The 268,289-nt window shown below is 48.2% G+C and overlaps 8 protein-coding genes and 2 long non-coding RNA genes across 25 annotated transcripts; 2 read left to right on the forward strand and 8 right to left on the reverse strand.

The window, feature by feature from the left end:
* Positions 1-44,935: 44,935 nt before the first annotated feature.
* On the reverse strand, positions 44,936-71,829 carry LOC130156397 (uncharacterized). 4 transcript variants are annotated; one of them, XR_008824412.1, is made up of 5 exons: positions 71,169-71,829; positions 70,562-71,071; positions 51,609-51,681; positions 51,051-51,186; positions 44,936-50,145 (listed from the first exon to the last, which is right to left on the reverse strand). It is a non-coding gene; the product is annotated as an uncharacterized LOC130156397 (long non-coding RNA). The 4 variants fall into 4 exon arrangements; XR_008824413.1 differs by having other exon boundaries at positions 70,562-71,088; XR_008824411.1 differs by having other exon boundaries at positions 70,562-70,666; positions 70,776-71,828.
* Positions 71,830-74,102: 2,273 nt separating this feature from the next.
* On the reverse strand, positions 74,103-83,904 carry LOC130156398 (uncharacterized). The gene is made up of 3 exons (XR_008824414.1): positions 83,527-83,904; positions 76,956-77,003; positions 74,103-74,216 (listed from the first exon to the last, which is right to left on the reverse strand). It is a non-coding gene; the product is annotated as an uncharacterized LOC130156398 (long non-coding RNA).
* A 12,170-nt stretch (positions 83,905-96,074) lies between these two features.
* Positions 96,075-116,376, reverse strand: MYBL2 (MYB proto-oncogene like 2). Of its 3 annotated transcripts, XM_056354052.1 has the most exons (15): positions 115,725-116,376; positions 115,082-115,160; positions 109,804-109,897; positions 108,567-108,638; positions 108,091-108,183; positions 106,149-106,369; positions 105,832-105,988; positions 104,788-105,054; positions 103,135-103,521; positions 101,371-101,510; positions 100,301-100,400; positions 99,563-99,676; positions 98,881-98,997; positions 98,510-98,656; positions 96,075-96,842 (listed from the first exon to the last, which is right to left on the reverse strand). In XM_056354052.1, the coding sequence occupies exons 4-15, from the start codon at positions 108,621-108,623 to the stop codon at positions 96,714-96,716; spliced, it is 1,929 nt and encodes a 642-aa protein (XP_056210027.1). In that variant the 5' UTR covers positions 108,624-108,638; positions 109,804-109,897; positions 115,082-115,160; positions 115,725-116,376; the 3' UTR covers positions 96,075-96,713. The 3 variants fall into 3 exon arrangements, with proteins under 3 accessions (XP_056210027.1, XP_056210025.1, XP_056210026.1); XM_056354050.1 differs by lacking the exons at positions 115,082-115,160; positions 115,725-116,376 and adding an exon at positions 114,047-114,639; XM_056354051.1 differs by lacking the exons at positions 115,082-115,160; positions 115,725-116,376 and adding an exon at positions 110,564-110,695.
* On the forward strand, positions 110,931-113,628 carry LOC130155998 (uncharacterized). The gene has a single exon (XM_056354057.1). The coding sequence runs from the start codon at positions 112,831-112,833 to the stop codon at positions 113,542-113,544; it is 714 nt and encodes a 237-aa protein (XP_056210032.1). The 5' UTR covers positions 110,931-112,830; the 3' UTR covers positions 113,545-113,628.
* Positions 116,377-116,514: 138 nt separating the features above from the next.
* On the reverse strand, positions 116,515-127,123 carry IFT52 (intraflagellar transport 52). Of its 3 annotated transcripts, XM_056354053.1 has the most exons (13): positions 126,870-127,123; positions 125,428-125,515; positions 125,036-125,165; positions 124,070-124,145; positions 123,910-123,981; positions 122,915-123,041; positions 121,893-121,979; positions 121,133-121,201; positions 120,242-120,396; positions 119,122-119,209; positions 117,862-117,970; positions 117,215-117,360; positions 116,515-116,626 (listed from the first exon to the last, which is right to left on the reverse strand). In XM_056354053.1, the coding sequence occupies exons 1-13, from the start codon at positions 126,986-126,988 to the stop codon at positions 116,579-116,581; spliced, it is 1,314 nt and encodes a 437-aa protein (XP_056210028.1). In that variant the 5' UTR covers positions 126,989-127,123; the 3' UTR covers positions 116,515-116,578. The 3 variants fall into 3 exon arrangements, with proteins under 3 accessions (XP_056210028.1, XP_056210029.1, XP_056210030.1); XM_056354054.1 differs by lacking the exon at positions 125,428-125,515 and having other exon boundaries at positions 126,870-127,112; XM_056354055.1 differs by lacking the exons at positions 122,915-123,041; positions 125,036-125,165; positions 125,428-125,515; positions 126,870-127,123 and having other exon boundaries at positions 124,070-124,136.
* Positions 127,124-127,490: 367 nt separating this feature from the next.
* Positions 127,491-146,979, reverse strand: SGK2 (serum/glucocorticoid regulated kinase 2). Of its 2 annotated transcripts, XM_056354693.1 has the most exons (15): positions 146,703-146,979; positions 142,869-143,022; positions 137,275-137,344; positions 135,941-135,998; positions 135,485-135,534; positions 134,828-134,885; positions 134,152-134,235; positions 133,702-133,833; positions 132,713-132,825; positions 132,142-132,178; positions 131,506-131,592; positions 130,036-130,131; positions 129,614-129,769; positions 129,126-129,215; positions 127,491-128,903 (listed from the first exon to the last, which is right to left on the reverse strand). In XM_056354693.1, the coding sequence occupies exons 2-15, from the start codon at positions 142,918-142,920 to the stop codon at positions 128,748-128,750; spliced, it is 1,239 nt and encodes a 412-aa protein (XP_056210668.1). In that variant the 5' UTR covers positions 142,921-143,022; positions 146,703-146,979; the 3' UTR covers positions 127,491-128,747. The 2 variants fall into 2 exon arrangements, with proteins under 2 accessions (XP_056210668.1, XP_056210669.1); XM_056354694.1 differs by lacking the exons at positions 137,275-137,344; positions 142,869-143,022; positions 146,703-146,979 and adding an exon at positions 137,042-137,244.
* A 4,327-nt stretch (positions 146,980-151,306) lies between these two features.
* Positions 151,307-158,067, reverse strand: SLC32A1 (solute carrier family 32 member 1). Its single transcript, XM_056355142.1, has 3 exons — positions 157,997-158,067; positions 154,291-155,075; positions 151,307-153,473 (listed from the first exon to the last, which is right to left on the reverse strand). The coding sequence occupies exons 2-3, from the start codon at positions 154,666-154,668 to the stop codon at positions 152,286-152,288; spliced, it is 1,566 nt and encodes a 521-aa protein (XP_056211117.1). The 5' UTR covers positions 154,669-155,075; positions 157,997-158,067; the 3' UTR covers positions 151,307-152,285.
* Positions 158,068-195,760: 37,693 nt separating this feature from the next.
* On the reverse strand, positions 195,761-238,271 carry ARHGAP40 (Rho GTPase activating protein 40). Of its 6 annotated transcripts, XM_056354657.1 has the most exons (16): positions 238,145-238,271; positions 237,376-237,487; positions 215,094-215,296; positions 210,456-210,676; positions 207,899-207,974; positions 207,149-207,300; positions 206,355-206,520; positions 205,881-205,972; positions 205,684-205,761; positions 205,218-205,377; positions 204,393-204,475; positions 203,027-203,233; positions 202,614-202,754; positions 200,779-200,939; positions 199,716-199,771; positions 195,761-198,435 (listed from the first exon to the last, which is right to left on the reverse strand). In XM_056354657.1, the coding sequence occupies exons 3-16, from the start codon at positions 215,272-215,274 to the stop codon at positions 198,329-198,331; spliced, it is 1,881 nt and encodes a 626-aa protein (XP_056210632.1). In that variant the 5' UTR covers positions 215,275-215,296; positions 237,376-237,487; positions 238,145-238,271; the 3' UTR covers positions 195,761-198,328. The 6 variants fall into 6 exon arrangements, with proteins under 6 accessions (XP_056210632.1, XP_056210631.1, XP_056210630.1 ...); XM_056354656.1 differs by lacking the exons at positions 237,376-237,487; positions 238,145-238,271 and adding an exon at positions 232,903-233,234; XM_056354655.1 differs by lacking the exons at positions 237,376-237,487; positions 238,145-238,271 and adding an exon at positions 232,839-233,234.
* Positions 238,272-239,053: 782 nt separating this feature from the next.
* Positions 239,054-245,253, reverse strand: ADIG (adipogenin). Of its 3 annotated transcripts, none has more exons than XM_056354591.1 (4): positions 244,673-245,253; positions 243,797-243,812; positions 241,708-242,004; positions 239,054-240,427 (listed from the first exon to the last, which is right to left on the reverse strand). In XM_056354591.1, the coding sequence occupies exons 2-4, from the start codon at positions 243,800-243,802 to the stop codon at positions 240,176-240,178; spliced, it is 555 nt and encodes a 184-aa protein (XP_056210566.1). In that variant the 5' UTR covers positions 243,803-243,812; positions 244,673-245,253; the 3' UTR covers positions 239,054-240,175. The 3 variants fall into 3 exon arrangements, with proteins under 3 accessions (XP_056210566.1, XP_056210565.1, XP_056210563.1); XM_056354590.1 differs by lacking the exon at positions 244,673-245,253 and adding an exon at positions 243,983-244,650; XM_056354588.1 differs by lacking the exon at positions 244,673-245,253 and having other exon boundaries at positions 239,055-240,427; positions 241,708-242,009; positions 243,797-244,646.
* Positions 245,254-245,419: 166 nt separating this feature from the next.
* Positions 245,420-256,633, forward strand: ACTR5 (actin related protein 5). The gene is made up of 9 exons (XM_056354587.1): positions 245,420-245,923; positions 246,739-246,968; positions 247,883-248,052; positions 248,896-249,113; positions 249,460-249,642; positions 252,126-252,248; positions 252,988-253,127; positions 254,012-254,144; positions 255,537-256,633. Exons 1-9 carry the CDS (start codon positions 245,540-245,542, stop codon positions 255,792-255,794), a joined length of 1,839 nt encoding a protein of 612 aa, XP_056210562.1. The 5' UTR covers positions 245,420-245,539; the 3' UTR covers positions 255,795-256,633.
* The last annotated feature ends 11,656 nt before the right edge of the window (positions 256,634-268,289 follow it).

Raw genomic sequence — 268,289 nt, forward strand, 5'->3', positions numbered from 1 at the left:
AGATAGCCTGTGTCCTGCTGCTCCCTGTTCTGGGGAAGGCCTCCAAGATTGAAAGGGCTTTGACAGCAATCCAGACACACCGGAGACCTGCAGCTTTGGTCTGTATATAGCAGAGGCCAGTGGACACTGAGCATCATACTGTTTTGGGGTAGTTACCCCCAAAGCAAAGCCAAACCCAGGGAAGGAACACATTTCTGAACATTAGGTAGCCATGGCTGGATACCTCCAACAAACATTTCACATTGCTTCCAGGTACCCAGAGGGGAAAAATGAACAAGAGAAATTAAGTGTGTTGGGAGAGAAAAGGCTTTCTCTTTGCATGAAGGAAGGTGACATTAAGGGCAATCAAATGTAGTTTGATCCTCTTGTAGATAGAGCCTCTCTCCTACAAATATCCCAACACAGATGCACAAAATTGCTGAGGCGTTGTTGATGAAACTTTGGTTTCTTTCCTCTGAAATACCCACCTGTGGTCAGGTGAAATTCCTACATAAATCCCACCTTGCAGTATTTAATTCAAGTTCTCCTGATGTAAGCCCTTTCTGAACAGGATCAGTACCCCTCCAGGCTGCCTGCACCCCTCTGTTTCACATCAGTGCCCCACTCCCTTTGCTTCTCTCCTCTAAAAAACTGTAATGGGTGTTCTCCCCCACTTGGTCGGGATCTATATCTCATCTTTCTCCAGGGGTTTTCAAATATTGGATAACACAAGACAAAACTCCTGTCTTCTTTTTTTTCTAGCTTGAAAGAAATAATTTCACCTGGATGGCTACAGTGAACATGTTGCAATAACAAAAAGTTTTTCTAGAAGGGTAAATTACTTAGTGGTGGTACCAACTGGGAATGATGCTGGTTTATAACATCAGATGTAATCTGTCAGCAACAGGGGGAAAAAATGCTTTCAGAAAAATGCTTTTTGTCATTGGCCACCATGGTGGTAGATCCAATTACACTGCTTTCATTTCAGATCCAGGGTACACAGGTCATAGGAGAAATCAACAGCCACAATAAACACGTGTGGCAGGGACCCAGCCAGCAGGAATTGGAAGTTGTGTGTGCCCTGCTCCATGACACAGGGCACAAAGTCTATCTTATTTCTCCTCAGCCCCTTTTGGGCTCCTTGGAGAAATCTTGAGGCTTTTAGTACCCAAGGAGATGCACACAAAGCAGACAAGTGAAAAGGAGAGAGCCACATCATGTCCTTTATTTGGCAAACTGAGTCAGCACATCAAATGCTGTCTGGAGCCAACAGAAATCTGACCTAAAGACTGTAAGTGTGTTCTGAATCCTGCTGGTCCACTGGCCTTAGAATTTTTTGTTGTTGTTGTTTTAATCTTAAACTCAATAGATGCTCTGCCTGGCAAGGAGCTGATGCAGCACACAGAGGCTGGGCATGCACCGGACGTCCTCATGAGACCCACCATCTCCATTATGAACTGCCTCATCGATTATTCCTCCTCTTCCCACTCCATTGCTCTCCCGTCTGCCAATATTATCTATTATCTTTTCTGTCGTTCTGAGTGATTTCCCCAGATTTCTTCCCCTGCTCCAGACTGGCTGTCAGCATGTAGGAATTGGGTTTGCCAGGTGCAAGTTTCCCTTATGTGGCCACGGAGCCACTGCTGTTGCTCACAGCGAGGTGGCCAGTGCTCATCTCTGGGGCACGTGACACACTGTGCACACAAGTGATATCAACCTGGTGATGTCATCTGCAGCCTTTTTACGTCAGTTGGCAAATGCAGGCTCTGATACCTGTGTTCACAGATATAACCCTCTCTTGGAAAGCAGCATCCTATCTGCTGCAGCAAGAGACCTTCCAGCTCACACCACATCCATGGGTCTCTGGCTTGGGCAAACCAGATGTGAAATGGTGCTGTGCAGCCCCGTAATCCAAAAAGAGGTGTGTGCCCTTGGGGACACACTCATGTGTAACTTATAAAGAGCAGAGGGAGCTATGGGGAGCCTCTTGCAGCCTGCCTGCCCCATCAGCACACCTCCCTGTCTTGCAGAGCGCCTGGGGAGCCGCAGATGGAGGTTTTGCTTTTGAATCCGCTCCAACTTTAGGAAGCATTTGCTTCTGTAGATACATAATGGAGCAATTTGTGGGGGAAACTGTTGCATAATGTTAATTTCTTTCTTTTCTGCCAATTACTATGATACATTTGCAAAAACATTTTTCCAGTGTTCAGCCAGCTTAACAGGTGACTGAATAATGTACACCAACTACATCATTTGTAATATTTTCCTGTCAGTCATCAACTAATGTATTCAGAAATGAATTCCCTTTCTCCTAGGCCGGCTTTAAGTCAAATTTAGCGACTGAAAACAACATTAGCCTTATTGACTCTTTTATCAGAATCCCACTTGGTGGGGAGAGACATCCCAGATTTTCATGACTAATAAGGCTGATCATACTTTAAAATCACAAGAATCAAGGGGATAGCAGAGCAGGGGCAGAGGCAGCAATTTCCATGGCCAGATTGGGCAGCAATAAGGTCCAAGCCCTTTTGCCCCACAGCTGAGTTTAGGTCTGGGTTTGAACTTTCCCCCTGATACACAGAAGCAAAGTTCTGATAACAACACTTGTTATGTCCCACCATGGCCTCCAACTACTCAGTTGTGCCTTCAGACCACAAAGCAAATCCCTGTTAAAATCCTTTCCTTAGCTGCTGCACAACAATTTCCCCATTCTGCATTTGCAGGACTTTCCCTGCATTTAAAATCATAATAATACCTGACTACCCCCAGACCCCCACCCCTTCCCTGGGGCTGCAGGTACTCAGCAAACACCTGGCAAGGGCAAGACAAGAGCTCAGGTCTCCTCATTCACAACTACCAGCCCTATCCACCAGCCCATGCACCACCCTATTTTTCTCCTTGATAAGCAAGACTATCAGGTTCTGCTCTCTGAAGAGTAATGCCTGCCTGCCCAGCAGTCAAAGCTGACGTTCTGCTCGATAAGTCATAGCCACAGCACATTTATCTGCCTTCAGCACGGGTAATCTTCTGTTTGCTGTGCACTGCACCCTTCCTTGGCAATGCAGATGCAAATCAACATACACACAGCTCTGAAGAACAGAAACAAATCATTTACATGTGGTTCCTAACCAGTAGCATTCTCATTTAATTTCCTAGCACCTTATTGTAATCACCCTCTGCACAATTTCAATCAAATCACATCCATCAATCTGCCCAGCCCAAAGCTTAACAAGGGTAACACTCTCCTGTGTGTTCCCAAACGTGGTATGTAATTGCACATTGCAGCAGGCATCAGTTACCTGACCCATGCTCGCTCTTCACTGATAACCTTCTGATCCAGAGATGACTTGCTGTATGAATTTATCTCTGGGAGAAGCTCTCTGCTGTAGGTAAAGCCATCACGTAAATTCTCATATGCACGTAAACTGCAAAAGGAGAGAATTCTCCCACTTTTGAATGTGGAGAGCTGGCAGGAGGAGAATTTGTATCTCCAATTGCACCTCTGCTTCCCCCTGTACACCTGGCTTGGCACTACCTCTTCACTCCAGAGCCACATTTTGCTAGGCAGCTTGCTAGACTTACATCCCTGTGAAGACCAAGGCAGGCCACTTCTACCCCAGACTTCTCCAGGCACCTCCAGGTGCCAGCCTAGGGGTCAGGACCACCTCTGCCTTGTCTCCTCCAGATCCTGCAGTGCCTCAGCTATGGCAGGTCTCCTGGTTTGACCCAAACACAAGCTTTATGCAGCAGACACAACCTGTGCTAGCAGGCCTATGAGATCTCCAAGGAGGTACTTTGTGCTGCATTCAAGACAGTGAAGACAAACTCTATCAGTATCATTCAGATGAGCCAAACCAGAAGCAGCCTCATCTGGGATGGTTTCCTGGGAGAAACAAGGGATCCTCAGGGTCTGATTCATACCTAAGCCTCAGCTAGCTGAGCAACTTCATGGAAACCACCTTCACCCAGCACGTGCCTGAGGATACATGTGCCCACCACAGCCAAGGATGGTTCTGCTCCCTAATAAGAATGGAGACTAAGCTGCACTTGGAACGGCTCTGATGTGTTATTCCGCCCTGGTTAGGAGTGCTGAGGAAAAGAACGGAACAAATTAAGAGCCACATACCAGACTTGCACATGTCCTTGCCCTCTGCGCCCAGACCACCATGTCCATGCCAAGTGGGCCACACCACCTGAATTATACTAACAGAGGTTCAAGCAGTGCCACCTTCCAGCACAGACATGACCCTGGGACACTAGGATCTAGCCCAGAGGATTGCTGCCATGGTTTGCCTTTCCTATGACCCTGCAGGCTTTGGCAAGCACTGTATGCAGAAGCGCAAATCACACAGTCTGATCTGTACATGGATGTATCCCTCTCCTGCCAAGACTGCAAATCACCCCCAAAACTGTCCTGTGAGGAGCAGCCACAAGAAGGAAGCATGTCTGGGCACACAATGTCCAGGCCCCACCATGTATGGACCCAAGAGTATCCTAAAGCAAGAGTAGGGGTGACCAACCCACATCCCCAGAGCTCTTCAAGGGTGGCTCGCTCTGGCATGGGGCTGAACCTCCTGCCATGGCTTTGAATCTCCTAGAAACACCTGCCACAGCTTCTCAGAGCAGAAAAAGCTGGCCATCGCTCTGCTGAAAACAGCACTTCTCAAAATCAGCCCAGCGTTAGGAGAGAAATCAACTCACTTTGCGATTTTGACAGCTTCAGGTCTTGGCTGCACCTGGACCCAGCACAGTCCCTCCTCCACCCACCACCAGCACGTTCAACACCAACAGGGAGCAGATCTGGCTCTGCAGTAGCACAGCAGCCTGCTGCTAACAACAGGGCATTATACTGCATACAAGTAATGAGAAAACTGGGAATAGTGTGGAAGATAAGAGATTATTAGATAATAAATTATCGATGCACCAAAAACTTCTCTGTACATATTTTTTCACCCTTACAGCTTCCCTAATGTCCTGGGAAAGTGACAATTACACAATTTAAGGAGGTTAAGTTTATTAAAATCCTTTTTTTATTACTTTTCTTTTAATATATGGTCGAGATAAAGCATCTGATTAGAGGAGGGTCACAAAATAAAATATTTAATACTCATGGAAAGAGCCATCCATCCTCCCCTCTGCACGCAGCAGAGGCAGGGTGTCCCGGGGACAACTCGCTGCAGAGGCTGCTCTGCAGAGACCACGAGCAAGCAAGGAAGCGCTGCCAGCAGCCCGGCCCGCTCGTCCACGTTGGCTTTGCCACATTCTGGCAGCCCTTTGAAATGGGAAAATGGGCCACATGCACAACAAAAGAGACAGGCATCTCTAAAGAGGGCTTACATGGGGCTCGCTAGCATCTCCCTGACCTCAATATCACTTACAAAGACATGAAAAATTACATTCAACAGGCTGGAGGCACGGTGTCCACTCCAGCTCCACACAGACACGGCACCCAGTATAAGAACAAGTGTTTAAAACTACTTCTGTGCCCCAGCCCAGCGTGTACTCACCCCCCAGTGAGACACCTCACTTCCCTGCACCGAAACTGCATATCACACATCCCTGAATCCTGTGCTTTCTCTGGCCACAAGATTACAGTCTATGTCAATGCCTTTGGGAACCATTTGCACAACAAACTTCATTTATTTTTCTCCCTTTCAAGCATTTAGGGCATTGAAGTTGCTACTCAACAGCATATAACCCTGTCTTAGGAGCTCCTGAGAGGCAGGGAGAAGTTTAGCTTCTAAATCCCCACAGGAGCAGGTCAGGTCACACCATGGGACGAGGGACCAGTCTCACTTTTCTTTTCCACCAGGAAACAGACAAAATCACTGTTCGTAGATGGTCCTGCTGTGCAGATCCCAGGGACGGACCTGATTTCCTACAGGAAAAAGTGCCTGTGAGCCCACCCAGCACCCTGCTACTCCTCCCCACCAGCGTCTGCCTGCTCCACCACCTGCTGCCCTCTGCCCTCTCTCCCCCAGCAGAAACCCTTACCCTAAATTAAATGCTTGTGACATGCAGCCTGACCAAATGGAGAAGGCAACTGCTGTTTATGTCATAGAGCCGTATGTATAGCATAAAGCAGCAGAAGACATTACCTCTGGTTTAGACAGGGCTCCAGTCAGTGAGCGCGATGTGACAGGAGAGAACAGCAGAGTTCTCATCAGGAGCAGCTGAGCCACTAATTAGTTTTCTGTAAAACGTCAATAAAATAATGACTACAGGGAGGCCAGGTAAAACACTTGGCCTTTTTAAAAACCTTTGTCAAAGTCTTCACAAGAAACTGTTAAGGGGAATAAGTGGACATGAGGTGAGAGGCACAGCCCTGCTGCCCTTTGGGAAGGGACAGAGTACCGCGTGTGGGTAGGACGGGCAGTGCTGAGGGTGGCATGGGAGTAACAGCACGCTGCTCCGCCACCACTGTGTCTCCCAGAGTGTAGCACCAGGGAGACCAAATTTGCAGGTGACACAGAAGGGCTGAGCAGTTGGAAAAGGCTAAAGAGTTAAGCTACGGTGGGCAAGTGGGGTGGTAAAACTCACTTTTACCAGTATGAAATAATGCATACAGAGAGGTACGTTTTCAATTGGTTACACTCACTCCTGGGCTCAGATTTAAATACTATAGATTGGAAGACATCCTCCTGTCCATAAGGAAAATCACATCTGCTTCCTCACCCTGTGCTGTGTGGGTGCTACCCAGCCTGAGTACAACTCCAGCCACAAGCACCAGCCAAATTCTGCAGGGAGCAAAACTGAGAATTCTGCATCATGGCAGCAAAACTGAAAAAGCCCCTTGGCCTTTGTAGCAATCCGCAACCCCTAAGTAGATACCTGCTGCATATTTAAAACCCCATCTAAAAGCTTCTTTGTCGAAAATCAGACATGCCAAGCTTTACTCATTGCTCACCTCTTAAGTAATGATGGCAAACGAGCAGCTGATGAGTTGTATTTAGCTGTCAGACACTGCACACAGCCAAATGTTCAGGACAGGACCCTGGAAATCACTGCCTTGCAGACACATCACCTTGAGCTTTGCTAAAAATTCCTGGGTGGAGCCAATTCTCCAGGGGTCTCCGTACATACATACTGGCTCCCTTGGCTCCTGCAAGCTGGGCTTTCCTTGGACAGTGCAAAACCCGAGAGCTTTGCAGGGAAGATGGATGGCGAGTAACGCGCGCTTTTATGAGACTGAATGTTCTTCCATGTCCAGAGGTAAGAGGTCAGTGACCTACACAATGGCATTGTCAAGCCATCCAGATTAATTTAACAATAATGGTCTCCAAATGCTCCTGTGTGGCAGATAGCGACTCCTTTCTATATACTACTTGCAGTGTGCTGTGAAGCAAAGGAAAAAACGTATATGCGTTGTTAACTATACTGCAGGTGAGAAATAACAGCCCCAGGCCCTCAGAGCTATGTACAAACATTGTCTAATCACTTCTTATTAACAGTCCTATGAGCCAAGTACATACTATTATTGCTCAAAGCCAAAAAATATAAAAAAATAAATCAGTATTCCAGGGGTCAGTAGAAATTAGGTCAAGACTCTTAGGCTAAAAGCCAGGCAGGCACTTACCTGCCTCACGTGCAGCACCCAGCCCCTCCAAGCACAGCCAGCATTCCCCAGCCGGGCAAGTGACACATGGAGAGATGAAGTGACTTTTTGGGTCTTGAACTCCCCCGTTTCCAATCCAGGAGCCCTTCCCTGGCACTGCTGGTTCCTGTGCCTGGGGAAAGGGCTGTGGCTGCCCCTGTGCTGCTGGCACTGCTGGGTGAGCAACCAGCTGGAGATGAAAGTACTGCTGGTAACACCCCAAATGGATGAGATGAAATAAAGTTTCATGGTTAGAGATGGACCGTGCATGGCTTAGCTTGATAAAATTAGCAGACTGGAGATGGATGATGCTGGGAATCACTTCTGAGTTACAGACGTAACACAACGACAGAAATTAATAGAGTCCTTGTACTTGAAACACTGGGGCATGCGTTTTAATTTAGAAGGGCTGAAAGTAGAAAATCATCCCACTGTCACATTTCCAGGTCAGCATTTGACTTACTAATTTCTGCTTTGGGCATAGGTAAGGAAATCCAGCCACGCTCCCTGCAGCTGCCAAAGTTACATAGGGTGTCATTTTTTTTTTTTACAGGGTCATTAAGAGTTGCTCGTGTCTGGAAAAGGCATCCAAAAAAAAAAGTATTTTCACTTAATAATCAGGCTTAATCTCTTTAAGTTTTGTTGAAGTCACTTTCCCAGGGCCTTCGGCAAAAATCAATCTTAAAAGCATTGAGGAGCTGTACCATGGTAGTTAGATAATTTATTATTCCATAACTGTGGGTCTTAATCTAATTAGAGATCGTATCTCAGATTTGCTTCAACATCTATTTATTTTTCTGTTTTTACTTGCAAACGTTCACAAAGAAATGACATTGTAAGTGGGGGAGATGGGACATATGCTGTGTTCTTCCTGCTGGGATCCCATATTTAGCTCTACATTTAATTACCAAACACAAAGAAACAATAGCAAACAAGACCCAGACTAAGAGTCACTTGCAGAAATTCAGAAGCTACAGCAAAAACTTGCCACATGCAACCTAGAGGGAAAAAACAGAGAAAATGTGTCCAAACACAAATTTGTCCTTCCCAGGTGACTCCACCATCCCAGCCTCCTCTTTGCGCATCTGTGCAGTTTGCATTACCGTCAGGTAAACACATCGAGTCTGACAGGCCATTTGCCCTGGCCTGCAGCGTGGGGATGGTGCTGCCCACCAGGCCTGCAGAAATCAATCACGGCTGCCACGCTCTGCCCAGGGACTTGCACCACTTGGTAATAGCGCCTCGCTTGCTCCACACCCTGGGGGCATCCTACAGACAAGACATGATTTATTTGTTTAAAATAACTAGTGGTACCTCTCAGAGCCTGTCAGGAACCCAAAATAAATACTTGAGATGCAATAAAGCACAAACGGAAAGGGGAAAAACAAAGCAATCTCATGGCATATATTAACATAAAATCATTGGGGCAGCACAGAAATAAACTAAGGCCCTTACTTCGCGCCATAGTGAGCCCACAAACATTTATTCTCTTCTGCAAGCAGAAATAATGGCTTGGTTTGGAAAGATTTTGCACAAATCTTTGGAACATCAGCTTTTTCTACGAAAACGTCTAAGAGATTGAGTTGACAGTTTTGAAAAATAATAATTCAAGTTTCTTCTGGCCTATGCTTTCCAACAGAAAAGTTCCTGTGTACTGCAAAAAATACCCAGCAGCTGCCCTTGCACGCACAAGCTGGGCTAACAAGTGAACAAAAACCAGTCACACGCATTCATCATCAGCACAAACTTCATCTACAGGAACACGAGACTCCTTCTGTGGGAATGGTCTTGAAAGCCTTTCTACTTACCATATCAACAGATTTAAAAAAAAAAAATGGAAAAAAATGGACACTTAGGAGTACAGCCTTCTTCACTGCCCACCAGAAGGTCACCCAGTATCTTCATGCATTGCTCTCCCCCTCTTGTAGAAGAATCGCTTGGCTAGCCAGACTCCACTACGTGTCTCCTGTAGCTCTTGGAAGGAGCTTTTAAAGCCCTTGGGGAAGGGAGACACTAAACCTTTGCCTTCACCCCGCTTTCCTCTACCTGCTGTCAGAAAGCCCAGTTGGGGCTCTGCAAACCTTCTGGCTTCAACAGCTTTTGCAGTTTTACCATAGGCGTGTGTTCATTCTGCAGCATGTTCCTCGTGGGCCCTTGGCAAGATGATGTACTTGGACCTACATCCCTGGGTTCCCTCACACACCACCACAAGCAAGGAGAAGAAATCAGGCTCAGGAAGGAGCTGGTGGTAGCACACTTAGCAGAAAGGGATGGCTAATTCACACCTCCTTGGATACTAATTGTAAATTCTCTCCTGCACCTTTGTTCGTAGGTCTGCTGCCTTCCTGGGCTGGCCGGTCTCCCCATCAGCTCATCTTTCCTCACTCCCTTACTCAGTCTCCGTGGAGGAGGATGCGTCCCATTTGCTATATTAACTGTCAGCGTGGTGCTGTCTACCTGAGTAATCATGAAAAATGAAGCAGTAACTCATCTGCTTGTGTGTAAAGGCCTTTGGCCTCCTGTGCTCTCATTGCTGAATTTAAATCTGCTGGGGACGTGGAGCCCAGGCGGCGCTGGGGACGGGGATGGCACTGCTGATGCTGTGCTCCCCTGCCCGGTGCTCCGGAGCCCAGGAGCTCTGGGTCACACTAGCCCGTGATCCTCCTGGCTTGCAAGAGCATAACAAAATCGTACCCAGGCTAACACTGTTTACAAACTGGCAAAAGTTTCAGTCAATTTAGAAACTGAAAGCAGAAATCTTTAAGAAAGGTTCCTGGGTCTGTTTTACAATCATCTTTGCCCACGTGCCCTATCAGTCACTACATGGGCACTGCTATAAAAGCACTTACAGCATCTTACACAATTTTTTTTTTTTAAAGGAATAGTTATATCTGCACTTTCACAGCCCAGAATTGTCCTTCTTCACAAATGCATATAAGCACCTATTTGTAACTATTGATATCCAACTGTGCACTTTAAATTAACCATACGCTTAACTACTTTTCCTAGTGGAGACCTTGGAGGACTATCAAATTAATAATGTTGAAACAAGTAAAGGAAGCTGATCCAAATCCCCTAGAAGTCAGGGAAGTTTTCTTTCCTTTAGGTGTGAAAAATGAAGCTATCTTCTGAATGTATGGGAAGGTAGGATATTTCTTAAGCTGTTCTCCAGTAAATCAAGAAATAAAAGCTTTAACTTTCATGCTGCAGTTACCATGCTGTCAGTCTAGCAGTTCACAGCTGCCAGGAAAGACCCACACCTCTGGTGCACCCCATCCTGCATCTTGGGATGCTCCTGGACCCCTCAACCCTCCACCAGCCAATTCAGCTCACCCTTCCTGCCAAAAACTAGTTTTTCCCTGCTACTTTAATGAGCTGAGCTGGCTCCTGGAGGGGTCCAAGGAGCCCTGGAGCTGGTGTAGGGTGAGCTATGGGAGGGGGTGGCAGGGAGCACGCGGTGTGCTCCTCTTTCATCAGCAACAAGGTTATCCCTGACCCGTCCCCAAGAAGCACCACCAGACAAAACTCCAGTCCTCTGGGATCCTGCTGCCCTGCTAGAAGCTAGCCCTCTCACAGCACACAGCAAAATGTGCTAGTGCCTCTACTTCTGCTCCCAGATCTGCCAGTCCTCGCCTGCTTCCAGGAAAAAAAAAATAATAAAAAAAAAATAAGTCACTCATTGCCCATAAACAGCTTGCAGATAGATTTCAGCAAAGATTGACCCTCTAGATAGGACAGGTCTGCGCAACAGTGACTTGGCTTAAGGGAAAAAATAAAAGATAAAAACCAGGTTGTGCAGGCTGAAACAATGAGAAGTTGTCCAAAAATTTGCTGTGAGAGTTCAGCTGATGTATGACTAATCACTGCATTTCACTCTGCCATGGGAGCTGCATTAATTATCACAAAATCAGAAAGGGCTTCATCCAGCTCTCCTCTGAGTCGCTAAGAAAAAAAAATTAAAACTTATTAACTTCTGTTTTCTTCACTGGCTCTCTTCAAAATCTCATAACAGCCAGAAATCCAGATCGAAAAATATGACACATTCCAATTTCCCTTGATTTAATTTCCTCAAGCTGACTAATTTAATTGCAGTCTTTGCCTGGTACCTTGAGTTCATCTTTCTTGCTTGCTTCCCATTGCTGAAACCTGCTCCCTAGTCCTGCTCCCTAAGCTTAAATCTGCACAGATGTTTCCAAATTTGTATTTGTTAGAGACTAATTACCCTCATTCCCCGATGGATCATTCCATAGGGATCAGATATTCCGTTTGCGATCACAGATGTAACACACACACATCATGTGGTTATCTAAAAGAAGCTGGGTAATTAGGTAACACAAAAAGAATAAAATGTTTAAAGTGAGACAGATTAAAAATGAAATCTGGATGATTTTTTTTTTTTTTTTTTTAGTCTTCCATGTGATACGAGTCGGAGAGGTATAGCTGGCTAGCAAAGCGACTGGAGCAAAATTAGAATTCAGCTTATCCACTGAGAACTCAAATAACATCAATGTGAGGTGATCTTTTGAAAGTCCACAGAATAAAAAGCTTTTAATGGATTTCAGACTTTATCTTTGCCCTTTGTTATACTTTTAGGTTCGAAAATAATAAAAAAAATAATAGTGGCAGCAGTGAAACTATAACTCAAAATGAGGTCAAAATAGGCAAGAAAGAAAGATGCTCTATTCTTGGTGGGTATCTACCCCCTCTCCACCACTGTACTTTGGCTGAGTTCCTTCCACCAAGCAAAGGCACCGTGGTGGGGACCTGCCCTGGGCAGCACGGCAGTACATCACCCTGCACCCTGCTGCAGCAGCCCCCTGCACCCCCCACCATACCTACACACCTGAGCAAAGCCTTCCCCTTCCCCGAGTTTTATGTCCCTGTGCAGCAAGTTTGTTGGGGACGAATGCTGCAAACATGAGTAATGCTCTTGAGCTGGAGGTGAGTCCTCCTGTGTGCCAAGCTTTTTACGTGTGTATATATTTCCTCGTTCAGGGCTTCAGCAGCAGACTTTCAAAGGTAGGAATTAGGCATCTTAAATAGCTTCAGAGATTTATAGCAAACAAAAGTCGTTAGAGACAGAATACTCTCCTGATGACTAGCCGTCATCAGAGATGCAGCAGAATTTGTCTCCAGACCAAAAGGACTTAGCTCATCATGCACTGGCATGGCAGTGGAGAGGGGTATAGAGCACAAATCTGCCTCCCAGCATTTCGGTATCCCCCAGTTCCACAGCAAACATGCCCAAGCGCTGTTTGTTCAGCAAACCGCTGTTCTGCCCCGCTGGCTCAGCTGTGGGCCCTGCCTTGATGCACCCTGACCCTGCAGCTGCTGCAGGTGCTCAGGGCTTCTCTTCCCCCAACCTTTTCCTTGCTGCCTAAGGGCACACAGCTGCAAACACTAACGGGTGCTGCCACATGGGACCCAGAGGAGCATCGATCCTCTCTGTTCCCAGGAACCATCCTGGATTTGTGCCTAGATGCAGGGCCATTGCCTCCCCTTTACACCTTCTCAAAGCAGCAGTGCACTTGGGGTTTTGCACTTTCTCACAGGCAAATTGCCCAGGTAGAACCTGGGCTGAAGGACCACATCATCACGAGACCCATCTCTTAATTGCAGGCAGCATCTCTGTTGCGTCCCGTTTGCTGAGGCGGGAGAGGTGCTGCCGTTTGCTCCTTTGTGCCCTGTTCAGCACGAAGCAGCCCTACTCAGAGGAAGCCTCATGGCTCCAAGAGCATCAGTATTAATAGGAGTGGTCTGTCCATCAAAGGTGAGAGCAGAGAGAAGGAGAGGAATTATTTCAAGATGCTGACAAGAATATGAATCAAAAACCCTGTGCTATTTGCCCAGTCCTGAACAGGACACGGTTGTACCAAGGAAATGAGGATTCTTTAGTTATTCAGACTGGCTTCTGACTATGAACAAGCTGGAAATTACTCATAATTATATTCATTATTATTTTGCTTACAGACCCAGCCAACCTGCAAGCTTAGACTGAGCCCTGCAGAGACCTACAGCAGTAGTGCTTAGACCCAAACCTTTCAAATCCTGCATAACTTATACACAGCACATATCTAGCAGCTTGATGCTGGCTTTAGCAGTTACTCATGAGACAAATGCTCATGCACACACTCATTACTATATCTCTATTCCCATGCAAACACCACAATACCTCACTACGTGCAGAGCCTTAAAAGCTGAAGACTTTTGCACTAGTTGTAATCCTATCAGCAGCACAACAGCAGGCTGTCAGACTTCAGACCGAAGGTGGCTGTTTGAGATCTCAGGAACAGCCACCAGGTCACCACAGCTCTGACTCTGTCTTGATGACTTTTCAAAATAAACATTCTCTGTGATTGGATTTGGGCTGGATGAAAAGGGAAGGGAAGGAAGGTTTTACACTGCAGAAATAAGCCTTTTTTTTTTTTTTTCATAGCTGCAGCTTTTGCTCTTGCTAGACACTTGCATAGGACTAGCCACAGAGAAACTCATGCTTTTCTTTTTTTTTTTTCCCCCCGAGTGGCAATGCAAAAATATTTTTTCCTTTGTTAAATTATGATATAGCTTTCCAAAAGGAAGAAAAAGAATATCATCAAATGATACATTTCTCTTCAGTTTTAGCTCTTGATTTCCCTTCCCTCTGCCTTTTCTGTATTTTGAATTAAAATGTTATTTCAAACTAAAAACATCAAATCTGTCATTTGATTCCAGTCAATTTCCAAAATACTGCCTTTTTTCCCTGCAAAGTTAAGCTGTCAAATCAATGCCATTTCTGTCTGCATGCTGCACATGCAGAAACATACAATTTCATCAAGCCATCTTTAAACATAAATCTTTTGCAAAGAAACATTCAAAGGAGGTTCAAATATGCTGTATGGCACAGGCAGCCAGGCTGGGGCAGAGGTGGTAGGGATCCAGTGGATTTCTGCAAAGCATTACCTCTGCTCTTTGAAGTTCTTCAGAACCAGTCTGTGGTACTCCTGTTTTAGTCAGTGTTGTAGGAATACGCTGGTACAGTGCCAATTAGTTACTGGATCATCATCCTTTATAGAACATCGAGGATTTTTTTAAATTATTTTTTTAATGGCATAAAACTAGAGCATGGTGCAATTTTCCTTTACTTTGGGGTGTTATGTTCACCCATTTTCCTTCCAGGTCTATCTCCATGGGCAAGGCAGACCATCACCAGCTGTGGTGGAGCCAGGAGGGACCCAAGGTGGGCAGCACAGCCCAGTCTGGCCACGGTTCTCTGCTGCTCTTTCCCATTCTCAGTGCCACCAAACCTCAGCCCAGCAGAGGGGCCAAGCCCTCAGCTTGCTCTTTTCTACCTCAGCTTCCCCCAAGAAAAGAAAACCATTGAGAGGTCCCAGGAGGCAACAACCAGCAGCATTTCAGAGGCTGGGGTTCCTCGCAGAGAGGAGGTCACCATCAATATTTATTACTTAGGCAAAAAAAAAAAAAAAAAAAAGAAAGGGCCTATCTTCCCAGCCATAGTGGTAGGGGTGACAGTGCTGTCACATGCTGGGCAGCAAGGTCAGAGCTCTGAGCTTTCTCTTGGTTTTGCCCCAAGGGGAAGTGCCTCTGCAGGTGAGGAGCCACCTGGCTCTGCCACAGCCTTGGGTTCACCAGCAAGGCTCCTACGGAGAGAAAAGGGCTCTTCCTGCAAGCACATAAAGCAGAAGACTGAATGAGTCACGGGAAGAGGCATTTCCCAACGCGATCTGACATTTAGCACCCGTGTAGCCTCTCAGGGGTCACACTTGTCCATGTCGCAGTGGGGGCAAGGACCTGTGGCTTGGTTGGTTTTGTTTCTCATCCAAATTGTCCTTCAGTAAAAACAATTCATAAAAAGGTTCCTTGCTGTCAATTGCCATTAAGGAATTATGATATGAAATGACATCATCTTGCCTCAGATTTTTCATTAAGAATATAATTCCAGAATTGTGAAATTTTAGTTTCAATTCTATTGTACAGCTTTGGTGGGGTATTTTTTCCATTTTATGACAAGTCCACTGTAACTTATAACACGTTACTATGAATGACAAGTTTTACCATGATGGAATGTATGAGTTGAAACACTCTTGACTTTATTTTAACAATATCAGGGACAACAGGTGCCAAATACTTCTTCTATAGAACAAAACATCTCCTGTTTGTTCCAAAGAAGCGAGCTGAAGCAAGTTGACACATAGATCAAAGTGTTGCCTGCTTGAAAACTGTCAAACCATTTCATTGCAAACTAGATGGGAAGTAGTTTGAAACACAGGAAAAAATCTGATGTTTCATTCAGCAAGCCAAATCCCAGCCATCCTTAATGCAAGTAAGAAAAACATCAGTGTGATTTGCTTAACAGGTTGTCATAGTATACAATTACCAGTGAAACCTGCTCTTCACTATTAACAGGGTGTCACAAAATGATGGCAAAACAAGACAAGGATAAAGGTAAATTTAAGTGTCAGACTTCCAAAGTAAAAATTCTTCTAGTCTATTTGAAAGACATATTTTCACCTGGAAAGTTAAGGTATTTGAGAATGACAGCACATTTGCTCCCCTGGCCCTACCCACCAGGGGCTGAGGCTGGTGGGATAACGCAGGGTGCCCACCCCAGCCATAGGCTGCCGGAGCCTGCCAGGACACAGCACAGATGTTGTGGCACATCAGGGAATTTCTACCTTCTCCAGCATAAAATCTTCTCACCTGACCTATCTGGCTTTGAATCTTAAAAAAACAATACACCGAATAAACTATGGAAAAGCATCTAGTGAGGGCCACATCCCGGACCAGAAACAGGAGAATATAGGTTATATAAACTGATTCAAATGGACCGTGTAAATGAGTAGGGCATGCATTTAGGAATTAAAATTAAAAAAATAGGTCAAGTTATATATTGTTGTAGAAGTTGCAAGTAACGTCAATATTAACCAAAAAAAATTAAGTCAAATTGGTAATAAATCAATGGCCAGGAGAAGAGTTCCTCCATTAGTCAGCAGAGCTGTTACCAGCTGCCGTTGCAGAGGGTAATGCTTCTCTACTAAAAATGATGGATTCATTTGTATAGATATTTCAATTGTTACTTGTGACAACAAGGAAAGAATTCAGACTACAAGGGGGAAGCAATAGTCCGGAAGATATTTATATAAATTACATGTTTTCAAATCAGCTGGGTCTGCTGAGATTCACTGCCAGGTACTTGGAAGCGGTGGAGGCAATCTGAGGGCTGTTAGGGCTTAGCTTGGAACACTCAGGGACCGTGGCGAGTCCCAGAAGAGCAGAGAACAGCAAGCATAGCAGGGAATTACGGGCCAGTCAGCTGAACTTCAATTCCCAGAAACAATATTGCAAAAAAACATCAAACAAACACTTTCTAAGCATCTAAAAAATAACAAGGCATTGAGAAACAGCCAACGCGGATTTGTCAAGAATAAATAGCAAGTCAATCTCATCTTTTTCTATGATGGGGAGCTGGACTGACAGAGAAGGAGAGGTGGTCACTGTTGTATATGGTGACCTGAGCAAGGCCTTTGGCATCGTTTTAAGTGACATTGGCTCAAGCAAGCCACAGAAGTGTGATTAGGTAAAATTAAGGTGATAACATGCAAGGTGGAAAACACACTCGGAAAGCAGCTTTCTGTGCCTTGTTGTCAAACTGGAGGAACATACCTGTATGCAGTCGGTGAGGATTTGCCCTGGGCCACTATGATCAGTAATAATAGTGAGCAAAACCAGTACGTTTGGAGACAACATCAGCTGGGACAATGGTGCAAGCAAATGGGAGACAACAGGCACTTGAACCAGTCTTGACAAATGAGGGAAATGCTCCGCAGACACAGCAGGCTGTGGTCAACGAGAACCTGCGCAGAGATTTACAGGTAAGAAAGACGCAGCATGTGGCCATTGGCCAAGGACCATCCCGAGCCAGCCTAGGACCAACAGCGAGGAAAGCAGGACAGGGTGAGCCGTGGGTCAGTGAGGAGGCTTTCAGGCACCTGCAGCCTGCCTGCTGGGGCACTGCCACCCAGGGAGGGAGCGGAGGGACTGGGAAACCAAGACGGGGCAACTGTGAGGGAAGATGAAGGAGCTGGGATTCAGTTTAAAGAAAAGAAGTTGTAGAGGGAAATTAGGATAAATCCTCGTGTTAGAGCACTGTAGCTTCTAAGAGGGAGATAGGCAGATCATCCTCCATATCTGCTATGGACAAAGTTTGAATGACCACGTTTGAATTGCAGCAATGCACATTTAGGGTCAGCATCAAAAGAAACTGTTGAATTTGAGGGGCAGTAAGGCACCAGAACTGACTGTCCAGAAAGCATAACAAACATCCATGGCTGCAGTTTTGAGGAAAGGTCAGGCAAACAGACACTGAGGATGAAATCAGCTAAAACGTCCCATTTGGAGGGGTGGGCGGGCAGGTGGAGCCATCCTGAACTCCCCTTCCCTGCACCCAGCTGCCTGTCTGGCTGCCCAGCAAGATGTGCACCATACACTGTATATCAGAAAGATGCTCTTTGTCTTATTTTTTTTTGTATTATACTTCATCAGTTTTTATTTTTCTTCAAGGAAAAAATAATCTTGTAAGAAAGCACCACACATCACTATTAGTGACTCATGAAAATACTACCTCTGTGAACAGGACGATTAATTCTCCACGATGTACTCTGCCATATAGAGAGATTCATTCTAGTGTCTAATGAAGATGGTACTAAACAGAAAATAAATAAAATACACTTCCATAACAGCCACAATAATCCAAGTTCATTTAAAAAGAAAAACAGAACGTTGACATTTCCCACCACCCTCAAAAAAAAAAAATATTTGGGCCAATAATGAGGCACTTGTCATTTTCATGCAGAGCCAAAGCTGCCAATTTTCTCTTCACATTGATTTCTCTAAAGTATCACCTACAGATTATGCCCTCAGAGGAATAAAAAGGATGTTGATACAACATCAGAGCCAGGAGCACTTACACAGCTGGGTTAGCCAAGGGGAGAGTGCATGAATCGCACCTTAGAGGAAAATCAAATGGAGCAGAAAGAAGAGTGGAAGAAACTGGGATCCTCCTGTTCCTCTGGACAACAGCAGGATCCAGCCAGCCCTGAACAAACACAGACACACCGTTTCCCTAATGGCACTGCAAATCCTCAGGATCAAAGGCATAAGCCAATCACCCACTTCTGTCAGGCCAAGAATTAATTCCCCCCATGAAAAATATCAATCAGCTGGCCAGGTGCACTAAGTGCTGCACTCAGACACCACCTCCAAAACCAGCACCACCAGAACAGCATGCAAAACTAAATTGAATTAATGCTCTTTTGGTTTTTTACCTCCTAGTCTGTAGGCTCTTACAAAGTGTAATTCCCAGGATGGAGCATTTTGCCTGTATTCTGGGACTTGATGCATCTCCTTCTCATCCCAGAGCCCACACCAACTCAGTTTCCTTAAAATAAGATATTCCTTAAGCCAGGACTTGCAGACAGATGCTGGTAAAGCAGAGTTGATGTCCTCCCGAGCCTGTATGCAATCCTTAAATAATAAAAAAAAAAAACCACAAACCCAAACACCAAGACATTTTAAGTACCTATTCATTTCACTTTTTTTGAACCAAAACAAAGACAGAGTCACAGCAGCAGGGCACAGCCTGCAGCAAACACAAAATACAGATCAGTTTATTTTGGCCCTGTGCATGAACGTGAAAAATATTGGGGCTTTATCAACTCTTTGCCTTCTGCTGATCCCTCCCAGGGACCTGCACTACCTGGAAAACGTGGGTCACGCCTTTACATTGCATTGCCTCAGGTCCCCAGATTTCTTACCTGCATCAGCAGAACCCTCTTCATTCCTGACCTTGGGACAAGTATTGCCCTGAAAACAAAATTTTAGCGGAGTAGCTGCTAATACAGAGCAAGTACTTGGCATTTCTCCAGCTTTCCATCATCTGTGTGACCCAAAGTCTGATAGCAAGTCTATGGGTTTAGCCCATATCTCTATGTTCTTCCATTTAATTTATACTTCTCTTCCCAACCTTTCCATCTCATCTGAGCTACTACCAGCTTTGCATTCAGCAAGTCATTAATTCCAGGCAGGTGCAGTTCATTTTCTCTTCCCATGCTAAAGAACACGGTGGTTCCTGCTCTCAGCCACCCTGCCACAAATCCCAAACCACTGCCCTGACTTCCCTGCTGTAATGCCCAGGCTACAGCACAGTGATAAGGCTGCAATCGGGCTCTGCAAACGCAAACCAGATGTAAAATGCAACCTCGAGGGCAAGGTAGTGAAAAATTCAGATCGGTAGCATTTTATCCCCACTTAGTGCAGGTGTAAATGGCTCCATATGGAGAGAGGCAGAGGAGACTTGAGTCCAGAGAAGGATTACTCAGCTGCTGAGGTTTATCTCCATCCCCCATAGCTTACCAAGCTCCTCTTACAGCGATTGCCTAGAGCTTGTGCTGGGTAGAATTTAGACTCCTGTTGGCTGCGTTACATATTAATAATTTAAATAGATGGGACAATATATCAGATACAGTTAAAATAGTACAATCTTGCCATACTTTTTATGGTATTTTAAAATTGATGGTCCTTGGTTTAAATACAAGAAAAATCTGAAATAAAGTTAACGCCTACCATACTTTGCTATTATATCCATTTTTAATTATCAAGAACAACAGCCCAAGCCTGCAATATTTTTAACAGAGTTTTGTGTTGTCACAAGTACCTAAATTATTGACGTGCAACACATTTTATTAAGCATAGCATTTCATGAGAACCATGTTTTTGGGATATGATTTTACTAGAGTTAAGCTGCTAAGGCAGAAGGAGGAGCCTCCAGAGCAATTCCTGAAAAGGGAGGGGAGGTGGGTGACAGCAAGATCAATTTTGCACTTCTTGGTGTTTTGGAGGACAAGGACCAAAGGACCCCAGCTCCTTTTCCATGGGAATGAGAGAAGATGGGAGGGCAGATATCAACCTGGTTCTTTCCCCTTGACACTGAAGAGAGGTCTCCAAAAGAGCTGCAGGTGCTTCCTCTAATTGAGGAAAGGACAGAGGAAGGAATTTTCCTCCTTTAAGAGCAACCATTCCCTATAGCTATACCTGGAGCAGGTAAAACTGGATGGAGCACTACAAAACCTAAGGCATCCCCTCTCACCCTAAGCACCTTTGGCCTCCCAGTCCTCCAGCAAGCCTGATCAGCGCCGTACCAGATTTAGACATGGGCAGCTGAGGCACACAGACACCAGCTGGGAAGCCTCAGCGATACGTGGAGCCAGAAGCAGAATCAGTGAGGGTGTCCCCAAACCACACTAAAGGCAAGAACCACAGAAAAAGTGCTAGACCAGCTCCTGGCTCCTTCCCTCCTTCCAGTCATGTACCTACATAGAAACTTCTGGTCAAACATAACCTGGAGATCACAACAGACAGAAGAATGACGTGATGAAGGAGCAAGGCTGAAGCCAGGTAGAGTGGCTGAGGCTTAAACCCAGCTGGACAGTCCTGTCCCAGTGACAGCACATCACTGACAAAAGCCACAAGAGGCACCAGTGCCACTCTTCCACGCTGGCTTTTCCCTGTGGTGGGTTGTTTTGTTTTTTGTATTACTGAATGGACTGGCTCTGCCGGGCACAGTTATTTTTCCTACGCAACTGAAGTTTGAACGAGCTGCCCTGGGGAGCAATTTTGGACACAGCTGCAATGTTTATTATCAGTACGGGCAGGCTTTTATTCCTTTAACAGCAATCTATCATGCCCCATTTGATTAGTTGCTATTTTTCACTGTTTGCCCACAGAAAGGCTAGAAACCTTTCTTTTTTGTCTTAGAACTGGAGAAAACATGGCCATTCCAGCTCTCGGCACCAGGGACCCCAGCAGCATCCCCGAGGTCCATCCCCTGCCAACCCACAGAGAGGCACCATGCAGAGCCCTTGGTTCGCACCGCTAACAGAGAGCTCTTTTGATTCCCTCCCTAGCAGGGATGGGTTGATTTACATAAAAGTGTTTTGATTCAGCAAGCATCCCTGGTCTCAATCCTATTTCTGTTTGTACTTTTGAGTCACTCTTGAGCAGAAAGGTTCATTCTCATTGGTGGGAAATCATTAAAACATGAGCTGCAATTAAATTTAGCCTTTCCATTCAATTCACTGCTTCATCTGTACACGCTTAAGCAAATACAGATACCTGCATCCATTCAGAGTCTGCATTTTTCCAATTTTTTAGCAGTATTAAATAATGCTGTAATACTTTTACTATTTACTAAATGATAGTTTATTTTTCACTTGTATCAAACCATATTTGAGCAACTAGAACTGAATGAAAATGTACAAATCAGCATTTCAAATAGCTTCCTACCAATTACAAGTTCTTCATGTGTGCTAGGTACTAAAAATATTTTTATTAAGACATGTTTTGCATTTAAATCTGATTTATTACACAGAAGTAGTATTATATGCGGTCAATAAAATTGAACTGATTGTTTCCAGTAACTGGGGCGAAAACCTTTGAGATGTTAGAGCTAATAGATGTCATCTTCTAGCACCTGATTTTTATTCTGAGGTTGCAGAAGGAAAACCACTTTCCTGGACTGGTTTTTTATTTTGTTTTTACCATATTTGAATGAATTTTTGAGCTTTATTATTGGATAAAACTGCTATAAAAAAAATAATTGTTCTTCCTCCAGCTCCTGAGAACACCTGCTTTTAAAGCCAAGGCAGCCCTCTAGCAAGGCTCACTGCAGGTGTTCAGCCAGGTTACATTGATCCTTTCAGCAGTTTGACACATCGGAAAACTTCAGCAGTAAACACATTGCTTCAGCATTTTAATTTAATAGAAGTTATTTAAACATATTAAATCAAGACCCCAATATAAATGGTTAGAATTTCACACTTAATTTTCTACTTTATAAAAAAATCTGATTAAAGTCATTTATTTTTATCTGCCACATCACCTATAAAGATTCTTTTGCAGGCAGAACGTAAATCAGGGTTTCCCAGGGAACAAAAATTAATGCCCACAGCTGGACACAGTGAATGTTCATCCACCACATCAGCTGGGGCCACACCTAGGCCTGGAGAGCTCACACGGGTGCAAAAGCTCCTGAAATTTTAACATACAAAATGTAAAGGTTTGGTCCCTCATCCTGCAGAGCGCAACGCTGCCTTGATCTCTGCACGCTTTGTTTCTCCTGCAGCCCACAGGGGTGCAAAGATGAGGAGGGGGTGGATGCTGAGGACCAGGTGTGCTTCAAAAGCTGAACAAAAGAAATCACAGCAGCTCCCAGGCACGGCAAGGAGCAAGAGCTTTGCTTTCCTCCAAAAAAACAACACTTGTTGGTACGTTATTGCAGCCTTTTCCGGAGTGGTGGAAATCAACAGACAGCCCGTTCAGACAGCAAGCCCTACTCTGCACACTGCTGCTGTTATTACACCAGCCTGTTGTGACCTTTAAGCAACAGTGTTAAATCCTGATTGCCTTTTTGCCAGATCATTGAGATCAATCAGAAAAATAATTTCCACTCACATCAAGATATTTCAACTAAATTTTCAACAAAAAAGCAGCCAACAAGTGTCACTGCAGGAAGATTCCTTCAGACCTTGTTCCAGAAGCCGTAGAAAGTGCCTGACTGCGCACAGTCCTGGCAATGTGACAGGTGACTGCAGGAATCAATGCTGATACTGTCTTTAAAGAGAAAATTAAGCAGACAGGACAGCAAATTGATTTGGACATAAGTAATTACTTATTAGTGTCCTTCTCTGTAGCACCACCTAAAGCAGAGGCGGCAGGGAGCTCAGGAAGAGCCTACAAGGCGAACAGCCACAGCGTGCCCACTCCAGGTCCAGAGCAGCCTGGGACCACTCGGACCCTCAAAGGGCCCTTATAACTTCAGTTTGCTGGTGATCCTGTCCGTGCACATCCTTCCTCACAAGTGCAATCTGGTACCTGAGATGTGGAGAGCAACAATTTCTTCTAAATGGGAAAACAGCTTATGTTGGAAAAAGCATGAAAAATATGAGATGCATAACGGAGGGGACAGCATTTGCGAGTCACAGTATGAGCAGGCAGAAGATGCCAAATACACAGACGTGGGGGAGAAGGCTTCTAGTCTGTGCTCTTTCCGGTTTTTGTGATTATATCTATAGAACACCCATGTACCCACACAGACAAAAACCACACCACACAGACAAAAACCACACCATTCTGCAGTTTTGGCAGCCCCCTGTGGTGATGCACCACTGTTAATGTCACCTAGCTTGGGGACCAATTTCGCCTAGAGAGAAAAATCAATTTGTGATGAGTTTAGTGTCCCCTCCCCTACAGCTTCTTTAGCACCTGTACCCACACCAGCAAGAGGAACCTTTTGGGCTTTGTGCTCAGATAAGGGAAAAGCTCCAGTACCACCGACACAGCTTGCATGATGCTCTCTTCTCACCAGAGCTCAGTAGTGCTGAACTCCCTTGTGAAAAGCATGTTCCGCTGAACATTAGGGGACACTGGGGCTCTGCATTCTGGTGGTCGTGCTTCAGACACATCACCTTATTGATGGTACAAAGACAATGCATCCATCCCCAGCACCACCTCGAAGGGATGCTACATGGTGCAGGGAGGATGAAGTCACCCAAATAGATTCACACAGGTAGGAAAGAAACAACTGAAAAACAACTCAAAACACAGGGCACATCTTCAAAGCATTGACCAGGAGGTATGGAGTCATTTGGTGGGCAGTGTAGGCCAGCCCCCACATGAGGGACATCAGTTTTTCATAACCTATTAGAATCATAGACTGGCGTGGGTTGGAAGGGACCTTAGAGATCACCTAGTTCCAACCCCCGCCGTGGGCAGGGACACCTGCCACCAGCCCAGGCTGCTCCAAGCCCCGTCCAGCCTGGCCTTGGGCACTGCCAGGGACGGGGCACCGCAGCTGCTCTGGGCAAACTGGTCCAGTGCCTCGCTACGCTCACAGTGAGGAATTTCTTCCGGACACGTAACCTAATCTCCCCTCTTTCAGCTTAAAGCCACCCCCTTGTCCTGGCACTACAGGCCCTTGTAAAAAGCCCCTCTCCAGCTTCCTTGCCAGGCCCGCTAGGCACTGGGAGCCGCTCTAAGGTCTCCCCAGAGCCTTCCCTTCTCCGGGCTGAGCCACCCCAACTCTCTCACCCTGTCTCCACAGCAGAGGTGCCCCAGCCCTCTGAGCATCTTCATGGCCTCCTCTGGACTCACTCCAACAGGTCCGTGTCCTTCTGGTGTTGGGGGCCTCAGATGACCTTCCCCACTCTTGATATTTCTAACCTTCAAACATATGTGAAGGATTTCCCCTCCTGTTCTCCCACCAGCTGCAGCTTGGCCCTGCTGGACACCGGAGCAACTCATGGTGGGTGGAGAAGTGTCCGTGGCTGTTGTAGAGGCCAAGCTTGACTATAGAAAAGAAGTAGGAGTCCTCCTTAGGATAGGAAAAACAGAAATAATACCCCCCATGAAGAAACAAAGTGCTGTTTGGAAGTGAAGAAGTGAGCAACAAGAGGAGGAATTTATCTTCAAAGATGCTGTCTTATTTTAATCCATCACACAGGGAACTCACCTCCTGCCCCCAGCCTCGGAGACCGCCTATCTTGGGCGGACAAGGCAGAAAGCATCAATAAGTGGGTGTTCCAAACTTGTTGTTTTCTCAGCTCAAGTATTTACCACTCCATTCTGTGCAGATGAGAGGCGAGATGTAAGAAGCCTCAGGATAAAGAAATGAAAACAAGGAAACCCCCAGTCCTGTTGGAAGAACAGCAGGGTTTTTTTGTTTTTGTTTTTTTATGAGGATTACACTAAAGGAAGCAGCAAACTAACAATGTTTATACCAGCCTGTTAGATAGAGCAAGAGTTTCACTTAATACACATTATAATCTCTGCTCAGTCTACATCTCACAGATGCCAACACCTCACGGGCTCTAGCCGTGCTGTTTAACACTCACATCACACGCGCAGTTTTAGAGAGCATCGGCTGGAAGTGCCACAGCCCCTTCAGGCAGCTGGGCAATGCTGGCTCCTGGCTCCCATCCCCACCACCAGCTGATGCCACTGACGCCTGTGGCAGCCCAGCCCAGAGCAGAGCTCCAGGTCTCCATCTGCCTCCCCAAAGGCTGAGGAGGGGGTACTCCCCGCTGGGTTTTCACAAGGGAGTTCACTCAGGTTCCCATCTCCAAAGCAAAATAGTAGCTGCCAGAGAAAAGCATGGGTTTTTTTCCTGCCTTTATGGGTTTTTCCCTCCCCTTCGAAGATTAAATCATGAATCGTGGAGCACCATCTTCTGAACATGCCCACATCCACTGCCTTTGGAGCAAGGACAGCATTCCCAACTATCCCACATCGGCAGCAAAGTCATCGATGAACAGGTTCTGACCCTTCAGCAAAGGATGAGCTGCACCTGAGGTCCCACCCTGCTCCATACCATAGGAACACCCAGCGAACTCACAGCACAAGCCCCATCTATTGCAAGTCTCACATAGATATCGAGACTGTTTTATACAAGTGTCACCAAATCACAATTTACAGGTTCCTCCACGTGGTGAAGGATTCATCCTGGGGACATATAGAGAAGAGTCCCCCTGCAACTGAGGCCAGTTTTTGAAGAAAACATTCATTACAAGAAGCACTAGCCTTTGGGAAGTTTGGAGGATCACTTCTCACTGTTTCTAGGCAAGACAGCAAGATCTCCCTTGCATCTGAGTGCCAAATACAGGCTTTGATTGCTGCTCCCTCAAAGGACACCTGCCATTAACCAACTGCGTATCTGAACCACTGCTACATTTTGGTAACACCAGTACAGCAGCCCCCATGCATCCAAGCACAAGGTTTCCACATGCAGAGTCATTTCAGCAATGCTCCCCGGGGCCACGGCTCCCAGACCTGTTTCCCCACTCCCTCACACATACATGATGTGCATCAGCAGCATTTAACCCCTTTGGCAGCAAGAGACAGGTATGTTTGCCTCCTCCATATGGCCCATGTGAAAATAACCTACACACTTGCCCAGGGCAGCTGCAGCAGCATTTTGGTCTCTGCTCCTGGCCCCGCTCACACAGTGATGGGAAGCACAGCGTAAGGCAGCTGTCCTGTAGCATGGGGTAAGGAACAGACCTGGAACCTCTGTAGCACACAAAGGAAGAATTTTCAGTCACTTCAGCTTGAGATCAAAAGCAAAAGGATAATATTTACATGCTAAGTTTGGGCTAAAGCCCAAACTTTGATGTTGAAGCTCCCTCTACATGAGAGTCCTGGGCTAAAACTGGCTTCCTAACACCCCACTGTTAGGGGCAAGCCTGACACACTTGTCCCCATCCCCTCCTGCTTCCCACACCAGCCACAGCTCACCCCTCCCTCGGGGCTGGACACCAGCAAAGGGTGTCAGTGAGCTGGCATTTTTGTTAGTTTTGTGGGCGTTTGCTTTTTTTAAACCACAAAAACAAAGTGAGTGGCAGGGAGTAGGTGATACAGAAAAGCTTAAATCAGTAACGCCAACAAATACTTCATATCAGCCAATATGCGGAGTGACAACAGCCCTTTCACAGATGCCGATGTCTTAATTGCCAGCTGCTCTGCACCAGCAGCATTCAGACTTCTCTCAGCATGCCCAGGAGCTGGTATTTAGGCACCGAAGGAAATTTGCTGCGAGAAATCTGCAAGAAACCCAGGACTTGAAACCTTGCCAGGGTCACGACAGACACAGAAATAGCATCCATGGAAGATACAGAGCCAAAATACCAAGTCCCTGAGCACCCCGCTCAATGAAGCTTTCACCAGGCTACAGGGCATTATACAAGAAAAATATTCCTCTTATTTGCTTTATAAACAGATTGCAGTTGCGTTCATTACACAGACTGGCATCTCTATTCAGCCACAGCACATTAAACGCAAATAAAAGGGGAATAAGTTAAGTTGCAGTTAGCTGCACGGCACATTGTAGGGGAGCTTACGCTGATTAGGGACTCGCAGAAGCATTTCCCAGGAAAGGAGCCAAAGCTCCCTAACAGCCCTCGGTGCAAATTTCTAACTGCTTCTGCAAAGCTCACAGGGCTTTTCCTTCTTTCCCTTTGTTTTTGGAGCTGTGAACATAAGTCATGTGAATAATTATTTCCCACATTAGCAAACAGCCACAGAGCTGGTGTTGTCCACTGTTAGTTTTTTTCTTATTCATGGCTAACAAATTAAACAAGGAACACAATATCAGCTATTAGACTAGACCTTTACAACATGCTGAACAAAGCTGTTCTGCAACGTTTCCAGCAGCAGAGAAACATGAGTTTCAGATACAGCATCCTGAGAAGCTAGCAGAGTAACGTCCAGAGGCGTGAAGGTCCGTGGTGCAGCAGACCTGAAGGAAGAGGGTACAGGATACCAATTACTCTCTGCTGCAATGGCACAAAAGTTTATAATCTGGTGATGGGGCATCCACAGCAAGTGACTGCAAACCCAGTGGTCCTCAGCTACTTTCAACAGCAAGGCAAAGAGCTGGGCAGCCTGAGGCGCTTTGCCCTTTGTAGCTGCCCATACCAGATCTCATGAAGGCTGGGAAATAATTTGGGCTGATCATGATGGAGGTAGGAGCTGGATGCCAAAGACGTTCTTAACATGACCGCTATGGAGACCCTCGCTATCTGTGCAGGAGGGCATCTTCCCCTCCACGAGGCCCACCGGGCAGTGCCAGCTCCCACCAGCCAACAGATAACGCCCTCAGCTGCCTGAACATTTCCAGTTCAGCACTATTTGAAAACAGAACAGAAAAAGAGACTTACACATGCATCTGCATCTTCCCTCTGTAGTCTGTGCTCACTCTGTCCTGCGGTTATTTTTAATTATAATTCACTCCAAAAATAATTTCCAAGACATTTATCTGCTGCTCACTGCCATGATTACCCAGCCTGTGCTTTGTTGTAGAGCAGCAGCAGCTGGCCCTGGAGCAGATCAGCACTGCTCTGCCCGGCTCAGTCTGTGGGGCCAGATAGCCACCACCCCCACACTGGTCAGAATCCTTCTAAATACAATTCTTCAAAGGAAATTTTGGCTTTGCAACAAATCTCACTGCGGCATAGAGGCAGTAAGAGGATCCAGCAACAGAGGCAAAGGGCGCACATTATTCCTTGTTATTTCATTTGTAGTTCAAGGATATGCATGTTTGTCAGAAGCCTTTCCCTCCTGCCCTCTCCTCCTTCCAGCTCTTATCACCAGCCTATAACTCCTCACCCTGATGCAAAGCTGATCTGTGCAGGGAAACCATCCAGCCTGGAGCATCTTTGGTTCACATCCGTGGTTCACAGCCGCATTGGCAGATGGTACCTCCCCACACACCAAGGAAGACCCCACACTTCACCACCACCCCTCTCCTCCACATCCCCAAACCTCCCATGGTTTACCAGCAGGGCAGCAGCCCAGGAAGGGCCCTGCTCAGCCGCTGCACAGGAGCGGGGTGGCTGGGAGCCCCCCTCACCTCCCACAGCAGATCAGCTCGCTCCAACAACGGAGAGAGAACACAGATAAAAATTTTAAAGTGTCAGGATTTTTAGATTCTGGAGCACGCTCCACTTTTTTACTTTAGCTTCCCAGCTCTAAGAGAATAAAAATACTACGGTGCTCGATAATTATTTTTTTATCTTAATTTTCCAGATTAATATAGAATCAGGGAGATTTGCTTTCAAATGCTAATTTTATTTTTTTTAGAAGCACGATCCTCTGAGCTGACTGTCTCTGACTCTTTGAAGGCTTTGTTTTAAAATTAAACTTCCCTTCATATAGATTTCAATAGCTACAATATTTCCATGGCTTAGGTGAGCCAACAGCAAAGATGACCCCAAAGATCAGAAGCAAACTGAGCTAGGCTTTGCTTTGTGCACCCAGAGGTAAGAAACAGCCTGGAACTAAGCTTGCGGAATGGAAGGCAGGACAGTGTCTGGCAGTGTTAGAAAATACAAATGCACCAGGGAGGGCATCTCCTGCATAACTCATCTGCCTTCCAGCATCAGCTCAGCAAGAACAACTGCACGTAGCTGGAGCCAGCAGTGAAGTCAGCACACCACAGCAGCCAAAAAAAAAAAAAAAAAAAAAAAAAAAGCAAGCTGGTGCAAAAAGAAAGGATTTGAGGAGTCTTGGGTATCCCAGATTATTTTTCTATTTTACCCACCTAGAAAGGAATAACTTGGAAGGGTGACCACGGTCCTCTCTACATGACAGCACCCAATTCACACATCCAACAACTTCTTTGGTTTAAACTTCCCCCCAGACTGCTTAAACCCTTGCAGAGGCACCTTTTGGTACCACGGCACCACCTGCTCTATCCAAAGAGAGAAGGTGGAAAACTGAAATTGCACAAACTGCTACAGACAGAGAGTGGCCCATGAATGGGAGCAGGGTCCTGGCTGCAGGAGCTGGTCTCAGCTGTTTGGATTACTGCAGATCATCTGTGCAACCTTCACCAAATCATTTAATTTTTCTTCACCCCCATACACTGTCTGTAAAGTGCATGTAATTACACTTTCCTACCTACTGTGGATTTTGTGAGCATGAAGACACAACCAGTGAGGAAATCACATATTCAAGCACTGAGAAATGATCTTAGAGCCACTCTGCTAAATAGCTTCCAAAGAGCCAAGCTGTGCTGAGACCTCTCACCAGCAAAAGAGTGGGTCCAGCAATGATCAACCCCAGCTCTCAGAAAGAGATGCTGTTCCCTGCAATTAAAAAAATACCGATAACAGTTTTCAGCGGGCTACCAAAAAAAGCTCCGGAGCATTTAGAGGAATTTTAATGTTGCTTATGCAAAGACACACAAATGGTTTAAAGAGCAAGCTCTATAAAGCCATCACACCAACACTTCTCTCCTTTTCTTGGCAAGTCATTGGAAAGGCTTGTCTCTTTGCTTGCCCTTTGCACATCCACTCCACAAACAGCCTACTGTATAGTAAAATGCAGGCAGTCTTTTTTTGATATGTTTGCAGCCAGTGGACAACCAGAAAAAACAAGAATCTGTTTTACCTATGCTTTTAATAATGCTCAGCAATTACAAGGACCTGGCCAGTAGTGCTGGGAAATCCCACATTACCTTTCTTTCACTCTAGGGATTGACGGCACGCAGAGCCTCTTCCTTGCAAGGCCTCTCTGCAGGTCTGACACCGAGCAGGCTGCAGCACGAGGCTGTCCCATCAGTAGGCTCAGGAAGCCGGTGGCCTCCATCTCCATTTGCAGTGGGAAAAGCACCAGAGAGGTGTTTCAGGGCTAGCACACCATTGCACACCCCCTCCTGCTGCCAGGCAGAGGAAGGGGAAGGCATTTGCTGCCCGTGCATGTCCCACAGGTAAAGGCAAGTGTGGATCCCAGCGCTGCATACACCAGCACCACATTGCCTGGAATGAGAAAGAAGAAAGAATTTATATTTTAAAAGAAATAAGTTTGCTGCTGTTGGTTCTGTAGAAGTCCATTGTACAGAGCCCTTAATTACAAGTATGGGACCATCACAAGCCAATTTTTTTTTTTCCTGCCTCCCAGTGGAGCTTTACAGCGAAGGCACATTTCTGAACAGAATCCAGTGCATTTCAGTGACACTTGCCCCATTACATGAAACACCACACATACGTGCACACCCCCCCTCGCTTTATACAACCCTGCATAGAGCCCAAAGCCAGCACGACAGCCAACGCAGAGATCAAGGATCATTCCTAATGGAGACAGTGTAATAGAATTCATTTAATATTCTCCTTTGATTCAAAATAATAATATTGTCAACTAAACAAAAGTCAAGCATTCATTTGTATGTAAAACAGTTGGTTCTATCAGGCCTATTTCTGTCTGCTCTGCCTTCCAGCTACAAAGATTCATGACTGAACACCCAAGGGACCTTTATATATCTATCCAAATTCATGCATTTTTTTTCATTAACCTGTGTGCTGGCATCTTGTACAACATGGCATGAAACAATATAGATTTTTTTATATATATATTCAGGCAGAGGAACAAAAAGTTCCTGCCAATAACAGTAATAATGAACTCTGAGCTGGTCCATCATATATACAGATTTGTACTCGTATGTACACACATGTGTATACAAATGTATGCACACAGACACGTTATGGACACATCGATGTCTATACACCCACACAGAAGGGGCTTCTTGTGCTCCCTCTGCCTGTTCTTCTCCATCTCCCATTTCAATTCTTCCCAGCCTTCCCACCTTCTTGCAATGCCAGACTTGCGCTTCTTTCAGTATCTCCCTGGTAACAGGACAGAAACAGCTGCAATAAATTACTCAGTGTGCTTTTCCCATTAAATATACTTTTAAAAGTGAAAGTTTGAAAGACAGAAGTGTATTTGTATAGAGTAAGAACAGCCGCCTTTATAACCCCAGGAAAATTACTGCTGGATGAAAGAGGTGGAGATCTGGAGGGTATGGAACAAAGCCCAGCTGCTGCTAGGACTAACAATAACAAAAACTTTTTTAGCTTGGCCACTTGTTTGTTTTTTCTAAATCTCATCAATTAAGGCTGACCATACTACTTGCATTGTTTATGTTTCTAGCCTAGCACAGCTGTGCCACTAGAGACTTCACACCTGAAATCCTTGGCAATGAGCTGTGCCCTGAGGATGGGAACGGGTCCCAATCCCATATCATATTTGAGGATCCCAGGCACTGCTTGAGCGGAGCTTCACTAGTGCTTCTTGGAGAGGAGGAAGGGAAAGTAAGAAAAGAGTCATCCATCTCTGGGTGACAGGGGACAGCAGCAGGGCATGTTCTCAGGTCATATTGGGGAAAACCCCCAGGCTTCCTCCCCAGAACAAAGCACCCATCAGCAGCAAAAGTCCAGGATCCTCACTGTGCACCAGGGCTAACAGACCCATCAGGACACCCTCTACTCACTGCAATTCCATCTCTAGAAAATGCCACTTTTCTGGCAAAATGCTTATTTGAGGTGCCAGCAGAGCAGCCGGGATAATGGCAGCAGCACAAATGCCTCCCAAAGCCCCACAGCTTCCCTGCTTCCTCCCAAACCTGCCCATCACAAGCAGCCACTGCTCTCTATGCAACTCCTGGTTCCTGCTGGCGCCCCACACAGACACCCCTGAGACTGAGGTACCGTGTGTGGGATTATTTTGTGATGGAAAAAGAGCACTCTGCCTTTCCCTCCAGACTTCTGGGAGAACCCAGAACAATTTTAAGGCAGCAAGGAACATACTGAATCCAGAAGACATACATAACTCAGATCCTATTGCCTATTGAATTGCATTAAAGTTCAAATTTTCTACTTTTAATAAAAAAAAAAAAAAAATCACACAAAATCCCCAAGAGAGTCTTATTCTTCTTTCTTTTCCACTAAGAACTGCTAATGTTTGTTCTTTGAGGTTTGGTGGGGGGAGGCAGGCAGGCAGGAGGCTGAGGTCTTTTTGGAACAGCAGAACATCCAAGCAGCAAGAGCATTTGCATCCCACCCATCCTCAGACCTAGACTTTCACCTGCCACACACGCACTAAGAGTGCTATTGCTGAAATAGCACTGCCCAATTACTGTCATCCCAACCAGCCCCTCTTCCTTTCCACCAGCAGCCAGGAGGCATTACACCTCACCAAAGCACTGTGCCTTGTCATTTAGGTGACAGGTTTCTTTCCCACCCTCTGCCTCCCTCCTCCTCCAAGGCATAATTGAGCCCCTTAAGTAAGCAGTAAAACAAATACAGGAGCTGGGTGGAAAAGCTCAAGTATAAATCTTTGGGTTTTTATACCAGAGTTTATTCCCTTGCATCCTTGTATTTTTTATGTTTAATAACACATGCTGAGGCAGAGTAATCAATCTTAAGTGAAAAGACCAGCCTTTCCAGGAGTAGCTATGCCTGCATAGCACTTGCTTTCACGCCTGAAAATTTCAGAGTATCCTGATTTTTTTCCTAGAAGTGGCTCCTTGGTGCCCAATTTTTAGCTAGGCTTCATCCCACACTCCCGCTACATGGGTGCAAGCCAGCACTGTGGCATCTATTTGCCACCTGGTGCCTACAGGGAAATACAGATGAGAACCAGTGCCTGGATTTGAGAGTACAACAGAATCAGACCATTAGGATCGGCTACTCGGTTGTTCAGAAAAAGTGCTTCCCATCTCCACGGAGTCTCCTAGGAACCTGGCTCCCATACAGCAATCTGAATCAGGCCCTGACCCGTCATCTGTGGCTTTGAGAAGTCTTCCTAGCCTTCACAACTGCCACCAGTTGCTTACAAGTACTCGATATGCTGGATACTTTCACGGGTCTGAGCAGGGCTCTCAGAGCCAGTGGCGGGTTATACAACAGCATGGAGGAATCTCACCTTTACACTGCCACCAGCCAACTTCTCCTCCCATGGAGAAGGTTTTGGTCGAGAGCTCATCCCATAAGCCACCTCAGGAATGATCAGCAGCACTGCCTCTTGAGAGATGTTCATGTGTCAAGCTAATGAGACTATTGCCCAGAAGGACTGGTAACCCATTTGAGTAATGAAAATTAAGTACTACATCTTTCCTTGATAGACTTCCTTGCTCTGCAGGCTGTCATAACTATTCCCCACCCATCACAGAATATGATATTTTGTACACTAACTCTTGGAGATTAAATTGGGCCTCGAGGGGAAACTTCAGCCTCAAATTTAAATATTCATTACATAGCAAACCTGCACTATGCCTGTGCTTCCCTGGGCTAGGCTGGTGATGTGATTGACTCAAAGATTTCCTGCTCTGCAAAACACTACCTTGTCACTAGGACAGCTGTAAAAGAAAAGCCAAAGTTGAAGTCCCTCCAACAGCCACTTACCCCTGCAGGGTGTCAAAGCATGCAGCAGTTAAGGATGACAACATACCATCCCTGGAGGTAGCTTTGTTGTCCATCTCAGGATGGCTCCTGACTTGATGGATCCTTCTCGACCCAACCTCCCCCTCGAGAAGATAGGGCTGCAACTGGGGAGCCTTTGCTTTTGTCCCTGCCTCTCCAGTCCTGAGACCACAGGCAAAAACCACCACCCCACATCATCTCTACATCCTGCACTTCGTCCAATCACTTACTTAGACTACAAGCTAGGAAGATCAGAGATGCTCTGTCTCTCCATAGGCAGCCTGACACAAGGGACCATCTTGTTCGCCACCGCAGGGCAGGTTTTTGCTGAGCTTTGCTGTGACAGGCAGGCACTCCCTCGTAGGTTACATTTGACAAAGTACTAAGCATCGGGAGTGTTCACTCCCATGAGATTTAATGAGTTGGGAACACAGTCAGCAGCTAGCAAACCATTTCTCACCAGACATTCATCGCAAAAATGATGTCAAGGGTAGCACAATTCCTACTCATTAAGAGAAATCAAGTCCCATCGCCTAGAAGACACTTGCCGGTGGTGACGGGAAAGAGCCAGCATACAAAGCACATGAGAAAGTGTCCGCATCCAACAAAACACAAGGTTAGAATTTTACAAGTCACATTTGCAGCCTTCTCAGCTGCTCCTCATGTACAACATACCTGTGAGACTTGATAATAAATGTGCTTCACTGTTCTCTGGTGCAGCTTTCCAGGTGCATTGAAAACAGTGATTTTAATGACTAAATGGATGGAAGAGTTGCAGAACATGATGTCAGCTTGCTAAGTGCCTCATCTCAGAGTTACACACACAATTATTCTCTCTGCAAAAATCAAAGGCGATCCATCAATTACTGTCTTTTTACCCTACCTGCTTTTCTATTATTTTGTACTTTTAAAATATTGTGTATTAACTAAACAGAATTTACAGAACACACATTGATTTTCCATTAATCTTGCTTTAGCTGATTCTAAAAAAAGAAAAGTCAAGCCACTTTTTTCCATCACAACTCAAGCACGTGCAATCATTAACAGCAAAATTGAACTCTGTAGACCACTTGCCAGCCACCAATGGCTAACAAAAAACCTATAAGCAAATGAAACTTCTGATATTATGTGAGTGTATCTATAGAAAACACTGGAAAGATGCATTAGAGACCAAATTTTCAAATGCAGACACACAAGCACTGTCATGTGTATATGCCTTTCACCAGAAACAGTGCTTTGGGTAGGGAGCAGGAGTAAGTATTCAAAGCCAGGGATTAGCAAGGAAGGGCCTGGCTTCCCCTTGGGCTGTGCAGGCAGGTCTCTGTGCAAGCCAGAGCCAGGTTGTTGCACACACACAGAGGAAGGCAGGTTCACCCAGCCACGTGGGAACAGGCCACAGCCATCCCTGACAGCCCTCCACGTGGTGTGGGAACAGGCACCCGCACCCCCGCAGTGATGTTCCACACCTCCCACACCATCACGGCAATGCACCTCCTCCCCTCACCAATTGCTTTGAGGTTTCTAGATAAAAAGCTGTTAATGTAGGTTAATGCATAATTAAACACGTGATTTGCACACACAAGCAAGTTGGCATAACTCCCGCTAATCCATAAATATTTTTAAATGGCCAGGCACAAATAAGACAGAAGTAACACAAAAACCTGCTGCTTTTGAAGGTTCCCACCAAAGTTGATGGTGCTGCATTCCCAGAGCCACCCCGCACCTTGGGACACAACTGTGCCACAGCTCGGGGACACAATGCGGCAAGCAGGATGGAGCAGCGAGCAGAGCTCGGGCCAGGCTGGACATGGTCTCTGTGACCACCCAAGAGCTGTAGTGCCAGCAGGGACAGCGTGCTGGCTTTGGCTGGGACAGGGTGAATTGTCTTCCTAGTAGCCGGGATGGGCTGTGTTCTGGATTTGTGCTGAAACCCCCCTTGATGACCCAGGGGTGTTTCGCTACCACTCGGCAGCGCTCGCACAGGGCCAAGGGCTTTGCTGCTCCTCGCCCACCCCACAGCCAGCAGGCTGGGGGCACAAGGAGCTGGGAGGGGGCACGGCCGGGACAGCTGACCCCCACTGAGCCCAGGGACATCCCAGACCGTGTGGCATCACGCTCAGCACGTAGACTGGGGGAAGGCGGAGGAAGGGGGGGACGCTCGGAGTGATGCCGTCGGCCCCCCAGCCCCCGTTACGATGGAGCCCGGCTGTCCCGGGGGTGGCTGAGCCCCGGGCTGCGGTGGGAGCGGGGAATGAACGCCTTGCTGTGCCCCGCTTGCCTGTGCGGCTTTTGCTGCAGCTGTTAAACTGCCTTTAGCTCAGCCCGTCAGCTGTCTCACTTCCACCCTTCCCACCCTCTCCCCCATCCCACCAGGGAGGGTGAGCAGCCGTGCGGGGTTGGTTGCCAGCCTGTGTTAAACTACAACATATAGGCAGCAAGTCAGGCTGGAAAAGGATTGAATCGGCCCTCAAATACTTTTCCTTTTTTTTATTTTTAATTAGGATTATTCTGTCCTGTGGTTACCTGGTGTGCGATGCACTTCCCCAGCTGGAGCATGGCTAACCAGGGCACTGAGCTCTTTTGTAGTCCCTCAGCAAGTGCCACCTGAGGAAGCCCAGCAAGGAGAGGGCTGGGGGGCACCTGAGCTTCCTTGGTGATGCAGTAGGGACATTTGCTGAAGCCTGGGCAGAGCAGGGAGTCTTCCCCTGCTCACACTGGTGAGTCCAAGAGCAGCAGGTACCGTGACTAGCCTGCCGTGCTGAGAGCTGCAGCACACCTTCAGAATGGTGCAGGTGGATATTTAATGCTCTTTCTTGCAGTCATATTACTCCACACCATCATTAGGATGGATGGGGACTGGGAGAAAGTCAGAGAAGGTTGCATCTTTTTGCTCCCCTGTGTGCTGAAGATTAATTTAGAACATATTAATTACATTTGCATATGCCTGAAGGCTAGCAGAGGAGTGAGCAAGTGTCCTGAAGGTACTTGACAGCACTACAAGGAAGTTACTTCAGCAGATTTTTCTTTGCAGGGATTTGCATGGGGTTCAGGTGCTGCAGCAAAGGGACCCATCCAACCCAGCACAGCGATCTGCCTTCTGAAGGGCTGACACGGGAATGCCTGCGAGTGCACTAACAAGGACATCCATCCTCAGGCGTCCTCTATCAAAACATGCATGTCACTCATACAACTGCTCTCCTTATTGCATTACTACTGCTTCCCTTTCGCTTTCAAAGGATCCCGAGATCAAGAAAACCTGGTGAAAAACCTCGTCTAAACCCAGCTGAGGCTATTGCTGAGACTAGGTCAAGTCTACATCCCATTTCAAAGCAATTCACCTTCTCACCCACCTCTATGTATTTAATTCCCCCAACCCAGTCCTCAAACACTTCCCATGGAGCAGAAACATATGATAGAAGAATAAACTAGATTTTGTATCTGTATCCACCAGGTGATTTTTTTCTACATCATCAACCATCTCACAGGTTTGGTGCACCCTGAGGTGCTCTACAGAAGGGAAGACCGTACCAGCCTCTTAAGTCTTACAACGTTCAACCCTCCCAGCAGCCTTTCTGCTAAGCAGGGTCCGAGGTGAGACTTCAGTGCTTCTCTGCCCTGGGTATCCCTTGGCACATCTCTCGTTTAACTCTGCTGGGTGTTTCAAACACTGCAGCAAACAGCTGCCACATACTCCAAGTAATAATACGTTGAAAAAAAGATATCAAGTCTAGTTCCACTCTAGGGAGCTTTTTTTTTTCCTCTAAGTGCAGGTTAAATTATAACTTCTATAGCAGCTATAATAAGGAACATAACACTTCTGCGTACTGGGAAGGCTGCTCTTCTCCCTTAACCATTGAATAGCTGCTTGGATTGAGCAACCCTCCCAGCCCAACCGCTCAGGGGATCCATTTGTCCAGGAGCAATTTTAGCTCCTGACCTCTGCAGAAGAGCCAGAAACACACAAATCGGCATCTTCTCCTTAAAAAGATCTCTCTGTCACGATAGATACAGAACCCATAGTATCTCATCAGAGGCATCAAACAGTTGATTATAGTAAAAGTTTAGCAGAATTAAGCCAGGCTCGCTGAGATCCATCTAGCGGTCTCTCTCTCCCCTGTGTCAGAGGACTGTCCTGCCCAGTCTGTACACTCCTGCGGTGCTGAGCAAGCCCGAGATAATTTTTCAGGAGCAATCGGTGCCTTTGGTCAAACTACTTTACCGAACACTGTGTCCACAGGCTGAAGAGGAGGTCAACATTTCAGCTGCATTTTTTAACTCTGCAAATTAAGGTATTGCTGGTAGAAACTACTTCCTTGTCTGCCTGGAAGGAAAGGCTCGAGGAGGGATTTCCACAGCTCCCTGTGGCAGAGGGGTTCTTGCTCCTCAGACACTGTCAGCGCTTCCTTCTCCCAGCCCCAGCTCTGGAGCCCAGTCTCCTGGGACACCCAGCACTGATGCTCAGAGAGAGCTTCAGCGGAAGAAAACTGCAACTAGGGTGTGAAAACAGAGGGCAGCTCCCAGCTTTGGCAAGAGCAAACTGGTCCAGAAAAAAAAACTAATAATCATGGAGTAAATTGATGTCTCTGCTCTCACTTCCTCCAAAGAGTCAACAAACCCAGTGCTTCAGTCCTGCTAATTTTCAAAGAAATGCACCAAAAAACAAATTCCCCCATTAGGCAATGTAGTGAGGTGTCCGCAGCCCTTAAAGCCAACCCCCAGCGCCTCGTTATACTAAAATCTAAAATCATCTGGGTGCCCTTCTGGGGGGCCGAGGGTGACTGGGCAGGGCTGCTCACCCCAGCCCTCCGCCCGAGCAGGCACAGGAACCTGGGAACCTGCCCTTGCACCAGGGCACAGGCCTTCAGGTAACATTTAATTAATTGTTGCAACAAAGTAGCAACATTTACCAAAACAAAGTTAATTTCCCCAGTCCACCAAGCAAGGACCCTGCTCTTCAGGCAGAAACAAGCTTTGTGTTTGGCAGCTACTTAGTCCTTTCCTGAGCTGCTCCAGTTTTCCAAAATTTTCTTGAATTTTGTACAAAAGAAAAAGTTCAAACTCTCCCCCTCCCCCTCATTTTTTGACCTAAATTCATTTATCAAATTGTGACTAAAAATAGAGCAAACTATGCAGAAATGGCTTGAATCATTTTTGCACTTTTTCTCTTTTACCATCTATTTTAAGGCTGCTCTGGCGCTTTTCAAAGCTGTGGGTAAAACAGATGAGGGGGTTGTGGGGGATGGAAGACAGCATGGCCACCACACCGGTGAGGCCACTGGTGGCCCATACCACAGCCGCTCCCCCAGCAAGAATTGGACCAACACGACTCCTGCTCACATCCCAGAGACGTGCTGGAGGCCAGCAGCTGCAGTTTGGAAGTGCTCGTGTTTGGCTTAGGTGGTGGCTCTGCCTCTCCCCAGGTGCAGCTTGGGCAGAAGCAGCCCTCCACCCCTGCTGCACCAGGGGCAGTCTGTTGGCACCTCGGTGCTCACTTGTGGCAACCTCGAGCAAGCAACATTTCTCTGTTGCCGCCTCTTTCAGTGTCACGGGGCTTCCACAGCCACCAACAAGCAATGGGGAGCAGGAATCTCCCTGGCAAAGCAGTGCTCAGCCCCAACAACTTCTTAACATCACGGCCCACACCCTGGACATCTCCTCATAGAAGTCCTTTTCCAGTGCAGAAATGAGTGTAACACAAGCTTTCATCCACACTTAGTGAAATTATGGGTGAAGCCATAAGCATTTATCTGGATTTTAGATGAAGGAGGAACAGTTTATGGTGCCTGCCCAGGTCTCAGAGGCCAATCCACAGCGCATTTGCAACCTGTGAATGAGTCAGCTTGCCAACCATTCTCTGACAGCAGAAACCTGTATTATTTTCCTGGAGTGCTAATTTTTTGTGTGGAAAGCAGAAACAGGAGGATTGCCACTGACCTTGCTCAGGGAAGCAAAACCAGTGAGCATCTGACCACAAAGGCTAGAGGGAAACTACTGGAAAAACACGTTAAAAACAAGCACGTTGCATGGAAAGAATTGCAGACAGTAAAGCTGAGCTGCTTCACAGTAAAGCAGCTGCTGACCTGAAGCAGAGGAGCTCCAACTAGCCCATTACTGGTCTCCCAGCTCTTCTCACCCCTTTTGCAGTTGGTTTTTCAGCTGGTGAGAGAGCACAGCAGGAGGATATCAGCTGCAACAAGGCCTGGAGGAGCAATAAAGTCTGGAATGATCTTACACTTACACTGCAGCAAAGTGCTCAGTGCTCCTGTTATCAAAGCTGTGCAGCTGGGACTTTTAACCTTTTCCTTTGGTTTCAATCACCTGGCCACTGTTCCCAATTCTTCACATTCCTTGAGAGCTCTGGGCTGTTCCAGAGATGCAGAGGGAATCTGCCAATCTGCTGCGTCTTGCAGGACGGAATTTGCCCTGCCACTAAGCACAGCTGCTTTAGCCAGTCTCAAGGATGGTTGCAAGAACTAGTCAGCACCTTGGTACAGCCATAAAAACACAGCAGATTTCACCAAAAAGCACCTCAGCTAAAGGTTGAAACATGCGTTAGAGCAGTATTAGCCTTGTTGCACACTCAGCCCCACTGGGTTTGATTGCAAACACCCACAGCCCTGCCCACCAAACCTTCATTTCACCCTGTCCAAGCCCAGACCCTCTCCAGGCTGGCAAGAGCAGCCTCCCAGGTGCTCAGCCAGCAAAGAAAGCAGCCAGAGCAGCAGCCAGATTTGGTAACCGATTACCAGGCCAGCACGGGAGAGAGGGAATTAAAGTCAATTTCAGAGTCAGCTTGAAGCTGATACAAGCAGCTGTGGGTATTGTTCAAGGCTATGTGCACCTGAGACCAGCCAGTGGAGGGACACCCATGGCTCTAGCCAGGAGAGAGGGGCTCACAGAGGTGCAGCAGCCCAAATGTCTGCGCAGGGTCCCTGCCCAGCATACCTAACCTGGCTGAGATGTGTCCAAGCAGCCTGCCCAAACCTCCCCGCTTTAGGCCATAGGGCATCTCCACCAGAGCAGGCAGGACCAGTGCTCCCAGCATCACTGGGGAAGCAGACACCACCATGCAGCCTGAGCCTCCCACGCTCGCCTTGGAGTGCAGCTGCTCACAGAAGTGTCCGCAGCACGTAAAAAAAGGGCAAGTTCAATAAAGCACTGTCAGACAAAAAAGGAAAGCTGGGGGGACCGAGCACCCTGTCAGAGCAGTCTCCCACATATTATTATAATATTTATTTAAAGAAACCAACCCATTCAGTTAGCAGCAGGCAGCGTCTCATTAAATGTGTTGGGTTACCCAGTGCACCAAGCAGCTGCTGAAGTGTTAGCTTCTTGTCACTTTATTACAGCCCTCTGCCAGCTGCTTCCAGTTCTCCTTCCCTCCCCTCAGTTCATCTTTATTTTCTCACTCCGTGCTCAGCTCTTTTCCCTAGTTGTACCCATCCCTCAGTGCCCCCCATCAGTAGCTGTGCTGCAGAATGTATCACAGGCAGCCTCTGGTGCTTTAAAACTCTGCCAGCTGCTGGGAACAGAGGGGGATCTTGCTCTGAGCCCTTAAAATCAGCTCCTAAATCCTGCAGCAGCCTGGCACAGCCAGCCCCTCTGCCTTCAGAGGTTGCGAACAGCCAGAAGAAAATATGGGGGAAAAGCTGAGCAAAAAACTTTCTTTACTCTGGGCAACTTCTGCCTCCCACACAGCAGGATCTGCACAGCATCAGCAAGCATTGCTCACCTGGAAATGGCCCTAAGGGCACAGGCAGCTGCCAGTGTTGTGGCAGTAACACACGGACATTGCAACAAACCCCCCTGCGCAAACCCCCACACCTGCCCCCTCCCCAAGATCTGCATGGACATTTTTACTGCTGGGGGTGGTTGCTCATCTGTCCCAGCAGTAGATGACACAATTTCAGAGAAAAACTGCACTGCATCTTCATATCTGCTCTTCCATTAATAAAAAAGGTTACACAAAAATAAAATAGAACAAAAGCTGACTTACCTGGGAATAAAGTGCTATGAAGCGGTAAGAGGGGGCTGCTCTGCAGAGGAAGATGAGCCAAGGAGCCCAGGGGGACAGCAACCTCACCAAAAGGGGCTCAGTATCAGGGCAAGGAGAGCCAGTTTTGGGGCAGCGATTGTCATCATGCAGATCTGCGGCAATGAAGAAGGTCCAAGGGCAGCCCTGAAGCCAGGGCCCAGGAGCAAGGCAGGGTACAGCACCCACACGGCCCACCCAAAGGAAGGGAACAGGCTAAGAGCCTGAGCTTAAACACAGCCCCGGGCTAAGGGCTGGAGGTGGGTATGTGGGTGGGATCAGGTCCCAGGTGAGGCTGGTCAGGGTGATTGGGTCCTGGAGAGGCATGCAGACCTCCAGGAGAGCTTTTCTTCTTGGTGCTAGGGGCCTGACCCTACCCCAGTAACACTGATGCTGGGACTTTACAGACCAGCACAGGGCACCCACCATGTAGTGCATAACCTCACCTGTCCCGTCTTTGACCCTCTCTGTAAAAAGCATTTAAAGGTGATTTTACAGAGATCCCCCACAGCTACATAGACAAGATGCAGTTTTACACCCATGCCCTCTCCCAGGAGCCAAGGTACCACAGCCACCACTGTGGAAGGCTCCGGGAGACCATTAAGCTCTTCTTATACTTTGAGAGTTGGTGTGCTCAACCCCTGTGGTTAATTACAGCCTACTTGCCCTAATTACACACCCAAATTCCAGGGTTAGGAGTTGAGAAATTATCAGTGTAATCTTTGCAAGGCTGTCCACAGAGTCCCGCATGGACAGGAGCACACTGCTCCCCAGCCAGTGCTGTCAACCCGCAGCCACCAGCTTTTCCCAGCCAGGAGCCATGGGCCAGGGCTGCTTTTAAATGCAACACGCCACAAGCGGAGGGGATGGTCCCTGGGCACATTTTTAGTCCCTCTGCTGCCCGTGCATTGTTGGAGCAATTGCTCTCCATGCCCATGCATGGGCAGATGCAAAGCCCCGCTTCTCCCAAACCCAAATGTTCTCTCCCAACCCAGTCAGGAGAGAGCACAGACCCATGGGTGGTGTGAGGGGGGCGAGGGCTCCAGCAGAGCATCCCTGGCACTGGCAGCGGCCTCAGCCCCCAGCAAATCTCTAAGTGCCCCATCAGCACAGCTGGCCCAGCATGGCGGGGGAGGGGGCAGAGTGAGGACCCTCATCGCCCCTTCACCATGGTCATTCATGCCACTCCGCAGGGCTCTGCCCGCAGTGGCACGCTGCTGAACCCCCTTTCCCATGGACCCCTCTCCTCTGGCCGGTTTGTATTCATGCTGATCATTCCCACTTGTGCCAAACTTTGCTTCTTTACATCTTTTCTCTCCTTTGCTTTCTGGGCCCCATGAAACATCCATAATAAGCAGCTGTTGTTTTTCAAGCTGCACATTTGAAATAAAAACAGTCCAAACTCTCCCTCCTCCTGGAACAGAAAATAAATAAATAAAGGGAAACAAAACCCTCCGAGCACAGAACAAAATAGCTTTAATGGGAACAGCAGGTTTCAAGCAGACTCATAGAAACCACTCCAATTTCTCGGGGTTGGGAAACAGGTCAGGAGGGAGTTCGGGCTGGGGTCCCCGCACTTCCACCAACCACCCTCCAAAGGATCCTGCAGCTCTTAATGACAGTATGAGAACATGAGGCTTTGTGTTTAGAGAACTGTTTCTTTTCAAACCCTTCAGGCGCTTTTAAGGGCTCTAATTCATTAACCTTTCCTTGGCTGAGACCAGCAAATGGATATCCAGAAATACAAAAAGCAATTAGACAAATTCATGGGGAAAAAAGTCCATCAACATTATTAAACATAGCCCCTCAGGAGCTGCAGGCAAGGCGAGTGGCTGCGGGCTGGGGAAGTGCAGATGCTCTTTTCCCTAAATTCAGCCCATTCCCTTGGCCACTTGTGGAGGTGAGGGTGCTGGGGTAGGTGGATCTTTGCTCTGACAGGTAACCATCCCCAAATGAATCTCTTATTGGTGGAAAAGTCCAGGGATGGCTGACCTTTCAGATCCCTCAATCTATAAAGAAAATCTTAAAATTTTCTTAGGGCCACAAGACAGGTCCCATCGAGAGGGAGACCTGCCAGAGAAGGTCACTTCTGGGGTGGCTGGTCCAGCTCCTGCAGCAACTCTGCAATGCACAGCCTGCATGTGGGCATTGTGTGTGGGCAGGGATGCCTTCTGTGCTCACTCAGACATACCTGACAGGCATCTTCAGGCTGGGCCTCTGTCTTCCTCAATACAGGAGAAATTTACATCCACAAAAGTGGTGTGAGCTGGAAACTCTGAGATAATGCAGGTAATGGTGACAGCACTAATCCTATCTGAATGAGCTCTCTCTAATGCACAGCACCTCTCCAAGGAGACCCTTTAAAAAGCAATTCATTCATGGAAATGGGAACAAATGAGCAACACTGAACATGAACATGAGCCCTCAGCCCTGACTCAGGGAATGAGGCAGCACCAGGTTTGTGTGAATTCTCTTTCTGTATGTATGTCTTTCCAGGACAAAATAAACCACCTGCAAATGCAGAGGACAAAATAAACCACCTGCAAATGCACAGCCTGCTCTGCCTAAGAAACTCAACCGTGATGGACCTGGGATGTGTGAAGAGGAGGGGGACTGAAAATCAGGGGGATTTCTAAGGTCCTTTATGAGCCTTTTTTGAAGCTTGTCTACATGTGATGGTCTCCGGGGAGACCAAGCTATTATTAAACCAGAACATGGCCTCCTTCTTCCAGGATGCCCAAACTGGAATTCCAGATTTAATGTGCCAGGTACCCGGTCACTGTGCTGTGACCTGTCTCCTCTGGCAGTCAGTGCAATGTGGAGGGCATGAACGTGGCAATCACAAACACTGGAGCCATGAAAGCTCCATCTTTAGCCAGCGAGAGATGGAGATCCCAGCTAAGGTTTCTGGGCTGGCACCTACCAAATTGTGTCAGCTCCCTTGCACGGTGGGCACAGATTCCTGCCAGCCAGGGCTACGTGATCCAGCCTCCCTGAGGAGGGGCTGGCCAGATGCTTCCTGAGACCTCCTCCTTCACTCCATGTTTCTATACTCCCCATTTATTTTGCATTGCTCAGCAGTTTTTGGCCGGTAATACCAGATATTCATCTGCTTCATCCAAATCTTTACTCAGATGGTGAACAGATAAGCATGCATGGAGGTGAGTGGGAAACTACATCACTGGAGGCTATTCCGGAGGTTGCTAAAAGCTGGTCAAGAGATGTGGATCTCTGCCAAGGGATTTCTTGGGCAAACACAATAATTAATAGCCAGCTGGGAAAGAACTGACTGGGTCCTTCAGATGAGTTACATCCCTGTGATGCTTTAGAGAGACCTATGTAATCATACCAGGGAGGCTGATGGCCACTAAAGGCTGGGGCTGTGGGAGAAGTCTTCTGATTGTAGGTGAAAGGGACTACAATTGGAGAAATACAGATCTGTGGATTCGTGGAGGAAAGGCTGTAAGGAAGGAGCTGCTCCTACCAGGATACAGCTGCAGAGTGGTAGGCACTGGTAGGGTGGCAGGAGTGGAGCGAGATGCAATGACCTGCAGTCGGTCCATGGGGTACGTGGCAGATGTGGCCACAGCTGGAGGGAGGCTTTCAGCCAGCAGCTCTGCACCCCAGACAAATTCTCTGCCCCAGCTGCCCAGCCTGGCAGGAGCACAAGAAGGAGGGAGATGTCCACCTTCTCCTGGCTGCAGCCACCGCCTGGGCAGGGGCTGCAGGGACCGAGAGGAGAAGGAGGAGGAGGGCTGATTACAGTCCAAACCCAAGCAGTTAAGAGAGTATCAGAAGGGCATTTTCTGAAAATGCATGTGTCGTTATTTAGCAGACACAGAAGAAATGAAATCAATCAAACTGAAAGCCCAAATTAAAATGCGCTTTGATGTTGAAATGAATTTTTTACAGTTGTATCAAAAAGGCTTTCTGGGAAGAGGTACACAGCAGTGTCAGCCCCTGCTGTCTCTTTCCCTGGTCAGGACGCATGTCCCCAGCAGCAGTCCTGCTCTCACCCCAGCCAGGCTCAGGAAGGCAGGGCACAGGGTCACATCGCCGCCTGCCAGCTGCACTCCAGCTTCGCTCACAGCTCGCTGTCAAAGCGTTTAACAGTGTGGCTCAGCTCTGCTGCACCCTCATCATTGTTTTTCCCTCTTCCTTCCCCATTCCCCACTTTACATTTCCCCACTTCATATCATTCTTCCCCCCATTTCTTATAAAAAATGTATGAGTTTAATTTCCCTCAGATGCCCTTTTTGTATCACTTCAAGATTTCTTATTAGGCATTCGGCATCATGTGTATCTCAGCGCTGCTCCGGAGCCGACCTCCCTTGGTGCTCTCAGCAGCTGTTCTATCTAGATACTTTTTTCCAAGTTGAGGTACAAGCACATACTGGGTGGGCTGGTGTTGTGGTTGTTGGGGGTTTTTAATCATAGTTTATGAAACATCTGCTGTTTATAAATTATTTCTTTTGAATGTCATAATCTTTTCAGTTGCATGAGCCAACAAACACCTCTGAGCAGCAGAACGGCGCTGCTAGCACTTGGAGTTGGCTTCTATTACAAACGCTGCGCTCGGATGAGATGTGCAGACCCCAGTCCCCAAGCATGCACGGTGCACACACACGTGCGCACCCCTTCTCCCTGCCACGGGAAACTTGTCAGGGTCACCTCCAATCTGCAAGAAGCCCCAGAGACAACCGCCCCATGGGCACAAACTCCAGCCTCCAGCGGTCCTGACACCCAGGTCCAGCACAGACATACACAGTGAGCCAATGCACACACACACACACACACACACATTTTGGGAACTCATCAAAACATCGCAAAGACTTTATCAGACAGACTTGACCCAGAGGAATGACCCCCAAAGCAGATCCCCAAAAGCCTCTGGACATAAGCACCCAGCCAAGAAACAAAACCCCCATGCCCAGCCCAGCTCGTGCTCCTCCGTGCAGGGCTGGGAATGCCCACGAACTGTCGTGGAGCCGTGCCTCTTACTGAAATCCTGCCTATGAAAAGTTGGGAAAGTGCATACAGGAAAATTATAAGGAAAAGAACCGAATCAAGTAACTGATGCATTTGAACATCAAAGCACTCTCAGCCAGCTCTACCCCATTATTTACGGTTTACTCACGGGCTTAATTTTTCTGCTTTGTTTTTTTTTTGTTTATTTGTTGTTGTTATTTCCTTGAGAGAATGAGAGGAACAAGAGAACCCTCTGGGGGATCAGAAGATTTTCTCATTCTGCTTAGTGAAAATTCTCAAATGATTGTAAAAACAAGTCAAAATCAATAGAGGACCATTATCTGCAGCGATTCAGCCGCTCTCTGCCTGAGTGACGGTGGCAGCTTTGCCAGACTGTCCCCCCCCCGACATTGGCTTCTAGCTCCAATACCCAAGTGGAGAGAAAAGAGCGAGCACTCCTTTTGCACCAAAGAAAGCATATTTTAACTCTCTTTTAACTCTGGACACAACCAGGAGTATTTCAGCCCCAGATCACAATTTAGACCAGCTGTCCGCACATCACCGCAGGTGAAGGATGTAAAAACCAGCTGGAGCTTACACCAGCTGGTAAGAGCTGGCTGAAGTTAACTGGCTGGATCTTACACCAGCTAGTAAGGCCCAGGGTGTGAGGGTCCTGTAGAGGAGTCAGTAATTCGGCTACTTCTTTTAAAGGGCCTCTAAGTTCCTCTGCAAAGGCAGCTGGAATGGGGGATGGAGAATCCATCCCTGCACTTCCAAACATCCCCGCTCCCAGTCACACAGGCTGCTCTGTGGGTGATCTCCTCGTTTTGTTTGCTTTTCTGGGGGGTGACCATTTGTGCCTTGTGAACAAAGACCAAGGTGTCAACAGGCAATTGCTTCTGGGAGGCAAGAGCAGATTCTGCTAATGCAGGTGGATTCTTTAGGGGCAAGGACAAACTCAAGTAGTTAAACACCTACTGAAGGAGCAAAATCACATTTATGCCCTAACCCTAAAACTCCTGTCAAGGAGTTGTCTAGAGCATGTTCTCTAGACACACATCCCTTTTGCAGTGTAATACTGTCTCAGGAGCCAGTCAGACAGGGTGAACACAAGAACAAAAGCAGATTAGAGGACTTCCCTGTGGGCAGGGGGGGAAATTTCACACTCTAAAGGCCAGACCCCCCAGTCCTTGCTCCCAGGGAGGCTGAGGAGATGTTTGTATCAGCAAGGACTCTTCAGAAAAGAAATGTATGCAAAAAAACCCAAACAAACCACCAAACCCAAAACAAGTCTCCTGAATGCTTTCAAATAAAAGAGACTAAAGATATTTTACAAATAAAACAATGAATGAGAAGCGGGAGGAGAGGTGATATAACAAATAATTAGACAATTAGGTTAATCCTCAGGAAACAGCTAATTCCCAGGCAAATAGCAGCTGGGGATTGATTAATTGTTCTGCCCCAGGAGGTACCACACAAGAGACAAGACCTGCTTCAGAATTCCTGGCCATGGGCTGTGGAAAGTACATCCTGGGGGCTTGTCCTCTCCTATTGTCTCCTGGGAACTGGGGGGCCCTGGGAGTCCTGCCAGACCTCAACCCTCCTGCACCGGTGGGATGATGGAGGGGACGATGCTGCAGGAGGTCACTGCATGCCTCTGGAGCCAACAGGAGCAGGCAGCAGGGTGCGAGCAGTCCCTCCGCTTAAATGAATACTCTGTGCAGCCAGGGTTATAGGACCAGAAAGCACGTGTCCAGCAGGGATGAGGCAACGCTTCCCCTGGACTAATGGCCACAAAAAACAGTGGCAGCACCGTCTTATTATGGACATAATAAAAGTGGAGCCTGGCAGTCAGGTATGAATTCACCACGTCAGAACTATGCTGTGTTATTCTTTATTGACTTCTTGCATGTCATGATTAAGCAACATTATTTTAGTCTTTTACCCTGAACACCATCTCTGAGACAGATTCTTTGAGCTCTTGTGATTTTGTTTCAGTTGATTTCTGAGGGTCAGCGCAGATACACAAGGAATAGGCTGCCCAACTCACTGGGAAATCTGCCAGCTGGGTCTTTTTCTCCATTAGTCCAATCATGAACTACTGATTAGGGCCCCAGCCCACCCAGCTAGACAGTTTGGATAAACAAAGAGACAGCCAAGTATCTAGAGCAATTCCTGCTAGAGCTGGCAGACATTCCTCTGCTCCCCTGTGGAGGTCCCAAAGCACACAGGGAAGCAGCAAAACGCATGATACAACCACCAGGGTGAGGTTTTTCTGTCCCTTCAGGCAGCCAACAGCTGCCAGCCGAGGTGGCTCCTTGTTAAATTGCTCATTAACATGCCAGGTCTGTGCACTGCTCTGACTCCTGCTCACGCTGGGGCCATAGCACCCTCCTTACCTGCTCCAGCGAGACCTCCTGGCTCTGCACACCTGGACAGCAATTTTTAACCTTTTTTAACTTACCCATCACTACTTTTCCCCACAGATGGAGATCTCTGTAAGCAAACTGAAGCTCCTGGTGGTGATTCTGCTTTGCTGCAGCTCTCAGCACGCTCAGCTGCCTGCAGACTAGAGCACAGGCTCAAAAGTGGAGCTCCAGCGAGGGTTTGCTGTGACAGCGATGCCAGGTGTCACCATGCTGGTGGCATCAGACACAGCCGAAAGTTTGGCCAAGGTTGGCCACGCAGCTGCAGCCGACAAAACCTGTGTGGCGAGATGTGCTCATTGCAAACCCATCCTCTGCGGGAGCTGCCAACAGTTCGGCTCCTCACTAATGCAGAGAAGAAAAGGCGAATATTTCTTTGTCCCATCACAAGGCTGAGAATTAATTCTAAGTACGATATAAACTACAAAAAAACCCTGTAAAATGGCTGTTTGGAGGAGAGGGAAGGCTAAGGCCAAAGACACATTAGCTCATTGCACCTGCTTTGGGTATGTGCTGTGCTGCTGGCCATGGGCACAAGCATCCCTACATGAGCTCTTGTGTTTGATACAGCCATAATGGTCTGAGAGATAACGAACACATCTTTTCCAGAACATGGGCTCCTACATATTTGATAGTGATGTTGTAATATTGATTATTTTCCATTTTTCCCTCTCTCCCATTTGAATAGCTTTCCCTTGCACAGCTGCTGAAAGTCTATCTTGGAAATCTCCAGACACTGTGTCGAGAAGTGTGATAGAAATTGGTTTGAGTTAACACCTGACACAGCAGCCGATCCCATCGGTATGTCAATGGGGTAGGTCTTGTTGTATTTACATTCATTTGCATAAGGTCACCCAGAATGCCAAGCATAGGGTGATGTTGCAGTTACCCCACAACACCAACCAACAGAAACCAGGTACCACGCTTAAGGCAGCCTGGGAGATGCACGGGCAGGGCTGCACAGCCAGCCTGCTCCAAACCAGCGAGTGGGAGGCCACCAAGCCTCCCTGGGCCTCTGCTGCTGGCTCGTATGCCCATGAAAACAGCTCTGGTTGCTGCCGATGGGTGCAGAGCTGATGCAGAGAAGGTTTTCACAGACTCCGGCAGCTTTGCAAAGGAGCCAGGATGGAAGGATGCGGGGGCAGGAGAAGGATCTGGGATTTTGACATGGTTGCTGGTGTAAAAAGACCTGCTTAGAGGTGTAGGCAGCTCTTCCACTTTGCATTCCAATCCAGAAACAGAAGTCTTACCTGAGCTTTTCTGCCTCAAATCAAACTGCATCCAGGCTTGCAACACAAGCAGGTGATTCCCCAGGCCTTCAGCTGCACCCTGGGACCACCAAATTCACCTGTGCGTGGTCTCAGCTTGACAAGAGACAATACAGCGCTGGGAAGGAAAATCCACTTGTTCTTCAAATATGCAAAGACAGCAGCACACCCCCTCCAGCAGCAGTGCCACCAGCTGTACTACTTGAGGCCATTATAGATAACAGTTTGATTAAGAATTTATACATGTGTTTTACCTTGTTTCTATTGCTGCTGGCAGAAGCAGCCCTTAGCTGAGAGCTAAAACCTCACAGCAGAGAAAATTCACGTTTTAGCTGAAGGTAAACTCACTTTGGTTAGAAATCCCTCCAGGATGGAGGCTCTGGATTGTCTTTCCAAGGGGAAGGGAGGTCTGCACCACAGCCCTGGTGATCCAGGCGGGCAGCAGATGTGGAATGTCCTTCTCCAGGGGTTGTGGGGGATCCCAGAGCCTCCCTGTCTCACCCCCCACCCCATCTGGGCAGGGGAAAACCTGGCCCTTACCTGTGCCTGGATGCAGCAAGGATGCAACTGGAGAATCGAGAAGCCAAATAGGTGGTTTGACAGAGTGCTTTGTCTTGCCAAGATGAAAAGAAAAAAAACAAACACAGACACACACAAGAAAATTCAATAATGTTTTTTTTCTAATGAATGCCAGTAGGCTTGCTTTTATTTGGTACTTTAGGCATTTACATATAAATTGCTCTGTAATGGCTCTGCCCTCCTTCTCTCCAGCATTTGTTGTTAATGAGCTGTACAAAAGGTCAGGGGGCTGAGCTGAATGCTGCTGTGGGGCTGGGGCTAATCCTGTCCTTCAAACTGAGCTGAGTTGCGGGTCCCATCCCCCATCCCTCCCCACTGCCTGCTGGCTTTCTGGGCACCCAGGCTACCAGGCACCCAAAAAGGCAACCAGTCACCTCAAAGATGGAAGTCTTTTCCCAGTAGTGGTGCGTTTTGCATCCCACACCCAGTGAGATTTGGTCCCACCTTGTAGATAACCGTTATAGTGGCATAGCTGGTAAAGGGGCTTGGGCTTTGCTGCCATGAGTGGCAAGGGGATTCATTCAGTTTTTAAAAAAACTCCTAAAGCCCAGCATGCTCATTGCTGACAGCCTGATGAACCCCATCCTGACAGCATCGCAGAGACCAGTGCCCCCCTGAATGAAGATATTTGCCCCAAGATGGCTCGGGTCACCCTGAGATAAGAGGGAATGAGCTGCTGGCTGTGCTCAGCACTGGAGGATGCAGGAGGCTGCTGGGTCAAAGACAGGCTGCTCCCCCGGGCTGGGGGGGACCCCAACTGCCTGCAAGTAGAGGCTTGCACCCAGGGCTCCCCACAGGCAGGAGCAGGGTGGCCGGCAGCCCCCCACGGGCAGGGGAGGCGGGAGGCAGCCCCGTCTGCCCGATGCCGAGCACCACAGAGCTGACCTAATTTCTGCCATCTCCCTGGGATGCACTTGTCTCTGGGACTGGATAAGGCTCCCTTTGATCAAAGGAAACTTGTGCTAAAGTCAGCTTTTGTCCATAAAGAATTAAGGCGGCGGGTGCAGGAGGGAGGGGGGGTGCACTGCAGTGGGAGAAGCGGGTGGGAACTGGCTGGAGAGAAATACCATTAAGGGCGACAAGCTTTGAAGTGACAGAGCCAGAAGGCCTGTGACACTCCCCAAATGCAGAAATGCCTCCAATGACAAGGAAAAAAGAAATAAAAGGAAAAAAAGAAATAGCAGAGCAGCTTCATCCTGGAGCCTAAGCTGGAGATCACCTCGGGGGGGCGGGCTGCCATCTGCAGCAATGGGGCACCCCCGCTTCGCCAGCATCTCCTCAACAAGGGTGAGCTGGTGCCTACAGCACATGGAGCCCCGACGCCTTCATCATCCAAAGGCTCATGGCAAAGCTCCTTCTCTGCACCATTTCTGTGTGCTTAAAAAGGGGAATAAATCCCTAGTGGGCTGGAGAGGAGGGAAGGTATTGAGGTTTGATGGCATGGGACAGGGTAAGGGTGTATTAGGAAAAGGCTGTGTTGCTAGCCAGTGGCTCCAGAACCCTGGGGCACTGGTACTTGTCACATGTTAGGTCTTGCAGATGACCTGTAACTTCAAAAGGAGGCAAGAGGTGGTGATCACAAAACCCAGGGTTTCAGCATTACTCTCAAACTCCAGCCAGCTTTACCATCTTGCCACCCAACCACACCTGCATGGCTGACATGGTCAGCACAACTCCATCACTCAGCCAGGAGTCCCTGCCCAGCCCAGGGAGGACCAGGAAACACAAACAACCCCTCTGCCATCAGATGAGGAGGTTTCCGGGAAACTCCTGCGTGGACAGACAAGTCCGACAGTTCACATGCTTAGTTGTGTCCCTTGAACACAAGGTGCTGCAATGCTCACGAGATACATAACTGCAGAGTATTGAAAATTCTTGCAGAGAATAAAGATATTTTTTTTAATTGCAACACTGGTTTAATCTAACACCTGTATTTGGTCAAAAACACATACCCTGTCCATTTAGATGAGTAAGTCTGAACTGAAGACAAAACCCCTAACAGCAAAGCAGCAAAGGAGAGAGAATATCCCTTATCCTCCAGAGGGAGTGTTTGGCCAAACAAAAAAAAGTGAAAAAAGGCAGAAAATATCTTTTTTCTTCTGCTCTAAGCCTAACTTAAGCCCCTGGGGGGATTGTGTAGGTGTTCCTGTAAAAACACATGCCAAAATGCTACTGGCCTCTGCTAGGAAGGCTGTCTGCAACACAGCCAACGCTCTTTCCTCACACTGCGAAGGTTTATAGCTGATGAGTGTGATGGTCTGTGAATCCCAGGTTTAAGATCAGAACTTTTAAGAGTGAGCAGGACTGCTATGGAAAAATTTAGCTGTCACCCTAGTATTTTCTCCAGCTCACCTGCACTGGTCCCATTTTCCCAAATGGAAAGATTTTTGCTTAGAGATATGCCCCTGTAGCTAATCAAGAAAAAATATATTCTGAATTCTTCCATACCAGAATACCCAGCTTCAATACTTACTGGCAAGAAAAAAGAAACAAACTCGGACTAAAAATAAAATGCTGGCATTATAATAACAAAAAGACTGTCATCCCCCAAACTGAACAGACTGAACAAGGACATGAAAATTTTCATTATCTTTTAACAAGAAGATGGAACTAAAACTTCCACCTGAAGAGGTGAAAAATAAAAGAGTGTTTTCTTTTGTTTTCAGAGAGGAGACATAAAGCTGGGATAAAATTACTATAATAACTTGAAACTTCAGCTGAGAACTGCAAAAAAGACAAATGGCCAGCAGGAAAAAGGCCCATGTCAGTGCTGAAGGCCCACACTGCTTCAAGGTTCTACTGCTCATTCCTAGTGAGAGAAACCTGCTGGGGTGGTCAAGGGCGAGACCTTGTCCCTGTCCCCCGGCACAGCACAGGCTGCACAATTCCTGGGCTCTCCCTCCCACATGGATGTACCATGCACGGGGCTTCTTGCTCCTGATAGCTGCCTACAGCTGCCCAGAGGGCAGTTTCAAAGATGATTCTTCACTGTAGTGGCAGACAGTAAATATCGATATATAAAATATAATGTCGGGCTAAAATCTAGGGAAAAAAGGTCCTGTGGGAGACTGGTGTAGCTCTGGGACGGGTCACCAGAGCCGGTGATGTCTCTACCCTTGGAGGTTTCCAGGATTTGGCCACACAGAGCAACATCTGCCCAGATGTGGTAGTAGTGGTGACAGTCCTTCTTCAAGTGGGAGACTGGGCTAGAGAATTCTAGGTGATGCTTTATAGAACCATAGTTCTATAAAGTTCTATAGAATCACAGAATCTTTCGGGTTGGAAAAGACCTTTAAGATCATCAAGTTCAGCAGTTAACCCAGCACTGCCAAGCCCACCACTAACCCATGTCCCTGAGTGCCACAGCTACACATCTTTCAAACACCTCCAGGGATGGGGGCTCCACCACCTCCCTGGGCAGCCTGTGCCAGTGCTTGGCCACCCTTTTGGTGAAGAAGTTTTTCCTCGGATCCAGTCTAAGCCTCCCCTGGAGCAACTGGAAGCTGTTTCCTCTGGTCCTGTCGCTTGTTACCTGGGAGCAGAGACTGACACACACACCCACCCCCGCCCCAAGCCCCTTTCAGGTGGTCATAGAGAGCAATAAGGTACCCCCTGAGCCCTCTCCTCTCCAGGCTGAGCCCCCCCAGGTGCCTCAGCTGCTCCTCATAGGACTTGGGCTCCAGACCCTTCACCAGCTTCATTGCTCTTCTTCGGACAAAAATTTTGTTATGTTTTAATTTACCATTTTTTTTAATCTTTCACCCAACACATCCATGAAATAAGTGAACCAGAAGGTTGGTTAAAAAGTCTGAAAAAATTAATTGCTGCAGTATTTAAACCAGGCAGTACAGGAGGTATCTCAGAGATGCAGCGCTTACGCAGTGCCTTGTAACTCTGCTACGGGTAACTTCTGAGTTTAGGAAAATAGGGCAGAGGCAGGCAGGAAAAAGAAAACGTATAAGAGATACCTGCTCCTTCTTCCTTGCCAATAAAATAGAGATGCCAGAAATAGAAGCTCCCCAAGACGTGCCAGGGAGCCAAACACACTGGAGAACAACAAGGGGACAGCAAAGGCCAGGTCCTGGGATCCCAACCACCTTGGGGTGCAGAGCTGTGGTTTGGGGGTGGCTCTCATCCTCCAGGACTGCTCAGCCACAGAGCTGAGCATCCCCAAAAGCAGTGTCTGGCAGAAGGATCTGTAAACAGCAGATTGCTACTGTATGAAGTGAGAAATATTACATAAATTACTACCAATTTAGTATAATTTAGAGGACAACCTTGTCCAAGGAGACAATTAATCATTCCTCAGAACAAAAAAGGGAGGTAAACAGCCTGAACAATAGATTCCCAAAGCTGGTGAGAGTGTGAAATCCCTCTTTTTATTAGTAATATCACAGTATTAATTAAAATAGTTGCCTGAAGGAAGGAAAGGGAAGTTTGAACCCAGCCCATTGGATGATGCTACCACAGCTCCGGCAGGACACAGGGTCTCACTGGAAATCCAGACCCTCAAAAAGGCACCAAGTGACCCCAAGTGATGGTGATTTTCACCACAGGCAACGTGGCCAAGGCGGTTACACAAGACCCCAGGAGAAGCCGCCTGCGATGGCCATGGACACCTCAGCCCACCCTGACAGCAGGCAGCCTGGGCCAGCTAGGGACCCATGAGCACCCAAGGCAAAGGGGTGCTTTGGATGACCAGGGACATACCAGTTACAGGCTGGTGAAGGATGCTCACCTCTCATTATCAGTCTCCCAAACCCTCCCACCTCTCAGCTGATTAGCAGAAAGCTCCTTTGAGAGGATCAGGGCTTCTCCCTCCCTCCCCCTGCACCCTCGCAGGAAGCAAACCCTCTTTGCTATAATCGAGGGACACAATTCACTGCAATTAGTATTTCAGCAGCAAGTAGTTAACCCTCAGGGCAGAGCGTGGTTGTCTCTATTTGACTTGCTCTGCCTGGCTGTGAATTTAGAGCAAGCTCTTTAGATTAGTGTTTGCTTGCTGAGCCATCAGAGCAGGCAGCCCTCTCTGCCCTTCCATCCAAAGCAAGCTCACTGCTCAGGGCAGCAAAATCCCTCAGTCCCCCTTGGCTGCAGCAGCCAGCCCAGAAAAAACCCTGGACCATGATTGCCTGCCTGCTCCTGTAACAAGGCTGATGCTCTTTCCCTGCTAAAAGGAACTGATACAGGTCATAAATGCAGGCACTAATGCAAAACGCCTTAATGGCCCCAGCATCCAGGCTGATATTTAGACAAAAAGTGATCTATTTGTCCTTTAAATTCCCAATAATCTGCATTTATTTTAATTGGCACTCATGGCAAGAGCATTTATGGACAGCAGCTGGGAAGGTATAATCTTGTTACTATCTTAGGCATACGTACAACCTGAGTGTTGTCTGCTCACAGACAAAAAAGAAAAAAGACAAAAAACCAAACCAGAGACAGAAGATGGACAGCCATGCACTTCTCGTGATCGGGACCGGACCCAGGCCAGCGTGGAGGGCTCTGCACATTGCAAAGACAGAGTTCCCAGTGCTGGAAAGGGATTGACATCTGCACGGGAGGTGACAGTGTGGCAGAGAACCTTGCAGGGATTAAGAAATGCAGGGATTTCCCTGGAAATGGTAAACATCTTGGGGGCTTCTTGAGGAATCTGGAACAGAACCAAAGGCAGTGGAGAGCTCAATCACACATTGCAGGATTACAGCAAGGAAGCAAAGTTTTGAAGGCAAAAGGTTGGGTCTGGGGGCTTTGCAGTCCCCTCTCTACCATGCGCCCCCACCCACATGATGCTGTTCTACAAGATCTCTCACTCCCTGAGACTGGGAGCACAGCATCGACTCAAGCACTGTCTGGCTCTGGAGAAAAGTGGCGGTCGGGGGAGAAAAACCGCTAGCCATGCATCTGCAGATGCAGCTAACTCCCCCACCGCTTCGAACCCTAGTCCTGCTCTCCAAGACCCCTGCAACCCTCCCCGGCTTTGCCTCTCCTGCCTGTTAGTGGCAGCTCTTGCTGCCCACGCTGCCCCAAGCCACCCGCAGGATTTCATCACGGACACGCAGCCCAGACCGGCACTGCTCGCCTGTGATTCCCGCAGCTGCACCACCAGTTCACAAGTCAGGGTGAAAGCACCAGCACCACATCCAGCCTCACGGCCCCCCACTGTGTGCAGGGCACAGAACCAGCCCTGCTCTTCTGCCAGAGGTGCAGGAAAATACCAGTATCTCCAATTTCTACCTCTAAAGTGTGGCTGTACGCTGCTGGCTAGACAACCTCCTGCTCTCCTACAGAAACCACACAAGCCATGGTCCTCCCCACCGTACAGACACTGTTCTGGTGGCAAAGCAAAACTGCCCGTAGGGAATGTGTAGCTCAGAGGTGCTGCTGCCTACCACCACCCTGCGCTCCTCCCTGCAGAGCTGTGCTGTGGCGTTTTTCCGGTTATTTGACTGGAAAAAGAATCTTCAAGCTTTCCAACTCATATTTTCCGAGACCTTCTGCATTGGGTGGGATGCCTGACGGCATGCAAACACATTGTGGCATTTCAGTGGGCTGCTCTTCGTCAGTTGATTTCTCTTGCTCCAAATACAAGGGAAAATGTATTGACTTTAAACTTTAGGGAAGGCAACTTAAGCCAAGACCTTGTTTTTTGCAGCTGGGTTGGTCCAAGAGCACGCACAGAGCCCACGTGGCAGCTCAGCACCATGAGTGGCAGCTCACTGAGCTGCTGTTGCCCAAACCGCGTTTAATTGCATTCATACTTCTCATATTCTAGTAAGAGCTTGGTATTCTCCCCCTGACCCCGCATCCCCTCAGAAAATAATTGGCCTGCCTTTACCAGCTGAACTCTGTCCTAGAAAACTTTTTGCTTGTGAATAATAATTTATTTCCACAGGTTGTTTTTAACAGTATCACAACACGCCTCAACAGCTGTCTTAAGTCCTCTCAGTCCTGGATATGATGCAGCTGAAAGCCAGCCTGGCCAGGATATTTAAAACTCCAGCGGAAAAAAGCCCCAGGTAAAAAAAGATCACCCTGGACAAAAGTCATGGACCAAAAATAAACCACCACTTGCCCAAATAAATGAGAAGCAAGTGCCAGAAAATAAATGGGAGGGGATTACCTGCACAAATTGCCTCTAGCTCCACCATAACAGGGCAAAGGCAGCCCCGAAGCTCGAGGCTGGCACAGTGCAGCACCGAATACTGGGGCCAGCCTGCTCCAGGGGGGCAGCAGTGATGCCCCGCGTTCCCAGCCTCCCCCTCCCGCCAGCTCAGGCATCCTTGTGCCACTGTCGCGATGCCAGCCAGGCTCAATGGAGCTGACTTTTAAAGTGTAATTTGTTATTCTGTTACGGTCATTTTCTATATTAATGTTATGCGGCATCAAAAGCCCTTTCATATGTTAAACTCTAATTCATATGCTAATACCCAATTTATGGCAAGGTAATTATTTTTCGTCAAATTTATTATTCGGCATTCATTGAGGAAGGGAGAGGCTGGCAGAGGGTGAGTTTTGGCACTGCAGTGTGGATGGGCAGGACTGAGCCAGGTAACACCCTCCCGCTTCCCCAGTGTAACTGGGGTAGGCACCCCCCCCCATTGCCTCCTGCCGAAACCCACTGCTGTCTGACATGGGCATCCCAAGGCTGCCTACTTATTTCCTTTTTGGTGGCATCTCCGGCAGAGAGATGTTGGAAAAGTCTGCTCTGAAGCTTTGAAAAGGCACCACTGAGCCCACCAAAGCTGTCCCCCTCAGGCCTTGGGCTAGGGACTTGTCTGACCACACCAGAGTATGTGCCGGGGAGGCAGGGATGGGAGATTCACTGAGAGGGTGGGATTTTCAGAAGAGAAAGTGGGGAGTAGCAAAGTGACCCAGGTAGAAATCAGACAAAAATGAAACAGGCACCCACCTTTGCTCGCAACAGCCACATTTTAGCAGCTTTGTACAATAGCTATGGAGCAGTAGCTGCAGATTCCCTGGAACAACTGGCTTTCAGCTGCCCATGACAGGCAGGAGGGGATGGGGACAGCCCAGGATGCCCCAGTCCCTGACTCGAGCACACAGCCTAGGTGTGGCACATTGCTTTACCCTCTCTCCCACCCCAGGAAGAGTTTTGCGCATCAGCAAGAGCACCAACATCTCCTCCACGAGCGTGTGATCAGAGCTGCAGCTCCCATTGCAGCTTGCCCCCGTTTCACAGCCCCCCATCGCCGCGACCCGCCCCGGGTGGCATCACCCACCCCGGCACCACGGCAAGGGGCCTGCGGGAGCCGAGTGAGGAGCTGCGCGGAAGGGGCAGTGGAGCAGGGATGGGGAGCATATGCTAAACATAAAAAACACGATAGCGGTTTAGCCTTCACTGATTTTTTTTAACAGTCTATTTTCTGCTTGAGGAAGCAGGTGCATTTCCCATCCTTGCAGCATCAACAGCCGACAGGCTGTCGGAGGTGTGATGGCTCCAGGACAGTTACGCTGCCTCGGATTTCACATTCCTGACACATCCAATAATTATGCCAAATGAGCTCACCTCATCTTCAGCCTTCTGAGCTGCACATATTAAATTAAGTGAAAGCTGTTAGCATCGCAGTCAAGAATGGCAGGAGGGAGAAGCACGACACACCGTGCAATGGGGACAGGACGCAGTCCCCACCATGGCTGCCTTGGCACATGACCCACCTAAAAGAGCGAAGACCAACGCTCTCCTTCCCCCAGCTCAAACCGCCACCTCATCCCCATCAACACTGCCCATGGGAGAGACCCTGCAAAGTGCGAGAGCACCAACCCCGCCGCTCTCCCCAGGAGCCAGGCATCGGCTTCTCCCCATCTCCCCATCTTTCTTTTCAATTAACCCTTTTTCTCAAATCCTGCACTTAATACCCCAGCCCATCCAGGGGATTTTGCACATATATATATTTTTGGCTCTCCATCTTACATTTTTAGCATAAAAAACCCCTACGATTTATTCCAACGATACGAACGCACTGCACTAGGCAAAATGAAGCTGTAACTCCCTCAAGCTAAACTCCAAATTCATTTCATAATCCTTAGATAAAAAGCTTAGGAGCCAGAATATTCATTACCAACTTAGGCTTCATGAGCAGCTGGGGTAGTAATGGAATGGAGCAGATTTGACACAGGGGATGTTGCTACAGAAATTAGCCTGTCATAAGATTACAGGGACTAAGTGTTATTGGGTGATAAGGTGTGATGTGTTAATATTAAATTATCTTGCCAGTTAAAAAAAAAAAAGAAAAAAAAAAGAAAAAGAAAAAAAGGCACTGATGAAATTCACATTTATTAAAAGCACCGAATATGATATTAAAAGATCTCAGATAAGCCAGTTTATTTCTGTGCTGGAGACCAAATTGAAAGAATTCTCCAGAAGGGATTTCTTTGAATGGAGCATTACAACGATAAAACAAAAAAAGAACCTTCAATAAATGTTGCAAGACTAAAGAAGCCTTAAAAATTCCAGACTAATCTCTCTGGGGAGGGTTCATTAACCCTTCATGCTCTTTCTTGTTGCATCTAAACAGGGATTAACTGGAGAGTGTTTCCATACCAAATAAAGCTCCTTACATCCCATCTTCTCTCTCTATAGCAAGAGGAGATTAACTCCGCCACTCCATGCGACACAAGGCTGGGACAGGATGGTAACAAGGGTTTCTCTCTCAAAAAAAAAAACAAAAACAACAAAAAAAAAAACACAACAACAACAAAACCAACAAGAAACAAAACCACACAAACACAAAGCTGAAGTGATTTGTCCAAGTCACCAGGACCAGCAAGATAACCATAGGGCCATATAGTATCTAGTTTGCTTAAAATTTTGATTTGTTGCCATCAGAGAGCAACAAATATCACCGACACAAAACGCTCATCTGTTCCAAAGCCACGTGGCTACATCCATCAGGCACCATCCATACTTGAGCGCCCGCCACTTTATGCCAACACTGTGAAGCCCAGAGTGAAAGGACAAGAGCTAAAGCACAGCAGCATTAACGGGGGCACGAGGGACGGGAGGGATTTACGAGGCAGCTACAGAGCAGACGGGCTGCTACGAGGGGACGGTGGCAGCGAGCCTGGGCAGTGCTCCGGGGAGCATGGGTGGCAGGTTCTAACCCAGATAACCCATATATACACATGGCAGCGAGGGCTGCCGGGCTCTGCGGGGGCACCCCCTGCCCTGCACATCATGCAGGGAGCTCCCGTGGGCACTGGGGGGCACGGGCCTTGCTTTGCTGGGGGCATTTGGCTGGAGTTACATCTAGGTCAGAAATTAGTAGAGGTTCTGTAATCTCTTGGAGTAATAGAGCGAGAAATATAATTAGCTTTAAAAGGCTGCTAAGTTCATTAAAATAAAACATGAGCCAGTACATTCAAGTAGAGGATGGAAGCTCCACTGGTGAGGTCCCCAGGTCCCCAGTCCCCACAGGCACTTCCCTGTCTCTTCTGCTACCAGCAAGCTGTCATCCCCCAGGGCAGCTGAGGGATCTCTGGGAAGGGGTCTCTAAAGGGGGTCCTTAGTCTAGGTGCCTAAAGGGTACCTCTAGGAAGGGGTCTATAAAGTCCTGAATGGCAAATCCCAGCTGATTTGCTTCTTCCCCAGCATGGGTTTCCCCCGATGCTTGAGGAGGGAGGTGATGGTGCTGGGCGTGGTGGAGGTCGCTTTCGTGAGGGGCACCCAGAGCCGCTCCCTCCCTGCCCACCATAAGCTGTTCCCACCAGTGCAGGGTGCCCAGAGGCAGCTGGGTTTTCAGGTGGGCATGCAAATTATTGCATCTACTTCAGTTCCTGAACCATTAAGTATTTTGTCCTGCTGTCACCACCACCTGGTCTCTCTGCCCCATCTTGTTGCCCTCTTTTTTTTTAATCCCTTGCCATTGTACAGAGTCACACTGAAGGCACAGACCTCTCTCTCCTGAGAGCTGAACCCCCCTCGGTGGCACCTCTCCCCCCACCCACACCCACTGCAGGCTGCCAGTAGGGACCACACGTACCAGTATCCCTCTGCACAGCCAAAGGAAAGCCAAGGACCTTCCCCCACCTCCTGCCCCGGGGTGAATCGCAGCCCTCAGGCATTAACACAACTTCAGAGGTACCACAAGTAGCACGTTCTGCCTGTGACCCAGCCAACTAAATTATTCAAATCTTTTTAAAATCCAGCTGCATTACATCTCACTTCTCTTTGCTCTGATGCACTCAGCACAGCTCCGGCTTCATGTGAAGCAAGGAAGCTGCAGAAATGAACTTGCACTACTCCTTTACCGACTTCTGACCCATGGATTATGCCATCCTGAACTGTCCAAGAGCTGTCCTGAAATCAAACTACTAGGAAAAAGAAGAGAAATTTTCTCCCTAGTTACAGCAAATTTTACAGCAGTGGGATGTTTCTGTTCTCTCTGTACAAAGTATCACACTTCTTTAAAATATTCTTTCTGTGAAATCTTTTGTGACCTACAAGCAGTATAAAAATACAACTCAGGGACGCCGAAGAAGGCTATACATCCACTGGGGGATCTGGAAGCGAACACAGTGTCGGCACTTAACAAATAATAAATAACCATCATTAATTATTGATCACAACCCCAGCTAATCAAGTTTCACCCCTGTGGTTACCATGATATCAACAGACCCTTTGATACAGCCTGTGAACAGCCTTGCCATGCAGCTCTCCTCCCCTCTGCCCCGGGAGCCTGCCGGCTGCTGAGCCGGGATTTGGGGAGGGGGTGCGAGCTGTGCCCCCCCACTGACAGCCCGCCTGCCACCGGGCTCCAGAGGATGTCTGCACATCCAGAGCATGCAGAGTTTCCAGGGAAGCAGAGCCATCTGCAATAGCATCCTGGGGCACGGCGGGGCTGCCATGCGGTGGGAAACCTGGAATCACGGGAGATGGGCTGTGCTGCCGAGCTGAGCGCCCAGCCAGCACCGCTCCGGCTGGGCAGGGGTCTGTGGCTGTGCAGCCTGGGAACGCGTCCGAGAGCATCCCCACGAGAGCAGCACCGTCACCTCGAGGGTGCACAGCGCAGCCCCAGCGAGGCTCTGCTTCACGGCCAGAGCCTGCCCCGGAGCCCCAGCCACACCATCCAACACATTGCTTTTGGGTCAGGGCAATGCCCCACCACGAGGTCAGAGAGGGATTTTGGCCCCCAACACCTGCCACAGCCAGGCGAAGCCACTTGCCCTCCGCACATCCGTGGCAGCCAGGGAGCAGGAAGGGACGGCGTCCCACTCCACCACTGCCTGCCCTTATTTCACAAGCAATTTGTGAAAGTGTAATACAAGAAAACTACCTCACAGTCCTGACAACAGATGACTGCCTGCTCCCTTTACGGGGGTGTTAAATCCTGTTATTAAATGCAAGCCATTATCAGGATGTCACCAGCACCTCTTGATGAAGCTGTATACCTACGTAGACAGCTAGCCCATGTTAGCTTATTTACTATTCATTATAAATTCTCTGGATTGATTTTCCTCATCTTTATCTCCCTGTGGCTAGAGGATTTATTTTCTCTGTGTGAGTCCAGGGCACTAGACCTTGCTCCCTCCTCCCCAGGGACGTGTAGGAATGCAAAGCCTTGCCATTGCCATCCTGCCCCAAAACTGCCCACTGTTTGGGCAGCTTGGAGAACCCCATTGCTTCTGCTGTTTCCCTGAACCCTTGGTTGTGCAGAATTATGAGTTAACCATAGATCCCGGGTTGCTTCCAACCGGTATTTAAAGCTAATTCTCACACTCTGTCCTGCAAGTAACCAAGCAGCTGCTGCCGTGTCAAGGGGGTGGTGGGACCACACAGAGGACACTCACCGTTTATGACAGGGGCAATAAAAAAAGAAAATCTGAGGGTTTTTTTCTCCTGAAACCTTACGTCCATGTGTTTTCTTCAGGGACAAGAAAAACCTTGAAAAAAAATCAGAGCTGGAAGTCAGGAGAGCAAACAGGGTCTTACCAGGACCAGAACGGGGACCTGAGCAACAGGACATGCAGCAAGTCCACCCCTTTTCTTCGAGCTTCCCAAGCATGCCAACTATTTAGCAAATAAGAACAAAAGCCAGAAACGTTTGCTGAAGGAAGAGTTAAATACATACTGCAAGTCCTAAAAGCAACATTTCTGGAAGCTTTGATAACTCTGCAAATAGAAGATTGTGCGAATGTCTTACCCACATCCGTATTTCCCAGTAGAAGCACCCATCCCCCAGCCAATTTATGAGCCCTCATCCAAACCAAACATTCATCTTTCTTTCAATGACATTATGACCCTTCCCAAAATCTCTTTGAAAATGTGCATTTCAGTGACTCTTCCTCGCTGGAAGCAATAACGCCAGTTCCAAGAGCTAAAATCCCATCAGACCTTCCCAAAGTGCACGGGATGGGGTTTAAAACCAAGAGGCTTTCACATAACTTGCACAGATCTTCCCCTTCAGGACACCATGGGATTGGTAGCAACCCATTCCTAAGTGGGGATTTAACCTCAATCAGTGCTCCCCACTGCCACCCCAGCCCCAGCCCCCCTCCCACAGGAGCAGCCAGGGCCCCCCTCGCCCCAGCTCTGCCCATCCTTACTGCAGTGCTGGCAGGAGGCAGCAGGGGAGACCAGAAGGTGCCCGTCCTCTTCTTTCCCTCTTACAGGAAAGGGCAAAGGCACCTTGCAAGCCACACGTAGTTTTTAACCCTCCTCTACTCATTTTTTAAGCACCCACTACTGCTTCTCTCTCTGGGGAGCCCTCCCAACACAACACCAACTACAAGCGTGGCCACAGGTTTAAATTTGCTTTTTCCCAGGCATTTTGGGAAGCTGCTTCAGGGGTACATCCCAGCAAGGGACCCAGATGTAGTGACACAGGCACCTCCAAGAAATCAGGGCAGCGAGGATGGCTGTCTCTGGGAGAAGACCTGCTTCCTACATTATACAAGTTTCCCAACCAAACTTATTCCCTCCTGCTCAGGCAACACACATTTGCTAATTTGTGCTGGAAAGGAGGGAATTAACTATTCTCCTCCCTCGCTGCGTGGGGAATAGCCCAAATTTCCCAGAAATCTCCCCTGACTTGTCCTTTAAATAAAGCTTAAATAATGCCACACTGTCCTTTAGGCAGCTTATGGCAAAATATTAAGAAATATGAACAAATATGTACTCATACAGACAAATATATAGATATAAAATACACTCCTTCAAGCTGCCCAGCAAACATAGTAGGAAATCACACCGGTCTTCAAATACCTACAAAGGCATATTGTGGGACAGGCCATTAACCCTTCTTTACCCCCACAGGATCCCAGACAGACACTCTGGAGAGATGCTCCATTGCCACATTCCGGCCCTGAGCAGCCCCATCCCCACTCTGCCTCTCCGCACATTTTTATCCACAAGGTCAGGCAAAACGTTATCAAAAATGTTCTGATTATTTCCTGGGAGGGAGTGTAAGCAGCCTTTCAGCCAGGGTGACCTTGGGGGCTTTATCTTCCATCAGATAAGTAATCCCCCTGGCTGAAGCAGCGTTCAGTCCCACAGGGGAGGGAGGCTGCAAGGGACCAAGACCCTCCTGCTCTACAGAGGGGCCCGTGGTGACCCCCCACCACCCTCCAGTCTTTGCAGCTGTGACCCTCCTTTCTGATAGCTGCCAGTGGTTAAAGTCCCTGTAGCACCCCACACCTCTGGGTCTCCTTGTAAAGTCTTCCCCAGCGTTTAACCCCATGGTGGGAAAAGCGCATCCCCATCCCTGCAGGGGAGGAGGAGGATGCTGGGGGCATGGATGCCTCAGGGCGGAAACAGGATGGGGCTGCTCAGGGACCAGGCACCATTATGCACCACATTCCCACCCAAACTGGAGCATTTTATCCTCCGTAGCTGGCCAAGCAGGACTGGGAATTTTCCCTCTCCTCACGCCTTTGGTCCATGGTGCATCCCTGAGCTCCACAGATCTCACATCGCTCCAGGGTTTAAGGCAGATTCTTGCTGCCTGACTCAAGGGATGTAGAAATAAGCACAAAATGGGATTTAGAGAGCAAAGCTGTTACTAGGAATAACTGAGAGCAGAACAGGGCTTCTCTTGAAGCCAAGGACCCTGCCAGGGTGTGCACTGTGCTGCTGCCTTCTTATACAGGGCATTTCACACCGGTGTGACAGGGATGGAGAGAAGGAAGAAGGCATCCAGGAGAACATTTTCCCCCAGCCCATGGGGCTGAGCATCCCTTCTGCCCTGGTGTCCCCTCTCAGCTCTCCCCTGGGGGCCAGGGACCCCAGCCATGGCTCCCGCAGGAGGAAAGCAGGGAAGAACCTGGCACAGACAGGCTCTTTTCTCTCAATGGCATCGATTATTTCTGTAATCAGCACCTCGGTGCCGAAACTGAACATCCATTATTACAGAATTCTAAAACAAAAATAACCCAAGGGAGTGAAAAAGATATAATTCAGAAGCTGTCCTGCTCCCGAGCCATGCGCGTTGGGTCAGTGCCATCTAGAGGCTGCAAACCAGCCAAAAGCACCCAAAGCACCCACAGCCCGGGGTTCACCCAGTGCCCGGAGGCCGTGTGGCACCGGCACCTCAGGGACCGACACCCCAGAGGGGATGCTGTGTCTTGCCCCAGCGATGCGGAGCCACCAGCCCTGCTGGCCGCTGCCCCAAGGGCCGAGCAGGCAGGGAGGCACGCCACAGCCTGGCAGCATCGCACCCCTCATCCCTGCCTGGCACGGGCACCCACGGCCCCACACCACCAGCGCGGGATCCAGGCGTAGCTGAACGCCCTCCCCACTCACCAGCAGCCCGGCTATTAATATGCATGCAGCTGTATTAATAGAGCTGGCTAAACACCGCCTCAGGCCAGAGGAATATTTCAGCATTTCGTTTTCATCCCAAATTAGACTGAAACGGCTAAACAGGAGCTGGTGGTTGTTTTTTTTTTTCACTGATAGAAAGTTCAGGAAAAATACCAAATGAGAAAATGAGAGACTAGCAAATACCACATCTCTCCCGTTGGTGGGGTCCAGGCTGTGCCACCCTGCCCAGTGGACACCATCAGCTCCTGTCTTGTGCTCGCACACCTTTATGGCTGGTGCCCTTATTTCAGTGTGACAAGTCTGCCCATGGGACCAAACCAGCTCCCCCAGCCTGGCAATCACCCCCGAGATGGCTACAGCCACCCCTGGGGTTTATAGCCAAGGCTGGGACAAAGCTGGCACGAAACCCAGCTGCAGCTGGGAAGGGTGACACCAGCTCCAAAACTGGGAACAAACCCTGCGCCATCACCAAGCCCAGAGGAGCCTCCAGCACAGCCCCATGGCCCCTGCCTCCATCCCCCCAGGAGCAGTGAGGGTCCCCGAAAGCATCTCTGTGGTACAAACCTTTGCATTCACTTTTGTTTGCTGCTTTTTTTTATATTAAAAAAAATATACAAATTTATCTTCAACATATTTAAGAGCAAGTAGCCTGCATAATGAAAGAATAAAATTGCCTTCCATCCCTGGAAACCCTGCCCTATTTTGCAATGATTAACTAACTGTATTTGCATACTGTCCATTCCTGGTTAAAGACTCAGGGGGACAATTTCCAAACACTTTCTAATCTTGCACAGAGCCTGCACGCAGTGTTGTCATTTCCTGACAACCCCCAGCGTGGCTGCATCTGGCAAGCTCCACTTCTGCTTCCTTTTATTAATATTATTTCACATTTCCTTTGCCAGCTTGCCCACAGCCAGGGCCCCACCGTGCTGGGTGCTGCACTAATGAGAAGGATGATGCCTTCCTCACGTGGAACATTGCTGCATAAATCAAGTGGTGTTTACACAAGCAGTGGGCTAAGACCTGTGCCCACACAGGCACATGAGGGCATCATGGGTTTTGCTGAGGTTTTATGCCCATGCTCCCAGTTGGGGTATTAGCGTCACCGGGAATTGCTGCCACTTTTCTACCTCTGGGGTTTGCATGCAAATGTTTCCCAGGACAAGGTCTCCCTGCACACACCAATGCCAATGGGCTCTTCAAACCACCCAGGCATCCCAAGATAGCACCTGCTACTGGTACCTATCAATGAAGTAGCAATGGGTCAGCCCATACAACCCCAAATTACACGATAGAAACCCTAGACTGTTCTTCAGGGGAAATGCAGAAACTCTGGTGGCTTTGGGCCTGGGAATGCAATTGGAAATCAAAAGGTGTGGGGACTCAGTAATTACCATAGCAGGGTTTTATTAAGCAAATTATTACTGAGCAAGTAAATAAAGCAGCGGGAATCAAAGTGGCAATCAATAGTGGTTTGATCCAGGGCAGCCTGAGCATGGCCTCGCGTGCCATCCTACAGAGCTGCCAAAGCCGGGTGCCGCAGCCAGCGCTGAGCGGGGGCGCACCCCGTCACATGGGGGTTTGAATGGGAGCCAAATCCAGATTAAAAAAAATAAACACCCCAAACAACAGCTAGATGAGCGCAGGCTGGGATAGGAGTGTCTCAGGGGTCTTTGCTGTCTTTTACAACCCACTTGTACGCTGGCCCCATCACTGCCTTTCCCGCGATACACCCCCGCGTCGTGGCAGTGACACGGGGCAGCACGTGCACGCTGCAAGCCCTTGTCTGCTCACAAAAGCACCAGCAGCACTGATTAGCTGTCCTCTGCTACAGCCCCCCTTGGCACCGTGCCGATCCCTCCCAGCATAAAGGGAAGGAGCCACACTGCAATTTGCAGAGCTTGTAATCTCCCGCAAAGGTTCACGTGTTGCACGATCTCCCCCGTGCAGATGCAGCAGCCAGCACGGAGCACTCAAAAAGGCTCCTGCGGGGGAGAAAAGTGCCCAGCGAGCACCCGAGGGAAACTTTCCCATCTCTGCACTGGGTTCATCCTGTTTGCCATGGTCAAACTGGGCTACAGCATCCTCGCATGGTTGGACCACAGCATGGGGCTGGGCACAGCGCATTGCTTCGTGCGTGAATGGTTTCCCCACGGACAAAAAGCATCCCACAGTCACAGCCCACTTCTGTCCAGTGGCCCCAGTGCTGACCCAAACCCTTCTGCCGAGGACAGCACCAATGCAACTCCCCTTGGCATTTATTTATGGAACTGAATAAATGCCTAATATTTGTTAATAAAGCACGACAGAAGCGAGACGTCTCTCTGCCCCAGTGGGGATACATCATCGCTCCCTCTGACACCTGGAATTTATGTGCTTGATTTGCACAGGCTGTATTACTCATCGGGGGCAACACAAAAGTGTGGCCAAGCCCAAGGACATAAATCCAGACACTTGGGAAGGCTGCATGGCACTGACCTGTGCCCATGGGGAGCAGCCCTGGACAGGGACTGTGCTATGGCAGGGGAGCACGAGCGCTTGCTGGGGACATGTTCACCCTTACGGCCACGTACCCACCACAGCCCAGCGAGCAAGTCCAGTGCTTTCCACCTCCTTGTCTTTTTTTTTTTCCTAGCTTTTTTTCCCCCCACCTCTTTTGGCTGAGACCAGCAGCCATGATCTCAAAGGAAAAGGGTCACTGTCTCACTCTGTGCATGCACAGAGAGCCCTCCTGGCCCCGACACGCACAGACGGCCCCATGCTGCTTGATGCTGCTGGAAAGTGTCGGTGTCCAATATGTCCCAAATTTCCCGCTGCACCAGCCCAGCTGTAATCAGCTTTGGATTACCATAGCCTTCTAAAGTACCAGACTCTGATAACATCCCTTCTGTTACTGACTCTAAATCTCCCCAGTCACACAGATGGTTTTCCCCCAGCAACCCAGCATCAATTACCAGGAAGTGAAAAGAACCCCAAAATAGATCAAAAAAAAAAGTTAATAATCAGGTGAAAGCCAGACTCTGTTGCAATGAGCAGCCAGTGGCTGGTTATTTGCAGCAGCACAAAGACAAGAGGATATAGAGCAAGATCAGACAGCAGTGAATTTAAAACTGACCACTTTCCCATAACATACCATTAACCTCTGGTTTTGCTGCTGCAAATTGTCTCTGAGGTTTCAGTGGTGCAGGGCTTGCGCTGATCGGATGTTCAGATTGATGGCAAGAAAAGCCACGGCCACCTGAAACACAAGAGAAAAAATGCCATAGGAGTTACTGAGGTTTATCCTTCAGGACATAGCCCAAGTGTTGTCTGAGCACATGAAGAATTCCCCTTTTATCAACAGTCACCATTCTTTCCCATCCTTCCCTTGAAGCTGCTGGCATGTGTGGCAGAAGGCACATCTTCCTCGGCAGCTGGTCCTGCCCCAGTGTTTTGAGCTGCCTGGTGCGTGCTTCTCATAACTGATTTTCCAACAAGTCCCCGGAGGCTCCTCACACATCAGGATGCCCTTTTGCCTCCAGCTTTCCCAAAGGTGCCATTTTCTAAGCAGAGACACGCTTTGGTGAGGAGCCCATTGCACCCGCAGGGTCACAGCACACAGGGGCCGGCTCTTCTTCCCATCACGCATTGGAAAGTGGAGATCCTGAAAATCAGAGATTGCTGTTCTTCAACAGTTCTCATTCCACTTAATTTTGGGTTTAAACAACCTTTTGCAGAAGGGTTTTCATCAATCTAATTACCTCGAGTGGTAAAACTCAGGTCATGCGGGAACGCGATGGGGCCCAAAAATAATTGCAGCAGCCAGGAAACAGAAATAGGTTAGCAAATTTTTTTTTTCCAAGTTTCCATCTTGCTGTCAGCGTGGTGCCCAGGGCATATCCCACAGCGCAGCCAGGGGCAGGGGCAGCTCCATGCTGTGGCAGCCCCAGGGTCAAACAGTCCCAGCAGAGAGCGGCACAAAATCAAAGCCTGCCACCTCCCACCGACCCAGAACAAGGGTAGCGACAACCGCTTGTTGTCCCCAGTGACCACTTTTTGCAGCACTAACTGGTATCCAAAAGCCCCCGTGTGCCTGTATCCCCCTGCAATGCTTTGGGAGCCCAGACCCTCAAGGTGCTGGTCCGGCTTGTTGTCTCCTTAGCACAGCACAGTCACACTGGGGACACTTCGGTACCCAGCACTGCAGAAAAGCTTCGCCTCCCACGTCGCTCCGGTGCCCGTGCAGACACAGCGAGCAGCACGGCCTGCGGGGAGGGCCACGTGGCAGGGTCACCACTAACAAAGCGCAGCACGTCCCGGGAATGCTCCGCCAGTGACCCCGCGCTGGCCATTTGGCATCTTTGCTGAGCACCGAGGGCAGAGGGCAGCCGGGAACAGAGAGGACTTTACAGCCCAGCCAAGTGCAAAGGAAATAAAGGAGGGAAAAAAAAAAAAAAAAGAGCTGACAGAATGTAGCGAGAGAAACTTTATAGGTTCTTGCTTTCATCCCTTTCCTCTCGCTGTACCGTGAATGGGAAAGGACAAAAAGAAAAGCTTGGTGCCTCTGCAGGGATGCTGTGTGCTGGCTCTCGCCGTGACACACAGGCATCGGCATTGCTGCCACACATCATTTTCCCCCGGCTAAGTCAGCTGGTGGCTTTAAACTCTTCAACGTTTTCAAAAGACCGATGAGGTAAATCCTCCAGGCCCCGAGCAAGGCTCTCACTGGACCCCACAGGAGTTTTGCCTGCATACTGCAGGATTATTATAGCCAAAATGTTTCTGTGGATTCAAATCAAGCCCTTTCATACACAGCCTGTAGCTGCAAGTTTTGTTAGCGCGTGGCCCTGGTAAAGCCTTCCTGATTTTACCCCATTTTAATGTAATTGGTATTTCTGTCCCTGTAACCCAGACAACTCCTTTTCTATGCCATTTCACACCAGCACTGAGGATTTACTTTTTTCTCACAAAAGGGAAAAATCAGTTTCTCCCCCCTGTGCCCCAAATGCTCCTTCTCTACCTGAACAAGTCCCACTGCTCTCAAGGAGCTGAGACAGATCCAGGAACCCCAAAGCTGAGCTGGGAACAGACCAGTGACCTGAGTCCCGCTGCATCCCATCCCATCTGCCCTGCTCCCAACAGGCTGGGAAGCACCTCCGGAAAATCAGGAGAGACTTTTGTATGCACCATCCACAGGTTAAACTGCTGCCCAGCAGAGCCTGGCCATGGCGCTGGAGGCACGGGGCAGCCCACGATGGGGCTGGGAGCCTGGGGAGACCCCAGGAGCTGCGGCGCTGGGTGAAGCACCCCGTCCCCCGAGGCTCGGGGGCAGCACGGTGACAAGCCAGCCCTGTCTGGGAGGACAGGGCAGAGGACAGGGGCTCGCCACAGTCAGCAGTCACACGCTGCCACAGCTGCCGTGGGTTTTGCAGCCAGCAGAATTAAGTCTGTCCATGCGGCTTAGTGCCCTGAGCAGCTCAGCGGCTTCACCAGCTCTTTGTGCCGGGCAAGAGGTGAGGGCTGGGGAGATTACTGCCCAGCAAGAGATGCTGAAGCAGCGTCTGGAGGAAGGAATTTCTTGGTGGTGGCATCTTTCAGGTCATCAGCATTCACGACACCTTCTCTTCATGAAGTCCTGAGAGATGCCATCACCCAGCAAAGAGGGGAAGTGTGGAAGTTTCTTTAAAAAATTGCCACCTCCTTCAAATCCCTGCTTTCTCTGTGTATGACTGCCAGGTGATACTTCAGAGAGGTTTCAGCGGGCGCACTCTGTCTCCTACGGATCACCACAGCGGAAAATTGAGCCTGAAAGGAGGAAAATAAATTTCTTTGCTGGGACAGTGCTGTGCTGCACCAAGCTCCATGAATGAGCTTTGTCCTGAAGTTCTGAGCCCGGCAGGGGATCACGCTGCAGCCTGCCAGCGCTACCCAGCTCCCCTTCCCGGGGCAACGGGGAAGTGGCTTCTGTCAATAGAGCCAGCACAGCCCCAGAGCAAACAGAAAGGAAGAGGAGTGAGGCTGCAAACCCCAGGTAAATATCTAAATCAATAGCACAGCAGCTCAATAGCGTTTCCCTACAAATCCAGCAAGCCACGCTTACAAATGCCTCCAATTTAAAGGCGGATTTCTCATCAGCTCAGCAAACCAGCACTCCTGAAGGTACAGGTTTGTCCTGAATGGCCTGTGCCTGCTCGGGTTGGGAGAGAAATAGCAGCCGTGGCCACAGAGATGGTCTCAGCAGTCCCCAAAGCTACCGAAGTACAAAACTGGAGGCAATCCTAATGTTCCTGCCCATCTGTACTTCGGTGCTTGGCCCTCGCTTCTGCCCACATTGCACAGGGCCATCTGGAGACTGCCTGTGTTAGCTCTAGAGAAGGAAAAAAAAGAACTAAAAAAAAAAAAAAAAAAAGACTATCCATAAAGGAAATAGCGGTTTGGCTAGTTAGTAGTTTCAGCCAGGCTGCTGCTCAGCAGGGCACATTAGCCCAGACCCACGGGGCTGCGCAGCATCCAGTCCCCACGCTTGGTCTGCAGCGGGGTGAGGTACCACCCAGCATCGCGCCGAGCAGCACAGCGCGTCCCAGGGAGCCAGGGTCTGGCACACAGACCCCTTGTGTCTGCGGCAAGGGGAGTCAGGGCCAGTCCCCGGTGCCCTCCTGGGGCAGCCGGCATGCCATCCCTCCCCTCCCACTGACCGTGCCTCCTCACCAGGTCTTCCCAGCTTGTGGCAACCAGATTCAGCTTCTTGGTTCAGTTTAGTTTCAGCCCTTCTGTGGCTAGTGGTAAGAAATACAATGCTCTCCTTCCACCTGTTAAAAAAAAACCAACATAAAAATCAAACTCCAGCTATCACTTAGATTTTTATATTCCCCCACATTTCCGAGATGATGAAATACAGCCACCGCACGCCAATCCCCATGGAGTGGGTGCCATGCTGGATGCAGCATCATCCCTTTGCCCATGAGGAGCATTTGCTTCCACTGTCCAGGGAGCCATGGCTGTGAATGAAAGCTCCTTGAACTTAACAACGTGTTTCAGCCTTACATGTATTACTGCTATGCTTTTACAGTGAAGAGATGCTACAAAAACAAAAGTGCTGCGTGCTCCAGGGCCCTGCCTCTGTGCCTGAGATCCCACCCCCTGGTTTCCACCCATGTCCCACAGGACATACCTGCAGTCTCCTTCCCACTACCTACGTTTGCACTGAAGAGCCTCCCAGAAAGACACACGGGATTTGATGTCGTATAGTTGGAAAAAATTATTTGAAAAATTGGAAATAAGCAACAACAGGTGCCGCAAAGGGCTGCAGAACCCGGTGTGCTCCAGAGGCTGTGTGCATGGTCACCAGACCACCGAGTCCCTCCTCGGTGGGCAACTTTGCACCCAAGAGATGAGCTATGACCACCAAAACAGTTGAGGACATAACATCTAGAAAGCTTGAAGTTTACTGGCTGTAAAATGACTCCACACTTGTCTAAAGAATCTATGCACAGCTTTGCTTTCCCTCAGTAGGATGGGAAATCTGCGGTTAATGACCCCCTGCAGCAGAAGGTCCTTCTGTTGATCTGTCCTAAAACTGCCCATTTGCTCACTCAGTTTGCACATGTGCCCACTGGAAGGGACCAACAAGAACAACCGGGGAGCCCCACCGGGTGCTGGCTCCTTCCTGGCAGGCGGATGGGAGGGGAACACATGCTAATTATTTGCTACATCTGCAAATGCACCTCAGGGCCATGAGGTCAGGGACCCCACACACGAAGCAGCACAGTCCCACCCCGAGGAGCTGGCTGGTGCACTGTCAGCGACCATCTCTGCTGAACAGAATTCATTTTTTATTTGGTTTTATTAATCTTCACATGTTTAGACACAAGGGCTACGATTTATAGCTCACACACAGGAAAACATGAAATTTTTTCCACATCTCCCTGTTTAAGATATTTGCAATCATGATGTGCAATCTATCCCATTATTAAATGCTGGTCCCAAACCCACCGATACAGAGGAAGCAATTCCCTAGAATGTGGGAGAGCCCAGCTAACCTTCCACTTCAGCATCCAACACACCACCCTCAGCCTGTCTGCAACACCTCTGTGCATCACCCTGCTCAGCTGTCTCACCACCCTGGGACATAATCTTATTCATGATCTTGTTCCTGGTGCAGGAAGCCATCACATCTGATTTATTGCATTCAATAAGGAGAAGGAATTTAAAACAGAAGGTCTGTCCAGATCTAAGTTTTGAAATTATTCTGTGCCTCTACCTTTGCCCCTACCATCCCAAAAGCCTGTAACTTGTTTCGAGTGGAAGAGGTGATTCGGGGCAGTTTGCAGCTATCCCTGGGGTGCAGCAGAAGCCAAGAAGCTAAGCCAAAATGCACCTTAACGATGCAGCCTCATGCAGACTTTTCAAACACCTGCATCTTAATTACTCCAGAGAACAAATTTCTGACACTGGAAATGCAGCTGCACTAGCTGCGGTGCCTGTCCTGCCTTCCTAGCTCATTTTGCCACTGCTTCCTTCAAAGCAAGCCGTAAAGCCAAAACCATTTCCTTTAATGCACTTGATAGAGGTTTGATGTGAGTGGTGGGCTCTCATCAGCTGCTTCTTCAAAAAAGGATGTAGATAAAAAGATGAGAGAAAAAGGAAGCTCTGTGTACATAAGTATTGCTCCAAGACGCTCCGCGCTTGCCCCATCAGCACAGCCCTGGCGCTCACCCACCGCGGCTCCAGCTCACGCTCCAGGCAGGGGGAGCCTGTCTGGGTGGCCTTTCCCATGGGACAGGGCTCCTCCGCCACAGCTGCCTGGGACATCAAAAGTAGAGCCAGGATGAGGATAGGGCCAGCAGGACAGGTCCCCAAGCACCTCTCCACTGCAGCTTGCCGCAGTAATACAGCAGAGCTATGGGGGCGGGGGGGGGGGGGGGGGGGGGGGGAAGGTTGGGCACCACGGGCCCACCCCAAGCAGCTTGGGCATTTCCACAGCCCCTCAGCACCCTGCTCGCCCGGACCATGACAGCACAGCTGGCAGAGCGGGGACCCCCAGTCCCTGATCCCCTCCACCTTCCCCCACAGCCTCGCAGGATTTCATTTGCAGTTTACCCCCACTTCCCTCGCGGTCTAAAGGTTCAGCCGAGGTGGCAGGAGCAGTGCAGGCAGCTGGGCGTTGGAAGGGGGCTCTTTCCTCCCTCTCCTGCCACGGAGCCAAGCGAGCAGGGCCAGACAGCACGAGGAGACAGGGCAGGGCACCATCCCTGCTCCAAAGTCTCGCTGCAAGGGCTGAAGCATCCTCTCACGCCTCCCTGCGCGCCCAGGGCTGGTGTCCCCACCTCCCCACCATGCACACCATGTGCACCAGGCAGGATTTCGAGCGTGCACACAGCAAATTCATCCTCACCGTGGCTTTCGAGCAACACCCTGGGCTGTGCGCATGCCACCTGAGCCCAGCAAAGGCTACAGAAAAAGGGGCTGCTTGTTTTCTCCAGCCTGTCTGAGCATTACCCAGCCACCAGGGAGCTGCCATCTACCCACTCACACTTGTGGGTACCCACCTGCTGCAAAGAGAGCATCAGCCAGGGCCAGGTACACGTCTCTCCTTCCTAGGAGCAAAACAGGGGAGGGAGAGGAACAAGTAGGAGAGGAAAGATCAGGGTGAGAAGATATGAGAGTTGACAGCACTCTCATCTACGACCACAGATGTTAGCCTCAGTGCTCATTAAAGGCCTGGGTCTTCAAGTCCTGCAAATTAGAATTGGTTAAAAAAAAAAAAAACAAACAAAAAAAAACCAAACCAATTTCTAATGGAATGGTATCTTGTAGAACAAAGAAACAGCAGTTCTGTCAAAAAGAAAAGAAAAAAAATATCTGTTTTGAGTTGAAAATCTTCTGCTATTTTAAGTGAAACAGAGAGGTAAATACATTTCATTTGGGTTTTATCACTACAACTCATTCTGACATTTACATTGTATTAAAGTTTTAATATTAATACTGTGCTGCTATATAATATTTAATACAAAAATTAAATATATATATTTAAGTTAATATTTCATATGCTAAAAATCCAAATGGCAAAATCCCTTTGCTCCATCAAAGATAAAAGCACCCAGCACTAATTAAAACCTCTCTGATGCTACTGAGGCTCAGGACCAAAAGCAGCACCAAATAAATCCCCTGGAAACAAGTCGCAATGATGCCAGTAATGTTTGCAAGAACAACTCAGGGGCTCCTCACTGACCTTTATGATGTGGGGACTGAGTAGAAAATGACCCTGTGTTGTAGTTTAACCCCAGCTGCCGACTGAGCCTCTAAAGCTCCCCCCTGGCAGGGTGGGATGGGGGAGAGGGTGGGAAGGGTGGAAGTGAGACAGCTGACGGGCTGAGCTAAAGGCAGTTTAACAGCTGCAGCAAAAGCCGCACAGGCAAGCGGGGCACAGCAAGGCGTTCATTCCCCGCTCCCACCGCAGCCCGGGGCTCAGCCACCCCCGGGACAGCCGGGCTCCATCGTAACGGGGGCCGGGGGGCCAACGGCATCACTCCGAGCGTCCCCCCCTTCCTCCGCCTTCCCCCAGTCTACGTGCTGAGCGTGATGCCACACGGTCTGGGATGTCCCTGGGCTCAGTGGGGGTCAGCTGTCCCGGCCGTGCCCCCTCCCAGCTCCTTGTGCCCCCAGCCTGCTGGCTGTGGGGTGGGCGAGGAGCAGCAAAGCCCTTGGCCCTGTGCGAGCGCTGCCGAGTGGTAGCGAAACACCCCTGGGTCATCAAGGGGGGTTTCAGCACAAATCCAGAACGCAGCCCATCCCGGCTACTAGGAAGAAAATTCACCCTGTCCCAGCACACCCTTCTCGCTTTTCACACTTTAGTGCATCACACACCATGAAAGCAGAGAAGGAACAGTGCTGCAATGAAGATGTGGAGAAGCAGGATGAGGAGGGATGGTAGATGTTATTTTGCAGGAAAAGCATTAGCATGTCTCCTCCAGCCATTGCTCAGCAGCTCTGGGCTATTCATGCAGAGGGTCAGGGCCCCAGAGAAGGGAGTGCTGCCTTGGGGCAGCGGGTTTGGACCAGACACCACCACTGTCCCCATTGTCTCCCCCAAGCCATCACTGAGACGTATTTCTTAACCATACCCATTAATAAGGTGAGCAGCCATGGAGCCCACACAAGAAATCAAGAGGGGAACGGGGCAGTCCCACAGTAAATACATTGCTGGGCCCCAGGCCAGCCGGTCCGCCCCATGCACCATCGTGGCCAGCAGAAAGGGAGGCTGGTGCTCAGAGTGGGGGTCTCAAACACCCAAACCACAGACCCCAAGCCAAGCCATGCACGGATCTTTGGGTCTTAGAAGACAGGTGAGCACCCACATTTCCTTGTAATCCACAGCTTGTTCGATACTCAAACACCTTGGGGCCATCCAGGACTTACCCACCATGTATACAACTGTCCCACCCATGGCACAGCCCTTGGTCCTATCCAGGTCCAAAGAGTTCGGTAGTTACAGCCCACTGACACATTTCAAAGTCAGAGAAAACTGAGGGGGATGCAGGGTACCCTTTTATTGCCCCAATTTCTCAAGCCCCTGATCCAGTCGGCAACATTCCCCAAGTCATAGAACTATTCAGGTTAGAAAAGACCCTTGAGATCATCAAGTCCCACCATTAACCCAGCACTGCCAAGCCCACCCCTGACCCATGTCCCCAGGCACCACATCTGCACATTTTTTAAACACCTCCAGGGATGGTGACCCACCACCTCCCTGGGCAGCCTGTTCCAGTGCTTGACCACCCTTTCAATGAAAAATTTTGTCCTCATATCCGACCTAAACCTCCTCTGGAGCAACTTGAGGCTGTTTCCTCTTGTCCTGTTACTTGTTATCTGGGGGAAGAGACCAACCCCCCAAACTTGTCCCCACCAGTAAGCATCACCTCACAACCTCTCCTGAAGCCCCCAGCCTCTGGTCTCCACCAGCCTGGAGACCACCCTAGCTTCCTTCACGCTGAAGCATCAATTTGGGGTAACTTGCCACGTGCAGGCAGGGCCACGAGCACCCTGCCCATGGCTGGCCAGGGGCTTGGTCCCACCAGTGAGGAACTGCAGATGCACGGAGCTGCTCCACAGGTTCCCCTTCTTTCCCTCCAGCTCTGGTTCCCCAACTGCCTTTGCATAATTGGAGACCAGATTTCAACTGCCTGTGTTTTACCAGGCCTAATCTTCAAACTGAATATATTTAATAGGGCCTGATCTTCATAATGGCTCTGTCTGAGGCTCTGGATTTCAAAGCAGCTTCACTTAACAGGACTTTGTCTGGAAGCTGCAACCACATAATAGGGCCTGGTTTTAAACCAGGAGTGTTTAATAGGATCTGATGTTTTAAGTGCACGTATCTAATTGGACCTAATCTTTACAATCCTCTTTTCCTTCCCCCTTTTCTGGCATTTCTTCTCCTTTGCTGCTCTCCCTCCCTCCAGCACTAAGACCCCCATCCCTGCCGTGGCAGACCCCTGCCTCCGCCAGCAGCCCTGCCAGGGCCACGAGCTGCTCTCACAGGGACCATCCCAAAGCCTTTGAAAACCCTCCAGGGTCTCCCAGGGCAGCTCCTAATTCCCACTGCACCTCCTCTGCTCTCACCAGCTCCTCCTCAGGAGCTCACCCAGAGCCGACCGGTCCCAGGGATACAGGCACAAGCCCATCATTAAAGGCTTGTTTTAATGGGAATACAAAAAGCAGCAAAAACACCCAACACCTGATTTGGTGAATGGAAAACATGTGGGTTTTTTCCATTCCATTCTGCAAGAATCACCAGCCTTGGACTACTTTCTTTCAGTATTGCCTTCCCCACTGCCATGAGTAAGTTGCGCTCTTTGGAAGGAAAGCCCTCTCCCAGGAGTAGCCAAAGATGTTCCATTTTAGAGAACTGTAACTAATTGGCTGAAGCAACAATTTCTTTTGCCCCATCAGTTGTGAAATGGGACTATTTTTTTCCCCAAAAAAGTTCAGGCACGAGGAACGAGCATCTCGGAATTCCAAGCAAAGAAGCCATAAATAGACACACACAGGGTTTCTGCAGCAGCTCTGAACAGTCCCATGCCCATCTACATCCAAGTCTTAATGTGCCCACCCCTCTAAGGGCAGCAAACCGCTCACGCTGCCGGACACCGCACCTGCCAGGACCTGAAGTCATGCAAGTTGCCCCGTACCCATCCATGCAGTTTCCATCATACACAAATATTTCAAAGCACTCTCCTTCCATGTGCTTAGAGTCCAAGCCCTCAAAATAACAAACCACGGGGCCACACTGTGATTTCTTCACACTGACAGGTGGGATGGGCTGTGCTCTTGGTGGGTACAAATCGAAGGGTCACAGGCACGGTGCCCTCACATCGCCTTTGTGCTGCTGGCATCCAATTCCAAAATACCTCTGGGGTTACAAAAGCTTCAGCAGTCAATTTTAATACCTGTGTTGATCGTGCCTTAAAGTTGTACTGTCTGCAGGGCAAGAATTTTTTTTAAGTATATCTCACATCTAAGGAATGACAATGTAATCAAGCCATAAAGTTTGCTGTCCCCAGAGCTCTCAGCCAGCTGTGGATCACAGCTGGAGAACAAGGAACAAAGTTTGATGGGTTTTGCCCCCTGCCCAGCCTGATCTCTGCCACTAACACGCCTGGACCCACGCCTCAGTTTCCCCTGCAGTGCTGGGAGGGGACAAGAACAGGAGGAATTCTTGCCCTTCTTCACAGCCCGTTGCTGCAGGACGTTTCAGCAATGCTCCTCAGAGCCACCTACCCGCAATGCAAAAGAAACAAAGAAAAATATTCTTGACCCCAGCTTACCAAGAGAAATTAAAGCAGAGATGAACCAGGAGGTTCGAAGGGCAAGGAAGGATGGAGCGCGCAGCAGAACCGACATGGGGCAGCTCTCCTCCAGCACCTGCACAGCCTCAGCGTGAGGACATCTCACATCTACAGTCTTTCAGATGACCAACAAACCCTTCCCTAGAAGCATGCATTTCTCCTACCTCCCGCTGCCAGCCCCAGCACCTCCCTGGATGGGGCAGCCCAGCTCGAGCCACACCACAGGGTTAGGCACCCGCATCTGCCCCGTGCTCGCATCTCCGCCGTCGTTCACCACCCGCTGGCTACTCCTGCGGAATTAATTTGCCACGTTTGATTTGCAGTTGCATCAGGCTCTGGCACTGCCCTAAAATTTATGCTCTATACAAGCCTTACTGACAGACAGCAGGGTTGGGAGGTTAGGGAAGCAATATTTCCAGAATTTGCATAAAACAAGGGCATTTCATAATTTAGCTGATGTAGATTTGGATAAGATGAAATTGTTGGCCATTTTATAATTAGATGGCTAATCATAAAATAACCTTTGCGAGTCATCAAAAACCATTATTATACAAATGAATTCCTGCTTGGTACTAAACTTACTTTACCCTTGTCCTTGAGGATCAGAGACAGTAAAAAAAAGACCTTTTTGGTAGAATTCATTCTGCAGCCAGCCCCACGTTGTTACTATGTTTTATGGATCACAAATGCTTAATCAATAATGCAGTGCTTTCGGGAATGATGTTCTTTCTTATGTCTTTCTGTGGCTGGAATTGTTTGGCTGGCTGCTCACAAATCTTTTGACGTGGATTCATCGTTTTGGAGATACCCTTCTCTGCATCTCAGGGCAGATTCATCAGCTGAGTGAGAAGAGGTGGGAAAGTTTATTGGGGTAAAAAGAGACGTCCTGGCAAGAGCAAGAATCATTGCTCTGGGTTCACTGGTCGACTTGTCAGGTTAATGAATGGCCCTAGGAAACCATTAAGTATGCAGCAGCTGGAAGATCCCTTCCTCAGCAAATAAAAACAAAGCCAAAGAGCCTCTTCCCACATGCCATGCTGCTTTTTGCAGGAAGCCAGGCTAGGAAAGGCAATTGATGCAAAGGGACCCCCTCTGAGCTGGGGACCCCTGGGCATGCCTCGCTCCCTGCCCAGCCCATCAGGAATGCTGCTTTCCCTGCAGCAGATATCCCTGCCTGCCCCAGCAGAGACCCCATGCCAGTGCCTGGATGAGAAAATGATGTTTTCCAGAAATTCAAGTTTGCCTCCCCCCAGGGTTTTCCCCGAGCTCGATTTTCTGCCCCATTACAGAGGGCTGGTGTGTTGCTCCATAGCTAGAGCTGAAGAACAGGGGTCCAGGCTCCCACACACCTCATGTCCCCTCATACCATAGTATTTCTCCACCTCCTACAGCTGACGTGATAACGACTCCATTAAGCAGCTGACAAAAAAACCCTGTGCCAGCACTGGGGGCTTTCCTCAGCTCCAGGCCAGCCCTGGCCCAAAAGTCCCACTGAGCTCCAGCAGCACCCTGGGCTCCTGCTGCCACGCTCAGCCCTGCACCAGCATCTTCTGCCACTCAGACTTTGCTGCAGGATCAAAGCTTGGGGGAATGTGGCACTTTGCTCAGGCACAACTGCTTGGGCGGTGGGAGAAAGATCAGTGGAAAATGCTGGATGTTTATGCATCTGGAGGCAAAGCAACTGCTGTGGCTTGCAGGGCACCCCCTGCCCAGCACAGGTGGTAAGAAACTTCCTTGGGAACAGTCTCTGTAAAACAGAGAGCCACCTAACTCCTGTCTGCTCTGTTTAATTTTCCATGCTCATTAAGGGTGAACTACAATAGAAAATTCCTCTTATAATTTGTGTGCCAGTCTGTTTAACAGGTGTACTGACCATGTTTGACTTTGCCACCTGAGTAAATGTTGAATCTGCTCAGACCTCATGGACAGACAAGAACGAGAGAAGAGTGAATTGGGGTCTGGCTCATTACACAGATCATCGAAGACTACATCTTTCCTCCAACGATCTCAAAGCACTTTGGCAAACAGTGATTAAATCGAAGCCCCCCAGACCTCCGGCATGCAGACGGGGGCAAGCAAACAGCCAGCTTGGTACCGCAGGAGGGGCATCGCCAAGGAGCATGAGAGGCTGAGCCCCCCGGCCACCCCCTGCCACCACCAGCTCACAGCCCGGCCACTGCCCCCCGAGCCAGTCACCCCTCTCCTCCCTCCCCAGGCACCACAACCAGCACCTTTAGACACCGTTTCAGTAGGATGCGAACCAAGACCTTACCCCTACTCTGCCACAAGGGCTGCGGCTGCTGGGAAGAAGCCAGGTAGGAGCCCAGGGCTTCCTCCGGGGCTGCACAAGGAGCACCAGGTCGGGGAGCCAGCAGCAGCAGGGCAGCCCCGTGGGCTTCCACATGTGCCACGCAGAGTTGCTGTAGAGCATTAACTGCCTCTCATCAACTATGCAAACAGTGCATTTCAAGGTCCATTGCACAAGCACCTTCTCAGAGCAGTATACTTATATTTTAATTAGCAGCTTATGTGCTGATTACCCTATTGGTATCCAGCACACCATGCAACGTGGCTGGCTCGCTCCCAGCAGGCAGGCAGGCTGCCCGTGCTCACTGCACCCCTCGCCATGCATCGCCTGCTGCTCTGGGGTCTTCCCTGAAGGTGCAGGTAAGCTGTGGTACAAGACAGGCAGCCAGTCTTTGCTGGGGATGCAGGAAGGAGCTTTCTCAGAGAGGTCGAGCTGGCTGAGCTCCTGTCTGAAGGATTATCCTTATGCTGCTGAGGTTAACAGTATTCACAGGAAAAGAAAGAAGCAGCTGGGAAGGATAGGGGGAAAGGAAAAGGTGATGACAGTGACCAGGAGATGAAGGGGGTAGGAAAGGCTTCATGACACAGCTACACAGAGGGAAGCGGGATGTCACCATCTTTCTGTTATGACAAGTGGCTTCAATTGCAGCAATGTGAGGAGACTCCTTGACCTCCACCCACAGCCCACCAACGGAGCAGTGGCTTGCATTGCATTAGCCGTGTCAGCTCAGGCAGCAGGATGAGAGCAATTACCCATGCCCAACGTAGGTTGGCAAAACTTTGCAGTGTTGGGAAATGATCAGGTAAGCCAGGCTGGAGGTGTCTCATCCAATCTCCTGTTCATCGCAGCATTAGCACTGGCGTCAGACCAGGTCAGGCTGGTGTAAGCATCAGACAGGTTAGGAAGGCGCTGTGCCAGCCACAAGGTGTTCTACCCTTACACAAACACCATCTGCAGAGCCCAGCACTTACAGCAAGCATCTTGCTGTGTGCTACGAGACAGGAGGAAGACATGTACACCCTGGTTCAGTAATTAGATGCAGACTCCCAGCCAACTCATCCAGATGATTTGTCCCCACATCCAACCACCTTCAGAAAGGACAACACATTTAAAGCCAGTCCTGCTCCATCAGTTGCCTGCAAGGAGGCCACCTGAGACCAAGGGGCTCTCCAGGCCTGACTCTGCAGGTCCTTCTCTCGGCCTCTGCCATGGCAGATACTCCAGCTGTCTTCTCCATGGCTGCTACAGGGCTGGGACCCTGGGCTGAAAAGCAAACTGAGGGGTGCTACTATTATTTGGAACTGTATGGTCTTACCCTAAGTTTGTAGGGAATGCAAGGCTTTGAGAACCTTCCCTTCCTCCAGCCCTGCAGTGAGGTCACTGCAAAACAGCCTTCAGGTACAACCTTGACAGCAGCAAGAGCCCAAGGTGGGCCAGTGCCCACGAGGGTATCACAGCTGCCTCTGCAAAACAGGACATCATGGGTTTCCTGTACCACAGCTCACACATGGGATTCCACTGACCTCCGAGCCTCAGCAGCCCTCTGTGGATCTGCTGGGACGTGAGGTGTCACCAGCACCTCAGCTGCCAATTCATTCCTGAAACACATCAAGGAAGCAATTCATAAAATAATGTGAACTTCAGGGGGCTGGGCCATCTCACCCAAAAGCTATCATTTACCCGATGAAACAAAAGTCTTTTTTTTTTTTTTTTTTTTTTTCATCCTAAATAAGAGGGATTTAATAAGTTGGGGCAGGTAGAGGAAAAGAATTAAGTCTGTAGCCTCTTTTAAAAAACAAAACAACTTTAAGATGTGGGCCATATATCATTTATCGCAACTTACTGCCTACGGCTGCGCATTGCAGCTCAGACATGCACGTGATCCTCCTCGAAACCTGGTGCTAATCCTAAAAGCCTAAAAACAGTTGACCCATCATTATTAATTAGCTTGCTGTTACCAAAATACACAGGATAGATGATGATGTTATTAATTTCTGTGCAACCTGCCGTGATGCCTTCTCAGGCGGGGGAGCCTGACAGAAAGACTACCGAAGGATTTCCCTCCCACGGTCCACCAGCACCTCGGGAATCAGCTGCTCGCCCGGAGCAGGATTTCAGCTTGGCTACAGTCTCATCCACAGCGCGGGATAGTGTGTCACCACAGCAAGTGTGTAATAAACATAATTATAGAAGAAACTTATGATTATTCAGAAGTGTGTGTGGGCAGAAGCAAGCACTAAGTGATGTAAAAGCATTTCAGTAAGCACAGCCGCTCTTTCAAAATTTCCCAGTTCCATATTTTATCAGCAGAACAGGGGAAGACATCGGCGGAAGATCTAACAGACCTCCCCCTTTAACCTCGATGCTGCCAGCAAAAGCTCAGGCTAAGCAGGGTTTACTCGCACCTCCTGATGGCACTCAACTGCTTAACCCAGGTTTGCTTCCAGAAACTGGGTTACTTCTTTCTGAGAAAAAGATGCACTGATCCCTTTCCACTTTGCTTTGCCTCTCCCACCACCCAAGAGCGAATTGCCGATGGAGAGCAGGACAAGCAGCCCGCAGATGTCCTAGTAAAGCTCCTCAGGGAGGGTCTCCTGCCTGTAGGAACACCAGGCTCTGTCACACAGCCCCAGTCCTCGCTGGAGCCCACCCAGGCACACTGGACCACTTTTTGGCCCGTGGCCTAAGGCTGCCTGTGAGCCCAGGCAGGCTAATGTTGTGTTTGATTCACATTATTTATGGCTTGGGTGATACGAAGCATTACCAGACATATCCTCTGCGACATCAAGAGCTGATGTGCAACGCCTGGGGCGTGTTTCCTAACAGAGCTATTACGGATTTAAATGATAGCATTTTCCAAGCACTTGCACCAAGACGCTTTCAAAAGCCCCATGTGCTAAGCCTTAGCTGAATAGCTGAACGATCTCTTGCAGAGATGGGGACAGAGAAAGGAGGAATTTAGTTGATTCCTTATCAGCAACACCCAAAATGGCTTTTTTTTTTTTTTTTTTTTTTTTTTTTTCAGGAGGAGGACTTATCTTTAGAAACAGCAGCTTTGCTTTCCTTGCTTTTGCTGGCTAATGCAGAGTTGCAGCTCTTTGTCCTTATGGAGTTATTCTGCTGTGTTCTCACCAGATTCCCACCCTGACCTGGCTCCTGGTCATCTCCGTCTCCCAAAGTCATTCTGATGCCCTGGCACCACCCTTGTTCCAGGGATGTGGCCCCAGGGGCAGGAAGAGAAAGCAGCCAGCCCAGAGCCAGATAGATGGGCACCACTAAAACTCTCAACTAGAGTCTTAAGTAAAATAAGGGAGAGAGATGGTGAAAGTTTTGTATCACATCCTGGCTTGTTCCTGATAAAAGGAGACTCAGCAGGTCTCCAGCCAGCCACAGAATACTCCAAAACACCCACAACAGACATAGTACGGCTTTTTATCAAGCAGAAAGAGTTCTTCTTCCTTCACTTCATCTTAAAAGATACCTCTCGATGTCACTTACTCAGAAAAAGCAACAGAAGGAATAACACAAACATTTTATGCTTAAGCATGCTTTTTCTAACACAAATACGGTGCACGAATCCCTGCCTGACACAAAACTAGGGCAAATTTCTCAGTGATGATTGGCACAGAGCACCCAGAGAGCATCTCCTGGGCCATTGACATTTGCAGCCCAACATCTCAAGGCAAACCAAAACCAGCACGTGGGGAGCCAGCTAGCCTGCCGCCCTGGCACAAGCCACCCTCTCTCAGGTCACAGCCTCTGCTGGGGCAGGCCAAGAGCCAGCATCGCACCAGATCAGGCCTTTCTCCTTGGGATTTCACAGCCCTCCCTCCTGTCGCCTGTAGGTGGGGAGGAGGAGGACGGGGAAGATATAGGATCTCACTGCCTTTTCCTGTGCATCACACAAAATGAATCCAAGATGGATTGGTGACCTACTTCGTCTGAGAGGCAGTAAATAATATTAGTGCAGCTGATCATCTTTCAGACCCACCAGCCACGTGTAACAGATAAATCTACCTGGGCAAAGGAAGGTTTCCCACAGCACACCATGGCCAGAGCACAGCCCTGGTCTCAGAAAGCCCCGAAGAATGGACCGATCAGAGGCACGTGGCAGAGACACGCAAAGCTGGGGATGCTCAGCAGGTCCGGGGTTGACTGATGTGAGCCAGGAAAAGGGAGGGGGGGCCGAAGGCAGGCATCTGCCCCGCAGGCACAGAACCAGCTCACAGGGAAGCTCAGCCGATCTGGCATGTTGTCACAACTGCTGTGCTTGTACATAATGGCCTGACACTTAAATAAGGTTCGTCAACATAAAAGAGCTTTTGGCAGAGGATGTATGGTACCCACATGTAACATAGCTCACACTGTCTGGGTAACGCAGAGGAAGGCACCGACACAAAGCTGCTCGTGAGTTCACTGGGCCTCCAGAAAGGCTCTGTGGGATGCACTCACAGGGGTTTGAGAAAATCAGAGGTAGTCCCTAGAGAGATTGCCTTGGTGACTCCTCTCCGGACACACCACAGCATTACCAAATCACTGCACAGCCAAGAACCAGACATGACCAAGCTGGGTGGGCAAGACAGGGGGGCTCAAAAGTCATCCACAGATATGAAGCCTCTTCAGGGAGCTCATCCTGCTGCCACCAGCCAAAGCGGGGCCCTGCAAAGCCCAGCAGGTCCCAGCACAGTGCAGCACCCTTGGCCACAGCACCATCCCTGGTCTTCTACCTCCCGCAGCGAGGTGCCACCACCCTGGCTCGTACCAGCCCAAGCTGCTGCCCAGCACCACGTGCAGCTCCATTGCAGTGGCTGCCCCAAGCCCCACACCCCAGCACAGCAGCCGAAGGGCTGCTGAAGCCAACCAAAGCCTTTTCGGGTCAGATCAGCCCCTTGTCACCTGCATGATGCTGCTCCGTGACTGGAGCCACAGGGACTGGGCATCTCCCCCACCTACAGCCAGCAACTGCACTTTGAAGATCTGCCTGGGGTTATCCCAGCTCCCAGACCTGTGCTTAGGGAACGTCCTGATCTCCGGCTGCCTCTCCTGCCTATCTAGGGCAAACGCACAGGAGCTGCCGCTATCCTCCCACTCAGACGCATCATGTCTGCGCTGAACTGCAGGTCCTGACATTTTTTGCAGAGATGAGTGGATGTGCGTGCGTGGCAGAGGGAGACTGGTTTCCACAGCAGAATGAACATGATTCAGCCACTCTTTTACAGCGTGGGAGAGGCAGAGTGGGCATGGAGAGCCCCAGGCCTTCAGCAGACCAGCTGGGGCAGCCACTGAGCTCCAAGAACCAAGATCTCTGGGGCTGGAGGAGCTCCCTGCTGTGCAACAAGAGGTGCTGGGCTATAGGACTCTTTTGCCAAGCTGCAAGGCAAAATCCTTGTGCAAAAACGGGTGCGGGCCCTTGCCAAGCAACCTCACACCTTCCACAAAACCCTTTCTTTGGGTTAAGCTCAAGGCAAACACAGCTGGAGCAGCTTCTTAAATAGGGCCTCAGGGACAGGACCAAGGCTGAGGACCCCTCCTGAGCAGTCACTGCTGCTCCCGGTGCCAGAGGGGGGGTTGGGTGAAGAAGGGTGAGATAGGTGGGATCTGGCTGGGTTTGACCTGCAAAGTACTGGTCATACCAGCCTGGAGGAAAGTGCTTTGTAAGAGTATCATTGCTGTGATGGCACAAACAAGCCATAAATGCCAGCCCAGACACAGGACGAGGGCTGGAAGCAACCAGACCCAAGTCTTTGGCCAGTGGGTCCCCAGGTGGCATGAAGGGGGAGGCAAGCCAGAGCCCTGCCAGGTCTGCTCCCCAAATCACAACCGTTAAGAAGCCTCTGGGTGCTCAGACCCAAAAGCAAGCCAGATGCAGCCAGCTGACCCCTGAACACCAGCAACCCCAGGGCAAAACCCAACACAGAAACCCAACCAAGGTTGATGAGGTCTCCTATTCATGCAGAGCAGCAGCAATCATCATAGCCCTTCATTTTACACCAACACTGGAAGCACCAGGAGGCTGTGCTTGAAGGCAGAATGGGATTATGGCCCTTTCTCCCTCCTCCTCCTCACTTCACCTTCCCCAGGAGCTGGAGGTTTCTGCCAATGCCACTGCTTACATGTCAGCTTTGAAACAACCCCTGGCAGAGCTCGCCTGTCCAGTTTACACGGGGAGGAAGCAACAGAAACATGTTTCACAAAGAGCTGGCAGATTTTCTAACCTGCTGTATTTTCCTGCCCTCAGGCTGTGCTCCCATTTACCCACTGGTGAGATGGATACGGCAGCTCCTTCCCATGCAGCCGCCCAGCACGGTGGGATGAGCTTTCAGTTTCACGGACGGGTATTTATAAGATGTTCATGGTGGAGCCTGTGCTTCACCTACCTGTTTTATTTTTAACCTTCATTTCATAGAGCTCAGACAATTCTTTCAAGGTTCCCATGAATGATCTTTATCCCTTTTGCAGCTCATTCCAATTCTGTGAATAAAATCCCTGGGTGTCCCTAGAATAAGAGAGAAAGGATGACATTTGAAATGAAATAAGAAACTGAAAACAGAGCATATTTTCAAAGAAAACTCTCAGTTCTAACCTCAGCAAGCCATAAACAAGCATGTTTGGCATCTGTAGATCCAAAAACCCTTTGCAGGGAAAGGTAAAAAACCTAAACTAGATGACTAGGATCATATGCATTTCATAGGCAAAGGGACTGGGGTCCTAATGAGAAAAAGGGTTGAACTGCACATACATATACAGTGTGTCCCACAGGGCAGGGGAAAAACCTTGAGGTCAACTTGAGCACGTAACTTATGACATGAGCATCAGACCAGTGCCTACAAGCAGAGATCCTGAACTACCCTACCCTAAGGAGCCACTGAGCCCCATTTTTAGCTCTTCTGCAGGTGGGGAGGGACCACTTCCAGAGCAGGCTTTGGAGCATTTTTTTCTCTTCTTGATCCTCTCGTTCCTGCAGCAGGAAAGGTCGTTTCACCAGACCACCAAAAGTTCATCCACCCACCTGCATCCTCACCGTGCCTTCCCAGCTCTTCATCAGCATCCATCCCCCTCGGGCTTTGAAGTGCATCGTGATCAACCAGCCTCCCTCACCCCACGTTATCAAACCCATCAGGCTGCAAGGGTAGGATGACATTTGCCCTTATTGTTCAAGACAGGTCTGAAATTTGGGTCAGCTCCCTACTTGTCAAACAGGAGGGGACTTGCCCTCCCCTGGGTGATGCTGTGGCCAGCCCTTCCCTGCTGCCCACCCCCGGCTCCTGGAGGACGGAGCGGCTGGTCCTCCGGTCCCACGGCCGCGCTGCGGCGGGGCAACACTCCCCCTTAGCGGCAGGAGCCGAGAACAAGCCTTCAGACCAGGCAGCACTCTACATGCGGGATAAAATGATCTGGCTCAACACGGGTCCGGCGTGTAAACCCGGGCATCAATCCGGCTGCGTTTCCACCGCGCGGTACGTATCGCAGGATGCCGGGCATCGGGGCAGGGGGAAACATTTTCTTCCCTGGAGGGAAGGATGCTGTGCGCTGCCCCGGCGGCGGGCAGGGCTGGTTTTGCAGGAAGGATTCAAGCTGCAGCCCAGCAGCCCCAGCCCTGGGGTAAGGCTGGCTTTTCACACCTTCCCCCTGCCACGGCAGCCCAGCATCACCAAGCCGGGGGGAGCGTGGGGCGGGATGCGGCCCCAGGGCAGGGAGGTCTCTGCAGAGCCGCAGCTGCGGGGATTGTTAGGCAGAAATTAATCTGTAAAGAAAACTTAGCAACAGTTAGAGCAAGTATCGATTTTGTGTTTGTCTGCTTCTGCAGGGCCTGAGAAATGGCAGATTTAGACATTAACTGGGCTGGTTTGGCTTTATTCAAACCTCGATTTACACTAACCCTGGGAATAGATGAGTACATCTGTGGAATTCAATCTAAAATTATTATTAATTTTTTTTCCTCCTTATCTAGTCCTTTTGAGCAGATCTGACACCAGTTTTGGCACCTGTTGCCTGCTGCACAATTAGAGATAACGGGCTGTATTTTTACAGGGCTGCAGATTCTAATTTGATAGCGGAGTTTTTAGACCAGCAATCTCCCTGGATGGAGGCACTTGGCAGCACCATCCCTAGACACTTGCGCCAGCACCGCCGCTGTGACAGCTTTGCAAACACAGGATGGTAAAAACACAGTTTTATGCACCAGACTTTGCACTTGAGCTCTGGCTGCTGTAGCGAAGTGGAAAGCAGCGGGCAGGGAGCAGCTTTGCTCGCCTACAGCGTGATGGTGAACATCAGCACGAAGTGCTGGAGCATCTGCCCATCCAAAGCGAGACACTGCCCTGGGTCTTTGCCCAAAGCACTTCCAGGCAATGGGCTTTCCCTTCCCCAATGCACAGACTCCAGTGCTTTCAGCAGCTCAGGGCCCCTGGCCGACAAAAGAAAATTGCACCTTACAAAGCATTACGTAACAACAGTGATGCCAGGCATCCCTTCTCCTGGGCTGGCTACCTCACTCAAAGCTGAAGCTTTGGGTGAGATTTCCAAAACTGAACAAAAAAACCCCAGGGGAATTAGGAGTGCAATTCCTATTTGTTTAGTATTTTGAAAAGAAAAAGAAAATCCTAATGCATTTACGAATCAAAACCCCTATAAAGTATTAATTTTGCCTTTCACAAGCTATTAGGTCACGTATGATCCAGGTGATGGCTTTGACCACTGCCAGCTCTGCACGTACAAGCCAGACGCTGCCCGTGGCAAGGGGAGACGAGCCTGCGCTTCTCCCCCAGGCTTTCTGCTGAGTCTTCACAATGGGGGTTTTAACTCCCTGAAACCTCTAACATTTTCCAAATGGAAACATTCATTTCCTCACTCTGAACCCCTTGGTTTTCACAGCAAAATGTTTTCCCTGACCTTGTACCATATTTTAGTCTTTTATTCTTCTCTACTGGTGGAGACGAAGAATTGCAGTTTCCTCACTCCAGAAGCAGGGAAGGATTTTAAGTTTCTAAAGCACAATTAGTTTCCTGTCCAGCTGCAGCCAGCTCTTAACACAAGCTGTCTCCATCTCTTGCAAAATCCAGGAGCTACTCAGCTAATCCTTGGCATGTATCTACCAGGCTAAAATTGTCCTTTTAATTTCCTAAACCTCTAAACACACAGGTTAGAGTGTCAAAAGAAGCACATGGGAAATTTTACAAGGTTATTGCTTAGCAACTGCTCAATAAATACTATAAGCAAAGGCAAGAGAGGCAGCACTTTGCTGCTTTGAGTAATCCCCAAGGTCAAAGCACTTTTTGGCAAAACAGAAGCCCCAGACACCCACTCCGACCTCAGCACGCCCTCGCACCCATCACAGGGTCCAACACAGAATCTAAGGCAGCCTCCTCTCCTGCACCAAGCTGCAATAAAGCTCATCAAACTTCGAGGTGTAACCAACTCAAATTTAGCCACCAGTGGGATTTTTTTTTTTTTTTTTTTTTTTGTTACCCCAACACAGCACACCCACAGCCCCAGTGGATGCACAGCTCATGCGACCCCGCTGCCCTGTGCGGGAAGGCAGGGGAGTAGGGACGGAGCAGCACGCCTGCACACCAGGGAGCGGGGACAGCTCCTAAGCGGAGCTGAATGCTCCTGGTGCAGCCAACAGCCCTGCTGTAACGCGGGATCACACCGCTGCTCCGGAGGGCAAACCTGCCAGACACCCTCCATGCACGCTGCAGCCTTGCCGTGCTTCTGTGGCAACACCAGGCAGTGGCAGGTTACGCTACAGCTCAAACCTTCATAGCACTGCTAAGCAATTATTCACCGTTTCACACTGCAATTTATTTCACTCCATGCCATCACAGCACAGTGTACCGCACGTTAGCGAGGTCAGGGGGCCAGTCTGTGTTACGCCAGCAGTTGCACCCAGGTCAGCAGCTCCTGCCGCAGCTGCGGGACTTGGCAGTGCCACCCCGGCCAACCCAGCCGCAGCTGCAGAAAGCCTCGGCGCGGGAGCAGGCACAGCCCTCACTTTACCAGGGCTGGTACAAGGGTACTTCAATTTCCTTTTTCTTTTCTTTCCTTTAACTACAGGAAATACCCAAAATTGGAAAAACTACTTGATTTGCTGTTCGCATCCCTCCACGGCTGCACGCAGGGACCGCTCTCCCCGTGGGTGCCATGCCAAAAAGCCCTCTGCGAGCAACCTGCTGTTTGCACAGCGCTTTAGCAGATTTAGCTGTGAAAACAAGATAAAAAGGCTGTGAAATCCCTCCAACCAGCAGGAACAAGCCCAGCAGCCCAGAGCCCTTTGAGGGACACACAGCAGCTCCCACGCTGCTGGCCGGCCATAGAGCTGTGTGAGCTCAGCACTGCTTTATGTCACCCAGCCCCATCCTAAAAGAAGCTTGCCAATAAAAAACCCTAGCGTTCCTCTCTTTTTTTCCTCCTTACCCCAATATTTTTGCTCTCCCCAGCTTTTCCAAGGCCTGTCCCAACTGGAAGCAATATCCTGCTTGCAGTCAGGGCACCACCATGACCCAGGAGCTCCAGCTTTGCTCTTTCCCTCCCATCCCTGATATAAATCAATCTTTTTTGTGTGTGTGTGTGTGTGTCTGGGTTCAAACAAAGGGCCATCTGCTCTGTTGAGGAATGCAAAATACCAAAAGCAAATACAAAGTTTAAAATAAAGCAGCAACCCAGGGTTTCTGCAGCTTTCCAGCAAGCTGGGCCACAGAAAGGCATTCCTCTCCCACACGGCAGAGGCTCCTGGGACTCTTTCATCCTGCTCTTTCATTTAAAGCTAGATTAAATTTCCAGGTTTCTCTTTGTGCGTGAGGGTTGTGCAGCCTGAGAAGGCTGAGTTACTGCAGAGGCTTCTAAGGGACAACAGCCAGGGACATGGAGCCCCAGACTGAGAGGGGTCTCCAGCAAAACTCCTTCCTGGGGCCTCTAGTCCAGGGGCTCCACCGCCAGCCTGAAGCCCAACCTCTACGAGATTTTTATTGGAAATAAAGCAGAGCACCCGAATCAACAGAAAAATGAAGGAAGCAGGGCCTTTTCTCTCCACCTGCAGAGCACTGCCTATTCCCGAGCCCTGAGACAGGCAAACTGGGCTGAGCTGGTAACATCCACACCAGAAGGAACTTCATTTTCCAATTAAAAGCCAATTGCCTTTTTACTCATTAACTATGCTAGGCCTTGCTCATTTTCCTCGGTATTTTGCTGCCCCTCAATCTTTCTTAATAAGCACTGTGCCATGCAGGACACCCAGCCCTGCCTGGATTTACAGCATCAGAGCAGCAGTTAATGCTTCTCAGCCCCATAACCCTTTAACTTCGGGGCAGCCCCCAAACACAGGTGCCAGGCTCACGCACGGACCTACCCTCCGTCAGACCCTGCCTCCCTGGGCTCCAGCTCACCCAGCTCTGGGAAGGAAATGCAGGTCTCTGCTTGGGCTGTTTTAAAGGCACCTGGCGCGGGAATAGCCAAGCCCACTAAAGCCCGAGCGGAGAGGGATGGGTTTATGACAATTTCCCTTAAAATAACAACAGAATGGAAGCAGCTAAAGCCAGGCCTTCAGACAAGCGGGCCCAGCCATCTTTCCAAAGCAAACATTGCAGTACTGAGAAATAAAAATTATTTCATAGATTTGCTTTGGCCCTGAGCCTGTAGAAATGAAAAATGAGCTGGGTTTCTAAAACTCATAAAACTCCCTCATTTCCCAGGATCCAAGGTTTTATTAACAAATTTGTCAGTAAGGCTTTTTTGACTCTATTGCCAACGTTAAGTCACAACCTGAAATGAGATTTATACGGCCCTGTTCTGTTCTTCCACCCTGCAATGGGACTGGGGACAGTGACCCTGTTGAGAAGCATGGGAGTGAACAGAACCCTCTCCCCACATCTTTGCTGTGCAGCCACCCCCAGCCAGAGGCAGATCTGCCATGGTGGCTTTGGTGGCTTGCAAAGGACAGCCCAGCCTAGCCCCAGACAGCTCACCAAAGAGCTGTTCATGCACTGGTCTAACTGGCAAGTTGCTCTTCAGTTTTCTCAGCACCTTTCCAGTTGCTGCGAGTTAACACAGGGCTACAATTGCTACATTTCATCCTTGGCTACATCAAAACAGGACACCCTACTACTGTTACTGCAGCAGAACAGCTACACAGATGCAGCTTTGGCCTCCAAAGGAAGAGCAGAAGAGGTTCTGCTACATCACACACTCCTGGTGCTCTTCTCCAGCCCACTGCTCTCCACATCCATCCACTCCTGCAGCTTTGCAGAGATCCCAGCCACACTAAGCTCAAAGACACTGGCACTTTCCCATGAAGTAGCCAAAATAATTTCTAAACAGCTGATGAAACTGTTAAGGGTTGAAGCGAAACAGTCCCTTCTCCCCATGCTGAGAGGCTAACAGGAATCCAGCAACTTGCCAGGAAAGAAGAGATCCCACATGAAAACCAGTGCTTTGGGGCATCGCCGACCCCAGCACGGCACTGCCTCCCTCCAAGCATTGAGGCCCTGGGCAGAGTCAGAGTCTGAGTGAGAGGGTGATGTTAGCACCATTGTTTATTTGAAAAGGGAGCACAGTCCTGGGGAGAGCACCTGCTGCTCCCCTTCTGCGGCACAGCAGTATAGAACAGCCCCACAGGGAGCAAGGGGCCAGCGCTGACACAGGTCACCCCCCAAAGCACATTTCCCATGAGTGTGCAACACCATCCCTCCTCCTAGAGTGAAGGGGGGCCACTCCACCCCCCAGGGAAAACCTGGAGACACAAGACATGCAGGAACTTTCACAAAAGCCATTCCTGAGGTACCAGAGCAGCCAACATGAAATCCAGGCAGGCTGCAAAGCCAGTCTCCACTGCATGCTGCACATGCTGCTCTGAGGTGGAACACGGCTACACGCTTCTACTTTTGCAGAACTCAGGTCTTTCAGAGAGAGGTCTTGCTGTTAACTCTCCGCCCCTCCCTCATTTGCCTTTCCATAATGATCCCAAAGCTTGCATTCCACACATTAGCCAGCAGTTAGCCCAATTTATTACAATATAGATCTACCTGGGAAGAAAAGGGAAAAAAAATCCACTTCCACACACTAAGGCCTGGCAGAGGATATTTTTTCCTGTGGTTCTCCCTCCCCTGCACTTATAAAAAAATTAAAAAAATAAAATAAACAAGCAGAACAATCCTTCATGATAAGATTAAGGTCCTTGATGTGTGACTCTGTTTCAACAGGCCCAAAAACTGTCGAGCTTTCTCCTGCATGAAGAGTTGGTCTCGGGTTCCACCACAGGCTACCACTTTCCAAGCCCTGGTCATCTACAGAGGGAAAAGAAAGTACACACACAACACAGTTAACTGGAGGACAAACACAATGTCAACATGCAATTTTAAAAGACTGCAAAAATAAATAAAACTAACAACTATCTGCGACCCAAGGGAAATAAAATTTCAGACTTTGGAGCACCCATCTTGCAATCAGGAGGAACTTGCACACCACCAGTTACTCATCACAGCTGAGAATCTTTTCTAGCAAAGAGGGATTACACTCAGCAGTATCCCAGGTGAGTGCCCCATTTCAGGATGACCCACATGCCCTCCCAGGGCTTTCCCTTACTTGGCTCGAGGCAAAAACCCCAAAGCACAAATCCACTAAGGCTCCTTGTGCTCTAGAGGGATGAAAGAGATTCAGGAATAGCTCTGGAGTTTATTCCCATCCAGTTTAATTCCTGAGCTGCTCCACCCCACGTCTAGACTGGCCAAAGACCATCCTTAACAGCAACCTGGTGCCTTCAGTTTCAGCAGGGCCCCACAGCACACAGGAAGAGCTGAAAGTCAGGTGTGGTTCAGTCACCATGCACAGAAAGAGCACCCACAAGGTGTTTTTGCACTTAAGGAAAACCCCTGTGAATCCTCTGAAATGCAGCCAAGAGATACGTAGTGTCTTGAGCGGGAAATACCCACTTACACGCACTGTAAAGAACCACAGCTCGAGCTTCAGCTTTTGCTTACAGTAACAACGTCCCACGCAGCCACAGCACGGCTTTGGGGCTGATTTAGGTTCAGCCCACAGCTAGGTGAGCTCCTTAATAAATAACTGTCACTGCTAGAAACAGCAGTCCAGCACAATAAATCCCAAGAGCCCAGCAACACCACAGACAGCTCTGCTGTCTTTGGGCAATGGGATTTCATTGCGCACCTGTACTCTGTCACCACACAAGCTGTCTTACTGTCACCTTCAACTCACTCCTAAAGCTTTATTTATATGGATCTATTAGCTCTCAGAGCAATACGACCCTGTCTAGGACAAGAGGAGAAATGGAAGTGCTTAAGTAGGGTTTATTTTGAGAAGGGGAAGGAATTACTCTGGCTAAGGAGTACTTATTTGTCAGAAGAAAGAGCTTTCACAACAGACAACTCTAATCCAGGGACAGATGCAACCCCCCTTGCTGCAATGTTTCATGAAGACTGAGCCAAGGCTGCTCAGCGAAGACAACGCTGCATCTGGGCTCTTCCTGGGAAGAGTAGCTACCCCCACAGCTGCAGTTTCACCCCCCACTGAGGAAAGCATTTATTTCCATCCTCATTCAAGCTACGAGAGCTCCCATGACTCAGCCCAAGCAAATGCCTGCAAAATCATGGTCCAAATCCCCCCCTCTAGGCCACACTGCCTAACAAAGCAAGGGTACCTCCTCTACTAACACACTCTGCCTGTAAATATACCATTTTTTTGAAATGCGAAGATTTTAAAGAGAGCATTACAGCCCAGCAGAAAGGGAGGTTTTCCAAGAGACAGAAAGAAGCTGCAGTGTGACACTGCTGGATCAGCATCTCCAAACCTTTGTACAAAGACAGCCCTGACAGTGTATGCATGCCTATGCAGGAGCGCACACAGCTTCATCCCCTCACTCCTCCTCCCAAGGAGGGACAAGGACTGCACTACCAGCTAACCTCCTAAATGGGAGAGCAGTGGCTGCAGGACTTACTGGTGCTGGTGGTCTGAAATGGCTTGGCATTTTCCTGTAGGACATTTTCTCTGGCTGCACTTGCACAAAGGCTCTGTTGAGTAAACCGCTGTCGTTCTTCCTGCTGGAGGAGGAAAGATTCAAGGATCTTGACAGGAAATTCACAGGCTGTAAAGTGGGAAAAGAAAAGCATAAGGAAACAAGCTGTTTTGCCCTAACAGTACTGATACTTGGCCTGACCAAAAGGCCAGCTACAAATCCAGCCCTTCAACCACATTCACATGTCCTGTTCAAAGGCAGCTGCAGGTGGCAAAGCTCCCACCGCTGCTTGCACAGGGTTTCTTCAGAGCAGAAGGCAGCTCTACCCCTGCTCCGCACACAGTACCCCTCACCTGGGCTCTTTTGAAACAGACAGTCTTGGGGAAGGCAGGCATATTCTGTGTCGTATCTTCATCCACAATATCCAGTGCCAGAGACTTCCGGACCTTCTTGATTGGACTTCTGCGCAACTGGGGGACAGAGAAAAACAAGTATCATCATGAATCAAGCCAGTGAAGTGCCATCTTAAAGACCCCAGGGTGCACACCAAACCACATCACCCCAGGTCTGTATTGCACCAGCACCTCAGGAAGAAGGCATGCTACAGCCTTCCCCACCACAAGGCACAGCAGCCTCTAGTGCTCTCCTCCTGGCTCCAAGAGCCACCAGTTTAGAAGAGGAAGCCCCCTTCAGTAGGAAAGGAAGGCCACCACAGAACTGAGCCAACAGACTTTACATGCCAGCCCACAGGCTTCTGGGAGCCCAACTTGCCATAGATGCTCCAAGTGTGCCATGGGTCTCTCCTGTAGGTTAGGGACACAGCACCTCCTAGCATGTCCTGCATTCAGCATGAGCCAGGACACAGCTGGCAGTATTTTAAGCAGGCCTTAACCTCAAGCACCTCTTGCTGATTAAAAGACAGCAGCCATAGGCCAAAAAACTTTTTTGCATCAACAGTAGGGTGATCAAAACCAGAACACCCCTTAACAGCACAGGGTAGCTCAGCAGCAGGTACTAGATGCAAAAATAGCTCACCCCTTGTTTCCTCTTCTGTTTCTCAGGTTTCACATCATCCTCTATGATAAGTTCGATGCCAGCTTCACTTCGAAGTACCTCTTTCAGGTCTTCTTCCAGGTGAGGAGTCTGGGGCTGGTGTGAAAAGGTAGAGAGAGCACAAGACAGTCAGAATCTGTATGCTGTGCAGGCTCATGAGATTCTCTCTTAAGGGATAATGGCATCAGGGCAGCCCACACACAAAGACAACTTATTTACCTCCCAGCTGCAAAAGATAAGACAAGATTTCTGCTAGCCTGACAGATTTACAGGATCTCCAGGCCTAAGAGAATCTTACCAGCTGAACCCCAAATGTGCCACCAAGAGACCGGTATGCACAGAAGGCCTGGGATACTGGAAGCCACCATTCCCACAACACGCACATTAAGAGACCCAGTTCTTCAGGATCTAGGTAGATTTCTTGCTTTTCCTCAAGGTCACCAGTAGCCAAGCACTACAACCCAATTCAAAGGCAGGTTTTGGCACTTTTAGCCTCTGGTTTACAGAGGAGCTAGAAGTCCTGTGGCTACCTATCATGACATGTTCATCACGACAAGGTCCCCTTCAATCCTCCTCATTCCCAGCCTGGCATTATCAAACTGTACTTTGTTATGGTACAGATAACAGTTGGCTGACAACACTGCTGCAACCCACCCCTTGTCCCATTTGCATTCATTATGCTTCTGCCACAGGCAAGTGGCAGACCTGCCCAATAATTACCAGAGGCCTAATTGGTCCATACTTTTCCAGAGCATTTTTAAAGGGCGTGGGAGTGTGAGGTGTGTTGTCCACCACATACTTCTGATCTGGTGTGACAAACCTGGAAGCAGAGAGCAGGAAAGACCAAGGATCATACACGCTGTAACACACACAACATAACCCCTGTCCTTCCAAAGCCCTCTCATAGCATGAGCCACCTGCAGAGTCTCACATGGCAGCAAGCAGAAGCACCTCCTGGCTGGACTATTCCTGGGGTGCAAGCAGGGCAAACAGGCACGGAGGAGCCTTTAGTGGGGATACCTTTCCCATGTGCCAGCTATGCTGCTCTACCCTGCCAGCTACAAGCACCCTTGTCAGAAAGCAGCACAGCACCCTGACGCAGGCCACATGCAGCTCTGCAGGGGCCAGCTCTGCAATGCTTCTGCTGGCAGATCTGCTCAGGCCCAGCCTGGGCTTGTGACAGTCACAGCTGGACCAGCAGAAGTCCTGGGTGCAAATGCACTTCGAGCAGCCAAGCCAGCTCACACCACCCGGACAGAGAAGCTGCTCTGGGCTAGGCTGACAACAGAGCAGTTTTGCTAACACAGCCAGCACCCCCTTACACTGTGCTGCTTCAGTCTGCCAGCAAAACACTCCCTGTGCAGAGCATCCCCGCTCGCCTGCCTGGTACAGCGCCTTGGGTAATCACTGGGGTCAGGCAAAGCAGAGGGTGCAGAGCTAAAGGGATGGATCCGAATAGCTCTTGTGGAAGAAGTCAAATCCCTGCCCTGCTGGCACAGGGCTCACAGCACAGCAATGTTTCCCAGACAAAGATGTGCACAGAAGGCAAAGCCCACCCAGCAGGTGAGCACAATAGTGGTCACTTGGCTGCAGCCCCAGTCAGCCTGGACACTTGTTCCCTGCAGCTCATGGAGGAGCTGTCTTTGGAAGGAAACTGATTTAAGGAAAGCCCCAGCCTGCCCTGCCTCTCACTAGTGCCAGTACTGGTACTGGGGGAGGTATGACTGAAATGGACCGGACTCCTGTGCAGAAAAGGACACTGCTCAGGGGAGAAGGAAGAAAAGACTTACGCCGAGCTCTTCTGGAGCAGAGGGGTTTTGTCCCTGTGCAGAGGAGTGGTGACAATCACCTTCTGACTGCACACAGGCGTGGAGGTCAGAGACGGGTTCTCCAGTTCTAGTGTATCCTGTTTGGTCCAAAAGTTTAAGAACTGCACAGCAAAGAAAGAAAAGACACTTCAGTCTCAAGCATCTCAGCACAGTGTCGTAAGTCACTGCTTTTTCCTAAATATGAGGAGAAAACCTGAGGTAGAGACAATCCTCCCATACCAAGCAGCACCAGAGGGATCTGTCCCAGTATAAACCAGGATGACTTACAGAATCATGCAGTCCTGTACATGGACACACATGTGAAAGTTGCCAGAAGGTGCCTCATACCTATAAACATTATTCACTTCCCATAGGGATAAGCTAATATGACTACAGGCAGCTACAGAGTGGGACAGAGAAGTCTCTCCTTGCACTGGTCCAGATAAGGCCAAGCAAAATGGTAAAGGAGAGATAATCCTAGCCCAAAGGTTTATTCCAAACTCACAATGGCAAATGTGAGGGAAGTCCATGTAACACAGCAGCATACAAGTTAGCAGATTTTGTATTGAGCTGTCTTCAGCCTGAACTGTGAGAAAACAACAAACCGTCCCATCTCTGCTAGGATTTTTCCTCACAACAGCTAGTGACAACTTTACTCCCATAAGGAACAAAGTTTGTACCCAAAAACCTATCAGGAAAGAAAAGCCCATCTGTGTTATATTCACTAATGGTCGAAGCTCAACACGAGAGGCAGGACATCCCTTTTGCCTTTGCAAATTTACTCCAGGCCTTCCAGCATTTTACAATCTGCAGAGCTGCACGTTTCAGGTCCTGCTCTGATTTCCCAGTTCTTGCTGGCCTTGTATTTGAGGTCTGCCTGAACCTGAGTGTCAGACTGTCCTGTGGCGCACTCCCATGGGCCACCCCAGGCTGCAGAAACAGCAGAAATAAAGGCCTGGAAGGCATGGGTAGGCAGGGTCTGAACAGAGCAGCTGTGGAACTGTGATGGAAAGCACAGCAACATAGCAGTCTTTACTCTGTTTTACAGACAGAGCTCCACAGCAATATACGAGACACCAGCAGGTTTGACCACCACAGCGCTCCCAGATGATGTACGCTAGAGATCATTTGTGCACATGTGTGTGAACACTTCAGGAGTCACAAGGCTTGAAAGATCCCAAATCCCTTTTGCAACAAAGACAAGTTCAGGACAATTTTCCTAAGCACAAGCACCTCAGAGATCCGCAGAAGGCGTGTGCTGCCAAGCCTGCCTGCTCAACTTCACTGGAAACAAACAGGGAAAGCCCCTTTTCACTATTGCCACTCTGCTACCCACAGCTGGGTCAGCATTTCCTCGGTGACAGAAGCATTATGCTCTCCAGCAATCCTGCAGCACACAGGCAAGTAGATCTGCACAGTGGTGCTCCTTCCTCATAGTGGGCAAGTGCCCACCCCATCACATAGCATAGCTGGGCTCCCCTGACACTACAAGCACTCCCACAGGCAGACACAGGAAGGGCAGCACTGCAGAACAGCAGGGCCAGAACCCAGCTCTGCACCTTGTTAGCAAAGACACACACCTTGAACACTGGCACCACCTCATTCAAGGGAGGAAAACCACAAAGCTGGCAGAGCTCATGGGATTACATAGCATTAAGGCAAGTAGACAGAGCACTAACATGCTTATTAGCTCACAACCAAGCCCAAGCAGAGGTGCACAGACTGGGCTCTGTCACTGCTCCATACCTGAGATGGAGAGAATGGCAGTGTCTTGACAGGAGTGCTCTTGGGCGTCATGCTGTTGCAGGAGTCAAGGAAGGAAAGGCTGGTGCTCGTGGCATTCTCTGTGACAGGGGAAAGGGAGATCTTCCTCTTCTTCTGCCTTTTCAGCACTGAGGGTGGCGTGCCAAAGCTGACCTCTGCGTGCGGAGAGATGGGGATGAGCTCTCCTTTGCTGCTCTTGCTTAGGTCAGAGATGGTGTGGCCATCCAGGCGGTACTCCGTCACGTTGGGCAGGGATTGTGTTGCCTTGCTGGGGGTTTGCCTCACCGGGCTGTTGCTGCTGCTGCTGCTGCCGGCAGAAGGTTCCTCAGGCAGGTCAAACTGGGTCAGATCACACCACCCATCTGGGTCCTGCACACAAGGGAAACCATCAGAAGCAGCTCAGGAAGGAAAGTTGAGTAGCCAACTGGTGCAGATGCAGATATGAACTGGGAGGTGAAGTAAGTTGGGGTGTGATTGCACCTGCTTCTGCAAGGAGCCTGGCTAAAGAACAGCTCAAACCCTCCTCTCCTCTGCTGCCAGCACAGTGGAGAACCAGACCAGGAAACCTAACCAGCTGAAAGCTGCTGCCTGCACATAGGGCAGATTTTTCTATTTACGCAAGGGTGGTTTCCCAGTTCAGCTCACAGCACAGCTGCACAAACAGCTGCACCCCACACAGCAGGGACAAAACAAGCAGCTGGGCGTAGGTCTGGGGACTGAATGAAGCAAATGTCACCCAACACCAAACCAGTCTTGGGCACATCGATACAGCCGGACACAGGGCTCTGCTGTACCACACACTGCTGAAAGCAGATTAAACATAACTAGACCAGTTCAGAGATCAGCTGCTTCACAGCTCAACCCCACCAATACACAAAGCACCATACAAGCAGGCCGCTAAGGACCCGTGGATGGGCCGTTGAGCCTTGGGCACAGACTCTCTGTTCTCCTATACACATACAAAGTGGATCATTCACAGATAATCCGCTCATAAGCTTCTGAGTCAGGCTAGGGGTTGCCAAGACATTTCCCTCTACTGGTAGCAAATGGTTCTGTCGATTCTAGTCAGCCTCCTACCCTGGTGTGCCTCCATCACCCTGGGGATGTCAGTGCTACTTGACTGGCCCAAAATTACTAGTTCCAGTGAAGCTACTGCCACTGAAAGCAAATAGCAGTATTTATCCCAGCGTGAAGGGGTCTGTCCTGCATACTACAAGTGGGCCTGGCCTATTCCCGGTCTGTCCTATCCTATCCCACCCTGTAACAGGAGGGAAAGGAAAGCTCATGAGCATGGGCCTCAATAGTTACAAAAAGGAGAGAGCCGGGGCCAGGGTGGCTGATAAAGGAAGGTGTGAGATCAGGTTTGCCAGCATCTACAGCCTCCCACACCCGCAGAGCCTATGCACAAGGACAACCACCTCGGGGAATCTGCAAGCCCAGAGTAATACTGGCAGAGCTGTAAAGGCCTAATCCAGCCCTGGAAGAGACTGTGGGAAGCCACAAGTCAGCGACAGACCCAGCCTTCCTCAGGATACCCATGGTGATGAGCAAGGGGACACAGTAAGTTCACTCAAGGGAAAAGGGTGGGGGTCAGTCTCCCTACATTACCTGGAGGATCAAGGGTTTTTTACTTACGGACTCAATCATGTCCAGAGCTTCATTGAAGGCTGGCCCAGATGTCAGGTACAAATAGTTGGCAGCTTCGACGACCCATTTGTATGGTGATGTAACGAGCGAGGCATCCTCAGGCACCGCAACATCCGGAGTACCCTCAGCGTTATGCTCTGCCAGTTCAGCAGCTGGCAGCTCTGAGGGTAGCTCCTGTACACCCGTAACCTCCTCGTCACTGACATCCTCTTCTTTTATTTCAGAGATATCAACTGGCCAGTTCGGCAGGACATTCTTTGTGCATACAACAAAGAAAGTCCAGCCATTAGTAGAAACCCAGGGAACAATGTCAAGTCCTGGAGACAAAGAGCAAGAGTCCCTGGACACATTCAGCTCTGCCTGCTCTCCTACCTGCCATTCAGTTTGTTTCACATCCCTGTTCTCCCTCACTGCTCTGTCCCAGACACCATCTGAACAGAAAGAAATCCATGCAACATAACAAGCACAGGAATGCTTAACTGGAGATTTCACTTAATATCCCAGGAGAAAGTTGAACAAGGGCTGAGCAGGTAGCACTAATTCTGCATTCCCCACTTTCCAAGAGCTTGCCTTTGACAGCTACATGCTTTCTTCATGAAAAAAATAATAGGCTGTACTTGCCCTGCTTCCTTTTTTAGAGGAAAGGAACGCAATACCTCTTCACCATGCCCCCCCACACGGTCTGGAGCAGCCTCCTCCTCCCACCAGCAACAGCACAACAGAGCAAAAAAACCCTTCAGTTTCCAAGACAGACCTGATGCTGGGACTGGCAAGATAACACCACAAGCAGACTGCTGCCCCCCACCTGGATAGCGCACTGGAGCTCACATTAAACCTCTAGCTCCTGGAGGGAGAGATCTCTCAAGAGTCAGCCTCAGAAGGCTGGGGGGAGGCACAGACTGGCTATGTAGACACCAGGCTGTGGCAAAGGCAGCATGAGAGGCAGCAGAAGGGTGGATGAACAGCTCTGATACGCATTAGCAGAACAGGGGACTGACCCAACTACCTGCTGCAAATGTGCCGATGCAGTACCTGGCTCTCAGCTCTAGTCTGACTTTGGCTCTCCTTGTCATCCACCTCCACAAGCAAGTACAGTGACTTGGACTCCTTAGTTTCATTAAGGAAGCCTCCTGTGTCCACCTTCCGCTTGATGGTGGAGTTCCAGTGATTCTTCACGGCATTGTCAGTCCTGCAGAGAAAGCAGAAAGAAACAGAAATGACCATTTACAGCAGCTCCAAAGCACAGCTAACAGCTCCTACACAGCCTCCAGTCCCATCCTGTGAGCACAACACATGGATTTCCATGGGCCACCCAGAAGTGAAGGCACCAGTGAGCAAAGAGGTCCTACCTCCCAGGCAGCAGCTTGGCAATCTCTGCCCAACGATTCCCCAGGACCTTGTGGGCCTCAAAAATGATGCGATCCTCCTCCTCTGTCCACGACGACTTCTTCACCTCAGGGTTCAGATGGTTATGCCAGCGTTCCCGGCACTGCTTCCCTAACCGCCCTTTCAGGTGCTTGGCTATCAGGGTCCACTGTTTGGTGCCGTATTTTTTAACCAGTTCAATTACCTTTGAAGAGAGCAGGAGTGAAATAAGGAAATGGAATAAAGAAGGGGAAGGTCAATACAGTTATCTTCAGGCTTTGCTCTTCACCCGTCTTGGGACCAGGTAAGGGCAGATAGAAAAAGGCTCATTAGGAGAAAAAGCTGGAGGGATCCAGCACTGACAATCAGGCGTACCAACACTTACAAGAGCAAGCTGAATTTCTGAAAGAGGCTGTTTCCACACAGACATTTTGCCATGTGACACCTGTGAATGCTGATGGGTGCTCACAGAAGATGGGGTGGAGACTGGCAGGTGCACCAGGGGCAGACGGGTCCAGATTGAGAAACACATGCCCATTTCTGAACAAGGGCCAAGTGCCACATGCTCCAAGGCTTCTCTCTGCCCGCCCTCCTACCGAGGACCTAACCACATGAGACCAGTCCCCATTAGCTCTGCACTGGTCTGCCCACTGGGCACAGCCTCCCTTTAACAGGGTGTCACACCAAGACTAAGCCAGGGCTGCAGCTCCATGCCCTGCTAGCACCAGGACACACAGAGAGAGCACCACAGCAGAAACAAGCCATATTCACTCAAGAGCCACCCACTCTGCCAATTCCCTTTCACCCAGGGCTTTGTCACTTCTGTTTGAGGCTCAAGGCAAATGCTTCTGTTCTGAGCCTGTGTTATGTCCACACCACAGTCAGGACAAGAACAATCCACTGCACACAATGTCCAGTGCTCCAAAATCTTAAGAGAGGAGGCTAAAGGGTTCTCAAAGAGCATTTCTACCCTGGCCAGTTGAAACATGTGGGTACATAGGTGATGCTCGGTGCTCTTGGCCCTTAACAAATGTCCCTGCTGCAGAAACTTGACTACCAAGCCCAAATGGACCAAAGACATCAAACTGAGGCACAGGCCAAGCAGCTGGAGCACTTGCTGGGCAAAGCAACATGCAGTGCCAGGAAGAAAAAGCTGGAGCTCAGCCTGGCCAGGATGGGTAGGCTGGCAGCATCAGGTCATTCAAAGGGAAGGGGAAAGCAGGCAGCAACTGCTCTGCTGTAGGAAAGCAAAAGGGCATAATGAAAAGCTTCTTTAGGACATGCTTGATATAACATAGATGGAAGGCAAAAAGTCAACTGTTAACAGCCTGTAATGGGACCAAAAGAGAAAGAAATGGGGGAGCAGAAGTGTTACAGAGATTCTGAAGAACTAGGACTTTTTGCAGCAGAAAACCTTGATAAAAGCTGCAACGAATTCCAGCTTTTAAGCACGTCAAGATGAGTGTCTGAGCTGGCTCCTCTAAGCTCACTCTGGAATCAGCAGAGAAAGAGGCTCACAGAAGTCGTGATTCACCTAGCTGACCTCAGACATCCACTTCAGTCTGTCTATTGTGGCACAGGAAATGACAGGTTTATTTTCTCTTAGGTCAAACACAGCCAGGTCATGTAGAGATCTGCCAGCAGGCAGATGAATTAATTCCCTTTTCTGCTCTCTCCCTTGGCAGCCTTCTGTAGCAGTACTGTGTGAAAGGGAGAAGCTGTTCAGCTGAAGAGGCCTAGACCTGCTGCTGCACTTCACAACCACGGCTGCATCAGGCTGCTCAGGACAGGTCAGAGTGCCACTCTCGTGGCCGTCTACCACTGGAAAGAATTACCCACAGCTGACAACAGACCCAAGGGTCTGACACTTCCATGCTCTCTACAGACAGTCACAGTCCAAGACTCAAACTCTCAGCCCCAACTTACTTTTTGGTCCTCCTCTTTGGTCCAAGGGCCCTTAACCAAGTCTGGATTCAACACTCTCAGCCACCGGTACTGACACTGCTGATCGCTGCGGTTCTAGGAAGAAGGAATGAGAATAGCCACGTGTTAGACCAGAGCCTCCAAAAGCCCCTATAGCAAGGGCAGTCCCCACACACAAAGGCTGGCCCACGGAAAACCTGCAGAAGCACACGGACAACACATACTATGACGAGGGTACCAAGCACAGGACAGGAACCTCCATTTCTCACCCCAGCTCCAACAGACTCACCCTTGAAAGTCATCTATACAAGAAGGATGTCTCCCTGCCCTGAAGGAGCACCATTTTACAGCCTGAAGCTGCAGTCACAGAACAGATTCCCACTGTGCAAGGTGCTGCACAAACACAGAGAACCAGCGCAATGAGCACAAGAAGCAACATGCAAACACTATGATTCCCAAGTGGGCAAGGGGTCACTTACAGGAAAGTGACTGGCCAGGAACTTCCAGTCATTCTGCCCGTAATGCCTTACTAACATCTTCAGCTGCTCATCCTGCAAAGAACAAAGACATCCACTTTCACATACACTGAGGCAACACACAGCACAGGCACCCCTGGGTTGACAGCATCAAGAGAACAAGCTAGATACTTTGAACTATCAAGAAGATTTTTTGGGCATTCTGTGTTCAGGGGAGGAAAGTAGCTCACACAGCCCTTCAGCAGTGCTCCAGTACCTGGAGCTCCACTGGAACAGAACATCTGGTTCTGGGCTCTGTAATAGGACAAGCTCATACAGAGAGTACAAAACAAGAGCTCAGCTCTGTTCTAGTATAGTCTGGTTCAAACCCTGTGGCCAAGGCTACCTGCTTATGCAGCCCCAGTACACCTCGACCAGACAGTCCATCTCCCAGCTCAGCCACTGATTCTGCCCAGCCAAGAGAGGTGACTGGTTTAAGTGCATCAGCACTGGCCTCGTGGTCTGCTGTGTTTCAGTGCTACAGGGCTCTACAGCAGCTTTCTTGAACCCTGCTATAGCCCAGGTGTGCCTACTCTTACAGCTCACAAAAAGCTTGCTATAGGTGTCCCTGCCTGCGTGCTCTGGCTGGGCAAACAGAGGCATGAAGCAGTTCCCTGCCCAACATGAGCCCAAGGCTTTCATCCTTGCACAAAGACAACCTTACTTGGTGTTCAGATCCCAAGGGAGACAGGACATCTTGTAGTTTTCACACAGAACAAAGATGACTGAGGAACTGGGAGGACAGAAGAGAATACCCCAACTAACTTTAGGCTCTCCACCAGGATGATCAAGCTACAATCCCAACAGCCTAGCTCCCTGCTTTTGATAAAGAAAAGGAAGGATGTTTCCACTGCACAATTCAGCTAGCTAGAGGCCTCACCCATCCTCTGGAACCCCTCTTTGCTCACAAGAGCACTGCAGGCAGCAGATGCCTCGCTCAGGGCTCACATCCTTAAACTAAAGTGGCTGGAGCTGTCGCTGTCCATGCTCCACTTCAAAATCCCCTGAACCTCCCAGCCTCATCAAGGCCCCAGCTCACATCAGGAAAACCAGACACATGGTCTTCTCCATAGCAAGGCAGCAGGAGGTGGTGTCATGGCCAGCAGGTGAGGACTGAGGTAAAGGTACCCAAGCCCCTGGTGCCGTGCCAGATGCCTACACCAAAGCATCTGCTCTCAGCCAGTGCTGGGCTCTCACTCACCTCTTCTTGCGTCCACTTGACTTTGCACCTGCCATCCCGCTGCTCCGGCACATCCAGGTCGGTATCCTGGTAATGCAGCTCATCCTGGTCCTCACTAGAAATGAGTAAATTAAGATTATAATTTCCACCTCTGACAAAAACACAGCAAAGGGAGCAACTTCAAGCATGCAGAGCAGAGCTCCAGATCTCCTCTCTTCCAGCACCAAGCCCCAACACCTCACAGACGTTAACTCAGCCACCCCAGGTCTGACTGGTCCCCAGGTCTGAGTGGTCCCTCAGCTTCGGGCTCATGGCCCGTGCCAGCAATTTTGACGTTACCCAGAGGAGGGGAAGGAGCGTCTCGACTGCTGCTCCCTTCTGCCCCTCTGGGAGCACTTTGCACCTACGGACTGGAACCATTTCCCCTCCTTACAGCGCACCAGCCTCCCGGATTGCTGGAGCACAAAAAAGGGATGCGAGGAGCAGCCGAAGGGCTCTGCCATCACCCCCCCGGCCCGCCCTGTCACCCCCCTGCCCCGAGCAGGCAGAGCCAGCCCCTGGCCCGGCTCCCGGGTGGGAGCAAGAGGAGCCCTCGGCGCGGGGCCCGCGCAGCCCGGGGCCGCGGCCCTGCCCGCAGCGCAGCCGGAGAGCGGGAACGGGCCATCCGGGGGGTGGCGAGGGGCGAAGCGGAGCCCGGAGCCGCCACCCCCCCCCCCCAGCAGCCCGCCGGGAAGGCGCGGGGCCGGCACACGCAGCCCCGGCGGGGGGGGGCCGCACTCACCCGCGGCTGCGGCGCGTCATGGCGGGCCCGGCCCGGGCGGCAGCGGCGGCGGCGGCACTTTCCTATCTCGCGCCAACGGCGCCCCCCCTCCCGCGCGGGGCCGGGCCGCGCATGCGCGCTGCCGCCTCCCGCCTGCACAAAGAGGCGCGCGCGGGAGGGCGCCCGCCCGCCCCGTCCCCGGGGGCGGCCCCGGCCCCCACCCCCTCCCCCCCACACCGAGCCCCCCTCCGCCCCGAGCCCCCGCCCCACCGAACCCCACCTTTGCCCCAAGCTCCCATCGGCCCCCCCCCTCCACACCGAGACCCCCAAAGTGAGCCGCAGCGGGCAGCCCTGGGCGCAGGGCAGGAGGGTCCCACCCCGGGTCCCCCTCACGCTGCAGCCCCCCGGGAACGTGGCTCCGGGCGGGTCTGGGGCGCACAGCTTGGCTTAGCTCTAGAAAGCGGGCTTGCTCCTGCAAGGCACAGCAATGGTCACAAGCCACAGGACCCCCAGCAGCTGCCTCCCATCCAAATGGGCAAAAAAAAGCAAATTAAAATGAAGCACCTTCCCCGCGTTGCTTTAGCAGCACCTCACGCCAGGGGTGCACTCCGGGGTCCCGGGGCTGCGCGCAGCTCCCACGCTTCCCACCAGAGGTGGCTGCCATGGAAAAGCTCAGCTCTTCCCTGCGTCCGGGCAGCAGCACTGTCACAACGCGCACGGAAAGCGGGACCGAAAAAGCAGCAGGAGCATCTACCCCGGTGACAGCCAGTCCCAGACACACTGGGACTCTGCACACACCATCCTGCAGTGCTGCTGTTTTCACGGTGCATGCTGCCTGTGCACACAAAGCACGCGCACCTGCTGGTGCCCACACATCTGTGTTCCACCTATGCCCACAGATGTTCCTGGCCTGTTTTAGAGCAGGCAAGACAAAAACTTAAGCAAGATGCTACCTTGTGGGGACCCCACCTGAGGGGCTCCAGGCAGGAAGGCTCCACGCGTCCCCTTCCTCCTGCATTAGGGGAGCACAGCCCCTGCAAAGACCCCTCTGCTCTCCAGGCTACCTGCTGACAGGGTCCTAACAGCCAAGCCCCCACAGAACCCCCCCTGGCCTTCAGCAGCTAGCCACAGCCCACAATCACTGCCCCGTGCTTAAAAAGAAGCAAACAAAAGCCCCTCCCCCTCCCAAACTAGCTTAAATAGGAAATTAGCTTGTTAATGAATTACCAGAACTATAAAACTGCTACAAGCATCACTGGCAAAAAAAAAAAACCAGTGGGACTTTTAAAGAGAGTTTCTATAGAAGCTAAAGGTAAAGAATGTTTCTTAGTCTATTCTCTTAACATGTACTTCATATTTCTCACATACTAATATGCTTAAATTGTGTTTAAGGAAAAGGTAATTTAGTCTCTTAAAGAAGACTTTTGTTTTAAACTGACCATATAGTCCTCTATTGCAGTAAATTCAGGAGGTTGTTTTTTTTTCTCTACTTGTAATGTATTTGCTCTAAAAATGGTTTTAGGTCACAGCAGTTCTCCTTTCCCTGTGGGGGTGGCTGGAAGGCAGCTGCTGACTGAGCTAGTGGTGAGAGCTTCCCTCCCAGCTAGAAGGGGAGCACGAAGGAAGCTCCTGCCCATGGAGGAGAAGGCCAACGGTGTGTCATATGCAACCTGCTGGGGGGCCTGTCCCCAGGGACCTTCTCTGGCGCCCTGTGAGGGCTGCAGGACACCACAGGTCTGCAGGTGGAGGTTACCATGTGTGGAACTAAACATAAGATGAGAGCTGTTTCTCAGTCTCTCCTATCCTAACCAGATCAGGTTTATCCTCAAAGGAACTCAACTCTAACTGGGGTTAATAGTCCTCTGACTTGAGGAATGAAGATAAAGTGTCTCATCTCTAGGGAAAACAAGCACTATCTTAGTACCACTAACTGCTGGAAAGGTTTACTGAGACTCTCTATACCCCATACAAAGTTAAGAGTAGTGGTATACAGGCTGAGGCTGAATAAATACAGCTATAGAGAGACTCCATGATGACCTCCAAGCAATGAACTGCCTGTGGTACAGTGGTGCTCTAGAAGATAATGACAGGCTGGATGCTCACCTACTTGTCCTAGATCCTGCTCAGCTCTTCATTCTCCCAAGTAAGACTAAGCCAGGATTTTGCAGAGAGCAGTCTTGCTACTTTAGGTGCACAATTTGCTAGTGAACAGTAATAAACAGAAACATGTTTATTCTGACAGGGGTGTTCTGGTTTCCATAGGCCTGACAGTGGTGGAATTCTGCACCATGTCTACCAAGAGGGACAGTACCAGCATCCCAATCATAAAGGATATCCTAGAAAAGGGATTTATAGCTGGGGCCTCCAGCCATTCCCATTCTTCTCCTGTCCACGCTTACTATGTGGACTCAGACACCTGGGAGCTTCTCATGGACTTGGAGAACGCAACAAAAAGCAGCTCTCTGTGTGCTGTCAAGCAGTCAGAATCTCCGAATAGCTGTGTGAAGACCAACCTGCACAACCTGACCCAGGGCATCTCTGACTCCAGTCTTGTCTGCTTCTGCAAGAACCACCGTGACCTGGCTGCCTTTGACCTGTCTGGTTTGCCCTGTGAGCACCCCAGCAGAGCCGGCTGCCTGATGGATATGGTGTCACGTAACACCTCCACACCATGCAAGAAGGAGCACCCCAAAGAGCTGGAGAGCCTGCTCTCCAAGAGCACCGACCTTGCTGGTGACCTCTCAACCCTTGGGAAGATACCAGCACCCGGATGGGAGATCTCAGCAATAAAAGCCCCGCTGGATACCAGCCTGTCCCTTGATGCAAGCACCGAGGAGTTACGGTTACAGGACATGCCAGCCCTGGAGACCTCTGTAGTAGCTCCTCTGGCTTGGCCTGGTGCCTTGAAGCAGCACCCTGCGCTGCTGCACAGGCCTGCCACCCTGGACACCCAGCCGGGTGACCCTGAGCCCACCCCTGGGTGTCTGCACCAGGCTCCGTGAGGCCTGGCTCGGCGCGGCGGGGCTGCCAGCCATGCTGCGGCACCGCTGCTGGGGCCCCCTGCCCTGCCCGGGGCCGCTGGCATCACCCGCCGAAAGGCTCAGCCTCCCACCCTGACCCTGCCAACTGCTGCGGGGCAGCCCAGGCTGGCGATGGCCGCCCCTTCCCCCAGCACCGTATTTTTGTAGTAACGCAATAAAGGTACGCGTGGCGCTCCATGTGCAGGCTCGGCTGCGCCCTGCCCGGCCTGCGGCTCGGCTCCGCGGGCGCGGGGCCCGGGCCGAGGCCGCAGCTGCCGGCAACACCCCTCCGCGGGCGGCCGGCGCCTTCCCCGCCCGCGGAGAGAGCCCCCGGCGGCCCACCGCGCCCCGCCGCCCCGCTCCACCCGCCGCGGCCGGCTGAGGAGGGGCGAGCCGCCGCCGCAAGATGGCCGGGCGGGGAGCCCCGCGGCAGCCGCCGGCCCGGCCCCGCTCCCGGGTGCGCGGCCCCACCCGCCCCCGTTACCTGGCAGAGGGGCCCGGGGAGGCGCCGGTGGAGGAGTGGCGGCGGAGCGCGGCCCCGGCCCTCGCCGCCGGGCCATGGCGGTGGAGGCTGCCGGGGCCCGCCGCTGCCCACGGGGAGCGCGGGCAGGGAGGCGGCGGCCGGGGCTGGGGATCCCTCTTCTGGCACGCAGGGAGAAACACAGCCGGGGCGGCGGGGCGGCTCCGCGCCCTCACCGGGCCTGCCCCGCCGCGAGCTGGGCGCGCAGGGCCGCCACGGCCGCAGCCTGGCCCCCGCGCCGGGGGAGAGGGACGAGCCCCCCAGCCGCCGCCCCCCCGGCACGGCTCCGTGAGAGCGTCCCACCTCCCACCGGCACTCGCTCTTCCTCCTCTCCCATCACCGCCTACAGCCCTCGCAAAATCAGGGAGAATTGCCGGCCAAAACCACCTTCCAGAGCATCGCTGACAAAGCAACGCACACTCCTCGCCTTTTAGGGACAGATTAAGGGGTGAGCAGTCATGTTGCGTGAGAATAGAGACAATAAAAGAAAGCAGCAAGGGTTGCCTGGAACCAACTTTTGTGAAGCACAGCAGTAATTTCATGAATATATAAACTCCACGGTAGCTGCGTGCCTAACCTTGCGGTGGGCTAGCCTCACTTCTTGAAAGCCCTCAACCACTCATACTGCTTCAAAATTCTGTCAATCAGCCATAAACTATATGTGTATCATATTCCCACAACCAAAACAAGCACTTCTGTTTACAAAACAACAGTTTAAATACTTCCAGAGGGTGAGGGGACAGCCTTGAAAGATACGAGCCTCCATGTGTGTTTCACACCAGAGCTGGGCAAAAAAACCCATCCATTCAGCAAAAAATGTTCTTCAGTTGTCAGAGAGGCACCTCAAACAGGGAGCTGCTTGTACTCTTGGGCTGCTCAGATGACTTTTTTTCTAAAGCATGTTACAACATCAGCAACAGGTGACAAAACTCAGAAAAAGGGCCTGGAAACAGAAAGTGTTTACAGTTTTAAGTATAAACACCACAAAACAGTACAAACCAGATCTGTAACTAGCAAGAGGACCACGGGGTTGTTTGGTTCAGCCGCGTCTGTGCTGGTTGACTGCTCGGTATTGATACTGCAGAGGAAAGATTAAGCTTATTGTGTAAACCTGTAGCTGGAACATACAAAGTACTCTGTGTGACAAACACAACCACATCCTTAAATAAAAATAAATGAAAGAGGAAGAAATGAAAAATTTCAAACATGCTGCTGTGAAAAAAGAACGTCTGCAGTGCAAGAAGAGATACAACCATTTCTGCTAGCATGATTTTAGCACATCTCAACGGGTCAGTAACTTCACAGGCACTTTGGGGCACCTCCGTTAGAAAAACCTGTGCCAAGCTGACAGGCGAAACATGAAGCAACATTAAAATGAAAACATTTTTTGTGGGAAGAAAGTAAATCAGATCTTTTGCAAAAAGCAGATTTGGTGCTAAAAAACATGGCAGAGCAGGACAGAGCATAGGCGTCATAAAGGCTGCATAGAAGCCTTGAGTGGAGGAAGAATTTGTTTTAACAGTTGTGAATGTCAGACTGATATCCAAAAAACGTATTTAAAGTGCAATATCAGTGTTGATATAAAAAATGTCCTTGCAAATAAGACACGTGGTGTTAATGGTATCGACAAATCTCTTCTCACCACTCATATCCTTGGTTTTGCTGTGTATTGAGCTTCAACATTTCACGGTCAATGAAATTCACTTGGATTTCCATTCTTGTGCAACACCTGGCTCACTATCGCTGGGAATGGGCTAGATATCAAATAACTGTAAGTAAAACTATTCCTGAGTTTCTGCACAGTATCACATTTTCTTAATAATGATCCACTAAAGCTTAAAGTCTTTTTCGTCCAAATGCTGTCCCTTCTTTTCAAAATTATGTATTTCCAGTCTTACATGAGGCAGCTTTCTGCAACAATGCCATTATTGCTTAATTTCAATTCTTCCACTCCCTTGGAAGAAATGTTTTCCTTCTACAGTAACAAACCCACCTCTGCTTGGTTCACTTTGGCAGAGAGACCAAAGGAGGCTGCCTCGGGGTGACAGACTAGCGTATTTTCAGCAGCTCCTGCATTTATAGCTGTATTTTATTTTCCACAGTTCACAAACCAAAGTAACAATCTTTCCCACAGTGCAATTAAGGACTATGTATGCACCAGGAGAACCCACAATAAGCTTTACTACAAGAAAATAAATACTAGAGCCAGAAAGAAGGACCCAAACCACATTTTCTTAGTACAAGTTTTTTTTCCATATATAAAAAGAATTACAGTTTCAATAAAAAAGTAGAAAAATAGGAAATTATTGGAAAGTGCTTGCAAAATACAAGCGCTTCCTCAAAAGGCATTAATTATCCAAAATGACATGTAAATGATCCAAACATTCAGTGAACTACTGAGACAGTCCCAATCAATATACTGAACACAGAGGTTGAAAAAAATGGAAAAGTATGTTTTTATTAAAACATCTGTCTCAAACTGAGAATAGCCAGGTCTCAGTTACCATTCTGGAATCCAACTTCACTTGTGTCAGTATCATGTTCCTTAGGCAAGGGGAGGAGGGGGCGGGGAAAGGGAAAAAAAAAAAAAAAAAAGGATTTTAGCAATAGGGTAAAAATGTCCAATTTTTGTCTTAACTACACTATTTCAGAAACAGACAATACTCATTAGCAGAATCAATTCATCTGCCAAAATGCTCCAAACAGATTCTGAAATATCAAATTTACTATGAAGAATTATTACAGCACAGTACTGCTTGCGAGTAACAATGCTGGTTTCACATCTACATTGTAGCACCAGTGAGCACTGTGAACATTCAAGAGGGCACGCTGCTTTTACTCAGTGCACCATTAATGAACTCTGTTTAGCTGAAATTACCAAAACCACACTTGCACACATTAGTCCCCCCAATTAAAATAATGAGACAGTAAATGGAGCACTACACATTCTATAGAGATTAACAGTCATAGGTGGTCTGGATCACACTTCACTGGTCTAACTTAATGTACAACAAATGTCTTAACTTATCACTGTACCTCTTGTCTGTGACAACTGTCGCTGCTACAAAGACACATCAGCCTCAGTGCTGATAAAACCAAACTAATCACCTGTAATTCTCTTATTACAAATACCTGATTCAGTTTCTTAAATTCAACCACTTGGAAGAAGATGTGCTCCAGGATATGTTTGGCATCTTGCTTCTCCTTTGGGAGTTTACTTGTTACTCCTAGGATATCGCCGCATTTTCGTACGTAAAACTCCAGGTCATCATCAGTACCTAAACAAGCATCCCAGGGAAGAAGGCAGTTGAACATCACACATATCCATATCAGCTGGGCAAAAACTTTAATCTCCATTTGTTGTTGGCATTCTGGGACTCCTGTAACTAAGTTCAGTGGACTAACCATGACATATTCCTGCAGCTTGTACTTTCTCATCTTGTTTAGACTTGAAGTGTGTTTAGAATAATCTTAACAACTTAACTTCAAAGCACAAAAAGACGCGAAATCAATCAAGAGTGCATAAAGCAACTTATGCACGATATAGGAAACAACAGGTAAAAACATAATAAAATGTCACGTTAACAAACAAAACAAAATTTCACGGTACATAATGTCATGTTATCAGTTTCCAAGGCCTTCCAGTTTCTTGGCCTAGGGCGACAGCAGTGGATTTTCATAAATGAAGTCCATTTTTTAACACTAAATATAATAAAATTTTCCTCCAAAAACTGGGACTTTATATATAAATGTGTGAACAATCAGTCTGCTCCACTTACATTTATTTGTGATCTCTGCAAGACGAGCTTTCTCAGAGGAAAAAGTTTCATCCAAGTCAAACAGCTCCAGAGGGGGAGGAGGCAATTCTCTGAAAGCAGGTGGAAAAACCTTGAAGAGAAGAATTAGCATGGTTTATCACCACGTATTTTTCTTACACTTTACAGATCTTTAAGATGATAGCTTTGGACTTAGATCGGACTTAAAGAAACCTTTTATAAAGTCAAATGCAACTCCACAGCCCACAGTACAAAGGTATACCTTTTTAAAAATTCCACTTAGATTTTGTAAAAATAACTGAATATTCCAAAAGAGTTTAGTCACAAGTATGCCAAAACTATCACCTAGCATCACAACTAGACATACTGCATTTACAGTTTGTTTTCAGTTTTGCTCCGTGAGATCCAGGTGATGGTTGAGATAGCTGAGGTATTAAGCTCACTGTAACAGCTCACCTTGGAAACATATTCACATCAAATCTAGTAAAAGTATTTTCTTTTTCATGCAGGCATCATTTATGTCACAAGTTGGACTTGTGTTTTTAAAAAAGCAGCACATGAAAAAGTACTTTCAGTTGCACCCCTGCAGCTAATAAGCATCCCAGTAACGTTTCCTCAGTGGCCAAGGTAAAGAAGGATGGAGCCACAATGGCAAAACTCAAAGATACTCAAAGATACTTGCTTTGCAAAGTAAGTTTGACACCACCATAGCTCATGTTGTTGCTGCCAGCCCAAATCTCTGCTGGTAAAATTTTGGCCAGCCCTTGTGGTAAAAGACCAATATTCTACCTTCTGCCTCCCCAGAGGCTGTGGGAGATGTAAGAGGGGTGGGACAGACTGGCTCCTCCCCTGGCAGCAGTCAGGATGTTACTTACACCCCCACTGCTTTCTGAAATACCACATTCTGTTTCCACAGCAAAGGCTGAACCAGCACCTCACAGGGCTGGGAGCAGCCACTCAGCTGAAGGATTCCATACACACAGCGTTCCTATGGTGCCAGATAATACATTCTTAAGCTCTGTTGATAAAATTCAGAAGTGTAAATAAGTGCTCTTTCCTAAAAGACAGTTGCTGCAATGTATTCAACTCCCAAGTGATCAATTATTACTACAGCATTTCTCACTTTTCTCTTTTTGTTATTTTGTTTTGGTTGGTTGGTTTTGGTGGAGATTTTTTGTTTTAAAGAACTATGGAAATGACACACAGGTTTTACATGAAACAAAAGGGTTCTCCATGTGCTGTATTAGCAAGGGGATCACTCACGGCTGGCTGGAGAACAGGTAGTGGAGTCTCAAATTGAGGCTGAATGAGTTGGAGGGGTTCATGTTTCACATTCAGCTGTTCATAAGCTCTGCAGCACAGAAGACAGCAAAGTACGAGAGAAGAAATGATATAACATCCATTTCTACTTGCAAGCTATAGAGATGACTTTTTATGAAGACACCAGGGTCAACATTATGCACAGGCATAGCATTAAAAAAAAAAAGGGATGTCTAATTTTAGAAGGACCCTAGAGAACTACATTATCAGTAATAACTGATTTCTACCGCAAGCAAATTAGTTAAATTATGACAGAGAAGAATATAACAATAGTTGGGTATATATGATAAAAAAGAAAGAAATCACACTTAATTCTTCAAGCAACTTTTAAAGGGATGAACATGCATGAAGAAAAAGTGATCGAGTTCAAAAAGAGCAAACTTGGGATTTCAGAAAGGTTTTTCAGCAAGTCCATAAGCACGAGGTATTTAAAAAAATTATTATGGGATCAGAAGGGAGATCTCACTATGAATTCACATCTAGTGAAAATAACAAGAAATGTAGAGTAAGAAGAGACAGTGTCTGCAACAGAGGGGAGTTTTATGGAATCTGTGTTAAGCCTGCCACTATTCAACATGTCCATACATGATGTGGGTAACAAATGAGTTAGGGACAAAGCTGCTAGTGATACAAAACTGGTAAAACTGAGCAGCAGATAAATCTCAAGACACAATTATTGGGAAATGCAAAGATGAATGAAATGCACCTTCAGCAAAGGCCAAGCAATTCACATGTGGAACCACCACCAGGCTCTCAGTTATCACTCCAGGAAGTACCCAACATCACTGCAGAGAGTTCTACTAAATGTATCAGTTCCCTGAATCAGCAGTAGTCATGAAAAAGGAAAAAACCAATGCCAGAAACTACAGCTAAGACAAGAAGAGGAGAAAATGTCACTGTCACACTGTACAAATCAATCTTCCGGTAGGTCCGTATTCAGAATGCTGCCTACAGACAATTCCTTCTGCTCTTAAGTAGACACAGTTAAGCACAAAGAGAAAATGCAGAATATGGAATGGAATATATGAATAATAATAATAATAAAAAAATCACAGCTGCTGACTTGATAACTGAAGGGAGGGCAGTTGTATCCAGCTGATAGAGGGATGTATCAAACAGCTTTGTGAAGTCTCTTGGGTTCTCATCTCCTTCTTGCAGGCAGACTCGCAGTTGCTCAGACAGTGCAGCTGTATCTGGTAGCATGGTATAGTCTGAAATCTGAATAGACACACACAGAGCTATGCACACCTATGGTTTAAAAAGACCAACCCATTTACATAGGCTCTTTTTGGTTTAAATCTCACCTAAAATCTCATCTAGAAATAATTATGCCACTCTTTAACAGGTATGACCCTTTGCAGTACAGCTTATTAGATTAGTAAACTGCAAACTATTCTCTTAGCTGTAAAGCTACTTGCCAAATGAACGTTGTATCCGGATTTCTGTTAATTCTTTAAAATTCTAAGAGACTGCTTACTAGTCAACTGTGCAAGACTGTTGCTCTTTTTATGCACACAGAGTATATAGTTTTATCACATATGATATTTCCAAATAGAAATAGCGTTTGCATACACTAGTTAAAAAAACTAAAATTGATACACAGGTTGATCCCTACTCATATACAAAACATCTGTCTTCATGCACCTTCCCCTTGTCTGAGGGCTCAGTGAAGGGCAAAGTTATTACACTGGAGCAGCAAATGATCTCATAAACATCAGCAAAGGGGAAAGAGACTTTGACAAATTAAATCTGATAATGAATAGCAATCTAAGTCTGAGAGCTACAATACTATTACTTTTCATGCCTAATCCATCTATCTACTCAATCTGAGACCCTGAAAAAATAAACAACACCCATCTAGCTGTTAACCATTTTGTGCTAAATACACAGTTTGCAAAAACTGGTGCTGCTAGATCATGCTATTATTTTCCTCTTTGTGATGGATCTCTCTTACCTCAGGGTCCTCCATATCCATCTGGTTTAAATGGATATCCGATGTTGTGAGCCACTGAAAAAGCACATCCTGGAGAAGGGCAAAACTTAATTAACTTCAGGAGGGTCCAAGTAATCTTATATTATGCTTAAACATTCATATTAAATCTATTCAGTAGCATACCATGAAAAAAAAGGGGAAAATGGGTAATAAATCAAAGAATATCTATGAAGAAAATGCCAACTTGATTTGTATTTACATATGGAAGCAATGAATCATGGCAACGAGCATCTTTGTATGAGGTACATACTTTCAGAAACACCTCAGCAGGGAACTCGCTTTCTTACACATAATGTTACATACCCTGCCTTGAAAGTGCATTACAGTCTCCAGGTACCAGGAGCTATATATGCAAGGGTTTATTATTAATCATAGCCATAACCAAGCGCTGAAGAAACTAAGAAAAATTAATAAACAAAAAACCCGCTATACTTAATATTTAAATGTTAATAACAACAAAGTGGTGAACAGAAGTAGAAGTTTTTCAGAGTCCTATCATAAATAATAAACCATATCTTTAAAACTCCTTCTTGCTAGCTGTGCTGTAACAAATTCCTCAGGATGTTATTAATGGGTTAGAATCTCCATACTGAGCCTGCTTCATAGCTGTCTTGCTCTAAGATGTATGCTCAAAGTTCGCATTGCTTACTAAGTGCTGTGAAGATCCACTAAGGTGTTTTGTGGGTTTTGTTTTTTTAAAAAGCAAACAAACAAAACTTACCATGATCTTACCGTTTTCTTCTTTATCTAGATACTGATCACTGAACATATGGGAAGATCCCAGCGCTGCCATCTTTCCACCTTGACTCTATCAACAAAGAATAAAGCAAAATATCCTTCCAAATTACAGTTTGAGAGGCAATTGTTAATGCCATCTAATTACAAAGTGATTTAAAGAAACAGCAAACTATGGAATACATAGTGACAAAAGCAGTTTCACATTTGGTAAGCTCACAAGAGCATAGCAGCATTCAAGCGTATATGCTTTCAAGGCTCATAGATTTATCAAAAATACTGATCTGCATTTCATAAGAGTAGACAGACAATTGGCTGGCAATCAAAGAAAAAAACCCACCAGAGAATATCAACAATAGCTGCACTTAGGTTATTTTTGCAGAACACTTTTTCAATCAAGTAAAAAATCAATTAAATTAAATGAATGCATTATTAACTTTCTGGGACCTATTCTTCAATGTTCAGAACACAAGCCTAGAAGCCAGCGACATGCACACATGTCACAATAGCACATATCCATGTCAGCTAATGAGAGAAGAGTTCGGTAATTCCATTAGTTGTAAGATGAAATGCAAAACGTGTAGGTTATTATATTTTGATTTAGCTACATTAGACATGCATGAAAATGCATTCATGAACCATCTTTGGAATTCTTCTCTAAAAGTACTCCTTAATCCTTCCACAAGGACTGACATAAGAAACAGTAAGTTCTCAACAGAACCAGAAAGCCTCTAACGTTCCCTGCACCAACTGTGAAACTCCTAGCGTAATGTAACCATGAATACTGCTGTTTCGAAGATACATCAAACAGCTCCAGTTCAACAAACCTCTGATGTTTCATACCCCATGTTTTATGAGGTTTTAACCTGAATTCCACATGCTTCACCCACAACAGGATAACTGGATAGCATCCTCTGCTCTTATTTTCCATTTCTTCACCTTCTTTTCTTTTTTTTTTTGGTGTGGGGTAGGAAGAGAACACATGGTTTTTTACATGCAGAATCATACCTCATGCTGATAGAAAGCAAGAACAGGCCTGTTGAGCGGGAAGCAGACAGATCCTGTTGACAGAATAGCCACTGCTGGTTTCATCACATTCAGGGTGGCACCAAAAGGATACACGAAAGTGAGAGTTCTGCAGGAAATACAGAAACTCCCTAAGTACCTGCATGTATCAGGTGTGCTGGACATATTTATAAAACTCAGTCTGTCTGCCTAAACTGTGAACTGTATTTGTGCACTGGTGGTGGTGCCAAGAGGCATGCTTTTGCACATTCAGATCATTAAAACATTTTGGTCTCTTTCTACCAGTCTTTCCAGGTTGACAATTTCCCTTAAATACAGAACAAAGAACACTCAAAATTACTGTTTGCATGTTGCTGTACCTGAGAGAAGGGTAGGGATGTTTAATTCCCAGATGAATATATATTCTGGAACAAAACTATGTAAGATATTCTTAACATTTTTCCTTGTAATCAACCACGTGGTCATTTATTAGCCTACAAAGTAGCTGCAAGGAGGAATTCAAACATTTATATTTATTTACAGAAAAGCTGTATTCTTCCCAATGCCTTTTCACTCCTCTGCAGCACAGAGGGATGGAAAACTAAAAATTGCAATAATTTGTATAATCTTATCTTGAATTAAGACTTGTTAAAAGATGTAGGGCTGATCATGCCTGCAGCCAGACCACTCGCTATCTAGCGATTATTCATATTTACAGTTTCATAAAATTCAAATCCACAGACTAGGGGCAAAAGAGATCTGGTCAGGAGAGTAGTAATTCTCTTCAGAACTGTACCTCCTGCCCCTTCATCGGTTATCAAGTACTACTAAAGAGATTCTCCTTTCCAGATATAACCTTGAGGGGCAAGAAACTGACACAAGAAATACATTAGAAAACCTCAACACAAGCACAAAACACTCCTGCTAGATTACAAACCTGCTAATTCTGAGTTATTCTAAATATTTTCACATCAGCTTCCTCAAAGGAAAACACTTACTGTGAGTCATGTTCACTTCCATCTTCATCTGTTGTCTCAAGCACTGTTTTTCTTACAGCTTCACTGATTCCCCTACAAGATGTTGAAAAGCAAAACTTACCGAAAACAACATAGATTATAACGAGTTTACTGTAAAGACTTATATACCCCAAATATTTACCTATTCAAAACTCCATCAGAGATCAGTGCTTCTTTTGGGTGGTGGTACTTGTAATACACATTTCGTACTACAGCATCTTGAAGACAGAACAAAAAAAAAAAAAGAAATTTACATCTTAGCTGAGCAGTGTGCTAGATGTATCAAAGAAAAATGAGTTTAGCTCTTGGATTCCTTGGGTACTTGCTTCTAACACCACAAAGCCAGCATGTGGCTCCCAAAAGAATTCAAATCAGCCTTTGCTACCATTTCCTTTTGGACATACAGATTTAGAAGAGGAATATATTTGCAAGTTCAAATAAAAATACGAAAAATAAGCACATCTCCATGTCTTCTGCAAAGTGGAATAGGCAAAAGGATGATCCAGTTAAGAGAATACGTATCAAGTTTTACAAATTCTAATTTTCTTTATACATCTTCCAAACACATGATGAATCAGACACTGTTGATGCAAAAAAAGGCATAGTCTAGAAATGCCACCAAAGACCCTAAAAATATTTTATGGACACTGAGACACAAATGGTTTGTTGTGTTTCTTTCACATTTGTAGTACAAAACCTAATGAATGGCATTTTATTGGTCTGCTAAAGAAAAGTGCCACTGTTTATTCAGGGTGAGTATGAAGTGATTCAATCCATTAAAACGCATAGAAAATTGTTTTAAATGAAAGGCTTTTTAACCAAGAAATGTCACTAGAATTAATTTTTGTTAGTAAATACCATCAAAACTAACAACTACAGCAAAGTAATGGAGATAGCTAAGCTGTTATCAAGGCACCCTGCCCATGGAAAGCCCTTAGTGTGCTCCAGTATCACATTATGTACACGTAGATTTCAAGAAAAAAAAATCTCTTAGACCAAAAGGTACTCGGTGAGAGGGATCTGCTTGGCTTGTATTTACAAAGGCTGAAACTGCTTTTTAGATTTTGCTGAAAATGGATGAATAAAAGGTACCAGTGAGCCTCATTACCATTATTGAAAATGATCCCATATTCTTCTAACAAAAAATTAATATTTGTTCCGTATCGGGACTCTCCGCCTTCTCTTAGCATCACCAGAATGGCTCCACCATCCTCCAGGAATTTCTTCAGAACCAAAAACTAGAAGATAACAAAAATTAAAAAAAAATACATGTAAAGGAAGCTACACACAAGACTGCAAGAAGATATACCGAGATGAAGGAAGGTAAATGATTGACTGCTTACAATTAACTTGATCCTATGACAAAAGCATTCAGATTTCAATTTGTGTAACTTCATTTAAAGCAGTACTATTGCAAAGTCATCTATGTTGTTCTTTTCTATTTCACATTAAGCAAATCTTAAAACATAACAAATCTGCAAACAATTACTGACTTCTTACCTCAGCAGCACTGAACTTTTCTCTTGGCCCTGCTGTAATCCACAATTTTACCCCAAAAAGTTTCTCAGATGTGATCTCATCTTTTAAGCTACAAACAGATTAATAATGATATATGTTATTCTTGGATATAGTGCTGAACCACAACATTAGAAGGATCGCATTGCATCCTTTTATCTGGGTTTGAAGCTGCCAACTTGAGCAAAAATAATCCTTACAAATTTAAACCCACTAAATAGTAGCCCCTCTAACAAGGTACTATGGCAGATGCAGGAGTGCTATAAACTGTCATAGCTGCTATTAAACTTGCAGCTGATGAGCTTCCTCTCAGTCTTTTCTTATTTTTTCTCTGGGCACATTTTGTAGTGGACAGACAGGCAACATCATATGCACAAGGGCTGTTTTCTTTTTATCCCAAGCTCTGAATCATGTTAAGATTCAAAAACCTGTATAAGAAGTTTCATCCTTGTAACTTATGCTTTATCTCTTCCACTGATAAGACGGTTAGAAGCTCCGAAGACAATGGTGCATAGCATCCAACAGTGAAATTACAGCTAATCCACAGAGGGCAATCAATGCAAAAGAGATCTTAGCTTAAGATATACGTTCCCAAAGACTACTGAGTTATTCAGTGTGGACCACACACCAATTTCAGGCTATCTCTACAGATGCAGGTGCCACGACCCCCATCCCGGGGGCTGCACGGGGTGAGGGTGCAGTAGCCTAGCCTCTCCGTTCAGGGGTGGCCAACCTCCCCCTCGGAGATGAGGTGGATCCACACAGCCAGGGCAGACTGAGGGAAGACTCTTCTCCACTAGCTCCAAGAAAACTAAGTGTGCCTTCGACCCTGCCTATAAAGGATTCATAGAACATTTTAGGTTGGAAAAGACCTTTACGATCATTGAGTCCAACCGTTACCCCAGCACTGCCAAGCCCACCGCTGACCCATGTCCCCAGGCACTGCTGGGGGGATGGGGGCTCCACCACCTCCCTGGGCAGCCTGTGCCAGTGCTTGGCCACCCTTTTGGTGAAGAAGTTTTTCCTCGGATCCAGTCTAAGCCTCCCCTGGAGCGACTGGAGGCTGTTTCCTCTGGTCCTGCCGCTTGTTACCTGGGAGCAGAGACCGACCCCCCTGCCCACAGCCCCTTTCAGGTGGTTGTAGGGAGCGATCAGCTCCCCCCTGAGCCCCCCCAGCCGCCCCCATCAGCCTTGTGCCCCAGCCCCCGCCCGTCCCTGGACACGCTCAGCCCCCCCCCCCGCCCCCCCCTGGAGCGAGGGGCCCGATCCTGCACACAGGGCTGGTGGTGCGGCCGCACCAGTGCGAGCACAGGGGGCCGGGCACTGCCCTGGCCCTGCTGGCCCCTCAGGCCACAGAAACGCGGCTCCTCTCCACGCCAGCGCTCCACAAAAACGCTGCCCAGCGCCGCCCCGAAGGCCGCCCCCACCTCTGTATCTTCCAGTTACCGCGGAGCCTTTTGCGCAGGGATTTGTAGCCGCTGGCGAGAGTGAAAGTCTCCCCTTTGGACGCATTGAAGACTATGGCATTCCGCAGGCCCCTCTCCATAGGGTCACCCGGGGCTACCGCCGGGGACCCCGAAGGAGACGAAGCTGCGGGCCCGGGCCGGGGGTCCCCGCCGCGCGGGCGGGCAGCGCGGAGAGGCGGCCGTTACTCGGGCCCGCTCCGCCTAGCAACGCGGCGCATGCGCGGAGGCCGCCGCCCCCGGTGTCGCTGCGGTGGTTTGCTCCATTCCCCGGGAGGGAAGGGGGTCGGGACGGTACCACTGCGGCGGGTTGGTGGGGGAACGGGGCCTGGACGCCACGGCCCGCGGAGCCGCCCCCTCGGCTTCCTGGGCAAGGCCGGCCCTCGGCCTGGGACCCGCCCCACCGCCCCTCAGGGCCCAGGCTGCTGCGCCTTGGGCCCGCCTGACAGCCCTCCCTTGGCCTAGAGCGGGGAATGTATTGGTTTTAATTAAACTTTTAGTGACTTTCCGTATGAAGCCACCACCCACCTCCCGGCTTTCCTCACGCGCCCGCACCCTTAGACAGAGGGCAGAGAGGGAAGCACATCGGTGTATGCACTTTAATATAAACCATAGCAGATTCAGCATGTACAAGAGAAAAGTCTGATAAAAAAAAACAACCACAAACCAACATTGTTCCAGCGCAAGCTTCCCAACAGTGTGAGCACCACAACTTCTAGAAAGCCCCTTCTTTATCCCCGTGTTGCAGTTAGCCCCCTTTCTCCTCCTTGCAGCAACAGAACAAAACAGCTTTAAAAAGACAAAAAAGGGGGCAGTGACATACAACGAATACATCAGCATTTAAATTAAGGCAGAATAAATAACTTGTACATCAGTGACGCATTTTCAGGCAGGCGCTGGGGCGTGGAGCGCCGCTGCTGCTCTCCTCACACTCACACTGCGAGGGGCCGGTGCTGCCCGGCCTGCCCTGCCGCGGGTCCTGCTGGCACTGCCCTGCGCATCACCGCTGCCTGCTGCCCCGTGCTCCACATCATGCTCCTCACGTTACTGTTGGCGTGCCTCAGGCAAGTCACACACATGCTGTGAAAGGATCCCCCAGCCCAAGCAAGGTTTAGCCATAAGGTATTTTCCAACAATTCAACCTCTTCCCCACCCATTTTATCCAGGATTTTTCTCCCACACAGTGGCTCTTCCGTAACAGCTTCCTTGTTGCTTCAGCAGCATCCCAATCCTGGACCAGAGAGATGATCCGCTCACAAGCACAGCTTGGGATTTACAGCCCTGCAGCTGCCCTTGGAGCAACAACCAGATAGTTTCTCAGCCCAGGATGAGTAGCTTAAATGGCACCGTCCACTTCAAGGACAAAAGCTATTGCTCTTGGAAGTGTGAAGAGTTCCCCTCTCTAGTGGGAAGGCAAAGCAGTTGGACGTAGCTGGGTAGTTAGCTCCACCAAAAAAAAAAAAAAAGTGGCCAGTTACAGGGACATGGCTGTTAATGTGAATGATGGTACATACCGCAACCATAAATACAACCACAGAGTGAATACAATTCTGCCAAGTAGCACAAGACACTCGGGGGCGCTGGGGATAGTGGTGGGGGTGGTGTGGAAATCATAATTGGTGTCCCACTTTCCCTGCCAGTGGAACAGTCCTTTAGAGGGACATCCACCAAACAGCAAGTTAAGAGCTTTGTTCCATTCCAGCCAGTTAGTATATTAGTCCCAATTTCATTAAACCATGAGCAAAAGGACATTACCAATCCTTTCCAAAAAAAAAAAAAAAAAAGAAAAACAAACATAAAACCGTTTAGTTAAAATCTGGCTTCTGAAAGCCTTTATAAAACCTAGATGCCCTCTTCAGCTGGTGCATAAGAAAATCCTAAAAATGCATCTGAGGCACTGGAGCTGCTGGCTGCTAGGTCAGGCGTGTGGGTGATGGAGGCGGAGATCGCTTCTTGGGTGAACTCTGGATCAAAGTGTCGCAGATCAGCTGGACCAGCCTAAGCCAAAGAGCATACGCATGGTCACGTGGAGTGAGCAGACCCCAACCAACTGCTTATGTTCAGGTATTCTAACACAGCTGCTCTTCCAACAGAGTTCTCACCGCTGCGTTTGCAGTTCCTAACCTGCACTGCAGCAATGCCCAGTGCCCACACAAGACATCTGGAGAGCATTCCTTTTGTAACGCTGTAAACCAGATACCAACAGAAATACCCACTTACCACATTGGGGTTGAATGGAGGAGTAATCCTCTTGTGGTACAAGTCATCCCAGTTTATTGGGCTGAAGAATACATGGTTCTTTATCTCAAGCTGCATAGAAAGCAGGGGGAGAAAGAGTCAGTCTTCTGCCAACCCTCCTTTTCCAGCACCTGCCAGCTGGTTTCATACCATTAAGTGTTTGGAGCAAGACTTAGAGCTACTGCATGTTCATATAGGGGCCATGTAGCAAATCTTTAATACATGAGGGTCACAGTCCAGTAATCCCTTGAAGGGACATGAAACCATCACGCATTGCTGTCCTAACTTGTCACCACACCTTTCCCTTTGGAAATTCAGGTCAACTCTATATGCCTCTTTTAGGAGATTGGAGAGACATCAAATTGCATGCAAAGCTTTTTCACAGGGCATGCTGTTATCATGAAAGAAAGGCCCTGAACAGAAAAGTTTCCTATCCCTCCTCCCTCCTGATTGTAAGGGGGGCCACCTACAAAGTCTGTCTTGGCCCCCAGCCTCCTCTTCTGGTCCTTGTGGAGGAGTCCCTGGAGGATGTCACAAGCTGCCACAGTCTTGCTTCCTTGGATCTGGAGTGGCTTGTGCAGAATGTTGTCATACATCTGAGAGACATCCCGGCTGTAAAAAGGAGGCTATTTTGAAAGAGAGAAGAAACAGCCAAGTAAGACATGAGCTACCATAAGGAACCTCACATCACAGGTCAAAACGAGTCCTGCAGTGAGCAGATGAGGGAGACCTGCTATATTGCTGTGTTCAAAAGGGTAATGGTATGACTCAACCAGGTCATCCGATTCAGGATTCAGTGGTCTGTCAGGTACCACGTGAACAACCAACCTCACACCACAACTTTTGAAAATTCTCCACCATGTAAAGCAAACCAGACTGCTTCCAAACTTACCAGTCCAAACAGCATTTCATAAAGGACAGCTCCTAGGCACCACCAGTCTACTGTCCTGTCATATGGCTGCTTCTTTAGCACCTCAGGAGCCAGGTACTGGGAAGAGCCAGAAGCAAATAATTGAGTCAAATTACAAAAGGAAGGGCTCTGCCCTCATAAGTATGCAAAGCTGGCTGTAGTTCAAGCTGAGCAAACGCATTAGGAAGCACACAGATGCATTTTGACTGTTCTTTTATAGACTTTCCACTTGCTTCAGAGCTATGGGTTTGAAAGACACCTACTGAAACCCCCAACATGTTTTTCTGGGCTACAGAAGTTTCTCCTCTTACAGAGGACTTGTACAAGGATCTGCCACCCACAACAACTCAACCAGCACACCTGTCCTGCATTGACACGTTACACCTCTAAAAGGCTTCTGTGGTTTTAAGAAAGCTGCAGTTTTTCATCCCACTAAGTCTGTTCAAAGCAGCAAAACTACCAATAACCACCACTAAGGAGCAACACACAAGAACTCAAGCAGCCTGCAGAACAAGCAGCACATCAAGCCTGGTCTCCCACAGGATTGTCTCTGTGTGCTGTCAGGCTCCCTTGTCTAGGGCAGGGGAAACAAAAAAACCACAAAAAACAGACACTCACCAAAACCCACAAAACAAAGCTCAAACATTCCTGCTTGGTTCATGCTGTACTGTTGCATAAGTAGGTCCCCACTGAAAGCAAAGGGCTACCCCCAGGGAATTCCTGCACACTTCTACTGTGCTTGAATACTAAGAGGAATATACAGACCCTTCTCCAAGCTGTCCGAGGAAGGGCAGCAGAACAGCTGCATTACTAAGGCCACAGTGCTACCAAGATCCCCAGCTCAGTAAGAAGCAAGAAGAAAGCCTCCAAGGCAGCAGATTGGAGATGGGTTTTAGCAACACCCAGCTGAGGTGCATTGGAAAGAAGGCATTTCCTCCCCTCTGAGCAGTGCTCACATTCCAAAGGAGAGCCTGGTGCTCTCCTCCACACAGCGTGCTACACAGGAGCTGCAAAACAAGTACACAGAAGAGCCCAGCAAGGTCCCATGTATGTCAGTACCAGCAGGCTCCCTGTTCTGCAGCTCCAAGGTATCAGAGCAGGTAAACAGCCTGCTCATGGGCTGCCAGGGTCAAGGTTGTCTCCATAGTCACCTGGAACAGTCCCAGCTTCACAAGACTGGCCATTTCCAAGCACAGGGATCCCTGCCCCTCATAGCACAACAAATTTAGAGTACTAATCAGTTGCTACAGGTAAAATTCTCTCTCCTAGGTAGGGTAGGCCTTATCTGAACTCCAGCTTTAGGCTGACAGCCTCAAAGAGCCCGAGACGGTCTAATTCACAAAGCCCGTATTTTGAGATGCTGAGCACCCATGTAAGTCTGAGATCCAGGGCTGCAAGTTTCTGAAGGCTTTCAGTCCCCAGATCACAGTGAAACCCCAGCACATGCCGTACCTCTGGAGTGCCACAAAAAGTAGAAGTTGTCTCCTCTTGCTCCATTCCTTCTTTGCAGAGTCCAAAGTCTGTCAATACTATGTGTCCCTAAAGAAGAGGGAGAAATTTCAGCTTGGCCCGCTCCTAGAGGAGACAGCATTTCCCTTCACATTGCATCTCATATAGTGTTTAGTTCCCCACTGCTCATCTGTTTCCCCTCCCTCACCTTCTAGGCATCCTATAGTACAAGTACAGGAGCTATAGAGAAAGAGTCTAGATTTTTTTTAATTTGTCTACAACTGCATAGCAATTAAGAGATTCAGCACTGCTGTGCTTTGCCACTGCATTGTCCCAGAGCCAGTTGATACAGCAGTCACTATCAGAGTACCAGCAGTGACTTGCTTTTAGCACCCCCGATCCCCGACCACAAGTCAGGTCCCAGCTTTTGGGAATGAGGTGAGAGGGCTTCAAGCATGCAGTTCTGCAGAGGAACAGCTCACTCCCTCTTGCAGTACCTGCATGGAAATGCAGTGGTGCATACATACAAAATCTATGCAAGGAAATGAGCTATAGCCCAGCTTGCAGGACCATAGCCCTCTGTTTGTGGTCTTGATGCTTTTAAAGGCAGAAAGAAGACAGCAGGAGTTGTGAATATACCTGGCAATCCAGGAGAATGTTCTCAGGTTTTAAGTCCCTGCAAGACAAAGAGTGCTGTTTGAGCAGGTTTGGCCAGATATTTAGAAAAGCCAGATCGGAAACACCAGCAGCTAAGAACAGGAGCTAACAAAGCTTCCCAATCCAGTTCACCAAGACTTTCCCAAAGTGCAGGTTCCCATCACTGTGGGGTATCAATATACACACATGCAAACACAGAAAGGCTGCTCATACAGATCAGGTGTTAGCCTGCATTTCTATGCATAAATTGTTACTGAGAAAATTTCTTACCTATTGAGCTAGATTTATTTTTGGTATTTGCACTTAACCATTCTCTGTCCTTCCCACTATCAGGCTGGAAGTATTTACTGCCCATCAGGTCCCGTGCAGACCGTATCCCTCTTGCAGGATAAAGTGCCAGCAGCACATTGTCTTGTCTGGACTAGGATGTTCTTCAGCTACTCCAGTCCTACATTTTGCAGGGCCCTGGTGAAGCCCTTTCCCTCCCCAGCACTGCACACAGCCTGGCTGGGCAGGCTACATGCCCCTGCTCTCCCCAGCAGATGTACCTTACCTGTAAATGATGTTTAAAGAATGCAGGTACCCAATTGCACTAGCAACTTCTGCAGCATAGAATCTGGCCCGGGGTTCACGGAAACAGCGCTCCCTTTGCAAGTGGAAGAAGAGCTACAGGCAGATGAGAAGGTTGATCATTTCTTCTCTAAAAAACTGAAGGATATCTGGAGCAAGCCTGAAGGCCAGCTACTCAAGCACAAACCAATTTGCAGCAAGTGACACATGAACAGCACCAAATAAGCCCTAACCACGTTACCTTGAGCAATCTAAACACATTTGTAGAAGTTGCTTCATTTGTCCTCCTCTTACATCACAATCTCACTTAAGAATTCATTCCCCAGAACACTGTTATCTGCTGATCTAGTTAAAAAAAAATCCTAAAAAGAAGTTTATTAGAACTATTATAAAATTAGGATTGCTACATCCCACAAGCTGATTATAGTGGTAGTATGGCCATGACAAGTGGCATGCAGAGATCTGAACCCACTAAGATCCCCAATATAAAATCTCTTTAGGCAAGACATTCATGTTAACAGTATCTCCCAGCCAGTTTCAGAGAGCACAGAAAAAGACAGCTGAAAAAAGTGAGCATCTACAGGACAGAAAGTTGTTTAGCAAACTGCAATGACCTCACCCAAGCACTGGACTAGGACCCAGAGCTGCCTCACTAGTGGGTTTTCCCTAAGACTCACCAACATCTGTATTTCCCATATTCTCCATAGGATTTTAAGATTCCCCTAACACACACTTTTCTCAGCATCCTTGCCTTGGGAATCATCTGACTCTGGTCAGCCAGCAAGATCTTCATTCAATTTACAGGTGAGATAGCATGCCAGCCACTCCTGGCTGGTCTTTCCCAGCAGTCAAAACAGCATTATACTTCAACATCATTATCTTCTGACAAGAAACAATTTTTGGCAATAAAAGCAGCATGTGTGGGAAGGACCAAACAGAGGATTGAAATAAAGCCTGTAAGTGTGCACTCACCTCCCCTCCATTTACATAGTCAAGCACAAAGTAAAGCTTCTCTGAGGTCTGAAAGGAGTAATGGAGTCCCACAAGGAAAGGGTGCTTGACATTTTTCAGGAGCACGTTGCGTTCTGCCATGATGTGGTTTTGCTATCAAAAAGCAGGCAAGGTGTTAACATTTCTGGCAAGGGTCCAGTCCAGCCTCCTGTAGGGGCTCACTGCTGTTTTCAAAATGGGTGGCAGCTGGGAGCCCAAGAGGGTTATCTCCAGCCCCTGAAAGGGAAACACTCTCCTCTCTGACCAGATTCATCTCATTTCTTCTCCATGTTCCCATGGCAAGAGAAATCCATGTTTAACATGTGAGATGTCTACATGAATACCAGCCACAAGATACCTTGATTGTATTACCAGGATACCTTATACACGCTGACCACTATTCACAGAAGTAGCCAAGGAGAGCAGACATACCTCCTTTTTCTTCAGGATAGTTTTCTTATGCAAGACTTTCACTGCATAAAAAGTCCCATCACACTTGCGTTTGGCCAGGAGAACCTGCAACAGAAGGCCCTGGTCATGGGTTTCAGTCTCACCTTCTGCTCATGGTTGGCGTTTCCTCACAGAAGCTCAACACTCTTGTGAGTGATTATACAGAGTGTACAGCTACACAGGGTCAGGTACAAAGTTTTAAAGACCAAGCTCCAGCCCTCTTACTTCCCAGAACTTTCTCATTGCTGGAAAGAAGCACACAGCATCTCCACATCCATCCCTTACACACCCAATAGAAAATAGTTTTGGAGCATTTGGGGACAGTCCCATTTAAAGTGAATCCTTGCTATTTCACAAGATACAGATTTATCTCAAGATCTTTTGCCAGCTGAACAAGCCTGAAACTTATTTTGAATCAAGTACTTCTCCTTACCATCCCCACCCTGAACATAAAACACCTTACACTTCTGTCCTTAGAGAGACTGCAGGACAGCTCAAAGGACAGATGATGAAAACCCTATCTCAGGCTTCATCTGGTCTCAGCCCCACTGAGGCCAAACTCCCCAGGAAAGGTGCAAGCAAAGGACGCAGCTAGGCATGCTTTCTCTTTCCAAGCTGCCTCTGAAGAGCTACAGCCCACCTGTACAAGCCCACTTACTTTTCCAAAGCTTCCTTTGCCAATAACCTTCAGGAAGTCAAAGTCTGTTGGCTTGGCACTGTTGAGCAAGAATGGAACAAGTTAATGTTTCTGGGAGAAACACACACAACAGCAATGCTGCCATCAAAGCTGAGTTCCTTCTTGGAAACACAAGTGTTTGTGAAAGCGATTAGAGGGCACTGGACGGGTGACCCTCGCTCCCAGCCAGCTCGGGATTCGCACTGCACATGTCAGTGCGCCCAGCAGAGGAGGAGCAGTCCCTCAGCAACCCACCCGCTGAACACTGTGGCAAGTGAAAGCACCTGTCAGGACCAAGCAGCACCTTTGCAGGGAACAGTTTATCCCCATTTCCAGAGAAAGACAGTCAGGGAGCCAGCAGGGATGAGGAAGATCTTCCCTTACTACCTTTCAAGAGAGCTGTGACACAGCGCTGCAGGCATGGACAGGAGAGGATTGCTACCACAACAGGGATCAGCTCTAGCTGAATGTCTTGAAAACTATGCACCGGTGATACACATTCTATTAAAGGACAAGTAATGTAATTGTTGGGACTTTCACAGACACCACCCATGTGAGACACAGGGACCAACTGCATTCCCCTACCAGATCCCTTCAATGCGTGCTCCACACCCTACCTGGCTTTTGCAGGGAGCTTACTTTGGGTTTGCAGAAGGTCCAAGGTTGATGTTGTCAGTTGTGGCTGGAGGCTAGGGAAGATAACAATGTTAGTCACAAGGACCACGCTGCAGGTTGTGCTTTCCTTTCCTCAATACAGCATCACTTGCACAGAGCCATTGGTAAGCACCCATGAGCAAGAGACACAATGGATGCTTTGGCAAACTTTTAACTGATGGTGGAATAGTTTGGGTTGGAAGCAACCTTGAAGATTATCTTCCCCTCCCCAGACTCCGGGAGCATTATGCCTCTTCCAAAAGGCTATGTTGGGCCTCTCTGCTCTCCTTTTTCTTCTCCCAGCATCACCCACAGGGACAAGGCAGCAGTAAGACTCCCAGCAGGCTAACACAGGATCTCCTCCTTGCTTTTTCTCCTACAGGCACCAGCCCCTCTCCATCCCAAAGGTAAGAACTTGCTGGCTCAGAGCCATGGTCTCACCTGGGTGCTTTTGTCTGGGCTCCGGGAACGATCCATTAGAAGAGCAACTCGTTCAGCACTTGGGAAAAGAAGAGTAAGCCAGTATTGAAAACAAAATCCAAGAGAGAAACAGCTTCACACCATAACTCAGCAGGGACCAGTGCAGACCCCAGTGTGTGCTCTCCTCCATCACGGCAAGCCTCAGCTGAATTCCCCAGCTACCCCCTTGGTAGCACTGCTACTCCCAAGGGGTGGGGGTGCACATGCTCTGGGGGAGGCAGGGGACAGCAGGTGCATACTGACAGATGGAGGGGGAAAACGTTCATGGGTGCACAAGTGATTCAAAGAAGCACAAGCAGATTAAATGGTACAGTTAGCCCTTGATTTGCAATAGCAGAAACTAGGCAGGGCACCAACATGTGAAGACCAGTACAGCCCCAGCAGCAGCACAGCATCAGGGCCAGACAAGATTGCAGCCCTCCTGGCTATGGCCAGCCCCCTCTCCAGGCAGATGCAGCCCCCAGCCCATTGCATAGGGATGCTGCAGCCCAGCAAGTGTCCCCACAGGGAGCCAGGGGAGTCCAGCTGGGTCTGACCACCACATGCCTTCCAGGCTGGCAGCAGACAGAGGCCATTCCCCCAGGCCAGGGCAGATCAGGGCAGTTTGGGGCTGTTGATGTTGCAGAGGAAAGGGGCTGGCCCGTACTCTGTGGGCAGAGGCATTAACACACAGGGCTCTCATCCAGGCAGCACAGCTGCTGCTGGGGCTGGAGGTGCTGGACTTGAACATCAACACTTGTTGGTTCAGATCCACCCTGCTTGGGCATCACTGGGGAGGGATGGGTCCTGCCACCCCAGGGATTCCTCCCTTTGGTTTTAAAGGCTCCCCCACTCTCCTTGCAAAAGTTGGGATTAAAAAGATGACAGAAGGTGGAGTGGGGGGAGGCAGCTCTGTTCCCTTCTTCCCAGTCCCAGAGAGCTTCTTCCATTCCCCCCTCAGCCCCACCAAGCTCTCACACACCACAGGGAGGCTCCGAAGGCTCTCATCCCCCCAGCCACCCTCTGCTGTGCCCCTTCCAAAAAGGGGGCCCGAAGTTCCCACTGGCCTCCCACACATCTCACCTGCGGGTGCTCCCTCTCTCCGCCCCCACACACTGTCAGGCACAGACCCCCGGCCATCCCGGAGCCGCCCATGGCAGGAGATGCTGGGAGGCAGCGGGTGCTGGCAGCTCTCCCTGGGGACTGCCCACATCTGGCCGGTGCCAGCCAGCTCCATTCACCGCCGGGCCAGCACGGGGGTTATCAGGCTGAGCTTTTAAAGGGCTCTCATCCCACTGGGAGGTTTTCATACTCACTACGAGCAGAGCCTGGAGCCGGACGCCTTGAAGGTTTGTCCTATCCTCTCACGGCCGTGCTTGATGAGTTCTGCAAGGAAAGTTGGAGCACCGAAGCCGATTAGCTGGCAGCATGATTTCAAGTGCACAGAGGCACGTTTGTTCTTCACTGACCTTGCTCTTCTCTCCACAGCTGCCCTCCTCCCACTTCCACCCACGTACCAAAATAACCAGGAAATTATAGGAACCAGGACAGCTCCCCTCCCAGCCCTGCCAGGAGCCCTCAATAGCTCACAGGATGGGGATGAGTGCCACAAAACAGACACTCTCTCCCATGGCAGAGGGGACTCAGGCTAAAGCAACCCCGTCAAGCCTCCCTGAGCCACCCCTTGGTCCCCAGGAGGGACAAGGAGTGTGCTCATAAGGACGATGTTGTACTGGAATACGTCACACACTTGGCACATCCACTGCCCCTTTCATTCAGGACTCTGAGTAATTAGGGACATGAATGAAACCTTTCAGGGCCCTGCAGGAGGTAAGCCAGCACACACACATCGCAGCAAGTAAGTGACTTGCCCAAGGACACAGCCAGTGCCAGAAGCTGGGATTCCCACCACAGAGCATCCCTCATGCTCAGCTGTGCAGGCAGTTGCCACCACCCATCATCATCACCACCTCTCCCTTCACAAAGAGGCAAAGTCCTGAGCCTGCTCCCTAGCGCACAGGCCGAGCAAAAGAAAACCCTGGGAAGGCAACGTCTATGGAGGAGTTCCTTGTTTTGCTTAGGAGTAAATAACAAAAATATTTGAAGACTCAGTTTTACTCCCTGGCTCTGCCCTAGTTTTACTACTGGAGGGAAATAAAGAATTAAAACAGTCACAAAAACATACACTTTCCACTGCTTCCCCTAAAAAAAAAAAGGGGGCCTTTGTAGACACAAGCAAGTTGTCATCCTGGAATAGCTCTTCTACAGACCAAGGAATTGGCAGCACCAACTGCCAGAGCCCAGGCAAGGAGTTTGTAGGACAACAACAAGTTTTGAGGTAAACACAAGCCCATTTAGAGAACCCTTCCTGCATGGGTCTTCAGATCTGCCAGGTGGAGGGACCTGCACGCTCCGGAGAGCCACTGAACCAGGCTCCACCAGTGATCCTGGGATCTGGGTGCGTATCTGATGAGGACCCGAAAAAACAGGCTGTGGTTTCAGAGTCTCCGAACAGATAAGAAAGGAAAAACAGAAATTTAAAGTGAAACCCACAAACCACTCAGTGAGAGAGCTTACAACATCAGGCTGGTCCGAGACCCTGACCTTGTCTGATACTTTGCTCTGCAGCAGGTACAGAGCCTGTCCCAGCAGGCACCCACCGGCAGGGACAGCACGCAGGCAGCACCCAGACGGATCAATCCCCATCCCCTCCCACTGGGCATAGTCCTTATTTCCCTGACAGTCTGGCTCTCCCTGGCTCACTGAGGTCTACTGAAGGTCATCCAACACCTGCCTTGGGGCTGCACCTGTCCCACAGGCTGCTAGACAGGCTGGCCAGGTACCACGGTCACAGCAGAGGGATGTCCGCCCTGCTGCCTTGGCACAGGCGACACTCACGGCTCAGGGCAAGGGAGGAGGTTGGCACAGGGGATGGTGAGAGCTCACAGGTATGTGTAACAGGCCCCAGGCTGCAAATGGCAGCAGCAGATAGAGGAGCCAGGGCTCCCACCCCTTACCACAGCAACCCAACCAAGCCCACACAGTTACCACCTCGCTCCTGCTCCAAACAGGTGACACAGCCTGTTCCCTACAAACCTGAACCCCCACAAGCTTGGGTTTGGCCCCACGGTCTGTCAGTGGCAGCATACGCTGTTCTGATCTCAGACTCGGGGAGGGGGTATAACAACTCGGGCACAGGTGGACATGTCACAGCTTGGGCACCTTGGAGCACACAGGCCAGCCACAGACACACCTCCACCTGGCCTGGAGGCATTTGCTGGCAGCGCAGGATGCAGGACAAGTCCCTGACTTGCTCTGAGGGGCTTGGACAAGGCTGCTTTAGCAAGGTCTCCACAGCCTGCAGTTAGGCAGCAGCCTCTTCCAGGGCCACAGCCTGTTCATGCTTCCCCCCACCAGCCCCGTTCTGCTCCAGTGCTTCTTTGCTGGAAGTGAAGCTACGCAACAAGTCCCTGCTGACCAAGGGCAGTGCTTTCCAACAAAGCTATTGCATTTAATGTATTTGCTCTGAGGCAAGAGTCTCTCTCATCGCACTGAAGTACCACACACGTTTGTAGAATACATACGTCCTCATCCTGTATCCTTTTCTATTCAGGCTCAGAGCCACCTTGCCCAGCCTCAGTCCACCTTCAAAGCCAGGTTAGTTTTTGGTTTAAATCTCCTGATCAGTCAAACTGGCTTTTCCTTATCACTAACAAACCCTACTCCCCCTAAAGCACAAAGATTTCTGAGTGCACACATGCTGAACAACAGAATCAGAAATAGGTCACGAAAATACGCTGGAATCCTTGGTTATACATGCCCGGCTGCATCCCTCCTTGTGCCTGCTGGGGCAGCAGGAACGCTCTAGGCTTGGCCAGGGCCACAGAGAGCATCAGCAAGCAAGTCTAGGAGTTTCCTGATACGATGTGACTATCACACACTCAGAACACAACACACTGCACCGTATCACCACCACCACTGCCCCCCTCCCCAAAGACCATTTCACCCCCAACGCGCAGGCCAGAGGCATCCCTCAGGCAGCACGCACCCACTTGGCCAACACAAAGCTACTACTTACAAGTTGGAGCAGTTCATACAGCTAAATCTCCCCCCACCAAACATCCCTCGGTAACATACATTTTCTTCCCAGCACAGCACAAGCAGCTCCTTCTTCCTTCAACAGTTCTGCCAGCGGTGACCCACATTCCCATGCTAGCCCAGCGTTATTTGCTACAAACACATTACTAATGCAACGCATACCTTGCACAGAAAGGCAACCTCATAGACTCGTCATCTGCAAGCTGCCTCCCACCCTCTTCCCTGATGTCACCGCTCTCAGCATCGTTCCCTACCTAACCTAGATTGCAAACCCCTCCGAGCAAGTGCCTCGTCCTCTCCTGCTCTAGGAAGGGCTAGTTGCCAGCATGCGGAGGCAAGGAGGCCTGGCAGGCTGTCACTGGGATAGCAGGTGATGTTTTGGAGGCAGCACAGGGTTTGGAGGGGCAAGGTTGAGAGAGGGGCACCTAAGGCAGCCCACAGCTTTTGTCCCTCGCAGGGGCTGCACAGGGTGTAAGGGGGAGATGCCCCAGTTTCAGCTCAGAGAAGGAGCATAGGGAGGGGCAGGAAGGAGTATTCCTGCAAACACATGCTTTTCCTCAATAAAGGAGGAAAAAAAATCCAATAAAAACCCACGGAACTCAAGCTTTCCTCTGCTACAGATGCAAGAGAGAGCTCCAGGCCAGCACTGAACTCCACTTTCATTCCCATTGAGACATTATAGCATGCAGCTAATCCAGGAAGAGGTTAGGAACGACTTTAAAAGACTTCTTCACTTGGGGAAGCTTTCTTAGCTACCCTCTGCAGAGCTTCTGCTTTGCCCAATTTTCTCTTGCAGACCCTTTTCCCTACACCCCAGAGAGACTGCATAGCAAAGCAGGAGCCCCAGCCAAGCAGCCCTGGCTCTGAGCAAGCTGGAACCCACATTACAAACAACCCTTTGGATTTTGGGGGAAAAACTACATGCAAGGCTGAAAGAAAACAGCAGGTGGCTAAAAGCTTGCAGCATTTTTTGCAAAAAATAACCCCATGAAAATAGAGAACAAAGCATTAAACACACCTGGGAGCACCTCTACAAGCAGAGGCTGCGTCCTGATGCATGGGAAGCAGCCCACAGCCAGCGAGCACAGAGACCCCTCAGTCCCCATCCCCACACCAGCCCCCTCTGCCTCTGGCTGTCCTGGCAGAGCAGAAGCCCCAGGCGCTTTCCTAAATCTCAGAGGGGAATAGCTTTGCTTCCTGCAGCACTTCATTTAGCCTGTGAACACAAACACCCCCACCCTCCCAAGGTAACCATCCCACTGCTGGCTCACTTACAGCCCTTTAAAGAGAGCAGGAAAAGCTGATCAGCTGCAAAAAATGAAGAGACACCTGCTAGATATACCCAAGGAGTGAGAATTTAGGTAGGGGTGGTAGTTTTGGATGAGGAGGGAGCGGTCTGGGTGATGGGTTGGAGCAAATTATACCCTGGCAGGCATCTCAGGTGTTCAGAACAACTTTTTACACATTAGTAAGCTGAAAATTTGTCTCCTGTCCTGTGGTGGGGAGGAAGGTCATGGCTGTCATTTGGTTCAGGTCAAACCCAGAAGAAGTTGCTCCTTCCCATGTCCTCCACTAACCCAGGAAGACTGCAGCCCAGGGTAGCCAGACTGGTGCTTTGCAGCAGTATTAAATGCAAACATAAACGTACATGGACAGGAAAACCTGGCATTGCAAGCATGCAATGATTTGAGAGAACAAAGCTAAGCTCTGAGAAAAGGGAAACATTGGAGAAGGGCTCTCTCTTCACTGAAAATAAAGCAATCGCTTTTTGCTTCCACTATAATTTCCTATAAAATCTCCCTGTGTGCAGCTGCAACAGGAGAAAAGCCATCTTACGGTGCAAGCTAAGGAGTAAGTGCAAGGCAGTAAAGGCAGAGGTCTGGGCAGCCTTCCCCAGGGGGAGCAGAGGGGCTGATCGCTGTGGGACAGGTCCCTAACCCCAGACTACAGCCACCCAGAGAAATGATCTGAAACACCTGATGTGCTCATTGCCATGTGTGATGAGAGGGGAAGCAGCATGTTGCTTGAAGTACTGTTCTGTCTCAGGTCAAAGCCTGAATTTTTTTGCTCAGCCAAAATCCTCAAGCTATTGGCATCATCAGCTTTTAAAAATATCTCCTATTATGTTTTGATTTTCTCCAGTTTTGCCTCTACTTGCATTGTAATGGTCAAGTTTCAAAATACTTTCAGCAGCTAATTTACATTTTCAAATCAATATCTCCTGCTTTTGTTCCTTTCAATAAAAAACTTGGTATTATCAACAAAATCTGCTTGATTTTATTTTCCATATAAAGGCATCTTTAATTAAAAACCCATTTTCTATCCAAAGGAGAGGAAGCAGAAGGATCCTGGAGGGAAAAGTTTTTACCAGCTAGAATGCATAAAATATCTAATCTGGAGTGCAGCCAGGAACAACAATAGATACCGACGGACAAAGCGAAGGTTGGGTTGGTTTTGCCCATCATGCCCCCTCCATCTGTAAGGGCTGCTGACACTCCAGGGCTGTGCACGCGCCAGGTGTAACTCAGGGCCAGGCGTGCAGCGTGAAGCTGCCGTCACCCCTGCACACAGCCACCTCCTGGGTCCTCTGTGGGTCCCACGGGAGCCGGGCTCTGTGCAGCCCTTGCTGGGAAGGGCGAGCCCTGGCTGTGGCATGAGCCAGGCTGGACCCCACCTGGAAGGTGTGCAGTGGGGCTCTGCCCTCTGCCAGCTGCCCAGCCGGTGGGAGACCTCCCTCTGTGGGGAAGCTTCCTCCGTGCCCTCGCCATCCCCAGGGGGTTAATGACACAGTGCCAGTCGGTGGGAGCATTACCCTTCGTCTTCCCAAGGGCGGTAGAGGAGGGCTCCATCCAGGCCATGTACATAAAAGCCAGACGAAGTAGTCCCTTCTCCTTAGGGCTGGGGCGAGAGCTCAGCGATGGGCAGCAGGCATCCTCGGGAAGCAGAGCGTGCAGATGTTTCTCCAGCTGCAAAGGTGAAGGGCACAGGAATCAGGCTAGAAACAAGCCCTCAGGCGCAGCGCTGGCTGCCTGCCAGCCAGGCATGGCTCTGGGATGTGGGGCTGGCTCCCTTTGTGGCACCTACCCAGTGCTCGGTCTGGCGGGGATCATTAGGGTGCTCTGCCACCATGCTAGTGTCCCTGGCTTTGCTTTGGGACACGCCTCTAAAGAGGGTTGGGACTGGCAGGTGGGGGGACACTGGAAGAGAGCTGAGTGGCACTGGTTGGCTGTTTGACTTCTGTACAGCAGAAGAAATTTACCCTACAACTGTAAAATTCACAGATTTCTGCTCTCGGGAAAGGATTTGGGTTTTGATGCTTTTGAGCACCTGAGACCCTATTCGTTGTCCCTGTACCCAGGGTGACTGCCCTGGCACTAGTGGCTCCCTGGCACAGGAGGAGACATTCCCTGGAAGCACAGGGACACATAGACCCCCAGTAAGTCCCCAGCATAGTGCAGATCCTCACTTGGGGGTTCAACAGCAGATGCCAGCGGGTGCCTGGGGAAGCTGCCGAGGGCTTTGCCCTGGCGACCCCCATGCATCTCCCTGGAGAGGTGTCCTGGGCCAGCGGTTGTCCCCGTGATGGAGGACATGAGTGGGACAGGTAGATGTGAGCAGGGTCAGGCTGCAGCGTGCTGCCCACCCAGGCTGCCCTCCCCTTGTGCCAGGGGTGAGGGTTTCCCCTTGCCCTGCCCCTGTGCACCCACAGTCATGGCCAGCAGCAGCTCCTGCCCCTTGCCCAGCACTGCCCCTGCCCCACGACAGGACACGTTAGTGCCATGTTGGAGGGGCTGCTGGATGTGGGAGCCCTTGCAGGGCACGTACATTAGATAGGCACACATCCCTGTGGCCACTGCAGGTGTGGCCATGCACCTCTTACACCCTTGGCCCATTCCCCTGCCCAGCACCCGCACACTCCTAAACACAATTTAAAATTTTAGTGAGGCTGGAGTCCTGCTGGTGTCAGGGTTGTGTTCTGCCAGCGTTGCTGGTCTTCCGTGCTGGGGCAGTGTTTCCCTGCCCTCCAGAGAGCACTTCTGTGCCAGGCAAACCTCTGGCTGGACCTGGGGGCAGAGGTGATGGGCAGCTGTTGGCCAATTTAACCCCTTCTGTGCACATCTCCTGACTGGGATGGACTTGGTCAGCTCATGGTAGGAGCAAGCCCTGGCCAGAAAAGGTGATTTTTTTCAGCTGCACTCGCACAGCTCAGAGCCTCCAGACATTGGCAGTGCTTGGAAGCATTTTCCTTTCCCTCCCGGGGGAGGAAAGCTGCCTTCACTCGCACAAGCCCTGTAGGGGGTCTAGGGCTGTGTGGTCCAGCTGAGCCTGGTCCCTGCCAGCAGGGCCAGCCCTGGCCAGTGCCACTCACCCCGGGAAAGCCACATTTGCACAGGTCCAGCCCGTTGTCTCTACATGCAGAGAGTACCCCTGTCTCTCCCTATTAAAATGTTTTATATGCAATGCATATATGCTATTTTATAGGGAAAGGTGTACTATTTTAATCTCCCCATCTGGCAATATCTGTAACCGTAATCATAAAAGTATTGCTGCAGTGGAAACACACAGTCCTGAGCAATTGTAATTGCAAGGAAGGGTCCAGATAAGATTAAAACAAATATTTCTCTAGAGAGCACAAAGCAAGTTTCCATCAACCTGCAGTGAAAGGTGACCTAAAATGTTTGACTATTCAGTTATCTCTGCTGGGTAAGGAATAGGACAGGATAGGATAGGATAGGATAGGATAGGATAGGATAGGATAGGATAGGATAGGATAGGATAAAAGCCTATTTCTTCATCTTAAGAGGATTCATGAAAGACTAAATAGACCACTGGTGACCACTGGGTTTGTTTAAATTATTTTTTTCTCTCTACATTTTTCTTTTAGCTTTAAAAAGCCAGGGCTCTGCCTCAGGCATTGCCTTTGATTTTGCCAAGGAGTCCCACATGGGTGCTGGGAAGTTTTGGTCAAAAAAGCCAAGAGGAGGCCACTTGGGGGCAAGTTTTTATTCCAAAGCACAGCTAAAGTGGGTTTGAGCAAATCTCGAGCGTTCTGTGCCTCCATTTCTACAAATACGAACATGACAGAATGCTACTGGTCTCTTGTAAAGCCTCTATATCTGCAGAGGAATAAATGACTGGTCTTCCTATTGCCATTAAATTAGTTGGCTGGGACTTTTTTGCTTCCAAGTGCTTTTTAAGTGTAGGCACAGTCTCTGAATAAATAGCACAAAGCTGGAAGCAGTCTGACTCTAAGCAACCCTTCCTCTCCTGGCTGGCCAGCCTTGTCCTTGGGGAAGGTGCAATTTTCCTGCTTCCTCTCCTCCCCAGCAGGACTTCAGGATACATTACAGCCTATGTTTTAGAGCCTTTCTTAAAAGAAACCAGCTGTTTTTGGGGATGAGCACCTCTTTTCTCCTGCAGTGCAAGTCAGTCTGACATAGGGTGCACACTCAGGGCCACCACCCACGGCTCAAGCCCCAAGTGTGACCAGCCTGGCAGGGACAAGGGCAGAGAGGCAGTTTCCCAGCCGGATTGAGCAGGGCTTAACAGCTTGGAGACGGCTTGGAGAGCTGCACTGCCCGAAACCAGGCCCCTCACTGCTGGCACAGTGCTGGGTTCGTTAGGAAAGCTTGTCTCCCCTCTGCCCTGCTCCACCCCCATCCCATCCCTGAGAGCCGCCGACTCCAGCTCCACCGTATGGGATATATGTTTTTACCCCTTTTTATCTACATGCATGGGAAGCAACTGGGGCTGGCGCAGCTGGGGATAGTCTCTCCAGCACAGCTATATGTACTGGATGCAGTGGGCAGCCCAGTCCAAATTGGGCCAAGCACTGCTCCAGGCATTGTCAGGACCAGTGAGCCCCTGTGCAAGAGCGGCAGCTCTGCACTGAAATCTGCTGAGCCCGTCTCTGCTCCCCTGCTCTGGCACTGAGCAGGAACAACCCTCCCTGTCCTGCCAGCGAGGAGGTCAGGGATGCCCCGTTAGAGGGATGCTAGCACCCCTGAGCTTTGCCAGGCCAGCCTGGCTGCAGAGACACAGCCCAGAAGACCACAGCCAAAATGACCTGAAATTTCTGGTGCAAACCTCACCCTTCTGGTGCTGGCTGCAAAAGGCCAGTGCAGTCCAAGCCTCCTTTCCCTGTGCAGGTAGCTCAGGGACATGGACACACACATGGCTGGTCACCAGTTGCCTCTGCTGATCTGCCAGCTCCTGAAATTACCCAAGGTCAGAAACACTTGTGGCTGCTCCTAATGGGACCTAACCCAGGGAGGTGAGGGGCTGCGGACACAGCAGGGTGATGGAAGTTCCTTGTGATGGAAGTTTCCTGGGGAAGGCACAGTTAATGCAAGAAACCTTTCCACCTAGTACAGCATTTCCAGAGGGAGCAAGGAACTGTTCGTCTCCTCTCTGGATTCCTCCACAGGTGGGAAACAAACCCACTGCTGGAACTCAAATCCCCTCCACTTCTCGCTGCTGACCCTGAGCCAGATGCCTGGGGAGCAGCTCTCCTACGGGCCAGCCGGGTCCCTGGCAGCAAGGGACGAGTCCTTCACAAAACCCCCTGCTTTTCCCAAAGGGGTTCAGGACCTCATTAAGAGAAGGGAAGGTTGTGATCATCCCAGAGAAAGCAAATCGGCATTACCTGCACAGCGCGAGGCGTGGGGAGCTGGGCTCCTGGGCTCCGGCAGCAGAGCCGGCGGGCACTGCCCCACTCCAGCTGCGGGAAGCAGCATGTACCACTGTCCCTCCAGTTGTTTTTATTTTGACGATTCTGTCTGAAGGTCGAAGGAAAAGTCCGAAGGAGGAGCTTGTGGCAGGAAGTAAATGATTACCCTGCCAGCCCTCCCGAGGGGACCAAGGCACAGGGAGCTCGGGTGGGAGAGGAAAATCCCTCCTTGGGGGGATTAGAGGGCAGCTCACCGGCAGGGAAGTGCAAAGGGTCAGAACAAAGTGCTTTGTTCGCTGGAGGCTGTGCCAGGTCACATGCTGGGTCCTAGCAGAGGTAGTGAGGCATGGGTCACCTCCCAAACGCCAGCAAGACCTCCTGGATGTGGACACAACCCATTGCCCATCCACCAGCAATCTGCGGAGCTTGCCAGCAAGGAAGGAGCTGGGCGATGTGGAGCCTTGTCCCCTGGCAGCACTGTGTCCGGGGCAACAGATCCAGGGACTTTTACATGTTTGAACTGTGCAGGCGTGACAGTCCTACAACCCCACTTCTGCCTCCTGTGTGACCCTCCCCTGGCTCCATCCTGGGCCACATGTACGTACAACAAGCACCTGAGCAGCCGGCAAGGACTGAACCCCATGGGCACATCAAAACTGAGGCCAGAGCAGCCCTCTGGGAGCCAAAATCGACTGCCCTCCATTCATGCCATCCCCTATTTGCTCCCTGTTCCTATCCCTAGGTGCCCAGCACCACTGATCACCACATCCCTGTGTGGGTGCCCAGATAAGGCTTTGATGGGTGTATTGGTGGAGTCACTGGTGGACCCTCAAGCTCCTCACCTGAAATACAAACTTCATGCATGGGAGGTATTTTCTGATTGTGCAGGAAGATTCCTTTTACCCTCAGAAGCCCTTTTGCACCTGCCCCTCTCGTGGGAGTTGACCATGATGTAGTTGGCTGATAGATCCCACAGCTCTGAGAAAACCTGAATGGCAGCACCATTCCTTGAGTGTTTGTCAAGCTACTGACCTCTTGCCATTGGCACATGCCTGTCCCAGCTAGGCCTGTGAATCCCAAAGCAGAGAGGAGAAAGAAAAAGGATCACTGCACAGGGAGGCCATTAAGAAAGCAAAAGTGTGAGCTGAGGCAGGATTTGAATACACAGATGGGTACAAAGATGTATAAAATCAGATGATGGAGAACACTGGTGCCCCCATCAAAATAAGCGTTTTCTGAAACAGTCTGGAATATGTGGTTTGGAGCATCCAAGGTTCGTGAGGCCACGACAGCCAGCTGCCACTGCAGCCAAGGTCTCCAGCTCCGTGTGTGTGGGGAGACGGCAGAGCCATACCTGCCCCGCAGTGAGCTCCAGCACCAGTGGCAGCGCGCAGAGAGGAGCAGGCTCAGCCCTCACCTTGCTCCAGCTCCCACCCACAGTCCCACCAGGTGGCATGGCCGTGCAGATGTGTGAGGGTAACAGAGGTTTGATATCACGCTCATGTCTCAGGGAACAAATGCAAATAGAGGTCCCTATTGTACTTCAGGAACCATAAAGACACAGAGGGAGAAATAAATAGATTCCCTGCTAGCGCAGAGAGGGCCTTTGTTTGTCTCATTTTCAGAATCAGAAGGTTTAGAGGATTGCTGCAGCACATGACCAGAAGCTACGAAGCTGCAGACAAAAGGCATTTGGAACAGAGATCAGACTTTGCCATCATGCTGGCTTTTCAGATTCCTGCTTTGTCCAAGTTAAACCTGCTGCTATTTTGGGGTTTCTTTTGCTCACTCCACTGCATCCCCTACGTTAAAGGCTGCACATCTCCCACAACACTGCGTTCACATACACTTTCACTCACATCAGCACAGCATCAGAATGTCTGCTGCGGCAGGTTGGAGGGGGCTGCCTGTATTTCAAGCCCAAGTCACGAGGGTTGCACCCACAGCCTCACTCATTGCAGCCATGGACAAGTTTAGAGGACAAAGCCTCAGCTTATCGCTCTGGCCTGCTGAGCAGGCTCATTTCGCAAGCTCGTCGCACGTCAGCCACGAGCGTGCGTCGACACCCAGCAGAAACACGGAGGAAAGTGCTTGAGCAGAACTGACAGTGAGACAAAGCCTGCCGGGGCTCTCTGGATAATTGCTGGCTTTACCGCAGCTGAAAACTACAGTGAGCCAGACGCTGAGATGCCCTGTCATCCCTGGGACCCACGCAGCCTCTGCCAGGCATCACGCGGGAGGCAGAAATGCCTCGCAGAGTCCCTCCAGCCGGGCGGTATCTGCTCCCTGGGGCGCAGGGGCCTGGGGGGGCTGTGCCTGGGCAGGACCTAGGGGTTGAGCTGCCCTTGCAGGGGCTGGGGGACTTTCTGCTCGTGCTCCACTGTTCTGCTCCCTGAGGGATAGGAGCAAGGAGCCCTCAGCTGCCCTGAATTTCCCCACCGTCACAAAAAAGGCACAACTCATCTTACAACCCCAAATACACTCCAAGACGGAGCCATTTCTGTTTCCAAGGGGGGGGGGGGGGAAAGCGCTGAATTAGATTGAAAACCTCTATAAAGTTAAAGCTTCATAGAATGGTTTCCATCCTCATGTACCCTGAAGCGGAGAACCTTTGACCTCTGAAAAACACAAAGACACAGGACAGGTTAGTGTGTGAGCGCCCAGCAGCCCCGCACGGGCCACTGCCCGCAAGGAGAGGCGAGTAAGCTGTGCAGCCGCTGCAGCATGGCAGCTGTCCTGGCTGCATCCCTCCGCTCCCTGCGGTCCCAGGGGAACACGGGGAGACAAGCACCCCAAAACCACCACGCACACAGCCGATGCCAACGACAGATGTGCAGAGGAGCATGTTAACCTGCCAGAGCTCCTCAGCTCTCCACATCCAAGATCCGAGGGGTTAGCTCAGCCCTGCTGCTGATGGTTCCGACCAGAAGATGGGCTGGTTCTCCCATGCCCGTCCCCTGTCAGCACCCCAGGGAGAAACCGCAGTTGGAGCGGAACGTTCCCGGCAGGAGCCGCACCAGCCGGCGCCTGTGAAGGGGGAGCGGCTCGCCCAGACCCTCCGGCCGGGCTCGGTGCCCGCACCCCGCCGGGCCGCGCCGTCGGGCGAGGGCGCTGCGCCGCCGGGCTGCGGGCGGGGGGAGCCCCGGGGCGGGCTGGGGGAGACCCCCGGGGCGGGCAGGGGGAGCCCTGGGCTGTGAGCAGGGGGGAGAGCCGGGGCGAGCAGGGGGGAGCCCCGGGAGTGGGGCAGGGGGAGACCGGGGAGACCTCCGAGGGCGGGCAGAGGGAGCCCCGGGGGTGGGCAGGGGGAGACCCCCGGGGGCGGGCAGGGGGAGCCCCGGGGAGGGCAGGGGGTGCCCCGGGCTCTGAGCAGGGGGGAGCCCCGGGGGCAAGCAGGGGGAGACCCCCGCGGCGGGCAGTGGGACCTCTGGGGAGGGCAGGGGGAGCCCCGGGGGCGGGCAGGGGGAAACCCCCGGGGAGGGCAGGGGAAGCCCCGGGGACGGGTAATCACGGATCAGCTGCGTCGGGATGGGGCGGAGGGTGAGGAGCGGATGAGAAAGATGAGGATGGGGATGAGGTTGAGAATGGTGATGGGACACAGCTGGACACCCCCAGGAAAGGGGGCCAGCAAGGAGGGAAACGTGGCTACTCCGGGGGCCAGGCGCCCCACCGCGAGGCCCCCACACACCCCCACGGTGCCACACATCCCTGTCCCCACGCGGAATAACCCCCCCAGCTGCCCTGCGCTTGCCTTTCGGAGGCTGCCCGCGAAACGGCCCGAAACGCTGGTTTTCCCGGGAAGGAACATCACCCCGTCCTGCCCGCAGCCCCGTTCCCCGGCTTGTGCCACCGCCCGCACCGCGGTACCGCATTGCGGAGCTGCCCGCTGCCGTCGGGGACAGCTCGGACCGGGCGGGGGGGACCCCAGCCGCCACCCGGGGCTTGACACCATTTGGGGGGTAAACGGAGCCCTACGGGGACCCCCCTCTGCTGTGCCCAGGCTGCGGGGATGCTGCCCGTGGGTCCCGTCCATCCTCATCCCCACTGTGCGGCGGCAACGGGCGGACAACGAATTAGCTGTTGCGGGTTTTAAATCGCTGTAAATCGAGGTGTTTTCGGGAATGGGTGCGGAGCGGGGGTCAGCAGGCAGGGCAGGGCAGAGTTTGGTTCAATCGGGGGTACCCCCAGCCCATTATTTCGTTTATTTCCCTCCTCCACTGCATTTGCTTGTTTGTGAGGCTGGGGTTTTTTTTCCCCCTCCTTCACAAGAGCAAAAATCTCGGGGTACATCTGCAAATTCCATCCAACCCCAGAGTCTGAGCACTACGGGGTAAAGCAAAACTGAGGGGGTGGGGTGGGGTGTGAAAGCAGCCCCTTTCCCCAGCTGTAGGATGGCCCCTTCTTGAAATACGTGTCCTACTTCTTGAAAACAGTTTAATCCCACCGTCGGTGACAACCCAGCGCTGCCTCTCCGTTACCACCGAGGATGTGCGGTACCCCCTGACACAAGTGGGCACAGGCAGGATGAACCCTCTGCCCCTGCCCTGCTCCTCCAAGCCCCCCCACAAACCAGGCCAGCCTCATCGACTATGTTTTCTCTTTATTGTTCGATATATTTATGTACCACATTATATGTTAAAGATAGATTATTTTTTTTTTCTGATATACATTTTTCATCTTATTTACCACAATGACACCACACGTACATTGGAAACAGCTCCACGGATCTGGTAGATTGCACAGAATGAATTGTGTCGTAGTTTTGTTCCTGTATCCTGAACAACGTCAAATCCAACAATATATTATTTTTTTTTAAAACTTTCCATAATTTAGAAATAACAATTGTTAAAATAAAACAAAACAAAAGTCACCGAGAAGCAGACTCCGGGTCTGTGATTTCAGCCAGAGGCAAAACATTGTAACCGATGGGAAGCACGGTTCCTCGGTGTGAATTCGGATGGAAGAATTAAGCAGTCCTGACATCTATGTGACTACGGTGTAAACATTGCAGGTAACTGGCATTGCTGGTCATCAGCCGCTGCTTGGACTTGTTGGGCTGGTCATACAATCTAGGTCTCATCTACATCCATCTCACGTAGCGTAAACTGAAGGTCCTTGCTCCCAGCACCCACGGCTGGTTTGCTTCCCTCTGTGAGCGCAGTAACACAATCCCACAGGATCGGCACCTGTGTTTCAGCTCCTGAAACACTGAATTGCATATCTGTAAGGAGTATTGAAAACTGCAACTGTTTCCCAACAGGTCATTTGTGGGGGGGCAAGCCTCAGGCAACGAGTGAGGAGATAAAGGTGGGGCACTGGATAATTCCTTCAAAAAATTCTAAACAACAAAAAAATATATTTAGATTTTAGCTTATTTAAAAAGAGAGCAGGGCACACACTTTCATCTCTTGTTATTTCCTTTAATTTTCAGATTCTATGACGTAGAATTTGTTGGATGCACGTAACGAAAATAATGACTCTTTCCATTAAAAGGATGCAGAATTATTTGGCTATGCGGATGTTTGATGCAATTCTCTTACTGCAGCTGACTCTGGCCCCTCCTTAGTCTTCAGCATTGGTTCTGAAGGCCTCTATGAGGCCTTCTAAAGAGTGGATGAACCCAGAGACACTGCAGATACCACCTATAACGAAAATGGCGACATCAAAGAAGACATGGTGCCATAAGAGCTTCCGCCACAAGAGTTTGAGGTGGAAAAGACTGGGGAGCAGGAAACAGAGCCCTGCGCCTGTGAGGCTCCCAGTAAGACCCATCAGGAGGGCAAAATGTGGGACATAGATAGCCATGAGCAGGGTGAAAACTACCAGGGCACATCTGAGGGTGAGTCCCCAGGACTTGAGCCGCCCATCACCCCCGTAGCAGTTGGGGAAGAACGCCCTGTTTCCATCTTGGAAAAGGGACCGCTCCAGGACTTCCACAGCCGCAAAGAACGGCAAGGGGTACGAGAGCAAGGCTTTGGCCACGAGGAAAATGTTGACTACTGCCCTAATGGTGGGTGGCAGGTTGTCTGTAATGACTTCCTTGGTGTCATCAGCCCAGGTCAGATAGGCGACCAAGGCAAAGAGTCCCTTAAGAATGCAAGCTGCTATGTGAGTCCAGTTCATCATGCAATGGAACTCCTTGGGGTTCTGCATGTTCCCCTCCAAGGAAGGCAGAAAGATCTGAGAGGTGTAGCTGAAGACAATGATGCCAATGGAGATGGGAAACTTCTTTACATCAATGTAAAACTTGACTTTGTCCCAGGCCCAGTCACGTGCCCTGGAGAGGCAGTAGGCGATCACCAAGATGTTGATCACAAAGTGGGCTAATGTGCAGAGCAAGCTGAACTTGGAGACTGCCTTGAGGTTCTTCAAGAACGCACAAGGCAGGAGCACTGCCGTGGCAATGATGGACCACGACTTCTGGGAGACGGGCAGGTTGGGGAAGCTGTTGTACATCAGGTTCCCACTGACCACCACATAGAGGATGCAGGTCATGACCAATTCAATGATCTGAGCCACGTTCACAATTCTGCCTCCGAGAGTGGGGAAGCGGGGCGCACAGCACGCGTTCGCTATGTCCACGTAGGAGTCTCTCACCCTGACTATCTCCCCATCCTCATTCTCTTCATAAAGACAGGCAATAAGGATTTTCCCAGTGTAGCAGCAAACCACTGCAGCGAAAATTATTAAAAAGAGTCCTAGGTATCCACCATGAAGGATGGCATAGGGCAGGCCCAGAACAAACATCCCCTAGAAAGAGACAAAATGGAAACCGTGTTGCTCGTCTCACAGAGGGGACCAGGCAGGCGCCGGTACCCGGGCACACGCAGTCGCACAGTTGCAGTCACATGCACGCTCGCTGTCTCGCTTGCACACCATCACACCCACGCAATCGGTCACACAGTCACACCACGCAGTCATGGTCACACACAATTACAGCTCCCCCCCCCTCGTCTCTGATGTACCACCCCCCCCCCCATCACACCCACACACTCACGCACACCCACATCATGTCACCCTGAGCACCCACAGCAAGCCAGCACAGTCTCAGCACCCGGGCTTTGCCCCTAACCTCTCTGTCCGCAGCCCCTCTCAGTGCACCGAGACCCCCACAGCCAGGGGACCCCCGCAGGGGTCAGACCAGGCCCACCCCGGCACAAGCCCACCACCGGCCTGGGGTCCCCTCGGGGTCCACCCTCGCCCCTGACCCATGTGCTGGGGCAGCCTGCTGGCCCGGCCCTGTGGGAAGGTGCAGAGGGATGGGGATGGGGCCTGGTGGCCCCCCCAGCTCCATGCCATACTCTGGGGGAGGGAGGCAAAGCAGAGATCCAGGGCTGGACTTTTTCCCTTTCCATTTTTGTATAATTCTTTCTTTTTCTCTTCCCCACCCCACCCCCACCCCCCTTTGCCCTCTATCTTTTCCCCCTATTTTTTCTTTCTTTTTTTCCCCCTTTTTCCCGAAGCGAGTTTGCAGCCAGCCTGGGGCTGCCGGGCCAGCGGGCGCGGGGTGGGCGCGTGGCGGGGAGCAGGGTGCGCTCCCCGGTGCCCGACACGACGGCAGTCGTACCTGGATGGCGTTGGTGACATTCCAGCCCGCCTCCCAGGCCGTGATCTTGGGCTTGCCCTGCCCGGAGAGCTCGGAGCAGACCCCCGCCTCTTTGGAGGCGGAGGGCGGCAGCGGGCCGGTGCCGTCCCGCTGGTAGTGGATGTCCCCTTCCAGGGGCGTCTCGCCGCCCTCCTCGCCGCCCTCGGACTTGAGGATATCCATCTGCAGCCCCTGCCGGTGCTCCATGTCCAGGTCGTCGCAGTGGGCGAACCCCACCGCCTCCTCGTCGGTGGCCGCCTGGAAGCCCATCCTCGCGAACATGCCGCTCATCTTCGCCTGGGACTTGTTGGACACCGAGGTGGCCACGTTGGAAAGCTTGCTGCGGAGAAGGGTGGCCATGGTGGCTGCCCGGGGAGCTCCGCTGCTCGGGGACCCGCGGCGATGGAGAGACCCGACGGGGCGGGGGGGCGGCGGGGCGGCGGACGGGAGCTCGGCGCCCGGCGAGGGGCAGCGGCCGCTGCGGGGGGCTGCTCCGAGCCGCTACCTCCGCGTCCCGGCGCAGTGCGAGCGGCTCCGCGCCGGGGGGCCCAGGGGCATGACACCGCTGCGGGGAGGTGCGGGCCCGCACGCCCCGCCGCCCGCTCCGTCCGCTGCGCGCTGCTCCGCGCCGCTCCGCCGGCCCCCGCGGCGGGATCGGGGGGCGAGCCGGGCGGGGATGGGGGGTTGTCACCAGCCGGCGGCTGTCACCAAGCGGGCAGCGCAAGCCCCTGGCAGAGCGCGCCGCGTCTCCATCGCAGTGCGCCCACCTCGCGGAGAGAAGAGGGAGAGGGGGGAGAATTGCTGCATTTCTGGGGGAGGTACCAGCCTCCCCGGCCAAGCCCAGCCCCCCCGCCCCCCGCCCCACCCCCGCCCGCCGGGCCCCGCCGGCAGCGCCGCAGCGCGGACCCCCCCCCCTGCTCCGCAGCCCCTGCGCTGCCCGCGCTGCCCCACACCCGCGCCGCGGACCCCCGCCCGCCGGCCCCTTCCCCAGGGCGAAACAAAAGAGCCCCATCGAAGAGGCGGACAAACGGCTGTCGAGGGGCTCTTAACGGAATTTCCCCTCTCGCACCCCCCACCCCTCCTTTTGCTTTTTTCTCCCCTCAGAAACGTGCGGCCCCTTCGGGGGCTGGGGACAGCAGTGGGGGCAGCGCACCCTGCGGCAGCCCCCGCGCAGGAACAAGGGTTTAGTGGGGCGACAACGACCCCCACCAGCTGTTTGCTCCCAACCCAGCGTGGAAGGGGGGTCCCCGCTCCCGGCCGGGGCTCGCAGCCGGCGGCAGCGCCTCTGCCCCGGGGGCCGCTCCGCCACCGCGCTGCAGCGGGGCTCCCGCCTGGGATTTCTCCTCTTGGTCCCCACCACCTCATGTAGCAATTCCGCTTTCTTCTAAAAAAGAAAAAGCCGGTATTTTCATTTTGCTTCTAACTTATTTGTAATTAAAGAGCCTTACGATTTTATTTTTTTCTTTATTAAAAGTATTTGCCAGGTGAGCAGCCAACATAGCAAACAACGGCAACAAGACATCCCTGTGTCCTGTGCTGTGGCCCAGACAATGCGGGGTGGCAGGGGGAGCACTGGGATTTTGGGGTGCTCTGTGTGGGAGCACGTCCGCTCTGCTGCTTTGAAATCGTTGGAATCGTCGTTTTATTAAAAAAAAAAAAAAAAAAAAAAAGAAAAAGAAAAAAAATATTTTCCCTGAAAGGGGGGTGGCGAGGAAATCTGTGTTTCGTTTGCTGCTTTGGAAGGTAAAAAAAAGAATATTTTTTTTACTACAGACGGGTGGAGAAGCCAGTGCTGAATTATTTCCTAATATCGCTGTGAGTGAGTGGGGAGGGAACGCTCGGGCTGCGGTTGCGGGTGGGATGCGACACCCAGCAGAGGTGGGGAATGACCCCCCGGCTCCTAGAAAAAAAACCTTAAACACATTTTTTTTTTCCCCTGTTAGAATCCGAAAGGAATTTGGATGCAAAGTGACTGAAATGCGAAAAAAACCTCAACCCAAAACAAAACAAAACAAAAAATACCCCCGGTGAGGGCTTTCCCCCTAACGGGGTCTCTCGGCCGCTGCTCCCGGCGCGGCGGGGGCTGCTGCAGCAGACAGCCCCCCAGAATGGGGGGGGGGGGGGGTCTAGCAACCTTTCCCGTGCGAGGGAGGCAGGCGGCTGAGCGAGGCTGTCCTTGGCTTTGCGGGGGAATTATTACATGTCACTGCACAAATGGGTCGAGAAAGCCAAGCGGGGCAGCCGCCGGCCTGGGGTTCGCCACGACCCGTGCGCCCGGGGCGCCGGCCCGGTGGGCTTCACCGGGGCAATGCAAACCAACGGGCGGGGGGCGCGGGGGGCCGGGCCGCTGCCGCTGCCGCCTCTGCACGGTGCTGGAAAACGATGGACACCTCGGGGGACGGGGTTAAGTCAACGATTTCTGTTTTGGTTTTTTTTTTTTCTTTTTTTTCTTTTTTTTTTTAAGCCTAAGACAAGTTCATTGTGAAAGAAGACGCGAAGGAAAGCTATTTCTGGAGGCTGCAGGGGGCATCAAGGAAGAAGGAACGAAAATTCACCCAAACCGCTGTCTGGTGCGTGAATATTTCTTAAATTCGCCCTGACACATCCCCTCCCCTGCCCCGACCCCTCCGCCGGGGCACCGCGCCGCACCTCCCCAGCACCCCTCGGTGCCGGGAGGGGCAGGGGGTCCCAGACACCGGCATCACGCCGAGGGTGGAGGAGGCTCATTGAGCATCCAGAGTGTTAGGGAAGTGCCGGGCTCGGGAGAAATCATAAGAAAAAAATTTACAAACAAGCCAAATTTAAACAAAACAAAAAAACCCCACCCAAACCCAACCCAAACAAATAAACAAAAAAAACCCCAACCCACCAGAAACCCAACACAAAACCAAACCAACCAACCAAAAAAAAAACCAACTAAAACCCACAGGGAGCTGGAAAAGCAGCCCCGGCTGGGGGGGCCGGCGTGGAGCCGTGCCCCGAAGCTGGGGGTCCCCTGCGTGGGCCGTGGGACCCTCCGTCCCCGCCCGCGGCCTCGGACCGTTTCTCGGGGGGGGGGTGTGGGGGTGCGTGTGTGCTCTGCGGGCAGGGGATCTTTTTTTTCTTCTGCTGCATGCTGCAACGGACCCTCCTGGCCGGAGGGACCCCCGCCCTGACGTCCCCGGCACAGCCCCAGCTGCCCTCCGAGCCTTGGCGCACCCCGAGGCGGGTAGGACACCGCGGGGTGCGGGGGATGCGCGGGGATGCCGTGGGGATGCTGAGGGGTCCAGAGACAGCAGGGAATCCGAGGGATGGAGGAGCTGGGGGGTGCCGGGGGTGTCTCTGTGCCCACTCGGTTAATACCACAGCTGGTTTTAACGGCGGGGGGCTGAGCCCGCCCCCGCCGCGTCCCCCCGCGCTGGTGGGGCGCAGGTCGGGGCTGCCCCCGGCAGCACCCTGCCTGGCTGCAGACACCCCCCGGGGACCCTCTGCCCCCGCTCGCTCCTGCCCCGTTTCTAGAGAAGGGAGAAAAAGACTTTCTGCAGCAGCGGCTGGAAAAAAAAAGACGCCCTGAACTTCTACCGACGGCTAAAACCGGGGGTAAAGCATACAGAAAGGGGGACGGGGGGTGCGGAGGATAGAAGAAAGAGGCAGAGAAAGAGAGGAAAGCGCACCCCGGGGAGGTGGAGAGGAGGGTCGGGGCAGTTACCTCTGCTGCTCTCCCCATCGCCGCCCGCAGCGCGCCGCTCCGCCGGGGAGAGAGTGGGGGGTGATGGTGGGGTGGGGGGTGGGTGGATGGAGGCAGCCGCGTCACTCCTGGGCTCCCCCTAACTCCTAATTAACCCAAGCAGGATAACGGTGCCAAACCTTATCCAAAGGTTAGCGGCTCTCCGGGAGGCGTTTCAGCTGTAAATCATTCCACGTGAAGCTAAAGAGGAGAGAGCCAGCCTGCAAACGAGCCGCAGCCCTCCCCTCTGCCATGGGCTGATCTTTCTGGCACTAACTGCTTTCTTTGCAGCCACTCCTGGGCTGGGCTGAGGGTCTCCTCCCCACCCTGTTCCTGCGGGGAACAGCTTGCCCAGACCCCCTCCATCCTTCCCAGTCACTGGCAGATCCAGCCAGAGGAGCAACTGCCTTATCTCCACAGAACAGGCTCAGGGGGGAGGAAGGATTGTGGCTGGGTCTTCTGATTAATAGACTGTGGGAAAAGAACTATTCATGCTCAAAAATCATGTAAGGAAAGCAAGAAAGGCCAGCCCCGGGTGGGTTGTCTTTCTGTATACAGCCCTCAGCACAGGCCCTCTCCCAGCTACTGGGCAGCACTGTGCCACGGCAGTTGCCTGAAGGTGTGACTATTTGGGAGCGGGACAAGCATCACTCCTAGTTCACTGCTCAGTCAGGCTCCCAAACCCCAAAGGATTTGGTTCTCATGGGCTTCAGTGGGCTGTGAACTGCCTCAAAGACGCTATGCTGCAAACCATGTCCATACAAAAAAGGGGACTTGCAATTCCCGTGTGCTCAGCTTCATCCTCTTCTGTAATACTTACGAAAAGTGTGGGCGTCTGAGTGCAGGTGTGTAACCCTCTGATTCCTGCCGAGCCTTCTTGCTTGTGCCACAATTATTTCCCCACACCCCTTAAACCTGCTGCTGGGCATGGACAGCAGAGCAGGCAGCTGCAGAGACAAGAAGGCTGGGGGGGCACCTTCCCCCTAAGCAGCCAAGAAGCTTCCTGAGCCCCGTCTGCCCAAGGACCAGCCTGCCCAGAACAGACCAGGTCAGCCCAGACACTCACTCTTGGAGGAGCAGCCAGCCCCCCCCGGACATGTATAAGTGTACCTAGAGATGCGATTGCGGGAGTCAGAAGCGGTCCACCTTGCCCCCAGCTGTTGCTAAAAGCACCTCCTGGGTTTATGGCCCAGGCCGTCACCAGCCCCGCAGCACCAGAGATGCACAAGCTCATCCTCTCCATCACGAGTGGCTGTGCAGCAGCGAATTTCATCCCAGCTCTGCCTCCCTGTCCCCCCTCCGGCACCACGCAGGGGAACTCTGACAGGATAATAGAGAGTTGCACAATATACTATAAAAAGGCAATTAGATAAACTGCTGGATGGGGACCAGCTCCTGTGACCTAGTTAATAGCTCTGGGAATTTCGGGAGGGTAGGGAAGGAAAAGGCAGCAGTGTCAGTACGCAGCACAGGGTGAGCAGGTTTCAGGGGGGAGGAAGGGCTGTGGTCTGCAGCACAGCACCCTGGAAACGCCCCAAGAAAGCAGCCCCAGCATCATGTAGCAAACACCCCTGCCTTGCACTGCACCTTCTCCTTGCCTGTATTTAGAGCTTGCCATCAGCTTTTCAGGTATAACGTGAAAGCACTGAATACAGAATCACACAAACTGCTGTTCGGTCTGTGCTCTGGGTATTGAGGCTGGATTCGTGCACGGTGTGCTGTTCAACACAAAGACAGCTGTGGACAGAATGACAGGTACTTTGCAATAAGATAATTCTAGCAGAGTAAAATCTGAAAGCAAGGTCTCCAGGAGAAAGCCTGCAATGGATGTCCCCTCTGTATTTAATTTTTTTCACTGAAGACAAAATGGCTGCCTGAATTATAGAGACATAAAACAAAGACAGAGCATATAAAGGGTTGGAATATCATCATTTTAGCTGAACATGTCTTACCACAAGAAAATTCACCTGGAGAATACGTAAAAACTAAATAAAAGCTGCCTGATTTAACTTCACTATTTGCAAAATAGACAACTTCTGATCTGGAATTTGGGAGATGGTTCGTACACGGATTTCTGTGATTTTCATCTCCCGGGAGGGAAAAGCCTGCTAAACCATTATCATCTGTTAACTAAAAATTCATTTTCAATTGGACCATTACATGTTCTCAAAGATATTTCCAGTAAGTTGGAATTAAATTTAACTCATAGTTTGTCTTTATTGTTGACATAAATATTAAGTGATAGCCATTGGTTACTTGCGATGCCAAATTCCCAGCTCACTACACTAGTATTGTTCCCATGAGCTTAACAGCATTTTCATTGACAATATATAAAGCTTCATCACTGTCAAATTAAATATTCATATATGTACATGCTCCTGTATTTCATAGGGAACGATTATGGACTAGGAAAGGAAAGTGCATACTTCATAGATGCCAGGCTTTTTAATGTCAAATTTCCAATAAAAAGCTCTTCTGTAGAGCCTAAATGCTGTTTTTCAAAATGAGATTGTTGTGCTCCCCAGTCCTAGATTGACTGTTTTCCTCCAGCATAATGTTATTTTTTGGGGTTGCTTTTTTTTTTCCTTTTTCTTTGTCATTTTAAACAAAATCAAGATCAACTTGCAATGACCGTGCAAGGATTGGAGGGACCTGAGCAAACCTGGCGCGTTCCCGAGCACAGCAGGAACAAGGAGCCTGCCCGGGAGGATGCTTGTTTGGCCACTGCTCGGTCAAGGGGCAAACACTTACGACGTCCCTTGCTTGCTCTGCTGACCCCAGCCCTGCTCCCTGCAGAGCACTCAGCTCCTTGCACAGCAGCTCCAGACTCTGCAATTGCTGCCTGGATCTGACTCGCCGCGTCCTGGTCCCATACCCGCTCGTGTTCTGGCTGGTGAATGTTGCTTCAAAGCACAGAATAAAAGCTGCTGTAATGAACTGGTCTGTATAGGAAATTTCCCCCTAAGCAGCCTGTGGTCAGATGATGCCCCAGTACTGAAGAGTTTTTATATTATCTGTATTTTTTTCATATGTTTTTTCTCTTTCTTTTAAAATATTATTTTTTCTTAATTTTATTTAGCCTGTGCAGGCTGTGAGGAACGGCCTCCCAGAGCAGAGCGAAGGCGCTGGCATCCAGCTTGCCTTCAGGGTGTTTCTTGTCAGGAAGGCTGAATCTCAGGCAGCTCCATCCCCCATCTGTCCTTTTTCCTTCTCCATATTGTGTCCATTTCTGATAAAAGCAGGTCAACGGCACAGACAGTTACTTATATCTCTTGCAAACATCTCCCAGCCCCATCCAAAAGCCAAGATCAGCACATTGGGAAAACCTGGCCCCCACTTTGCGGTATTCCTGGCAATTCAGCCAGGGCTGACAAGGGGGGCAGCAGGGACACCCTTTGTAGCTACCTTTAATAAGGACCTTGCTCAGTGTTTTGGAGTGATGCAAACAGGGTACACCTAAGCCAGGGACTGGCACTGCCGGCAGAATCACAGCCGGGTCTCTGAACCCAGCCCCTGCATCTCTGTGGAGCCTCATGCACGGAGGCTGCGATTTCCAGAGGCAAGAATTGGATGTGCAGTCTCTGTGTGCTGATACCATCAATTACTTTGGTGTTTGTTGTTGTTTTTTTTTTTTGCCAGAAGCCAAAAATAAAAGCCACATAAAGGATACCGCCAAAATCTGAGCTGAGCAAAACAGCGTGGGAAGGAAGCTACTGCCGAGTTGTAAGGAAAGCCAAAGGGCAAGGTGCGGTACATCATTGCTCCATCCAAAGGGAAAGACAGCTCAGCCCACAGCAACACTCCCAGTGCCGCTGCATCTGCTGCTGGAGAGGATGGGACAGAAAACCTCACCTTGTGCTGGTGTTTACGGGTCCTTTGCATGCCCACTGCTAGCTACCGAGACGCTGGTGCGTGTGGGCAAGCACTGGATGCTGCGCTTGAGTTGTCTGCCTTTGCTGTGCAGTGCGGGCGGAGTCCTGCTCCTAAAAAAGAAAAAAAAAGAAAAAAAAAAAGCACCTCTTTTTGCAGAAAAGACCTACACACATTGTTCTTTTTCATCCCACACGTACCGGTGTGAGCGCTGTGATGCGCAGCGCTGGGAAAACATGTCACAGCCCAGGGAGGGTGAGAGCGCAGGGCTTTCTGCAGCAAAAACAGGGCTCGACATCGGGCAGAACCAGCCTCCCTGGGACTAACGTGCACCTGAGGGTAAATGCAAGGAAATGCAGTTTACCTGTGTCTAATGTAAACAATACAGGACCTGCTTGTTTCTTACAAAGGTATCAACTAATCTCAGTGTCTTAATTTGCTGTTGCATCCTGCCTCCTCCAAGTGCCTGATCGCCAACAGAACAGAGCCGACAGCTCAGCTCCTGCATGCTGACTCTGGATCCAGTCACGGGGACAGCACATATTAATTATAGTCTAAATGTAGCATTTCTACATAGTTTATCAAGTGCTCTGACCTGGAAAGCTTTCCTGTCAGCACTTCAGATTGGGAAAACTGGGATGGGATAATATTTATTGTCCTCACAGCCGTGCTGTGGGAGCAGCTCCCTGGCCGGAGGCACCAAGGCACCCAGCCCACCCTGCGGGGTCTCAGCATCAACCCCATACGCAGAAGACCAGACCACTGCAGAAAGGCTTTTCTTCTTTCATCTAGTCTGATGTACAGAAAGGAAGCAGATATTGGGGCAGGACTGAAATTATCCCTATAACACTGAAACTCTGCCATGTAAATGCCTAAATTAAAGCTGCATTTGATTTGATCTGAACTGCTAATTGTGCTGGCAATAAATCAAGGTATCACTTCTGTTCTTTACAGGGATCCAAGGGTCATTAGCAAATACAGTAACCAATGTTTTAGCCACCTTTGTAACTTTTCATCCATTTCTATTGCAGCAGTCCAGACCTCTGTAAATGCATACCAGAATATTCATTTCACAGCGGAGTCTTAAGCATGCTCAAAGCCTTTAAACTTTGAGGAGAAGATAGCAGCCTGTAAACTCCAAGTATTGCTATTAAACAAACAGTTCTCATAATAAACCTTTTGGCATTGTAACACTATCTTCTTTTAATAGAACAGTACTTCTTAAGCAATTTAGTTAATTTGATTTATAAGAAAAAGAAATTTGGAGAGTGCAAAACCTTAGGAAAAGAACAGCAGGGAAGGTAGCTCTATGATTACCTCCCCCTGCACACATGTAAACTGTGGCTGAGATAAATTCATAATGAGATTTAAAGTTACTTCTCTATGGAGCATATCAGAAAACTGAGTGAAAGAAGACTGTGAGGCTGGGAAAGGAGGGGCTTTGAGAGCAGGACTGTGATTCAGGAACTCTCTTCTAGTGCCAAACCACCTCATCCAAGGATTCTTTTATTCAGACATGTTTTGGTGATTACACTGTGTAGGAGAACCTCAGGACTTGTTCCTCAAAACTTGCAAATGACATGGGACTTACCAAGCCAAGCACAGCACCCGCTCAGTCTTTTCAGGAGGAACAGAAGTCCTTCTTGCCATGTCAGAGGTCTTTGGCTGATAAAGCTGGAGGTTTTCTTTTGCCAAAAACTCCTTTCCATGGTACAAATGTGGGGAAGGGGCAACCCAGACTACCAGCTTGTGCAGAAAAGCAGAGATTAAACTTCCTTGTTCCCATTTCCGTCACTGGAGCTTTGTCACTGTAGATAAATCATTTGAGCCTGGTTCAGCTCACATCTCAACTGATAATGGGACAGAAGTGCCTGGAGGTGTAGTTAAACTAGAGGGTCTCGCTTTCCATGGTCTCTCTAGGTTTAACTCTTTCTGCAAACCAGGATGTCTTTCTGGCCACCTGATGACCAATTTCCCTCTGATATTCCCCCTGACACCTTGCTGGCGCCATCCCAACAGAGCCCCTCCGCAGGGATCCCTTCCTCACCCAGTGCTTCTGCCTGGCTCAACCACTAAAGCCATGCTGGAGGCATCTGCAAACGCCCGTTCATCCTCCCCCCTTCCACTATCAGTTCTTCTCTGCCCCAGGAGGTGCCATTCGTGGTGTGCCAACCCCTAACCCATGTGAGGTGACCTGAGTGACACTGCCAGACTAAAGGGGCCAAAGGTAACACTGACTGGCTCTCATTAACAGGTAATTACCGAGGGGTCTGAAGCTTCCAGATCTGATCAACGGACATTAAAATATCCCTTATCTTCTTCTGTTTTTCCAGTTCACTCAGAATGTGGCTCTGCTCACCGAGCCCTGGCCTGGGTGGGCTGGGGGTTACCCTCTAAGTCCCCGTATCTCAGAGAAGCTGCTAGAAGTAGCATCTCTTGCTTTGAGTCAAACCTAGTATTTGTTCAGGTCATCACCTGTGGTTTCTCAGTTGTGTTTGTACCCATCAGTCAAATCTTTCTGAGGAAATTCAATCTTTAAAATGTTTTTCCCATAAACCTTCACCGTAGAGAGCTGCCTGAAAGAGCAGTAAAAAGTCACCTTTGAAACCAGCTCTCAGAGCAACCAAACAGCAGCTACGGGGCATCTCCCTGGGGCAACGCGAGAGGTTTGGCAGCCAAGAAGTGACCATTACTGAAGGAAACTTCTTGAAAGCAGTTCCAAAACAGGGAGGAGTTCAGCGCAGACAACCCTATGTTCTCAGGTGCCCTGCAAGGAGACAAGGGCGTCTGCAGAGCCGTCACTAGGGCTGAGAGCAGGGAAATAAGTCAATAATTGCGCAATCAGTGGCATCTTACTTTTTTGTAATGAACCTGTAGGACCAGGATTTCCCCCCAGCGCCCTCCCTCTCCTCTTTTCCCAGAGCTCATCTTTCACTTTGTCATGCAATTCCCAGCTGGCCAGCTGCAGCCTGCCTCACTCCCTTTTCCATTACACACTCGGCTGAGCTGAGGACGAAAGGGCCCCTGGATTCCAGTGAGAAGGTAATTAATTGACTTTCTGCTCTCGTTGCTATGCGGCAAAGGTGGAAGCTGCAGCAGCTACAGTTCACTTTTAATCCTGGAAGATTAGTCACAAATGGCATCATTATGGAGATCATCAGCTGCCCACAGTAACGACACTGGCTCAACCAAGGGGTGCTCTCAGGACGAGAAGGGCTGTGATGAGGAGACCAGGAGCTGCGAGTAACACCCCCCCCCGCTAACCCATCAGCCCGGCAGCAGTATTTGTAGCTCCTCTTTTGGGTAGTCTTTCTCCTTTTCATCTTAAACTTGTCTTTTAGCCGCCAGGTTGGGCAGAGATCAGAGCCACCACTGCTTTGGTGGCTGGTGTCACCTCCAGCCACACGCTCCGGGTAGGAGGGGAAAAAAAATAATAAATAAATCACTTTCTGGAGCTGTAGGTAAAATAAGTGGCTGATTCAGCACCACGCCCAGAACTCAGGTGAGCACCTTTCCCCAGTGTGACAGCAGTGATGTGCCCGTGGAGGCACAGACATTGCCAAGATCAGCTGTTTAGCGTGATGGAATGGCAAATTCTACCAACATTTGTGACAAGATCATTTTTCATCTCAAAATACTAAAAACTATTCTGTAGCTGAGACAGCAGGGCTACTCACACCCAGAAAACGACACAGATGCTGAAAATATGTTTGAATTTCAACTCTAGACTCACACTGGAAATGAATTCCTCTCTCTTCAGCAGCAATGAGTAACTGCAAAAATAAACCCATTTTATGGAAGAAAAACTATTAACCTCGGGGGATGCTTCCATTCTAAGCTTTATGAGGTTTATAGTAAATCTGAGTAAGAGAAACGGTTTTGTTAATTGTGCAAAAGAGCTTCTTATTCTTCTAGAGTTATGTATTTGCCTGATGAGTTTCAGCTAAGCTGCTCTTCCCTAGCTGCTAAGTCGCTGCTTAAGCGTTTTCTCAGTAATTGTGCTCCAGATTTAAAGCAATTTGATAAGGAGGAGCTGCCCACAGAGGTACCCCGCCAGCAACACCCCGAACCTGTCCCAGTGCCCCCCCTCCCGCGGCTGGCACCAGTGGGCAAAGGGTGGGCTGCTTTGGACAGCCCTTACTCTCAGAATCCAAGGGGGTATTTTGGGGAACGTTCATCCAGATAAGGGCTTCTCACTGCTCTGGAATTTGGGGAATTAATCCTGGCTCCCCTGAGTAATCAGCTTCTCCTCCACAGCCATCCCTGGCTCTCCGTGAATCCCCATTGCCTGCAGTGTGATACCTCCAGCCCCGCAGGGCCCGAGGTGCTATTTGCCTGAGAAGGTCAGCAGCAGAGCAAATATTTGCCCTTCCTGTGTCTCATTCAGGGCTTTATAAGAATTAAAGTTTTATTTTATGATCAAAATCTGTATCTCTTTCTCCCCTTCCCCCCCCCCCGCCCCCCCATTTCCTTGTTACCTTAGGACCGTTCCCTTTGATTTCCAGTTAGCACCAGTGCCCTTCTGCCAGCGCACACACATAAAACCTTGCCAGCTCTAAATCTATGCCTTCGTGATAGCACAGAAAAGCGTTGTTTTAACCTAGTATTTCTGGATGTCAGCAGCAGCTTAAGATTTGAGCCCTATACACAGCTTTTATGGCCCGGAATAGAAGCAAACCTGCTTAAGCAGCAGCACTTACACAGATGCCCCACGGTGCCAAGACTACGGCAACGTTACAAACAGGGAGCAAGGGGTGTCAGGTCAGACTGAAGAAGTCATCGCGCCATGGGTCAAATTAAGTGGGTTTCTACGGTGGTGTAAGTTACTACGTATCACCCACACCTCAGCAGCCAGCTGTGTGGATACCCCTAGCCCCCTCCTGCTGTGCAACAGAACTCGTGGGCTTCAAACATCACCGCTGGAGACCTGATGGTTCAAAAGCACCTGCAGGTGCCTTCAAGCCACTCTGCATGGCTCTCTGCAGGGTGGTCCCCACACGGAGCCAGACCCCACACCCACATCACTGACCCCAGAAAGGCTTTTGCTACTTGCGTGCCTTGTCCCTGACACTGAGCTCAGCCTTTTCCACTCGTCGGTGCCCTGAGACAGACTCACCTGCACGTAAGGGCTAATTTCTGGTCAGCTTCCACAGCACTGCATGAGTAGGGCACAGGGGCTCGCTGTGAAACATGCCAAAGGAAGGGCAGAGGGAGGGTTTGCTAGCCCTGAAGTGAAAGCAGAGATTCTCTTCGTGCTTCTGGTCTGGGCCATCACCAAATTTACAATGCTTGTAAAAGCGCAAGGCTCACTCCCCTGCCAGCGTGCCCAGGAGAGCCGTCTCATCTTGCTGAGGTGGCAAGTGCTCTCCCACGGGGACCCGCGCGCAGACATCTTGCATGGGGGGGGCTGCGGAGGGGTCTCAGCTGCAGCAGCACCAGGAGTAAAAGCACACTGTCAAAGGTGTCAGTTTATAGCACACAGCTGGGTCGAGGTGAAGATTCATTTTCACCTTTCTGAAATCGTTGCAGAGCCTAAAAGTAATCTCTCTCACTGTTTGAGCATTGTGAACTGCCCTCTTCATCCCTATGCGGTGTTTACTCTGAAATTTAATGAAGGTGACCTGTGTCCATGCTACTTGCAAACAGCTGGTTTTCCGTGATCCTGACAAACCAAGTGGGTGGATAATCACTGGTATAGCAGGCGGATGTGTGCAGACATTAGCAGCATCCCAGGAAGCTACTTTCAGATGTTCCCAACTCCCCTTTTTCCATCACTGTGTCCAAAGGATTTCTGCTTGTGTCATCGATAGCATTAATACGCTTACCTGTGTAATTGCTGTGCTTCCCCTTTCTCCTCCTCAGCAATCTGCTCTCAGAAACTGGAATACAACTCTGGGGTGCTCTCTAGAGTGATACTGAAGAAAATTCAGAGCTAAAATGTGGTTTACTGTTTGAACATATAACACAGATTTCATCCGCTTTGAATTTACAACGCCCTGCACGTTTCCTGCGCTTGAAGAGGCACGCCATGAGCTGTGCTTCACATCCAGCTGCAGGAGCGGAGCACTTACCTACGCCCGTCCGGTAGCTACTGTGCTCTGCCCCTCACGTGTGATTTGCATCAGCAAAACCAAAAATGCCTGAGGTTGTAAAGAGGCTTTTCTGAATGGGCACACCCCCTGTGGCAGAGTACTGCCGTGAGAAAGCAGCAGGTTTATTGCCTGAGCCATAGGAAAATTAATTGACTTTTAAAACGTGGTGGTGGCAAAATGTACGGGTATGCGGGTATGCCCTGTGCGTAGACATAACTGATACATATATATATATGAATACAGTGTCTACAGTAGGTCATCTTTTTTCCCATGGAGTTACGGCAGGGTGTGATTTGGCTCATTTGCCTTATGCCCTTACATTCCCTCTAGGGCACTTTTCTATAGGTTACTGGGCAGATACCAGAGGTACAGCCGCTCATCAAAATCCATCCAGACTTACTCCAGTTGCCCCTTTGCTCAGGGAATTACATGGCTCTTTGGGGGCCGCTAACAGAGGAGCTGCCAGCTCTGACTCTCACCTTTCAAAACAGTTGAGCTGGGCAGATTCAGAGCGATGAACCCAGAACATTTTGTTGTGCGGCTGATACGCTGCGTGGGTATTGTTGTGACGGACCGCCAAATGCTCAGCATACACCGACCAGGGGGCTGCGATGATGTAGATAGGAGACTTGAAGCAGCAGGAGGCAACAGGGAATTATTCCTTGCCTTATCTCCTTCGTTCAGCATACGTCATCATTCCTGTCGTTCCCCGAGCTGGCAGGTCCCAGAAGGACGCATCTGCCAGTGCTGCTCACCTGATAAGAGAAGCTCCATCACGCACATTTGTACGGTTTCTTTCCTTACACACTTTGCATAGCCACAACTGTTGTTCTGCATTTCTTAGATGTAAGAGGATATGGAAGAAAGCAAATGCAACTAACTAATGAAAATGCATATATTGGCTCTGCTGTCACAGCATTCACAGTGGAGACCAGAGCTGGAGGCCTGATATTTGCATGTTACAGCATAAAATGCAAATGTATGCCAAACGCCATGATATTTGATGGGAAGCAACATGATGACTACCCCAGAAAAAATTGTCTGCATAAAAAGGTGTGGTGCGTGTTTCCCTCCCTGTCTCTCCCTTCACCATATTTTAACAGCAGAGGTGGGACATACCATAGGCATTTGGAGATGCTCCGCGCAGAGCAGCCCATCCTCAAGGGCACCATTTCCCTGCACCACACGCTCAGTCTGAGCTGGAGCCTCTAATTTCCTTCTGCAATTGCATTAAAATGTAAATAAAAAGCAGAATAGTTTAAGGTACTGTAACCTCTTCTCTTGCACATTCCTATGGCCAAGGTGGTCTCCATCACCACTGACCCAGATGTTGAAGCCGAAAAAGCAAGATAAGGAAAGGAAGGTCAAATATGAATAGTTATGGACATACGGAAAGCTTATACACATATGTGCATGGGAATATTTACATACTTACCCAGGGATATACTTGCCTAAGGCCATCAAAATGCCCCTTGCTACAGGGGATCTGCTGTGCCCCGCAGGGGATGCTCTCCGCTGGTGCAAATTGTGACTGCACGCAGCGGAGATGTCTGCCTTGCATCGGTTGGGATCTGCATTTCTAAGAGTCCCTGTTTTGCACTTAGGGAATATCCAGGAATAGAAAGGGTCAGCCTGTGATATCACCTCAGCTGGAAAAGAGGGAGACTAGGAAAGGAGTTTCCATCAGCTCCTTTAACGGCCGATGCCTGAAACACAAGCGCGGCTGTTCTCGGGCTGAAGCCCTTGGTTAGCAAACGCTGTGTGGAGCAACGTCAATGTCTGCAGCGTCAGGCGACAGCCTTTGTGCTTCCTTTCTGAAAGGAGCTCAGGGTGAAACCAGGACAACATGATAAGAAGTCAGAGCTCCAGGTCTCATTTAAATAAGAGCTGATGGCTGGGGAAATGCACAGTGTGTAACAGCGGGACATCTGCCTTTCAAAACTCTCCATCTGAAACAGACTAAAAGCAACTTCTAGACTTCAAATTTGGGAAGCAAAAGCTCCAGACAAATCAGATGTGCCTATTTATTCATAGATAAGAAAAAGTCCATATTCATTCACTTTTAAAAAAACATGGTAAAACACCCCACATCTGTTTCTATGATTCAACATGCCTAGTCAAGAAATGGCAAGGCTAAACCTTATTTTATTCACAGGTTTTGGGGACATTAAGTATTTTCATCTCTACCTTTAAATCAGCATGCCCTCAGGATTTCTTTCCATGTGCCCTGCTCTGTTCCCATTCCCAGAGGTGGGAGAATTTCTATTGCTTTGAGGGGGCGACGGATCAGGCCCATTGGGAATTTCAGACCTTGTGTCTCTTCTGCATTTTGGGCCTGTGTATTTAAGAATTGGCTTATTGTCCAGACTGCTAATGTTTTCAATTATGTGAAGCCCAATTCAATATCTCTACCTGATTGGGAGGCAGCAGGAGTTGGCTTTTTGTGTTCTCTGACCTAAAGCTGACTCCATTTGCTGCCTATCTGACTAACTAGTGAAGCAGAAAATGCACACAATACAGCACAATTAATGACAGAGTCTGAAAAACACACCAGATCCCAGTGGAGAGGAAGAAATTAGGCTCTTGCACAGTGAAGGAGTTTGTTGATGATGTTTTTCTATTTATAACATTTTAAAGGGCAGGGGGGATGAACTAGGCTTAGTGGAAAATACTGACTATTTATTTTTTCTAAAATTAGCTTAATTTTTTTTTTTAATTGAAGATAAGATTAAAATTCACACCAGCTGTGTGGCCCTACAGTGCCAAGAGAGGGACAGGGTTTCTCTGGCCCTTAACAATCTGTCTCTCTTGGCAAATATGGCAAGGTGTTTAAATCTGCTTAAAGAGAAAAATACTCCTTAAAAATAATTGTCAAGTGACACAACTTGCTCCTCTACTATGCTAATAAACTACCATTAAACAGGATTTTATAGCAAAGGTATATGAAATACACCATAGTTTGACCTATTGCTTTTTTTTGCCCATCCGAACTAAACCAGAATTACAAAGTTACATCTACTTTTGTCCTAAACACTGTGTTTGCTGTGCCATATTGGAGCCAGCCAACTGTTTATCATTATATACCCTAGAAAAAAGGCTAACCTCGTGCTGTGTTTGCTTTGCTGAGTTACACACATGCAGCCAAGCCTTGGCCAGATGCAAGAAGAGACGTCGGCCACAGCTACCTCCCATCACCACGTCTTCAGCTACAACTCACTATAAAGTCAGTTCAGTGTGAAGCAAAACACTATCACTGTGTTAGCAATCGCTAATGTCATTAAATTCACTAATGGGATGGGCCTTTTTAACCTCCTGCTCTTTAGCTCTTGCCTACAAGCTTTGAACACTGTGAAAGAACGAGTACGAGCAGCATAAGCTCGTTACTGTGATGACAGTAGTATGAACAGGACCCAAGGTATCAGAACAAGGCGTAACAAGGGAGAGAGCAGACGGATGGAACTATCTCAAGACACCTTTGTAAATCAGGAATGTACCGATATATTTACACTACGCTTCTTCTCAGGCTACTTTATGAGGAGTAACTCCTAATTTTGCAGGTGTCAGTGAGACACAGATAGTCCTTACTAATCTTTTTTAAGCACTAGTTGCCACATTTAAATATTCAGTTTAGATTTTAACTTAATTTTATCTCCCTGCCCTGGAATGCTGCCACATGCCCTGTATCGTCCCATGGCCAGGGTTTCCTTAGCAGGGCTGTTCCCATGCTCTGTGGTCCTCACCCACCACCTGCGACACCTTAGCACAGGACATGACCTTTAGAGGTCACCCAGCTAGCACAGGACCCTGCGGGCTGCAACAGCATCTGATCTCTACTTCTGATGGCTCCAGCGTAACAGCAGGATCTAAATGAGGAAGCTGAAAACCTCTCTGCAGCATCTTCATCGCTTATCCCAAGGGGCAACAATGTGTTTCACAAGACCTATAGCATTCACAGAATCATAGACTGGCGTGGGTTGGAAGGGACCTTAGAGATCACCTAGTTCCAACCCCCGCCGTGGGCAGGGACACCTGCCACCAGCCCAGGCTGCTCCAAGCCCCGTCCAGCCTGGCCTTGGGCACTGCCAGGGACGGGGCACCACAGCTGCTCTGGGCAAACTGGTCCAGTGCCTCACTACGCTCACAGTGAGGAATTTCTTCCGGACATGTAACCTAATCTCCCCTCTTTCAGCTTAAAGCCACCCCCTTGTCCTGGCACTACAGGCCCTTGTAAAAAGCCCCTCTCCAGCTTCCTTGCCAGCCCCGCTAGGCACTGGGAGCCGCTCTAAGGTCTCCCCAGAGCCTTCCCTTCTCCGGGCTGGGCCACCCCAAACTCTCTCACCCTGTCTCCACAGCAGAGGTGCCCCAGCCCTCTGAGCATCTTCGTGGCCTCCTCCGGACTCACTCCAACAGGTCCGTGTCCTTCTGATGTCAGGGGCTCCAGAGCTGGATACAGCACGGCAGGGGAGGTCTCACCAGAGTGGAGCAGAGGGGGAGAATCACCTCCCTTGACCTGCTGGTCATGCTGCTTGTGCTGCAGCCCAGGATATGGTTGGCTTTTTAAAGTAGAAATGCTTTTTAAAAAAATGCAACACATGTAAATTATACAGAGCCAAGATCTCACACAGCATTGGGACTATTAAATAGTGGCTGTGCTGTCTCCTGAATAAACACACCAACATGCTACCCATTGGCTTTCACAAGGGATGGCACTCGAAGCCCAGCACAATTTTCTCTCTAAAGGCAGGGAAGGACACACAGACCACAGCCACAGATGCTGGTGACTGTTAGAAAATGAAGCATGCAGGAACCCAAAGCATCATAGTTGAACTCATTCCTACAACCTTAATTTAGCATCAGCCAATACTGTGGGTCCTGGCTCACACTGTGCATGGAGAGGGTAACGCTCCAGAGAGAATAAATAGCAACATTTTCATTTATTTTCCCTGTTCACTCTGTGGCCACAAGCTTTACTCGTTGCATAGACGCTCTTCCGACGTATGAGTGTCTGCTTCCCCAGAGGCCATTTTTCATGGCCAATAGAACAAACGGATTTTTCAAGCGCTAATAAATATATCTGCACTGTGATTCAGTAGGACACAGTAGTATCATTCCCACCTTACCTATGAAGTACAGTGCTTGATCGTACAGTCAGCTTGAAACACAATGGATATCATATTTTCCAATGGAATTTAATATTCTTCTGTAACTGGTATCTTCAAAATCCAAACTCTATTGGCTTTAATTGCATCCTGGAGGAGTTGGACTATTGAAAAATCACGTCTCAAAGTATCAAGCTGTGAAATATTAACATAGCTGTACGTACGTTCTTTAATGGGTATTTTTGAAAAATAAATACTCTTCAGCTTGAAAACATTGATTTTCATGGGAATATATCTTTCATTCATCCTCTCTGGGGAACAGACAGTGCAAGCACTCAGCGCCGTGCCAGGCCAGGGCTCTGATGAGCAGGAATGTGTCATTTGTCCCCTTTGAACATCACAGCACTGGCGTATTTCGGCAGTGATTTTCAGATTCTCTCCTCTTTACAAGAGCCGTAGAAGTTTGTTGAGGTTTTTTGTTTGTTTGCTTTGGGGTTCGTTATTCTGGTGTGTTTGTTTGTTTTAAACTGCAAATTTAGTAATCAATTATTTATTTTAGTACAAACAATTTGAAAATATTTCAGAAATTCCAGTTTCCCCACTGCTTTTCTGCACTTTCCAGCTGTTTATTAGGGAGACATCTCACTGGATCCAAGTGGTAATACATGGCCTTGAGAGAGCTTGCAAATGGATTCTAAATTGATGTTTAAAAGCCTTGATTTTTCTAAATGGGAGAGGCTAATGAATTTTAATTCCTTGGAAGGTCAGCTACTTCAGTAAAAAGGGATTTTTTCTATTAGTAGCAAGCCATCTGTTTTGGAGACTTGTTTACTTATTTATGTATGTCCTGACCAAAAAGCACTTGATTAAGGCTGTGTTTTGTCACTCCAGAAATTATAAGGAGTGCTGCTGGAGCAGGTTTTACTTTGTAAACATTCAAAAGGAAGGACAGGTGGAATGGAATAAATATATTCACTGAAGGCCAAAATGTGAGCATTCCTACCAGCACCCTGGTGTACAAACAATTTTCATATGCTCAGACTGCTGAAACCCACACCGAGTGGTTTAGGGACTACAAGAACAGCAGCCAGGTCTTGCTCCTACAGTAAAGCCAAGAATAAAAGTTCAGATTTCAATGTGCAACTTGGGCTCTTTACCTGAGCGTTACCACACCTGCCCATGGTCCAGGTTTGCAAACCTCACATTAATATCCAACTCCTCAAGATTCTGCTGCAAATTATCCCAATCAACATCACAAGCTAAAGGACCACCAGAGGAGAAGGCAGCCTCAGAGGGACAAGATGCACAGCCCTTTTCTAATTCTCCCTGAACATTTAGAAGTTGGACAGTCCCATTCTTTATTGTTTAAAAACGCAAAGCCAGAAAAACTAGTGTCCTCACCAACACGTAGCTAGGCAGAGGGGTTCCTGATGCATGCAAGAGGAGAGGCTGTGAACTGCTGCTTTTTCTGTGGAGATCTTGCAGCCATTGCACATTACCTGCTGTTCTGCCCCAGAATAAAAAGGTGGTACTATTGCTTGGTGGAATGATGCAGTTCTGTTCAGCCATACTCCAGCCAGGGGAGAATAAGCTGTTTCACTGGTTTCCTCGTTCTAGTCTAGAGAGGATCAATCTCCCCTAACCTCAGCACCATCCTTTATAGAAAAACATCCCCAAGGTGTGAAAATTTTTCCCAGTTTCAAGAACAGAAAAGATGACACCTCCACCTCTTGCCACCTTCCATGGGAGAGAACCTGGAACATCGAGTAAAATGGGGAGAAGAGAGGAAGAACCTTCTGTCCCCCTTAAGGAATGGTGAATGGCTCGATGGTCTGGCCAGCTTTCAGCTGCTGATGGAGCACAGGAGTGCCATGAAGAACGCTGTAAGGGGGGACAAAGCCCGTGATAACACATTGGCAGAAGCAGAAAAAAAGAACAAACTTGAGGGAAGGGTGACAACCTGTGCTGGAGCCCGCAAACCCTGGGGCTGTCCCCCACTAGAACTCCCTCTTGATAAATGTGGTCCTTGCAAAGCATCAAAGCCTTGGTGTTCCTTCGCAGACACACTACAGCTCACTGCCACCAAGGATGGGGTGAGACAAGGTTTACTTTCTAGTCTCTGTGTCCCCAGAGAGCAATGCCCCAGCGATAGCTGAGCGCAGGTAGAGGCAATGGCAAAGGTGGGAGAGACCGTCCATGGACCCCTCCCCACCAGTGCTCACCACATGGCTGCTGCGCTCAGCATCTCGTGGCCATGGTGCTGCCTGGTGAGGACCCTCCGTACAGGGACAGAGGGTTTCTGCTGGGTGCCATCCCCTTCCTTGCATAACCGAGGAGCTGCAGGGGAGAAAACCAAAACTAGAAGCCTCTGGACTGAGATTTATTGCTTAGTTAATAACATCCTTCCCTTCCCAATGACCCCAGTGCAGAAAGGAAGGGCTGAGTGGCTTTATCTTTATTCAGTGCCATGGTCCTTCTGGGACACTTGAACGTGATCGCATCATTTTCAGTGTCAGACTTGATAAGACGCTGATTGTGTTTCCTCGTTGCTCTGTGGTCGAGGACTCCCCCGGCAGCCTGGGCAGTTAATGGGGACTGACTGGCTCCCCACGCTCGCCAGCCCCGTTCCCTTTGGCTTTCTGCAGCAGCACATTAACACAACAAATTAACATTGTAATTGCCTTTTAACTATTTATCACTGTGGAAAAGGGGGGGGGGGGGGGGGGGGGGGGGGAAGAAAATAAAAAGGGAAGATCACAGGCAAGGACCCTAGAGATAGCTTAGAAAGGCAGGTCTCTCTCTGCACCTCCCTTTATTTCTATTTATAGCCAGCCATTAAGTTATGCTAATAACAGCCAACCACAGGGTATGGCAAATCCCTTGCTCAGGCACAGAAAAAGCACGGAGTTAAATATATTCAGTTTACCCAACTCACAGGACTGGCGCGACTGCTACCAAAACCACGGGGATCTAATAGCAGCTTCAGCAGCTTTCATTTAGGTCTATTCACACAGCAGAGCCATTGCCAGAGTATGTACGTATTTGGCACATACATACATGTAAATCAAGCACAGAATAAATAAAACAAGAAAACTCAAAATACCCAGTATCGATGACTCAGACGTAACCAATTATTTTGGCAAAGGACAATTCACTGCAGTTCATAAATGGATTCATCTGGGAGAAAACAGCCCTTTTAGCCAAACAGCAGCATAATGCATCTGCCACCAATTTCTCCGGAGCAATTGCGTCAAAAATAGTATTTATTTTAACTCTCCCTCACATACAATTGGTTGTTATGCCATTTTCGTGTATATGCGGCAGTTTCTAATGGGGATTTCATCAGGTCCTCACATAACCTATATATTTAATCAGATTATCCAATTAAATAATACAGCCTTAAACGAAATCTGCTGTTCCCTTGAGTAATTCTGGGAAAGCTTTCATTGCTTGTTCTTGTGCTTAAAATGTACTAAGAGCACTGTCTTCTGCAGCTATTTTTAGGCATACAGACATTTGTAAAACACGCATAGTTAATTTCTAGATACCAATATCTTGTTTTCCTCATCAAATTACAGCAGGCAGAAATGTCACATTAACCTATAAAATCACAGAGCACATAAAAATAACGATGGTGGCTTTATCTTTTCTGACTGTGAGCAAGCACAGGGTGAGGAAGTGATTGCTGATGGCAGGGTTTTTGTAGAGAAAGGAGGGGAATCCCACCAGGGCGATGTGACTGCGGTCGCTCCCACACAGGGCTGAGCCTCGTGCTGACCGGCACCCTTTGAAATGTGCCAGCACCTGCCTGGCAGAGGGGCAGCCACGGAGGCTGGGTACCCTCTGGAAGCCCCTACAACTTCCCCAGCAGCCATCACGATGAGGTGCTGCGTGATGGATCCAGTTCTTGGGGCAACTCGTCACAGTTCACCCCTGGCTACCCCATGCTGTCTGTGGGACCACAGCAGCCCTGCTGCTGAGCTGGTGGGGCAGGAGCCAGCGCTGGCTCCAGCTGAGCAGATGCTCTAGGTTCGAGTATTTCTATAGCCTTTGGAGCAAGCATATCCACGCAGGGAAAGGCCTTTTAAAGTGCTGGAGCTTGCAGATCCCCAGGAGGATTTCACACGTGGAAGGCCACCACAATGCTCTGCCACAGGGATTGCTTCGTCCTGCAGCAAACCCTACAAGGATGGTAACACCTCTGGTTATTTTGCCCCCCAGTCCCTATCTTGGTAAGACACGTTGCCTTACTTATCAATTTACAGTTTAATCCAACATCTCCATTTATTTTAGCAATTATTAAATGGGTCACAAAATACTACCAGGAGGAAAGCTGGGAGGTGTTAGAGCACAGCGGTCTCCGGAGCGGTGCAGGAAGCAACGTAATGGCTCAGCACCGCAGTTAAGTGAACACAGACACCAAGTGTTATAACACAGTGTTTTCCCAAGGGCAAAATTGGGGAAAAGTGACAAATTCAATCTAGGCTGAGCACAGCGAGCAGACTGGTTGACAGACTCTTCTGGCTACTACAGCACTAAGCTCCTCCAAAAGCCACTGGCAAGGCGCAGGGATGCCAATGCAGCAGCTCCGCTGGCGTGCCCCAATGGGACTCCCCTGTGAAGTTCTGGCGGCCAGTGCTTGGTGCTCAGGGTTTCTGCCAGCCTGGCTCTGCCAAAGTGCCCAACTTGGGCAGATTTGGCAGTGCTGGTCAGAGCCCCAAAACACCTTCTGTGCTCAGGCACCAGGTGCACCACAACTCTATGAAGAAGTCGGTTGCCCATGTATGCCTCTACCAAGTCAAAGAAATTATTACCTATACACTTTCCTTCATCCCTTAAGGTAATAATAATAAAAATAATTAGTTAAATACCTATTCTATTTCTTTTCTCCTCCCTGCCGCCCCACACCCCAGTAAAGCAGGTGAGAGGCATCCACCCCTGCATCAGCTCTTGGACATCCCCCAACTTCCCAACCCTCCCCTTCCTCCAGAGGGCAATTGGTGGAAAGGGGGCTATTTTGTAATCATTAAAATTTAATTTTATTTTTAAGCGGACATGCTGCCATTTCAAAAGCTCCCTGGTGAGAACGGGATTGGCAGTCTGGGGAAGAGAGAGCAGAGGTGGCGGGGGGCAAGGATGCGGGAGGCATTTAACACAGCAGCTGTAGGAGCAGCGGAGATGCTGCCGGCGCAGGGAGGGGTTGGCTTCTTGCCAGCCTGCTCCACACTCTGAAAAATAGCAAAGCTAATAACCTCAATTACAGCCCGGCCTGTCTGGGGGTAGCGGATGGGGCCTTTGTTTATCTGAATTCCAATGTGAAAGCAAAGATTGTTTTCTGTCTGCAGGGGCACATGTTGTACAGACGCCGGAGAAACAAGCAGTATGCTTAAGGAAAAGGAAGGTCAACTATACTTTCTTCCAAAATTCACCTTAGATGCTGACAGCTTTAATACCTTAAATTCATCTCCTTTGGGCTCCCAAATATTTTAATTTGGCAACTAGAAGGCAGCAAGTCACCTGGAAGGTGGCTATCAAAGTTTGAGCCTCAGCTGAAACAGGGATGGGTTTTCACTGCGGTGGCTGTACCACTGCCCGCACTTCCACTGCAGCACTCATCGTAAAAATGGGTCTTAGGGCTTTTTAAAGAAGTGTGGAGCTATTCTGTAACAGTATGTGGTGACTGATTACCAAAATATTTATTTTACGAATACATTAGTTAGACAGGGATGCCTAGAAGGAATAGGCAGAAAGACAACAGCCACCTCTGTTGAGATGGGGCTCTGTCAAGCCACATCTCAAAGAATATTTGAGACTTGGGCAACATTGCTGGACTTCTTGCCATTTTCCTACCTGATTACAAATCTAATCTACATTCAGGAAATCTGGAAAGATCAGGTAGAGAAATCACTACCTTCATCATGAGACCAGGGACCAGAAAACAGAGTATGGCAGCATCTATGCAGGGTCAAGAAAAACATAGCACGTTGTAGAGGCAAGGTCTGCCTATATCACCATTGGAGAAAAAATAACTACAAGAGATTTCATGGAAAATAACTGTCACTTTAAGACCCTTTGTCATATTTAAGCACCGTTCCTGCTGATAAAATGAGCAATGCTTTTGTTCATGCATGGTTTCCCTCCGCATGTCACTGGACACAGAGCCCTGCAGGCTCAGTGATTCAGTTGGGACTGCCAGATGGTCCATACGGATGGTCCTACGTTGCAGTTTTAATGCAGTTTACTGTGCTAGAACTTCATTTTCACGTGAAAATCCATGTAAAGGCTTGTCAGGATCAGCAAAGCCTGTGACATTATTCAGTTACAGGCTCCCCCTCAGTCCGCCAGCACACCCAAGCACCCCGCTACCTATGATGCTTATAGCAATATGCCTTCAGGCTGCATTTGTATAAGTTTCAATGGGGGTGAACTCACATAATGGAAGTTAAATTTTCTCAATTCCCTTACGAAGCAGAGGCAATCGGCCAGCACTCACAGACACGTCACACGTCAGCTCTGTGCCCTGTATACACACACAAGAAACACAAGCCTTGTTCACCTGCAGTGGCATAAATCTGAAAAGACATCTAATAATTCCCAGTTCCCACTCACCAAATGCTAGATGCAGAGAAACAAACCACTTCTTCTCAGTGTCAGTCAGTAAAAGGGGAATGCCACCCATTTTTGGCAGCCCGAAATCGGACAGACTATAGATAACGTGTTACCAGGGTGTGTTAGATCAGGTTTACACAGGCTGACTAAAATCCATCACTCCTTGCAGCAAACAAGGGTAGTGAGATTATGCTGTCAATATGTTTTGCCTATGGAAAACCAGAATCTAACAAGCAATGTAACAGCTCAGGTTAGATACCCCTGCCTCAGGCTAGGAGTTGAGTATTTCCTTGGCTAAGAGAACCTTACAATTTAACCTTTGCCTGATCTCACACATGACTGGCTCTTAAAAAATTACAGCAGAAGAACTGTGAAAGACAGAGGGGGGAGTTGTTGTACCTTTGACCTTGTTTGCTCACATTAAATAACAAGACACAGAAGGGTAGAGGCTGGGATCTAGCACAGCCAGGCTAAACCTCACCATGGGCACATGCTGGTTTGCATTAACCACAAAGGCACTATGGAAAATTCATATGAACCAGTCATACCAGACCCACAAACCAAAGCAGATGTCATTGCCTTGTCCTCACTATGGAACTGAGCATCACACGGTCACACCGGACCAGTGCTGCATTGTTCACCAGGGACTGGAGCCTTTACAGCCTGACACCACAGGCTGCACCTTCAGACTTCAAATCATTTCTCCCCCTTTAAAGACAGTACAAATCACACAGAACTTAGAGCTGGAGATTTACCCCACACATATGACATGATTTTTCAGTAAAATCACCAAAACACAAACCACATGCTTAGGTTCATCTGCCAAACTCTCCTTGGACACCTCGAAGTCCCCCAGACCCAAGTCCTCTTCTGCCCTCACTCTCCTGCAGAAGCACTTGCTATTCCTGCCATGTTTTGTCACAGTGATGACAACTGTGATATTAATGTCCCAGGCAAAGGCAGCCAGAGCAGCAGAAGAAATAGGAGTGGCAACAGGAATACTGAAAGAAAAGCTGAGTTTTCTTTGTGTATTTTTTTTAAACTCAATAATTCAGGGAACATCAAGGTCAACAGAGGCTTGAAAGGGTGCACTTAGCACAGGTTTGATACCCCAGTTCAAAATACCAGAGTGGGCAACACACCAAATGTCAATTTGGCCTGTTCCCCTGCAGAAGACTTAGTTCTCACTACAGCATCTTTACTTCTGTCCTTCAGTGAGGAGCTACAGTTTGTCATACCTGACCCTCAGCAGAGGTGCTGAGCTCCGCAGGGCACCCACGTCCCAGAACCAGGTCGCCAAAGTACTTGGCACTAACAAGAAGGTGACCCAGAGGTGACACCAAGCAGCCAACAACCTGCCTGGGGCTCCAAGGGAACAGGATTTGCAGCACGGCCCCTAAAGCAGTGACAAACCCAGGGTGGAAGTAGGGCTACCCCACCGAGCTGGTGTCGCTGGTGCCGGAGGGAGATCTGACCTTAATGTCTGAAGACTGCGTGGATAACTGTGTGCCCCGTAACTCCAAATTTAAGTAGCTCAGTGCTTAAAAGTAAGGTTCGGCTAAATGTCAACACAGCAACTCAATGAGCATAACAAATTGTGCTTCAATTTTTAAGCTTAGGGAAAGAACAGACAGTAAGAGATGCTCCCCCCACCCAATGAGATAAAAAGGAAAGGAAGAAGAGGGGACAACGCAGATACTGTTGATGTTTCTGGGAGATCTGTGGGCTCGAGGTTGATTAGCAGTTAACAGTGTCCTTTCTGTGTCAGGAGAAGATAAGCTGGGAGCAGAACACTGCAGGCAGCTGATAGCAGCAATTCCCAGATCAAGGCTTTGGGGGGCTGAGGATGCGAAGCAGGAAAGATTTCCTGGAGGAAACAGCTTGTGATGCTGAATGGTTCTGAAGTTTGCAAAAAGTGCCTTGAGCCTACTAAATAAAAACACATCACTGAAATCTTCTCATCCCAGAAAACAATTTTGTTTTAAACAGAAAGCAGCATCTCCCAAATTCAAGCCTAGATAGATTTAAAATGTAATTATGTTTGCCAAGTAACAGCTGCTCAGCCATCACTTACAACCCCAACTACTTAAAAACATGCAAGTTTATTCTTGAAAACATGATAAATCTTACACTGCCTCCCCATACATTACCCTCATTAATAAAGGGAATTCAAACAAATAAACAAACAACAGAAAAAAAAAAAAAAAAAGCAGTTTTAAAACAAAGCACTCACTCATGAAGTGTCTGGAGGTTTACCGTGGGAGTGCGGGTGACTGTAAGAACCCATACATATCTGAATTTCTAGCATCTTTTAAAAAAACCAAACAAACTTTAGCGTGAAGTTGTTAAGGTAAAATTAAGCAGTATCTTTGTAGACCCTCACTACTGCACAGGGGTGCAGAGTACCTGCTGACAGTTACCAGGTGATTGTGAAGAGGTCTCTACCACTTTTTATGTTTCTTTGCAAGGATACTGTACCTGTTATGGTATTTTATTACAATCCAGAAAATTTAACCAAACCTGATACCCCTTTATACACACACATACCCCAGCAAAAGATCTTGTAATATGCCCAGACCAAAATACATCAAAGGAATATTATTATCCTGTTCTACACATGGTGTCAGAGATGCTGAGAGGGCCGGTAATATGTTCAAGGTTGTAATGACTTTTTTAATAAAACAAAACAAAATCCAACCCTTGTAACTCGTCAGCCTCATCCCATTCATCCAACACCGCTCTCCTGCACCTGCTTTGCTTACTGGTCCTGCTGGACCAGGACCTTGTCAGTCTGAGCTAGGTCAACTCAAAGTTTCTTTCCCTTCCTTTGGCTTGGTATTTCTGAGCTTTTCAAGGAAAGCAGCAATTCAGATCATTCAAGCCCTAGCCCCACAGAGTGCTTCAGAGGGAAGGCACCAGCTCAGCCCCACAGACTGGGGAAGAGATGAGTAACTTGGGCAGGCGTTTGATCAGCCCCAGGGATGTAACTACTCTCCTGCATCAAACAAGCTCTTCTCCTGTTCACCATGGCCAAAAGGACAAAGAAGGAGCCCTAGCAGCTCTGTGGTCACACAAAGTACTACAAACCCTTTGTTGTCAAGGAAAATAAAGAGACAGAGAGTTTCCAAGCCTCAAGCAGAACCGTCCTCCACCAGCCAGCTGGGCAGCAGAAGGGCTCTGCACTTCAGACAGAGCATCAAGCTCATTTCTGAGCAATAGGCCTATAATTTAGATATCAAGCCAGGCCAATGAGGGCTTAGCAGCCGCAATCATTGTGGTTTTAGCCATCCAACCTAGCACAGAAACCCTTCTGTAATCCCCTTTTCCTAGCACATTACTTTTAATCATAGGCATAATAGAGATTCAATTTGAGCCCTCAGCTGCATTTTCTGCCTTATTATTCACAGTGCTGTATTTTCCTCAGCAATAAACAATTTTGCCCCCATTCCATTTTGTACTGATCTGCCTCAAAGTTCAAAGAGAGTCTTTTAAGGTTTTTATAGCCCTATGCAGAAGCTCCTGGCCAGTAATGAAAATAGAAATTCAGGGCTTTTACCCGGGAAACTGAATTGCACAAAGGAGCTGCCAGGAGAGCACCTGCTTTCTTTGTTCTCCTTCAGATAACATTCCTGGAAATTTGACAGTGATTTGCAGCCATTTGCCAACACCATTTTCATCCAAGTGCCCAAATCTCACCATCCAGGGTTTCTCCAGCACGTGCAGTGGCTGTTCAGACTGGTGCTCTCCCAGAGCGGAGTGCCCACCTAAATGCTTTGTTACCAGAGGTCTGTGCCTCACCTCTTTCCTCTGGTACCTTCACCAGTACTTTCTGAACAAGCAGCCTCTTTAAGAAATATCAGTAGTCTCAACTGTTTAAAAAGAAAGTTGCCAAAACATGAAATTAATCCAGGCTGTGTAAATACACAGTTTCCCCTTAATTGACTCTTTAAATGCACCTGTGTCAATGCAGGCACCCCAGCGATGTATCAGCTTGCAGGACTGAAAGGTCTATTCCCCCCTAGAGGCATCTGAGCTAACATTTCATAAATTACAATCATGTTTTCCTTTTCTGTTAATATTTTCATTCCAAAGGTCATTTACCACACACACTTACACGCTCACAGAACAGGGGAAGGTGATGGAAGCTGCTTGATTCCCAGACTTGGGAATTACAGTCGCTCCACTAACGATGTAAATCTGCAACCTTACTACAAAGACAGATGTATCTACAGTCGGTGCCCTCACCTAGAAAAAGCTCTGTTCTTTAGCTCTGCCTGCCTATGAACTCCAGGCTACGGGAGCAGGTGTGAGCCACTTCCCTCCATGTACCATGGGCTACTAAAGATGTCAGACCATCTCTTCTGAAGCTCCGTGCTTCAGCTGGGCACCCTCACCCTACACTAAGGCAACCAACCTTCAGTCACCAGCCTTGGAAAAGCAGCAGCTGTGGCCAGCCTTGCTCAGGAGGGTCACACAAGTGATGTTTCTTCTGCACTGGGGAGCAGAAAAGACCAGGCTACACAGCAGCCGTGGACCAGTACTGAGAGAGGGACCCCAAAGACGATGGGGTACCGAGCCTGCTCTATTGCCCCTGTGTGAACTGGGGTCTCTGACAAGGGATGCTTGATCCTGGGAAACCAGCCATTGCCTGAGCAGCACTGGGGTGAAGAGAACATTGTTTATACACCCAGATCCAACAGCCTTTGCTGAATGGTTAATTCACTTACTGAAACATCGAAGGAACATAACATTTTCTCTTACTATTATCACATTAGCCTGAGAAGGTTTGTGTGCCCCGTCCAGAAGCTTAATATTAATTAAATAGCAGATTTAAGGTTATTTCTCATAATCACAGCTGTGATCTGAATTATTGCTTGATGATATTTCACTCTTGCCTGCTTGCTGCTTTTGATTGATTATTTGCATTTGCTGCTTTATAATGTGCATGTATTGCTTCAAACAGAGGCATCTTTTTTGATTCTAACTGCATTACATTCTCTGGTCAGATGATGGATTGGACTTTCGAGCATACCATAAACACCAGCCCATTCTTGCCAGCATGATATGTATCTATATTCCATATTCACTCTTCAGTGTATCCTGTATTCAATCATCCTTATACTCATTTCTCCTGATATTATTATTATTAGCCTTGGGGAACTTGTTTTATAGGCTATTTAGTTTGAATTAAGCATGTATGTCAGTCATTTTTTGTTTCTAAAATAACACAGATGATAAATGATAGGATTTATGCCTAGACTGAGCTTTGGACTTAGATATAGGTAAAGATGGAGACTAAGTATTATTACTGTCAGTAAAACAACTGCCAGAATCTTTTCCCAAAACCTTCCACGCACACATTTTCACAGGCTTTTTAGCAGATTCATGAGGCACAATTGGAAATTGCTTTTTCTTTCTACCAACTTTCTTGTTTAATCAGATATCGCCTCAAGAGAAAAAGGTCTTTTACCATTTTTCCCCCTACAGGGCTCACTGCCACTTCCCAAAAATGAATTCAAGTATGGATCAAGATATTGATTATATTTCAACTATGTTGCATCTTCATTTTAAGCTGTCTGTACACGGAGACCTGTTTAAATTTCAGTTGTTTTTCAATTAAACACACTTGGTCATCTAGGAATGAGTGAATGTGTAGACGCTTACTTGGGATAAGTGTCTGACCATTCTTTCGTTCAGCTTTAACGATACCAAGTTGGTGTATCGCTGCTGTGGACAAATATGCATGCAGAGTCAAATGACCACATCTGCAAGTTATGATGAAACATTCAGACCTACAATCAGACGCTCCCCCGCACTGCTCTCAATGAAGCTTTGTTAGATTGCGATGCTTTATCCCCTTCCCACAAGTTTTGTAGTAAAGCATACTTCAGATGACACGACGCTCAAATTACTCGCCATCATCTCTGTGCTTTTGCCTCCCACAAATGACTCACAGAAACATCTTGGGATTTCTTGAGTAAGTGGCACCTTTGCCACAGAGGCAGCATGCCGCTGCCTGCCGTTCCACACCCTCTGGAGCAGGAGTGAGTCACCGTTTCCCATCTCTGGCTCGAAGCCCACAGGTTCCTCTGTCACTACTAAAAACCATCACGTTGCAGATGGATAGCACAAGGAACGTCACTCCTCTGCTCTTTCCCTGGTTACTACACAAACTCTGTGATTTCTATTTACTGTGACTCATACAAAAGTTTTTCAGGCTGCTATCCATGGGGTTTTGTAGCTTTTTCCTTCAAGTTTCCAACTTGTGCTAAAAATCACAGTGATGCATTTACATCCCTTCGACTTAAGCTGTGACAGCCAGCGTGGCTGTGTCACACACCGTCGGATGAAGCCATACATTAGTCAGCCACAGATCTCCAGAAATAGAAGTGAGCAGCCTAATGCACAGAAGCAGATTATGAAACTATTTTGTCACATCTGCACTGGAAGATTAAAAGCTGTCAAATAATTATCATCATGGAAATGGGTTCTCTAACAAGGTGAAGATTGGAAACAGCTGGGACACCACCAGAGCTGAACACTGTTAAAGCTGGCAGACATCTCCTTTCTGCATCATTTTTACTTAGCTTCCAGCCACCTGACCAGAGATTAAGGCAGGGAAGCCTTAAAGCAGGCACAATTTTTCAGGTAGAAGTTTTCCTCGGCCTTCAGTATGCAGCAGACAGGATATTTGGGAAGGGGAAACAGTCATACCCCTCCGAATCTAGATAGAGAGCAAAGCACCTGCAAGCCAAAACATGAACAGGGAAGAATAAAACAACATAAGCATCCACAGCCGGAGGCCATGCTTGAAAATATTACAGTTTAGATAGTAATTCTTGCTCTCTACAACTCTAAGTAGCATATCTAAGCAAAACGAATCCCCACACAATGCCAGAATGCCTTTAAATCAAAGGAATAAAAAAAGAAGCCAAGAAGCAGTCAGCAATGCGTGTTCCTGGTCTCCTGATGTAACAGCGGGCATCCCTTCACGGCACACTGCAACCCTCGGACGATGCTGGGGACTTAGTCAAAGCCCCTGCAGCCAAACTCATCAAGCGATGACTCAGAAATGGCTTTGAGAGCAGAGACATCCTTGCGGATAGGACTGCGGGAGGATGAGGCATAATACATTCTTTCCGTTTAATCCTTGCCAGTGTAAGCAGGCTATAGGAGTCAATGTATTGTGGTAGCTTTAAAAAAATAAAATCTTTTAATGACCAGAGAAGCAGTACTGGTCCCCGCGTATTGCACCTGCATCCTGCTGGAGGCACCCACACCTACATATGCCCGTGGCCCAGCAGCGCGGGCAGAACAGGGCAAATTGCGTGCGCTGAGCAGGAGCGGTGGAGGGGGTGCAAGGTCAAGATGGATTATATTTCTGCCTCACTAGCCTGCCAGCTTCTGGTGGCAGAGATACTGGCCAACAGCCCTGATTCACAGAGATCACAGGTTTTAGGACAGAGGGGAAGAAGGCGGCAGAGGTAAAGATATTTTATACCTGACCTTTCTTAGAAGGTCAGGAGTTAGGTGTTTGTTTCTTTAAAGATCCAGGTCTTGATCTCAGAAGCAGCCTTACTGAAGTGCTACAGCACTGACAGCATTTGTAGGTACCTGTGCTTGTAGGGTAATGACACACCAAGCGTCACAGGCAGATCACCATCCAGTATAAAAACCCTGTAATATTTTTTGTAATAACATAGATTCAAGTCAGGAACAGGCAGTGATGGACCTGAGTAGAATTCCTGTTACAGACATATTTTTGGATTTGCTCACGTACTGGGTCTACGTGGCAAGGTTTTGGTAGCATGGGGGGCTACAGGGGTGACTCCTGTGAGAAGCTACTAGAAGCTTCCCCCATGTCTGATGGAGCCCGTGCCAGCCAGCTCCAAGAAGGACCTGCTGTTGGCCAGGGCTGAGCCCATCAGCGATGGTGGTAGCACCTCCAGGATAACATATGTAAGAAGCGGTTGGGGGGGGTGGGTGGTGGCGCGTGGGAAACAACTGTGCAGCAGCAACTGCAGCAGGACAGAGGAGCAAGACTGTGAGAGCAGGAGCCCTGCAGCCCCCCAGGCCAGGGCAGGAGGGGCAGGGGGGGCTCCAGGACAGGAGCAGGTTCCCCAGCAGCCTGTGGTGAAGCCCCCAGTGGGGCAGGCTGTGCCCCAGCCCGTGGAGGTTAACGGGGGAGCAGATCCCCACCTGCAGCCCAAGGAGGTCCCCATGCCGGAGCAGGGGGTGCCCACAGGAGGCTGTGGCCCCCTGGGCATCCTGTGCTGGAGCAGGTGGCCCCATAGCAATGGAATGGGCACCCCCTCTTCCCTGAGCCCCTGCGCCACTCCAGGGCAGAAGAGAGGGAAATCGAGAGTGAAGCTGAGCCCAGGAAGAAGCAAGGGGTGGAGAGAAGGTATTTTTAAGATTAGGTTTTATTTCTCATTATCCTACTCTGACTTGATTGGTAACAAATTAAACTAATTTCCCAGAGTCAAGTCTGTTTTGCCCATGACAGTAGCTGCTGAGGGATCTCCCTGTCCTTTTCTCAACCCATGAGCCTTTCATTGTTTTCTGTCCCTGCCCAGCCGAGGAGGGCAGTGACAGAGCAGCTTTGGGGTGCACCTGGTGTCCAGCCCCGGCAGCCCACCACAGCTGGTACCATTACTCACACAGCCACTGGAGACAGCATTACCCATAGCTCCAGTGGCACCCCAACCACCACCGAAGCTCCTGTTTCACATCAGAAACTCCACATGCAAGTTCATCGACGGGCAGAAGACCCCAAGGACCTTTAGTGCAGTTCTTTCTCCCCAGCTGGAGAAGGGGAAGGTCACCATGGCAAGCCTGCTCAGAAACAGTACATCAACCTAGGTCCTGCAGCCCGCACTTGGGAGCTTTGATTTAAGGTATACAGATAAATAAAACATGTCAACAGCTCCTGGGGATTCAGAGTATCTGAGATACTCTAAAGAGAGCTTCTAACAAGTGACCACTCAGGAATATTATGACAAAGTTAGGATTTTTCATAAAGTTTTCAAAAACATTCCTGCTGGGCGCCTGAATTATAAATTTACCATTCAATCAAAATAAAAGCAGAGCCAGCACAGCTCGCTGGCCAGCCACAGTGAAACCTCAACAAACAGCAGGGACAGCCTGTTCGATTACTCACACAAATTATCCAACAGGTGTGTCTTAAATATTAGTGAGTTCAATAGCATTTTAATCGGGCTCAATATTCTCATTAGCAAGGAACAATCTGCAGCACTTCACAGTCCGCAAAGAAGGGGGGATCCTTCCACTGGGGAGTAATCCGAAAGGAAACTTCAACAGAAGCCAATTTCCCACTCCCTGTATATTAATGACAATCTGGCTATTCCAACCCTTTGAAGCTTATTTACACTTTGAACCTGCTACCCTGAACGTGGTAAATGCAGAAGAAAAGACCTCCCTGAGCTGCAGAGCCAAAAGTTTGGGTAAGTAGAGCAGGACACAAAGCAAAGCCATTCAGCTCAGTTCTTAGCATGCTCCATGCTTCAAAGGGAGATAATCAAACCTAAACCCACCGACGAGTCTGCTGGAATATCCACGGAGGGAAGCAGGAGACAGGTGAATGTTGTTACACATTCAGGTTGACCTGCTCAGTGTCCCACATGGTTTGTAAAAGGTGTTTTCAACAAATAGTATTAACTCACTTTGTTTCCTACAAGATACTGATTTCCAATATTTTTAACAAGTCCTTTGAAACACACTGTGATGTGTGTATTTATTGCTTGAATAGGTCTGAGGTCTCAGGTGCAAAAGACTGCCTGGGGCTACACGCCTCTCGCCACCATGAACGTGATTAAAGGAAAAATCCAGACTGATACGTAGAATAATTCTACTGTTACAAGCAGCAAAACTGCTTGGATGACAGAGAAGCAGAATTTTCTCCCTTTTGCCATATACATCTCCAAATTTTCATGTGCTGCTAATAGTTCAGCAGGGAAATATTAATTATCAGAATATTTGGCTTCTCAAATGAGCCTTTAATTTGGCGGACCTAAGAGCTACACTTTTCTCTGCACTCCCAACTGAACTTGCCTGTGTTCTTTTCTTTGAAATGAGCTCTTGCCATGCAAAATCTGCCACACTGCCTTATTTATTATTGACCCGTCGCAGTTTGGAAACATAGCTCGAAATAAATGAGCCTGAATGCCATGGCTGTAGAGTTATTAAACTGCCTGGAATTGAGGAAATTGCTTTTCACAAACATCCTGAGCTCCTATGTTGGGTTGTTTTTTTTTCTTGAAGTGTTAGAGTCCGAGTTAATCTGAATCAGTCTGCAAACTGAATTGCTAACAAGAAGGGAAAATGTATTATTGTTCCATATTGAAAGACTAAAGTTAAAGCAAAGAAAGGAGTTTCACAATATGCAAAGAATATTCTTTCCACTTGCTGCCACTTGATGCACTAATCAGTGAAAGAAAATGCCTCCACTTTCTTAGTAGGTGAGACTGCATGGAGGATGTTCATTTCAGGTCTCCTCCTTCACGGATCCCAAACCTCACTGCCAGTACCCAGCACCCTTCTGCTGCTATCTGCACACCCTGGCAGTACAGACATTAACAGGTGAACAAAAAAATAGAACAGCGATTTGCACATTACCGTACAGAGCCACAGGCGCACAATAAATATTCTGCAGTTAATTCCCTGTTTAATATCTTCCCTCGGTAGCGCTCAGGCATGCCCTTTCTGTGCTAGCACTGCCTTAGGCACCCAGGGAGGAGCGTACAAGGGTAGGTGCTCCAGCCCAGGCAGGTTTGTGTGGAAAGCCAGGTACACTGCCCCAACGAATGGCACACTGATAGCGTGCTTCCTGGTACCTAGTCACCAAACCTAGGCAGATTCATTAGGGATGCCCACGTGATGCCTCGGCAGCCCAATTGCTCTTTCAGGGCAAACTGCCTCAATCCCCACCCCTGTTATTACAATACACACCAAAGCTGCAGATTGAAGTTCTTTGTGCCCCTTCTGTGTGAGACAGCTAGAGCTGCAGCAGGGCAGGGAGATGATGGGATGTCCTGTCCTACCTGCACACTCGGCGATCGCACTCCTCAGTGCTGCCACTCATTTTTTACCTGTGCCACATAATCATGCTGCTCTTCAAAACAATCCTGGCCAGTCTCTGTCACCTCAATCTCACCATCTAGAATTCCAGAAAAGCAGCAGGTTGGTGAATCTATTTCCTATCCATGCATCCAATGGTCCGTAACACCTCACAGGTGTTACAGCTTTGAAGGGGCTCTGAAGCCTGACCACTTCTCCAGCCTGACATGGAGATGCAGCAGCAGAACCATCCCCCTTCTGTGCTTCACTCTCTAAACAGGGCTCGGAGGGAAGAGGGAACACAGTCACCCTTCTCACCAGTAATAATCAATGTGATACCAAGGAGGGCTCCATGGAGATGCCTTTACATCAGGTCTGAAAGAAGCCATGAAATCTCTAGTCCTCATCCCGTTTTGAGCACCAGCAGGACAAAGGGATGGAAAAGAGCAGCTGAAAACACAAACAGAACCTAGATTGTCCCAGGCTCATTTAACTTGTGAGTTTGCACCTACATGATGCTAAAACGAGGCCAACATCGCCTGCCATATCTTTACGAGATGTAAAACCTAAGTGAATCCTTCATCAATAATGAATTCCTGTTTGCGATGCCTCTAAATTGAAGAAAATTATTATTTCTTTTTTCCTCTTAGAAAAGCAGCACGGTACCCCAATCGGGGTTGCTACGCAACCACCTCCTGCACATGGCTGATAACACTCACGGCATTATTTCCCCGCCTGACTGCACCGTCAGAACAAAGCCCGGCTAATGAAGCTTTCAAATGCTCTTGGCTCTGCCTTTGACGGTTCAACACGGGTTTTCCTTGCATGTATATGACAGTTACAGCAGCGACTCGCCAGCCCCTCCAGCCAGGGATGTCTCTGGAGCTGGACAGAGGAAATGCCCAATGGAGAGCAATGGACAGCATGGGAGAAGAGCAGCAGAACACCTGACAGATGCAACCAGCCTCCAAAACACGGGGCAGCCACACACACCACAGAACAAGGCAGTGACGACGAGGCCCTCTGAAATGTTGAGCCACCAGCATTACAGACCAAGCCAGACGTCCCTGGTACCCATTTACCCATCAGACACAATACCCTTATCACGCTGCAGCTGCTGCCCACCTGCCTGTGGGAGTGGGTACAGCAAGGATCAACCTCCCCACTGGCATATGCAAAAAGGGATGGGACAAGGACGACTCACCAGGTTAAGCAGCTCCAGCACCCTGAAACAGTTACAGATTATTCTTTTTAACAATCAGTTGAAATAAATTTGACCATGATTTTCTACACAGCACACAAAAAGAACCTGCTCTTCTGCTAGACGATCAGGCGTATTGAGAACCACCATCATTGCCAAGGAGCATTAGCTTCCCCTGTAGACATCTTCGTCCTCCTGTAAGACAACCAGCCCATGTCAAAGAGTCCCACTTTATAACTGGGATAGTCTCTCCCTCACTCACCACCAGATCTGCCCTTCTGAGTCTGCCACAGGATCAGCCCCACTTCTCAGAGAAGGCACTTGGTTTCCCTCCCCATTTTTGTACCAGTGGCCAGAGCTGGTTTCTTCTGTAGTGGATCTACTCTTTATCAGTTCATTTCACAGGAAAGCAGAATACAGTGAAATGAAGAGCACCTCCTTGGCTCGCCAGTGTCTTGTCTGCTTAACAGGATCACCTTAAACACACATGTGGATGCCACACAGTCCTGGTGTGACAAGGCAGCTAGGACAGGCTGCCGACACCTGCAGCGGGAGCTTGCCAGGGTGCACAGACACACCTCAACAGCTTCAACAGGGACAAACTCCCATAGCCAAGTGCTTTCTAGACACCATGTGGCTCCAGGTGTTGTTTCCATTAGGAAACTACCATGAACTAAATCAGAGCATGAATTCAAAGCCCAGTGACTATGCCGCACCCTGTGCTATTTCAACACGCTCATGTCATGCTAGGTGCAGCCTGTGAGACGCCGGCATAAGGGGTGCCTGTCCCACCAGGGCAAAACTGCAGCTGCAGAGCAGTTATTTAAATCCCTTTCCCATGTGAGGATCTGCTAGGAGGTATGAATCCCCTGGAAGAAGAGCTGGGCACAAATTCTTCCCACAGCAGCATGGTGGGAGGGCTGGCCAGGGCTAGAAGCATGCGTGCCCCAGGACAGCAAAGTGACACAAAGAGCAGCAGCTGCGGGAGTCAGAGCAGGCAACATCTGCCAAGCTGAGGGATTCATCTTGCTCTCAGAGACATAAGTTCCGCAAACAACCAGGTAAGAGTCACAAGAGAGCACAGCACCCAGGGAATCCAGCCCACCCCTGCTCGAGGCTTAGGCTACAACAAAAGAACCCACCTGGCTGTTCACCCGCTGGGGCTCTGCCGGGCTGGGCTGAAGAAAGCACAGCGTGAGCGCTTTCTGTTGGAGACGAAATTATCTAACAAGAGACAATTATGTGACATTATCATTAAAAGCAGCGTGTGGAAAAAAAAGCTTTAAGCCTGTGTATCCTGATGTCTGCAACCCCCTTTCTCTACCTTTGCACTAAATAGGTCTCATTTAGCCCATTTGTTCCGTCCCAGCCTGGCAGAGTGAAAGTAGGGTTGATCGATTCGTTAATTACAGTAATTTTACCTTAAATACAGACAGCTGAGTGTTCATCAAGTCACAAATTTGCCTGTTACTGAGAGACCTCCCCCCTGCTTAATAATTAGGATAACAAGCGGCTCATAATAAATGCAACCCACAACAACACGCTCCGAGAGCACAGTGCAGAATCACGAGGGCTATTAGGGAACCCCCAGGTCTATTTCTCCTTTGGAAGAAAACAATGCAATATCTTTAATTGTCTCTCTTGAAACCCCAAGCCAGCTCTGCTGGTTTAAGTAAAAGGCAATTATTCCACTTTCTGACTGCCTCTTGTGTCCAGAAAAGGCTTACTACAGAGTCGCCAGCGCAGATATGAGTAACTTTCTCTGCCTGCACTGGCTAGGCACATACAAAGAGCTGAGACAGGAGGTAACACAGGTGGGTTATGCATAACCATGCTCCTCAGAACTTCTAAAACTCTGAGAACGGCTCAGAAGACCCAGTTTCAACACAAGCAGCCCATGCACAGCTTGAAGCATCCATCCACATACGTGGACCAACATGAAGTATGTTCGGTACTGAAGGCTCACCTCGCCCTCCTGGCACAGAAAGGGCAAGCTGGTGAAGGCTGCAGGCAAGGGAAACCAGCCTCTGGCTTTCAGCCTGAAAAGGATGGGGAACCACTGATGGAGGTTTCTACTGCAGCCTGCCAAGAGCGATGTTTGGGACAGACGAGGAAAGGACAGCAGAGCTCGTGTGCATCTGTGTCTCTTCCAAATCCTGCAAAACAAAAAACCAAAAGAACAAACGACCCGCACACACCTACACCCTCCGTTTCTGTTTTAATTCCTCTTTTCCTCCTTTATCCCCTAGGCAATTGCTCCTTCTGCTCCACCAGCCAGGCAAGTAGGGACAGCTAAGGTGACAACATCACCACTTCAAGCTCCCTTCCACTGACCAAGGACAGAAGGAATGACGGCCCCCACCCTTCCTTAGGCCAGCCCGTGGCTAGAGCCAGAGAACAGAACCTGGCACCTGGACAGAAGTCTCAGCCCCTTGAGCTCAGTGGGTCCTGCCAGGTCCAGGTGCTGGGGAGAAGCCCCCTGGCAGGTGGGGCACCATCCTTCCCCTGGGCTGGGAGGAACGGGAAGGGATGGCCAGCACCGAGCTGCCTTCCCAGCTGATGGGTCCGCACATTTTCTCTCCTAGTAACTTAAAATACTGGACAATGGCCTCCCATCTTTTACCTCCCTCAGGGTGAAGACATATGCAACCCTCACGTGCAATCAAGATGAGACAGGACTTGGAGAGAACTTTCAGCATGCAAAAACACAGATATCATTTGTCTTGTTTTCAGCACTGGGGAGTGTGCCAAGGGAAAAAAATAGGTTTAATCAGTTGCAGCCATATTTTTTTTACAACAGTACTTGTTGCCATTTACTTACTTTGCTCCAGGAAGTGCATTTAGTTGTTTTCCTGTGGCATTTCCCTCCAAGAGTTGAAGCTTCATTTGTTCCTGTGAAGACCCTGTATTTCTGCAAATATTTTTTCCTAAAGCAAATTACTTTTTTTTGTGTGTGTGTGCTATTTCAGTCCCACTTCATCCACAAATATGTTTAACGAGCATTTGCAACATTCTTTTATGCTACGTCCCGTTATCTCAGCACACCCGACTTCAAGTTGCATATGGAATAAATACTGGGCTTTTGTTCTGAGCCAGGGAGATAGCTGTGTAATGATCAATCAAAAAAAGCCCTTGGGGATGGAGAGAGATTAGCACTTTGATACTACTGAAGATGAATGGGTGAAATGAGTTTGATAAACTGGTGTTTTCCTCAGATAATTGCTCTGAAAGCTTTCTAAAGCCGCCTGGATCCTCCTCCCTTTCCTTTTGTTTCTGGATAGGGTAGCAAGTCCTGCTTTTCTATCAGCAATACTAGACAGGCTGCTGCTCTCACTGCTTTTAAACAAATCGCAGTGGATTTATGCCACATTTCATCACTGACTATTGAGCATCAAAATATCAGCCATAGTTTAACCAGAGCTTCAGACTGGATTCCTGCTATTCTTGGCCAGCTTGGCTAGTTCTCCCAGCACAGACACCCTTTCTCAAGCTTAAATCTTTAACAGCAGCTCTTTTTCCTTCCAAGGTCACTAATCCTCAGTGCTCACAGACCTCCAAACCCCCGCCAACCTTGCTCTGGGCTGCCTGCAGCCAACACTGACCTCCTCTGCCTCCTCCTGCATCCTTCTTTCACAGCCCCCCCAAGGACTGTCTGAAGAGGAACTTCTAAGGTTCAATGCAAAACTCTTGTCAAGCTCACTCAGACCCCAGGGTACATCCCTCTTCAGGCAAAAGGCAAATCCTGCTGCCATTCACTGTGCTAACTTATTCTCAGCTGCTAATGAAACTGGAGCCAAAAGATTGTACTATATTTTTATTGTTTCACTGCATAAATGAATTTTAAATACAGAATTAAAAACTTGTAAAAAAAGTTATTAAAAGCCAGCATTCAGAAATAGGTTGCACATGAGTGACTGAAAAATGCACACTTACTTTTTGGTACAAAGATAGGAAAGAAAAATTAAAAAACCACATCCATCATCTGGAAAGAGGTGATTTTTTTCTTTTTTTGCATTTCCTTTCATATTTGAGAACTGATACTTGTCTCATGAGTGTCTCCCACCAGCCTTGTTTTCCACAGCACTGATTCACATTGTTTGGTGTTCAAAAGAACCCACTCATCTGTTGTTTACAGAAGCAGTGATGTAGTGTTTCCCCCTCATATGTATGGAAGTCACTACATTTAACAAAACACCCAGCATATGAGAGGTGGGAAAAAATGCAGCATTATGTGATTTGCAGGGATGCAATTTAGCTTACAAAGGATCTTTGAGCTTACACCGATACCTTCATATGTCAGGTATTTCTTAGAGTATCACATCTCTGGCATTTGCTCTTTGCTAAGCTCCATCACTGCAACAAAGATTTCCAGAAGCGATGAGTGGATAGGTACCATTGATTTCTAATGCCCAATTTTAAAGCAGCTTGGTCTTTCAAGAGACACAAATCACCATCTTCAAGGACAAGAATCAGGCCATTTTTCAGCACAATTTAAGCCCTGTAAAACAGAGGCACATCAAGAAGTCTTGACACTGGGGTTCTGGGTCAGAGTTGGGAGGTGGGGTTTTTTTTGCAAGTTTCTATGATGGGTTCTTAAAAAGACAGCCTTGAAGATGCTCCCACCAGTCAGTGCATCTGCATCACTTCAACCAAAAAAAGCAGACTCTCTAATGTATGCATCATTTCAAGGCATCGGCACCACTCACACAGTATCCGCAACAGGTTCAAAAGAATATGGACTACGGCTCATCTGTTCCTTGAGGATCTCAGTTACCACGAGGATATAACCACAACAACAGACAAACCACGGAATGAAGTGCCCTACAGTAGAAACTAGCTCTTTGAGATAATGAATAGGGATAGCTACGCAACAGCCTGGGCACAAAAAGCAGAGGAGGGAAACTTCAGATTGCAATGGAAACAAAAAGTCATTTAACAAAAGTAGTAATACTGGAGATTGTCACTAGTGCAGCTAGGATTTGGCAAATGAAATACTTTGAGTTTACTCTTGCAGGGCAGCCCTGCTTCTGCCATGTGAATAAATATCAAACAGTGTTTAAAAATGGTATATAAAAAAAGACATAAGGATTTTCAGAAATGGTTCATGTTCCATCCCCTGTAACTGCATAGTAGGCTCCCTCACATGAGGTATTTCAGCAACACCACAAAGGAAAACAATACTCCTGCATGCTCTTCCACGAGCCCAGTCTGAGCCGAGTGAGACGGTTACGCAGTGGTGCAAGGTGCACACGTTCCGCTCCATCCTCGTCTCTCCAGACCACAGCCACCACGCGGTGCTGCATGGGATGAAAACTTGCAATCAGAGCGGCAAAGCTCAATTCAGTACCCACTGTGCGGCTAGACACAGGCACAGACCTCTCATTTCAGCCACTGCATATCTTAGGGGGCTTTTTGTTTGCCCCTTCTCTCTCTCTTTTTTTTTTTTTTTTTTTTTTAAACAGACATGTTCACATAGAGTCTTCCAAAAAGAAGTTTAGTTCATGTGGCCAGGTCAGATTACTAACCTCAAGTTAACTTCAGAATATTTCCTTGGTTATCCATTGATATATAGGTTGTCCAGCATAATAAATGCATGTTTTACCTTCATTGGTGGCAAGCTATACATTTGGTTTTGCATTACCAGCAGAGCTGTATGGGACCAGCATCCTTTCACATGGCACATTTGAAAGGCTGCTGTCCATCCCATACTTTTTTTTCCAAGGAAAGTTATTTTCTTGTGTTACATATTTATATATATATATATAAATGTAGTCATTAAACACAGGATGTTGGCTTCACAGCCCATCTGGCCTTTTTGGAAGCATCCTTTTTCATTCTTCAAAGAACGTAACAGCATGTTGCTAGTGAAACCCAGGATCACAACTTCTTCTGGTTGCGTGCAACAGTTGATGGTGGATCTTACCAAAGGGACGTCATTAGTACCGCTGCAGCATCTGACCGTCTCTCCTCCAAAATGTGGACGTGATCAAAAGAGAAAATCCAGAAGAAACAGATGTCTACCATCCTCTTCAAGAAGGTGTTTCTTCTCTTACACTCCATCTTTGCCACACAATTGCTGCAGCTTGGTTTGCAGGGTGTGTTTGGGGGGGCTATTTTGTTTAAGAATAATTATACTCCCTGCAAATTCTGCTACATAATGGTAATTGCTGCTTGTTATCAACTCCCCTGTTAGCATGTCAGCTAGTGTACTCTCACAGCCAGCTGTCATGGAACTAGTACATTAAGCTGGTTTTCCTTCAAAGCCAACAAGCATCACCCAGTCTGTGACTTTACCAGGAACATGTCTATAGCTTTTCCGTGACTTCCAAAAACTTCAACCAAATGCTTTGTTTTGCTCATGCTTTCCTTAGAACATCCGAGGATAAGATGGGTTTTGCTTAATTATCCACTCAGCATGGGGATTGATGTGGTACAAATCTAAGAGGTAAGTGTCTGGGTCCAGGCAACGTTCACCTATCAAAACAAGAGATTCAGAAAGAAAAGCATTTCTTAGATCCTTAGTCCTACAGTTGATAGGTTTTGTGGGGGCTTGTTTGTTTTTTTTTTGCTGCTGCTGCTTTTTGGGTTTGTTTGTTTGTTTTTTTCTCCCCTAAAACCTGGGATTTGTTCACATTAATTTCAATACCACAGCTGATCGGAAGCATTTCCACAAATCTGGAAAAGTTCTGGTCACTTATGTTAAAATGAATGTATGTTTCTTAAGATTATACTAAGGCTAAGCTTCAGCCTTTGTGTATAGGTATTAACTTTAACACCCATTAACTTCAGCAGTTGAGAACCACCACGAAATAACGTTGGCTATCAAATGCAGAGACCAAACTGTTTCCAACGACAGAGCTTTTCTTCTACGGATGCTACTAAGAGAAATACAAACAGGCAGCCAAAGCGCTCACCAAAGCACTCCAGTAAGCAGCAGTCACCAGCAGCAGCTGTAACAGGGCAGAAGAATTCCTTTCTGTTTCCAGACACCCTGAACTGCTGCTGCAATCATATTATTTAAGTCTCCTCTCCATTTGATGATGTTACCCTACTGACGAGTGGAACTTGGTGATGGGCGATCATCAACTGGTTTAAGTACATAGTTGGAGAAACTTCCACCCAAGTTAGCACGGGTTCTTTTGTCAGAAAGTTGGCGAAGGCAGACAGAAGCCACGTGCCAGCCTACCATGCTTAATTCAAGCCCAGATAAGCAGCACACTATTAAAAGCCTCGTGGTATAGGAGGAAGTTTCCCTTTATTTAGATTAACGTAATTTATGGTTTTAAGTTCTACACTTCATTCCAAACATGAACTTTTATCATTGAGGGGAGAGGGAGTTTGACATGGTACATTTAACAGAATGGGAGGTTGGTTTGTTTTTAAGCTGGACCCAGTTTTGCATGTCTCTGTCCTCGAGAGTTTTGGATTTCTGAGTTTCTGCTTTTCTTGACAGGCGGCTTCTGAATAAGATCCATTAATGTTACGTATTTTTGGAAGTCCAGGCTTCAACCTTCCTACATACTTGCACCATAAAGGCTTTTCAGCAATGGGTGGAAGACATGTGAACTATCAACCCAAGAGCTTTGACAGGTGCTGCTCGCTGTGGGTGAGGTCAACCCCACACCTGTTTGTTTGTCTTCTAACTTTTGGAGCCTGCCCTCCAAATCTCGTTCTTTTTATAACTCACTCCTAAGACAAGTTCAGCACAAAAACTGGTACCAGGGTCCTTATTTTCAGTTACCATCCAGGCTTACCAATATTGCCTCCCACTTCATACAGGAGCAAGTTTGTGCACTCCATGGAGTTGTTACTGCAGAAAGAAAAACATATTGAAGTTAAAGCTCTGTGAAAGTCAGGTTAGATAGTTCAGTAATGTTTCTTCCAAAAGAATTGTCTATGGTTCAGAAACCAGCAATGGTTCAAGAAGATACAGGCCATTGCACAGAGAGCTTCCCGAACACTGCAGCTGTTGGAAAGGACACCCAAAATTGGAAAGGACAAAAAAAAAAAAAAAACAAGGCCGGTACTCCTCACTGGTAGCAAGAAGCACACTATATGCAAACACTAACTTTTCAACAGGAAGACAACAGGCATAAATACCAAAGCTAGTTGGTGCTATTCCTCTAGCACTGATGGCCTGCTGAAGAGCAGCTCACCTACAGGAAGACTTTGGCATCTGTAGTAACTTGTTAGTGAGACACCACCAGCTGACCCATATTCAGCCAGCTTCCCATCCACCCTCCTCATCTAGACATCTCCTGTCCACGGACACAGTCAGGAGATGCACTAACACTTTATCAACTAAATTCAGCCTACAGGCATGGTGACAGGGGGCAGGAATTCTTCTGTTCATGTTTTGGGTTATTTCAGCAATTCACCACTGGAGCATAGGAGGGAATTGCAGAGCTTATTTTAGGAAGTGCCTATATTACCGTATGCATGTTGGACATACTACCCCAGGCAAATAATTTGCACGGGCGGTGTTTTTCTCCAGAAGAGCTAGAAAGGGTTTCTTTTGCAGGGTCAATGTTATGCCACTTTCTCTCCCCTGCAGCAAGGCTGCTAAAGTTCCCTTGTCATCCAGCAGCCCAGAGGGGATGACTGACCTCCTGGCAGCCCAAGCACAGTGACAGAATCACTTCGTTGAACTAACATTTGCCTGTCCTGTCCAACACAATATTTCCAAAGCTTAGAATAGAAGAGCAGAGAACAGTCTCCTAATGCTTACTGTGCCAGAAGACAGAAAAGAGCAACTAGACAACCTAGTGGTACTGTTTTTACATTTAAAAAGAAAAAAGCAAAGAAAAAGCCATTTACCACTTGAGGAGGTTGACAGTGTTAACAATATTCCAGCCATTCTGGCACAGGTTCTTTTGAAACTGCCTCAAGACATCAGCAGCTCTGGTTGCATTGTTCAAACGCACCTCCAGCGAGTCCTTCAGGAGGAGCGAGGCGTGGGCTTTCACAACCTTGGAAGGCTGAACGAGGCAGACAAAAAAGAAGAAAGTACTTAAAGAACAACTTTATTATCAAGCTAAAACATCACGTTTCAAAATAGATCTGAGTGTGAAGAATTAAACCCATCCAGCCAGCTGCTCAGAGAATTTAGGTTTGTTTCTTAGGAAGGCTGGAAGGTAATAGAAGCATCAAGAGGAGCGTTATAAAATCAATACTTGGGTGTTGCGGCTGGGGAGAAAAGCACCGCTCTCCATCAGTGTGCGCTGGTGCTCTCTGCTGTTCAAATACAGCACCGGCAGCAACACAAGCTTTGATGAAAATAGGATTTGTCAGAATAAATTTTGACAAACTGTTTTGCACACGTCTGATAAGACTTCTCTGGAATTCATTTATGTTACTGAAAAAGGAGTTTAGACAGTTGAATTGCAGAGTGCTGAATTTCAGAAAGGTAGTTTCAAAAAAAGGAAGCACTGAGCCATCACAGAGCAGTCAAAATGCTATTTTTTCATGACTGTTTTCATCAACTGCTTCACAAAGCAACTCCTCAGAATTTTTGTGGAGAATGTTGAGCTGTTCTACTGGGGTCTGATCTGCAGCAAGTGAATTTTGCAATCCCAAATCCTCTACAAAACCAGCACAGAACACCGAGAACAGTGCTAGGAGTACTTCCTAAGCGTCGGGTCATCTGCCTGCCTGCCTGCCCGAACAGTAGTTGTCCTCTCTGAAGACACAGCACCTTCAACAGTGACATGTCGCCTTAAGAAGCCAGATTTCAGGCAGACATCTCAGTATCCCAGCTCGTACAGAAAGGCAGGGGATGCACTGGTGCATGGGAACACAAACTCCTCTGGGTGTGCAGATTTAAGTTTTCAGTGTATTATTTCTACCTGCAGACTCCATCTAGCTCGTGACCTTAGAGCATCCCAGTTGCACCACCACTGCTATGCAATACTTAAAATCCAGCACTGCATGATGTAACCTGGCTGCTACAGACCTACACTTATTCAACTAACAGCAGTAACAAAAAAGAAAAAAAAAAATGCAGAATGACTCCAAGGATCCTTTCCAGACTTTGACAGTCAAATCGATCTGGTAGTAATATCTCTTTCAAATTCTCAGTCTCCACCGACACAAGAAGTGGAGCCATTTCATTTGTCAGGGAACTGACTTCTATTCAGTGGCAAGAACCTTGACTTCAAACTCTCCCCCATACATAGATCAGTGGCATTATGGAACAACAACAACAACAAAAAAAAAAAATCACATGCAAAATGTACTTTTATACTGCTGTAATAGCCTAAATTTTTGCTTTAAGTTCATAAAAATATGTCTGCCTTTATCACAGCGGATATATCCATCTAAACACATGGGACAGAAGAGCCATATGAATTCTGCTTTTAACATGAGGTAAAGACCAACATTTCTGCTCCTGGTCTCTCCCCACGCTCACCTGCAACCATGCAGCATCTTAACCAAGTGTTTTGCAGCCTGAAATGTATTTGGTGCTCTTGCTGTTGGGATCAGTTTTTGCCACAACTTTACCAAAAGGGTCTGGAAACCTGTTTCACATTGTTCTGCACATTCTTCTCCCTTTTGCTCTTTAAAGAGCATCACTCCTTACAGTTTTCCAAGTTCTCATAAAAGCATTTGCCGCCACTATGAAAGGGCTCAGTTTTTCCCAAGCCCTAACTCACCTCTGCCTGGTTCTTTTCCACCTTGTCTTTATCAGCATGAATCTTCCGCAACAAATTTTTAATTCTCTTGTCACAGAACTGGTACCTTTTGCTATTGCTCTCATTCAGCTTTCTCACTTGAGCTACCAGAAAAGAAGAGACCTGGGCAGGGGAGAAAGGAGAAAACGGGAATTAAAAGAAATCAAGCAGACGTGAGGATGCCATTTAAGAAACTAAATGTCACTTTATGAAGTTCCTTAAATAGACAAAATATCTATACACCTTGAAAACAAGTAGTCTTGGAATTCAGCCAGAGTTTTTGCCCACAGACATTTAATTCCTCTGAAATTTCCAAGGCTATCCCTTCCCCTAGCCCGATTCTAATGAGACCCAGACACTGCTACACCACACCACAAAACACCTGCACTGCTTACTGTCCAAAGCAAATCCTGGTAATGGATCATCATCCGCACAACATCAGCTGCCCCCTCTGCCAGCTGCTTCTCCTTCCCTTCGGGGATCTTGTTTGGCAGCCCCTTGTGCATGAAGAGGTTTGGGGCCATGACTGTGGAAACGTTCCAGAGGTTCATTTTGTTGTTGTTCTCCCTGGCAACCACTTTGCTGAGAAACTCAAGTATAGCCTAAAGAGAGGGGAAGAGACTTAAGACATCCATTACCAATAAGCTCAAGAAACTACCGCAGCAGTTGCTGCAGATATCATTTAATTAGCATTTTTTGTTGATATCCATGAGCAAATCCTTATTTCTCCAGTTAGGAAGTTCAGTGACCAATTTCTAGTACTAGGACAGCAACAAATAACAATACCGAGCAGAGAAGGAGTTCCTCCAGCAGTCACTGATCAGGAGAGACAGTCTGTATGGGCAGTAGATGAGCTCTTCTTGGCAGGTGGCAATGCGCAAAGTCCAGTTATAAAAGTTACAGAATCAAAGATGACACCCCCCTTCCCCCCGTATCCCCTCAAAGCTATTCCCAGATGTGGAAAAACAAATCCTTTTGGATCATCTGTTCTGCCTCATGACTCCACCAAAGCAATGATGCGTGACAGATCATCTTTGACTGGATTGTGTATTCCAGCACTCTAAGTAAAGCCTGTAGGGTGCTAAATCAGCCTTGCCTTTATTACCTGGAAGCTGAACTACTCAGGAGAGTAAAAACAAGAATAAAAAAAATAATAAAGAGACAGCAGCAGCCACCACAGTTCTCATAAAGCACAGGAAGGCAGAGATGCAGCACTGCCTGCAAAGCTGATCCCATCAGCAGTTCTTCTTTCAAGAAGTAGTAGGTGAAAGGATTTAAAATGCCTTCTGATCAGAAAAGGGCAGGAAGTCATAAGCTTAGTAGTTTCAATTTTAAAATAAATATACAAAAAGCTATCTGTCATAGATGATGGCAATACCCACGAATCAAGACTGAATTTCTTTCCCTATTCCTTAACAGGCCTACAGACAAAGTAAGACCTAGAGATCTTCCACTCCACAGTGAAGTGGTTTAACACACTAAAGAAAAGCAGCATGTTTCCAGACAGGATACTCCAAAACCACAGGGATCCCTGCTGCTCTTCAGCTTGTCCCCAAAAGGCAGGCTGTGCTTACAGCTTACGTGCACTGCACAGCCTTGAGGTTTGCCTGCTCCCCCCGTCATGGGTTTCCATTCTCAAGTTGGTGAAATAAAACCAAAAAGCACGATGTATATCATTTGCAAAAGCCGGCAAGGGTTTCTCCAAATAAAAACTTGTAACGAGATCATGCTTTTCCAGTTAAATCCACAACAGATAGTTACCTTTAGAGTGTTTCTGTTGGGCTCTGGTAGAATCAGGATCAGGAGGTTTAGAGCTTGCAATCTTTGCTTAAGGTCTGGAATATCTGGAGAGGGAGAGCAACAACAGGACAGAGGATTCAGGCTTCTGACACTGTTCTTTTTGAGCACGGGGATCCCCCAAGGAATAAGACAATTACTGTAGCGTTTGTCATCTAAGATTGGAGGCCTTGTTTTACAGAAGTAAATCAAGCTCATACTGCCCTTATGAAGTGAACTACCTCTGTTTTAGAAGACTGGCTGATCTGCTGCGGAATACATGGTCTGCCAGCAAGTCTGATGCCCTTGAAGGGCATCAAAAGACCCCATTATTCCCCAGTTTTTGAACAAAAAAGTCACATACTTAAGCAGTTAGCCTAACCCATTCAAACCATCTATTGGGGCACAAACCCCAAACTCAGGTGCTTGCAATATATTGCATTACTGGCTGGCAAGCCAAGCTCGTGCAGCCTGGCCAGTTGCCACAGCTCAGGCTGCACATCATTATTTATCAGCTTGTCTTAATTCATGGCAGCCTCAAATGACACAACGTGATTTAAGACCCCAGGACAGTCTTCCTAAAGAAAGACGTATGCAACCAAGCGCCAGTGACCGTGACTCTCAGGCTGATCTGTGGGTACACACGGCACCCAGCACACGGAGCGTGGCTACAGCTCGTGTCAGGCTCTCTATTCCCATCAAATCCACGGGCTCCCAACACACCTGACGGGAAAGCCCTAGACCAGCAGAGCTTTGCAAGAAAAGCACAAACCAGCAAACTGATGCTAAAGAGCCAAAGCAGGGACTCACTTTGCACAGCAGCAAAAGCAGGGAGGTACTCTGCTGTCAGCAGCGGGGCCGGCAGCTCTCTTATGAACCTTTTCAGCAACCCAGATACATCGTTCTGGTGGACTTCATCCCAGCGGAAAAGGCCAGTGTAGAAATCCCTTTCCAGCTTCTGTTCCAGACTCTATTAAAAAGGTGGAATTTATGACATGCTTTAATAAGTAAATACAAGGGAAATTCCGTAGCTGAGCACTAGGGGGGCAACTCATCAAGTCAAAAGGGTGCAGAGACCCTCCCCAGCAGACCCTGGGAAATTTATGTCTGGGGAAACACAAATTTCCCAGCAATATTTCTAGTTGCAGAAATGTAGAAATATGGCATTTATAGTTGTACTGGGAAGGGAGATGAGACAATTCAGGTTATTTAGATGCTTCAGCAACATGCTCCCTAACCACCCCTGACACTTCAAACACTACTAAAGAGCTCATACCTTGATCCTGGTCTGGGACCCAGAAACTCTCAAAATGCCCTCTGTTTCAAGTCCTCTCTTTTCCAAGCATGACAGCAGCTATTAAAGGAGGGGGAAAAAGAAAGCTCTTAGGCATGGAGGATGAGAAGTCAGCCCTCCCTTCTCACAGGTTTCCCGACTGTGAGGGTCAGAGGTGTGAATGAAACCAGAAAACTTACTGCCTGGAGTAACAGAGGGACCTTGGTGTTAGGGAGCAGTTTTTGGTCATTTTCCAACAGGGTGTTGAGCGGAACTCCAAAGAGCCTTTTCTCTACAACAGAAGCAACAGGTTATAAATCTGCATCACCTCTGATACGGACGTAAGTCTCTGGTGGACGGTATACCCCTAAGTGGCACATTTTGTAAGAATAGATACTGGAGAAAAAGAGAGGAATAGTTTAACTGAACAAGTGCATTTGATAGTCAGACATAAATGCGGTGCTAGGTCTTGATGTCAGGACCCCGTGACTTCCAGGACAAATTCTGATCGAGGAACACACACTTATCACAAGGTTTCTTAGCAAAGACCCTCTCTGTTCTAACACTTGAAACACAAACCTATGAGAAGATCAGTGTAAAAAAAAAAAAAAAACAACAACAAAAACACACTAAAAAAAGGGCACGCAAAAAGATTAAGATGACATACAACTAACCTGTTGTTTTCAGTTTTGCTGCTTTGTTTCTCTTCAGCTCAAAGCCCAGAATATCACAGAGAGCTGTTAGCTCAATAAGGGCCAGCGTGGGGATCTTCTTCATGTCCTGAGCAGATAGATCTCCGATCCTGGTCACTCCTAGTCTGCCCTTGGGGATCTTAAATTTCTAAGGGAAAACATACACCCCCAAGACATTCAGTGCAATCAACTACTAATCCTGCTAGTTACCAAGTTTTGTTGCATTTTTTTCTTACTTACCGTAACCAGGCATCTATTAATTCTTCTGTTTTCGACACCAAAAATATATGCAAAACTACTACTTCCACTCAACCCACAGTTGAATAAATATTTTTCCTTTTCAGTATTGCTCTTTAATCACATTGGAGATCCCAATTTATCTAAATTAAAAACAGCCTGATACCCACCCTAATCCACTTGAACTTTGGAAGCAATCCAGTACATTTACAGAGAAGAAAATCCGTAGAATTACAAGAAGGAAAGTCCAGTTATTCTCTTTTTTTCAGTGGAAACGACTCAGCTCTGTACCAAAATAGCTAGTTTCACACACAAGACTTACTTCTTTTGACCCTCCACTAACACAATGGTTATCCTTGCTCAGTTCTGCAAAGGTAACAGCACTGCCTGTTCAAAACCACCTACCTAATGTAGACCTAACACAACACTATCCGTTGAGGACATTTCCAAGAGTTGATCGTACAACTGAATTGTCTCGTACCCTTCTCGACAAGAGGAGACTAATAAGTTCTAACAGTAGAGATCCCTTCAGCGCTTACAGTTAGGGCATTTCCATCCTTTAACTTCCTAGATTCAGACAGGAACGATCCCTTGAGCAGGACAGCCGCTTGCTCCGAGTAGGCAACATCCATGTTGAACACTTCCTCTTTTCCAGGGTTCCGAACCGTACAGAAGTATTCCTGGGTTTCTGCTACAGCGGAGAAATTGCCTTGAATTTCAGAAAGCCAGAAGGGTGAAGCTTAAAATACAAGTGTGCTAAAAAAGCGGTTTGAGACACATTTGGGTATCACTGCTTCTAAAAAATCCTACATTAACATTTGAAAACAGTGTTCTTGCAGGCAGTCCTGAGCCTGATCAATAGAGTAAGATGAGCTTTAAGCCATTAACATGGCTACAGTCACCAGGCCACTGGTAAGACACGAGCATGGCCTTAAATTAAAGGACGTGCCTGTGGCTAACTTCTCTTTACACAACTGCATATGGCGTTTATAGGGTTTCACTACATGATCTTCGCTGGACTGATTTTATTTGCATCTTCTAGTTGCTTTCCAAAAGAGTTAGTTATCAGTTTGAGCAGCAATTCCTGACACTAGACCCTGGAAAAATTTACATCCACAACTATGGATAACCATGTATTTAAAAAAAACCCACACACCGCCACCACCCAAAACCCCCACCAAAATCCCCCAAACACATACAGGGCTGATGTTTCAGAGCCTAGATAAGCATGACTTCCCTTCCAGTTCCACCCTCCTCCAGATCCTTCTCCACATCCAAACCTTCCTTACTTCGCTGTGCACTTGAGGTCCGTAGGTTGTGCCACAGCTGATCTGGGCTGGACTCCTCTTTCTCTGCTGCTGTCTCCTGAAAAATAAACCAGAACATGTTTACCTACACAAAACAGAAGTTATCGTAAGGCAGCCTGTTTTTGGCAGACAACACACACCTGACATCACCTGCTAGTCTAAGAAAACGCTGCTCGAGCTCAGGGCTACAAGGCTGTTCTGAAATTAGGAACCATAATTAGACGATCTGGCATACAGGTGAAAAACAGACGACACTCTCATAGACAGTATTTGTGATAGATTTGCACATCATTAGGCCAATTCTTCCCTTCACAAATCATTAGCCATTTTTCCCCTTTAAGTTCACGCATTGAGGAGATCACAAACAGTGGACCAGGCAAGCTGCGTGGGATCCACCCGCTGCCTGTGATCACAGTTTCACAAGAAAGAACACGCTAAGAAAGCGGCAGTCAAAAGCTTCCCTTTGTGGGCTTCACAGTAACCTACCTCTCTCATCTAGAGAGAGAAATTAACCATTAGAAGCGTAAGGAGGCATGTGGCAGATAATTTTGTTAATTAAAAACCTTACATTTACTAGAGCTAGTTAGAATATAGGAAAGCTTATTCCATTACCAAAAATTAGTGACTTTCCAAGAACCTGCTTATGGCACAGAGTTGCGGATGGAGGGCTGAAAGTTAAAGGGACCTGTGCAAAGTCAGTGCAGGTGGACACACGGGTTAATCTGCACAGAAGAAGTATTTGTCTTTAGAGTAGGTGCACAACTGATGGGCTTGCCATGAGAGCAGAACCAACTCTTTCAGCATCTGCAGCTAAATCACAGATCATGGAATGAATAATCCCCCAGCATCTTCAGATCCAGCTGCAGTGCAAACAGCCCGCACAGAACAGTGACACGGGAAATATGTGGAAAGGTTCCGACAGAAATGCCAGCACCTTTGATGCCTGAGAGCAGCTCGCAACAGAGGTGGACAGGAGGCAAACTGCAAAACAGTCCTGAAACACCGATGGAAATAAAAACCGAAATGACTGACAAATGACTGCCTGCATTCTTACAGCCTGAACCACTTCCACTCCAGTCACAGCTGAACTGAATTAGCTTTAAGCTCAATCTGCTGAAAGAAAAATACAAGTAATTCTGTATCGGAATTTTTTTCAACTCAATTTGCTGAAAGAAAAATATGAGTAAAAGAACACGTATTCTTTTGACAGAAAATACAAGTAATTCCAGCAGTGTTACTGGGGTGGGGAGTGGAGGGGAAAGAGTCCAGTGATCTTGCTGGATGCTGATCTGGATTTTTCACATCTGATCAAACTAAGGCTATTTAAAAAGACAAATTTAGCATCTTTGTACATGCTTTTGTTACACTAAAATGTAATTTTAAAACATCAGATTTAAAGCAGATGCAGTTGCTTATCAAATGCAAGTATTAGCGATCTAGTGCATGGACACCTAAGATTAAGAGCTCAAAAATCCCCATTCCTATTCTAAAGACAGTACAATTATTTTAAGAGATATAACAGGCTTCTATGTAATCTGCAAGTTTAAAAACTTGCTGAATTTCAACTGAGGCACTTAGGACAACCTTGCAGCATTATTACTCCCAGAAATGTCATCTTTTTGCCACCCATTCAGGGAGGAACACTCGGAACACTCTGCAAAAGAGAATCAACCGTGACTGTCCCAGCGCAATTCCCAGTGAGGAAGTTATCAGCACCTCGGCACCGGGCAGTTACCAAGAACGTAACCACAGCAGCTTCCAGTGATGCTGCAGGCTGCTAACGTCATTCCCTTAAGCATCCAAGGGATTCTTTGGGTATAATTAATCTCATTACAGTAAAAGAAGTTGTAAAGAGGTTCAGCCTGAGGAAAAGGAGTATTCAGTTCTTGTAGAGAGCAAGGGTCCCGTGCTGCTCAAAGAGGTAGATCTTAGTTAAGATCTTCTGCCTAGACACTTGACTGAGTAGAAAAAGTCACAAGGAGACCAGATTTGGATACTTTTCAACAGTCCCTAGAAAAAATAAGAATGCTGCACCTTGTGGCCACAACCAAGACAGCTGCAGCACAGCAGGGAAGCAGGCGAAAAGGTAATGGTTATGTATTCTCTAGCAAAAAAGAAAAAAACCCAACAGGCAACAGCTAGTCTTTCCTAGTCTTTCTCCAGGATTACAAGCTGTACAAGGTCAGCTTATCAGAATTGAATTTATTAAGTTCTTTCTTTTTTTTGGTTAATAATGATTTAACACATCACTGGAATGAAGAAAACACAAGAGGGCTCCAAACATGCTCTGCAAGGCTGCAGCGCTGTGGGCACTGCACAGAAGCCTTCCAGCAATCTCTAGGGAGCTCACGGGATCTGCACGTTTTGTAGCAGCCTCAGTGCTGCAATCTGGATGCAGAATTCCTACAGTCTCAGCTTCATTTCTGCTCAAGAGATGAAGTCATCTATTTGGAAACGACAGTAGCCCTAAACCCAGAAAGCCAAGTCACCTCCCACCACGCAACAAAGTCTTTCAGGAGACCCCACTCAATTAACATACCTCCGAGCTGACCACTCCAAAAATGTCTCGGACATCACGCACAGGATGCTTGTTCTTCCTCCTCCGTGACCGGGAGTAGGTGTCCAGCCGCCGCTGTACGGCAGCAGCCTGGGTCTTGGTCAGGGTGGAGAGCAGCACGATGTTGTCATTTTCCGAGGCATGGTCCCCAAGGAGGTCGGACAAACCTGCGTCTTGGAGCCACTCGGCTTCAGCTTCTCCCTCTGCGAGGCAATGGATGAGAAGGTCGAGCGAGAAGAGAAAGGAGAACAGCAATTTGAGTGTTTGCAACACTTCAGAGGTGGAAAACCAGAAGGCCGAGCCATCCCGTCTCTGGGGTGGCAGTGGGACATCGCTGGAAGGGAGCTACTTCTGTGCTAGGAAGCCACAGCTATTCTCAAAATCTCAGCCCTGTTCCCAGCTGGGTATCAGGGTGAAACCAGAGGAGAGACGGCACTTGGGGCAGCTATAACTGCCCACACCCCCCCTTCCCCTTACCCAAGACAAGGGAAAAGAAAAGAAAAAAAATAGCTGTGGAGGCATGGGTGTCGCCAGGAACACAGGCTCCCAACAGCTGGGCAGAAGAGGGGGCATGAGCCCAACTCTGCTCAGTATTTCGCACAAGCACTGCAACAGGAATGGAACCCAGCAGGGGCTTTCACAGGACAGGGGAGGAAAGTCTGATGCATTTACTTAAATCTGCCTTTCCACAGCCTGCCTGTGCAAAGGGGAGCTCTGGCAGCAGGCAACGGCGCCCAGCGAGCTCCCAAGGGATGGCAGTGCCTCCCGTGCACACCCGATCCTTCGGCAGCTTTGAGAGGGGACAAAAGGTCTGCAAGAAGCCACAACACTGCACATCTGGCTTTTTTACTCTTCTCTATTTGGCTATTTCTTTTAATTTTTATTCATCTGTATGCATACACCTGTATCAACAACTTTTTTTTTTTTTTTTTCTTCAATATCCAAACACTGATCTGGTAGATTCAACTGTATTTTAATAAAGTTGCAGAACTATTTGTACGCACCACCCCTGTTCTTTACCTTTTCCAGTAGGCTGTTATCCATACAGTCATCCAACAAAAGCAAAAATGTTACTCTGTGCATTTGCTTGCTGTCTGTACCTATTAAAAACATTAAAGACCATTCCAGTTCCAGAACAAAGTGTGAGAAGCCTGGAGACAGTCCAGCAGCATTACTCAAACAAGCTCAATTCCATTTCATTTTTCAACATATATAAAGTTGCACATCAAACACAGAAGACAATTCTTTTCCTTATGGGATACACCCTTTGTGCAAGCCAGAAAGTGCCTTGAGCCAGGCAGCTACTTGAAATCCAAGGATAAAAGAAGCAATTTAGCAGGTGGCTTCAACTTTAATACAGCGAACACCACAAAGCCTTTATCTTTTCAGTTCTATGTGCCACATGCATTCACCGCAGGCAGCTCCGGCATAGCTCTGCCAAAGGTTATACTGGGAAAAAACTGTCACAACTGAACTGCAACGGAACAGTTCGTTCTTTCCTATGAAAACTGCCGTCTCCTCAGGTATCACAGCTGCTCAGGCAAAGCTCTGTTATTGCTGTATCAATAATAAAAAAGCCATGCAGCTCTTCTTGAGAGATAAAATAATCTAATTTTTCCAGGGAAACTTCTGCATTCATGCCATTTGCAAAACATATTGTGACTCCATTAAAACTCTTTCCAGCCTTCGGGGGATGCTCTTGGTGGTGTTAGGCACTCTAATGAAACAGGACTTTTTTTACCAGTACACCACAATAAATACAGCTGGACTTGAAGTCAAGTGTTTAATGAATCATCTAGCAAATTGGCTAGCTTTCCTACATGGTCTTGAGTTTTGGCCTTTTCCCATGTCTGGTTCTACAGAAGCTAACAGGTAGAGCATCCCGACGGTGCTGCTCGCTTGGTTACAGCTGCTCATGTACTTGTCCTGCCCATGACTCCTTCCTTTATGCTTGTCCTACATCCGCGGTTTCACAGCAGCACGGCGAGCAAAAAAAAATTCTGGTTTATTTTGTCTTTGGGAACTAAAGGAAGTTAAGTGTATTGCTTGCAAATTTTGAAAATACCCAATTCCAGTCATAACAGGAAACTAATCTAATACACAATACTAAGCTGCGGGCCCTAAATCGGACATCCGTGTAAGCCTACTGCCCCAGCTGATGCCAAAGCACCAGATTTCAATTCCTTTATTTAATATTTTGGCCCAGTTGTGTTTGCCAGTAACACAAAAGAAAACCAGTAAAATAAGTTATTTATGGGGAGAAGGGGGAAATCGGAGAGAAATAGGTCAGACCTGAGAGGTCCACAGAAGCTGAGCTACAGGTTTAAGCCTTGTACAGATTTGCCTTGTGAGTTCCAGACAAGCAGCATTTGGGGGAATTGGGCACTATTAGGAATAAATTTGCAAAACTGAAGAACACCACTTCTAAAAAGTTACTTGAAACACAAGCAAGCCACAAAAAAAAGCGCTTATAGTAAAGCACTTGGTTCCCAAACAGTTACAGGACAGCTATGGCATCCTACAATTTCAGACTAAACACTAAGCACAACTTCCTACATAGTTTTCAAAGGTAAAGAAGAATCCCTCCTTGCAGACACTTCTCAGATGTGATTACATGCTATAAGGATGCTGACAGGTATTTTAGTGGCACTGCTGCAAAGCACATACGTTATCAGTCTGCTGTACTGTCAGACCTTGGAGAGAGCTGGATGAACAGCAGACAGCAAGGGAAGGACAATGCTGCTCGTATTTCAGAAAAAAACCTACTTTCTGCTCCCTTCGACTGTTAGTGAGGCCACAAGTACCACCAGCACCTTCCAGCTGACCCAGTTCTGCAAAGTTACATGCTGGCCTCCCACCAGTACCAGGTCACAAGCAGCTTCCCATTACGCCACCCTTACACAGGGCTTGCACAGGAGGCCAGCGTTTTCCAACTGGGTCAGCCTTTTTGCAACGACCTACCCACGTGTAGCCTCCCTGCTGTCCCCATACTGCAATTTTGATCAGCTGTTTGCCAGGCTGAGCCGTGCCACCCCCGGACGGAGCCGTTAGCTGCTGTCCAGGCACGACCTCTTGGGCTTCACGCGATGCGTGGTGGTGCCTTTGGCTCCGAGGAGCCCAGAAGCCCCTGTGCCGCGTTGCCACCGTGCAGTGTCCCAACCACACATCGCAGAGACGCGAAAGCCAACAGGCACCAGCCAAATCCCACATCCATGCCATCGGGAGTCCCCCCGGCCACTAACCCCTCTGGCACAATGCTTGTTTGACCGAAGCTCCTTTGCAGAAGGCACCAGGAGGCTGAGCGTGCCGCACCTCCTTCCCCAGCTCAGAGCATTATTTCAAGTCTGTCTGGTTTCAGTGGACAATTAAGCAGTCGGCTCTTGCCTGCTAGATTAATATACAGCATTAAGACACTTTTCCTTGTGTCCCTGCTTACACACAGTAATCGAATTGCCTCTAGCAGATCAGTCTTTTGTATATCCCAGACAGCCTTTCATCTCATGGCACGGACTCTTTTCCAGAGTCTCCTTCCTGGCGCACTCATTTTCTGAGTCACTTTTGCATCTCTTCCAGTTCTAAGAAACACATGTATGTCCTTTACGTAGGGGCACTAACAGCAGGTCTTACTGTTTACTGTGTCTTGCCTACTGCAGCAGACACGGATGGTGGCTGTTCCACCCCACCCTCCAGAGCCCCCCTGTGCACCCAGGACAGCTATTCACCCAAGCACAGCAGCACACTGGGACTGTCACTCAAGCATTTCCCCATCACACACCTGGATCCTTCTCAATATCAAGCCAGCACAACAGCAGGAGGCTGCACAGCTGCAAACCCGACCAGTCAAGAGGATGCGCAACCAATTAAAACCCATTCTTCAAAAGGGACCTGGGAAATGCACAATCCCACTCTGTGGGATCACTGGACACCTATCACCATTTAACATCCCTCCAGCACCCCAGGGTGTTGTACCTCCCGTGTCAAAAGGCAATCAGTCCAGATTCCAGTTATTCCAAAATACTGGATAACATCAGCACTACAGAAAGCCCAGTAGAAACACCCCATGCACATGAAGCAGTCTTCACAAGAAAGAGAAAAAACCAAACCAAAAGGAGGTACATAAGAAAAACCTTGTGTGGACAGACTCAAGTCATTCTGGATGTTTATTATGATTTCTTGAATACTGAACTAGAGGAGGGAGAGTCTGCCTTCCACAAAGGCAGCTCTCAAAAGCCACTAGGATGAAGTCTCAGAACCACGCACACAAACAAGCCTTCCCAAACACCACCAACCGTCACAGCGTGTTTACCAAACAGCCTCCTGCACGGGGAGGGGGAGCCCTCACACTTGGTGGGGGCTGTCTGAAACGCCCTGGAGCCTTGAGCGTATTCCTGATGGACCTTTAGCATCAGCTTTGTTTCAGCAGCTGAACGTAGACCAGGCCAGCACTCCTCTTCTGCAGGGCACTACCTACCACCCAATTAAAAATACAGCTCTCTGATCTGACTGGTAATATTCTAACCATATTCCAACAGGTTTCCAAATCATTCAGGTGCATAAGCAAATTTTCTCTGTAAGATGTCCATCTTCCTCCCCCCACTCCCAACATTTTTGGCAACCTACCCTCTTGTGTTTTGATATCTGCAAGGCTGCATTCCTCTTGCTCGGCTTCAGCGCTCTGTTTAATGTTCTCTACTTCCAGCCAAAAACTGTCCATTGACAAGTTGTCCAAAGACTCTACCGTGGAATTCGTGCCCTCTGACACCAGGGATGCCAAAGGGCTCTTCAGAGGAAGCTGGCTCATTTTGCAAGGGCAATTTCTGGTACTGAAAGAGGAAGAGATAAGGAGAGAGAGACATTAAGCTACACGTACTCACATACGACATTCACATGCAGCGGTCTTCATTGATTAACGACTGCAACAAAAGCCAAACAGAGGTAAGTGCTAGACTTCCTTTGGTTAGTGTTTAGCACTAACAGACAAGGTTGGGATCAAATCCACCAGGGAATGGGAAAAACTGCTGTCCAAACAAGCAAGAGGATGCAGTATCAACATGGATTTTCCGATGCTGTCCTTCCAGTGACCTCCGAGACACCACCTACCACTCCCACCCTTGCTTCCAAGATCCCCTGCAAACTCGCACAGATATCCTCTACAGTCATGGACAACCGAGATGCTTCAAGCCTGGTGCACACGTGCTGGGATTATCTGGCACGCACAGCAAGCCCAACAGCTCCCCGCCGCAGCAGGCTGAACCCAGCAGCCTTGTCCTTCGTTTGCAAAAGCTGGCACAGCTCCATCTCCTGCATCTCAGCTTGTGCAATAAACAACTCTGATGCGTGAGGCCCTCTTTTCCTGACCAGACCAGATTTTTCAGCTGTGAAACAGCACAAGTGTCCTGGGAAGCCCAAACATACAGAATTTTCTTACCAGCCTGCTGATTAATTCATGGGTGGCCGAAGTCCCAGCCCGGCCTCCTTTGGCTTTCAACCTCCGTGCAGAAAGCTGTGAGGTTCTCAACAGCTCATAAAACAATGCCTCTCCTAAAATTAATTTTAATTTTCTTCAAAGGGTTACAAGCCATTTAAACCCTGCTGTGTATCTTTTTCAAAGACATTAAAAAAAGTGGGGTAAGCAGAACCTACTTATGAAGACACCTCAACGGCTCAACTTAAAAATACTAAATTAAAGAGATCGCACACTACGCTAACCCTGGATGGTTTTAAAACCACCTGTGAACAGCCACCACCACCACCCAGACCAGAACTGCTTTCCAGTTTCACAATAAAAAAAGCGCAGATTGAGTCTTATGCCTTGAAAACCATGACAACACAACACCCTCAAAATGCAATTAAGCCTCCTAACTCCAGAAGGACTTAAAAAGTTATAGATGGGAAAATATCTGGAATGTTTTAGCTCCTTTTATTCTGGAAAGCCATTATTAGCAGTTCTGGCACCAACTTGCTTCTGTTAGAAGAAGCATTTCAAGTCATAAAGGGCTAAGTCTGAAGAATCTAACAACTAAGAGGCATATGTTGTAGGATATTCTGCACTTACATTTACACATGTGCAAGCATATTACATTCATACCTTTTTCTAATATGCACGTAGTCAGTCCTTCTCTTCCAAAGGTCAGAACTAAAGCAATAACCTGGTTCCAGGATCGTCTAGAGCCAGACATGGTGTTGAGAATGAAAATAAGAAGGTTTTTGTTTGCTTGTTTTACAGGAACATAAGAGTGAAAGATTGAAAAGAGCTCCGATGCCACTCAGCCCACCTGTGACAAGGGCAGAGGTGATCTGCTTGTTTACTACCCATCCCCACTTCTCCCACCTTTCCTATTCCTGGATACCCAAATAACAGGCGCCCAGTTGAGATGCCACTTTATAGCCTGGCAGAGCACTTAAATAGTCAATCTAAGATTTTAACAATTTTTTTTTTATCTGCATAGCTCTCTCTGTCCATCTCTCTCTGTTCTACTACACCTACCATCCCAAATCATTATTTCCCCTTTCAAATTTTTACTTACATCTTCATCCAGTAGGAGTTAACACTTTAGATCGCATCCTCCACATTAACTCTTCATCTTTAGTACTCCTTTCCATTTTCTCACATTTGCCAACAGCCTTCTTGTGAAAGGATTAGATTTAAGTGAAGCCACTTTGCTAGCATCGAAAAGACCATTTAATACCTTGCCTTGATATCTCACTAGAATTCTACTACACACCAGGCAACAGAAATCATCACTTGCAACATGAAACCCACCAGGAGGTTTTTAGATTATCTTGAGGGACTTGGGTTTTGGCTGTATCAGCGCTAGAAACGCTGGCAGCCCAACTTGCACTGAAGAGCAGCCTCGCAGAGCACACCATCATGTAGGCTAAGGAAGCACCTTGCCAGGTCTCCTAAAGGCCCTCAGCAGGCACCCAACTGCTCTTCTTGACCTCAATTATTGCCCTATACTACCGTGGGACCTACACTGCAGCTCTGAAATGCACCTTTCCTTCATGTTCAGCTTGGTTTAGAGCCTGCTCATCTAACATCCCAGAAATCTCCATGGATTCATGCTAAAACAGAACTAAGGTTTGCAGATCTAGCAGAGCCTACCCTAGACCTGAGCAGCAGCTTGCACAGCCTGCGTCACACATAGCTATGACAACCCCCTCCCCACACCTGCCTGGAAATAAACCCACAACAAAACATTAAGCCAATGTAAATACAATCTTCAGCTTCTTCAGAAGGGTGGCTCTTGACTTGCTCTGGATGACTTGTCCAAATACCAGACCCTGAATGCAAGTTTTAGTTCGGGAGATACTACAACTAAGTGGAGTAACACTTATTTAAGGCATTAGGGCGTATTCCTGGTGCACATATGAGAAGGGTCACGCCATCCTTACAGCCCAGGTTTCAGGCTACAGCTTTGCCAGCAGTTAATTTTGATCTACCAGCACCTTCAGTCCATATGGAGACAACAGAGTACTGGTGCCAGGATACAGCTTTGCCAGACAACAACGGGTACAGTACCGTGATCCTACTCCAGCTTGTGCTGCCGTACCACCCACAGTTATTTTCCTTCCTTCCACAGCTGGTAATACAGATGAGCTGGCAGTGCTTGCACCGAAAAGCTCCACAGGAGGCACGCTGTATGCCTACTCTTGGAGAGCAGTATTTGAACTACTTGTGTCTCAAACAGCCCAAAAGCCATCCTAACTTGTTTTCGACCCCACGGGCTGAGGCACTGAAGCCTATCTCACCAAGGTGCAGGATGCTCATGCCGCACAGCAGCAGCAGGATCCAAACCCCAGCTCTACAAGTCCTAAGCTAGCACTGCTGTTCCTGTCTCACGGAACACCACAGCAAAATCAGGCCTTCACCTTTAGAAAATCTTTTATTTTCTGGCCTTTTTTTTTTTTTTCTCTTGAACACAGGGCACAGTGCTTTACAAGTACAACCACCCAGGTGGAAGGCTAATTTTAGATTCAGCGCACCTAAAAGACTGTTCTTCCTCATTGCATTCCCAAGTCAACGGAGGGCAACCTGTGACGTATAAACATAGCAACAGTTTAGATTGAAAGTGTAGATTGTTGGCTTTAAATGTTAATTGCTCAGTTGTGACTGGGCAAGGAGTAGGTGGAATAATCAAGTTCACATAGTTGCACTGTCAGTGTAACAAAAAACTTAAGATTATGAAGTTTTAAAAATTAACCCCCCCAAAAAGCAAACTGGCAGAAAGATCCAGCTAAGGACAATGGTAAAGGAATGACTCTGTGGAAAGGCTGACCATCCTAGTGTAACCTTCTCGGCTCGTTCAAGAGCAGAGCCAGTTTTAGTGGGGCTCAAGATCCATTCAGCTGACTCGCCTAACACCTTCAGTCGAACCCTGACTTAACCTTTAATAACACAGTTATGAGAAATGAGGCTGGCATGGACCTTATACAGTTAATTTTCTTATTATTATTTCTTCTGTAAACCCCCTCTTTGAAGGGCACTGGTAGCCCTTAGCAAGACCTGCACAGACTGACTCCGAGTGACAGTGGCTCACCCATCCTGGGCTAGGATATGCAGTCTCAGAGTAGTTTTTTGATCTGATCCTAGATACTCTTAACACATGACAAATACATTGCAAATACTCATGCAATTCTTGGCCCTCTTGAATATCAAAATAAAATAAACACTGTTGCTACGCATTTGATCATGCCAGGTTTGAATCATTCCCAGCACTGAGCTTCTCAAAGGATCCCTAGCTGCCTTAACTACCTCACCGCTTGCTCAACATCCTTCCCTCATTGAAATACCTCTCGAACAGATGAATAAATAAAGAGGTTCCATCTCAAGCACTTCAAACAGAACAGAAGGTGACAAGTGTAAGCCAAGAAATGGAATTCCTTTAATATTTGTTCCAGAAAAAGCTAAGATGAGAAAAAGGCAACGGGAACAGAATAATTAAGTTATACAAGGCAGCCCTTCCATACAACAAACACCTAGTTTTTAAAGACATTTCCAAAGATCTGGAGCAAGCACAAAGGCCCACATGAAACAAAGAAACAGATGGAAGGAGTCTGAATTAACCTAAGCGCAAGTTAGGAGCAGCACACCAAGGCACAGCATCATAGCAATTCAGACCACTAGCAGGAAACACAAGCACTTTTGAAAGAGGAAAATATAATAAATTATTCTATCAACTGGCTGCAGCATTTTGACAGATGAAGACACTAAGTCAAGGAACAAAAATATGTTAGCGTCACAATATGCACACAACTTACCGGCTTTCAATTTACTTCAAGGTCGAAACCGACTGATGGGTGGTACTAAAGCACAAGATTAAAAGAAACAAACAACAAGGTCTATGTGGTACAAGTCTGTCTTCACGTTGCTTCCAAGTTCCTACCTTAAGCAAGCAGCCTAAACCGAAATGAAGAACAGTGTAGTTAATTCTGGAGACAAATAATGACCTAAAGATCAGCCCACCACAGTTCATGATGATAGGTTTCCTTGTTTAAAAATCACATAGTAGGAAGAAGGCATCCAGAAGCAACAGACAGAAGTATTTGAAAAACTGGAGCAAAATCTGAAGCAGTAAGTCACATATCTATAGCTATATATATATATAAAATATACATAACTATAATACAGATACCTATAATATGTAACTATAATATAGGCACCTATAATATGTAACTATAATAGATATCTATATGAAATATAGATACAATTTGTTCACCGAAAGTATTGGAAGTTTAAACCTCAGTCTTGCAAAGGCATCAATGCTAATATAAGAACAGGTCCCTGTATTGAAGAAGTCAAACAGCTGGCTGTCAAAATCCTACATGAAGTACACATAAGTGGCTATTTCATCCAGACACACAGAATTACACAGAACTGTATTCCCAGCACAGATGGCAAATTTATCCAGGAGATGCTTTGTGGACAAAAGCTCCACAACTTTTCTACCAAAGATCTAAACCAAAAGAAAGCTCTACTACAAAACTTTAATGCCTGCCTTTGTTGCCCTTACAATCCCCCAGATTTTGTACACAAAGCACTACTGAAGTTTACTTTTAGGAGAAAACTGAAAAGCACATGGCTGCTTCACATTCCTTGGACCAGAGCATAAAAGCCAAGACATACAAATTATCAAATCACCGCAGCAGCAATGAACAGTAACTCACCCAATTACTCTTACCATGCTTTACTTTCCCTAGCTTAACTAAACAACTAAAGAGCCAGAATTAAAGCAATCTTAGAAGCAGGCTGCCACTGCTGCCATACATCTTGGAGTACCTCTAACCATTGAGGATTTGCTCCTATACCTAGTAGTTTCACCAAAAGCATGCCCTACGAGAAGTCACCGTGCCTTTAGCCCAGGCTATGCCATACAGTGCTGCTGCCAGCCGTCACTTATATTCACATAGATGCACTTTATCAAAGACACTGCACCCATGGGACAGCACACTTGAAGGTCGGTCGGTATAGCACCAGCAGGAATAGCGAAGACGTCACTACTACAATTTGCTAATAAGATTACAGCTTGTTTTCAGTAACACAGCAATCAGTTCATCAAGATCTTCTATTATGCAAGCAGCTCAGGGAGCAGCGTCATGTAAGGTTGTTTTGAAGAAGCCTGTTCTGCAAGTGATAAAGAGGACGTGCCAGATAGCTCCGCATGCGTGGAGTAATTCGTACTCCACACAAGCTCCAGCTTTGCCCTGCTCCAACAACAACAAAGCGCTCCCCAGCTTCTGTCCTGGCATCCCCAGCGACGCCAGAAAGACAAAACAGCAATCCTGTGCCCAGTGCTTTGTGGAGGGAAAAACGTGAATCCTGATGCCTGTGCACAGCTTAGCGCCTCCATCATTTTCTGTGCTGGACGCGAACTCCAGAGGTTACCCCCGCCACAGCACTGGGAGTTTTAAATAAAACATAGGTTATAACTTACCCGACAACAAGTGCTTCTATCAAAATATTGAAGGGCAGAGAAACTCCATCTCAACATTGCTGTCTCAGGCCTTCATCTGGAACAGATGTGCCTGCACTGGGTCTAATAAGTGTCTAAAAAAGCAGCTAAGGGGTAGCGAAAGCTGCCTGTAATTACAGATGTGTCTGGAGGTGTCTCAGACCAAAACTCAGGGCAGAACACACTGGATTGGTAAGCCCATGCAGATACAGCCACATTAAAAATATTCAAAGCCACGTTTAGCTTAGTCTGTTAGCTGGGTGTCTGTCCCACCATGCCAGGGTTTGTTCTGGCTGCAGAAGACATCAGCCACGCTCTCTGTAAGTGGCCTTTTGTTTCACTGTAAGGTCACTGCAGACGAGGCTGCTGTTCACTTTCCCTGCACCGGCAGGGTAAGCCAAACAGGAAAGGGCTTTCGTTGACACGGAAATCCGGCTGCGGGAAAGGGGTACCTGGCCAAAGCAAAGCTTTAGTAGTACTGCCATCTTTAATGCAATTACAAATTGATAAGCCTGATCTACGGGATGATTAGATGAGAATCATTAATTAAGAGGTGGCATTCCCATCTCTATTTCCAACCTCACACACTCCACTGAATCCACAGTCATCTAAACACACGGGCTTCGTCCATCCAGCAGCCCCAAGGACCTGGGCTGCCATTCACATCCCACCTGTTGGCACAACACCAGGATGCCAAACCCAGAGACCCACCAGCGTGGGGCTGCAGACCCCAGAGACCCGCCAGCTACAGATGGGGGCTCCCACATACTTGCTCTTACCCACTCCTCCTCCTCAGCTCCCTGTGGCTGCCGCGAGGCTGAGCCTGTGCACAGGATTCCCACCAAGTGGCAGGCAGGGACTCGCTGCCCTTCGGTGACTTGGCTGTCACAGCCTGTAGCACACGCTGCCCGGGGTTTTGCCGAGGCCAGAATGAGTCAATACCTCCCAGTTACTAAACGCATCCTTAAAACATGCTACCGTTACGTCAGACAAGATGCCCTTACTTCATTTCCATCACTGCTGTGACTTCAGGCGAGATGCTCAACCTCTAGGGACCTCAGAGGGACAAAAGGGGTGAGGGACCACAGGGCTTTCAGAGGAAAGGCTGCTAAGTGTGTCTGAATCCTTTATAACAGGCTGTGAACTTACGATTGTTCATGAACGCAAAGGCTTTTTACAAAAGCAGGTTCACACATACTAAATATTTGTTCTACAACTTCATTAATGTTGAACTTGGAGTAAAATCAGGATGACAGGATTCATTTTTATTTCTTCTTGTAGCCCATTCTACCAGCTACACCATTACAGCAGAGAATCAGTAATGATAAGTTGCTGCTCAGCTGTATGGGAAGAGGAAAAAGACTTTGAAGAGGTCACCAAGAGTAACTCGCTGACCACAACGTATGGAGGGGTTGCGAGATGTCCTGGCATCCAGCTATGCATCCAGCTGTGTGTGAGAGGTTTGGGGATGCAGGAAGACAGGAGGGACAGTCATAAGCTCCTTGCTTGGATTTCTCCGGTAAGAGTTATTACACCCAGTGCTTGGCTATTACATTGCCATAAAAAGCCTGCCCTTGGTTAAGATTTATAACTATTTTTATAACTAATAACCAGAGCACTGCTGGCAAGCCCAGAGCCACCAGCCCCAGCCACAAGCCACCTCAGGTGCCACAAGCTTTACAGCACCGAGAGGAGGAGCACGAGGGAGGAAGAGCTGGCTCAGCAATGGCTTTTTCTCAGCGGTGCTTTGGAGGCATGACACCTTCGCTGCCGGGTAAGCCGGAGTCTTAATGGGAACCAAACGAGCATGCCACAGTTACTGCTGCAAAAATAAACAGTCATTAAAGTCAATTAATTAGAAGACCAGGATGGCTGGCATATCATCACCTTATTGTATAGGCATGTTTTAGGTGGCTTAGCTACACATATACATAGGGGATGCGTTTCACCTGCTGGTGAGTCCTGAATGAACAGCTGCCCGTTGCCAGTTTTTAACTAGGAGTTAAATATTTTGGTAAATGTTACTAGGCAAATTTGGGGTTCCTGCTGCAGTGCCTGGCCACAGAGCTGTTTGGCACCAGTATGGCCACCGGAATTCAACTAACTTGTGTGGCAAAAACCTTAGAGCTGTTACTGAATATTTTGATTTTTACCAAAGCAGCCCTGCAATACTCAAGGTGTTAGTCTAGTTCTCTTACACATGGGTAATTTTAAAGTAATTTGCCATATCATTCCTGTGTCAGTCCCCTTAAGATTATGATTTTTTCATATATATATATATAAAATTTTTTACACCTCAAATTTTGACTAGGATCTTTTAAATACTTCCTTTCTTGCTTCTACACACAAAGTAAAAGCAAACTAGGAAAAATGAGAAGCCAGAAGCATGAATATGGGAGCTATGGTTAGAAACTAAATCCCTGTGAGTACATACACACAAAACCAACAGGTTTCGTTTACTGCAGCAGGGAAACCTTCTGAAACTTGCTGCAACATCTAGGCTGAAGCAAATACATGTTAGATGAGTCTGAAGTCACCTAGCATCCAGTAAGCACACACACAGTACTGTGTTTGTCAAGCAAAGTAGTGCAGTTTTCAGTTCTATCTTTTAGTACGCACGCTTTGCATGATATTTATAAATAACCAGTTCTTAACCTTCGTACAGCACTACAAATCACTGAACAGCCCTCAAACCCCGTGACCTGCCAGGGCAGCATTACCACTGAATCACAAGGGAACAGCCTGCATTTTAGCCCCCCTCAGCCACACATGCACCCCCAGGTCCCACTTCCACAGCTTGCTGTGCTTGCCCCAGTTAGAGAGTGAATTAGGGGAAAAAAAGCTGGGGGGGGTGGGGTGGAGAGGGGGTTAGTAGGCTTTATTTCAGGATCAAGGCAGTCGCAACACCGTTTTAAAGAGCATGTTATAGCCTGCTTACCTCTGGAATCTTACCTTCTTTCCACCTACCCTGCCTCGCCTCTCAGCCCTGCCTTTGGCAGGGAGAGCGGCCACCCCCCCAGCACACACACCCCCAGCACCCCGCTCCGTACCTGCCACTGCTGCCTGGCCAGGCAGATGCCAACACCACCCAGGGCCTGGGGATCCCACTTCTGGCCACCCCGGAGCTGCACGTGCGATGCTTGTCCATGTCCCGATGGGAGAAGAGCAGCAGCCAGCCTGGCCGTGCCCCTCTGCCCACGAGCCTCGCGGCTGATAACGAAGAGCTGCTCCTTGTCACCCCCGCGGTGCTGACTGGAGGCCCGTGAGCATCCTTCTCCTCCCTCCCCGCATCCACCCGCCTGTGCGGACAGAGCAGGAGTGGTGTAAATCCACCTGAGCCTTCAAGGCAGCAGTGCCCACGGCTGAGCCGCCCACGCCTGGGACGTGGGCTGAAGGACACAGCCCACAATCAGCATCCTGCGCTCGGAGTAAGCAGAAAATAGCAGAGAGTTATTCCCAAGCCTGGGCTGAAGCTGAGGCTTGCTAAACATTAACTCAAGCCTCAGCTGCGTGAAAAAGTAACTCCCAAAAGCAGCACCGGGAAGGGGGAATCAAACAGCGTATTTGCTCCTAAAAATTGTGCTTCTCTGAAGTAAAAGAACATGAAGAAAAGCACAAAGTATCTGCCTGGGGATTTGAGGGGGGCAGCAAAAACCATGAGTGCTTATTAAAAAAGCAGATTCAGTGTTTCCTGCCATAGTTGAACGATGAGCAAATCCCAGCTGGGTGTAAGACAGTGGTGTTGAAAGAGCAGCATAAACCCATAACACCCACAGAGAATATTTTGCAAGATCCAGATCCTTCTCTAAAACCTCATCAACCAACCAACAGACACACGAGCAAAGGGTTAAAGCCAGCAGATTCCCCAGCCATCCCTAACAGGTTTTGTTCTTTCCTTGTTACTCCATCCACTAAACCTCCTTTCACAAGGGGTAACTTCCCTCTCATTTAACATTCACTATTTTTAATCCCGAAGTCAAAGGGACAAGTCATTTCTTTAAAGTTTCCTTAATGAAGGCGTGCAAAGCTTCTCCAGCACAGGTAATAACCCTGCTCTGTGTTTCCAATATTCCCAGTAAGACTGGATGTATGGCTCAGCCTGCCCTGCCTCCAACAGCTCAAAGGGCAGCAGTAGCTATTTTAGAGACAATCCCTCCTAAAAGCCTGCAAAGAAGCCAGCTCGGTTTTGTTTCTTACCCCTTAACACAGCTATTTTTCCAGCCACCGCTTTAGCCCAGCTGCTTCCACCCCACCCCACGAACGCGCAGCCAACCTCCCGCGGAAGGAACGCTGCCCGACTGCCCAAGCTTCGGTCCCCCGGGGCAGGTAGAGGGAGAATCTGGGATGTTTACAACTCTCCACACTAAGTATGCAAAAATATTAATGGGAATTTCCCCAACCCCTCAATCTCTTTTTCTCCTTACCCTCAATTCCTGAAAAATTTTATTCCTCCCCCCAAAATTCTGGACACTTGTGACACAAACCAGGAGGAAAGCCCGCCGGCGAGAAGGAAGGTGGGTCTTGCTCCAGGTAACTGAACGTGGCTGTGAGAAAGCTCCTCTGCCCAGCCGGAGCTCGAGCTGGCTTCCCCCGTCTCGCCCCGGCTCCCAGTACACCCGCTGTACAGTGGTGCACAGACATTTTGTGCTAGATTTCTTAGATTTCTTATATAGCTTGTTCACTACAAGTGGCCCTAATGAGAATCCTAAGGGATCAAATTCCAAACTCGGGTTATCCATTTAGCTCGTCCTATCAGCTCCAAACCCAGGCAACCGGCAGAACACACCAGCTTGTGAAATTCAGTTATAACCAAAGCTCACCATGAGCCACAGCTTTACAACAGCACTGTGTTATCCATAGGCAGCAAGCACATTGTCATAGAACAGGGTCAGAAGGGACCTTAGAGATCACCTAGTTCCAACCCCCGCCGCGGGCAGGGACACCTGCCACCAGCCCAGGCTGCTCCAAGCCCCGTCCAGCCTGGCCTTGGGCACTGCCAGGGACGGGGCACCACAGCTGCTCTGGGCAAACCGGTCCAGTGCCTCACAACCTCACAGTGAGGAATTTCTTCCCAATATCTAATAATAAAAATTCATCCAATGATAAAGACCTTAGCAAGGTGCAAAAAGCAAATTAAACCAATTCTGATGCTTTTATTCAGGTACACAGACAATGGTTGCTGCAAAGCTACATCAGACAGAAGCTTACATCATCACGTGTGACCACCCAAACTGCCCAGGGCTGGAGACATGGGAGGGGAGAGCAAGGAGAGATGACAATGAGAATATCTACAGGAGGAAACGCGGCTGCTCTAAGCTTTGCTGTTTTTACAAACTCGGGAAAGCGTTCTCTCTGCCCAGGGAGCACCTAGCCTTTCCAAAAGCCTTCCCACCAAGTGTGCCTTGCCCTGGAACAAGCAGCTGGGTGTCAGGCCATCCCTTCTCCTGGACACAAAAGCACATCTAAGCTGCCAGTACTGCAAGTAGACGGGCACAACAGCCCACAACTATATTTCTTTTATTTTCAGCTACGTTCCTTCTCATTACATTTGATAACTTCAGCCAGCTGCTTGTACTTTTTGACTCACAGACTTTCAGACAGACAGGCTGCCAGTCCCTCATATGAGCGAGCTTCATCTTCACAGGTTTCTAATGCAGCAGTAATAATTCAGCCAGGCTTTTTGCCCAACTGAGACAATTTTAAAGTATCCAGAATGAAAACAGAATTCTTTAGTAATATATTCAGCTTGGACTACTCATCTAAAGCAGTACACAAGCACTACTGAAAGTTTAAGATCTCTGTGGATAATAACAGCTGCACTACTACCTACAGCCTTTCAGACTCCTGTCTGGACTTTGGTTATTCATATTATTTGAGAGAAGCAAGCTTATTTCCTAGCTTGGGAGGAAAAAAAAAATAAAAAGAGGTGGAGGAATAGGACATGAGGCCAGCTGAGTCTGCATTTTCGGACAAAGTGAATCAGGATAAATATTCCAGCTCTAGTTTCGAGCTCTCCAGCATGTTTCATGCTCCAGGACAGTCTTCCTGGCGTCATTAGAGATGAGCCAAGCTCACTAGGACGAGATCATCTGGATCACAGGAGCTGAATCTTACTCAAATATGGAGACAAAGAGACGTACCAATGCTCTCAGCAGCCAATTAGTTCAAATGAAATCACTGATACAGATCCAGCGCTGTTATCATCACAGCTCTAATGCACAAGTTATTTCTGAAGGTATCTACACATCCTGCCAAACTGACACAACTTGGCTCGCTCAGTAAACCTAATATTTTTCAGGACCAAAAAGGAGGGGGAAAAACTTCGAACATGCTTTTGGATAATCAGGAATTTCAGCTGGGCAAAGCAGGTGCTGGCTGGACACCTAAAGACTACAGGAATTCTCTGCCAGACCGCAGGGATCCCAGCAGGCTGGGAGACCTGCCTCCAAACGCTGCCTGACAGAGCTCAGCGTCAGTGCAGTCAGGTCAGCTTGAACACAACGTTCATAAGCTGCATCACAAGATGCTATGGCAGCATTATGTTTTTCAAGTATCCCCAAAGTAATCTGTTACCACGAAAACCAAATGCAACTAAAGACATGGCAATGTGAAGTAGAGAGGAAGAACATGAATGTAGCTGAAAGCCCTGTCGTGTAATTCTTTTTTCTCCAGCAAGTTTATTTTTACAGAGTACACAGTATTAGGAAAGCCTGAAAATAATATATCCCCCCTCAACCCCATCAGATAGCAAGAAAATCCTCAAGCAGCGTTACCTATCCATCACATGGACCCATTAAGATTAAGAGATTATTACAGTTTCTGAGTCACCCAGGCGGTGAGATTACCCAAGTCCCAGCTTGTTCCCAGTCTGCCAGAGAGGCAGCACCCAGGCCGCGGCTCGGGGCAAGGTGCTCCATCACAACCGCATCTGGCTAGCAGACAGGGCTCCCAGCAGCCAGCCCCGCACAGCCACTGGCTCTGCTCTGCCCGGAGCCCGGGGACCAAAAAAGCACCTCCGGGCTCAGCAGCTGTCAAGCTACAGCCACAGCAACGCTCAGCCCCTGCAAAGTGCTTCTGCCCGTGACTGCTTCACAAGGCGAGACCCAGTGTGTCAGCCTGCTGGGAGGGACACAGGCATGCCCAGGGGAGCTGGGGTGTCAAGCCCAGTGCAAGCGCAGGGGCGAGGCACCCCCCTCCCCGACTGCCCAGCATCGCCCCGCGACCCTTCCTGCTCTACCCACACCGGGGTGGCTCAGACCCCACGCTGAACGGTCAGACCTCGCCTTACTGTAAAACCCAACCTGCCTGCGGCCGCGAGCTGCACCTCAGAGCACATCGTCTGCTTTACTGCACCAAAGCGTCGTAACAAACAGAGGATTAGGACTTCAGGCAGCAGACAAACAGCAACAACAGATGCTCCTTAAGATGAGATTGTTTGTACGCAGATGGCTGTTAATCTCACATTAGAAAAAAAAAGCACCAAACCCAAACACTGGGCAAAGGAGGGATCCCTGGTATCTGGCGGGATGCGATGCTGTAGCAGGACTGGCTGGCTGGCAAAGCCAGCACCACTTCATCACGTTTGCATAGGGCCAGCAGCTGTGAGCAGCCATCTCCACCAGGCAGGGCAGAGCTGCGTACACAGCTGCCTCAGCTGCACGCCCTGCTTCAGTGTCATGGCTTGGGAGAGTGAAAGAGGCAGGGGGGTGCAGGGAGGATAAAAAAAAAATTGTATACTTCTTAGACACAGATGTATATTCAGATAAGTGAACTGCAATGTTGCTTAAACCTAATTGCTACTGTAAATGTAATTTAAACCACTCAAAACATTCCCCTTGCTCAAGGAAGAGCTGTAACAATAAGAGGAAGCACTAGGACACAGCAGCTATTCTTAATACTCAAAAACACTTATTCTGATGAATAACCAAGACTTACTAATTTAAATTGAATATGTTTCTGCCTCCTGGGCATTTTCAGGTGGTATAAAATTATAAGTCTTAGCAGGTTTCCAAGAATTACCTTGTTTACCTCCTTATTCAAACACGTGCCTGATACCTACCAGGTACCGTGCCATGCAAAACTGTACCTTGCTGGACACTAAAGGCAGAACGAAGTGACTGGCACCAGACTAATAACCAGCAAGCTGCTTGTTCACTTCCTTCAAACACCGGGAGCTATTACCACTGCAACCAGCTGACTAAGTGCCATAAATGCCTTCTAAGGTGTGATGGGAGACAGGCAGATGGGGCAAAGGATCAGCAGTCAGTGCCCTCCCGGGCTGCAACAGGTAACACCATCTCATGCCAGCCCAGCTGCACCAGTCCAGCTCACGTGGGACTGGAGCCCGCGCTGCAGAGCTCACCTCCAGCACCCCCTTCAAGGAGCACTTTGCACCTCCTTAATGTTCACAGAAAAAGGAATATGCAAGAGCTCAAATTCCCAAGCTCACATCCCAGCCCATTTTGCAAACCCCATTTTGATTTTTGCAAGTTGGATTTTCTGTTCCCTTCTGGGAAATGGATGGCGCAACAGAGCTACGGATAAGACGAGTGTCAGAAATGGATTATCTTACTCTGCTGCCCCAGTTCTCAGCCCAGAGACGTGATAGATTAGGTTGTCATCTTGTTTATTTCCTGCACCGTAATCACAAGCAGCAGGATGGGCTCCATAGGCTGAAACCACTGTGAGTCAGTGTGTTTTTGGGCATCCATAAGAGTTACTGCCCAAAGAATGCCAAACATCCACTCCTGAAAGAAGTCATGCCCATGGCACGGCCCCACGCTCAGTGCAGAGCAAATGGTTTGGAGCTACCAAGGGTATGAGACAGCTGAACAATAGCTGCTGATAGCTTGACTCAGATAAGCTATCAGGGAGGATGGTAAGACAGGGGGAGGAGAAAAGTAGGAGTGACTGGTCATAGCTACACAACTAAGCTATTTATTAAATTTAAAAGTGAAACACCTAAAGACCAGAGTGCGGACTAAGTACAAGTGCAGTTTTCAAACCAATGTCTTGTTTAGGGTTTTTTTGATAGGTTTTAGTATCTTACAGTTTTAAAAATCTCTCCAGAAGTTTTTATGTTGGGTCAGACTGGCTGAAACTACTTCAGAGATCAGGCTGGAACCCCTCTGTGTTATCGAAGCTTGTCTTGTTGAATGATTGCAATAAAAACTAAATATCTAAATACTCTGAATTCAAGATCCAGAGAAAAATACTTACTAAATAGGTCCCCACACATGTGGGTGTAGGGCATTTATTTGGGGATGAAATGCCCCCGTGCTCATGTGTGGGTAGGACATCCATCTGCCTCTGAGCAGGGGAACAGAACAATACCCCCTCTCAAAGGGAGCGGTGTTTTTACAGATCCCGATTGCTCAATCAAGTACTTCCAAAAATAAAAATAATATGCAATGCAGCCTAGTAGCAGAAGTTCCTATTTAGCAGTCAGGCAATAGTAAGTGCCAATTATTCCACTCATAAGCAACAGTTGTGCTTGTACTCAAAAGTCTCATCATTTATCCTAACACATTTCTGTTCTGCTTTGTCATCTCTTTAGCAGCAACAAGCCCACATCACAAGAAAGCCAAGCTTCTCTGTGCAGGGAGATTACAGGCAGCCCATAATTTGTATTTACGGGCATTCTCATTTGTCCTCTAGAAGAGAGCTGAGACAAACAGAACTGGGCTGCTGCTTTAAAGGCTCAGAAGTTAAAAACTCAGCTGTCACTATTTTTGCTACGCTGGCACCCTGCTCTGAAGTCACCATGCAAGAGCTTGTCTGTACTAGTTTTGTCTATAAACGACGCAACAGCTGGAACAAAAGTGGTTGAGATGCTGAACCTGATTGCACAATACAGCTCACAGCTCTTACAGAGCTACTAGGAGTCAAGAGGTTGTTAACTCATTAGAAGAGGGCTTGTTTCTCCAAAATATTAAAGACAAAGTTTAATCCCACGAGTCTTCATGAAAACCAGGATGAGAAGATTTCAGGCATCATCCAGGACTTAGGGGCCAATGAGGGGATACAAGAACTTGCTGCAGACATTCCCGAACAGCTTTGTGGTGCAGGATTTTGAGGAAGAACACCACAGGGCAGGGTGAGGTTAGTGGTGCAAGATCTTCTCAAAGGTCAGTCAGGGACCAAACTAGTGCCTGTAAATCCCCACATGCTGTTTACTCTTGTATAAAAACCCACTGCTGTAAATGCGGGGCCAAAGAGGACATCAGACATACAAAGTCTCAGGTATCAATGTCAAGTGATGTCGCAAGACAGATTTTTATTTTTCAGTTTGCACCTGGTGTGCAAGTTCAGAGTAATGGAGTGCAGTTGCAAAGGAAAGAAGATGACACCAGTTGATCATCCACTGAATAAGCACTCTTGAATCCAATATGTTAAAAAAGAAGAATTTCAATTCAGGCTCACAGGCGAGTTGAAAACTGCAAAGATTTCATAGAAGTAAATCTAAAGACACATATACAAGCAGACAAACTATAGCAACTATGTTTTACCTCACAGCTTTAGTTAGTCTGATGAACTCTTGTAACCCAGCTGATGTTCAGGACTGTATGTTTTAACCAGGCTGGTCTAAGCAACTAAACTTTTGTACAAGGGTCCTTTTCTGACACAGGCATCACTTGACCGGCTGCTGACGCAGCTCCTGCTCAGGTTTTGGCCCACACACAGCTAACGCTGATAGAGCTCAGTCTGACCTGTGCTGGGAGCAGCACCACTGGGCTAAAGCAAGAGCTACATGTACACCAGGTACAAGGGAAAGGGGGACATAAGACCTGCCATCCTTGCAGCTGTGCAAAAGCAACTGTTGGGCAGTTTCTGGTAAGACTGAAACTCTTCAGAATTAACTGGAACAACCCGCAGGAATGGTAGACACCAGACTTCCACGATGGAGGATGTAAGCCCATCACCTTACACAAGCAGCTTTCAAGCTGACCCATCAGCATCCACACTGCTGAAGCTCCCAGGCTTCCCCCTGTGATAGTTATACAGTGACAGAGGAGGAAGGATAAGCATGCTCACCATCAGCTGGGAAACTGGCTTCCTCATAAGCACGCGAGTTAGTGAATTTGTGAATCAATGAAGCAATGAATTAGAGAATGAACAAGCTGCACAAGCCCACCAAAAGAGGACTGAACCCTTGTTTGTTTCTTACCTAATAAGCTCATGCAATAAAGTTGGACTCACAGTGTACATCCTCCTGTAACCTTGGAAAGGTCCAAATGAACCGTGACACTTTACTACTGTCAGGAAAAGTACTCATATAGGGTGAAACGATATTCACAAATCCCCAGCTACCAACAAAGCCGCAGCTTCTTGACCTTTATAAAGACTAGTTTTTCTTTCCCATTTGCCTTGTTAACTATGAGGTAATGCTAAACCATTACAAAATTGCACAGACCTCGCTAGCAGAGTTCAGAGGAAAGCCTTGAAGCAGCAATTCCTGGTCCTACTTAGAGATTTACTTCCCAGTTAGGCTTTCTTTCAGTTAACACATCATTGCAGCTAGAATAATCTTCGCAAAAAGCCGTTCTCCAAAATGATTTTTCCGGGATGTGTGCTGGTATTTAATAAAGCCTTGAATTCTTGCAACAATCCCAGCAGCTCTGTGCTTGCTCCAAACTTTTCCTGGCATCCAAACATCCGGCAGCTCCCTGCCTGCTTTACGTTGGCCAAGAGCGTAGGAAGCGCGAAGTGAATGAACTCTGAAACTCTTGGACTAGGAATATCGTTAGGAGGACTGCTCCCAGGAGGTATCCTTCCTCTCCTGTTAGTCAAAGGAAATGCTCCATCTAAATACAGCTGTTACCTTTATCTGCTTTGACCCTTCTTATGCAGAAGCTGGAGTGAGTCCAGGATTCTGGAATATTTGACCAAAACAACAGTATCTCGGATCAGCTGCAGGGATGTATATATTGCAGCCTTATGTCCACCTTCCGCTATGAGGCATGCAAGGATTTCCTTCCACTGTGTCAGCCCTGCTGTTTTCAAACATTAACATTGTCTGAGCTTTACCTTGACCAAGAAAAACAACTTTCATCAGCAAAGCTGTATTTATTTGTTGCCTAAAGAGGATATCCTTCCAGTTCCATTATACATTGGTCACCTGCTATGGACCTTGCAAGAGTTACAGGCTGCTGTTCCCTCAGGAGCTTTTACCGGCACCCTCAAGGCAAGAAATACTGTTTCCATGTCCAGTGTTGGTCACTTGGTTAGGGTTGTCAGGAATACCATCAGGCAGGAGAAACGGGGGTTCAGGCATTGCCAGCACGCTCAGCTGTGTACAGAGACACTGAGAAACCCGAGTGTCCCCCAGGACCCCCGCATAACTGTGAATGTGGCAGCAGTGGAGAAAAAGTTTTGAATGCAGTTGAATGGCAAGAACCATCAACAAGACAGCCTCATACACCAGCTTCAAAGCCATCACACAAAGTCATTTTCCCAAACCAGCAGAGCTACAAACAGCCCTCCAGATGCCCGGCACCCCAACACGCAGCCTTCCTTTCCTCGTGTGCATGCTTTCTGCACACACCACAGGTTTACCGAGAACTGAAGGTTAAGTTAAAATACATCTGTTACACCACCTCCTCTGGGAAACAGGCACTAACTGACCTCACCTAACTCAGAAATGAGCCCTTGCAGAGAGAAGAGTGCAGAGGAGGGAGTGAAGACTGCTCTGCATTTGTGTCATTCCACTGTTTCTTAGTTACAGCGATATCTCCCATGCTTCATTAGGTGACCCGGGCAGGGATAACTGAGAAGTATAAACCAGTAACTCCTGGTCAGGAGCCCGCTGTCGCTGATTCATTAGTACACAGGCTGCCTGCTATGCTACTGTGGTCGAGCTGGCTCCTGCCCCTGCCCTCACTACCTCCCTGGGCAGCCTCTTCCCAATATACACGTGGCAGTAACATGTCGACACCAGCCTCCACTGCTAACCCCAAGCCCACCATCCTAGAAGGAACCTTCTACAAAAGGGAAAAACAGGACAAACTGATAAGTACATCAGTGCCCCAAAATCAACAAACAGTTCACCCCCTGGAAGTGTGCTTGGGTCTCAGCCAAGCTGGACGCCGAAACACGAAGGTCTCGGCTGTATGTTGTATTCAGGGTCACTTCCTATGCTCAGGCTCCACCACAGGACGGGAGTGTACCTGTTCATTGGACATCTCACAGACCATAATCCACAGTGATCGATTCAAGTAGCCAGAGACATTGCAAGTTATCATAGATGGACAAAATTTCATACTGTATAAAAACTAAACAACTCTCAGGCAACTAGTGAATTAATAATAGGCTTGCCAGGCATCACACGTGAATATGAGGGTCCTGACACTTCTCCCTCTAGCAATTTGAGAAGACATGAAAGAAAGACCAGAATATTATTTTAAAAGGTCCTCCAGTGCGGGTTGCCCTATTATTTTGCTGTATGACAACAGCAAGGTTCCCTTCATACATAGCTAGCACCGAGGATTTCCTGAGAAAGATCCTCATTTTGTACAAAAGACCCAAATTTTGCAGCCAGCTCAATGGTACAGGCACTAGCAGCACAGGGGCTGACGGAATAAACTATGCAGATGGAAACAATTATTTAGGAGGGGAAGGACTCCTGCATGCATGGAGCAACATCTCACTAAAACTGAAGCCTCCCACCGACACATTCCAGACCCTTGGAGTAATCTGCTTTGGGGAATATGCTTTAAACTACATCAGCTTTTGTATATCTTTCTCCAAACTCCTTTGCAATCGCAAAGCACACTCCCCTGCAAACTGACCTAACAGTCTTACCAAACAGCAACAAATACCAGAAAGTATTATAAACATCTGAATCTAAAACCTATTTAGAGGCCAAACTTTTCAAGCAACAAGCTCTGATTTCAGACAAGCTTTTCATGATGCAACACACCTGGAAGGCCTTACCCACACAATTAATGATGCTGCAGTCAACAACTTCTGCCCAAAGTCCATGGCATAAAATAATGAATAAATCATACAGGTCATATTTGATGTGTAGAATATCAAAGTGCTTATATAACTCAAAAATCAGGTTTCTTAGATAAAAACAGAACTACAGAAAGGAATAGCACTAACTGATTAGAAATATCTAATTAAGGGTAGTCCTTTCAAAGCAACCACATTAAGAATATTTCATATACGTTGCAGGAGAATAATAATCCCAGCAGGTTTCAATTAAGACTCACTGCCATATGGATTTTACATCTGCAGCAGGAAGGCTCAAACACCGTGTCACAACTAAGACATTTTTATGTCTCCAACTGAAAGCACTTAAACTGCTTGGAATAGAAGCATAAGGGCCATAACATCCCTAATTAAGCAAATAATTTGCTCAACTAAGAGCCTAAAAGACCTACTAAGCTAGAATATACTGTATTCTTGGTCATGCATTTCAGCCTCTAACTTTTAAAGAATACGAAAAGCTAAGAGTGCTGAGCACGTACACTTGCAACCATTAGCATCCCCCTCGCCCAGCCAAAGGAGAAGACCCCAGTGCAAGCCACAAGGATTTTTAATGAGGCACTAAAGGGATGGGGGGCCCTTTGCTGCGAGCAGAGAAGGGCAGTGCTCCCTGGAGCCGTTCACATGCACTATCACAAGCACAGGTGAAGGGCTCCTCAGGTCACCACCTCAGCCAACCTCCTGCTTAAAGCAAGATCAAAATGGAAGCCCAGACCAGGATGCTGAGGGCTTTGGCCAGTTGGGTCTTGTAAAGAAATGGGGTTTGTGGCACCTCAGCCCAACACTGCCCTGTACTCGCAGGGAGGGATGTTCTTCTCTAAGGCAAGCTGGACCCTCACCCATTTCAATGTATAAAGCTTTGAAGAGTGACACGATTCTCCATCCACCTAATCAAAGACGCTATGTACTAGAAAACAACACTTATGGGTTTTTCCTTTCAGTATCAGAAAATGTTTTAATGAAGCCAAGAGCTACGCTGCGGCTGCTGCGCCCTCTTGGGGCACACGGGCCCACGAGCCAAACCAAAATAGCGAGAGTTATTTTTCTACATGCAGCTGGACCCAAGAACCCCCATTCCTATTTACTAAAAACACATGTGGGCCAAGTTAAATCATCCCATGACTCGTCCGGGAGAGGGATGTAAACAGCCACAGCTCACCCAGCTGTTACCAAGAGGGGGCCCGCTGACAAGCTGGGGATCCCAACGTGCTGCACGACCTTATCCCAAAATGCTGTGACATACTGCTTTCAGACATGTTTATCACTTAAATCCATCAAAACACATCAGGTCACTAGAGTTTACACTAGGTTAGGGTTTGGGTCTTTTACCAACTTCTTCCAGAGTTTTGGGCTAAGGGGTACCTAGGTTTTCCGATGTACAATGCTTCCCAATGGAGTCTTAATGTTTAACACACCCCACCCCTGTAACATGCTGGCAAAGTAAATGCTTTACGAATAAGAAGGTGGTGGTGGGGGAAAAGATTAAGTGATGTGCAAAAGGTCACAAAACTTCTACGGTACAGTTTGTTATATAGACATGCAGGCTTCTGTCTCCCAGGAGGCTTAACCTGAGCCAAAAGAAACTACCAAAGTGCAGTTCTCACTCATGCTGTGCTCATTTTTTTGGTTTTTTGTTTGTTAGGTTTGGTATCAAACTTTTTCAGCTAAGAAATCTACACACTTGCTACAGTATCAAACTGCCCTGGGACAGAGGGTGCTGGATGCAAATGAGAAATAATGCTTTGCACCAGGTGAACAAGATATGAATTAAATCCAAAACTATAAAGAAAGCCTTCATTTAAAAAACAAACCTAAACCACGTATTTGCAATCACTGCAAACAATCACACTGGCAGGAGCTCTACTACAGTACCCGAGTCCACAAGCTCCAACACTCCTGCCAACGCCCAGAAAACACCTTCTGCACACAACAGCAAACAGAAACTAAAGCACAAAACTCACCGATGCTACTCAAGCGCTTGCGGACTACAAGGCAGCTGAGAGGCGGTGCTACATTCGCACCGTGAGCTCCAAACGCTCAGCAGAGGTAGGCACGGGGGGCAGGCATTTGCAGCTAGAGTCAGGGAATAACGTGTTTTAACAAAGGTGGACCACAACACGAGGTCTACACGGTTCAAACGGAGTCCCCACGTCCGCAGGTCTGGGCCCATTCTCCAGGTCAGCCTCACACATCACCAACCCCTCGCAAGAAGCACAGACCCACAGCAGAACCAGAATGGCCTTTCCACTCTACCTTTACACAAATCCCCACACAAAAGCTTTACTCTCAACAGCCAAATATTTCATTGTGTGTTATTCCTCATAGCTCAGAGACAGAAAACCCAGGTGTAAACCACCAGTGCCACCAGCATAGCTGTGGTACTGGGGAGCTCTGCAGGAACTAGCAATCCTTACAGTAGGTTTCTGAAGCAGGTTTTGTGCACTGGCACCAGCCTCCTGTTATTCCAGTGCCACTGTACGGGACAGACAGCCAAGACTACAGCTGCTCTGGGTGTATTTACACTATTTTTTTTAATTTTTTATTTTTTTTAATTAAATGAATTAAAAATATAATAAAATAAATTTTTACTAAAAACTACCCAGGACATGCATAGATATATATATATACACACACATACACACACAGAGTCTGGTATCGCCAGGCTTCCGAACATCCCCTTGCAACCCAAGAAGCAGCAATATCCTGCCAGACCTTCAGTTACTGACTCACCTCAGTTCATCTACTTCTTTGCAGCAATGATCGTGGTAAAACGTGTTTAAGTTGAATTGTGCCGGTTCGGCAAATGCCTCGCGATAGTAAGATTTCTTGTTACACCGAGATGAAGGGTCGAACGTACTCCAGCAGCCTGACCAAGTGAAACCCCACCGAGACAGGAGGCATGCCCGGCGACTCAGCCACAAGATGAAATCCTCGCCAAGGTGTTTTGAGGCGCACACAGACTCGGCAGAAAAGGAAAAAGGAAAGGGAACAACCGGGAGCCTGCCAGCCAGCGCCCTGGGCGGCCCAGGGGAGCCAGCCCCGCGGTGGCACCAGGGGGGCTGCAGCTGGAGCCGCTCCCCCGCCGGGCGGGAGGAGCCAGATTCTGCGGGAAAAGCAGCGATGCAGCCCCGAACCACACCAGGGCACGTCCCGCACCCGCAACCCGGGGCAGCGCCGGGGGCCCTGCCGCCCCCCAGCACAGCCTACCTGCTCGGGTCCGCGCGGCAGCGGGAGCGGGGAGCCGGGAGCTCTCCCGGCCCCGCAGCCGCTGCCCCCGCCCCAAACCGCCCCGGAGCCGCGGGCAGGCGCGGAGCGAGGCGGCCCCCCCGCCCGTCCCTCCTCCCTCCGCAGCGCGCAGGCGGGCGGCGGGCGGGCACGGCCTCCGCTTTGCCGGGAGCCCCGAGGCGCGGCCCGGCCCCTGCGCGCGCTCCCGGGGGAGGGGGGGGGGGCGGGGGCAGCCCCCCTCGGGGCCGGTCCCCAGCATCTCTCAAACACCCCACCGGTCGCTCTCCGCGAGCGGACGCGTCCCCGGAGAAGAAGCGCCCTCGCCCCCGCTACCCTCCGGCACAGGCGGAGGTTTCCGCGGCAAACGGCTTGCTTTTTTTTTTTTAATTTTATTTTTTTTTCTCTCGTACTCGTCCCCCCAAAATAAAGCCCTTGCAAAAATAAAAATGTGGACAAACAAGTTTTATTTAAAAGCATCCTGCTCTGGACAAATATTTGGGCATGGGGAGGGAAAGACAAACACAAACAAGGCATGCTGCGGAATTAGTGCAGCCCAGTGTTAACTAGCACACCGAGTGCCCGTGCAAGACTCTGGAGACAAGAGACGGTTACTTCACACGAGGAGCAGAGACAAATGTTTTTCACAATGTGCTCTTCGGGATGAAACTTCCTAATTTGTCTTAATTTTTTTTTAAAAAACCCACAAAACAGTTTATTGAATGTGTGCATCAGTGCCAGGAGCAAGCAGCTGTTCTGTTCATAGCCTGACGACCGGATGAACATTTAGGCCACAAAATTATGGCTCATCCCAGTCCCACCAACCTCCTTGTGGTCCCACCAACTGGTTAAATCAAGCTGTCAGTGAGTGCCTGTTCAGGCTGCAATCTAACCTTTATCAGCCAGGCAGCTGAAAGGCATATCCTCACCAGAAATGAAGGAAATTCTTGCTCAGTATCTACTAAGGTCTTAATTATTTCTTGTTTAAAATCTTGTTTCTAATTAACCTCTTGTTAACTGGAGGTAGGCTTGTTTCATTTGTTAAACCTGAGTGTTGAAATGTTTCCTACTTTGAGAACTGACAAGTTGGACATCAGAAAAGCGCTGACCGCAGTAGGAATAAAATCTTCACTGGGCTGTACCACATTTAACCTCCAGTATACACTGCCACCCAGAGTTATTGCCCTGATCTTATTTGTTTGAAATCAAATATTAGTAGGGATGAACAGAGAGTATCACTGGTGCCAGTGTAGTGTTTTTTTCCTTATAAGAAAAGGACTTCACCCCCCCATCAAGTGGAAGAGGAGCAGGGTACACACCCAAGCACTGTGCAAGAGGCTGGGTGCTGTCACCCATTTAATATTTAGCCAGTCGATACTGTTCACTCTGAAAGTAGCTGTAGTGATCTGAGCAAATGTTGACTTAGTCTTGAGTAAGTTTCCTCTTCAGAGAATTAACCTCCCTCTGCAATGCTGCAGTATCCCTCACTGATGCCAAGCGGGATTGCTGCTAATGGTTGTGGGACTACCTGCTTTATTTTCACCCTGAGGTGGTTCTCTGAGCATCACCATTCTGTTCCAGTTTCTTCCCCAAGACTGAAGCCAACAGCCCTCTGCCCTCCAGCCTCAGAGAATCCAGGATTTTCACAACTTTTTCACCCAGCAAAACAAACAGCTGAGCCACGTAGATAATCAGAGAGGATGGCAGCAGTTGAATCTTCAGGACATTAGAGATCTGGAGCAACTGGCAGACAAAGTTCCAGGTGAGAGAAGAAAGCATGGTGCACAACAGCTGGTGAAGAAAAGGAGGAACAGAGTTGTCATGGCAATATTTTCAGAAGAGATTACATTTTCAGTAGGATATAAATGATTTGAGACCACAGGTTCTCGTTCCTTCCCTCACCTACCCAACACAATCAGCAAAGTATAGACTCCTACTCAATAAGAGCATTATGTCCTACAAGAGACAAGTTTAAACCCCAGTTCTTCAAACCGCTGTGTTTGAATCAATACTTCCGTATGTGAAGAGCTCTAGGAGAACCAGATGGTAGCCTAGGCAAGTCCAAGCTCATTCTTAGCATTGTTTTTCTAGCCTCTGAACAACAATGAAAAGAAAAGAGAGAAAAAAAAAAAAAAAAAAAAAGACTTGGTAAGGCCTTGGTGGTTTTAACGATGTCAAAAATACTCTGACTTGAAATATTATTGATTCCATGGCAAAGCTCAGCTTCAGGGTGTGCTAGTCAAACAACTGCAGCAATTTAAGACAATACCAGTCCTTAGCTACTCTAGCCTAACAAACGTTACCGCTCCAGCAAAACTGGTAGAAGTAAATGTGAGCGAGTACCTCGGTTGCTGCAATTCAAAAATCCCAGCAATGTAAATGGGTAGACAGGACTGTGAATAGTGACAGTGGAGGCACAGGGCAGCTTTCCCTTCTGAGCCCCTTCTGCAAAGGAACATATAGTCAAGGCACAGGGAAAGAGAAGACACACAGGACACTAAGCCCTTCCACTGCTTCAAATATACCTTTTGGGATTAGTATAAAGCCTAAGAGGATTGGGACAGCCATGTTTGCAAACAGACTTCTGGCTTCAGCTCTTATTGAGCAAGTGAAATGTATCTAAGTTTTAGTCACATACTCCACTGTAAGAAACCTGAAGTAGCTTTTAAAAATACATAAGATCAGCCATACATAACAGGAGAGTTTCTATATACAGTTGAGGTAAATATCCTAGAGGAACAGGTAGCAATAGCCACTGCTGCAAACACAGTTCTCAAGGACTTTAAAAAAGCATATACATACATGTAAATATACACACACACATATTTATACAGTACACACATATGATAGTTACTCTGCACAATTTTGTTACGTTTACCTCATCTACAACAGGAGTCATTCCAAATAGGGAAGATGGAAAAAAGTCTCATTAGTCATTAACCAAGCAGGAACCAATCTTGCAGCTTTCCCTTACTCAAGAGGCTGGGGAATCAGGGAGAGGTGAACGAAAATAAGAGCTGAGGCACAAAAGCAGCAGATACGTAAAGAGGTAGTCTAGGCGTGCTACTCACCATCATGACGTTACAGCAATTGCTCTTCTCAGCAGAGGAATACCTTACATTCTGGCTCTGAGACCAGCTGTCTGAGATTACAGCAAAAAGACTCTGCTTTTGGCTTTTTGGATTTGAACTCAGATAAGCAGGCTTGGGCCTCAGTTTTTCCACAGATCCACTAGATTGTGTCTCCTCTTGCGTTTCTGTACTGGATGTGTCATTCTGGCTTTCTTCCTCTGTTGGTTCGTTCTCAGATTTAGAGTCTGAATCAGGCTCATCAGAAGATTGTTTCTTTATTTCTTCTGCATTGGGCATCTGCGCTAGAAATAAGTTAAAAAATAACATGTAAAATACCCATACATGACCTTTTCTTCCTAGCTGCAAACACTGTGTGTTCCACCTAGGGGGTAGGCAAGGCTCTTCTGAATCTTTTTCAGTTGAAATAAAGGATTTCCACAACCAAGCAGGCAATAAGAGGCCTATACAAGTTTTGATTTTAACCAATTAGCTCTTAATCAGCAACTATATTAAAAGAAGAGCTGAAGGGTGGGTCATTTCTTACTTATGCCTGCTGTAAACTAGCATAAAGTACGTAGATGTCCCTGAATTATTTAGAAAGTTACTATAGTGAGCACTGGTTCATTTTTCTCTTTTTAAAGGAATTGAGAAATTTAATGTCCTAATCTTGTGAACACACTAGTATGTAAAAAAATTAGTCTTATGAAAATGGAATTTGGAGCGGTTGTGGATTGGAGGTCTGGTGCTAATAACAGTTATTGTAGGACAAGAAATTGTGAAGGTAAATGCAGTAGGCATACCTTGAAAGTCTTGTTCAAAGCATCAAAAAATTCCAGAGTTACTTTATCCCTGCAAAAGGCTGACACTCAACTGAAGTGTCACTATGTAGCACAGCTACCTTCTGCTTGTGCAAAATGGGTATTTTAGTCTGCTTTACAGACGCCAGCGTAAGTCATGCCTATGTCACTCAGAGTAGCTTGTACAACTGTTACAGCCTCTCATAACCCACACATTTTAATTACTGTGTTCAGTTACCCACAGAAATGCAATTGAGTCTGTCTTCCCTCTGTATACGTCACTACTGAAGCAGAGTGTATGGAGGGAAGATGCTTTACTACTGAAGCAAGCAGAGGCTGTTATGAGTTGTGCACAAACATGCAAAGTGGGAGCTGATGGTACAAAATCCAGTGCACATATACACGCAGGACAGGAAAGAAGGGAGGAGTACAAGCCTTCGCTGTGGTGAGTGCCTCCTGTTCCTCTGCTGTCTGTGGTTATTGTCTCGTTGCTGTTCCTATGGGATGTATTATGGGACTGGCTACCACGTTATTAAGTAAGAACAGAGGGCACAGAAGTAAAAGTTTCTTATTTTCCTTCCTAAAGCTGTTGTGCAATGGCAGAATCACTGCTTTTGGCCTTATGATTGATTCATCAGCTGGGATTGCTTATGCTCCAGCATTAGAGCAGACTAGCAAGGTTTTAGTGTCATGAGTACATCAACAAGCCTATTATTGGCCTAAACCAAAGCCTGTTATCAGTCACTGACATGTTAAAAATAAGAATCAGTGATGGATTGGAAAGGGGCACAAAACACGCAAATAAATGAAAATGCACGTCCTGTTCCCTCCAAAAATTTTCTATTGGCCTCAGCATTGATAAAATGATCCCTTAACAGCTCCTCCAGTAACACCCCCACCCCACAGGAAAAGACAAGTGTAAGAGAACTATAATGCTAGAGGCTGAAAGTGTTCAAAATCAGAGGGTTGGACTTGCTCTCTGGGCGATCTTTTTACAGAAATTTACAAAAATTACTTGTCTCTTGCCTTTCTTAAATTATCTATCAGAGAAAGGGAGAGGGTAAGGCAGAACAGCAGGCAGCAGCCTGTCATCTTATAAGCATTTTCAACAGAAAAGCCTAATAATTTGGGTCAGGTTTTCCACATGCCACCAACAGTACTAAAACACCCTTTAGTTTCCTTCTGTGACAAGTAATGTTAGACTAAAAATAGCTAGCAGAGTACTTTCAAGATAAGCTAACAGACAAAGCCTTTATGCAGGAGCATTTTATCTGATCAGCTGCAGAACTTACCTTCATTAAGCAGAAGCTGTAGCCAGATAATAATCACGATCAACAGCATTACAAATGGCAAACAAAACCAGAAGAAAAGAAGAGGAAAGGTCAGTTCATTCACCAAAGGAACCAGAGGATACCTCATTGCTTGCTTCAGGTTACACTAAGTTTACAGCAGCTTGCCTGCTCCGCTTTTCTAACTACCTTTTAATAACTCTTATTGCACCACTGTTAATCACAAGAGGGCGGCTGATGCATAGCATGGCTAGCAAAAGGGACAGCCCTCCTCTATGCAGGGAGGGGCTAATAAGGATTACAAAAGCGATAAAAACAACTGAGAAAACATCTGATTTGATTGTCCTTCCTTTGCCTGCTACTTAAAGGATAAATACAAGTTAGGAAGCTTTCAAGGTTTATGTTAAAAAAATAAAGGTATGTTTATGTCTTGAGATAGGGAGAGGTAACCAAGCCACTTTAAAGCTGGGTAGCCAGGGTTGCTTTTGAGAAATCAATAGAACAGGATCAACCCTGCAGAGATGTGTAGAGGATGACTAGCTAAAAATTACTTCTCCCAGGCTCTCTGATTTGACATGGAGCACAAATATGTCCCATATTAATCTAGACTCTATTTTTAGCCTACTCTCTCTGTTTCTATCTACTAGTTCATCCATTAAGAAAATAAACCTTTGTATTTTAATTGCCTTTCTATCTCACTTCCCTCCAAGAATGGCAAGCTAGCATGTTTCATAGGGTATGTGTCTATAAACATATTGCTTAATAGCAAACATGTTCAGTAGCGATCAAAGTAGGAAGAGATATGTGACTTTGTAATTTGATATTCACCACACACAGTTTTTCTCCTTCAATAAAATAAAACCATTATCTATCACTTACCTCACAGGGGGTTGTTTGACTAAATTAATTGTTTGTGTAGCTCTCTGTAAACCTTAGAAGAGAACAGCTATGTAAGTGCACATTATGAATGATTGCATGCATTTAATGTTCTCGCTTGTGTGCATGTGTTTGTTTTTACGTAGTAACAGCCCCTTGAAATGAGCCTTTTAATCCCAAGATCTAAATGAACTTTGCAAATTCTTATTAATTCATGTTAATCACACCCCTGTGTGATAAAAGAAAGCTATTATCCCTACTTTGTGCATTGGGTAAACAAGTGAGAAAAGCCATTAATGACCTGAACTTCAAGGATGCTAAATATGTGCAGTCCCCATGCCACACGGCGGAGGCTGCAGGTTGGTGGCACTTCTGAAAAGGCGGCTGCTGGGGGTTTGTCTGCAAATGCAGCGGCGAGGCGCAGGGTCCCGAAGCTGGGATCTCTTCGGCTTTAGAGGCGAAGTGTTTGTCATGGCCATGTCACTGGCCCCCCACGGGGCCCGGCCGCCCCTGCAGCCCCCCCGCCTGCGGGCCCGCTGCCCGGGGCAGGCCGCGGAGCAGGAGCCTCCGGGACGAGGCGGGGGCGGCCCCCCACGGCCGGCAGCCTGTGACGGGCAGGGAGCTGCGCACGCTGAGGGGGCCTCGGGGAAGGGTCTCCCGTGGGCTTCCCGTCGTCCCCCCGCAGGTCACAGACACCGGGGGGGCTCCCGGCTCCAGGCTTAACTCGGGAGTGCCAGCGGGTGTCCCGGAAACGGGAGCCGGGGGGTACTGCACCCCGCTCCGCCGTTCCTCCGAGGGCCGCCGCCGCCTTGCCCGGAACGCGTGTGGCTGCCCGCGTTCCCGGCCGGAGGGAGCCGCCGAGGGCACAAAATGGCGGCGGCCTCGCGGGTGTTCGCGTTCCGCGACGCGCGGTGGGCGCCGGACCCGGTGCTGGAGCCCAGCGCGGCCGTGCGGACGCCGCAGCCGGTGCCGCTGGTGATCGATAACGGCTCCTTCCAGACACGGGCGGGCTGGGCCTCCGCCGACCCCGCCGTCCCCGCCGAGCCCCTGCTGCGGTTCCGCTCGCTGGCGGCGCGCAGCCGCGGGGCCCGCGGCGGGGCCGGGGCCGAGACCCAGGTGGGCAACGACCTGGGGAGCCCCGAGCCCCTGCGCTGGCTGCTCCGCTCGCCCTTCGACCGCAACGTGCCCGTCCAGCTGGAGCTGCAGGAGCTGCTCTTCGACCACGTTTTCCAGCGCCTCGGCGTCGCCTCGCAGGTACGGCTGGGGGGGGGGCGCCGGCCCGGGGGAGGTTGTGCCTGGGTGGGCGGTGGGAACGGGGCTCCGGCATCGCCCCTGGCTGACCCAGGACGCTGTGGTGTTGGCTCCCTCCTGGCAGAGGCGGCCGGGGTGGCTGGGCCCTCAGCCCTGGCGAGCCCGGCCGGGGCAGGTGCTCCCAGGGGTGTCTTCTGAGCCCCACTGTTCTCTTAATTTCTTCACGGTTTTGTGGTAAAATGAAGGGATACAGCTGTAGGGTGAAAGGCTTGGACTGCAGTGTCTTGTCAGGCTGTGGCCAAGAACCAGCGCCCAGGATCAGTTTTTCGAGGATGTTAAACGTTACTAGTTCTGTGTAGCGCTCGTAGTAGTGGTGCTTGTTGTCTGCTTGGTTTGTATACGCTGCCGAGTTGAGAGTTGCTCCTCAGACCGTTGAAGCCTCTTGCCTGCGTGACACCAGTCTGAAAGCTCTACCTAGTGCTGAATTAAACTTCCACCAGTTTTCAGTCACACTCACCTCACTGCCTAGATTTTGGTTACTTGGATTTTTGATAATTTATATATGCGTTTAAAGATCTATTCTCTTCCACCCTTAGGAGTTTGGTTTTTTTGCTGAAATAACACTGGAAGCCTTGCTGTAGACAAGACTTTGTTGTCTACCCCCTTAAGCACTAGACATAACTTACGTGATTAATAGCCTGCGCATAAAGTGCTTTCTCATTGCTGTTTTGGAGGAGTTCTTGCTGGTATTCAAAAGAAGCAGCAAGGATAGGTATCCCTGGATTTTTCCCTCATACCTTTTCTCTTGTCTCTTACAGGGTTGTGTTGATCATCCAATTGTTTTGACAGAAGCAGTGTGCAATCCTCTGTATTCAAGACAAATGATGTCAGAGCTCCTCTTTGAATGTTATCAAGTGCCAAAAGTGTCCTATGGCGTAGATAGCTTGTACAGTTTTTACCGCAACAGGAGGCAGAACTGGCCCTGCAGTGGTTTGGTAATATCTTCAGGTTATCAGTGTACGCATATTTTACCAGTCTTGGAAGGCAGGTGAGTTTTTGGTGTCGTAAGTACAGTGCAGCCTCCCTTTGTCAGTCATTGACTTTTCAAGACATGCAAACACCCGTTCCTCTAGCATTAAGTATTCCAGCTCCTACAGTATAAGCTCTTATCAGGTCTTAATTTATACTGACAAGTTAAAACTAGGTCTGCAGATTTTGTTAAGTTCTGTTGAATTTTGAATTGAAGAAGCAGTGCTGTCCTTTTTAGTTACTGTTCGTGCATAGATCTAGACTTTCAAAAGTCCAAGGGGATATCTGCCCCAAGTAGGATCAGGCATTAAAAAACATATGTTAGGTTTTAAAGCAGCTTTGGGATAAAAGAAAGTAGTCTGTGAGATTTCTGCTTTGTTCTTGAAGCTTTGTTCTTGAAGCTTTGACAATTTTGGTTATGCTGCTATGTTGCTCTACTTTTTTTTAAAAAAAACATACCTTTTTTTAATCTCCGCCCCCCCCGTCCCCTTTTTCTTTAGTCCTTACTGCAGGCAAAGGCTTTGTTAGATTTGGTAAACATCTCAAATTGTCAAGGGTTACACCTGGCCAACTGTGAGATGTTACAAAGGTGAAAGGAACTACTTCTAGCTCCACTGACCCTCACTGCCCTTTCTAAAATAGAACATTTCCTTGCTGTAGCCAAAATCATTTGAGGTCTGTGTTTTTTTGGAAGCAGAACAGAGTGTTTCAGAAAGTGTCTACAGTAAACAAAGCAGTGATTATGCTTGTTGCCTGAGAGAAGCAGGTGTGTTAGATTCTCTGGTAACTGAATCTTGAAATACTTATCTGTGGATATTCGTCTGTCTACTTGACCATATTAGAAATTAAATAATATTTGGGAAAGCAGGAGGTCTGTTTTGGGCTGAACTTGGGGATCTCTCCAGCCTCAGTTGTGCCTCTTTGGGTTTTCAGGTTAGATGCTAAAAACTGCAAACGTATTAATCTTGGAGGGTGTCAAGCAGCTGTATATCTCCAACGCCTCCTTCAGCTGAAATACCCAGGACATTTTGCTGCCATCACTCTCAGCCGCATGGAGGAAATACTGCACGAGCATAGCTACATTGCAGAGGACTATATAGATGGTAAAACCAGCTGTAACTTACCACTAGATAGTGTTCATCCAAACTTAGTTTTGTTGTCTATATCCCTTGTTCTCAAGCTGGCTGGGATTCTGGCAGAAATACTCTTACTGCTATTTTACTTTCTTTGTAGCTGTCTTTCTGATAATCTGCCTTGTGGGAAATGCTTGACAGCAGTTTTGAATTTACATTAAGATAGAAACAAAATTAAATTACAAAAAAAAATCTGATTAGTTCAGATCTCTCTGTGAATAAATATGTGAGTTATGGCAGAGGAAAAGAATTTTAAATTAGTTTATTTTGTTAGTTACTTTATACTTCCACAAAACATTAAATTGATTAGGATGATTTCTGTATCTGGCTATGTTTCGTATCTGCTTTAAGGTTTCCAGAATTGCAGAGGACACTTCTCATGACTTTTTGTGGATTAAAAAAGTTTTAAAATTTCCATGGTGTCATTAAGTAGTGGCCAAAAAAGTGTTTTCTTAAATTTGTCACTTATGAAAGAGCTTGCAGGAGTCCTTAGAAATGCATGAGAATTCTCCCTTACCTTGGGAAGACAGAAGGGACATTAGTGTGCGCTTCCCACTTCTTAATACTTTGTGTTTCCTTCATGCTGGAGATCAGAGCGCTAAGAACTGAACTGTGTGCACCGAGCATGTGATGGGAAGGTAGTGCTCTGAGGGTGTGGTGAAATATGGGGGCAGCTGCCGAGAGGTGACAGAATCCCAGCCTGGACTGGTGTTGCTTTTTCTTCTAAGTCTGAATTTAGCGTGGAAAGCATACAACATACAAATCATCATTTTCAGCCTGGCAAAATAATTATTTTGCTTTCAAAACATTTAGAGCTACAGAAGTGGCGGTCTCCAGAGTACTATGAGAACAACGTGCACAAGATGCAGCTGCCTTTCTCTAACAAACTGCTGGGAAGCACACTGACATCAGAGGAAAAGCAGGAGAGGCGGCAGCAGCAATTACGTCGACTTCAAGAACTCAATGCACGTCGTCGAGAAGAGAAGCTGCAACTTGACCAAGAGAGGCTGGACAGGTTACTATATGTGCAGGTAAAGAAGGCAAAGTTTTCTGTGTGATCTTTTGGGAGGAGGGCAGGCTGCCTTTGCAGCTTTATGAGAAGGTCGTGCATCTCTGTAAAGGAGCTATGACTGTCCTGTGTATTTTCTGATAGGAGCTTTTTAAGGTTACTTGAAAGATAAAAAGGAGAGATTGTTAATGTAGCGGTTGCTTTCAGGTTCTGAACAGTACTACTTTTGAGAAATATTTTGAATGCTGCCAAAGCATGCACATCATAGTATCTAGTAATGATGAAGGCAAAGGGTCTGTAAGCATGCAGTTGACAGATAGTTGATTACCCTGTGCTGCTCATTACAGCTAACTCTGATCTGTCTGTAGGAACTCTTAGAGGATGGTCAAATGGATCAATTCCACAAAGCTTTGGTGGAGCTGAACATGGACTCTGCAGAAGAACTTCAGTCCTATATCAGCAAATTGAGTTCGTCTGTTGAACAGACGAAGCAGAAAATCCTACAGGCGGAAGTCAATATTGAAGTAGATGTTGTGGACAGCAAGCCAGAGGTATAATATTTTCACCAAGTTAATCCTTTTCTTATTTCAGAGAGAATTAAGTTTCTATGCTTGGAAATGAGCCCTTTCAGACTTTTATTGAACTAAGCTTTTCCTTTAACACACTGCAACTCCTTGCTAATTTAGCAACTGCCTCTCTCTTATCCAGCTTTCCTATGCAGCTACAGAAAATGACAGCTTTGATTGTATAGAGTATGCCTGAAATCAGTAACCCTTCGTCTGCTGTTGTGCACTGTAGTTGTAGTTATATAAAATCAGTAAGTTTCCTTAAAAATTTCTTGCCCATCTTTAAGAAGTTGGAGAAAAAAGAAAATAGCTGTAGTGGGTCAGAGAAGGTATCACTAAAGATACCACTGCTTCCCTTTGTACTTAATTGTGGCCACATGTGGTGGCAGCCGCTGTCCTTATTTAAGGTTGACTTGCTCAGAAGTTCTAAATGCAGCAGGTAACATAATGGTTGTGTTCATACTTTAAACCAACCTTTAACTCTGCTTTTTGCACTAATTTTGGTGAAGTGGACCTGGTATGTGAAAAAGACTTTTTTCAGTGCCTGCAATTAAATGACATGAAGTCTTACGTACTTAAGCCTCAAGTGGTTATAATCCTAAAACAACCATCCTTAAACATCAGTAGCCTTCTATTAAAGATACAAAAGAACCTATCAATCTTTTTGTTAAAAACAGTATTTGTTTCCCTTTCTGTTCTCCCCTTTCCAGTGCAGAGAACTTTATGTAAACAACTAGCCCTTTGCCTTCATTCTGGCTGTCTTTTTTTTTTGGTGCAATTAAGCAGCATGTCCTATTTTTGTTTACTTAACAATAAAATAAAAAGTTTGGTACACTTGGTTTTTGGAGCCGTCTTGAAGACGAGAAGCTTATTTGTCTGCTTTGCCAGACTAATACAGGCCCAGCACATAGCAGCTGCTTCTAAGAGATAGTCTAAAGCTGTTAGTGCATTTACTTGTAATTGCCTTTCTTATAGGTTACATAGAGCATTTTTACTTATATCTGTCTTTGCTCAGGAAAAGGTAGAGAGAAAAACAGAAAATTAATGCATAGAGGAGAATCTTTTAGAGAACTTGAGTTGTAACGAGAACTAGCAGGTGAACCGGTATCTTCTAGGTGTTTTGTTTTGCCTATTCTTGTCAGTAAAGCTTGTGTAAGAATCAGGATGACTGTGTTTGAGTGAAATTGAGGTGGATGATGGGCTTACCGTTGTGGTAAAGAATCATTCTACCTTCTGTCAAAAGAAATTGTTCTAGAAAAAGATAATTGAAATACTATCGCGGCCTTGTAATTTTGTTCAGTGGTTCTGCCTCTGTTCCAGCACGTCTGTCTTCGATCCCACTCTCCTTTACCAGGTGTAGTCTCAGACCTTGGAACAAATCTGCAAGCCTTGTTGGGCCTGTGCTCTGTGAGAGCACCTACAATTATCACCAAATCCATTTGTGAAGATAGGCCATCCCTCTGTGGCTGTGTAGAGCACTCTAAAAGATAATTATGTTGTCTTAGGGTCTGTGCCAAGTCTTCAGCTGAGTCCTATGTTTCTTTCTGTTGCTGTTTTTGTTGGGTGGTGTGGGGTTTTTTAAGACATCAAAAGAAATTGATGTAAGCCTTAAGTGTTGGAGAAAACGCCAGGTGTCTATTGTTTGTTTTTTTGTAACAATGTAACTGCTTGAAGTTCAGTTTCAGCAATTGCTTGGGTTTTAAATGGATATAAGCTAGATAGTTTGTTTGAATTAGCTTAATCTCCTTGTATTGCTCTTAGACATTGCAACAAATGTATCAAAGTTAAAATAACAACAAAATCCCAAAGGTAACATTGTAACACAAAATTAAAGGCGATCATTAAAAAGTTGCTTCTGTTTCACAACAGTGAAGTACTCTAAGGTTCTGAGTGAGCTTTGGGAGCACCTTCACATCTGTGTGAAATACAAGGGCTTTTGGTATATCCTGTGTGCAAATGCTAGGTGGTTGAAACTGTCAAAAATTGTGTGGTGGCTTTGTAGCTAGCAAATATTTGTTTTCCAGTCCCACACAAGCAAGGCAGGGAATTTAATGGTAGTTACAGAGCATTTAGAGGTGCTGGGAGTGCAGCAAGTATTAACCAATTTAAAAAGCTATTTTAATATGTTTTAGTATGCTATGTTTAGGACATGGCTGGCTGGGATCTTGGCAGTCAGCCTGCTGACTAAGGCCTTAATTTCTGAGCTGGCATTGCAATAAATTTATTGCAAGTATTCGGTTTTTATGCTTTGAGTGAATATCTATCTTAATTTCTGTTTTCTGGGTTGTTCACCATTTTAACTTCTGTTGCCAGTGCTGGAGAACAGCATATTTGGTTTCAGGCATGTTTAAAACTGAGGTTTGAGGAAATGAGTGTTGAATTTTCCAAATGTGTCACCAGAATTGAAGTCATATGTGTGCCTAGCACACCTGAGCTAACCTACCACAATATGCCTTCTCTGTTTCCAGACTCCCGATTTGGATCCATTAGGCAGTGAACAGTCACTGGAGGATGTGGAAAGTATTAATGAGTTTGAACCTTTATTTGCTGAGGAACAGCCCGAAGCTGAGAAGCCTGTTGCTGCAGTGCAGGTTTGATTTCTGTATCTACACCGAGTGCCAGAGGTTGCTGCTTCCTGGTTGTCCAGCTAGTCTGCTAACATTTCTCCAAATACAAACATTCTTTGCCTGCTTTTGGAAGAGCTGCTTAAACCATTTGAACAGGACATGAAGAGAGGAGAGGTCCTTGCAATCTTACTGATGGTTTAGAACAGGGGTCCTCAAACTACGGCCCGCGGGCTGGATACGGCCCCCCAGAGTCCTCAGTCTGGCCCCCGGTATTTACAGAAACACCCCACCACCCCCGCTGGGGGTTGAGGGGGGGGAACCAAGCAGCCGCAGATATCTGACTTCCTGCCACTTAATCTGTGTGCCGGCCTCCTGTTTAAAAAGTTTGAGGACCCCTGGTTTAGAACATGAATACACCTGCTTGGCTCACTCTGCAGGCAGTGCCTGTTGTAGCAGTACCATGTTATTAGGGGGAAAAAAGTTCCGCTCAGTTTTTTTTCTGTGAGCCTAATATTGCATCCCAGTGGACACAGGTTTCAACTTGCGAGGTTGAGCCTTAGGATTGAGTGTCATGAAAGAGAAAAAAGTATAGGAAAAGTCTAGCTTCCTTGGCCTTCTGGAGCCCTTTACAGCATGGCCCTTTATCTGTGGAAGCATTAAAGTCTGGTTTTTGTACAGAATTGTTTGGAAACTTTGCTTGTTCTAGAATATTACTGTTCTTTAATGTAACTTCTCACTACTACTCAATCTCATCTTTTCAAAGCCTGTGTTTAACCTGGCAGAGTATCACCAGCTTTTCCTTGGCACTGAAAGAATTAGGGCTCCAGAGATTGTCTTCCAGCCCTCTCTGATAGGAGAAGACCAGGCTGGTATAGCAGAAACCATGCAATATGTCCTTGAGAGGTGAGTTTACAAGGCTACTTGGCATTTACTTCAAACAAGCTAGTCTTGTTTTGATACCAGCTTTTGCAATACTGGTTACTTAATAATTTGAGAAAATACATTTGAATAGTTCTTTTTGGTGGGGTTGAGCATTGCAGTTTAGACATGCCTTCCTGTTCTGAAAACCCCATGTAACTCTGCTTGTCTGAAGTCACTGGTCTCCAAACTTTTTGAACAATTATCCCATCAGTGAAAAAATTTTGAGCACACATCTTCAATATATCTATAAAATACATACAACTACTAATGAACCAATGTTATGTACATTTTAAAACATACACAAAAAATAGAAATTAAAAAAATGAGAAAAGTGAAATACTTTTAATTTATTTATTAATGGTACAAAAAGTATATTCTTCCTGCACCCCAGTGGATTGTCTTGCAGACACCCCAATTTGGAGACTCCTGGTCCAGCTTGTTACAGAGGAAAACAAGAAACCCTTGTAAATACCCATTCTGTGAAACAATGAGCTGGCAGTCTCTGTTTTTGCAAGACCAAAATCAGAGGTGACATTTTTAAGTTATGATACAGGCATGCTTGCTGGACAACTAATTCCAGACAACAGAATTGGCAAGATGTCACCCCTGAACTGTATCAACGTATGAGATTGCATTTTCTGAAATGTAAGAATTCCAGCTCTACTGAGCTGTTGATTTAGAGGGCTTTAAGGATTTTCTTCTGCCACCCCTGAATTTCCAGAAAACAGATGAATGCACGTTTTCATGCTAGAGAGATGAAGGAAGCTTCTCAAAGTGAATCCTGAAGACAAGTATTACCCATAGTTGTTCAGCTCATAGAAGAGATGTCCTTGAGGAAGACTGAAGCTGGTTTTTGTTCCTTGTAGGTATCCAAAGGAACAACAAGCTATTCTTGTCCAGAATGTTTTTCTCACTGGTGGAAATACAGTGTACCCTGGACTGAAAGCCAGGGTCCAGAAGGAACTCCTTGAAATGAGGCCATTTCAGTCATCTTTTCAGGTACCTGTATTGACATGATGTGTGCTTGAACAGCCTGTTCATCTGTGTTCAAAAGTATTTTGGGTTGGGAGAGGTGCAGAGCGGGTGTACTTAAAACATGAGAATGGAGACGTGTTTCATGACGTGACACGAAGTTAAGCGAAGATACAGTTGCTTTTTCTGAGGACATTAGAAAGAGTAGGGTGGATCCCTTGGAAAAGGAAAACCTGCTTCAGCTGAAGGATCATACACAAGTATGTTTGGCTGGAAATTTGCAGATTGCTTAGGATTGGGACAGTTACTATGTGGAACAAGTGACCTTTGTTAGGAGTAGTTGCTGGGAGAAACTGTGCTTCAAAACTACGTTACATGTTCAGTTCATTACATGTAATGGTTGGCCGAGACAGCAGCAAGAGAGATTCAGTGAGTATCTTGCAAACCTGTGATCCTTTGCAACTCTTTTTAGTTGCAAGCACAGTACAAGCTGGGGAAGTCCCAGAGTTTGTAATGTGTTTTGTAAGGAGACTTTCAGGAGTGTCTTCCTTGCTGTTCTTAGACCACTGTGTCTCTTCAAATCTACAATCTTGCACATTAGTGCAGATATGATCTTGTGATTCCACAACCCTTGTTTTGCACAGTTATTGTATGTAGCTCTGAGTCACGTGCGACTGACAGGAACTTAGTTACAGCCATATACTTGGTAGTTCTAGGAAGGATATTGGTTGCTAAGTTTGGAGTGTGTAACTTGTGTCTGTGGGAAGAAAATGAGCCCATTTTTGTCTGCTTTTAATGTTGCTGTTTGTAACTGATTAAGAGCTTGCTTCCTTTCCATTAAAATATGGTCCATAGTGTGGTTCCCGTCAGAAGTCTGTCACTTCACAGATACCATGCGTGGGATTTACATGGTGTCTAGTCTAGCAAGCCCATAGCTGAATCGGGAAAGCACTTTGTGCTACAGTAATAGAAGTAGTTTAACTGGAAGTATCAATCCACACCAGTGGAAAGAGCATGTGTGGTTCTTTCCCACATACTGTGATTTTTTGAGCTTGCAGTATTCCTCCCTGCTGCTACAAGCAGGGAGGAAGTTTTGCTGGAGTACTTGATGCTTCTTTTGAAGTACCACCAACTCTTCCTGTACTGGTTTCCAGCTGTGAGGGCTGCTGGTAGTGAATGTGATACACCCATGTGCTTTCTCAACCTGTAGAAACAAAGCAGGCTCGTGGAGAATTGATCTCAAGGTGAAAAAACACTTCAAACCCATTCCTAACATTACTCTTCCCCAGAGGCACTGAACAATCAGCTCAGATTTCTGAAATTCAGTGGCTTGTGTCATATACCACTGTAATTAGGGTAAAAAGGGCTTTTCTCTCCTGTGTTGAATTGACACTGTTGTTCTATTTTCCTTCCATCCAGGTTCACCTTGCTTCCAGCCCTGTTTTAGATGCCTGGTATGGGGCTAGGGATTGGGCAGTGGAATACATGACCCGTGAGGAAGGCTGGATAACCAGAAAAGACTATGAAGAAAAAGGGGGAGAATACCTCAAGGAACACTGTGCTTCAAATGTCTATGTTCCCATTCGCCTCCCAAAGCAGGCCCCACGGACAGCAGAGGCGTTAGCACCTAGCAGAGCGCTGACATCCAGCACAGGCAATCCTTGTGAGCAGGTGTAGCACCGTGTCTGTCACAGACCCTCAGATGGAGATAACGGTGCAGAGACAAGGAGAGTTCCTGGTGTGCAGCATGAGCTGTGCGTGGAGTGCAGGCCTCAGCCTGGCCTTGCTGGCTGCTCAGAGAGTGCTCAGCTTCTTATCCGCTCACTTGAACGAGGAGGAGAAGTGCTGGGGCATCCACCGGTGTGGTCGTGGTAGCACTTGGACCGTGTGCTTGGACTTAGTGCTGCTCAGACATAGAGTACGCATCAGCAAGAAGGAACACAAAAGAAGTGCATTCCAGAGAAAAATACCATCTTATAAACTCTCACAGTAAGACTCAGGCGGTTTTGAGAGTATATGGCTTACAGCTTTTTTTTTCCTTTTTTTTTTTCTTATTTCGAATTTAAATGTACTGGTTCTATTCTGCTTTTGTTGCATGATCCAGAAGCTGGGCTTGTATCGAGCAGCTCGGCCCAGCAGGCGTCTCCCTTGCTCGCTGCCGGGAGCGCTGGCTGCCGGGGGGCGTCTGTGCCGTTCCTCCTCCTGCACTCCTGTCTCGTTTCATTGCCTGCCTGCTGCAGACCTTCTGCTAAACTTTTTTCAGGTTATCAAGTCAGGGATTTCAGATACTTTTTGACTTCATTTATGTCAGTAATGTTGATGTCTTGGTTGAAACTGGAGACCTGGTTACCCAAAGCACTGTCCAGCAATAAAGACAGAACCTTCCACAAAGCGCGGTCCCGAAGGACTGCCAAATCTCCTGCAGCCCTTCAGTGTTTTCACAAGGCAGCTCTTGACTGATGGGACTTTATCACAAGTTGTTTTAGCAATAAAGCAAACTTTTTGCTTTACCACTATCTTATGTGTTTCAGTGATTTCACCTCTTTAAAGACTACAGCAATAAGGATGTAGTTGATTGATTGTACCTTACTGAAAAATGCAGGTTTGCAACCAGGCCCCTGTCCTGCTGCACAGCGTGCTCTATCTTGAGTTTGACTGGGGATTCAGTTGTCACACGGAACAGTTTGCTATTGCTTTCCCAAAAGAATAATCAATACTAAATGTTGAACTGAAACCTGTACAGACTTCATCACTTTGGCAAAACCTGTGAACTACTAGGCTGGAAAAGTTAAGGCTATGGGGAAAATATCCAGACAATAACTGGTATAAGGAAGGTGAAGAGGTGGTGGCTTGCTGTCCCCGAGAGCCACAACTCAAGATAAGTTATCACCTGGCAAATTTAAAGCAAAGGACATGAGGTGCTTGTTGGTGTTGAAGTGAGGTGTTTGTTGCCACAGGATGTGATACACAAGTTTCTGGATTCAAAAAGTATTACCCAGATCTATGATTTAAAAAAAGAAAAATCTGCTGTCAAATGTGGAGCTGTCACCTGTGCGTAGGAGGTCCTGCAGTTGTGTGTTCTTTGGCAAGTGTGTGAGGGAAGTGTTGTTACAGACCCACTCTTACACAGTTCCTGTGGCACCCAGCACTGGGTGTGCTCAGTGGGGTACGGGTCTCGGTGGCCCTTTGGCTAGGTCCTGTTGGGCAGGGGAGCAGGAGGAGTAGAAGGGAGCTTGCTGGCTTCAGGTAACCTCAAATCTGGGCTATTGATCCTCTCCCTAGCCACCTGGAGGCGTGCTGGTTTTCAGGACCATTAAGGCAATTCTATGGGTGGTAAAGAATGTGGAAAAACGTGCTGTGCTTAAACACAGCAAAGTTACACCCCAACATGTCTTTTCTGATCTCAGTTCATACCAGTGACCTGGAGTAGAGTATATGATGTCCCCTTGCTGTCTGGCCCCTTTCTGACACATCTTTAGCTGTCATGGCAGAGTGACTACTTGAGAGAGAGAAATCTGTTCCAGTACTTGGTGCTGGTTGCTAAATAGGTAAGAGGGTGTTGTGCATAGAAGTGTTGCAGAATGAAGGCCTAAAAGGGCATCCATAGTGGATGGTTATATTACTTTTAAATGTTTGGCCGAGTTGTGCCAAACACTTCAAAGCGGGGCTTTCTGATTCTGTACAGAGGTGCCAGATCGGCTGCTCAAGCAGCTTCAAGGAAGCATGATTTTATAATCTAGCTATTAGCTGTTCATTTGTTACTTTATCCCCACAATAGCTGGAGTAACTAATGAACCTGGGCAACGTGATCACAGTCACAGACTTGAATGCACTGGTGCACATTCACTTGCTTGGAGTAGCACCATGAAAAGCAGGAGGAACGTTGCAGAACAGGATTAATTTTACCCATATAAGTTCAGTTTCCCGATACGATTTGCTGTGGTGCTACATGGGCATTGGTGCTGGCAGGAGAAAAACAAGAGGAGTGCGTGGTGTGGAGGGCAGGAGGGTGCAACCCTGTTACTTTTTACAGTAGCGTTGGCCAGAGTCCTTGTGAAGCTCCACCACTGTGACTGTTGTGGCAAGGTTTTCTCACACCCACGTGCAGAATCGGCACAGGGCTCACTAAACCCCAAAGGAGCTTGGGCTGTTTCTTCTGTGCATTGGCTTATGCCACCTGGGAGGGGAGCAGGCTGACAAGGCGCTTGCTGGGCTCCTTTTTCATGGGACTTGTGGCTGCGTGAGGAGCAGTAGGAGGAATTGTTACAAAGAGAAAGCAGTGTACTGGGTTGGGGCGGAGGGGAGAAGAGCGTTCTGTGGACGGGAAACTTGAACTGACGCTGTGAGGGCCTTTGCCAAGTGGTCGTAGGGCTGCTGGTGGGTGAGCTGCTGTGCAGTCAGCCTCAAAATCTGTAGTGTGTTTATCCTGGCGGGTGTCCTGCAAGCTGACAAAGCGCAGTTGCCAGTTCATAGGTGGCCAAGTGGTTCCCATTTGGTCCTCAGTATATTAAGTTCGAAACAACCTGTAACCGTGTTACACAATTCAGTTATCACCTAATTCAGGTCAAAGAATACAAAAGTACAGGTTGCAATTTAACTGGCATGGTGAGCTCGGTCTATTTAATCTAAAAGAGAGCTCAAACTGGGTTTCACCTTTGCAGGGTCCCTAAGACCTGCTCCGAGTGGAAACACCACGTCAGTGAGAAGCCCTGGAGACTAAACATAGATCACGTGTCTAATGTCCCAGATTTCCGTTTGAGCTGCATACGAGCCTTGCTTTTGGTCTTCAAGGCTTCTTATGTTTCCTGTGCCACAGCGACTTCAAACACTAACTGTTCTTTGCTAAATCTCTGCTAGGACACCAAGATTAGAACTCTTTGCTCCAGTTATTAATCTCCAAAATACTTAATGTGCTGTGTAAGACGGCATTTCAGAAGAAAGAGAAGATGCCCATGAACTGTCACTTAAAATTTAGGATTATCCCTCCAGAGACAGCCTGCAATGATCCTCTAACAGCTAGTCATAAACCAGAAGTTTTGAAGCTTGTGTGGGATGAGCAGGGGAGGGGAGAATGCTGTAATGGATTTAACATTATCCCCAAAGTCATATGGTGGGATTTCCACCGCGGTTCGATACATCAGGCACAGAGCAGCTGTGCTGAATCCCATTGCTCGCTCCCACGGCTTTGTGCAAATAGCAAACCTGTCCCTGAGCATCAGCTTCAGCAAAACTTCTCAGTCTTAAGGGGCTCAAACCCCCGCATGGTTTGCCAGAAGTTCTTCAAGCTTCTCTCACTGCCTCTTTTCAGGTGCTCGGTTTCCTATATTTAGTTGTCAAACACCTTTTCCCCACCTTGTTCATCACATGAGCCCAGCCCTACCTCGTAGGGTGGCAAAGTGCCATAGTTTCAAACCTAGGGGTGGTTTTGTGTGGTGGTGTGGTTTTTTTTAATTGTATTGGGCTTTTTACATCCTTAGGGATCTTTTCTTCTTTTTGAGCAGTGGGCTTGATTTCCATTTCCTAATGCAGCAGAGACGATGACGAGGGTACTGCACGGAGAGTCAGGTGACCTGAATCCATTTTCGTGTCTGTTTACTCACGACACTTCAGGCTGTTTGCTCTGATCTCAGTTCTGTGCCTCAGCATCTGTAACGGCAAAGCTAACCCGAGCACGGTGCTAGCGGAGGGTTTCGCAGGGTGCATAATGACTGTAGAAGACAGTAAGGGACAGTGGGAAGCCTGGAAAGGGGTTTTTGGGGAAGGAGGGGAGGTCAAGCAAAATCGTGGAGAATAGGTCCATCTATGCTTAATACACAGCGGGCCAGGTGGAAGGTCTGCAAACCACTCGCTGCCTGAAGGAGTACGTGATGGGGCAAGGATCATGCCGTGCAGGTATGCTTTTGTTCTTAAGCAACTGCTATTGACCGCTGTCAGTTAGGATATGAAGCAAGTTGGATTTGTGGTCTGACTCAGAAGCTTTTATGCTCTTAAAATTCCCGGGTTTAAGCAGGGCAGTACTTTTTTTGGCTTTTTATTTATTTCAGAGCTGAGGTGAAGTACAAAGCAGCTTCTCCCTTCATCTGTCGGGAAATAAATGTGCTGTGCTGATGGGGAGAGCATCTTTGATGTTGACAGTGAGGTTCAGTGAAGGCATCCAGGTTCCTGCACTTCTACTGGAAGCTGTAGCCATAGTCAGGAGGAAACTTGTCCCTGGGGAATTCTGGTGCCTTGCTCTTGGCAAGTCTTGCTGGACAAATGACCTTCCCAATATGCAAGGGAAAAGTGTGGCTTTACTCAAACCTCTGTCAAATGAATTCCAGAGGAGAGACACCTTTGGAAATCATCCTAGCTCCTCGTGTTTGAACTACTTGGGAACAAGTTGGATGATGGAGCACTGGAGAGCAGGAAGACCACAGTGCATTGGGTACCTTCCTTTCTGAGATGAAGGGCAAGGGTGTGTGGTGGACCTCTGGGTGGGAGAAGTTTTGAGGGGTGATGGCAACCTGCAGCCCCAAAAGCCTCGTTGCTGCCATGATGGCACATGGGGGTGGCACACAGGGCTGCTGTGTAGGCATGTTCCCAGGTGCCGTGGTGCGCAGGAGGGGTGGGAGGCTGTTGGTTGCAGCTAAACCTGATTTTTCTCCTTTTCTTTCCATCGCTGTTTCTGCACCTCTTTCTGGAGCATCCTCCGTGCTCCTAAATGGCTCTGTGTGCCCAGTAGGAAAACTGTCCCGTTCAAGCATGGGAGGCTGGGGACTCACTGCCTTGTCTGAGGCTTGCATGGAGGGAAGCTTGAGTCTGTGCAAAGAGTTTTTGGGTAGTCTTGTCCTTCCACGAAAGATTTTGATGTGGAGATTTTGTTCTTTAGGGTGTTCTCGCTCTCTTCAAAGGAGAATAGTTAATAAGGAAACCTAGCCTGCCTCACTGACGTTTCTACATTGGAACAGCAACCCAACTGCATCCAGATAAGAAACAATCTTGTTGATCTGACCTTCCTGCTCTGCTTTGAGGGTTAGCAGGGACTTGCATAGGGCTCCTCCACACAGCTTTTAGAAATAACTTCAGTAGCGGCTAGAACGACCACAAGTCCCCTGGGGCACACAGGGCCCCGTTCCTTGGGGGTGACCTCCCCGTCACCCCTTTCACCTTGAGCAGCAGGTGCCTTCCAGTGTTTTGTCTGCTACACTTGGATAAATCCACCTGATCTAGAAGCCATCAGCTAACGTGCTGTCAGCGCTGCAGAGGCAAAGCACCTTAAGAAGGTCCCAAACTGTTCTCTTAGGTGTATCCACAATGACATGTCCCTGGAATTCCACCATGCGCGCGAGGAGGGTTGTCACAAGGTAGGTGCCATCTGCTAGCGCTGGGTTTGAGCTATAAGTAAGCTTCTTGCATAACACCTTGCATAGCTTGTCTTTGTCTAGTATTAGGAAAAGCACCTCTGATTTCTGAATGTGGCAGGGTTGGGGTTTTTTTGTCATCTTTTAACTTAGTTTTGTGTCCCTTGGGTTAAGCATGTGCATTAGCACAATGTTGCTGGCTGGTGTTGCTTCTCAGTGCTGGGAAATATGTTTCATATCCTGATCTTTAGATCCCTTTTTTTTTTTTTTTTTTTTTTTTTTCCCCCCCCACACTACAGCTTGCTTAAAACATATCCCACTCCTCCTCTCACCCCAGATTCCTGCCACATACCTGGCATTCCTTCATCCTTAATGAGAAGGAGGAGTGGGGGATTTCACGCTCCTGGAATTTTAGAGGAATACTAAGTGGATTTCTCATGAAAAGCCCTATTTAGGGTACAAATCTCCCTGAAAGATAGTCCCCATATGGCAAACCTTGCTTTTGTTGGTAATGGTGAACAGAGTTTTGAGTTCCTTGTTCAACAGCTTCTTTCCGTTTGGGTCTTGCTGTAAGTATTGCCATTGATGGAGACCACATTGGAGCAAGCTCCTGCTGTTGTGGATAAAGCAGAGGAGACTTGCTTGCGAAGGTCGGCAGGGACACCTGTGCAACTCCTGGGCTGTTGGCACTTCAAGTTTTACCAGTGGCTGCAATGTGGACAAAATCTCCATATAGACAAGGCAACATAAAGGCTGTTAAGTCAAAACAGTTTTCTTCCAGGCTGTCATTAATTTACCCAAATAAACATAAAGCTGTGTTGGATCAAAGGTTCCTCCAGCCTGCTCCTGGCAGGGACTTCCAGGAGATGTCGAGGGAGGAGTATAAGAATAGGAACAGTAGCGATATGTGTGTAAAACAGGAAGAAGATTGTAAATAATTACAGCTGGTTAATACTACGTAGCCAGGGAGGCATGCGAAGGCAGTGCTCCTGGTCTGTCTTTAGATGTGATCCATCACCATCACAGGGCTCTGCCCTCTTACGTGTGTTGAAAGGCCAGGTTAAGGTGTCTAAATTACAGAGCTCTGCAAGGTTGTGGATTTTGGAGCAGCAACAACATGCCAGACTGGGAACATCTGCTTTGGAGGCACCGTGCCGTGTCGCGGATATTCCTGAGCTGTTGCCAAGCTGCTGTGGTAGCCCCCAGCCACGCTCCAGCGGGGAAGGGCTGGGACAGGACATCGCACCCAGCCAGCCCGGCTCTGCCTCCTGCTTTGGGAGAGGGGCTTTGCTGCAGCTCCGCGGGGCACCAACGATGGCAGCAAGAGCCCAGGGTCCTGTTGCACGGCGGCCCTGGGTTGCTTTCAGCCACCCCACGGTGGCAGAGGGCCACGGGCTGCTCTGGCTGCTGAGGAACAATGGAGAGGAAAGCTTTGATTTCCCCAGGGATGGACACCCCCCTGCTCAGGGGTGGTGCAGATGGAAGGAACTGGGGGCCAGCAGCTTGGGTGGTTTTTTTTTTTTTTTTTTGCTTTTATCCTTTGTTAACCGCTGGTGACTTCTTGTTGTGGGAACTGCTGTGACCTCCCTGGGTTTTGTTTGTGCGCTGGGGCTGACATTGTTCGTAGCAGCTCTTTGATGCTCGGCCCCGGGAGCCGCTGGCCTGGGAACAGGAAGGTTGAGCCCGGCTGCCCACAGGCTCACTCCGGGCTGGCAAAGGGCTGGTGCCCTGCCATGGTGGCATCGTGTGGCAATGGATCTTTGCATCGCCCGGCAAAGGCAAATTAGTCACATACTGTAATGGGCTGTCCCCAGGTTGGTGACTTGTGCCCAGATCTGCCCTCCTTGGCCACAGCAGCACCCCGTGTCACAGCAGGCGCAGCCGATAGCTCCTGCTCAGGTGGGAGCAGCCGATGGTGCCGTGCTGCCAGTGGCTGGGGAAGATGCAAAGAAGAATCGGGCATTTATCAGAATTTGTCATCTTTTTCTAGGAAGCGAAGAACTAGGAGGCTGCAGAGCTTTTGTACTGGGTTCAACTGCAGATTCATGCCAGGAAGAGCTGGGACATGCTCAACATGGGTGATCTGTGGGAGCTTTGCTCAGGCCTCCTGCCCGCGGTGTCCTGGGGGTGTGCTGGCCGCCCCACTGACCCTCTTGTTGGAGCTGAACTGGGGCTGGAAGGGATGATTCCCCGGCTCCCGAGGGCTTGATTTCTCAGTGTGCTGTCAGACGGGCACATCCGTGCCTTTTGCGATAGTTCCTGCTCGCAGGAGGCTTTGTTTCTGCCCCTCGCTGCCTAGATCCATTTGTCTGGGTGTTGAATGAAAATAGCTTTTATAATGATGCAAAGATGGAGGGAATAATTCACATTTATACTACCCCTGAGCCCATTCTTTGAAATGCATTTCAAAAATCACAACGAATACTATTTTTCACCACACAACAGCTTCCCCAGGCAGCAAAGACAGCAATTCCCAGGAGCCATAAACCCCTTGAGCGTGTTTACCCAACTGAAAATGCACTTTATAATATTGGATCACCTTCAACCTACTCTGCTATTTTACATGCTAGGATCTGAAATACGTATATGCAAGCTCTGGTTGTGCTGTGTGCCTTACAGAGAGATTGGAAATGAGTCCTTAATTGCAAATTTAGTGAGCTGTGGCTGGCAGTTTTTTACAAGCAGTTGTCATTTCAATCATGGGAGCCAGCAGTCACGAACAATTGATTTTTATCAGGTATCGAAGTACACCCTCACAATCTGGGAAGTAGGGCTCATCGAGAGAGGGTTTATCTCAAGCTCCAGCCTTTATGGGGGAGGTTTAAGTAGATGGTCACCATTTCAAGGAGGACTTGAACTTTCAAGTATTCTCCAATACCTGCTGCTTGGCCTGGCAGCAGAGGGGCTGAGCTACACCGAGCCACGTGGGAATGGAGCTGGTTCATGTGTGCATGTCCCTGTTTTGCAAGAAGCAGGTAACAAAAAAACCCAATAACAAAAAAAACACAAAACAAAAAACCCAAACAAACCCAACCCAAAACTCCACTGTTCTGATTTTGAACCCAAAGCAGTGATTTGTTATTCCTCACAGAAGGAACCCACCACCACTTATTCTGAGCAGCTATACTGACAATTTCCTATTTTTCTTCCTTCTGGAAGGAGGCCATTGAACTGAAGGAAGTCTTTTCCTGAAATGCGGACAGAAATGCTCCAGGGTTTTCTGGCTCAGGAAATCATTCCTGAATTCTGAGGCTGACTTGTTTGGAGCCATAGACACCAGAAGTCCCTACCAGGCTGGTAGAAACCCAGTGAGGCAAGTCCGGCCAGAAGAGATGATTTCTGTTGCTCCAGCCTTGCAGACTTTATGCCCTTGGCGTATTTTTGCTTCGCGGGCTTTGTCAGAAGATGCTCAGCCAGACTGCCCTTTCCTTTTTAAAGAAGGCACTGTAGATTAAATTTAGGCAATAAAATAAAAATCTAGTTTTGTTTCATAGGCATCCTAGAAACTTGGAAATTAAAGCAAAAGTATATATATTGAAAGTGTTTTGCTGCTTTGTGTTTCTACTTGAAAATAAAAATGTTGTAGCTCCCTAAATGTTGCATCAGCTTCTTTTGAGATGTATAATTTAAACATTTTGAACTTAAGTGCAAGCTTTTAATGTCGTAATTTCTCAATACCACTGTGACAACTGTTTAGACATACAAGCCATTTGATTACAGTTTTATGTTAAATGAGGAACCATAATTAATACAATCATGTTTAATTTTTTCCTTACTGAATATAAAGATAGAATAATTTCTCCAGAGAAAAAAAGTTTCCTCAAATGACTAGATGGAAAGATTAAAAAAAATAATTTAGCTTTTAAAAAAAGAAATTCTAAGCTGTTAGATAGGAGTGGAGCAGGATATAAAATGCAAAATGCCTTGCTTGTGACTGGGGAGAGAATCCTGGGGAGCCTGAGTCCTGCCTGCTGTATCCTCCTTCCCGGTGTCGTGGTTTAACCCCGGCCAGCACCTAACCCCGCACCGCTGCTCACTGCCCCGGCGGGGTGGGATGGGGGAGAGGGTGGGAAGGGTGGAAGTGAGACAGCTGACGGGCTGAGCTAAAGGCAGTTTAACAGCTGCAGCAAAAGCCGCACAGGCAAGCGGGGCACAGCAAGGCGTTCATTCCCCGCTCCCACCGCAGCCCGGGGCTCAGCCACCCCCGGGACAGCCGGGCTCCATCGTAACGGGGGCTGGGGGGCCGACGGCATCACTCCGAGCGTCCCCCCCTTCCTCCGCCTTCCCCCAGTCTACGTGCTGAGCGTGATGCCACACGGTCTGGGATGTCCCTGGGCTCAGTGGGGGTCAGCTGTCCCGGCCGTGCCCCCTCCCAGCTCCTTGTGCCCCCAGCCTGCTGGCTGTGGGGTGGGCGAGGAGCAGCAAAGCCCTTGGCCCTGTGCGAGCGCTGCCGAGTGGTAGCGAAACACCCCTGGGTCATCAAGGGGGGTTTCAGCACAAATCCAGAACGCAGCCCATCCCGGCTACTAGGAAGACAATTAACTTCAACCCAGCCAAAGCCAGCACACCTGGCTGCAGGTGAGGTGTGGGGGGAGCCGCGGGATGTTCCCAAGTTGTCCTTTCTCCTCCTTCCAGCACCATTTCATGGAAAACACAGAATGAAAAGCCTTTGGTTGTCAGAGGTCTCCAGAAGACATTCTCCACTTTTCACAACTCTCTCCCATTTTTGCCTAAGCTACTTTTACTAACCATTTTAGGAAGCAGAACATTTGTAGAGAAGTGACCCTTGGCCTGGCCTCCGAGCAGCTCGCAGCGGGCGCACATGCCCCGTCTCAGCCCAGGCTTGTGCGAGCCTGAGCGCTCCGAGACATTTTCACCCACCTCCAAGTACCTGCACATCAGTGTCAAGCCCACCACTGTGGCCATCCAATTGAAGGATGGTCTGGAAAGGTGTGTTCGCGTATTTTTGCACTCGTACAAGCCTGGGAGACCCCCCATACCAGCTGCCCTGCCCGCGGGTGCAGCAACCCATGCAGATGGCACCCCTGCAACACCCCAGTAAATCCCATGGGCTTCACAATCCTAGCAATGATACCCCATGCCTTTATCTTCCATCCAGCACATCTTCTGTCATCAAGTCCTCGGGCCTGGGAGCATTTATCTTCTCCGGGTGGAAATTCAGCGCTAGTGACTTCAGCAGGAGCAGAGTCATGCAGCTGAATGTCCTTCATCCGCACCCCGACACGATGTGCCGTAGCCTTGTCTGCACATTGCTAGTTTGCTTCCAAACTCTTAGCCACCATCCCCAGTTTTCGGTGCAATATAAATACACTTGTATTTTCTCTTTCTACGTAGCTGCATGCTGACACCCGCTTGCCCACCTCTTTGGAGGAGAAGGCCACTATTTACGCTCGTGTTTCTCTCTCAGGATAATACAGCTGAGCAGGGTGTCACCAAGAGGGTGTTGAAGCCACTTGTGTTCTAGAACATGACCTTCAAATTGTTTACTTAAACTTCTGAGCATAGAGGGAGGAGAGTTTACTTCAAGCTATCTGTTTCTGCAGGGCTGAAAGAAGAAATAAGCACTTATTTCTGCCCGTGGTTGCTCCCGGAGCTGATTCCCAGGGGTACTTCAGTATTAAGTATCCCTCCCAGATCTCTGACGACATTATTAGCAATAACGGCCAATTAGGTGTACCGGGAAGGGAGGAAGAGCGATGAACAGAGATATCAATTTTAGCACTAGCAGAACAAAAGAAAATTGGCGTTTGCTGAGCAGAAAGGATTTAAGACCCTAGCAGGGAAGGGAGGAGAAGGAAAAACTGTAAACCTTTAAAGAAGGAACTATAGAAAATATTTAACAACGCTTTTTAGGGCTTGCCAAACAAGCACAATGCATTACAGCATTTTCACCTGCTGGCTTACAGATTTAACTTTTGATTCACAGTTATATAATGTGTTTTGCAGCCAGGGTTTAAGCAGGGCCCGGAGGTAAGTGGATCTGGGGGCTATTGTAGCATTGGGGAGAGGAATGTGGTTCTGCGCTCTTGGCAGAGGTGGAAATTTGCAGCAGGTCAGGTCTGGGCTGCTGAGGGATTAGGTCAGTATCTGCCCTCCGTGCTGCCTTAAGGCAAACTGAATTTTTCACATATAAGGGAAAGATGAAGAACAACCCCCCCCTTACAACTTAACTAATCACCTGCTGCTAAATAAGGCAGTATGAGTTATTCACCACCTCCACTCTGCTTTATAACATTACTGCAGTAATTATGTGCCATACTTGATTGGAGCGTTTCTAAATCCTTGCAGAATAAAAGGATTCTGCCCAGCTGTGCCTGTGTTGGGTAGTTGGTCTGGTGGGTTGGAGTTCTCAGGGGGTGGCTGGCTCAGTTAGTGGGGGAGGTGTGGGTAGGCAGGGGGTTGGCACTGGGGGATTGGTTTTGGGGGGTGGGAAATGAGTCTGTAGGATGTGCAGCTGAGTATCACAGCTTTATCTCACAATGGTTTTGTTATTAACGAGGTAATCTCAGAAACTGTGGGTCTTGATTTGTGTTTGCTGATGGCTGCTGTTGGAGAGGTAGGCAAGGGGCTGCTTCATCCAAAGCAGGTACTGGTCCTCTCTGTCACTTGTTGCTTTTCCTTCTGCACTGGGGTAACCCCAGGGCCACCCCACCCCAGGTGCTCCCAAGGAGTGCTCTGACTCCTGTTAAACCTCTGGCTCAAATCCCTGCTCGGTTTGAACTTTGTGGGATGGGTGGCTGCTGAGGGTGGGGGTCAAGTGGTGCTTTTGCTGGGCAGGTGTTTCTGGCCTCTGGCTCCTGCTGAGCGGAGC

The sequence above is a fragment of the Falco biarmicus genome, chromosome 10 (assembly GCF_023638135.1).
Source record: "Falco biarmicus isolate bFalBia1 chromosome 10, bFalBia1.pri, whole genome shotgun sequence".
In the NCBI taxonomy this organism is placed as follows: Eukaryota; Metazoa; Chordata; class Aves; order Falconiformes; family Falconidae; genus Falco; species Falco biarmicus.

What these genes read in the sequence shown, in the direction of transcription:
- LOC130155998 (XM_056354057.1), top strand. Translation starts at nt 112,831, where the DNA reads ATGTCTACCAAGAGGGACAGTACCAGCATCCCAATCATAAAGGATATC.
- MYBL2 (XM_056354050.1), bottom strand. Translation starts at nt 114,624, where the DNA reads ATGAAATTACTGCTGTGCTTCACAAAAGTTGGTTCCAGGCAACCCTTG. An exon ending in TCCCCGGGCCCCTCTGCCAG is followed by an intron (nt 109,898 to 114,046) that starts GTAACGGGGGCG and finishes ACTCATTTCTAG; the next exon opens with TGAGGACCAGGATGAGCTGC. An exon ending in TGCCATTCTCTCCATCTCAG is followed by an intron (nt 101,511 to 103,134) that starts GTATGGAGCAGT and finishes TTTGCTGTGCAG; the next exon opens with TTCTTAAACTTTTGGACCAA.
- SGK2 (XM_056354693.1), bottom strand. Translation starts at nt 142,920, where the DNA reads ATGTACATGGCCTGGATGGAGCCCTCCTCTACCGCCCTTGGGAAGACG. An exon ending in GCCCAGACAAAAGCACCCAG is followed by an intron (nt 135,535 to 135,940) that starts GTGAGACCATGG and finishes TATCTTCCCTAG; the next exon opens with CCTCCAGCCACAACTGACAA. An exon ending in ACATTCTCCTGGATTGCCAG is followed by an intron (nt 131,593 to 132,141) that starts GTATATTCACAA and finishes CCTCTTCTTTAG; the next exon opens with GGACACATAGTATTGACAGA.
- SLC32A1 (XM_056355142.1), bottom strand. Translation starts at nt 154,668, where the DNA reads ATGGCCACCCTTCTCCGCAGCAAGCTTTCCAACGTGGCCACCTCGGTG. An exon ending in ATGTCACCAACGCCATCCAG is followed by an intron (nt 153,474 to 154,290) that starts GTACGACTGCCG and finishes GTCTCTTTCTAG; the next exon opens with GGGATGTTTGTTCTGGGCCT.
- IFT52 (XM_056354053.1), bottom strand. Translation starts at nt 126,988, where the DNA reads ATGGAGAGGGGCCTGCGGAATGCCATAGTCTTCAATGCGTCCAAAGGG. An exon ending in GGAAGTGAACATGACTCACA is followed by an intron (nt 123,042 to 123,909) that starts GTAAGTGTTTTC and finishes TATTTCCTGCAG; the next exon opens with AACTCTCACTTTCGTGTATC. An exon ending in TGGATATGGAGGACCCTGAG is followed by an intron (nt 120,397 to 121,132) that starts GTAAGAGAGATC and finishes GTGTCTATTCAG; the next exon opens with ATTTCAGACTATACCATGCT.
- ADIG (XM_056354588.1), bottom strand. Translation starts at nt 243,923, where the DNA reads ATGAGGTATCCTCTGGTTCCTTTGGTGAATGAACTGACCTTTCCTCTT. An exon ending in ACAGCTTCTGCTTAATGAAG is followed by an intron (nt 242,010 to 243,796) that starts GTAAGTTCTGCA and finishes ACTTATTTCTAG; the next exon opens with CGCAGATGCCCAATGCAGAA. An exon ending in ATTGCTGTAACGTCATGATG is followed by an intron (nt 240,428 to 241,707) that starts GTGAGTAGCACG and finishes TTTCTTCACCAG; the next exon opens with CTGTTGTGCACCATGCTTTC.
- ARHGAP40 (XM_056354651.1), bottom strand. Translation starts at nt 224,573, where the DNA reads ATGGACAAGCATCGCACGTGCAGCTCCGGGGTGGCCAGAAGTGGGATC. An exon ending in GACCTCAAGTGCACAGCGAA is followed by an intron (nt 207,301 to 207,898) that starts GTAAGGAAGGTT and finishes TCTCCGCTGTAG; the next exon opens with CAGAAACCCAGGAATACTTC. An exon ending in GGTCCCAGACCAGGATCAAG is followed by an intron (nt 205,378 to 205,683) that starts GTATGAGCTCTT and finishes CCTTTTTAATAG; the next exon opens with AGTCTGGAACAGAAGCTGGA.
- ACTR5 (XM_056354587.1), top strand. Translation starts at nt 245,540, where the DNA reads ATGGCGGCGGCCTCGCGGGTGTTCGCGTTCCGCGACGCGCGGTGGGCG. An exon ending in TGCAGAGGACTATATAGATG is followed by an intron (nt 248,053 to 248,895) that starts GTAAAACCAGCT and finishes CAAAACATTTAG; the next exon opens with AGCTACAGAAGTGGCGGTCT. An exon ending in CATTTCAGTCATCTTTTCAG is followed by an intron (nt 254,145 to 255,536) that starts GTACCTGTATTG and finishes CCTTCCATCCAG; the next exon opens with GTTCACCTTGCTTCCAGCCC.